The sequence below is a fragment of the Ostrinia nubilalis genome, chromosome 8 (assembly GCF_963855985.1).
Source record: "Ostrinia nubilalis chromosome 8, ilOstNubi1.1, whole genome shotgun sequence".
Classification (NCBI taxonomy): Eukaryota; Metazoa; Arthropoda; class Insecta; order Lepidoptera; family Crambidae; genus Ostrinia; species Ostrinia nubilalis.
The window spans coordinates 7950827-8239184 of NC_087095.1; the positions used below are offsets into that span (position 1 = coordinate 7950827).

At 36.7% G+C, this 288358-nt stretch overlaps 11 protein-coding genes and 1 non-coding gene across 12 annotated transcripts; 6 read left to right on the forward strand and 6 right to left on the reverse strand.

Annotated features, from left to right (window-relative positions):
- Positions 1-873: 873 nt before the first annotated feature.
- Positions 874-4670, forward strand: LOC135073859 (probable phosphoserine aminotransferase). The gene is made up of 8 exons (XM_063968081.1): positions 874-1049; positions 1235-1365; positions 1623-1738; positions 2121-2282; positions 2913-3007; positions 3084-3253; positions 3669-3935; positions 4543-4670. Exons 1-8 carry the CDS (start codon positions 999-1001, stop codon positions 4646-4648), a joined length of 1098 nt encoding a protein of 365 aa, XP_063824151.1. The 5' UTR covers positions 874-998; the 3' UTR covers positions 4649-4670.
- Positions 4671-7362: 2692 nt separating this feature from the next.
- On the reverse strand, positions 7363-114424 carry LOC135073860 (sushi, von Willebrand factor type A, EGF and pentraxin domain-containing protein 1). The gene is made up of 36 exons (XM_063968082.1): positions 114265-114424; positions 55326-55404; positions 47467-47491; positions 30925-31006; positions 30526-30839; positions 29300-30421; positions 29032-29211; positions 28766-28948; positions 28400-28684; positions 28008-28285; positions 27409-27839; positions 27013-27329; positions 26749-26930; positions 25788-26673; positions 25178-25671; positions 24871-25084; positions 24313-24783; positions 23373-24214; positions 22402-23285; positions 21847-22226; positions 21518-21683; positions 21002-21253; positions 20374-20915; positions 20076-20288; positions 19821-19976; positions 19599-19740; positions 19032-19103; positions 18485-18675; positions 17329-17502; positions 16562-16738; positions 15146-15307; positions 14758-14882; positions 13760-13910; positions 10827-11025; positions 10099-10424; positions 7363-8866 (listed from the first exon to the last, which is right to left on the reverse strand). Exons 2-36 carry the CDS (start codon positions 55395-55397, stop codon positions 8835-8837), a joined length of 10722 nt encoding a protein of 3573 aa, XP_063824152.1. The 5' UTR covers positions 55398-55404; positions 114265-114424; the 3' UTR covers positions 7363-8834.
- Trnar-acg (transfer RNA arginine (anticodon ACG)) lies at positions 99942-100014 on the reverse strand. Its single transcript has one exon. It is a non-coding gene; the product is annotated as a tRNA-Arg (tRNA).
- On the forward strand, positions 114385-117798 carry LOC135074189 (uncharacterized). The gene is made up of 3 exons (XM_063968488.1): positions 114385-114459; positions 116621-117019; positions 117097-117798. Exons 1-3 carry the CDS (start codon positions 114385-114387, stop codon positions 117796-117798), a joined length of 1176 nt encoding a protein of 391 aa, XP_063824558.1.
- A 21098-nt stretch (positions 117799-138896) lies between these two features.
- Positions 138897-143372, forward strand: LOC135074165 (macrophage mannose receptor 1-like). Its single transcript, XM_063968470.1, has 6 exons — positions 138897-138980; positions 139901-140017; positions 140921-141061; positions 141178-141375; positions 141628-141879; positions 143064-143372. The coding sequence occupies exons 1-6, from the start codon at positions 138926-138928 to the stop codon at positions 143261-143263; spliced, it is 963 nt and encodes a 320-aa protein (XP_063824540.1). The 5' UTR covers positions 138897-138925; the 3' UTR covers positions 143264-143372.
- Positions 143373-161452: 18080 nt separating this feature from the next.
- LOC135073889 (cytochrome b5-related protein-like) lies at positions 161453-182223 on the forward strand. Its single transcript, XM_063968131.1, has 6 exons — positions 161453-161601; positions 164242-164459; positions 174855-175264; positions 179620-179808; positions 180147-180371; positions 180822-182223. Exons 2-6 carry the CDS (start codon positions 164244-164246, stop codon positions 181144-181146), a joined length of 1365 nt encoding a protein of 454 aa, XP_063824201.1. The 5' UTR covers positions 161453-161601; positions 164242-164243; the 3' UTR covers positions 181147-182223.
- A 15190-nt stretch (positions 182224-197413) lies between these two features.
- On the forward strand, positions 197414-201749 carry LOC135073894 (aldo-keto reductase AKR2E4-like). Its single transcript, XM_063968142.1, has 7 exons — positions 197414-197522; positions 198281-198364; positions 198471-198653; positions 199126-199242; positions 200469-200636; positions 200752-200955; positions 201339-201749. The coding sequence occupies exons 1-7, from the start codon at positions 197514-197516 to the stop codon at positions 201591-201593; spliced, it is 1020 nt and encodes a 339-aa protein (XP_063824212.1). The 5' UTR covers positions 197414-197513; the 3' UTR covers positions 201594-201749.
- A 14124-nt stretch (positions 201750-215873) lies between these two features.
- On the reverse strand, positions 215874-221344 carry LOC135074166 (cytochrome b5-related protein-like). Its single transcript, XM_063968471.1, has 5 exons — positions 220624-221344; positions 218086-218489; positions 217491-217679; positions 216932-217162; positions 215874-216679 (listed from the first exon to the last, which is right to left on the reverse strand). Exons 1-5 carry the CDS (start codon positions 220876-220878, stop codon positions 216400-216402), a joined length of 1359 nt encoding a protein of 452 aa, XP_063824541.1. The 5' UTR covers positions 220879-221344; the 3' UTR covers positions 215874-216399.
- A 3109-nt stretch (positions 221345-224453) lies between these two features.
- Positions 224454-227033, reverse strand: LOC135074167 (cytochrome b5-related protein-like). The gene is made up of 5 exons (XM_063968472.1): positions 226690-227033; positions 226006-226409; positions 225578-225766; positions 225251-225481; positions 224454-224995 (listed from the first exon to the last, which is right to left on the reverse strand). Exons 1-5 carry the CDS (start codon positions 226942-226944, stop codon positions 224716-224718), a joined length of 1359 nt encoding a protein of 452 aa, XP_063824542.1. The 5' UTR covers positions 226945-227033; the 3' UTR covers positions 224454-224715.
- A 16562-nt stretch (positions 227034-243595) lies between these two features.
- LOC135074169 (putative nuclease HARBI1) lies at positions 243596-245372 on the reverse strand. The gene is made up of 5 exons (XM_063968473.1): positions 244842-245372; positions 244490-244771; positions 243948-244335; positions 243734-243867; positions 243596-243644 (listed from the first exon to the last, which is right to left on the reverse strand). Exons 1-4 carry the CDS (start codon positions 245094-245096, stop codon positions 243737-243739), a joined length of 1056 nt encoding a protein of 351 aa, XP_063824543.1. The 5' UTR covers positions 245097-245372; the 3' UTR covers positions 243596-243644; positions 243734-243736.
- Positions 245373-245695: 323 nt separating this feature from the next.
- Positions 245696-257084, forward strand: LOC135073861 (cytochrome b5-related protein-like). The gene is made up of 5 exons (XM_063968083.1): positions 245696-246018; positions 251398-251801; positions 254313-254501; positions 255597-255827; positions 256255-257084. Exons 1-5 carry the CDS (start codon positions 245764-245766, stop codon positions 256529-256531), a joined length of 1356 nt encoding a protein of 451 aa, XP_063824153.1. The 5' UTR covers positions 245696-245763; the 3' UTR covers positions 256532-257084.
- On the reverse strand, positions 249387-250918 carry LOC135073862 (putative nuclease HARBI1). Its single transcript, XM_063968084.1, has 5 exons — positions 250633-250918; positions 250281-250562; positions 249739-250126; positions 249525-249658; positions 249387-249435 (listed from the first exon to the last, which is right to left on the reverse strand). Exons 1-4 carry the CDS (start codon positions 250885-250887, stop codon positions 249528-249530), a joined length of 1056 nt encoding a protein of 351 aa, XP_063824154.1. The 5' UTR covers positions 250888-250918; the 3' UTR covers positions 249387-249435; positions 249525-249527.
- Positions 257085-288358: the final 31274 nt, after the last annotated feature.

The window sequence follows — 288358 nt, forward strand, 5'->3', positions numbered from 1 at the left end:
ATTTTTAATAGATATTATTAGTTAATAGTAACTTGTCTTGGAATGTGGTAGATGTTAATGTTACTGGTTTCGGAATATAATGTGGTGAGTCATACAATAATGGAGTCATTAGTCGTTGGTAATTAATGAAGGAATAATTAACAAATAAAGTAGGACACACATTCGCGGATGTTTATCTCCGGATCCGTTGCAGATACGAAGCTGGGGATGCGTGCAATCGCTCCAAGTGACCCCCTAAACCTTTTTTTTTTTTTTTTTTTTTTAGCCGCTGGCGTTTCGGATTTAGGTGAGCCAGAGTTGGGTGAGCCAGAACTCTCGAATCCCTACTACTCAAAGGAAGTGCAAATTAATATCTTCTTATTTCAGAATTAGAAGGACCGACTGACGACCCTGACCCTGCGTTTGATTCCTAGGTGAATGATGAACACGAGGTTTTTTCATGTTTCGTAAATCAGTTTTTCACCAAATGTTAGCGTAAAAATTATACCTACGTAGGAGAAGACTCATTAAATTTATGTATACTTAGTTTAAGTAGTCTTCTCCTGAAGTTCCTTTTATTGGGTCTTATTTAACTGAGTTTTACGGCATTGACTGAGGATGATCACTTAGCTACGTGTAATTAATCGTTGCGGTTTACCATCTAGTTCTATAAGTACTTAGTATGTAGAAAAGTTTGTATTGGGCCGGTGCGTGACCCTGTTCTTGACACGCTGCAGCTGATGGCATGGTGGTATCATATCATCGTATTTTTTTCTATGGTGTAATACTTATTTAGTGTGCCGTGTGCCGCACTTACACCCGGCCCACTGACGCCACGAGTTTAGCAGAGCCCATACTTAGTATAAAACCAGTTCATTCAGAGGACAGGGCGATAACCTGTAATCGAAAACACTCAGTCGCCAAGCGTTGAGGAGAGGCACGACAATCAGTAACGTTTTGTAACTCGCGGGGACAGCTTGTGTTCTGTTATCATTTCGAAAATTTTGAGGCGAATAATCATGCCGAAAGTTCACAACTTTGGTGCTGGCCCAGCCAAACTGCCTGAAGAAGTAAGTTTTATAACATTAAAGTTTAAAACTAGATTCAATTAATTTTAATTTATTAAATTATGTTCACCTTGCGCCGTCCAAAGGATGTTTAACGAACAAGTCTGTGAACATACCTTCGTTATGAAACGAGTTAGTATATTCGTAATAGATCCATGGATACTACATAAAAATACATTCTTTTACAGGTTTATGAAATTATGAGAAACGAACTGACGAACTTCGAAGGATCAGGCATAAGTTTATTAGAGACAAGTCACAGAACTCCGAAGTATATGAATCTGAATAACGAAATTCAAGATGTAGTAAGACGGTTGTTGTAAGTAGCAAACATAATTTGATAATAATATTCATAAATTAAGAACGGTAGGTATTCAATATTAATTTATCGACAGGATGTAGGTAGGTACACTGGATGAAATGAATGTGTCACAAATCTTTATTAACTAAACATTAAACAGTACCTAACGTACTTTGTCTCCTATGTGTTTTGAAAATATGCATTAAGTTTAAGGTCATGTTTTTCTTAGTTACTTGTGGTCACACCGAAGGCTGATTATAAAACTTCTATTTCAGAGATGTCCCAGCAAATTACAAAATCTTGTTCCTTGCTGGAGGTGGTCAAGGCCAGTTTGCAGCTGTGCCTCTCAACCTGATCTCCAGAACTGGGACCGCAGACTACGTTGTCACTGGTAAATTATGGGGGTGGTTTATTTAAAGCCGAAAATCTCCCTTTTCCTATTAGATTTCCTAATTCTCCCACAAAAAAAAGTCAAATGAAGTCGTTTATTTGGTCATCAAAATTTACTAGGGATCTGTCGAACTAAAATTCTATCGAAAAACGCCGTGTTGGTAGGTTTCTCACTCGGTGGACCGACGAACGATCTGGTGAAAGTCGCAGGAAATACGAAGTGGGCAGCGCAAGAACGCTGTGGAAATCCCTGGGGAGGCCTTTGTCCAGCAGTGGACGGCACTATTATTTCTACTTATCAAAATTAAAATGGCTCTAATATACTTAAAGTAGATAAGTAAGACACATCGTGGTAGTAAAATAACAAAGTATTTTATTCCCAGGTGCTTGGTCAGCGAAAGCGGCAAAAGAAGCCAAGAAATACGGCAAAGTGAACATGGTTATTCCCCCCACGGACAAATATGTGGATATTCCACACCAATCCACCTGGAACCTCGACCCCAACGCTTCTTATGTCCACATCTGCACCAACGAAACTATTCATGGTAAGTCCGATAGTTTAAGCTTATAGGCGCCATAGAATCTAGACATGCGGTATTGCGGTAGCGTGTCCAGCCAAGTTCAAGTAACCGAACTGGCGAGCAGCACCGTGTGTATTATTACACGATAAATGTTTCTGCATCCAAGTCCATTTATTAAGCCCTTGAAAAATAGTTATATTTTTTTTATTAATTTATTTACTATGGTTCCACCTACTTCAAGAAAAGTACTGCCTCTTGTTATAATTTTTACAAAAATGTATTTTATGTGCTGTGCTGGCGATTGTTCATAGTTAATTATTAAGATCTAATTTGCTGATGCAATATATTTTGCAATTAATGAGCCATTAGCAGCGTAAGAATAACTAATAATAACAAGCGAGTTGCAATCTCAATAATCTATTGAATGTGACGATTTCATTAGAAGAGTCTGATTCAAGTAAGTTATTACGATTACAATTTTAATTTAGTACGATTTATTTAAATCAGAGAAGAAAATTAAAGCACTACTTATTGACTGTTGGGGTTTTAAAGGTGTACCGTTTTTTCCTAAATTACTTATTAATAAAATTTTGATTACCTATACCATAATATCGACAAAACTAATTAAGGATGAACACTTTCTTTTGTTTACAGGAGTCGAATTTGACTTCATCCCAGACACAAAAGGAGTGCCATTGGTAGCCGATATGTCATCCAACTTCATGTCGAAGAAGGTTGACGTCTCCAAGGTATGCCTCGTTATAATTTTCACCCAAGGGTTTATCATTATGTTCCTTATTACCTACACTTTATTCTTCATTTTAGTTTGGCGTAATTTACGGTGGAGCGCAAAAGAACATTGGTACATCAGGAGTTGCTCTGGTCATAGTCAGGGAAGATCTTCTAAACCAGGCTCTCCCGATTTGTCCTTCAATTCTGGACTGGACAGTAAACCACAAAAACAACTCCATTTTGAACACACCACCTATGTTTGCGTAAGTTTATTTTATCACTTTTTGTTATTACGAAAATATCTTAAGAATGACCCCTATAATGCTCAAAAACGTCTGAACATTGTGTTATCACCATGTTTTATTTATGAAAAAGTGTCTGGTGATATTGTTTGTTAGTCTTTGTTTAATTTTTTAAAATTTAATTTGACCTTTGATTTATCTGCAGTTATAAATCAAAGGTCAAATTATAGTTATATAGTTAATACTACCTGCAAAACCAAATTAATGAATACCAGTAAAACATTATTCTTAGTTTCTTTAGCTAAGTACATTGTTGTGCGTCAATAGCTCGTGTTTGTATTCCATTACGATCAATGTTTACGATTATTGTCTACTCATTCACGTAGCAATTATCACTAGCATTATCTGCTTCACTGGTCCGATTGCATTCTTCCAGCATCTACATAATGGGGCGTGTCCTCCAATGGATTGAGAAGAACGGTGGTCTCGACGAGATGGCTACTCGAGCCACGAAGAAAGCCTCTCTAATCTATGGCATTATCGAGGAATCCAATGGTTTCTACTACGCGCCGGTAGCCAAGAATGTCAGGAGTAAAATGAACATTCCGTTCAGAATCGGATCTGCTGAAGGGAACGATGCGTTGGAGAAGGAATTCCTGAAAGGAGCTGAGGAGTTGGGACTGATCCAACTGAAGGGTCACAGGTTAGTTGATTCATCATCATAATAATTCAACCACAGGTGACAGGTTCTGGTTGGTAGCGACCTGCATCCAGAGCCTTTCTGCTGGCTTTATGAAGTGGTCAGTCCACCCTAGTTAGTTGCTTGGATTCGACAAATTATTATTGCAATTTGTTAAAGCATCCTATGGTGAAATTATGCCGTTCGAAGCACGGAAAGTGATTACGCGATAAGAATATGAGTAGATACCTAGGTATAAACTTATTTCTTATCGGACAGTTAGGTTAATATTGAACTCAAAATAAAAAAAGTTTTTGTTGAACTTGCTGAGCTAGTGTATGAAATCCCGACAGTCGGGATTCCGATAAACTCAATACTCAATAGTTTAGATAGATATTTACCTACATTTTTCGTTTTTAGAGCTAAGATAAAAATCGTGTCATCCATTTTGTGATATTCTTCGTTATACTAATAGTTACTAACTTGTCGGTCAATTGTATTATCATATCAATTGATAAAATTGTTTTATTTATCTTTATTACCTATTTTACTGAGTCAGTGGTTTATTAGTAATTTAAGAGATTAATGTAATGACATTTTAATAATTTCATTAATATTTTTCTTCTTTCAGAGATGTCGGCGGAATCCGTGCTTCCACCTACAACGCGGTCACATTAGAAGAAGTACAAACGTTGGCCAAATACATGAAAGACTTTTATACTAAGCATTCTAAGTAAACGTATTTATTTAGATTTGTTAGACGTATTATTATTTTGTAATACCTAAGGTAAACGGCTACTAGTTCGTGATAGTAGGTACGTAAGTTCGTAAGTTTTTTTTCTAGCTCAAATAATAAGCAAATGGAATATTATTTATAAAAATTCTTCATTACTACAAAAACTCTATTATTTAAGCTATCTAAAAAACCAAGTACCAACATTGTGGCGCCAAAAATGAGAGAAATACGAAGCTTCAAACTCTCAGAGAGCCAAAAACAGCCGTGTGGCGTGCAAAGGTTGCTCTCACCGTAAGGTTAGCGCTCCAACTTCTTAAGCTTATAAAAAGGCGAAGGAACGTCCATTTAAATAAAACTTGTAATAGTGGTTTCATGTGTTCCTTGACAATTGATTTGGCTTAGAAAAAAGTTATATGAAAACGTAGAATTCCTTTAAAATTGCTATTAATTGACTCACGAAATAGCGTACATATTATTTTTCGGGTGTCCCCTATTTCGTGACACTACCGATTCAAGGATATTATGGATAACATTTTGATGCTTGGTTTTTAAATAATTATTTATGATAATTTAAATGTAAGTTATGAAACAAATAATGCATTTATTTAAGTTTCTCATGACCTAAATTCGGTATATGTTTCGTTCACTAGAATTTATATGACACGAGTTTGAAGTTCACATATATGACCAATTTTAAGATAAATTAGCATAAGTAGTACCAGCATAATTTTGGTTTTATTTCGATTTGTTTTATTTATCTTTGTTTATTTGTATTGTATATGGGATAGATAATAGTTAATTGACACATTTTGATAATAATCCATTAATTTTACTTGGGGAATTTGGAATAATCAGTATCACGAAACAAGGAACCGTATTATTGTTACTTTTTTCCAAGTTCGTGATATATAAATGTATGGTGTTAGGTACTTTTATGACACATACCATCAAATAAATCGACATATTTTTTAGTTTTTAATACTTACCTACCTAAGAAATTAATTACTTACTTTATATTATGAGTCATTGGCGTATCTGGGATTATTTTCAGGGGGGGGGGGGCTACCCTCACTTGAAACAGCTCCAGGGGTGGGATTATGGGGAGAAGGGTGGGGGGGGGGGTTACAAATCAAATTTTTATGTGTACGAAGGCGGGGGGGGGGGGTTAAGTCCCCCCCACATTTCTAATGGTTATATAAATATTTTTACATATCGCTAGAAATATTTTATGCGTACGAAGGGGGGGGGGGGGGTAAGTTTCCCCCCCCTCTACATTTCTAATGGTTATATAAATATTTCCACATATTGTTAGAAATAACAAATAAAAATTGTATTATACTAGACTCACATTATTTCTTATGAATATTTCAGGTAAGTAAAATCGACAATTTCACATAATTATTTTATTCTAAATTTTTATTATCGTTTTTAAATTTATTAAACCCTTAATCATTATTAAAATATCCTAACTGGATGCATAAAACCTTATACCGAAATAGGGGACATGAGTTCACGAACTTAGAAACAGAGCAAAATTTTGTCACGAAACAGGATCCAAACTAGAGGTCCGCAGAACAATTAATATAAAAAAAAGTTCAAACTATATAACTATAAATTATGTATTAACTTACTATCAAAAGACCAAAGTTTAGCATACAAAAGCTTTCATACTGATATCATGATTGGTTATTTCTAAATAAAATGTTAAAGTCGTAAGAGCCTTAATATACCGAAGTAGGGGGCACTTACCTTAGCTGTAAGTGCAAAATTGGCTGTGCCTTATTCAATGTTATTTTTTAAATAAACGCTTTTGATATTATCTTTTGATATATTTTTATTTATGACTCTAAAGACTACCTATGACTCTGTAATCAAACTACGTACCTACAAAGTAAAAATATCCGAACGGTAAGTGTCGGACTTACCAACCAACTCGAGATCCGAGGAACGCTGGTTCGAACCCCACTGTAGGTACCTAACTACTTCAGATTTTTTTATTCTAAAACATTCATTGAATTACTTATCGTTATCGTCGAATCACCTTATTGAAGCTTGCTTTAAAATATTTCTATTGTTTTTTTATTATCTTTCGTTACTAAGCCCGTTCTGCCTTCTTATCAGAGCTCTCTGCAGAGATAAGTGTTCACTTATTTTTCACCTGTTCAGGTAGGTATTACTATTTACATAATTTTTTCACGATAACCATCATTCAGTAAATTATTGTAGTGATGTCAATATTAAAGATATTATAAAGATCTACAGTCAGCTTGACTGCCAATATAAACCCAACCAGTGAAGGTCAAGTTTTTCCCGGAAGATGGATGGATGGATGGATGAAAGAAATTAATTAGAAGATTAAAATGTGGTGTGGTGTAGGTAACAAACATTTTTGTTGGAGGATGCAGGCCATAATATTTTCGGTTTTAAGATAGGTACCTAAACTAGGTAGATTTGTCCAGACAAAACCAGTTTTTCTTTTTAGAAAAATCCGGTATCCGGTGATCAAACTGGTTTGTTCAAAAACCCGATAGGAGAACTTGATAATGTTGGCTAAAATAAATAATGATAATGAAGGGCCAAGATGGTTAACAAAATTAATTAAATAGATAATCAAAATTAGCTTCAACAATATTGAAGAAATAGAGAGCACGGGAACTAAATAGGCATACTTACCTAATTTTAGATTTGGATCGGATTATAAATAAATGTATTCAGTAATTTATTGTAATGTTTTATTAAAAATTTTGTATAAAATATTACTGTTAACGTAATCATAAAAATGTGGTAATAAATTGTGATGGAATGTCGATATTTCATTCAATTCACGAGATTCTACAATGAGTATTCCCAACAAGGTTTTATACTTACGAACTTTATACAGGTTTAGTTACAAAAAATAAACATTATTTTTCAATAAAATTGACACAAGTCAACGATTTACAAAAATTGCTTACAGAAATGTTTCATTAGCTATAAATTATTGTTATTACCAAGTCTTATAATAAAATATTTTAGTACAAAAATAATGATATTATGATACTTTACACAATTTTATTATTTTCTCTACAATCATAAAATCATTCTTACATTTATGCATACACATTACACACATTCACTCTCCTTGCTTATAATAAGGTTAAAAATACAGTCCAGTTTATAATACAAACAAACTTGACTTTCACTATAAATCCACTTGTGTTAATATCAACAGTTCTTTTATTATTTTGTTATATTGATAGGTAGGTCATAATAGCAAAGAGCATGGAAATAAAATGAACTCTATGTATTTACACAATATGTAAGATTTTCAAAGATTACCTTAATTAAACTTTGTTTTTCTATTATTATCTATTCTGTGGTGAGGTCCCATAGTTACAATATAAACGAATCATCAATATCAACACGTGGATTGCTCTACCATAAATATACAAATATTTCAATAAAATTAATATTTACATGATATTGAAATGTTGGAATGTTGTTACAATGTCCCTGCAAAGCCTGCTTTCCTGTATGGCAGTGTTCGCGTAAAATACTTGAGCATTTTGTTCGTTGATCATAATCTCAGAACATCAACACATTCACTGTTTCGCAATACATTTATTTTATTTGTGTCTTCCTTACGTTATTCTATTGTGTTTTTGTGACAATATAAAAGTATTTTTGGTGGGGGCTGTAAATAAACAGTGAGTGTGTTAATACACATTCTTTGTAAGCTACACCTAAAACTTAAACTAACTGAATACAAATTCTACAATAACATACTGAATCACTCTCTCGGTTGAAAACCGCATTAGTACAGGCGTAGTGAAAACTTATGGCGGTTCATACCACCTGCTACACCTACTTAATTAATACATTGCATTGATCTTTTCTCATTGTTTTGTTTTTTTATTAGGTACGTCCACAAACCTAGCAAAAGGCCAGGCGATTTAAAAAATAATATCTTCAGTTATTAATTAGTTACAACAAATTAATATCGAAATGTGATGTAAATTTTAAATGTCTAAAAACTTGTTGAACTTGGCCCTATTTTAACTACGCCCATACGCGAGTGACACCTGTCATCTCTAGATACATCCAATAATATTGACTATTATTGTTCGGGAACACCGAGAATTGAAACTAGTACGATATAGTATTATGAAAGATTGACCAGAATACGACAAAACAGTCCTTCGTTGCGTTTACTGACCTTCACTGTCGCTGTCACTCTTATCTGGAACAAACAAATTCTGTTAGCATTGCATCACGATCGTGAGCTGATATGGTTGTCCATACAGGGTGTAAGGGACTGGTTGGAAAAACTTTACTACTTTATTCATAAAAAAGCCTAAAACAAGTCTTTTATCTAGGCAAAACACTAAACTTTTTTTAAAGAATTTCCTAATAGACCCGTAAACTCCTCGTGGTAAGCTAAATGTTTGTGTTATGAGTGGGTTCACCACAATAATCGAGCGGTTGGAGGGTTCGATCCCGCGTTCCTCGGATCTCGAGTCGGAAAGTCCGACACCTTTCGTCGTTTGGCTATTGTCTTCTGAGTTCAGAACCTTCCTATATCATACTGAAGTTATCTTTACAAAATTAGTTTACATTACACAGTTCTTTTTTAACATAGAGCCACTTTTAAGGGTTTTGATAACACAGTTTGCATTTACAGTTTAAAATTCATCTGTCTTTAACTTACACCCTGTATGTATTTGTGTAGATAACGAGAAAAGGTCAGCTGGGAAGCGGTCATTGGGTCAGACGTACTACAAAAGGATTGCAGCATGCTATGTAATTGTGCTTATCTACTCTCAAATAACTATAGTTTGCGTCACCATCACCATATTTTATTATCTTGCTTTCCACCAATAGCTGTCGAAATATCGAAAGTATGAACGATCTACTAGATTATTTTTAGGTAATTTAACGTATCAATAAGTTAATATCATTCTCATGCTTCATGATGCTATATTATCTTGTTTATTACCTACCAATAAGTATAAGAATAGTTTGCGCACGATTGTACCACATATGTAGATACAGCGCGGTGCGCAAATTTTATCACTGTTTATTATTTTAGATACTTAAAAAACTGGATCTAGTCAGTTTTTGGATCATTTGATTTAGTATTTTTTCCGCTTGTTACAAATATTAAGATTGTGTCCATGGACTTCCCTTGGGCCGGTAGTCAATTAAGATAAGGGGTGATTTACTCGTACCCATTATGTTCTACTTGGGAATGGTAGGTAACTATTTACGGAATTTTCTCGTAGCTTAATGGTTTAAATTATAGAAGTAAGTAGTATTTTAGTAAGATTTTAATTTCATGCCAGCGAAGCAGTTAGGCATTTATTACAATAGAATTATTTGCAAATTACCCCACCAAGCAAAGCATCCCAGTGCGTCAAGCTGCATTCAAAAACAGAAAAGTGCGCACTAACTAATGTGCTACAAAATACTGACCTTTCTTACCCGGGTACGCGTGCCTCTTTAATCTGTCGTAGAGGTCTTCCTTGGTTCCGTAGATGCTGGCGTTTGACCTGGCCAGGCTGTTCATTTTGCCGTTCATTCCGTTGTGAAGACTCTCCTTCATGTAGGTTTCGTTGTAGAAGTTAGGCATCTCCCAGCCGTCCTCTTCGTCGTCGTAGTAATGCGCGTAGGTCGAGTGGTGAGACGGCGCGATGGATTCGGCGTACGGCGTGTGCGCACCGTAGTAGAAGTTCACTTGCGACCCGTTCTGGTCTATCGCTGGCGTCAGCGTCTTCTTTGGTTCTTTCCTCTTTGTTGACCTGGAAATTTAGTTTCCGTTAGCTGATTTATTCACAATCAATGACGCTCATTTTAAAGTTATTATTTATCATTGTAGAGGGGGCGGACGTACCTATTCAAGATTCGAGTCAAGATCGTAACGATTGAGAAGAAGACATTTTTTGTCTTTTGGATTCCGAAATAAATTATTTATAAAACTTCCTAACTAATATTTGTCGGTCATATTCTAAATGCTGACAACTTTGTATTGGTGTAGCGTCATATCAATCGTTCTGCTTTATCATGACTCTACCTATACAGTCCCCCCTACATATTCATACTAAGCGTCACTTTAAAACAGTGTTCAACTAGGGTGTAACTTTAAGAAGGGGTATTAGGTTGAATTGACATAGCGAGAAACCATCTCCTTTCAAAAGTTTTACCTGGCACAGATCATCCATACAAGCAGCACCAGGAAGATAATGAATATGACACCGCCGGCGACGCCGCTGGCGATGTACGCAAACTCGCTCTTGTCCCTGCAATGGCGGCCGGTGAATGACCCCGTGCACCTGCACGAGGGCTCGCCGCGCGTGTCCTTCACGCACTCGCCTCCGTTGTCGCAGAAGTCCACGCACACGTCTGGAAAGAGTTCGAATTATGAATTTTTAAATTTTAAATATACACTGGCTGCGTTCTTGCAAGTCACAGAAAAAAGAATAGAATTCGAAATTCGAATTTGAAAATTTTCAGGGCGTTGACGAACGACTTGTTCGTCAATGAGGATCATTTCGATTTTTAGCTGTGAATGCAGATTTATAGGGCTAAGAAATCCTTAATACACAGTCCAAAAATTTTTGTTCTACGACAAAAATTGACGAAGTTATGGCCAAATTACTAAAAAAGTTCACTGACCGCCCGGCGCGGGACCGTTGACGTCACTGTATCCGATCCGAACGCTGCCGGCGTACTGCGTGGATAGAAAATATTTTTTTCTAGCCAAACTATCAGTTTGAGAGAAAAACTTGTAATGACATATATTCATCAGAATAAAGTAAGCTATCGATAGGTAATTTTAAAAATAGAAATTGTGAAAAATAAAAATCCATACGCTCATACGATTCAATGGAACGCAGAGACGCGATTGGGGTCTCCGCGGTGGTATATTTGGCGATTTATTCAAATAAAGTGTTCATAAGTGTTGTTAGAGTCATATCTTCTTCCAAGTAAAATATAAAAATGTATAAGTATTAATTTATTTACTTCTAACAATAAGGTATAGCTGAGGCAGATACACTCTGCCTAGGCTACAAGACATTTCTATGCAGATCATTTCGATGTACACGCAATACCTACCTGTTATTTAGTTTTTCTGAGTTAAACCTACGTACCTACCTATCTATTCGCCGTTCCCATGGGCGGGCCAGCTGCTCCCTCCTGGAAATCTATTTAATCTTAGCCTAGAAGCTGGGTATGACTCCCCCGCCCCCCTCCTCTCCCCAGGTCATAAGCTGGGCATGACTTCCCCCTCGGCCAGAAGTTGGGTATGATTTACCCCCCCCCCCCCCCCAGGCCCGAAACTGGGTATGACTTGACCCCTCCCTCTCCCCCCATGCCAGAAGCTGGGTAAGGCTTGCCCCTCCCCCCAGGCCATAAGCATAAGCTGGATATGACTCCCCTTCGAAGCTGGGTATGACACCCCCCCCCCCCCCCCATGCCAGAAAAGCCAGAAACTGGGTATGACTTGACCCCCCCCCCTCCCCCCAGGCCAGAAGCTGGGTAAGGGTAGCCCCTCCCCCCAGCCCATAAGCATAAGCTGGGTATGACTCCCCCTCGGCCAGAAGCTGGGTAAGGCTAGCCCCTTCCCCCAGTCCATAAGCATAAGCTAGGTATGACTCCCCCTCGGCCAGAAGCTGGGTATGACTTAGCCCCCCCCCCCCCAGGCCAGAAACTGGGCATGACTTGCCTCTCCCCCCCTCCCACCAAGGCCAGAAGCGGGGTAAGGCTTGCCCCTCCCCCCAGGCTATAAGCTGGGTATGACTTATCCCCCCCCCCCCCCAGGCCAGAAACTGGGTATTAGCATCATATTATGTATTATTATGTTCAATACAAACAATCATTAAGTTACACTCACCCCAACCGCGTCTCCGCATTGCATCGAATCCTATGAAAATGTGGTTTTTGGACATAGCGATACTTAATTTTCACAATTTTTATTTTTTTAAATTACTGGTCGATAGGTTACTTTATTTTGATGAATAAATGTTATTAAAAGTTTTTTTCTAAAACTGATGGTTTAGCTGGAAAAAAATATTTTCCATCCCAATAGTACGCCGGCTGCGCTCGATTCGGATATAATGACGTCACGCGGCTCTGCGTACGTTGACTTTTAGCGGCAAAAACGGCCTATGTTTATTACTTAATAACGTCGTAAGTAATGGTCCGATTTGGATAATTCAAAAAGATATATCTATCTTGTGTCTTAAAGATTAACGTAGATACTAGTTTTATTGAATTTTCTACAACAGTACTGATCCTCATTCGCCCCTTTATGAAATCTGACGTGTTTATGTATAGTCAGCTACCCGTTTACCAGTAGTTACCAGCTTACCAGCTAAACGTTTTAATAAATTACTTATTGCACTACGACCTAGGTAGAGTGAGGTAGGTAGGACTTCTTTCTGTACCAAAACTCTAAACTCTGCTTTCAGTAATGTTTGACTGACAAACTACTTGACAAGCTTTATATTTAAAGTTAAAAAAAAATCTGGTCGTAATTAGTCTGCCTGGAGATTAGTAAAAAAAACTTAAGACGATGTTTCACAGTTTCCATATTTTTGCAGATGTGTTTTCTCTCAAGCGCCCTCTAGTATCAATCGCTATAACCATGGTAGAGTCGTGGTGCGAAATAATAGATAGAGCAGAAGGTTTGAGGTTCGAGGTACACGCTCAAAATATACAGTGTTTTAAACATTCGCCAGATGTAGCTGTCTACCTCTGTTCAACTTTGATAATATTCTACTAAACATTCGCGTATTAAATAAATCACTTTAATTAGATAACAAATGCACTTGTAGCGTGATCGATTAAAATGTTCGATGTTATTTTAGAATTGCTTTACTCATTAATTATTTATATTTTTTATTTATTTAATGCCTCATAAAACGTAAGCATAAGAACTTTACTTTTACCCGTAATTACAACCATTACTATTAGGTCTCACAGTGCGCGTGGACGCACATGGTGACACACGAACCAATCACAGAGCTCTATTCAACGCTGTGCGTTCGATTTGCTGCTTCACTTAAGCAAGCATCTTTTGTGAATACGGGCGTAAGTTACGTCGTTGATCTTCACACGTCGTCGTTGAACTCACCTGTGCACACTTTTCCAGTGCCATTGAAGCCGGGCTTGCACTGACACTTGAACTCGTTGGTGTCTGACATAAGTAGACAATACGCGTTCACGTCGCAATGCATCTCAGGGCCGCTCATCTCGCATGGGTTGGTGCAGTCCGATTCTGAAGTCTGTAAAAAAAAATACATTTATTATCATTACTGGTCTTTCGAGCCGGATAGTCGTGCACATTTTTCTGGTCCTTCGAGCCGGATCGTCGAGCACGGACTTACATAACTTACCTATAAATAAGTATAGATTTAACTTCTATAGTGCTATTGTAGTTTTGATGACGGAGACGGAACGAGCGCTAAAGTCTTTCAAAATCGCGGGAAGAAGTTATAAATGGTGCAAAACTTATACCGCTTATTCATGTTCAAGCCTTTTAAACGCAACATTACATGGGGCGTTTAGTTTATGGCCACCACTGGCGCTATCGACCATAAAGCATACGTTGTAAAACGTAGCATATTTTCAGCTTAAATTGTTTCACGAAACCAACATTGTTTAGTTACGATGAAGACGTGTGAAGTGTGTCGTTAGTAGGAAAACTAGGAAATGTGGATTTGATGGTGTTTTGTCCGTTTTGCTTGGGGGCACGCCATTGCCCTCTCGTCTACCAACATGAATGGCGTAAAAGGAATGCATGATGATATTAGCTGGACAGTTAACAAAAGCTAGCTAGGGGACAACAAATACGTCGTAATACTCGTAATAGAGACGTGCTCTTAATGTGAATATGTTGCTAATTATGGCAGTATAATTATATTGTAAAAGTGCTACTATTATTATGTTTTAGGATTGAATCGAATGCAAAAGTCTACCAGATGATAATTTATACAGGGTGGAATTTTGTAATGCCACCTGAAGGAAAAGTACTCTAATACTGTAGATAGAAAATTTTTCTCAAAGGAAACATTCCTTTATAGGTCTTCTGTCACTTTCCATTGTCATTAATGTAAAAAATGAATTACTAACCGCTCCAGCTTCTTTAGTACTCGTGTTGATGGGACAAGCCTTGCAGTCAGTTTGTTGAGCTTCCGACTGGTATGTACCCTTCTTGCACTGTATGCACGAGTTCAGTGTAACGTTGAGATAGGAACCTGGAAAAAGAACATTTGTTATTACCAGTGATGAAATCACAAATTCCATACATGTTTACATAGAAAATTCCAATGGTCTTACAATTTCCTTACTAGGCCTGCAGATCGATGATTTCAGTTTGTCGCTAGCAGCGCAAGGCTCCGATGGTACTTAGAAGTCGGAGTGGTGGTACCAGGCGGGCAGGGAGTGCAGGGTTCTTGCCTTAGTGCTTAGAAGACTTATATAGGGAACAAAAAATAGAATAGTCCAGTATTGAACTTACCAGGCCTGCAGACAGGTAGAGTGCATTGGTCTGGTGATGCAGCACCAGTTTGAGGAGTGGTGGTACCAGGCGGGCAGGGAGCGCAGGCGGCCCCCGAGCCAATAGAACGCCAAGTGCCACGGGGACACGCCTCGCAACCACCTTCGCTGCTTAGCTGTTCGCCTGGAAAGGAAAATGACACGTTTTTCTTAGGATTTTTTTATGGGACAGGAGGCAAACTAGCAGTCGGGTCGCCTGATGCTAAATGATTACCGTCGCCCATGGAATAATTTAAGCCTAAGGATTCAATTATGTCAATGGGACGCTATTGATTTACCCCCGACACCTTTCATCTGCGGAAGGTATCTCATGAACCGTAATAGGTATTTCTTGGGAAACAAAACATTTGTTCTCATAAATAAATCTGCTTTCGTCTTTCTATTACTGTGTTAAAGTGACGAAAACTAAAGAAAGGTCTCTCTCCAAGTTGTTTACAGTAAATCGCACAGATTTAGGAGACCGTGAGCCAACTTTTGATAGTTCTGTCGACACTACGAGACGCTTCTGTATACTCGGCGCGGAAAATCAGGTTATATCCTACCCAATAACTTTCAGAGATAGCACTTAACGTAAGCTACTAAAGTAGAATAAATTATGCTATTAACAACATTTTATGTTCGCAGGGTGAAATTATTGAAATGGTTTTCGAACAAGAATTAAGCGTTACTGTCTTTGTAGAAAGCTTTATTTATTAAAATTGCGAGCTAAATGGTTCGGTTATTATGTAGACACAATACGCAGAAAATAAAACAATCAGATTTTTTTTCGTTTCAGAACCTTTCAGAAACAGATTTTTTCCCAAAATATAGGTGCCATAATTTTCAACTTAGGCCGTATGTAAAAAACTCTAAAACTGAGTTGCACCACCTTACTTTTACTGTAAGTATAACATGTAACGCTGCCCTCGCTGACTTAGTGGTGTCTGCATCCCCTAATTTATTATTGACCAACGATGACCGTTTACCCTACAAACCGGTGGTATCTGGTCCTCTATTGAATGTGGCTGTCATGTCCTCTACTGGATACTGGTGTCCATACCTTCCGGTAGCGGTGTTTTTTTATAAATAATAAATAAATAAAATAAAAAGTATTTATTTCGGATAACAGGGATCCATAATGTTAGTAAAAACTTAGGCTATGTTAGTATCTTATTTGTAAAACAGACTTCGTCCTGCTGAGCATGTGGCCGATCAGTGGACAATCCCCACTATCGGCTATCTCCTTCAGTACGCTGTGGCAGCTGCCGCGCACTCTGACATATAGAGTTTGACAGATTTTTGACGTTTGTCAAAGAAAAGTAAGATGGTGCCCAGTCTTAGTTCTTTTGACTATTCAAATTCTTAATTGCTTATTTATCCATTTATTCATTTGTCTTACCTGAAGGACAGTCTTCCCTGCACTCAGCGGCGGACACGGCCTCAGTGGCTCTGGTGGTCTGGCCTCTCGGGCACGATATGCAAGCGAAGGCGCCCTCCTTCGGCTGGTATGAGCCATGCCCGCAAGGCCTACATAGCTCCGATTCGGCGTCGTAGTATTTACCGGCGGCACATCTCTCTGGAATTATCAAGTAAGTTAGATTAAAAATTAAGGAATCAGCGCATTGTCATTGGCTATGGGTTTGTGAATGCAAGACTGTAAGTAGTTTTGCAACCAAAACTTAATCAAGTAATCCGATTTTTAGTGGCTTTGAAATCGACAAACGTTAATCAATTGAGATTCGTGACGATACAATTCTCATCTCGGCGCGGCGGTTCAAAACAATTATATCATTGACGAGTATGCCAATAATACACTATTGTTTTATTCCACGTCTATATTTTTATAGCTCATACGGGCAGTCATCATCACAGTGGAAAATCATGTTGTTTTCTCAAAAAAAAAATACTTAAGACCTTTTTCCATTCAAATTGTGAATAGATAATTGACCAAATTAAAATGGGAAAGTGAATTTTCCTGTGAATTTTCAATGATGCAGCTCAGTGTTGGTGGTTTTACCGCCAGAACTGGCGCATTTTGAAGGCTCTTGGTGGTATTTTTAGGTTCAAATTTCTGGAATCTGGTGAAATTTTGCTTTTAATCTAGCGCTTTAATAAAATCCGAGGTGGCAACACTGATGCAGCTGAGAAAAATGTATACCACAATACCTTTGCAATCTGCAGCGCTTCTCGCGCCGGCCGCTTGGGTGACACCTGGCTGTCCAGCGATGGAGGGGCAGGTGCTGCACTGCAGTTGACCGGCCTCGGACTGGTAGGTGCCAGTCGGGCACGGCTTGCAGGAGTCGCTCGCCACGTCGAGGTAGGTACCAACGGCGCAGGCCACTGGAAGTAAATTGTTATTATTTAAATAAATCCGTCGTCCTGAAAAGATGATGATGACCATACTAGGCCTTACAAATCACTTACTATCCTTTCAACCAGAGATTTCAAGTGCAATACTAAATAAGTAAATAAGGTTAGATTTTATACACGCTGTCTAGTCTAGGTAAAGCTTGTCCGATGAGTGCTTACTAAACGACGGATATCACCATACTTGAATAGAATACTTTTTTGCAAAATAAAAGACTCCATTATTAAACAAAACTAACACGTTAATGCACACAAATAATGTTTGTATACGAGAAGGCTGCCGAAAAAAATATTTTATCCACAACGAAAGAGCTCGTAGACTGTTTTTTCTTCATCATCACCAATTTTCAGCTGCTCTCGTAAGTACGTATATTTCTAGTCATAGACGATAGTGGATAGGATCATGTTTTCGCAGTGATCTTGTTCACATAGGAAGCGAACCTCGAACCCCCGGTCGAGAGTTCAATTCCCTAACCATTATAGTCCAGGCGATAAGCAGCAATGGGAAAGGGTTTAGTAATTTCCGTTCGCAAAATGAATGTCCCAAAAAGGGATGATTGGATTGATTGATTTATTGCCATAAAGATTTCCAGTTAGGTTATTTTCTATGAATTACTATACACCGAGTTAGTTGCATTTTAAAAGGCAATGTCATCTAATGAATGTTGCGTTAGAGCCAAAACACACGATGCGAAGCGGCGCCGCATCAAGATATTTCTGTTTTTTTATGCATAACAAGACAGGTATTTGACCACAATCGCACCTGGTGTTAAGTGGGATGTAGTCTAAGATGGTAGGTACATATCTGCCCTGTAAGTGCCTATTCACTCTCGCCTTGAAAAGGCCTGGACTGGACAATGTAAGACGACACAGCGATACCGCTCCGGCGACGCAACACAACGTATGCTTTGGCTCTTACAAGAAGCTGCTTCGTTCTTTCAGTTCGTATACGTACCGCAATCAGGGGCCATAACGACCTGTCCCATCGGGCAGGCGTAGTCAGACACCAACTGCAAACTCGCTGGGTCAGGGACGGTGTTCGGAAGGATGTTTCGAACGTCGAATTGTTCGTCTTCGAGGATAAGCTTCTCCAGTAACCTTTGAACAGTGGACCGCTCGTTGTTTCCGCTGTGGATGACTGGGTCGCTGAAAAGTTTATGGAATCGTCTCAAAAATTTGTTCAGGCCTTCGTGTATCAGCTTAATAACAGATTACGTTTATTTTGATAATTCGAGTAGTTCCTCGCATCAATAAGAGATGGCGCTGCCTTTACTTTACATCGCGGTGGGCAATAAATAAAAAAAAAAATTGTCCCGCTGATTTCGGGAGTATGATATGAAATATCAAAACATTATTTTATCAACTACATTGTCATTTTGAAAATAAAACCTCACCCAAAAGGTACTAGAAAATGCTTTTCTATAGAAAACACAACAGTAACATAGACTTTACATAAAATGAATAGTGATAAAGTGCCACTACGGAACATGCAAATAACTTACTTGACAGACGGGAATGAGATCTCAACGCTGTAGGTATCGCCCGCTTGTCTGCCCTCCCTACTGCTCCGAGTCCTAAGTGCCAGATAAAATAACATGCAATTGTGTTGGAAGAGCAACATGCCGACGAGAAATACAGTAATAGGAACTTTTAGTGCGATACAACGGAACAGAAATACATGACTTGAATTTTACACGAGTGTGCTTGTAATTGCGTTTTGCAACACATGCGAAGTGCACTACATAGGTTTAGATATACGTAGACAACTGCTTTAGGAAATTTTAAGTGCGATTGGATACCATATCCCTCTACGAGAGTTTACTGTGTTTATCTAGTGATATAGTAAGAACTTTTCTAATGATTACTAAAGCTGCATTAGAGGTGCGGTAGCAGTCAGTTGTTGTCTAATTGACTATAATGACGTATTTATTAGCATCGCTATTGGAGCTTATAGTTCCCATTACAACGTAAACGCCTTCTTATTCGCATCATTTAACTGACGACTACCGCTCACCGCAGACTGAGTAGGTAATAGGTACTCGTAATGTATTAACCCATAGTATACTCACTCTTCCACTGGGATGATTGCGTCCAGAACATACGTATCTTCAGTAGGAGTGCTAGGAGGAGACGATACTTGACGTGTCTGTCTTACATTGGCCCTGTGGTCACATTTCACGTTTATGTCCAGTTCTTTGCATTCCCGAGTACCTTGAAAATTAAAAATATTACACGTGAGAAAGTCTATTCTCTGAGGAGTTGATTCTGCATCTTATTTTCGATCGTCTTACCATCAATAGCATAAGAGCAGAAGTTCCAATCTCTATTGAGCTGGTTGATGGCAGTGCGGACTTTCTGTCGGAGTACGCCTTGACCGGCGTCGTTGCAGAGAACCGAACTTGGGAACAGCATGGAGATCTTGAATACGCGCTGAGCTGGTGAAGCCGCTGTAAGATAAAGGTTTTGTGTTATGACTATTGCTAAACTGATTATTGTTGGAACTACGTATTGTGACTGATAAAATAAAGACAAAGTTTTATTCTTACGTGAGCAAGCTGGGTAGACCAATGGTAGACTGGGGTCGGTAGTCGGTCGCCAGAAGCCTTCAGCTCCGCAAGTGTAGAATGGCGGCACTTGTTGTGAGAATCGTAGGCCGTCGCGACAGGCGATTTCACACACCTTGAACTGACCACCCGCTCCCCAATCGCGGCAGGATTGGTAGCCTCCAAGTGGGTCCACCAGAGGAGGGCAGAATTCAGCTGATGGAAAAAATCAATCAATGAATACATAATCTACAAATAATAATAAATAAACAGATTACCTATTTGGAAAATCGTAACTTACATAATACTGTTACTTTGAAAGTGCAAGTAGCTGTATTGCCAGCAGCATCATACGCGACGTAAGCAATGTCGTATGTTCCCCAAGCAAGGTTCTGGCCAGGTTTGTGGCCTGAATTCTCCACAATCCTTGCTACTCCAACGTTGTCACTGAAGACTGGCGCATCCCAGCTGACGACAGATGAACCGTTCTTGGCAATGACCCAGAGATCTCCAGGGCAGCGGTCGACACGTGGTGGTTCCTTGTCTACTTGTAATTGCTCGCATTTAGATCCAGTGTATCCGTTAGGACAAACTCTTTGGCCGCAGTGTGAAGGAACTATCCTCTCTACTCCACCAACGATATCGTCGTATCCAGCCCAAGTGAGTGCCAGGCCGTTGTATAAGACGGGCTCAGTGCGACAATCGCGGACTTGCTTCTGAATTTCGTTAGTGAAATCGAGAGCGCGGTTCCATATTTGTACTTTCGTCAGGTGACCTTGGAAGCCTGATTCTGTGTATGCCTTAGGGTTGTCAGATTGAGGTTTACCCAACGTTACCCATAGACTGAAAAGTAAAACGTTTTGTTTTTAACATTAGCACATGGCAAATACAATAATTATGTTACATACACTGATATTATCAAAACTTACTATTGAGGTAGTGATCGTCCACTGCCGTATCCCTCAAGTTTGCTGGCGATTAGTCCTTCAGTGATTAAAGTTAACTCTCCACCGTTGCTGCCGTCCCAGACTAACGCAACGTGATGCCATTGTCCGTCGTTAACTGTTGCAAACTCTCCGAAACTCAAGTACACGTCTTGAAGTTCAGGGAACAGGGATACTTGTACGCCGTTCGAATGCGCCTGGATTACTGGCCGTCTGTTAAGAGCGATGTGGGAATTGCTGCAAATCAAGATTTATAAATAAGGATCAACGTAAAAAAGTAATTTTCGTGTGTCGTGCTCATGAATTAATGACTTGTATTGAGCAAAAACTGCTGTTAGTTAAAACCGTGATTGTAGATTTTTTTGTCAGAAATGCTGACCACGTACCTATTAATCTACTGTCTATAATATTCCATAGAATAAGATGTTATTCCAAAAAGTATATTCTGATCTTTCGTCAAAGTAAAAAATAAATAAAGGAATATTTATTCAGTTTAAGTACCTGACGCTGTAAGCCGTGAAGAAAACGCCACCCTCATCTTGTTGTGTGTACTGTACCCACATAGCGATCGTCAAACTGTCTGTGGAGCCTGTATCGAATGGTACCACTTGAGCGGCGCTCGAGCGCAGAGGGTCGCTGAAGTACAGGTCATAGTCGACACTTATAGCTGGAAAAATATATTCCTTTTATTATGAGCACACAAATAAGACAATTGTTCAGAAGATACGTTCGTAAAAATACAGACGAGACCAATAATATTGTTCCGTGCAACCAGTTACTTATTCCAGTATTATTTTAGGATGAGATAATTTCATTTAAAACTTTCTTACTTTTTCTACAATCGTCGCCAGTGAGATTGAATGGGCACTGGCAATAGAATCGTCCAGGTAGATCGATGCATGTAGCGGAAGGCGGGCATGAGTTCTCCTTGCAGTCAATAATGTCTTCATCACAGTTCTTTCCTTTGAAGCCTGGTGCGCAGATGCAAGTGTAATCTTCGCCCTCGTCGATACAAGTGGCTCCATTCTGGCAGAGACCAGCTTCACACGCGTCGAATTCGTATTGGCAACCAACGCCGACGAAGTCCTGAGAGCATGTGCAGTTCAGACCAGAGCCGAAGTCTTGGCATTTGCCGCCGTGCATACAAGGGCTGCCAATACACCTTTCGGGTGCAGTTTCACATTGTTTTCCGTCTGTTCCACTTGGGCACCTGTAAATTTTTTATTAAAATCAATGTACAGATCTATCAAGATTCCATAGTGTTAATCTTACGTAGTTGTAATATGTATGTGCTATTTAAAAAAAAAACGCAGTCTGATGGACTGTACATTGGATATATTTTCGAAGGAGTAAAGTAAAAGACATGAAATTAAAAAAGAACTTACACGCAGAAGAAATCTTGGAAGAGATCAATACATCTGGCGTTGTTTTGACAAGGTCTGTTCATGCAGTTTCCGATATCCTTTTCGCAGCGCTTTCCAGTCCAGCCCGGTTGGCAGCTACATTTGTAACCTCCTATTTCATCTTTGCAAGATCCGCCGTTGAAGCAAGGATCTGACGCACAGTCATCGATATTAGTTTCACACATCTCTCCAGTGAAGCCTTCTCTGCACATGCATTGGTATTTATTGTCAAGATCCACACATCGCTCTGTACCCACCGGGTTGCATGGTTCATTCAAGCATTCATCAATTGCCGTCTCACATTGCAGACCAATGAAACCTGGGCGACATTTACAGATGAAGCCATCGATTTGGTCAACACAAGTTGCTCCGTTCTGGCATGGATCCGATAAACAGTCATCAATCGTATGCTGACATCTCTTCCCGGTGTATCCAGCTTCACAAATGCAAGTAAAGTCGTCAATACTGTCAATACATTGGCCTCCGTTTTCACAAGGCGAAATAACGCACTCGTTGATGTTGATATCGCAAGAAGGTCCGGACCAACCTGGGTCACAAATGCATTGATGAACGAAAAGTTTGTCAACACAAATACCATGTTTGCATGGTTCATTAGAGCACAAGTCAATCTTTTCATGGCATCGTTTTCCTGTGAAACCTTGTGGACACGCGCAACTGAAGTCATTTACTAAATCTGTGCAAGCCGCGCCAAGAAGACACGGTTTCTCAATACAGTCGTCAGTGTTAATTTCACATAGTTGTCCTTCCCATCCTGGCAGACATTCGCACTTAAATCTTCCTTGTTGGAGAGCAGTACAAGTAGCGCCGTTTGAGCAGGGGTTGCCATTAGCTGTGCAGGGATCAACCTGAAACGAATTTAACTTATGTTAAATCACACATACCTTAGACAATACCTATAAGAGAAATATGAATAAAGAACTAATCTTCCTTACCGTGATATCACAATCAATACCGGTGTAACCAGACCTACATAGACAAGTATAATTGTTAAAGCCAGGTTCATCTTTGCACATAGCTCGTTCAGGGCAGGTGTCATTTCTGCACTCTGATCGTTCTTCTTGACAGTTAATGCCACCATATCCTGTTGGACATGAGCATCTATAGCCCTGGGGTAGGTCAGTACAAGTTCCTCCGTTGTAGCAAGGTTGGCTTGCACATTCATCAATATCAATTTCACATCTGCGTCCGGAGAAACCAGCTGGGCAATAACATTGGACGCCGTGACCTTTAGGTACACAAAGTCCACCGTGTTGACAAGCGCTGTTAGAGCACTCCACTGGAATACATTCCTCGAGTCCTGTAGCTCCTGTGCCAACTGTTTTCATGTTGGTAGGGCATTCGCTGCATAGTGTTTGACCAGCTAAGTTCTGGTAGAAGTTTCTAGGACATTGCGAGCAAGGAGCTAATCCAGTTGGCGAGTAAGTACCGGGAGCACATTTGGCTCTGCACCTGTCTCGACCAGGTGCTGCAGGTTGGTATGTAAAGGTATTTACAGGACAAGCTTGGCAGTCTTTGAATCCGCCGATTGGTGGCTCTCCAGAGTAGCTGTTTCGTGGACATTCTAGACATGGTACTAAACCAGTTGGCGAGAAAGTACCAAATCCGCAGACAGGTACACAGTCGGTGATATCCTTAGAGCCCTCTTCTCTCGTGAATGTTCCTTGTGGGCATTTAAGGCATGAACCTTGTCTCGCTTGGTTTTGAAAATATCCACGTGGGCACATAGTACACGACTTTTGTTTTTCACCAGCAAAAGTACCGGCCGGACAGTGCACTGAAATAACGTAAATAATTAATAGTTACTACTGTGGTTTGTTATTTATGTTAAATAAAATTACATTCTTATATTTAAAATGGGAGCAAATTACTTACAGCATCTTGGTACGTCATTTGTGTCCATATTTAATACTTCACCGACGCTGCAAGTGAAACCTCTGGAAATCGAACTCCTAATAGCTCTCAACGGAGGACATTGATTGCCAATTGACGACACATTAAGCACAGGTTCAATAAGTGCGCTGGCGTGAGGGACCGATAGATCGAATATCAGATTCAATGTTGAACCGCAAAGATCGTAAACTTGTGTCTGTCTGATGTCAGGTGTAATCGATAAAACGAAGTCCATTTTCACGACGTTTTCGTCCAAGAGAGTTGGCATGACTTTGACGAAGGTAACGTTTACGTTTACGTTGACGGCAGAACAACGTTGGGATAGCCTCTCGTTTAGGATATTGTCATATTGTGCTAACAAGTCTTTGTATTGAGGTAAGCAGGCGTTTGAGACGGCACCGAGTGCGCGGTACTGCACGCTTGATATTACATGATAGGCGGCTTGTTGCGTATCTGAAAAATAAAATATTTAGTTAATTCACGTTTTACGTACAGGTAGGAACTTGTGCCAAAAAAGTATACTCGTAATAGATTCCTCACTTTCAGAAACACAATCGGGCACAACGGCGGTTGGGACCCATTGTCGTTTGGTTTCGCAAATGAAAGTCTTTACAGGTTCACCGTCTGTGAATCGGAATCCTGGGCTGCAAGTAGCTATGCACTGTATTCCTCTATCTCCAGGGAGGCAGTTGAGGGCTCCGTGTGCTGGTGGCATCAATTCCCAATCAACGCATGGTGTAGCTTGAACCGAAACCTGTAAGTAAGTAGTAAAGTTTTTAGCATAAAGTACCTAACATTATTTGCATTTTTTATTTTAAGATAAAATTTCATTTAAAAAGAAACTTACTTGGAAGTTACATTGAGCCTTATTTCCATACTTGTCCGAGGCGATCACTGTGACATTTTCGTAGCCACGAATGGGTATAACTGCGCGCTCCGGAATGAATTTTAGGAAGACTTCGCCTGATGCATCTGTTGCGTTTATACGTCTGCGAGTTTCGTTGAAGTTTACAGCGTAACTGTCCTGTTTATCGACTAATTCAATGACGTAACTTTGCGGGCAGCTCAGTTTTGGAGGAGTATAGTCAGGCACGGTAATGTTCACTTCACAAATGGCGACGTTGCCATCAAAATCAAAGGCAACATAACGAACAACCATGTTGTGGAATACTTGTATTGGAGTTCTGAAATGCTGTGGAGTAACTTCTAAACGGGCAATTGCGCCCGAGTTATCCGTTGCGGTCGGCTCCGTAAAGTTTACAGGAAGAAGACCCCCGTTTACATCAGTTTGCACTATAATTGGTTGCTGAGGACAGTTTTGGAAAACTGGAGGCTCGTTATCTGTAAACATAAGACATTGTTATATTATGTGTGAAAATGAAGTTTGATTAAATTATTTGGAAATGAAAATACTTTTATAATTTATTATTTTTATGTAGTTTTTGGATTTAACTTACCAACACAAGGAGAGTATCCATAATCGTAACCCAACAGTGGATCAGGAGAAGGTTCATCGCATCCCATCAGTTCAAATTTCAAACAAGCATTATCCATGAAACTGACGATGCCCAAAATCACGAACCTAGCCTGTACATATTTAGGCAGCGTAATCATTGCCAGTTCTCCGTAGTTTCCTGGGTCTCGCATCGTTAGGTTGAAGTTAGGGTAGTAAATAACATAGTTGGCACTTTCGTTGGTCTTGTAAAACAGTCTGATTTCGGTAGGTCGGCCAACAATGTCAGATGTCACGACACCCTTTACTAAAATGGCTTTCACTCTGTGTACTTTTCCTAGGTCGACACTCACGTACGTGAAAGCTTCTTGTTTACCACACCAACCCGTTACTGAGTTAAGCCTAATGTTTCTGGCCTCGTAATTAGGTCTTTCTGAGGTAGCGTTAATGGCCGAGTCAGGTATTCTTCCAGATGCAAGTCCGAGAGGCTTAATGACTTTGCATTCTGGTTCCCGTATGCAAGTGATTGGTCTAGGGTTGATCAGTATGTATCCAGGTCTTGAACATCCGAATAAAACTTCAGATCCATGTTCATAGCTTCTTGCAATTTGGTAACCATCAGCTGGTCTGCCAGGGTCCTCACACACCGGTCCTTCGCACCTTAGGTCTCCGAAATCCCAAATACCGTTTGCTTGACATCTAACAATGTTGTCGTGCTTGCTGGACTGACCTGCCATTTTGAAAGTATTTTGGCAACCGAAGAAGAAAGAGCTTTGGTATTTTGTGTCAACAAGTGGACTGTAGACGAATCCTGGAGTTGGCATCGGCACGCCACAGTCTTTTCTGGGACATTGTGGTTGAGCACCAGACAACCAGTAATCGGGAAAACCCTGCAATAAAAATATAATTACAAACGTCATCTTAGTAAATAATCCACATAGATTGTTTTAACGCATCCTACTTACTGGTTTAGGATCGTAAACACACTGTCTGAAAGATGATGTCAATGTGTTTCTTAGGTGTCGCCCTGGAGACGTGCAAGTGACTGTTACGTTGTCTCTGTAAGGTACTAATACACTTTCTGGGTCGTCCCTTATGACCTTCAGTCCATCGTTTTTATCATCAGATAAAGTTACACAACGAGCATCTGGAAAATAAAAATTAATTAGCATCTTAGTAAATAAACAAATATCTTCTAAGAATAAAATTCTTGATGTTTATCATCTTACATTGACATTCAGGAGCTGTTCCATTCCATGTGCCACTTGATGTACAAAGAAGTGATGAGAATCCTGACATAACATATCCGAAATCACATTGGAATTGTACAATATCACCAAAGTGGAACGATTTCTTTGTAGACAGCAGTTTTCCATTTTCGGGCGACAAAAGAGGGGGGCACATGACGGGTACACAAGACTTATTTCTTTGGTAAGTATCGCCATCTCGTTCACCAGTTTCAGATGTTTCAATAGCGAAACCAGCTGTTCCATTGCTTGAGTACAGTTCATAACCAAGGTTGCAAGAACATGAGAAGTTTCCAGGCCTGTAATAGATTACATATTTTAGATAGAATATGAAAAATAGTAAATGAATTTTATATAATTGGTTAGTTGTATGCTTACGTGTTGATACACTTTTGTTCACATCCACCGTTATTTTCCGAACATTCATTGATGTCATTGCAATCCAATCGAGCACATCCCATAATTTCAATCTTCAAACAAGGAGCGCCTACGTAGTCTTGGATCTTGAATTTGACATATTGCGCCTCAATAGGCACTGGCAGGTTCAAAACTGATAGAGTAGGTTCTAGGATACGGAATTCAACAGCAGTACCGTCTGGGTTCGTATAATCTTTGAAGACGTCAGTCAAGTCATTAGTGTATTGAATTCTAATCGCGGAAGTAAAAGCAATGTTGCCGTCAGCTCGCATCACACTCATGGTTCTGAAACCTCTGATGATAGTTGGCGCTCTCAAGTCCACTTGAATCCAGTTAGCTCCAGCTTCCAAGTTGTTTCCACACCATCCACCTCCATTGTTCAATCGGACCATCTAACAAGAAAGTTAATATTAAGTTTACCATATAAAAAGTGAAATATAACATTCAAAGAAGCGATAAGAAACAGAAGGTACTCGTAGGTAATTTGGGAAAAAATATTAGTCATTTCTATCTACAGACATTTCCTATACAATAAAGAGTCTATCTCTCTCTTAACTTACTCCTTTGTGATATCCAGGCTCCGGAGCTGAAGTTGTGATAGATTCATCAGGCACAGCACCATTGATCAGACCCAGATCACCAACTGGTCTGCAATCCAAGCTCGGAGCGAACCCAGGTCGGCAAGGGCAGAAGAAACCACCTTGCGTGTTCTTGCAGTCTGTGGAGATACTGTCGCATTGGCTGCTCAGACATTCGTTGATGTCGTCACAAGTAGGCGCTGCGTCAAAGTCTTGATTTGGTCCGCATTTTAGCACACTGGGTCCGTTTAGTTTATATCCTGTAGATAAAATGTAAAATTAAGTTTAAAGGTGTAAAAAAAAAATGTACTATGAGGTAAAATTAACTAGGTATTCGAGGTTGAAAAAACACAATTTCACAATGAATAAATTACCTTTGTAACATTGTACTCGAGCTTCGTCTCCGTACATGTATATTCTGGTCTGGTCCACTATAAATCCGTTCTTGATTTCAGGGAACTTCGGGCACAAAGCCTTTGAGCAGGAAGGAACGTCTCCAGACCAAGTTCCGTTGCTCATACACAAGAGGACAGGCTGACCTGACCGCACGTAACCAGGCTCACATTCATATCGTACGATTGTACCATAGCTACGCCCTCCGCCGTTTAGAATTGTGACGTTTGCGTGTGGGACTTCTGGTAAGGCCACACATTGAGATGCTGTAAAAGAAAGGTCATATTATAATGATTAGCCAAATAAATTAAAGCTCGTTAAAACATTTTGCTGAGAATGTGCCTTACCAAGACAAGTAGGCGTTCTTTCCCATCTGCCATCAGCTAAACAAGAAATCCTCTCAATAGGCTGGCCAGTTGGGAAAGCAAATCCAGCGTAACATTGGTACGTCGCGACACCTCGATAAGTGACATTGGTTGATCCAATAGAGAATCCGTTGTCGATTTGTGGCACTGGTCCACAATATACCTCTGTCAAGAAAATAATGTTATCAGTAAGTAAATTGATAAGTCATAAGAGTAAGAAATAAAATGATAAATTAAGTATAAAATACCTTGGCAACTCGGTATGTATGTGGTTGACCATTTTCCACCGTCTAAACATTGAGTTGTGATTCTAGATTTACCCGTTGCAAATTCTTGGCCAATAGGGCATGTAAATGTAATAACTGTACCAAATGCGGTATCTCTGTTTGATGCTAATGCTCCGATTCCGGACTTGAGAGGTGGGCAGTCTGTAAATTGACAAATAGATTGTTATAAATAATTGTTTCCAGAATAATACATACACCAAAATTTTAATTTATTATGTAATAAAACTACCTGCTGAGAACGTTGCCTTCCATCCCTCGCCGTTATGTAATGCATCAGATACAAATCTTATCAACATTTCACCGCTAGATGCAGTAAGTGTTATTCTAGGTTTCACCGTAAATCCGTTTTCAGAGTGTAATCTCAGTCCATTTGTACTAGACCCGTCAAAAACTTGTACAACATCAGATGGGTGGATATTGAATTCGTCGAATTTCAGAGACAAAGGACCACCATTGGGGTTCTTTATTCTGTATAAACATTCCTGGTTATTAGGATAGTTAGTTAGTCCGTATGCGGGTGAAGTGAAAGTTCCATTGGACGCAATAATTGTTGCTTTACATCCTTGAGAATATCTCATGTTGAAACCCTTCTTGGAATCTCCCAAACTCGTTCTGAAGTACATGTATAAATGGTTCGTAGTAGATATAACTACTTTTTGGTTTTCTTCACCCGGGCCTGTTAAGCGAGCAAGCACTGGGCTAGATGGAGTATTTCCATCTTTAATGACTATGTAATCTCTGTTCATACCCAACTCTAGGTCTTCGATTTCCAATGAGATTATTCGACCAGGCTGAGCTTCAATTATGTACATACATTCCAAACCACCAGGACAGCCGACTGGGTAGCCAGGAGAAGTCAAAACTTGACCTTGGGGAGTAGCTCTAAGAATACCACCACAGTTAGATGATTCAGTTTTCCATGATGCACGGAAACCTTTCCTTTCGACTGATCCATCCGTGCTGAATTTAATAATCATGAAGTTCGAAGCGGATACAAAAAGTTTAGTCGATAAATCTTGTTTCCCTGATAGGGTTGCAAGATTGACTGATTTGTCTTCGGTTCTGCCGCCCACCAGAATTTGAACAGTGTCGAAAGACTTTTCAGTTTCAAAATCTTGGAACTGTAAAACAATGTTTTGGCCTTGAGGACCTTCTAAAGTCCATTTACAATCGCTGAAGGGTGGGTACTTGTGAGGATAGTTAGGGCTCTCTAAGACGTCCCCACTGCTGGCCATGTAAAAGTGACACTCGGAAGTGCAGTCCATTTCGTCGGACGCATCGCCACAATCGTCTTGCTTGTCACATTTGAAGGCTGAGTTTATGCATCTTCCGTTTGAACAATGGAAGGTTCCTAAAAGTAAAAGCGAGTTAAAGCTATTGTTTAAAGTACGTTAACATTGACTTTCAATTACCATTTGTTTATTAGCGCATTCGTTTCACTGAATGGTTACTTACCAGCAGGACAGGCGGTGGCTTTGCACATGAACGGCAGAAGAGTTTCGCAAGTGGTGAGTTCCCATGATTGGACGTCGGAGGTGATGTGTACGTCTACGCATTCTCCATTTTTGGGATTTGGTTGTCTGAGATCCCAAAATCCTGCGTACTGTGATACTAAAGCACCGGCTGCTGATTCGAGTGTGTTTGTTCTGAGGTCGTCGACAGTAGCAAGTCCGAGCCAATAGTGGTTATTGCTAAGACTAGTAGGGACCATGCTAGCTGTCATGTTGTTTTCTATGTAACTGTCTACTACCATCAGTTCGCTGCCATACCTGGATAACAAAAAAACTTTATTAGTAAAATCTTCTTTCGGTTGCTAATTTCAAGTAGGTATCAATCTTTTTAAAAATATATTACCTTCGACATAGCTCGGCAGCTTTTTCCCATGAATGTCTGATATTGAAGAATTTGTAACAGTGTAACCCCTTTAACTCCCATCCTGTAACAAAATGAAAATGAAATTAAAACAAATAAATCTGGTAATCCAAACACAAGAGTAAAAGTTGTTTACGTAATGCTCTGTGACTGTGGGCTATGTAAATTATTGAATTTCCTATGTGAGTGATTTTTGTGTACGTAACGTTTTAACATCCCATGAAGACTCATTAGTTGTTTAAACATAACTTTCGCCTAAAGGGCTAGAGAAAATATTAGAAATATTTGCTATCACTTTTTGATACAACGCCAGAAAGCGGAAATATTCATAGGTATGTATGTAGATACTTTTCATTTTAAGCACGAGTTTGGATGAGTTAATCATAGGTTCACATAAATGTGTAGTATTTTTGTGAAGATAATAATTTTCTACAGAACATGGATCACTATTCAAATACGTTACTCGTTACAGGTACTTTGTATTCAGAAAGTACAGAACCTGTCATTTGAATTTATAATCTTAAAAGCACTTCAACCAATTGCTTTTTGTTTGTTTCATTAAATAAAGTTTTACTTAACTATTCGCAAACTTTCTAACGTTGATTTTACTTTCTCTGTACACTGTTTTTCAAACACTTTATTTTAAGAGTCCGTGGTCAATGTCAAACTCGTTATTTTAAAGGGATTTCATTCCGAATTTGAAATTCATCAGTACATTTGTTATTCATGTCGCGGCAGAGGAAAATAATTTCGCGAAAAATTTGCATTATTAGTTTCGCCAGGTACTTAGCCAGGCATCGTCAGTCCAATTTGTAAGGGCTGCGGTAAACACCAGATTACAACGGATTACACTATTGATCTCACCGAACCCGGTTTGTACTGAAAAGGTATTAAATACGATCACAGCTACAGCTAAAACGGTTTGATAGTACTGATTTGGGATTAAACCGTTTTCAACAGGTGTCACCAACTATCCTACAGATTGGGGTTGCATCAGCCTTCCGTTTTCACTTGCTAATGAGTTTCGCATTGAATAGCGAGAATAAAGGGACGAGTGAGTTTGGAGGTTTATGAATAACATACGGAACGGAATATTATGAAATAAATTTACATTCTGCGATCATTTTGTTTGCATTGTACTACGTCTTTTCCGCTCCTGTGACATACATAAGCGTTAATGTAAAGGGAATTTTTTTTAAATATGAACCACATTTCATCAATAAATCAAACCATTCATAAATAGATGGACATACTATACGTACCGGAAATACCCCCTAGTATTTCCAGTTTCTCAGAGGAGTGCATGGTGGTGGAACATGGTGATGATTGTGAATGAGGAAATTCCAAGTAAACTTCTAAAATATGCTTCAAGAAGTGTACTACAATATACCATAGAATTTGTTTCCAGCAACATTGAAAGAAATTGTATGCTAGTACGTGTTCAATCAACATCCGTGCATGCCGCTAAAAAGTAAGTGATCACAAATAGAGCGTGAGTTTGACGGCTGATCGTGAATGCGCGATGTTTTCACGCTCCGGCGGCGACACCCGCAACACGATGCAATGTTTGGCCCACTTATGTTATATTACACTCGCGAAATGCAATGCATGCGAATTTGCAGACTGTTCCTTTATTTATACCGATTCACCAATTTTTTCGCGCATTCTTTTAATGTCGGCTACTAATTTATCAGTGAGCTTTGTAGGTCTAACTGTATTCTACATTATTGTTTACATTCAGGCAATGAAACTATTACTCAGCAACTAAAGTTGAGATTTCAGCAAAGTAGGAATTCAAACTTGGTTTACATAGTTAGATTGTCGGTCACGTGAGTCTAGCGATTTTTGCCTTTACCAGCGCAGTCGTGTGCACATGACCTAGCTATTTAACTATAAAACAATACCTACCTAAACCGCTGCGTGTGACACGACAAAGAACTTGTGAGAATATTTTTTAGGCTCAAACAAAACAGCTGAAGTTATAAATAAAGTGAGACTAATGTGCGAAAGAAATTCCTATACATCAAAAGAGGCAAGATGCCACATTTCCCGTTGAATTTTAAATGCTTGCAAACCTTAAACAGTCGTAAGATTAGACAGTTTGGGATGAATCTTTCAAGTTTGAATTTTAAAAGAAGTCGAACGCAATGTAACGGAAGTAATGGAGGAGAATTGAAGTGGATACGTTCAGTTCTCTGGCTGATGAATGTTCATTGATCTGAGAGTGCTATTCCCACGTCGATAGTCATGGATGGCTGACTTTATAACTGTCCTGTATCTCAGTTTCAGATGTCAGCGGGTTGCTTCGCTGGTTGCATTGAGAGCCCTCTTAGACCCGTAACTATAGACTCGTGCGGGGCAAATAGCAATACGGAAGCCGAGATTGGGTTACGGCACGGGTATGAGCAATTAAGGGACAATTTCTAAGCAAGACGTCTGGGGGCAGTAGCAGTAGCTATTGACTATGCTATTGATAACAGTCTGACTGTAACAGCTATGCATGACGCAATTTGGGACTGTAACAATATAACTGTGTACGGGTAAGGTAACGTCAACGCCCTGGGCTGTTTGTTATGTTTGGATGTTTTCATGATCAGTTTCAAGACGGTTAAAGCTTTCGGATTTTGTCAGTAGGCAACATTTGCTTGATTTTTTCCTCGTTACTCCAAATTCCCAAAACTAGCATCGATTCGTCAGAACGTAATAAAATTAATATGATTCGTTAACCAACATCCTTAGATCTTATACATGCATGAGATTAAAAGTCACCGGTGAGTCACGATCGTGCTATGTGACCGAGGTGGCGCCTTTCACTCATTATGATTGAGCCTTCAAGGCTGTTTGTGGCTCGATCGGCTGTATCAACGTAAGCTTGCATTGTTTAGTCAATACTAAACGCATGTAAGTAGATAAGTACGTACGTTACCTTTGGGTCTCAAAGAGAAAAAAGTTTTCAATGCTACGCGTTGATTTTATCTGCTTACATAGACGCTGCTTTGTGCTGATGCCGTAGGTAAGTATCACTATTTAAAAGAGTTCTAAGTTATTTATTCGAGTCATACTGTATTCATGACATGTACTCAATCATTAATATTTTCATAAGGCCTTCAAAGTAACTACGAAATTACGAATGAATGAAAAATAAAAGTATAAAATCCTATTAGAAACTCTATTCACCCAATTAAAAGCTTGATAGCCGAAGTAAAAAAAGAAGGAAACTAATGAAAATAATTAGTAGAGCTCAGACAGAAACGTGTCTTGGCTAATTAAAGTTGCTGTTTGAAATAGCATCTAAGTTAAAAAGGTGAAGTTTAAAAATAACACGATTTTGTGCAATGTCGTGATACTCGTACATTCGTATGAAATAATATACTCACTAGCTAGGTATTGTAAATGTTTTTGTATTGTAAGAATATAGAAGACCAGTAGTTTTAATTTGTTTCATAACAGTTCTTTTTTTTCTCTATTCCCCGTATTATCTGTAGTTATTTGATTGACAGCTCTGTACATCGTTACGTAACTAATAAAATTCTCATGATTGAGCCTGTTGGTGATATAGTAAGTTTTTTACTTATACGATACCGTAAAATGTGCTAATGTTATCATTAATGCTCATTACGTGAACACAACGAGGTTTACAATTGAATTATCTTTCTCATCTAAATTACTGCATCTTATGGCTGATCTAGCGTGCGTTAGCAGACCGGCTGTGTTCTCATTAGAAACAGTAATCAGTAGGCAATATGAGGATTACTCATCAAAAAACTATCTATATCTTTATTTAACATTACCGCACTTAAGGCTATGATTAAGTACCTACGCCAATTTTGAGATGGCTGTGGCCTGTGGGCTTGAAAATTAAATTTGTTATAGTTGTCAGCATCTGGGCCTACTCAGCTAGCCAGATGTGACCTAAAAACGTTCGAATTATAATCTTATGTCTACAATTTTCATCGGATAAAGTTACGAACTTGACTGCGCCATCTCTTGTTGCGCTACTTCAACCTACAGTTCAATTGCCTAAGCTCTTATTCTGGAAGCAACGTAGATCCGTAGTAGATTTGCACGCTCAATAAATGACAGTGTGACATCTGCCTTACTAAACAACTGTGGGTCTAGACAAAGTGCAAATTATAATCGCAAACCAGTCGAAAAGTGGTCGAAAAACCCCTTTTTTGTATGGAGTTTTGACGGATTCGATTTTCGATTCGATCAAAAAGTGCGTTTTGTCTAGGGGGGCTGACCTAGTTTGCAATGCTCCAAATGTCAAGTCAGATGCGTGCCAAGTGTAAAGATGACACTATATCGAGCTAAACACTGAAGTCTCTTATGTAGTTGTATTATGGGCGAATTTACAACAAAAATATACAATTTGATGTGCTGTCATCTACAAGCTTGATGCGTAACCAAACAATAACTTTGATGTTGCGCCGTTAAATCTGTCGCTCGCGTCGACACGTACCTATTAGATGAAGGCACATTAGTTATATCGCGATTTCATGCCAGCTGCAACATTATGTCAATTAGTACGCCTCAACAGCTTTATAGGTTTTGGCATGTTGCAAAGATCAATTTCCCCTTTACTGCAAACGGTTTTCAGAGGTTTTCAGGCTATATACCTAATTAATTAGGCATCGCGCTAAGACTATATCCGGAAGCAGGATCGTGAACTACGATAGAAGCGATTAAATTTATAGTATTAGGGGAAAGGCACTGGTAATCTCGCGATCATATTCTCAATACATAAATTTTGATGCTCTACTCTGAAAACGACATAATTCGATATTCAACTACTATATTAGTTTCCTATTGTGAAGTGGGATAAAGCGTATCGATGAAAATCATTGTTTAGTGTACACCATTCCGGTTATTGTTGTGCCAGTTAACTATTTTAACATGATGATTTTTCAATTATTGTAGATTTAAATTACAAGTAGTCTCTGATCTTTTACCACAGGAGTGATAAACTTTAAATTGACTAAAAAGATGTAACTAATTTGGTAATTAAAAGAAGGCCATGTTATGTAATTAGAAAACTCGGTGATCATTTCGGATCAATTAGTAATAAAAAAATAAACAATGATGGTGAATGCTTCAAATGAAGTAGGTCTTAATTTATCAGGATGATTAAGATCTTTTCCGAAATAGTAGCTGCAGTGCTAAATTAAATTTTACGAAAAAAACCTGATTAAAGTAGTCTTCATCGTGAAAAAGAGAGCGAATTAAAAAGGAGCAAACTAACAAACGTCACATCATATTTCATAGCCTGCAGAATGAAGCGCAATTTCTCTTTCGCCTTTTTTTTCCTTACTCGGATAATTAATCTCCTCATAACTGTAGGGCAGATTTTTCGCTATTCTATCAATTAGTGAAGGCATGAAGTATTAAAATGTTGTATATTTAGAAATTTAATGAGAATGTTATTTTGAACTATAAAATCTTTTTGAATCCTGACTGAATAAAAATCGAAATTTAACTAAACTAACATAAATATGCACTTTAATGGAATTTCTTGTATTATAGCAATGAATAGTTTCAGTATCATTTTTATGAAAAAAAAAATTAAACCTACTTCACAATACGGGACATTCGAGCCGAGTGAGTATCTTACCGCAAGACACTGTTTACTATCTATACTTCTATAGTCTACAGTTGCCCTAGAGCACTCAATTAAGTACAGTTCAACTACACTCGACATCAAATAAATCGCACCTCCCGAGACGAGCATTTTCAAACGTATGCATCCCCACTTCCCACCAATATTGGCACCATTTTAAACCTAGTTCTAAACTTCATTTCATTAAAGGAAAGGTTTTTACCCCAAAAATGTGTCTTCAGAAGGATTCAGAGCCACTTCTTCAAAAAATAGGTAGTTACGCTTGAGCCAACTTTTATGGCTATAAAACTGTTAAGTTGGCATTAATCGCTATCCATCTGTTAAAGAGGACACGTGAGATCATAATTTGGTTTTATAACCATAAAAATTGGTCTAATTGATCCCAGAGGTGAGCCCAAAGTGAGGTCTTTTTTCAAGTCACATTTATGGTATTTGTTAATCATTTATTAAGAAATTAAATGTGTTTTTCTTTAAGGATATTTATAGGGCTTTCAAATAACACCAATATTGTTAGGGTACCATGATTGTGACAAAAGAAAATGTTTAAAGTTCGCGTCGCGGAAGGTGCGGTTTATTTGATGTTGAGTATATGTATCTTAATAACGACTTTTCAATATCTTAATATGGAACAGGGTGGCCATAAATTGTTTAATAGCAGATGGTATTAAGCCTGCGATTAGCGTCTCTAGGCCAGTCGTCTAACGGTAAGACCAGAGAAATACATAGTACGGATAAATTGCTACTACAATCATATACCGATAAATGCACTAGAATAAGTGACTTTATATCACACGATTTTGGTTCTACGTGGGACACTATTTAAGTTGTGAGCCTAACTATGAAAACAAAGTAGTTTATTATTAAAATGTTATTGATTGCATTTATTGGTATTGTCTTTCATGATTTATGTACTTTTTAATGTGTCTGAAACACTTTTCATAGCATTTTTTCCACTCAGCTTGAGGCACCTCCAAAGCATGGTTTTTGACCGCACCGACAGTTGCTTCTGGCTACATAAATCGCTGTTCACGCGTTTAATTTTAATATTTGGGTACCAAAAGAAGTGTTTAGATTCCAAGCAAGAATTTCGTAGCGTTGGACCTGTTTATTTCATATTTTGAGTGTTCAAATAGTCAGTTGTTTGACGAGACGTGTAAAAGCTCACATTTTCGTCACGAATGGCGATTCGACTATGCTGGTCAGTTTCCTTTATTAAACTGAAGACTTTTGGAAAAAAAGTGGCTGTTTACTATTAAGAATTAACCATTCTAAATTTCTCTAGTAACGTTTCTGTCATATAATCGAATATTTCGGAAAAATAGGCGACCGTAAGTTTCAAAGTGTTCCGAGCGCATGGGACTTTTGTTGGAATTGGTTCATCTTAAAACACCTCCATAGTCGATAGCTGTTTACTTTCAGGATCATTATACATAGATCCTTAATTCGTCAACTGTCACAATTTTAAAAACGGCTTTTACAGCTTTTTAAACGTATTTATCAAACATTTCCAAGGATTAAACGACACAAGCGTCCTATTGAGCGTTTGAAAAATTTTGTGATATCCAGCGAGAAAAAAACGTATTAACCATAATATGGTCATACAATATTTTATTACTGCTAGTGGAATTAATGCCTAGGATTATCTCAATCCTACGATATATCACATGACGAGGTTTCTTTTCCATTTTTCTGACAACATCAATGTTTTCCGCCACTATTAGTCATTTTGGACGACTTTCGCAAAGTTCACTGGTGAGCCAATGACATACAATATTATACTTTTTAAACTAGCGTTTTACAATGGTGAAGGATAGATCTTTATCACCAAAAGTGAAATTTAGCTGACTGCTTCAGTTTTGTATTGATTAACCACGTCGAAAGTCATAATAAATAGTCGCGCGAAAATTTCTGCAAGTCAATTCCATGTTTTTGTAGTCAAGATAATTTTCAATTCAATGTTAATAATACAAAACGTGCTCAAATGATAAAAAGTTTTGAATAAGGTTGTAGTCAAAAATGTCAAACTTTTCATTAAAAGTATCAGATGTCGTCTAACAACACGTTATGTTGTCGAGGCTCACAACTTAAATAGTGCCCTAGTACAATAGAGAAAATGCTTATTATACTTGCTATTAAGTCCAGATCCAATTAGGTTGAGTCTATTTTAGAGGGATACCACAGGATAAATTGCGTACTAGATAAGAATTAACCGAATTCTAATTAGATTAGATCTAAAACACTAGATCTATGATCTAATTAATTGGATCATTATTAACACAACACAAAACAAAGTATCAGGTCACAGAATTGCCTGGGCAGGAGAGTTCTGAATGAAAAGACGATTCTCTGACCAATGAACGAAAGAACATGTCAAGTCCAAAGTGAATTGACACAAACTCGTCCCGAGTCGTTCTAATTATAATTGTATAGCTAAAATTCCCGGACATCAGTCTATAAGTAAATAATAATACAAATATTTGATCAGTTATGCATGCCCTTTTCAGGTCACTTATACACGCCCTAAATATGTATAGCTGGCCCTATTTATCTAATGAGAACACAGTCGACAATGATCAGTGGAATTAAGTCTTTGATTCCTTCCATTTCCACGATCCCTCTTTCCATTAATGACGTCATTTGCCTGTCCATTTCATTTTGTTCAAGGTAAACGTAACGTTATCTCTGAACGCATCTAAGATTGTCGCGGCATCGGATTATTCCACTTTGTTCACCTGGGTGAAGAAAGCGGAATTTTTAGTGTCCTCACATTCACCTCGGAACCATTTCACCCAGGTGATATCACCAGGATGATGATGGACCAGGTGAACAGATGCAAACCTGGGTGAATTAATTCCTAGCTGAACAAAGGCGACTAAACAAACAGGAAAATGACGCTGAGTGAAATGAGGACACTAAAATTTCCGCTTTATTTTCTTTCGCACCCAGGTGATATCACCCAAGTGAACAAAGTGGAATAATCCGCATCGTGGGGTCTAAACGAAGGCGGCATAGCTCCGCAGAATTTATCCAAGATCTTCATAACCGCGCTAGGGGAAAAGAATTCCACCTTTTCATAGTGACGATTGTTAGCTCAACAGCCAGTTTGCTTTTCTTTTATTCCGTCCAATCTTCGTCTGATTGTTTGAATTTAACTAGTTCTGCAATACGCGTTGGGAATTTCAAGCAGTTTAGCTAGACTCTAATTTTAGAACGAAATTTTGTGGCCGAGTTAGTTTACCTCAGTATTTTTAATATTATTTCTAAAATGGAAGAGGTCGGAGAAAAAACAAAAAGTGAGTTAAACTATGGTCCTGAGAAAAAACGCGTAGATTTTCATCATTCAATTAAGAGGTAGGTATTATAAACATTTTTATTAATAAAAGTATGACACAAAGAATGTATGAAAACATTCGGTGTAAAATAACAATGACGAGCTCGAAACAATGATCTAATTTCACTGTAAGTTTTTGCATACGCCCGTTTTGATTGATATTCCGCCAATCTGTGATAGTTAATTAATACTCGTATTATTCCAACAGATCAGCACCCCCACTATGATTAATTAATTTTGAATTGGTCAGTAGTTTGCACAGGTGACGCAGCGCCCGTCTTGTGGCTGAAATGTCTTGCATATCATTACACTGTAGGCTTCAGTGTGTTGTGTTCATAAGCTGTCAATGCCGGTGCTTGTCTCCAATGTAGCTTAGAAATCGTTCTAGGTATTATGTAAAGCACGAGTACATGGACAAAATTAAAAACGTGATAGTTTTAATTCAGTGTGCTTACCATGAGTTAACATTAGGTGTGCTTGCTAGCGACTACGTAAATAAATTAAATGAAGCCTGAGTTGCACCACCTAACTTTAATAGTAACTATATCGATAATCGTGGAGTTTCATAGACTTTTGACGTTTGTTAAAGTTAAAGTAACATGGTGCAACCCAGCCTAAATGTATGACATATTGTAGAGTGCCCCTAGCGGCTACTTTCAAGAAATAAAATCTTCATAGATGTTTTGACGCCATGAAAGCACACTGAAATTGGTACGCTCTGGCGTCTTTTTTTAGTAATTTCGCCATGTGAAGCGATTATTTATTTATTTTTTTACTTTTTAAAACACAAGTTACAGTCAGATTTCGAAGTATAAACTGTCGCAAATGTAACTTTGTCTAGGCCCAAAGATAGATGTGAATTTGTTTTCAAAATTAATCTATTTGTACCCACTTTGTTGCAATCAATGGTTAACGACGTAAAACCGTAAAAACTTTTTATAGCTCTAAAGTTTTTATTAACGCTGACGGCTTGTGGTTATTCTAGTTACGTAATAAAACATTTGAAATGTTAAGTTAAGGTGAAATCTATAATGAAGTAACTAAACCAGTCTTAATACTACAAATCATTACTTGACGGTTTGAAATAAGTTTTAGTGCCTTTTTCCTCTGATGTGGATTATTACGCGAGCTACACGCACGGATAGTAAAACCAGAGTAAATACAAATGAGTAGGTCATCTTCATAGAAACGCACCGAGCGCGGTTTGTATGTGAGCGCGCACATACTGACAAAATTCGGCGCAACCACGACTGGCTCCCCGCTAATCCACGCTAAATTTTGTCAGTGTGTGCATGCGCGCCGCATACGTATTGGCGCGCTCACATACAAACCGCGCTCGTGCGTTTCTATGAAGATGACCTACTCATTTGTATTTACTCTGGTAAAACCATGTATGAAAATACAAATGAAATGTAGGCAACCCGCATGCGGATTGCGGACCATCCGCGCGTGCCGAAATCCTCATCACAGGAAAAAGGCACTTACGGTGTTTTCTTTTAAAGTCGTTTACAAACGCCTGCATCAATGGAAACGCAGTCAATTTAAGACACAATCAGTATGCAGAACAGTGGCAGATGGAGCTAAATCGAAATCTACCGCAGACATACTGCACGATTGACTGACGGGCTAGACTTGAATGGATTACAGTTTGTGCCTAATTACTTATGTGATGATGTCGCAACGTTGTCGGAGAAATGTGGGCGTGACGTTTCACAAGGCCGTTGCCGCGTTGCCTTGTCAATGACAGTTTTGAACACAACGAAGATCCTATGTTAATTTACTTAATTAAATAATCACATTCGATTCTGCTACTCTTAGAAAATGTCGATGAATCATGTGGAACACAACAGAAATATAATATACTAAGTGACGTTTTGAGTAGCACCAATTTTACCAAGCTTGAATTTTCACATAGATAAACATAATAGAAATAATTTTATGGCGCGGACTCTTCCTTCATTCACCATCAATACTATATTACTTCCTTCCTTACCTTCCTTCGCACATAGGTACTATATACATTTAATAGTTGGGTTTGTTGCCAACTTGAACCTTTATTCATAAAGAAATAGTTTTATTATTAATGAATTTTTTGTCCCTTTGAATTTTGAAGCATAACTAAGAAGAAAATTACTAAGAAGATATTTTTATTTATTCACAGAAACATCTGAAATTCTTAGCTACTGTCGCCAACTTCAGCCATTCATGTTCATTCTGTATATTAGTTTTCGTATGTTTACCGCTATACCCGAGCTCGTGGAACTGCGGAATTATTAAATTTTCAACGACTTTCACAATAGATATTTAGTCTTAGTTAGCTATGTTGCTTAAGTTTCAAAAGTACCGTGGAAGCAATCTTATCTTAGACTTTAATTTGCCTATTAAAATGTAGAGACATAAAATAACTTTTTACAAAGATTCTTAAGAGGCCATAAATTATAATTTTATGGATAAAGTGACTGATGTTGACAGATAAGAAAAAAGAATGCCCTTCACTATTATCGCATTTCAAACAGGATTGTGCCTAAAGCAAAATGCTAAGAAGAGTTTCATATTAATAAAACTCAGAATGGGAATTTGGTATAAAAATACAATCATAGAAGACAATTCACTAAAATCTAATATCCTAGCACAGGACGGGAGCTTGCAACATAGATTAAGCTGTTCGTTAGCGGAGGTGGTAACGCAGCCTCACAAGTCACTCGTGTTAATTCCAACTTAGAATTGACTCAATCCGTCTTGGCGCGCGTCTAGGGGGTCAAATTCACAACACTACCTACCCTTCATTCGACTATATTCGTCTCTATCGCCAACGTTATAATCCTATAGCAAGTGAGAAAGACAGAGCCGAGAAAACAGATAGCGAGTTGAGGAATAGACGCCCAGAATTGATGCTGCGAGCAAGCGTGCCCAAATAATTTAGCAGGAATGCGAGAACTAGAGACATGCGCTTATTGAATGGATGAATTGTACAAATACTGTTGAATATGATAGTAAGGGGAAAATTAGGTAATGGTTTAAGAGATTGTACTGAAACTTGACTCATTTGGCCATCCTATTTAAAAATTACACATCTAAAGATTTTTCAGTCACCAACATGAAACAATGTCGTAATAATAAATTTAAAGATTCTCCACATGATAGTAGGTAATATAGATTGCATTACCTTGACATCATATAGCCTCCCGCCTACTAGTTGTTCGATTAATCAGGTAGACTTATGTGCGACTTCGACACATCGAGCGATCGAACTACTCGAGATTGTGATCACCCCGACGGGGCCTGTGTCAACTGCTCGTCTGAGGCCAATTTCCTAGCCTTAATTAGGTGGTAGACGAATATGAACCCTGAGCACTGGCCTTAATTCAAGTGTGGTACTGCGATGCAGAGAAATGGAATCGAAGAGGCGAAAGGAAAATGAAAACAATTGCCTGTTTATTATAGTTTGAATTTAGAATCATAGCAATTTTTTATTAATTTGCTTTTTTTTTGTGTAATGTTTCAGAAGTCTTATGTGCCAGCTATAAAATCAATTAATAATTTACTATCACACCTCTTTTTATCAATAAGTTTTTAAAACACAAGTGTCGGCTCAATATTTTCAAAAGTTAAACTTTTATGTTGAAATATGGCTGTGGGATGCCAAAAGATAATCCGCACGAGTAAAGCCGCGTGCGTTCGTTGGCTGTAATAATTAAAATGACAAATTGGAGGTGCCGTCTGTTCCTGATGGCAACTAGCGGGCTGCGATTATAATATCCCCATCACCCAAATTGCCGCTTCTTTCACAAAATTAAATCCTACATGATAATTTTATTGATAAAAACTGTAATTGAGACCGTAAATTTTAATACGTAACATTATTAAGAACGATAAATTCAACCTTATGCGCGCGCACTCGTAACGGTTTTACGATAAATTTTAAAGTTAATTACAAAATTATTTGTTCGGAAACACCTTTTCTACGTTTAAGTAAATATTTAAGTGAGCCCACCATATTGCTTGGATTTATGAATGATTCTATCAGAGGGGGCTGGAAGCAGTGAAATTAACGCCAGCAGTAATAATATTATCAGTCGAGATTAATTAACCTGATGTACACAGAGATATAAAAAAAAGGGTTGGTTAGACCTTTAATTTTATTGAGATAAATTAAGATCCTAAAAGTAGGTATCTTCTTTTTCTTAATTGACTGTAAAAAGACCAACAATTTTTTCATCTATTACAGTAGATATTATCATTTTCTCAATGCATAATTATATTGTCTATACAATATAATTATGCATTGAGAAAATGATTGTAGCCAAAGGATTATTTTAACAGAAGTTTACTAAAAAACCACGACCAAAACCGTAGTTCCAGGCGAATTACCCCCAACACTTCATACTTCATGTCTTTTAACTCCAAAGTGGTTGTATGTTGCTGTAAACTCTCACTGCATTTTAAAATTGAAACTTGTAACTCATTTAGAATTCATTTCATAAGCAGATTTATTCTGAGACGTCCCTTTACAGGTTTAAGCGTCCAGACCGATTTCAGAGAAGGTATACATTAATATTTATCAAACGAGACTGGCAGGTCCTTGAACTTGCTTTTAGCTGATTTATTGTAAGACATTTCAATATAGATACCGACAATTAATATCATCAAAGTCAACTTCTAATGAAGAACATTCAACAAAGTTGTTTGGGGCGTTTGAGGGCGGACAAACTATGCGCTGTATTTAATTATTTAACATAGGTAGAGAGGATTGTTATATAAGTAACAGTATGATCTTAAACCTTGTCATACATATTTTTGTGATAAAACTTACCGTTTAGCTGAAAATCTCAAAAACCCGTATTTTTTAAGTTTGACCTTGAATTTTTTTTTAGCACATGTCGGATCGATGGGGACTTTTCACAGTTAATTTATAATGGTGCTCCGAACATGCGCACCAATTTTCAGCTGTATGCGAATTAATGCAGGGTTCATGTCTAAATTGACTGGACTAATATATTAGTTTATACTTTCTTAATGCATTATAAGATCAAAGGGAAACGCCGGTAATAATTTTACATTATAAATATCAATTAATGCCTCGTAATGTGCGTTTAAGATTTTCATATTCTTAAATTCATCATCATTATCATCATTTCAGTCATAGGACGTCCACTGCTGAACATAGGCCTCCCCAAATGCTTTCCGCGTTGATCGTTTCGTTTATTACTTAAATTAATACATAGTAAATTAATAGGCTGTGATAAAACTGCCTAGTTGCTGTCAACAATTCTACGTATGTACTTCACAAAATATTTTTTAAAGGTAGAGCATTTATGATGAAGATTTAAACTCTTTAAAAATCAGTGAGGTATGTGTATTGGTAACTGAGAATTTTCTTTGAATTTGTATTCAGTCTCAAAAAATAATTCTTCTTGCATCAGTATCTTCATGATCCGATTTCCTAATGACCTTGAATGCATCCGTGAAGTAAGTATTACCACCTACTTAAGTAAGTATTACGTTCATATCTCTATTCTATGTCAATACTCGCAACCAGTGCATAAACACAGTGATTTGTTGCTAATGTTCCTCGAGTTTGAGTGCAGAAGAAATTATTGGTAATCTAGTTTAGTCTGAAAAATAAGATAAGGTAAGATAGCCAGTTCCTCCGTGGTTAAAGATTCCGGGTGAAGCTCGCATCCACCTTTGGCCTGATCGTCACTTACCATCAGGTGAGATACAGGCCAAGAGCTTCCTGCATTTCTTCAATAAGCGCAGAAAGACGCAAAAAATCTAACGAAAGGATCTAAACACACAATGTAACGGTAATCGTATAGTTTTAGGCTAAGTTGCATCACCTTAGTTTAACTACACTCGACATCAAATAAATCGCACCTCCCGCGACAAGCATTTTCAAACGTATGCATCCCAACTTCCCACCAATATTGGCACTATTTAAAAGCCTAGTTCTAACCTTAATTTCATTAAAGGAAAGGTTTTTACCCCAAAAATGTGTCTAGGGAAGGATCCAGAGTCACTTCTTCAAAAAATAGGTAGTTACGCTAAAGCCAACTTTTATGGCTATAAAACTGTTAAGTTGGGATTAATCGCTATCCATCTGTTAAAGAGGACACGTGAGATCATTATTTGGTTTAATAACCATAAAAAATGGTCTAATTAATCCCATAGGTGGGCCCAAAGTGTGGTATTTTTTCAAGTCACATTTATGGTATATGTTAATCATTTATTAAGAAATTAAATGTGTTTTTCTTAAAGGATATTTATTGGGCTTTCAAATAACACCAATATTGTTGGGGCACCATGATTGTGTCTGAAGAAAATCGTTAAAGTTCGCGTCGCGGAAGGTGCGGTTTATTTGATGTTGAGTATATAACGTTAACGGGTGTTTTTTGTATGGAGCTTGACAGATTTTTGACGTTTGTCAAAGTTAAAATAAGATGGTGCAACCTAGCCTTATTGTCATGTTCATTCTATGAGAATTGCAGCTGCAATTACGGCTATCGCGTGGCAAGTGACAAGTGCTTTTCTTAAAATTAATTATGCCCTTTTAAATGTTTTTGTCTCACAGTTTGGACTCAAAAGAATATTTCGTTAACGACGTGATGAATTAACATGTGGCATTGCTTAATCTGTGTAGGCGTTAACTTTGAGAAGCTGCATTGCGCCATAAGTCTTTCATCAGGCTTTGTTCCAGCTGGTTTGTTTGTACAGACAGACGACGTCACATCAAGCTAAACTGTAGAATCTTATGTAGTGGTAAGTAATAGATACTATATTGCAACAAACGTATAAGTGTGCTGTCGACTCTATGTAGAACGCGATGTCAAAGTGTTGCCCACACTGGGGTTAAGCTAATTATAGTATAGTTTGAAGTTTGATAAAGCGCGGTTATTGTATTGCGAATTGCGCGCTATATGACAGATATACATAAATGTATATCTATGTTCGCGATCGCTATAGGTTCTGTCTGCTCGTATCAGCGTCAAAAAATTCTATTAAGATTTTATTTCTTAAAAGTAGCCACTAGGGGCGCTGCACAATATGTCATAAATTTAAATGTCATTTTTTTACGCAGTCGCTAGCGAGCACACCTAACGTAAACTCATGGTAGGCACACAGAAAACAGTTTTTCGATAAGTATTTTGTACAGTTTAGAAATAATCGAGTGAGAATCACTAATGAAATAGGCAAGCTACTGTAAAATTACATTTAATCGTCTCTATGAAGTGGGCTGTGGGAACTTGAAACTATATCAAGGGATGCCCTTTTTGTACCCAATCCTGTTCAAGGAATACCTAGAGAGATTATGATCGCAGTTTTCGTCGTGGTCTTTGACGTTGATAAGAAAGAAGAAAAATGAGTTGGCAAGTTAATTATTAACGTTATCAGCGACAGCAACTGTATTCATTTCATTACAATACCTTACCTCTCGAAACATAATTTTCAGAAATAATGGAATAAAGCACAACTTTTCTGTTCTATTATTATTGTGATATACACTCATTTTTCACATCGTCTGAAAAAGCTCTGCGAACTATCACGTGATAATGTGAGAACTAAAAATTTTACTTACCATTTGGACATGTGAATAGATTTCCCTGAAACAAAAATAAATAACATTAGTGATTGTTTTTAAATTACACAGTTACTTAAAGCTTAATAATATGTGTAGTTCCTATCATCATATCAGCAAAGCATTCTGTTATGTACCTAAGTACAATTATAAAGCTCAGTGTTCATTTAAAATTGAAATATTTTTTGCAGGGTGTAGGACAAGTTTGCAAAATACTACACACATTTACAGATTTATGTGTCAATTGATACGGTGACGACAAAATGTGCTTTTATGTGCGTAAATTATGAAATACTTAACTAAAGACTGTCATAAGAAAAGTTATGTAAATACATACGGTAGTTTTACGGTCGTAAAACGTTACACTCTCAAGTTAAGTCGGCGTCATTAAGCTCTATAGTCTAGAGCAGTTCATTGCATAACGTTACTCACTAGACCAATGTCCCGCAACTGTAGTACCTAAACGATTCTGAAACGTCAAGTTGCAAAAATCTAAAACTGACACCCCAGTACGTATTGATAGTAGCGCCCTCCTGACAATGTCATAGCTGGGACAGTTCAGTGTTGGAGATCTTAGTAGGATGTCATATAGATGAACTACACTGAACTGTCCCACCAAACTCATTGACAGCGCGGCGCCACCATCGTTCAACTATACATTATTATAATTTCCAACATGGCAAAAATCGGAACCAGCGATCCGGTATTGACGGTGGCGCCCCCCTACTATCAGTGTCATTGATGAGACGGTTCGTTGTAGTTCGACAATACCTACGACATTGAGCAACCTTACATCTGACATCACGTCTGGCAATGTCAAATTAAGTAAAAGGCACAAGAAAAGATAAGAAGAAATTCTTTGGAAGGCAGTTGAATGGAAAGCACGGTTGATCTGTTGAATTATTTTATAAGCTTTTTTTATTGATGTTTTCTTACTTATTTTGTATTCTTATGTGAAGAGACGTGTTAAAAATCATTGAAACAATATAAATTTGATGTATTATGTATGGGTTCATAACAAAGTGCAGAAAACATTTCGTTTACGTTCACGGCATTAAGTTCGCCTTTTGTATCGCAATTTTTGTGTGCAATAAAGATTTTAATAAATAAATAAATGAATCTTTTATTTTAGGTTAATATACAAATAGCTACGTGACCATTGTGGTCGCTATTTGTATTGAATGGAGTGTTTGTTTGAACCGCTGAATCCGTGTCGCGTTGATTCGATTATGCGATTACCGAGTACGGCGGAACTAAATGAAAGCCAATTTTGTCCAACAGTTTTTATCTAAGCTAATATTTACGTTCTAAAAAGGTACCTACACAAAAATAGTTTATAAACTTTAGAGACAAGTTTTGGGCTTGATGATATTAAATTATTGTATCTGTCTGCTGAACGGAGAGTATGCAGTATACAGGGTGGAAACGATAAGTCATCTCTTGCTTTGATAGAGCTCGTGAAGCACATTCAGGATCAGAAAACAGATTTATAGTTTAGAAATAATCGAGTGAGAATCACTCATTGTTTTCACCCTGTATAATGTATTTCGTTTGGACGTATTCTAGTTTGGATCATAGTGACCATCTGTAACCTAAATGGCCTAATGGAATAGGCAAGCTACTGTAAAATTACATTTAATCGTCTCTATGAAGTGGGCGGTGGGAACTTGAAACTATATCAAGGGATGCCCTTTTTGTACCCAATCCTGTTCAAGGAATACCTAGAGAGATTATGATCGCAGTTTTCGTCGTGGTCTTTGACGTTGATAAGAAAGAAGAAAAACGAGTTGGCAAGTTAATTATTAACGTTATCAGCGACAGCTACTGTATTCAATTATTCATTTCATTACAATACTGAATACTAAATGACAAAACAAATAGAGGCATATTCCCTGAAACAATTTGAACTGCTCTATTGCATTCAGGCAATCGGTTTCATTCGTTTTGCTCACAATATTTGACGATTGTCTGGTCTATTTGCTGTCCTAATAGTGACTGTTAGCACAGTGTCGGTAACTGCGCTACCGATAGTACATGTCAATAAACTTTAGTGATTTTATAAATTATCTATAATCAAAAATATTTTGAAACAGAAACTGAACTGTCTGAGTGATTTTAATTAATATTTTTGTTTTGTAATAGATGCTTACATAACTCAGTAGTCAATTTAGTGCCAATGTCATTCTACGACTTTGTTTTAATTAGATTTGAAGCAGATTGATAAAATTAATGGAACTACACAAGCATAATTTATTGCTGAACAATCTTTTAACCTAGCTCTATATTTTTGCATCCACCTTGTGAACTAACACTGACTTACTATTACCGAGGCATATTTCGTGCATGCTAACTTTAAATACTCGTATCGATTATTCCACGGTGTAATTCGATTATATACCCGAATGCGATTGGATCGAGCAGCGCGGTCACGGCTCGCAACTGTCCTCGGTAACTCACTTTCCCCCTAGTTTGGCAAGCCATTTCGACTAGGCGGAGAGCAAGGCGATCTATTTTGGTTCATTTGTTTCTGTTTTTTGAATACGTTTTTTATTACATTAGTATTTAAGGTGTTGATTGTTGGACAACTTGTGCGCCAGTGTTTTTGTTATGAGCGGACGCAATTGAGAGGGATATGGCATTGCCCTTCAACTATTCTGAATTCTATAGTTGTAGTAATGTGACTAACTGATGACTGTTAGAGACTTCGTAGTCTACATATAAAGTATATTAGTTAAGTGTGCTTGAGCCACAATATTAAAAAAAGCTTGATGTGTTGTAGCTTTTTGTATTATTAACGTTAAAAAATCAACTACCTCAGATGGTATTTGACCCCAGACATTTTCCTTTGCCGGGAGAATACTCGAACTTTCAAACATTTAATAAATTACTTTCATTCATACAAATACACGCCTTTTTAATTATTCATACGAGTATTACTTTAACTCTAATTAACTCTGTCTGGAAACTCTTCAAGTGCCTAGAAAACATTTGCATAGTTGGGTTTAAATACTCATAAGTCTCAGTCTCTTGGTCTAAAACGTTTCAAACTGTCACAACCGTGCCGTTTTATATCAATTTTGAGTGGAAAACTGTAATCCGGGCCTGCTGTGGTCCACTGTCCAGTTATGTGGTGAAACTTCATCACGTGACATGTTTCGTTGCAATGTAACGATGAATATCGTTTTGAATGCTTTTAATTCTGTTGTCACTACCGTACGTACATTATTGTACATACATGCCTACCTGAGTTACTTTTTATCGGACTGCGCCAGAAGAAGGGAGCTAGCTACTTACGTATGGGTCCACTAACTTGTAAATTATCTTTCATAATCATGGGAGCTTGACTAACATAATATGGCATACTGTGTGAGGAGGAAACGGATAATTTAAGTGAAATTCGACTCAAATTAGGGTGATTGATGGAAACGCAAGAAAAATAAGACTAGTGCATTCAACTACCGGATCTACCAGTTAATCTAGTCCTACCAAATCATCGTAAAACGAAACTAGGATATGAAAATCAATGTCCGCCCACACTTAATTGTCTGTTAAAATGAAAACATCGTTCGCTGGGAAACTCAACGTGTTTGCACTGCGGAATCAATAGATTTAGTTATGTGATTGCCATTGTGTTGTTCATGGGAACGAGCGGTGTTTTTCTACAATATTTTGTGCTGGGTTATTATGTGACTGAGATATGTACTTCCTTATTTAAACAATAACAGTAGGTTTTGAATTTACATTGTGATTATAACAGTTTCATGTTTAAGTTACCAAACTTTGACCGTAACTATAACGAAAACCGACATTTTTGTATGGAGTTTGACAGAATATTCGACGTTTGTTACAGTCAAAGTAAGATGTTGCCACCAACCCAGCCTAATCAAAATCCATACAGAAACACCAGTTATCGTTATATTTACGGACAAGTTAGATGGTGCAACTCAGCTTAAGTGTTTTAAAAATTGCATAGATTTAACAACATCTAGTCCACAAGACGAAGGAACGAAAGAAAATTACTTTTCAAGCGTGTAGGTATTTGTGAACCTACGAATACTTTAAAATACTGTAATCCTAACTATTGTACCTAATTGAATTTTGTTAAGATTATGAACATGTAATACTTATAAATCATATGAAATGGAAAGTAGGCAAGCGAATTCTTCATTAATAAAGATACCCAAGTTAAGTATAAGGAATTAGTAGGTCCTCTAATTCCGGTATTAGTAAAGATTAAGTTTGAATTTCATAAGAATTCCAAATAAAAGTTTATGACACACAAATACAATTGCAATTAACTCTATTTTCACATTAATGTCTTCTTCGTCATAAATATGCATTGTTTACTTTCATAAAAACTTAATGTTGCTAATATGATGCCGTAATAAGCAATTAGCTACCGTAATGACGTGGCTTAAAATTCTTTGTGGCATTGACACATAGCCGTGAATAAAAATTTATTTTAATCACGGCCTGCGGTAATTACTTTAACATTTTATTAAGAACCATGTCATTCAGGGTAATGAGTTCATAAATCTCGTTAAATTAATTTTCGTGTTGTTCACTTTTACGGTTCCGCTTTTATAGTGTCATTTCGAGACATCTTTTTTAAAGGACATAAATACAGAACAAGCTTGATGTTGTCATGGTTGTTAATAAGTGGGGCACGTAGCATAAGTACATAGGTAATTAGGAAAAAACCTGATAAATACACAAATAAGAAGTCTAATAATGAAAAAAAAAACAGTGTATGTAACAAATTTATCTACCTACCTAATATCTATGTATGTCTAAATAATAATACTTAAAATACGTTACTACCTAAAAGATCCGTGGTCCTTAGGATTTGTGTTCTAATTATTAATAATGAGTAGCTTCCATAACTTGATCAACTAACTCGGCAATAGAAGCCAGTGATTATTCCAAATATTTAGATTCAACCAATCATAGGCTTGAATTTGAACCAAGTTTTAAAACCCGACCCGAAAAGTGTACCCCGAAAATACCTTTAATTGCCGCGTTCAAAATAAAAGCGACGCCTAACATAGCATAACAAGTTTATATGTTTCCACGTGTCAGCTCCTGACTGATTGCATTTGCAATTGGTAAAATGGAATAACTGCACAATGCGTTGCGAAACTACGCCCGTGCAATAATAGTTTAATAATCCGTTGTCTGTTTGTTTACCATACAATGCGATTCGCTAATATGATTGAGAGATGCGACCGAGGTGAGGAGTACTCGTACGTCCGCTTCCAAACAAAAGATTGATAAAATGGAACAGTGAGTTTAATTTCAAACAAGACTTAAGAAGGGAATCGGTCATGCACGAAGGTTGAGTGTAGAAAAGATTTCACAGGTTTACCCCATCAAACCCTAAGCGGTACATGAGGACGCGCTATTACTTGTAATTGATTCTATTGTGTCTCGAATAGTGTAGGTGTGCAATAGAGTAGGTACTTCAAGGCGTTTCAATAAAGTTAAAGCTTATATAGAATCTCATCGACGTCATCATAAAGGCAGGAAAGCGCTGGGCGCAGGCCGCTACCAATCGGGCAACATGGAAAGCTGTGTTTAGCAGTGGATGCCCTATGGCTGAGATGATGATGAAAATATTATCTTATCATCTTGGAGTTTGGTATGATATATGCAAACTGCTACTTCTTCTAAGTACTTATTGATTGAACAAAGCTGGCATTCTCAGCTCTAGCCAGGTCTTGCCTTGAGCAAGCTTTGGGGCATAAGACATAAGTGTTTAAAATAATAAAGGTAAACATAAAAAATAACTGGCTATGTAACTGAAAAGCTTCAATCGAAAATCACAGTGACATTTCTATGCTCTTGAAAGTATTTCGAATTCCCTCACACGTCTTACATGTGGAATTTTTCATCAAGAAATATACGCTGGAAGCTACATAGCGCAAAGAGTACTCGGAATCATGAAAGACGTTTAACTAAACTAAAGCCTGAATAGAATGAGCTGAAATTCTTCTCTCTCTAGAGTTTTACGCGGACATGATTACTTTTCCTTATTTATTTAGTTTTTAATTTAAGTTTGAACTCTACTGAGGTGCAGTTTGTTTTTATTTGAAAAAAAAAAAAAAAAAAACTTACTTTTACTGTATTTTTTAAAGCGCGCTAGGCTTAAGGTCTCTACGCACCAAGCCCGCCGATATATGTATAGCCCGGAAGCTTGGTGTCGTCGAAGAATCATGTCGACGACTTGCTCTTTCTATGACTTTTGACAACATATCAAAAGACGACGACTCATTCAGCGAGCCGGCGGACTTGGTGTATATACTGCATTACACTACGCTGCGGTCGCGATTAGGGTTTCTGCTCGAGCTTTCTCGAACTCGAGAAAACTCGAGAAATTTGGCTTCATTCGAGACGAGAAAAAAATTACCGGAGCTCGAGAATTCTCGAGTTTCGAATTTGAAGCTTTTAATATTCTTGAAAGCCTATTTTCTTAGACAAAAGTAAGTTTTTAATTATTTAATAGGTTAACGTTGCTTTTAGACTGGTCTACTCTTTCCTTTTTTACCCGACTGCGTGACGCAAAGGAGTGGTAATGTGTCTAACAGCCTATGTATGTATGTTTTTGAAGCACTATAGAGACCAAACTCTTGGGTCGATTTTTATGATTCGCACGTCAATCGATTTCTCTTAGTCCGGTGAGTGTCACTAAAGACATGACGTTAGTAAAAATTCAATATGGCGACTACCGGACGCCATATTGTGAAACTCAACAAACTATGGCATGTGAGGTATCGTTAGATTTGTTTTAACTGTGAGAGTGACACTGGGTATATCAAAATTGGAAAATATAAACATGGCCGATTTTTGGCGCCATAATATGTATTAAAAAAAAATCTCAAAACCTAACGAGTGGGGTATCAATAAAGGATTTTTAAATAGCTTGCAAAATGTATGCTCTTTAACTAAAAGATTGAAATAAAAATATTATTGAAAAAAAAAAACAAAAACAAAAAACCCAACTGGGTAAAAATTAACTGAAAAGATAGAAATAAGACAAAGTGTAAAAAAAGTAAAAACAAAAAACCCAACTGGGTAAAAATTAACTGAAAAGATAGAAATAAGACAAAGTGTTCACAAAATATGTAGTTGGAGGCATCAAACACTTATCATCATATCATCATCAACAGCCCTTTACAGTCCACTGCTGGACTATGAGCCTCCTCCGCGGGAAGAGTAGGGGTTGGTGACAAATGTATTCCATTCTGCCGTCACCACACGGCTTATCACCAACAAAAAAAAAATAGTGTGAAGCGGCATTTGTGAACACTTTGTCTTGTTCCTATCCTTTCAGTTCATTTTTACGTAGTTGGGTTTTAGTTTTTTTGTATATTAGATTTAAAAAAACCTATGTTTTTATCAAATTTCAACCGATTTCAACAATTTTAATTAAAAGACTCGAGACCCGAGAAAACTCGAGACTTTGGCCTCGAGAATTCCCGAAACTCGAGAAAAAAAATAGGTCGAGAAATCAGAAACCCTAGTCGCGATAGCTGAGTGCAAGAGCTAAAGCACCGCTCGTGTGCCTGCCACAGATATTTCTATGTAAGACGACGCAGCGACACTGTTTCGGCGTTGCACCGCTGCACGCTGCCGCAACATATCTTGTGCTCTAGGCTAGCTCTAGGGGATATTATACGAGTAATTTAGATTTAAAGGAGCAGTTATATTATGCGGGAAATTGATCGAGACATATAGTGTAAACACGCACTTCAGTCAGTTTCGCCGTGCGTCGTCCACACTTCGGTGTGCGCTCGCGCTTCTGTTCGATTAATTTTCCGCATGGTGTAACTGTGCCATTAGATTTAAGGGTTATGACTTACCTCTGAACTAGTGGGCGTGGCAGCCAGGAGGAGCACGACGGCACAGAGTGCCGCCGGACACCTTATCAACATCGTAAATCTGGGGACAAAACACACACATTAATATCCATTCGAGGGTTCTAGAGTGGAACGCTTGACACAACAGATAAAACAGCTTTGAAACAGTTTAATTAAACACTTTGCTAGAATTATAATGAAATTGTAATTTGAATTTACTCGACGTCGAAAGCCTCCCTATACTCGTACGTAAGGGGTGCCTTTATTTTACGTTAAAGGCCTACGTACGTAGCTATAGTTAGTGCTTAGAGATCGACTTTTATGACCTGAGTTCGATTCTGACCTAGAGCAATTTTTATTGTTGTAACAGCCGGCTTATGAGTCTGACACCAGATTTACGGCTCAGTTAATAAAACTTGAGAAAACGAATTTTGACATGGTGCCATGAGCTACCGTTTAGCTATTAGGTAACTTTAACTTATAATTCTTTCAGATATTTATACCTTTTTTATTCGCTCGAATGTGAAAGCGCTGAAGTAAAAGTAAAATTTGCTGCTTCATTGAATCCAATGCTCCCTTGAGCCAGAACCTACTTCGGCATAGTTTTAATATGTCAAAGTTGACGTCAGATACATAGTTGGCAAGTTTGTTGATAAGGACAGGCGGTTTGAGGAAAGAGACGGAGAGAGAGCGGTTTAAAGTTTTCGGACTTTGAAATGTTTTGAAAGGCCGCACACTGGATCGAGCCCATACAAAGCGTTGGACATCGCTTCCTTACTCAGTGTTTTTAAAATAAAATGAGATTGCGTCAACGTAGTAACTTCAAATTTTTACAGTGTAAGGTTGACAAGTTTATCTTTCTAATGTGATAGATTTTACTTATTAGATGGCAATTAATATAAGTGAAAAAAAAATCTTAAAATATAGTGATGAAAAACTTGTATTTATTGTTCAATTAAAAGCAAATACTCACTCATTTTGGTCTGTCTGTTGTCTGTTTCCATATTTAAAGAGTAACATAGTCTAACAATACTCTAAATTTATTCTCATTAAGTGTTAAAATTATTAAAGAAATATTTTTGTAAACGCCTGATTTTTCATTGCACACAATCACTTTGTTCGATTTTGTCGAGCTTGTTTTCATATTCTGTTAACTGTTAGATACATAATCTAACAATACTCTAAATTTATTCTCATTAAGTGTTAAACTTATGAAAGAAATGTTTTTGCAAACGCCTGATTTTTCATTGCACACAATACTTACTCACTTTGTTCGATTTTGTCGAGCTTGATTTTATATTCTGTTAGCTGTTAGATACATACTAATGCAATTTTATAGGGACTTAGCGGACTACAAAACTGACTCCAATCAACAGATTGCCTAAGCCAATCTACGTTTGTAGCTAAAAACTGGTGCTCATTATAATGACACTACTTCTTCTTGCGACAAACAATGTCAATGAAATTTTTGTTTTTTTTTTATAGTTATCTGATAAATAAAATGTGTAACTCAGTACCTACCTAACACAATCATAAATGAAGAAAAAAATACATACAAAATGTATGTATGGTATGTACTAAATTCAACGACAATCTTTTGAGATGATGACAATATGATTTTTTTACTATATCTGTTTTATAGTATTTCTTTATGTTCATAAAGTATTAACTACGTTAGTACTTACCTCTGTTTATCTGAAGAGAGTGTATGCGAAAACAGCTCTAGTATCCTAGCTAAAGAACTAGCGCGATCTTTCATCGTGGTTTTTAATAATGCATACAAATCTCTATTTGACTTGAGGTTTTTCATTTTAATGAGTATTTTTACTGAATTGCACACGATAAACAACTCATAAACCAAAATAAACATCTTTGGTTTACCTGACATTATTTTAGTGTAACGAATTTTACCTAAGTTAATTTTGCTATGCGGAAAAATGAGGCGCTTTTATTTAGTTTTTTGTGATTTTCTCGAAAATAGGGATGAATAAGGGTCTAAAAACTGAGTAATAATATCGCCCACGTTGTCATCTATCATCTCTCATTCATGGTTTGTTAAAGATCGCCCAAGATGTCAACTAAAACACGCAGTTTTCATTAAAAAAAATACCTTTTAAAAATACGTCAAAATAGCCAAGCTAGAAGTTTTTTAGGCACTCATTTTAACACACAGATTAAGATAAAGGTATAAGATAATACATTAATAAGTAATAACATAAAACCAGTGAACGAAATTGGATAAATTGACAATACAAACAGAAGTCAGAAAATCCATGATTTTGACTTTGTTCACTTTACGGTCGCACCACATAACTATGATAGTAGATCATGACTTGATATTAGTGATATTTGATAGAATGAAGTCTCATCTTTCAATTTATATGCAAATCAATCTTGTTTTAAGTAGTTGCATTTAAAGCACCATGTCCAACACCTTGTATGGGCTCGATCCACCGTGGGCCGTCACAATTTTTATGTACCTACCTGTGTTTACGTAGAATGTAGAGTGATTTGAATTATGTACTATGTTTTATTGTTCCTATGCTATGCACATATTTATTTTTGCGTCATCTTATGGTTGTATTATACGATCAGTACAGTTATGCATTTTATCACGTGTTTCATTGTCTCTTATCTTTAGCATATTTTAATTAATACACGTATACACATTTGTTTACATAATACCTATATGTTTATACAATTTTCATCCATTAATTTTTTTGGATGTAATAATCTTCGGATATTTTTAATGATTGGTTGATGCAGTAGCATATAATCATCAGACTTCTCTTTGGTAATATGAACTAGTAACAATTAAACATAATCTTAATGAAATTAGATTCTTCCTGAGATCTGACTTGAGTCAAAAGGTGCACCGTTTAATAACAGACTTTGAGACTTTCCTCTTCCACCGTCTTATGGCGATGTTTAAGTAATTTCTACTTAATTAAATTGAGTTCGGACGAGAAAAATACCTCGTTAACTAAATAAAGGGAGGGAAAAGTGTATTAGAAAATCCGCTGCTTGATAATTACAAGCCGATAGAAAATTGTTTTGAAAAGGGAAATGTTTCGTATAAACTACCTAGTAAATTGACACCAAATCATGGATCTTAAATTGCAGAACATGGTATGAACTCAACATAAAACAATATACATAAATAACACTTTTTTTTACACCACACCAAACAAGAAAAGAAAAAAATATCAAAGGAAACGGCACAATTTAGGCTTGTTTTATATTTACTCTTAAACAGACTAGTTCTTGCCAGAAAAGAAGGCTACTGGTGAAATCGATTGAGAAGAAAAACTAATAGTCTGTGAAACGTACAAGATTGACACTAAAACTGCTAAAGTAAGTAGACTGATGTAGCACAAGACACGAGACTTACAAATAGCATGAGACCATGATACTTATTATTGAAATAGTATTTATGATAAATTACGTAACTTAGTATCTCTTGCACACAACAGACTGGTCAATCGGTTTGGTAACCTCTTGAGTCTTTCAAATGGTACCCATAAGTCGAAATGTCGCGCCATGTCATAATCTCACGCTACCTCTCTGTCGTGATAGCTGTGTGCCAGAGGCTCAATACTTCATGTTTTGTATTTCTTAATCATTTCAGTCATAGTTATCATTAGTTACTATTGTCGAGAAATGAATGTCTACTAACACGCATAATGATTTATTAATTTGACCAACTACCACATTCGGGTACAACTTTTGTTGATAAAACCACAGATCGATTGCAAAGGAAACAATAGTATTGCGTAGTGCTACGAGTATTTCATAATCTCCCAGGGATAAGTAGCCGGGGGCGTTTTGTTGTCACGTGCGATCGGAACGGCCCACTATGTGACGAAAGGCCGATCTAGATGGACAATATTATTTGACAATATTAATTAGCTTTAAAGGCGGTATCTATTGATGATTTGACTATATATAGCAAAAACAGTCATAATTGCATTCAGTTTTGGTACATTTAACGCTATAATACATAAACCAGTATACGTTGATACACGGTTATAAAGAATTACTACCTGATAGGAGGTCAGCTTAAAATGGTAATTTTTCTAAGAAGAAAAACAAAGCTGAATTCTTTATGGCAATTGAAAATAAATAAAAAGGATGAGTGAATAAAAATATAGAATGCCATGCCAGCCACTTTCCAGCCAATTTTTACAACAAATTCGGGAAATGTTCATTTCAATATTTCATAACTCCTCCGTTACCTCGTAAGTTTCGTATTTTATCGAAATATTCATTCCGCTTATTTTTTTCATTTTTGGGATATTTTATCCATTGTTCGTAGAACTCCCTTCGGGATATAAATATTACGTATTCTGAAAAAAAAAAGAACGAAAAAAAAATTTTGGCATCAGCTTTACTAAAAAAATTGACAAGGTTCCGCACCAGTCCGCACTTTCTAATTTACTTTGATCAATAGAATATGAATGAGACTACAACATATATAAGTTGCAGCCATGGTACAACAAAGTACATGTAGTTTCTGGTCCAACAAACACAAAGTTCGCATTAAAAATGTAATATCCATCACATTCGACAGCTATGTTTTCGGCAACTGTAAAGTTATTTGCAATGTGAATGAATAAAAATGGTAGTTCTTACCATCAACCTCACGATCCATCACTAACTTTAGCACAATTAATTTTATAAACACTTTAAAATAGCGACAGACCAAATGCAGAAAAGTGAATGATTTCTTCATGAATTCCACCCGTAATGACACTTCAAAAATATTTATTAATTTATTGGAGGGTACTTGCACAAAATTATCACCAGAATTGTGACCTCCAGATTGTCGGCTATCGATCTTGCTAGTATTATTGGAGATTTGAGTTAACCCTTTTTGTCCATCTAGATCGGCCTTTCGTCACATAGTGCGGCCGTGGAAGCTGAATGGTTCGGACCGGATTGGGACGAGGGCAATACTAAACTTTCTGTGTAAGGCCTTTACAGGGGACGATTTGTAAACTTTGGTGATAAAATTGGAATTTATAGAGCAAAAATGATGTGTTCAGGAATAAGCTTTCCTTGGTCTTGGTGCTGGAGCGAAGCAGATTTTGTTTCCAATCGTGTGAATAAGGGTTGTGTGGACGTCCACCTACAAGGTGGACCGACGACATCGTAAAGGTAGCAGGGAAGCGCTGGACGAAGGCCGCTACCAATCGATCAACGTGGAAAGCATTAGGGGAGGCCTATGTTCAGCAGTGGACGTCCTATGGCTGAAATGATGATAATGATGATGGTGTATGTAATGATGGTATAAATAAGGCAAGATTGGATGTTGGACGGAAGCAAAAAAGAAAAGGTCCTTAAATTCCGGCATTTCATGACATTACAAGAGTTAGAGCCTTTTAGAGTTAGCTATTCATAACGGATAAGTCGTATTTTTATTATTCTTGGTTTTAAATAATCCTCGTATTTACAGACTCGTTGAATCTTCGATCCTATGCATTACAAAGTTAATTAGAACTAAAGAACTTCGGAAGTCTACATACAATTCAAAATAAGGTCGCGCGTGTCGTGCCAATAAAGTACATAGCACCGTGTAAAGGGCCTTAACGTTCTGTTTTAGTTTTACAACTATCGTGACTGCATCTGTTTTGTCGACGGCGATTACTGCGGTTGTAACAGGCGTGACTGCCGTAAAATACCGAAGTAGCTATTTTTGTAATTGTCAAAAATCGTTACACAACTATAAATTGGAGTAATTGTCAGTAGGTGCCGCGGTGGCCGGTGATGGCTATGGGCATGGCAGGTCACGTACTGGATAACAGCTCATGCGTTTGCGAATTCGACTCCCACAGGGGACAATGTAGAGCTAGTATTTTTCTGGGGGGTAAGGAATTTGTGGTGTAAGATGGTGCATTTGAGCACAGAGTCAAGAACGTGTGGGTGTAATAAGTAGGTACTGCATCTATCTATTCTACTAGTACGTAAGAGTCAAGCTAAACACAGTGGCATCCTGGCATCTTATGTAGCTGTAATAAATGCTATTTTGCTACAGAAGTTTTAAAGTCAGATGTGCTGTCAAGCTCTGGTTAGTTTAGGGCAAGGTGCGATAGTTAGTGCGGTTTCTCCTAATCATATCTCGCTTTGTCGACCTCTAAAACTTGTAGGTACTTACAGTCAACGTCAAATATTTAGTGACACCCAAAGTGGCCAAAAAGATCCACAACCTTATTCCAATTGTAACAAGGTACATGTTGCGAACGTTTTGAACGTTTTGGCTACTTCGGATGTCACGAACTATTAGACGCTGACTGTACGCCATTGTCTGAATATTGACGAATTAACTGCACTATTTCTACATTTAACTGCAAAATTGATGGACCTATTAACATTCTAAAGCAGAGACTGTTAAAACAATAAAGGCGGCGTTTTCCAAATGCGCAGACAATGGAGTAGCCATAAAACTACTTTTGCCATGGTCTAGTTATGTATTTAATTCGCTTCTCCACTTATGGCGGGCTAGTGTGCCAGTCTACATAACACAAATATATAATATCTATGATACGTATAATAAATAGAAAGTGTGATTGACACTAATTGGATAAAAAGATGAAATAAACAGCTAATCACATCTAAATATGACACTTTGTTCGATTTAAGATTTTAACAATTTTACCATAGTATCAGGTTTTTCGTTCAAACTGATTTTACTTGTTTTTTTTGGGTCTTTAACACTGCATATTCATTAGCATCTGTATATTCACGCTTTAATAAACAAAAGCACACTATTTAGCGGTTTTAAAAGAGCGTTAACAACGAATTACTGCCTGTGCGCATAATATGATGTCACGACTATAAAAAATGCTAACGATCAATGTTAGTTCCTGTGATGGTTCATAATAATAAGGCACGACGAGGTACGTCATTATGATATAAGAAATTACAATAGACTAAAGGTAAGCATTATACGAGATGTACAACAGTTCAACAGTAGGTACGCAACTTAGCAAAAGCTTTAAAAATACTCAATTGTTTTTTGGACAATGAAAATCGTTATTTTTGTCGTCGAAGTAGTGGTACTGAAATAAGACCTTACTTGTGTTCTAAATGAACGCAAGAAGTAGGTACCAAATTTCAATAAGCAGGAAAAAAAGCTAAAATATAAAGCTCTAAAATGAATAGGTAGAGTCCACTCATTGGCATGCGAAACAGTGCGAAGTGATTTCACAAATAAATTGTTGAGTCCCCGCACGGACGGGTTTGATTTTCATTCCAAGTCGGATGACTTTGGGAAATGAATTTAATTTAGACCTAATGAAATATGAGTAGGTATTGTCCAGAATTTGCTTGTAAATCTTATTGAATACTAGCTTCTGCCCGCGGCATCGCCCGCGTTAATTTCAGTCTGTTACCGAATGTCTCTCCATATTCTATAGCCTATGTTCATTATGGATAATGTAGAATCTTAATAGTGAAATGTTTTTTAAATTGGTCCAGTAATTTCGAAGCCTATTCAATACAAACAAACAAATAATCAAATCTATACTTCTTATAACATTAGTGTTGATTGTCCAATAACAAGTATAAGATGCTCTAGCTTTGCAAATAAAATTTGACAGCAAAAACTTGATAATGTTTTTATCAAACGGCTTGCTTATAAACAAAGCAAAGGTGTGGTGAAAAAACCATGAGTTTATGTTGTAAATATAACATCTTCAACTCCGATGACATCATACGGATCCGGTTGTATATTCATAACCGTTTTTGAATCCATTAAAATAACAATGTGATGACGTGTACAGAATCGTGATGATTATTGCCGAAAATTATAAGTTACCGACTAATTAATCATTGTTTTGAACTTTATAATTTTTACGTGTTACTCGCATTATGCAGCTGATTGTTGTTGTTCATATTAAATGCATGAAAAATACAAATTTTAATTCTTCAATCTGGAATAGACACCTACTACAGTATTTTAATTTAAGTCGGCCGTTTGGTGTAGTGGTTCGAAACGGACTACTATTCCGGAGGTAGCGGGTTCGATTTCCGCACAGTACAAACATTTGTGTGCATGAACATATTTGTTTGTATTAGATGGGTGTTTTCTATGTATAATAAGTATGTACTTACAAAAAAAAGTATTTAAGTATGTTTATATCCGTTTTCCAGTACCCATAGTACAAGCTTTGCTTAGCTTGGGACTAGAAACGCAGTGTAAAATGTCCAAGGATATTTATTATTATTTATTAATTTAACTTAATATACATACATAATTATTTTTTTTGTTTTTAATGTTACTTAATTTTACTTTCTCAAATTCCAAACAGACAATAAGGATTGATTTAATAAGCATAGTTCTCAGGACCTACGTAAGCACAGTGATCTTTAGTGATCTGCACGTAGTCTTTAGAAGTAAGGATCTAAGTGACGTTTGCTTCTTGCCAATCTATCCCTTACAACCTGTAAATAATGCATAATACGTGTTCTTTCACAATGCCCATTGCATGAACGGTTCGGACATTTCGCAAAAAGGATATCCATGCCTCAATTACGCTGAAAAGTACAACAAAACAGGACACGGCACAAACCGGTATTTTTTGAAGAATTCCAACAATAAAAACGATAAAAGGAAAGAATTACGAACCAATCGTAATTCAATCAATTATATCATTTTTGCAATGACCTTGCAATTAAATATTGATGATGATTTAAGTGCTAAGTTTTTACCGAATTCCTAATTGGAAAGTATTAAAAATAACATGTTTTTCGTCATGTGTATAGGTCTAGTAAGTACGTCACTATTATTTTTATCGAATAAGTTCTCTAAAAAGGAATATTTATCGTGTATTTATATCAAAAAATATAAAACAAGAAAATAACAAATGAAAGAGCACAAGCAAAACCTCTGCTTTTAGCACGTAAATGGAAAATAGCCAACCGTATCATGTAACTAATTTTGAAATTAACTTTTTATTTAAAATCTTTTGTCATTTTTACACTCATGCAATGAGATTAATAATTCAGCGCCAACTTTGATCAACCAACAGGTGATCCGTTTGCTCGTTTGCCTCCTATCACATAAAAAAAAAAAAAAAAAAACTTGCGTCACTAACAATTATGAAAATTAACAGTCCGTATTCAATATTTTAGAAAATCTATAACTCTTTTTTAGACGAGAAATCACATTTAAAGTTTTTGTATAAATTCGGTAATGCACCTAGTTATTAAGAGTATTTAGGACGAAGGATCTCTAGGATAACATAGTTCGTAGTGCAATGAAATGACATCGAAATGGTTTATAACAAAATTCATTTCTTAATTATTTCTATGTCGTCATGACGTCATCTAATTACTCAATACTATAATCAAGTAGCATAATCAGATAAACTTTCATTTTTCGAAAAATACAGAGATGTTCTACTCGTATAACATAATGCTGCAGCTGCATGCATACTTCCGCGATGTATATTGCTTAGTATGTATTATGATAGTTCAGACATATCACTTTCAGTTCAAGCAATCTTCATGATCCATCATACCCATGCCCTCATGGCCTGTTCCCACGCATTCGCGGCTATTGTTTTTGAATCGGACGATGCGTTTGCGCCACTCTGCTTGCGTGCGCGTGAGATTATTCTAATCTTACGTTAAATTTTGTGTAATGTTTTTAATTTGCCCGATTTCAAAGAATGCGCGAATGGTTGGAGGTTTTATGGATTTATTTCGCCATACGTGAATAGGCTTAATCTATTAGTTATTGATGTGAAAGTTGGAACAATTGATAAATGGATGCAGGCTGTCTTATGTTTAACAGTGAGCTAATTTTAGCAGAATAAATTAATGAAATTGTTTAACCATTAGATGCTTTAGGGAGCCCCCGAATTCTTCTCGAGGTAGCATAAAAAGAGGAAATCAAGGAACAGGAAGAAATTGAAAGGAGCATGAAATATTGAGTAAAGTTGTCTTGTCTTAAAAGGCAACGTTTCCGACACCAAAGTCACACGACATCTATTGAAAATGCTGACATAACAGACCAGCATTTGTATGTCATCGCCTATGAATAACTATCGATGACAATAGAATAACGACTTTTCTCTAAACGCAGTGACCTTGTGATGTGGAGCAATTTCTCACTTGAACGTAACAGTCAGATTAACTGACACCTACATTGTTTTTGCCATGTCACATAAGCAAGATTATTTTGTCGCGATAATATTGGGTTGCTTAATGCGGGCTGCATTGTTTTCGTATGCAGCTGATTTTAAATGAGATATTTAATGTTGTGGTAGATTAAAGTTATTTTGATTTGTTTCATAATTCATGCATAATTGTCTGCGTACTTATACCTACTATAACTAGCGGCATCCCGCGACTTTGTGCGCGTGGACTCCTTAGGGGTTGAATTTCGCAAAATCCCGTCTTAGTGCGATCCTACGTTGTAAAAGGAACCCCCATGCAAAATTTGAGACTCCTAGCACTTGTAGTTTTTGAGATTACGTGACGAGAGAGTGAGTCTGTAACCTTTTGCTTTTACAGATTTGACGTGTTTTTAACCGACTTCTTAGTTTTATTTATTCGTCGGTGATTAGCCAGAGACCTTAAGTACTCGTTGTAGTTAATGATAATGTTGACAGCTTGCCAACTGTGTATATTAATGTTGCCACTTTAATTTAAGTGCCAGATATTCCATCTTCATAATATTCAGCGCAGATTAAGGACGGAGGAGACATTCCGTTTTTGAAGGATCCCGTTTAGTTATATACGTGATTTAATATTATCGTTCACATGAACATCCCGTTTGCAGTGTCCCTCAAAAACCGACCCGTTCGAATTTGTAAGTCGAATTTCAAACACACATGACCGTGACACATGTCATTGTGTGTATTCACGCGACTGTCCAGTTTTGCAAGATTCGGATCCTGCATTGCTGGTTTGACGTGGGAACGAGCCTTTTAGACTAAGAGCTAGTGAACGCCAGACCTACGTCATTTTATAAAAGCTGAAAGTTAGGGGCACAGAATAATAATTCTAAATACCTAACTAGTTATAGCTTCATTTCGCAATAGTCTACTTATGTATCACGCTTAATTAATTCCTGGGTGTGACGTGTTTATTGGTGTTGATGCGGTCTATACTTGCAACCGCAAATTAATTTGACTATAACTATTTGGTCATATGCGATGACTCAAATATTGGCTTGTCTTTAAAGTTAATGGGAATTTAAACGGAATAATGTTTGGTCCGGTACTTTATCAAATTTAATGCATTACCAAAATTGGTCTAGTCATCCTTCCATGAATTAAAATGTTTAGCTATTTGCTGGATCAGATACTACACTTCTAAGTTTACGATCAAACTTTTAATACACCTACTTGATCATCAGCATGATTCTTGTATCGAAATCCTTTATTTTAAAAGAAAGAGTCAATTTGATATTCTTGGTTAATACCTATTATAGTGCTTATTATAGAAGTATATTCGTAGGCAGCATCCAAAATTCGATTAGCGAATTCCTCCTGGACAGCTTCATGTGTTTGTAATGTAGGTATGTAGTCCAAATCTAATACTTTTGACATACCAAGTACAATGTAGTTGACATTATGTAATTTTAGTATTTTTAATTTATTATTTTTGAATTGACATAAATGTAATTATTGACCCTGAGCAGGCCTGGCTCACTCCGCGCGGTACATCCGATAATTACCTACAGCGAAGCGCCCCGCCGGCGGGTATTATATCAGTCGAGTGTCACGCGCGCGCTCGTCAGGACGCTGGCGTGGGTTGTAGTATGATTATAATTCTATGATCGAAGTATTATTTAAAAATGGACATAAAGAGAAAGAAATATTGTGCGGCGTTCGGGTGTTTAAATTCGAAAAGTAATCTACCGGATTTATCTTTTTTTTTCGCTTCCCAAAGATGCTGAAAGGTATGTTGGCCATGTAGGTAATCAATAATTCTTAGGATAGTATAGGAACCTAACCTACTATGACTACTGCTCAGAATGCGTTCGTTCGTTTCAGCCAAATGACGTCCACTGCTGGACAAAGGCCTCTCCCAAGGTTTTCCATAATGAATGCATAGGTACTTACCTACATACGTACCTCATTACAAATAAGTAGATTAATTATTTTTTCACTAGACAGCAACCCTAACAGCGTAAGAAGAGTTCAGAGGCACGCGATAGAAAGAGACAAAACTTGTAGGTGAATAAAATTGTAGGTACGTAGTGCTGTGCGAGCTGAATTCCACTGTATCGCGTCGTAGCAAGACTCGCATTTATTTAAATCGTCTTGCGGAGTAATCCTTCTGTACCTGTACTATTACTTATTCTGTGCCCTGAGTAGTCTGACATTAGTTTTTATAAAATGTGAATTATAATTTGTTAATGAATGTAAATGACAATTACAGTAAGAATTTTGCATGCCTAAAGGTGGAAGATGGAGATACCTACTTGAAAAATTGTAACACCTACTGATGTAAACCCATTTTCGCAAATTAAATGATTTGATTTGATTTGATTTGATTTGAAAATGATAGTTTCATAACAAAAAAAAACTGATAACTCGTGTGGGGCAGATTTGTTAGTCTTGCGACAGAGAACGCGCTCAATTTTTGTTTTCAAATAAAATTGGACTTTTCGAGCGATTCCCACAATCCGTTACGAAGTCATAGCAGCGCGAGACGCTCTACTAATTGACCATTATGACAATGGGAAGCTGACAGCAGTGACCCGGTTTATAATATAGCCTATTATAATATACTGGCAATTTTCGAAACCACGTCTCACGCTTTTTTGTTTTACACATAAAAGCATCGCTCGCTCGGCTTATTAATAAACAACGTTGCCCCAGAAACGAACCAATATACAATTTTACTGACCCGTATCTTTTGTTACAGTATCCGTACTGTTTACGTAATACAAAAGAAGTAAGAATCGGGTTAGGGGTAAGTGTAAGGGGTTAGGGGAAAAAGGGGTGAATCTTTGACTGAGCTACACCCGCGTTAAAATCGGCGTAAGACAATAAAAGAGGCTTACGTCACTCTATCATACAAGCCTTTTGCTTTTTGAAAATAAATACCGGTACAGGCAAGATAAGATGCCTATGCATTTGTTCTTGACAATTCCCTATTCAATACTTATTTGTAAAATAAACGACAACCTTCTACAATTTTCATGGCGTAGTTTCAAGCTTTCAAATTAGAGCCTGAATTATGGCAAAAGTCTAAATTTTTTTTTGTTTTAATAAAACTGGGGTGGTTTTTTCTCAAAAGTGGCAGTTGCATTTTACTATGTAGGTAGAATGGTGATGCTGTATAAATCAGAATCTCCGGCTATTTATTAATAAAATTCTGTTAATTTCTCGGTGAGTAAACTGTCATCATAGAAATATTTATAACAAATACAGGTTCGACTCGTAACTCGTCGGCAAGGTGGAATTTTTATTGATTCGCCTTAATTGTAGGTATGGCTTAGAACCAGTTTTTGTGAAACCAATCGAATCAGCGGAAAGTTCGGATTGTTAGTGGTTTGATACTAAAATCATTAGCTAAATTAAATTATGGTTCTTTGTGTTATTGCACGATGAAAACAATAATTGAAATTATAATGTTGTATGATACAATAATGCATAATTTAGAAACAATAATTGTTGGGGTAAAATATAACTAAATTACTAGGGTGGTTCCTATGATTGTTTTAAATCAAAGTGACATTTTAGTAAAACGCGATGATTGGAGAAATATTTTTGCCTTCTAGCGTTACGTTTAACATCTTTGTAGATTATAAATTATCAAGTAGGTACAGCATAGTTACTTAATCTACGAGTAAAACTTAGGTAGAGTTCCATTTGACCTTTGGCAAAAACACCGACGTCCAAGTCTGGCGTTCAAACGTTCAAAACACAGCGTTGTCTGTGCTTCCAAGCAAAGAATCGGGGCCATTTGATCGTCCGTTATGTGCACAAGGATGGCCGCAACGGGACACCGGCCAAAGTTGTCCTGCATATTGATTTCGTTGTCAAATAAACTTGCAGTACATCATGGAATGCGGTACCGTTAGCAATAATACGTATATCTTCTATGTTCACTAATTAAGCAAATTAATAATTTAGCGTTCACGTAACGAGAATATAAAAAAAAGTTTTATGTAAGTTACAGGTACCTATTCTATTTCATGCTTATAATGATACAAATATGATACAACTACGAAGTTGCTCTTATTCCTAGTCAGATAAGGTTCTGAATTGAAATTTTTGGCTTGAGCGCACTCATCTTCTGGTCAAGTATGATTTTTTATACTAAATTCATCCTTTAGTAAACATGCTCAAGCTGGAAGTCTCAATCTAGAAACTGGGCCTTTATCTACATTTTTAAGGATATACGTGGAAGTGAATACTAATGCTTACTACTTATGAGTAATCACCCTTATCATGGAAGATGGTTGACATCTTATAAATATGAGCTGATACATTAAAGGGCCTTTCCTCGGGCACCTACACATACCCACTAATGTGAACATACCTTAATTAAACGAATATAAATTAAACCTTTCCGCTGTCGCTTCAGTTTGCTTTTCAATTTAGTTGGCGGTTATAATTAGTGATGTGCCAATTATTACGGAAGTATAAATCGAATAAGTATAGAACTGCGGATTCTATTAATTGGTCAGGATTATTCAATCAGCAATTTATATTATCTATGAGAGATTATCGGTTAAAATTCATATTGGGTGCGTGTAGTTATTAACAGGAATTGAGTGCGGATTGATTTAATTCGTGCGAAATTGCTATCAAATTCCATTCCTTGACATGAGAGACATGAATATTTAATTAATGTATCCTGTTAAATATGCATGGCATTATCGCTTTATTAATATTGGAAACGATGGGATTGAATTATTTAGTGAAACATTGTATGCTTTTTAGGGGAGGCTAGGTAAAAGTTTGATTTCAAAGCGCACAAACTGGTACTTGGAGAGAATTAGATGTTAGTAATTTGAGGTGCTTCCAGTTACTATAATTCTCAGTTAAAGTAAATCAGCACTAACCAGCAGTCTAATACTTCTTACCTAACCATTTCAACATAGATAAGTACGTACCTACCTAACATACTACTATTTCGGATACCCTTACGAGGAAAATGTTTTCAAATAAAAAATAAAGTTGGCATTATTGTTCTACTTTAGCGGGTTCTCGCGGAAACAATCAATTTTACATACATTATACCTTGTTAACGATAATGTGAAGTAATAAATTTGACTAATTTAATGGATCTAAACGCAAAGCAATTATTATTACAGCCTTTTGATATAATGCGCGCTGAAAAATGTATTGAAATGTTTACAAATGTCATAAAATAGATCATGATAAGTATTATTGTATTACTGCCGTGATAATTGGAATTAATTTTGTTCAATTTGATTTCATAATTAAACGCATTTCGGTTAGCACACTGTTCGCTTTTACTATTCACAGAAGGCACATCTGGTTGATAAATTGTTTCAAAACGTGATAGTGATGCGAAAGCCAATCATCCAATCATCGATAGTACGAACAAATGACCGCTGCCGAATGCTCACTTTCACATTTTACACTCGTGCACTCAAATTTGAATGAATCGAAGAAAGTAAGAGGCTTTTTCTTTGCTCAATCTGTTTGAAGATACGTGTACACTTACGCACTCAATAGGCAATATTAAATAACAGGCGAAATTGATTTTCTCTTCCGTGGGCTGTTTCGCACGCGTTGTGTACCTGCAAACAAAACCAAGCGTCAGTTACAACATCCAATGCAATTATAAACAGTCGATTCTTAACTTACATTTATTAATTACGTAGGTACGTTTCCTTTGATTTTTACGACTAAATGTAATAACAACGGAAACGGGGCATTTATAGTTATCTCATGAAGCATGATTGCTTAAAACATGCTTTTAATGTAACGAGTACCATTCCTTTGATAAAATATACTCAACATCAAATAAACCGCACCTTCCGCGACGCGAACTTTAACGATTTTCTTCTGACACAATCATGGTGCCCCAACAATATTGGTGTCATTTGAAAGCCCAATAAATATCCTTAAAGAAAAACACATTTAATTTCTTAATAAATGATTAACATATACCATAAATGTGACTTGAAAAAATACCTCACTTTGGGCCCACCTATGGGATCAATTAGACCAATTTTTATGGTTATAAAACCAAATAATGATCTCACGTGTCCTCTTTAACAGATGGATAGCGATTAATCCCAACTTAACAGTTTTATAGCCATAAAAGTTGGCTCTAGCGTAACTACCTATTTTTTGAAGAAGTGACTCTGGATCCTTCTAAAGACACATTTTTGGGGTAAAAACCTTTCCTTTAATGAAATGAAGGTTAGAACTAGGCTTTCAAATGGTGCCAATATTGGTGGGAAGTGGGGAAGCATACGTTTGAAAATGCTTGTCGCGGGAGGTGCGATTTATTTGATGTCGAGTGTAGTAATATTTGGAAACTCTCATAGCTGAAGCAGCAAATTTGAAAGTACTTGGTCTTATGAAATTACGAAACTCCTACAAGAAGCTTCGTTGAAAATTGGACGATGTTTTACTTAATTAGCTTCAGTTAAGTTTGTTTGTCGTGATAGTTTAACTTGTACTTCATTTTCAGTAAAATAATAAGCAAGAGCGAGGGAGGTAACGAGTTTGGTATACAAATCTTGAGTATTCTTGCGCCTTTTATTCTCTTGTGGATTGACGTAAAATTGTTTCGCGAACTTTACCATATGAAGTTTACTTGGTAACGGCGCAAAGGGAATTAAAATAAACAAGTTCATATACCAAATTTTAGCTCAAGGCGCAGCGGAATTCATTCACAAGGCTGAAACTTCAGTTCTGAAACTAACAAGCGAATCCTAGTTTGATTTAGTTAGGAATTCGGGAACGATAGCGCATAAACTTTGAGGGCGTTGTAAAAATGTGTGCGTAGCGATGTAAAGTGCATAGCTGCATTTTATTGTAGATCGCTGCTATCGGTTTACGGTAGCCGAGGCGCTCTGTGACCCAGTTAGCGTAACTGCACATAGCTGCAACACGTTTTGCAAATTAACTATAAAATACACTGTATAGACGAGATTGTTTAATGTCTTTGAAGTATACCGCGATTCTGATATTTTATATGTCATCACTTTTCATAGTAAAGTAAATAGTATGTAATATCACCATTTACTAAGTATATGGTCATAAGTAAGATGTCAAAAACCTGCGAATGGTAGGCACTGTCCCTCATATATTAATCTGAAAATTACATAATTTGGATGATGGGCATATTGGGCGTTGAACCAACAGAAACAAAAAGTATACTAAATTAAAGCTTAATACTAGTACTTCATTTCATAGTATGACAACAATCCTGAAATGCGCGGGGATACGGCGATAGAGGTCGTTGAATATGCAGTTTCCATAGTATTTCACATCATATTAGGGTGATAAAAATAGTATTAGGTCAATTAGATTGCTTTTATCGATCATATTGAGAGTATTGTATCATATCTTACTATCGATTCTATCGATTTAGTAAGTATGTATACCGAATAAATCATAATCGATTATTCGATTGCAATAATCGATCATATTGCTGAAAATAAGGAATTGAATTAACAATCAAATCATAGTAATGATGGTAATCAATAAAATCGATTAATCGAATTGTTAATCGATAAATCGTTATTTGGCAATATCGATTAGTAATCGATCCGTGATCGATTATGCGACAACTCTACAACTTAACTGGTAGAAATCCCATTGAAACATGACTGTGTTCATGTCATTTCTCTAAATGGTACCTAGGTATGGTCCTACGCTTATAATGTAGAACATGGTTTAAAATACTGGGTTGGCCCCACTCCTGAACTATTGGACATAATAATGGATAAATAACTTAATGTATTTAAAATGTAAGTAGATAAGTACATTAAAATTAATAATATTTTTTGTTTGAGCAATAAAAGCACCTATTACTATTACACATTATGTCAATTTCCAAGCAAACCCGGGAGTTTTTGGTAGTTATTTATATGAAAATATATTTCTAATATTAAGTCCTAACAAATAATAGTAGTTACATTTCTGTTGGTTTTACGCCCAGATTCCATAGAAAAGTGCCCATCATCCTTTCTTCAGATGACGTTACGTTTCACTTTAAAATCATGTGTATGCAAATACAGTGAAAGTTTGGCAAAGTTAAGTGAATGTAATAATATTAATAGTTATTCCAAATATTTGAGCTCTGTATTGTTCGTAACGTTACACCAACTTTCAATTGTTAGCTTATGTAACTTTCGGTCCAAGAAAGCTAACACAGTCCGCTGGAGAACCATACAAGGCTTGATATTAAGCTATATTGAACCAACAATATGAAGCCTTTTATCTTTCTACATCAGTGTCTTCAAATAAACAGTGATTGTTAAATTATTTCTACAATCAGTCATTGCCAAATATATTTACGGAAGGATACCATTTGTATTATTGTAGATGTTGTACAGTAATAAATGTTAAATTACAATTTCCCTAATTAATTGGCCGAATAACATTTGATTGCAAAGCAATTAACAAAGAAAAAAAAATTTTTTAAACCAATTACATTGATGTTCATATTTTGTTAGTTTATAGACTACTAGCTTTCCGCTCGCGGCTTCGCGCGCGTGGACTACATTATCTACATATTTTACGGAACCCTATTTTTTTCCAAAATAAAATTTAGCCTATGTTACTCGTGGATAATGTAGCTTTAGAATGGTGAAAGAATTTTTAAAAACGGTCCAGTAGTTTTTGAGCCTATTCATTACAACCAAACGAACAAACAAAGTTTTCCTCTTTATAATATTATTATAAATAATAATAAAATAATAATAATAATGTAGATTAGTGTAGATGATGCGATAGAGCAGTGTTCACGTGAATACCGCATTATGTTTGAATTTATTTATGGTACACTGTTTAAGACAATCTATAATTAATTATTGTCTGTTTAATTTAACTTCAGTTTTAGTGGACATAATATTATTATATGCTCTCTAGTTGAACTGTGTCGATATCGTAACACCATTCATAGAAATTACATTTATCCACCTCTATGTCATTTGTTACGTGTTTTTTCCTTTAGTTTCTTGTCAATTTCATTAGACCCCGCATATCCTAGTTATCCCATATTAACCCGGGCCCGGGCGGGAAATGTGAACGATCTGCACATTATCGCGCCTATTAGGTGTCGCTTCGTTAATCAAGCCCCCTCGGAATGGAGGGGCGAGCTTGGTCTAGCCTGGGAAGTAACAGCCAGTTCGTTCGTTCGTTTCACTTAGTTCGTTCCAGCAGTGGACGTCCAAATGACGTCCACTGCTGGACAAAGGCCTCCTCCAAGGATTTCCATAAAGATCGGTCTGCCAGTCTGTTCACCAGCCACAGCCACAGCCAGTACAATAAAAAACATAACCCTCCTTCTGGCGCAGTCGGGTAATAAATATTCAAGTTCTTATCTTATAGGGCTGTAGGGCGAGCTGCCGCTGAACTGGGCTGTAAGACAATAGTGAACTTATTTTTGGTTTAATTTCTACTTGCTACTACCAGGCCTGGCTCACTCCGCGCGGTACATCCGATAATTACCTACAGCGAAGCGCCCCGCCGGCGGGTTTTATATCAGTCGAGTGTCACGCGCGCGCCCGTCAGGACGCTGGCGTGCGTTGTAGTACGTACCTAATTATATGATCGAAGTATTATTTAAAAATGGACATAAAGAGAAAGAAATATTGTGCGGCGTTCGAGTGTCTAAATTCGAAAAGAAATCTACCGGATTTATCTTTTTTTTCGCTTCCCAGAGATGCTGAAAGGTATATTATCCATGTAGGTAATCAATGATTCTTAGGATAGTATAGGAACCTTAGATTAATAAAGCCAATAATTAATCTAAGATAGGAACCTAACCTACCATGACTACTGCTCAGAATGCGTTCGTTCGTTTCAGCCAAATGACGTCCACTGCTGGACAAAGGCCTCTCCCAAGGTTTTCCATAATGAATGCGTATGAGTCATGAATGCTACATAATAATATGTACCTCATTACTTAAAAGAAGATTAATTATTTTTTCACTAGAAAGCAACCCTAACAGCGTAAGAAGAGTTCAGAGGCACGCGATAGAAAGAGACAAAACTTGTAGGTGAATAAAATTGTAGGTACGTAGTGCTGTGCGAGCTGAATTCCACTTTATCGCGTCGTAGCAAGACTCGCATTTATTTAAATCGTCTTGCGGAGTAATCCTTCTGTACCTGTACTATTACTTATTCTGTGCTACTACTTGATCTACTAAACTGTAACTGTTGTCGAGTCCAATCTGAGTAGGTAAAAGATTTGTCAATGATAAGGTTTTCTGGGAACAAGCTTATGTGCTATCTATGGTGTTTTCCCTTGTTTTTCACTTTATGAACTGACTGCTCTCATTATGCTACGGTCGTGTAACGGAATGCATTCGCGGTGTTGCGGACCGCAAGATGGCGGAAGTGATCTCTGATTCGATTACCTGCGCCTAACCAGAATTCTATGTATGTGCTAACTTAATCCTAACACAAAATCAATTTTATAACCCTGTCAGGTCTTTGGTAGATCTATAATTTGGCATGCAACCATGAGATCATCCATTACAATGCTTGAGCAAAAACTTGGTTTTTATTCTGCAGCAGATGAAGTTACTATATGTATATTTGTTTGTCGCGGATTTGCACATCATAAAACTTAAATGTGGGTCAAAACAAATATAACGCGGCGGCTTGTTTACAAATATGGCATCGTAACTGTTAAAACAAATGAAGCTTTAAAAACGGACCATCCCGAAAGTGAATAAAACCAAAATACAGCCAATAGCCACATTGATATTGGTTTCCAATCATTTGTTTGTGATGCGCTGGAAAGTCGGCCCGCTGCGACCTATGCCGCACGTACGTAACATACGTGACGCGGCCAAAAACGGAAAGCGACTCATTGTCAGTGTCACTCGTCCATTGACTGCTTTACTGTTAGCTACAGCCTTTTTCTATCCCCCTCCCGATATGGCTTCGGACGCGACTTCCATATTCATACTTCATTTAGAAGTGAAAGAGCAGGATCGGTCACGGATGGACGAAACTTTAATGCTTCTTTCTTTACATTTTAAACCCGTGGCATCATAGTTAAATAGCTCCATGCGGTAATTAAGTTCGAGAAAGCCATCGACAGGTATTAAGTAGGCGTTTCCGCGACGAGTCGCGGAGGCGCTAAGTCTCTACTCAGGACTTAGGTTCGTAGGCCTAAGTCGGTCAGTGTGCCAAACGAAGCAACCCAACTGGTATTACAGACAATTATCTGGTCTATGGCAATATATTCGTGAGATGAAGACGTAAGTGACGGTGGCAAAAGGTAATTAGACGGGGAAAGTTATCGGCTAAGAGTTTCAATTGTTTCGTTGAATTTCGTCTCGCACACTCTTGAGCGTTTGGGCCGATTCATTAGAAACTTTGTCTTTATGTTTACTTCAATGGAAGTAAGAGGACTTTACAAACTCCGATACTTATTTGTTTTTGGATCATTAGGTCTTGAAAGTGTAATAACATTGTTCTCCACTTTATTCGGACCCTCGTAGCACATAAAGCAATAGTACTTATGGTAAATCGAGTAGCCCAAAATACATTGACAGTTTTTGGGAGGAAAATATTGCGCAATATCGTTATCACGAAATATGTCTCCAACAAACCCCCACTATTCACGTGTTGGTGGTATTTTCCATTCCATCTAATGTGAAATGACGCAAAAGAGGGCTCAGAACAACTTGAGATTTTATCGGCAGAAAGAAATCTTGTTAGAAAATAGGAAGTCAACAGTTGGAAACTAGTTGTAGGTTTATACGAGTAAAAGTATTTTACCTGACCTAAAAGGAGCATTTTCTTCGACCGCACTTGTTGTGAAGAGTAATTGCAATGATGGGCACACAAAGTAGCAATTTACTTTGAAAAAGTGGGCACTTTGAATTGTTTTATGTTACAAGTACTCAAGTTTTGCTGTCGCTTGGCTATGTAATATTTACGTTTTCGCCGAGTCACGCCCGACACGATCCAAAAAAGTAAAAGTAGAAATATTTAAATAGTTGTGAGATGAATTAATGACTCGACAACTGCAAGTGGACAGGAGGTCGCTTCGTGACGCAGTAGTGCAGACTGACAGTAAAGTAGAAAAGCACAAAAACCCAGATAAAAATCTCACGTGTGAAACGAATTTTGCGGTCAGTTTGGGGTGAGTCATGTTTTAGGGTTTTACTTTTATACGTTTCGGTTTCAACCGGACTTTGTTGGAGTCATTGTTTATGTTTTAGAGCCTCGGGGTTACGAGCTGCATATATGAGTCTGTTAGGAATGGCTTTTTATATCTTTCTATCCAAGGAAAGTACAACAATCGCCAGTCAGCACCAGTACCTATGCTCTTACTGAAACAAATGATGCCAAAATGATATTTTTATCTTGATTTGCCGCAGTCCTCGTTGTGACACGGCTTCAGTATTACAGTATGGAAATTAGGTTTCCTTAATATTTCAACCGATAGGTATTTCAGTACCTTATTATCCAGTCATACTTTACTAAAGAATTCATCAGCTAAACAATTTAATGATTGAACCAAATAAAGTATTTGTCTTTCTAATAAGGAGAGACGATAACAAATAAAACCATAAACATAAATTTATACATCAACAACACCTGAAGCTGAATATACCTGGCAAACGAGCCCCAAATTCGCTACTTGATATTCGTGCTCTATTCTCTGCACTTCCTCGTCGAGGAGGATGTTTCATATATAGAGCGGCAGCGCCCCCTTTTGAGGCGATAGCGAATTATTATTAGCAGTAGCGCGTTCGTTGAACCACGACCGTTAGTTTACGCATTAACACTCGCTGTATTAGACATGACATCAATAACAATCGGCCAATCGGTCGCTCTTTTTGAAATAGGTTTCGTTAACGGTTGGCTGACCTATGGCTAGAAAGCAACTCATCTGTTTCACGGGCGGAATGGGAATGGTGCTTAATCAATGGTATAATATTTGCAATTGTTGTCGGTATGTAGAACCGGCTCTCTAAAGCTTCATAGCTGAGATTAGTTCTCTCTTTACATTAGCGGTTGCGTTAATATTACTTGTTACCAACATTACCAAATACAAGATATTCAACCTAAAATGGGTGTAATCTTAAGGTCCATGACTGTACTTTTAAGGAGCTTCAAGTATTAAATCATGCCTTACGATTTTGTCTATTCTTCAAAGTGATTTCTCGATGAATAGTAGAACCAGCGTTGATGCTATTTGCAAATTATTTCGGCTACCTATCTTATTGTTTGTTTTCTAATGAAACAATTGAGTAGGTATAACGTTTAAAATAGTAGAAATCGCTAAGCAGTTATCGCTGTCAGCTGTGTTGACTGAAGATTAACCTCAAGATGCTGACGTGCGGTAGTTAGCGGTAGTTAGTGTAGATAGCTACGACCTATTTGAAGTTAATAACCTGGTAGGTTGAGGTTTATACATGGTAGGTATATCTACTAAAGACTTGCGAGTAATTAATGTCACTGCTTATTAAATTGCTAGGCATACTTTAATATTATGTCAACTATCCCTTAGATGAAATTTTGGTGCTTTTATTCATTTTGAAACAACGATGCTATCCAATCTGTTATTGAACCTTCTCTGATTTTATTGTATCAGTATTAGTTGCATTAGGCTTGGACACAGGTAGAGAAAGAGTGATTCACTCTCTTTCCCTCTATGTTTCCATGCCTAATAAATTAATCGATTGGGGCTTACCAATTGAAGTGGTCTTCCAGAGTAGAGATTATAAGCTAAGACATGTAGGTAACTGACGCACCTATTGGGTTAATGACATGCTAAATACATAATAATTATAAACCATTCAAGCCAATAACCTAATTAGCTTATAACAAGCCAATGAACGGAGTAAAAGTGAGATAATGGAGCGTTTGTCCGCGCATTGTTCAAGACGCTTGCGCATCCGCGCTCTTCTTTCGCGCGCTTTTTTACTCCGCCATCTTGTCTTCCGCGAGCGCGGAACCGATATTACTATGGCAAAAGTGAAAATGGCTAATGCTTGAGCAGAAAACAATATTGCGGTTTCTTGTCCTGCCTTGCCCCTAATGAATGCGGTTACATGTCAACGCGCTTTATCTTAACTGAACTTTCACTCAGTCATTTGTTTGTTACATTACAACAACAGATAATTCGCGATTTTCAATCTTGTTTAATATAGCAATTGAATAGGCAATAATAGCTTTCTGACTGGGTTCGTGTGATATGATTGGATTACTAGGATTTGAGTATTTACAAGATAGATATAGCCAATCTACAAGACTGCTCTAATAAGTAAGCTCTTGAGATGCTAAAATTACATACTCGGGATTAGAACACAAAAAGTTAATGAGATAAAATTGTAACAGTCACCTGTATTAGAAAAGTAATTACCAGTACAGGTTAGTTAAACGCCATGGGGCGACCTGCGTAATCGATTTCTGCCTAATGATATTTCTGTTGCAACTACCAACGAGAAAAATGTGCTAATAACCACTGCTATTGACAGGGCAATAAGTATCAAGCCGATTTACAATGGTTAACATGCTAAAACTCATTTGGCAATTAAGAAGTTGGTGGAGTTATACACATTAATTAAAAACAACAAATACAGAGGATGTTTCGTCAACTTAATCATTTATGTCTAAATTGTATAAAAATATTTAGTGTGTTGTATAAATAGTCTGCTCTAAAATATATCGAATGGATTTATATAACATTCATTAGCATAGTCAAGGATGTCCAATCATTCAAGTCAGATTTGATTAAATTTTTCATTCGTCCAAATGAATGACACACAATTTGCATGTTTATTAGCAAACGGATACACTTATACACCTGGTTAGGCAAGAAGATCTACGAAGCCATCTAAATATCGCAAAAACTAGCCCCTCAAGTTCAAAGTCAAGTTTTTAATACCGTAGAAAGAACAGTTTCATTTTACAGGTCCGCGGTACGTCATTTTATATCATCCATCTGTCAGGGAAGTAAATATAGCGTTACAAACTATACCTGACATGTGTCGGTAGATTAAAAAATAATTAAAAGGTCAAAAGTTCAGGGGAAGCTGTAAAAGGTGCGTGCGCGCAAGCTAAACCAGAGCTATCCGTTACTTAATAATGACGTAAGTAAGACTTTTTATCTTCAACTGTTTACTCAAGCTGATGTAACGGTCATAACACCTTTGGTTAAGCCTATTAACCTTTTGTCTGTATAGTCATTACACCCATTTATGTCAAGGACACGCTGCTAAAATGACTGTAAACTTTCAGAAAAATACATAGTTTTACGGGTAGTAAGTAGTACAGCTCGCCACATAACTTTCCAATTAACTCTTTTTCAGTTTCGATGATTAGACGGCTAAATAATTTGTCTAGAATCTATATGGGTTTGTCATTCTTAGAGACCGTGTTACACACTACTGTTCTTTGTGATTCTACTGAAAGAATGTCATGGTGATTGGTAGCAACAGTTTAGCAGAATGAAATTAGACAATTGCAATTGTAGACTGACAAAATTGACACGTCTCTGTAATCATTTAATTAAGTAACGCAAGTGACAGCCCAAAACAAGTTCGAAGATAAACGTTTGGCGTAGGGTTTCTGATTTCTCGACCTATTTTTTTTCTCGAGTTTCGAGAATTCTCGAGGCCAAAGTCTCGAGTTTTCTCGGGTCTCGAGTTTTTTAATGAAAACTGCTGAAATCGGTTGAAATTTAATAAAAACACAGGTTTTTTTAATCTAATATACCTACTTTTACGCACAACAATCAATATTAGAATTTAGTACCACTTATTTTGGTAAGGAAATAAACAAAAAATAAAATCTTCTTTCATAATTCATATTTACTAATAATCATAACAAAAGTCATAAAGTCGCGTGCACTTTAAGGATAAATAACAATAAAAATCTGGAGCTACAATTGAATCACTTGTTTTCTAAAGAACACAAGTCCAAATAGCAAAATTACGATACATAAATAAATTTTCAATTTTTTTAGACTAGTCGATACCACGCTTCCACGCAATCTATGCACATGTCGTGGCAGCTTTTAATTAAGGCTACACTATAAACACGTATTGTTTTCAATGTTTTTTCCAGATAATTGTGTATGTCTTGTTAGCTGTCCTTAAATAAATAAATAAATAGTTTTTGTAATGAACAAAAAAAACTTTTTAATAAATTTTTAAATTTCTTACAGATAACGACTTGAATAAACTTTACGAGGAGGCACGAGTACCTAACCTAACGTCTGTTAGGTAAGGTAACTGTCTAGTTAACAAATTTTTCAGTCAGATTAAACATACATAATAAATATAGCATACTCGTTGGTGAACATTATTACTTAGTTTTGATTGAGATCATTACTACTTGCAAATCAAATCAGTTAAAAAAGGAAAGACTAGGCCAGTCTAAAAGCAACGTTGACCTATTAAATAATAAAAAACTTACTTTTGTCTAAGAAAATCGGCTTTCAAGAATATTAAAGCTTCAAAACCGAAACTCGAGAATTCTCGAGCTCCGGTAATTTTTTTCTCGTCTCGAATGAAGCCAAATTTCTCGAGTTTTCTCGAGTTCGAGAAAGCTCGAGCAGAAACCCTAGTTTGGCGGCATGTTGGCCAATCTACCTGACCGTGTGTGACCGGTGGCCTACAACCAGACATGCAAAGCAGTTTTACATATAGTTAATAGGCAGGTTTAATAATGATCTTATCCACCAGAACCTGTACTGATGTAAATGTCCTCTGTAATTGGTGATTAGATTTAGCAAACAGGATTTTTTAATGAAGCAAGTAATATGTTTGAAGAGTACCAATAATTACCAATTTTAACATTAAAATATTTCTTATCTTTATCTATACGTCGATAAGTAGTAATTATGTATTTGAATTACCTTAATCAAGGTTAACCAGTAGAGAAAGACTTGAAACTAAATTCACGAATTTTACAGTCATAACAATAAAGTTTTCTTGCAAAAGCGCACCTATAAGACACATAAGATACAAAATGTATACAGTTTCATGTATAATTAAAATCGAATGTCATTTCAAAGATGAATATATACCTCTTTGTTTATGTGTCACAATTAACTTACAGAGGTTATGAGATTCTAATTATAAAAGAAACATTGAAGTCATCATATTCATGTGGTTTCGGGTTGGTTGTATGTATACTACACAATTAACGTAAACTTTCTTACTGTTACAAAGTTTTAGTCATCAAGTGATTTTAATTAAAGCAAGTTGAATAAATTTAACATTCTCAATTTACCAATTTTCAGCTTTAACACCAAGAGAGAAGTCTCAAAATACACATAAGATATTGTGTAAGCGCTTTTCATAACTTTCTATTTAATAATTTCTATTCAAATTAATTTCTAATGTGATAACGTTACGATGACTTTAAATTTTATTGTTTGAATGATACGGAACACACCTTTATTAACGAACGAAATACGATTTCGAAGAAGTGTGTCTCGTTAAGCAATTGTTTTAACAATTCAGCGAAATATTAATTAGCCCTTGACACACAAGGGTTTATCGTATGTCACGCGATAAAACAGTATGTTTTAATCTTATGAAAAGCTTCATAAATATTTTATGTTAAAATTGTTTCAGTTTCCCAATACTCATTTTCTTTAAGTCATTATTGCGATAAACAATAAATTAAACAAACTGACTATTGACTATTAGTTCCGCATATAAATGTATTTTACAATAAACTTCGAATGGGAAATAAACATTGTAACCTTCTAAAGGTTTCAACTGACAGTCACCTTTTTATAGAAGCTTAGTATATTGTACCAAAAGTGATTTACAGATCAAATACTAGTAAATGTATTCCAAAATATTTCAAGGGGATAGATTCTCACAGCAATTATAACGGGGGTGTATTATGTAACCCTCCCTCGTTTCGCTTTGACAAAAAAGGTCTACCTGCTTGGTTTCTGAGTCACCAAAAGATCTTTTGTAGTAAATAATCCGTGACTCCGGTGTACTACCTGTTAGTTTAATGCCGAATTGTTTATGTGAACGAACCTATCCAATCTTTTGTCGTTCATAGGAACACCTATTGGTGAGGCGCAGATTTACAATAGGTAATCCAGTCTCATAAATGGAAATCCAAAAACAATGCGACTGTTTTATTACAGTAAACAGTAATGACTATTTTTACGTTTAAATAAAATTGCACGTGTAAGGACAAAAGAGACTGAAATTTTGAATGAAACATTGATGTTTTGTTTATGTTTAAGTTTAGATTTTTTTACAATAGACAATTATGTAGATAAATAGCTGATGAGAAACTTTGTAACAAAAGAACCGCATGAATAGGTATAGGACGAGTAAAAAAATATTTAAAGGAATTTAGGTATTCCCAGGAACATTAATCACAATGTTTGTCAGATCATGAATGATATCCAGGAAACACACAATTTAATGGTTCCTAAGGGACTTATCTGTCTCAGTTCTCCTTTGAGAAATCGTGTCTAGTTAATGACCACAGGCCGAGTCTGGATGACGTTTTCGAAATTTTCAGTATTATGCATCTCTCTCACACATCTTGGATGATATCAGGCGTGATAGAGATTTGGTAGAGCGTGTTGAAATAGGTTTGTAGAATACACCCCCCAGTGAGTATTAATTATATTGACCATACATGATCGCACACGGCTGCTGTAACTATAGCCCAATAGCTACTATACTGTAATGCTACAATACATATTTTGTAAAAGGAGAAGGAAATTATTTAATAGACAAATATGACTGTTAAGACACCAATTTGTAAAACAAGATCAAAATAAACTAACTTGGAATTAAATAAGCAGCTAAAGTTTGGAAAATAAAAATAAAACTGATGTTATATTTATAAAAAGTAAATAAAGCTTAGGTAAAGCAGTAAGTGTTTATTGTAAGTTTTGTCCAATTTGAATATAAAAAAGTACCTAGGTACGTTATTCAGTAATTTTGTTGATATAGAAGAAACACTAACAGGATCTGTGTTTATTTATTTGGGTATCAGTTAGTGCCGAAGAATTTGGCAATGACGTCAGACTGATCTTCACAAGGCTAACCGGTTTTGATTCGCGTGCTAAAGGATTCCATCCAAAAAACAGCTGCAGACTGCCTTGCACAGTCTTTTATTTTGCCTTAGAAGCGGACATCCCTGTTTTATTAATTCAATCGTTAGATATTACTATTATGTATAAAATTGATGAAGGAACTAGTAGTTGTATTTGCTTAGTTTGGATAGGCAAGTAATATTTTCAGGTATTATAGATAATTATATCATGCATCAATATAAAGTAAATATAGCTGCCAATTTTCTAGGACAACGGAGAAAAAAATGTTTTCTGAAAATCATAAATTATTAAATAATTCCTAAATTACTGCAGCAATAACCATTTATTTTTGCATAAAGGTAGACGTTATAGTGATAGGTAAATTTATTTACAAAATTCTGACTTAATGTAATTTTTTTAGAAAATATGCTTCTAAAACTGTTTTTTTTATAAAATCACAAAATCGAATATTTCTTCGAAACTAAACAAATACAACTACTAGTTCCTTCATCAATTTTATACATAACAGTAATATCTAACGATTGAATTAATAAAACAGGGATGTCCGCTTCTAAGCCAAAATAAAACACTGTGCCTTGGTATTCAATTGAGTTCTTATGTTAAATAAGTCAGTATTCAAAATGGTTCGGTTTAGAGTTTAACATATCCTGTATAATTCGTTGAGCAAAACTTTAAGTCCTACTTGTCTAGATATAAAGTTATTTGAACACGTAAAGTCGTTGTTCAGACACAAAATCGCTTTTGTAAGTATTGAATATAAAAAAGTTATTCGAATTAGGTCTATTTGAAATCGAGAAAGGTATCGAGAAAATGTGGTTAGTGCCGATATAGTACCTACACTATACTACAATTGTTACGTTTCTACGAAGTGCTTCGAAATAGTTACGTGTATTATTATTCCAATTGATTTTATTTACTCCTAGGCTTCAGTGTCAGAAGAAATAAAAAGCAATAGTTACACGAAAAATAAAAACGTTGGTTAGTTCGAGCTGTTCTCTTGGGGTTTGGTTCCAAACACATTTTATTGGCCACGTTTATTGGGGTTACCTACGTCATATCGAATGACAAATGATCGAAAATCAAAATATCGAATACGTTTCATCGAACGATCAAAATATCGAACGATCAAAATATCGAATGCTCAAAATATCGAACGTTTAGAATATCGAACCATCAAAATATCGAACGATCAAAATATCGAACGATCAAAATATCGAAAGTCGATATAGACGTTTTTATTAAATTTCATCATGCATCATTTCTTCAAGTTTATAAATTTTGAGAATAATGTCCGTGGGGACTAAGCCTAGCCTGTCCCAAAAAGGAAAGTTCAGAAATGATGCGTGATGAAATTTAATAAAAACGTCTATATCGACTTTCGATATTTTGATCGTTCGATATTTTGATCGTTCGATATTTTGATGGTTCGATATTCTGAACGTTCGATATTTTGAGCATTCGATATTTTGATCCTTCGATATTTTGATCGTTCGATGAAACGTATTCGATATTTTGATTTTCGATCATTTGTCATTCGATATGGCGTAGGTAACCCCGTTTATTGGAAGTGATCCTGTTTTTTAGGCCCCAATTTGAAATCAACCCAAAGAGAAGTCTGTCAAGGTGTAAGTTTGCTTTAGACCTAAGTTCTAGGCTTGAGGGAAGTAAGGCGCCTTTGGTAAAACGAATTCATGAGATTGTTGAATTTTCGTAGTAATATTAAAGTAATATTTTGCAGCAAAATGTTCCCTTTACAACTACACAGGATGCTGCAGTATTCACACGATGTGCCATCATTAGTTAAACTTGCATGTTGCATGTAAGGTATGTATTTCAAAGTTGGCTCTCTCCTTAGATTTTCATCCTCGTTTCATGTACAGAACCCTGAAAATGGTTGTTCGTTGTCCACGGCAACGATGGCTTGAATAGAACTAACGAGACAGACGCCCGCGCTGTCCCCTGTTTTGCGAGGCTCGGTAGACTACGCCAAAACACAGAAAGAAAAGCCAGCCCAATCTAAGTGCCTCTTGAATTCAAAATCTGAATTCAAATTGGTACTTTGGCGTTGTATTTTTTTTAAAGTGAAACATGTGACAGCGAAGCACTGCACAGTTTTCATCAGTATAATTTCGTTTGACTTTAGAGGAATTAGACAAAATAACAATAGATTGTATAATAGTCCAGTCAAATTAGACATGAACCCTGCAATAATTCGCATACAGCTGAAAATTGGTACGAATGTTCAGAGCACCATTATGAATTAACTGTGAAAAGTCCCCATCGATCCGACGTGTGCTAAAAAAAAAATTCAAGGTCAAACTTAAAAAATACGGGTTTTTGAGATTTTTAGCCAAACGGTAAGTTTTATCACAAAAATATGTATGACAAGGTTTAAGGCCATACAATTATCTATCAAAATTGTCTATACACTTTCTTCTAAGAGTCAGCGTTTCTGAGATTCGATGATCCGAAGAGTCAAAAAAGTGTTTTCTTCATAACGGTCTTACACATAAATCCAATGTGATATCGCCTCGTGCCACGACTCAGCATTGTATCATGATGTGTTGTCGACGTCGAATATAAAATGATCAACCTCAATGTCGTCTGTCATCTTTAATTATCGAAAAATGGGTGCAACTTTGATGAAGGACTGCACCGTGAGTTTCTAAGATACGAAGTTTTCGTGTCTATTATGTTTAAGAGCTCTTATATGCACACGTCACTACTCTACTTGTAACTCTATGGTCACTTTTTTAGCCCGGTCAAGTCAGAAAATCCAGGTTATAATAATTCGCATAGAGCTGAAAATTCGTGTGATTGTTGAGAACACCATCCTTAATGAAATGTCAAAAGTCCCCAGCGATCCGTCATTTGAAAAAAAAAATTACGAAGTCCAAGTTTTTGCATTTTTCCGCCAAACAGTAAACTTATCATAAGAAATGATAAGAAATCGTAGTAGATCATAAAATTATCTATTAAAATTGTCTTTGCCCCTTTTCCCTAAGAGTCACCGTTTATGTGGTAACGATGTAAAAAGTTGGAGAATTCGCATTCTGTTAACTACTCCAAAAGTCCACAACTTCAACTCTATTAAAATAGTTTTGAATTGAGAAGGATAACAAATACATCTTAAAAAAGGCCTACTAGGGAAACCTGGTAAAAAAAATACGCCAAATAACCCTCATAGGTGTTGTGGAAACATGTGCATATAACGAGAACATCAAAACTAACTTTTTGAATCGTTCTACCTCATAATCGGTGACTCTTAGGAAAAAGGGGTAAAGACAATTTTAATAGATAATTTTATGATCTACTATTATTTCTTGTCTATTTTTATGATAAATTTACTACTTGGCCAAAAAATTCATAAAACTTGGGACTTCGATAACTTTTTTTTTAAATGACGGATCGTCGGGGACTTTTGACATTTCATTTAGGATGGTGTTCTTAACATTCACACAAATTTTCAGCTCTATACGAATTATTATAACCTGGACTGTCTAACTTGGTCGGGCTAAAAGAGTGACCATAGAGTTACAAGTAGAGTAGTGACGTGTGCATATAAGAGCTCTTAAACATAATAGACACGAAAACTTCGTATCTTAGAAACTCACGGTGCAGTCCTTCGTCAAAGTTGCACCCATTTTTCGATAATTAAAGATGACGGACGACATTGAGGTTGATCATTTTATATTCGACGTCGACAACACATCATGATACAATGCTGAGTCGTGGCACGAGGCGATATCACATTGGATTTATGTGTAAGACCGTTATGAAGAAAACACTTTTTTGACTCTTCGGATCATCGAATCTCAGAAACGCTGACTCTTAGGAGAAAGTGTATAGACAATTTTGATAGATAATTGGATGGTCTTAAACCTTGTCATACATATTTTTGTGATAAAACTTACCGTTAGGCTAAAAATCTCAAAAACCCGTATTTTTTAAGTTTGACCTTGAATTTTTTTTTTAGCACACGTCGGATCGATGGGGACTTTTCACAGTTAATTCATAATGGTGCTTCGAACATTCGTACCAATTTTCAGCTGTATGCGAATTATTGCAGGGTTCATGTCTAATTTGACTGGACTATAAGGGCCTCAGGTAAGGCATTTTTTAGTTATTTTTAATTTAGATAATAATTATACATGCAGTACTTTATTTACTTTGCTTGGTTGGATGCTGGCAAGGTTTCTTATACCTACATAATCAGTATTCTGGCACGTTTTGACGCGTAGACAAAACGTGCATATTTGCCGTACGCGGCATTTACTGAATTCCAAAATTAATTTTATCTATTCACAAAGGAATTACTGCTGCCAATTGTTGAAAATTCCATTTGGGATGGCTGTTCTGCTCGGTACCAACCCCACTCCCACATTTAGAGCACTTTTGTGCTTAATTTTTCGCGTCTCTCACAGTATAGATAATGTTGCACTTTCCGCTTCGTTTCCTTCATAATTGCACTTCCATTCACTCTTATAAAAGTGTTTGAATGAAGTAATTGTTTCGATTTTTATACTATATTGAGTACAAGTATTTGTCATTTGTCTACGTTTGTATTGTCGACTTAAATAATGCGACGAAAAGTTTCAAGTACAATTTGGAAGCTCACGAGAATGCTGATTAAGAACAAGTTATTTTATTTAATGTTTATTTTTATCATCAATACGAACTTGATTACGTATTCAGTATGAGTCATGACATTAGACAATCACAGACTTAAAGGTCACTACTAACAAGTATTTGCCTAAGGTTCTGTTCGAATACATTAGTTTGATACAGACGATAGACGATTATATCGTTTTTTTTTTTAAATATACATTTTATACCTACATACTTTGATATTGGACTACGACTCCAAAGATTTCCACACTATCGACAAAGTGTTGAATTAAAAGAAGAATAAATACTCTACCGAGTTTAAAAATATACAGCTTTGACCTTTAAAAATAGGTTCATAAGATTTGCAATTAGGGCTTGAATACCGGAATTCCGGAATTTCGTAACTCCGGAATTTCGGATACATTTTTTCCGATATTTCAATTCCGGAACTGAAGCCAATATCGTATTCCGATATTGAAATTTTTCATAAATTATTTTAAGTTTTCAAAACGTTTAAGTATCAAAATAGGTTCTTAGATAAGGAAGTCCTTGAGATATGTATTCGCAACTTTATTAGTAATAATATTAAAGAGGCAATAGGGTGAAACCAAAGCTTCAAAATGTTCGATAGAGACAACTCTAATGGGCGAAGCCAGCTGAAGAGAGCGGATGATAGAGTAAAACCTGTTAATAGCTCAGCCACAGGACAGTTCCAACAGCTAAGCTAACTCGACACTATACCGAAGATTAGCCGGACATCAGCCCTTACGTGATTAGGATGGCTCTCAAACAGCTAAAGAACAACAAGGCACCGGGTGATGACGGAATAACCTCGGAGCTTCTGAACGCGCCAGGTGATAAGCCGATACTGAAAGTCCTTCATAGACTGTAACTCCGTCTTACTCTAGGGAATAATGCCAGAGGCACGGAACAAATGCTTGGTGGTGTTTTTCTTTAAGAAAGGGGTAAAAGCCTTATTAAGGAGAAAGGATAATTACAGACCCATCTGGGTTCTGACTCTGAGTCATGTCTACAAGCTGTTTTTGAGAGCCATCACGAATAGTCTCGCGCGTAGGTTCGATGACTTATAGTCTCTCGAGGAAGCCAGTTATCGAAACGTTTACACTACCATATACCGCATCTATACGCTACGGCAGGTTATACAGAAGACCGAAGAGTCTAACTTGCCTATATGCTTGGCGTTCTTAGACTATGAGAAGGTCTTTGAACCTGGCTGAACACGAGGGAGATTCCTCTGCGATTCCTCTGTAGCGAGCTGTGAGGCAGGGAGATGTAATAATACGTCGAATTCAAAACACTTCAGTGCCTAAAGACGAAAGTCTACAATCAGTGTGTGTTACCAGTAGTGATGACACACTGTTCGGAAACGTGGCCTCTTACTATAAGGCCTTATAATAAGCTCAAAGTTGCACACCATGGTATGGAGAGTGCTATGCTCGGTGTTTCTTTTCGAGATCGAACCAGAAATGAGGAGATTCGTAAACGAACTAAAGTTGCCTGACATATTATTATAGCGATCGGATTACCAAGCTAAAGTGGCAATGGGCAGGGCACATAGTACGTAGAACAGACGGCCGATGGGGCAAGGTTCTAAAGTGGAGGCCACATACGTGTACGTGTTTGTCGGGAAGCGCTTTCTTTTTTTAACCAACTCCGGAACTAGAACCGGAATTCCGGAGTTGGGTGCTCAATATCGGAAATCAGTTCCGGAGTTGAAAACTATCCGATATTGCAAGCCCTATTTGCAATGTAATCGCCGGTACTGTGAATATTTCGAAATGACCCGAGTGGCTTGAGGCATGCAGTTGAGTTGAAGAAAAGTTCAAGGCACATCGATGATGCACCAACTTATACATCACAGAATAACGATCTTAAAGATGTTGTTATAAAGACTATAGTTGCATGGTCAGTAAGTTTTGTTTCCAGTTCTGAACCAGGATGGATGAGGCTCATTATATGTTTTGTGTTACCGGTTTCGGTGTGTCTTATTGCTATGTAATACAATATTTGAGACGCAAATTCCAGTATTAAAAGCTCGAAGCATATCTGTATAATCTATGCGAATGTAGTCGGTTAAAAGGGCAGAAAGTTCAGTGTCGCGGAAAATCAAGAGCGGTCAAATCCTCTGTACTTTAAATGACTTCAAAAAGAAATAGTCTTATGTATGTTCATCCGTGAGTTTTTAATGGGCTTGGAAACCTCATATTTATTTCAGAAAGACCGTAATCAAATTAGGTTCTTTACGTTAATTGTGTTTCCTTGAAATTGTCTAATCGATTATCCGAATTTGTTCAGACGTGACCTACCAATATGAGTATTAAAACTGATGATCCGTAGCCTCGACCATAAACAATAAACGCAAGCGTGCATTTACTTATGCAATTGCATTCAAATTATATTAATAAAATGACCTTGCAATGAAACTTTTGCTGACTAACGATAAATACGTTCATATAATGCATCGGACTTTAAACTGGCCGTAAAATATTATTAGATTTATTCTGGTAATCCATCAATTTAACTATTTGTGGCCCCAAATAAAGACAAAAAACGCCTTTCAAATTACTTTAAAAGGCATCCCAGACATTATAAAGAATAAAATGAGTTTGGGAACACAGCAGGTAGCGAATTCCCTAGATCGGCTTATGAACTAGCTATTTTGTAATATTAAAGCGGTTCTTTGTCTTAAAAAATGTTTATTAAGCAAGAAAAGCAAGTCTTTTGTTGTAAGAAACCTCTCACCACTTCGAAACACTCAGATGTTCCAAGTGGGTAGCTAATTGATGCTCTTCTCAGATGGGCCAAGTTGTGGCGAGAAACAATTTCCACCTTAAACTCAGAGACAAGGTGTTAAATATTTCATATAAAGTCATACGCGACGAAGTTTCAGCCGTTACAAAGCGGTAAGTAAGTGCAGAGGACAAATGATAAGATTTAAGCATCTAAAGACAGTCTGATTTGACTGTTAAAATAATGTTACATGAAAATTATTAATCCAAAAAGGTTGAAGAAAAAACAAAAAACAATCTCTGCATTGCTCCCTGAAGATCTTTTGTCTATGAGAAGTTGTTAATTCATAAGAACAAAGTGAAAAGAACAAATGGTGTCCAATTTCTAATTAATACTTTTTCTATTCTCGTAGAAAATCTGACTGGGTATCGAATCAGTCTTGCGCTGCCCACATCCAGGTGCTTCCCGCGATCTTCGTAAGATCATCGGTTCACCGAGTTTGAGAAAAATACGAACGGGCAGGCCTCCTACTAGGTGGACCAACGATCTGGTAAAGGTCGCGGGAAGAGCCTGGATTCGGGCAGCGCAGGACCGTTAATTGTGGAAAACCTTGGGGATGCCTTTGTTCAGCAGTGGACGTCATTTGGCTGAAACGAACGAACGAACGATTTATACAATCGTCAAGTGTAACTGTCAAGTCGAGTAGGATTTGTTCTGCATAGTATACAGAGCATTTGAGATCTCACTCAGTGGCTCAGCCACGCCAGCGATGTAGATGCGGTTGCGTATTCAGCCCGCAGTTGGCGCTGCAGGGTTGCCTTAGCAAAGTTATTATTTTTTTCTATTCAAAGTTAATTTTAGGTGGTGAAAATCGATTTATTGGATGAAGTGTGGACAGTTATGGTACTGTAAATTAGAAACATATTAACCTAAAAAAGTCAAGGAAAGAAAAAGAACTGAACTTAAACAACGTCTCTCTGAACCAGCTGAGAGTGTCTTCTGAACCATTTCATATTCAGTAGAAGTACGAGTGTTCCTTACACATTGTCATATAGTTAGATAAAGGTAATTTTATTCACACGACATAATATTACGATGTTTTGAATGGTAAACTGAAAATTTTGAAAATTTCATTGCATTTTGCTTGAATTTGATTGTGTAACTTATGAACTCCATTGGCTGTAAAATTCTGCCTCTAAGGCCAACCAAAATTTCTATTCATAGATTTTTTGTACCAAGCATACCTATTGCGTGTTAGCGGGCAATTTGTGCCTACTTTGTCCATTTTTTATTAAGTCTATAATCATAGGAACCTTGTGACAACCTTGAATTGGCTGCAGCGTGATATGCTTGCGAGGCACACGCCCGCCGACGTGCCTCCAGCTTCGTGAAAATGCTCCTTTCAACATTAAACTATGTTAATACTGTCAGTTTAAATTAACCTCGAAACTAAGAACTGTTGTCATTTTAAGTGACTATTAATTCTGACAACCCTGATCAGCATATCTTAAGAAGAAAACAATTTAAATATAAATACGTTCGTATTGTCGTGTCTGTGTTTACAAGGGGACTTTTCAAATCGCATAAAACGGATCTTTTGTTAGCCCTGAAACCGATTTTCGATCTTTGTTTGAGTGTAACAAATCCCATTCGATACTTGCATGAATTTGCGCTCTATTTTGATCTTCGACGGCAACTTACGAATATTAAACTGCTGAATATATTTCTATGTACGAACTCTTAGTTTATATTCTAGCAGTGTTAGAAAGTGGTGATATCGTCAGTTTCTTTAGCGAATGGCTATGTAGTGTTGCGATTTATTATTCTGGCAGTGGCCGACCGACGGCCGTGGAATAATAAGCCGAGGCTTCAAATCTGTGTGGATGTAGAAAGATTTAGCTTAACAATGACTAATAGATTTTGCGTGGAGTGACAACGTTCAGCAACAATTATTCTACCTTTCACTGAGTCTGTGTCATCTGCACTTCACTAACGTATCTAAAAAGTAAGTCTTAAAACTCACTAATACGTTCTTCACTGACGTTATTTGTGCAGCAATTAAAACATTTGTTGACTAATTTTATTATTCGTGTGATGAAGACGAAAAGTGACGTAATGTATCAAATGTTTGTCGAATCGGATTAAGATAATTGATTGAATACTCGTACCTTCAGAAGAAAATCAATTGATATCAAACTGCCGACCGTGTTTGTAGAAAATAATTCAATAGAATAATTATAGGGGCATATCCAAGTTGTCTGTGATTCCCAAACTCTTTGAGAAAATAATATTTGATTCTCTGTTTCCAGCTGTCAGACCCTTCTTAATTACCCAACAGCACGGCTTTATCGACAAGCGGTCCACTGAGACTAATCTGTGTGAATTCCTGGACCAAGTACTCCACAGTATGGATAGAGGTTTTCAGGTGGACGCCGTGTATACCGATTATTCAAAATGTTTTGATAAAATCTCGCATACAATTTTGATAAGTAAACTAGAATATTTTGGTATACATGGCGATCTCCTGAGATGGCTGAAATCCTATCTCATGAACAGAACCCAAGCTGTCACACTGAAGGGTTACATGTCTAGTTTTATACCAGCTCCTTCTGGGGTGCCTCAGGGCTCTCACCTCGGACCGTTATTGTTTAACATTTTTATAAATGACGTGGTAGATTGCTTTCGACACTCCAATTGTCTCCTATTCGCAGATGATACAAAAATTTATACAGTAGTAAAATCTTTGGAGGACTGTTTCGCCTTGCAAGAAGATATAAAGCGATTGTGTGACTATTGTGTTAAAAATAGGTTGTTTCTCAATATTGATAAATGCTGTGTAATCACTTACAGTAGAAAAAAACGTCCATTACAATTTAATTATACAATTTTTGGCCAAAATCTTAAGCGATCGACCGAGGTGAGAGACCTAGGCATAATACTGGACAGTGAATTGTTGTTTTCTTCGCACATAAACAAAATCACTTCTAAGGCATATCAGTTGTTGGGGTTTATTTTTAGACAAGGTCGGGAATTTACTAATGTCTATACTCTAATACTGCTGTATAATGTCCTGGTCAGATCACAGCTCGAATATGCGTCGACTGTCTGGAATCCCCAGTATCTTATATATATAAACTCAATTGAAAAGATTCAAAACAAATTTATACGGAGAATGAGATATAAATTTCGAGGAGACTTTGACGCTGACAGCGTTGTGTCTCTTGCTTTGCGAAGAGAACACTGCGATCAACTTTTATTGTACAAAGTTGTTAATGGCTATGTTGACTCGCCCTACCTTTTGAGTAAGGTTTTGTTGCGATGTCCGAGAGCGAACATGAGGTCATGTGATTCATTTGCCATTTCTTCTTGCCGTACTAATTATGCGATGAACCGATTTATTCTAAGATCAATGAAATTGTATAACTCCAAATACTGTCACTTAGATATTTTCAGCCTAAAACCAAACAAATTTAGGTCGTTGTTAAAACAGTAATTACCTAACTATTTATTGTTTTAACAACGATGCGATATTTCGAGTTTAAATTAATTGCCAAGTCATAGTACTGTATTTAACATAGAATCTAAAAAATTTATTTTCTTTTTCTGTTTCTGTTTACTCAATTTTTAAAAACGATACCTATGTATAAACTATTTGTGAAAACTATTTTGGCAAATGTGAAGTTTAATTGGTAACTCTATATGTGTTATAGAATGCTGTTTGTTTTCCTAACAATAAAATAAATAAATAAAATAGAAAACAACACGTATGTCGGCGTATAGTCACGTATCTGAGGTGTGGTTGCCTTCTATCAGGTACGTGAGAATATTCGTCTTAACCTTATTTATGTGTTTGAGATATTTGCTGGTTTTGAAATAACCGCGGTGCGTGCGCGCTGATTGCCACTTCCTTGGTGTGAAATCGGTAAGCGAGTTATAAGAGATCACGTAACAACCAATTACATTTACTAATGGCATAGAAATAGGGCTGCTCAACTATTATTTTTGATTTCGAAAACTTTGTATGTTAATTAATTACTCTGGCTGTCTGTTAAGAAATCATTCAATAATTTGAGGCCATTGAAACGTTTATTTTTTAATTTTCATAGTAGGTACTCTCAAGTTATTTATCTTTTACTGATCCTATCCATCAATGGATAAAAAAGTAGCAACAAGCTTTTGGTTGCGAAAATCACAAGATATCAATTTATGAAAGACACAATATAGTTTTTGATGGAATTAACGTGGACAAGATATTGGAAAAGCTAAAAGGCCGGGTTTTATGTTTCGTTCAACGAAAGATTACGTAAAATAAGAGTGGAAAATAATAGACGGAAAATTTTACAATAAAAAGGAGGCGAGATATTTTTCTGACAATAGAATCTTACGCTTCGCCGCGAAAAGGTCAAGGGATTATGTGCTATTATTTTTCCCGTGAGTCTAGCTTGTGGCAATTTTGGAAATTGTAAATTTGCGAGAGTGGTTTAATATTGACGCTGCACAGAGGCTAGACTCGATTGAAGTATGGGCATGCCTTCGAATAACTTTGTGCATATTGCCTTGAGGTTGCTATTCCAGCGGCGCTGCAGTGATTAATGCTCATCTATGTATAATTTTAGAAATATGCTGTTGATGCTGTCCCAAAATATGCTTTGGCACGGCTCTACCGTCTAATCGTGTAACTTGCTAATTTTGAAAGTCAGTCGTAGCTTTGCTAATCAATTGAGTGGTTAGACACACGCTATGTTAATTTTACATTCGGAAACATGTAAGGTCAGAAAGACAATTTTAATAACTAAATCTCAGAGACAAAAAGGCAGGCATTCAAAACTTTTAATTCTATTCACCGTTCCTACTTTTACAACGTTAGCTAGTTAGAGAAACATATTCTTGTAGTTATTTATTTACATAATATTGTTCTAACACTATATTTTATGAACTAGAAGACAACACTATGTAATTTCTAGCTGACTTGTATTAGCAAATTATGGGTTAACAATAAATTTAGTTCCGTGGTTTCTATTTGAACTCCTACAGTGGACCGGTTTCAACGACATTCCGCTCTGAGGCCGACTAGTGACAAATAATCACATACTTTGTTGAATATGTATAAGGATTAAGGCATGTATGATCGTTTAGAAAGCTGTTGGCTGACAACACAATAATAGAGCATGGTGAAGCAATTAGTAACACTATGTAAGGTCAGATTAGCATCTTTGTAATGAATGATTTAACAAAGAATTAGTAGTACTTTTCTTCGGTTGATTAATTACAGCTTACAAACTGCAATCCTTGTTGAGAGTTTGACAGCGTTATAATTATCTGCATTGAACTTTAAAACAGTCAGAAGTCGGAAATTTAGTTATAAAATCAATCAGTCAATTAATAAAAAAATAGATTTTGTATTGTTGTTAACTTTTGTATTTTATTTTTAATCAAATTCAGGAAGGCGTGCGAGTTAACTGTTACGTTAATTACACTTTTGAATAGTTACATTAATTATAAGCGTTACCTAATTCCAGACTGGGTAAAACTTGTGATTATATTCTAGCAAAACTATCGCTCGGAAAATGTAGAGAAGAGTTTTAAGCCTAACTTCGGCATAGTTGTAAGCTCTACATGGTACGAAGAATGTAGGAGTTGTAAAGTTGGGCGCATTGTCGCTACATTCCTGCGGCAGCAAGGCCGTCTTGTGAAGGGAGCTGAGACCCAGCTGCCGAGTAATTCTAGATCAAAACCGACGCTTTGTTTGCACTTCCTTGAAGCTAAACCAGTTTTGAAAACTTTTTGTGCTTTTTTGAGAACTTTTTTCAAGAGGTTATTAACTTGTCTGTAGGTCGGTTTAAGTTTGCTCAATGGTAGCTGGGATCTTTGTATTTATTTAAATTGTAACAGACAAAATTAACCATCGACTAAATCGAAAAACTACTATCGATTATAAACACACATTAAGCGTATGTTGGCTTTTTCAACTGAAAACTTTGGTTCTGAATCAGTTCAATCAATCCAATTTGTTTGAGAAACATATTGCGCACAGAAGCCGCTCGTGAAATTTTGTGTTATGATAACGTAGCTTTCGACCTTATTCGTCAAGATTATATCAAACTTTTACTTAAGCATGTTATACCTATACTACAACTTTTCACACTCACTTTCACATTTAAATGGGATTTTCATGTAGGTACGAGTCCAAGTAAGGTTATTCTGGGACTGATCATCATAAGTGAACTTTATTTATTCTTCACTGTTCGTGAAAGAGTTAATCATCATAACGATAGCATTTTCATTCTACGATTGGATTTTATAAGAAAAATTCTGCAATTGACAAAAACAAATATATCCATTACACTAATAAAATACGATGTTACCTGTCATCTCTTTAAACATAATCGAGATAAAAAATATTACATCCAATCGTTGGTTGATAAAATTAAATCGGAAATGTCAATTTCGTCTTCTACAATTTCATTTATTGGTGCGTGTTGGTATTTTTTTAATTGTATTGTTGCTGGTTGTCATTTTACAAGAACATCGGCACTAATTGGTTTCATTATGATGTTTTCTTCGGCCGCATTTATTGCGAATGCCGGTTTTTGTCTCTGGTATAAAATAATGCAATCGCAACTAACGCTCGGTTGTTTTCCCGCGCTGCGGCGCCGAACTTGTGGATTTAGGATTTTTATCTGAATCTACTAATCTGAAAGCTACTAGCTTCTTCCTGCGTCTTTGCCTGCGTGGCTTATGATAAATTATATCCTACTATGCTATTGTGATAAACATTCAGCGTTAGTAGTGGTATCTAAAAAACATCTTCACAAAATAATGCGTTTTATAGATTTTTATCGTTATTTAGTAATTTCAGCATTTCAAGTAGGTAAAATTTTACTTATTTAATTATGAATAAAACCAATGCATCCCACTTACACCTAAACTAAATAGAATAAGGGCTTAATACATTTTATGATGATTCAAGAGAAATCAGTGCAGCAGCGTCCAGCAATGATCTGAAAGCTTCATAGTTATTATGTATTTGAATCCAACAGTATAACTGGCCATAAATTCTCGTTAAATACCTTCATAAATTAAATAAATCTCCGTCGCCCGTAGCGAGCGCCGTGGTAGGCACCGTTACACCTCAATTCAAGATTCCTAAATTATGCGGGTTCGTATGCAAATTACTTGGACACTTGGACACCGACTGGTTCTAACCACTTCGTTTGGAAGTGACAAAACCTTCACTGTTTCTAGTTTTCAGGTCATGTGACGCAAACAATTTCACGCGGGCGCGCTAATGCTCGAAAAACGAGTTATTTTGACTTTTTTTTTGTGACTCACTAAGTGGGCTAAAAGTAAGAATTGTGGTGTTCGATCCTGTCTCGAGTGACATGACGTAATTATGGCCACATAATGCTTCTTTAACTTTTTTAAACGACATTGATGTCAAATAATAGTTGATTGTACACCCTAGTAGGTACCTACTTTAAATTTTTATTGCAAATTCGGACTTATTGCAACTAGATAGAGTGCCACAGTGTAGCTTGACGAACTGCCATCTTCATAAATTCACTGTGTAAATAGCTCGTTCAATTTACTTGCAAGAACAGCTTTCAGCGAGTTACTGAAAGCACTGATATTAAAAGGGTATCACCATTGTATTTTGAGTCTTGTCACTGTGGAAATAGGGTAGATAGGATAGTCGAGTGGATTGTTCTCTTTAAGAGCGGAAGAGCGGATTGTAGCGGGATAATCGAATTCATTAGCACTCATTGTGCTCTAAATAGTGCGGAAGGATGAACTTACTCTACCGGTATATTGTCGATGACAAGGAAAACTTTCCATTTGCATATTTCTATCTCGGAACGTAAACTAGTACAATAATAATCTAAAGATTACAAAACGATGGTTCAATGCCCGCAGAAAATGCGTTTCATCGTCGTAGCACCGTGGAAATTGTTAAGTCAACCTACTTTGAAAACTAATTTTAGAGCATCGAATATTGTAGTAAACTTAAATTAAAATGTAAAAAAAGTTTAAAAAAATGATGGCGAAAAATAAAAAAACGAATTGCGATCCTGCCAGGATTCGAACCTGGAATCTTCTGATCCGTAGTCAGACGCGTTATCCATTGCGCCACAGGACCCTTGTTGCAAGCGACGAAATAAGCAATCATTTACTGGCCGCCTTCTAAATACGACAAAAGACGATCGTAGTTATTTTTTCGCCAGCGTTTGTTTTGTTTTCTTTCTTTGGCCAGCTCAGTTAAAATATTGAACGAAGACCGACGGTATTTCTCACGCCTACGTTTTCAAACGAAAAAGTTTGGCCCACTATTTTATTACATTACACGAATAAAAAAGCTACTTAGATTGCATAATTATGTCACATTTATATGAATAAAGACAATTTTTAAGTGTATTTCTGCAAACTAGTATATTATTAGTTACATTTATGATATATGTATTAAGTAATTAGCAAAGATAAGAGCGCTAGAGAAAACTTTATCTTACCAATTATCATAAAGAGTTACGTAGGCAAAGACCAAGGATAAAGTACAGTACAGACATGCAAATGTTTTTTTATTCAATTTGCAATCGTAAAAATAAGTGTCACTGCATTAATAGTGGCCTATTTCGCAACTCTTCTATTAACGTTTCAGCGAATGCCGAACGTGTTGAAAGTTAGCGCACGCGATGTCCGGCGCATGACCTGCTTAGTATAACGGGTCGGTTGCCGTACAACCGTTGCTCGCGCGCAGATGTATCGCCACGGGTTATATAAGGTAAAAATAAACAGATGACGATAGGGACAGAGGCTTCTTCTTCGGCCCATTCCCAATTTATTTGTGGTCGGCCCTTCTAATCATGCGTCTCCAGGCGGCTCGGTCCTAGGTCGTCTCACTGTTGACTTGGGCCTCTTTAAGGTCCTTATTTACTATGGATATCCATGTGATTCGGGGTATTCTTCATCTCTGGGTTCAGTTTGGATGTCTAACACTTTTCTGGTCATAATATGGTCGGGTGGTCGCCTCATAACGTGTCCGTACCACCACGTAGGGACAGAGGCAGAGGCGATTAAAATTAACAAACGACGATCGGGATAGATCAAAAAGTCAGTAAGAAAGATAGTTGGGAAAGAGTTTAGTAAAATAAACAAGTGGTGATCGGGATGGAGTTGTTGCTATTAACAGGTGACGATCGAGATAGTTTCAAAGGTGAAAAAAATAAACAAATGACGATTGGGAGTTGTGGTTGTGGCTAATTACGTGTAAAGGGTTAAGACGATTCGGAAGGTTATTCTCTCGTAGCAGATTGATAATAATTGAAGTTACAGCATGGCTAAGTAATCAAGAATGCTTTGAACTCTGTAAGCGATCTCTTCTAGATAACCTGGTATAAAAGGTTACATACATGATATGGGGTTTATAAAAGATTTTTCTCATAGATTGCACCCGTTAGCAACTTGTAAGGTAACGAAAAACGTAAAAAGATGATGAGTTGAAGATGAACAAGAGCTGAAATGCCTCCTTCTTCATATTTTAGTACTTTACAGAAGAAGAAAAGTCAATACGTATCTTTTTATTTAACCTACTTTAAACTACTTTTGGCTTGTTTTAGCGTGTCTGACTTAAAACAGGTGACTCCGTTTGCTCGGTAATTTGTCATGCCTTTTACACGTTTCATACCATTTAATGTGAGCCAATTCTTAGTATGAAGAGTGAAAATTCAGATATACCGGCAGCACTTTCACCCCAGCTGCAATTGGACCACACAATGTCGAGATTTTTAAAACTGAATGCCCGTTTCATTTTCACTATTCATTTTAATGAGATCTACGAGTATACGTGCAATTGTCTCGGTAATTATTGATATATTTTATCTTTTTTGTTTTATTTTATTTGTTTAATCTGTATTTCAGATGTGAAGATACAAATGACGGATTTAATGCCAATGAAAATTCGTCAAATCTATTCAAATAGTCATAACAGACGAACAATGTGAATAAACTTACATAGAGTCGCATATAGGTGTTAATCGTAATTATGTAAGTGTAATGGATGAATTTCGTCATTTCAAAAATGGAATGCCCGTTTTAATTTCACTATTATTTTATTATTATAATAAGATCATAACGTGCCATTGCAATTGTCTCAACTATAATTCATAATCACTTCAAATCGAACATCAAAATATAGTATGGGCCTAAGTCAACAATACTATCTTTTACGGTTCACTAACTCGCAACTAATCATTTACTAGATAGTGTGTTTTTCGTAACTTAATTGGAGAGCGGTTACGTCAAACATAGACTTTATTGCCTATTTATTTAATATAGTTTATGAAATATTGATATTGATTTTACCTTGTGGTTCGTTAGGACATTCGTTCGCTGTGCGTTCAGCCGTTACTTTGGGCCATTTATTTCGAGGATTTATGACCCAGCCCACTGTTAACCATTTAAGTTCTTCAAAGCTTACAACCAGTACATGGTTTTAGTGAAGTTTTTGATTGATAGACGGATTTTTTATTTTGTATTATTGTAATACAAAAAGTACTCGACCGTGACTACTGTAATGAACCTACTCCTAACACACTTTTAGAAAAGTTGGAGAAGTTAAAGGGAATCTATGTTATGCTTAGTATAGTGCAAAAAATTACTTGAAAAAGGCAATTTTGGCGTGACTTTTATTATTAAAATGAAAATGGTTCACGTGGAATTAAAAATTGGGCCGTTTGGAGTTAACAGTTTATTAAGAGCACACATAAATATTTTGACTGTGGAAAATTGTGTTGCGATGGTAAATTTTACAGTAAATAATATTTTGTGATGTCTGCTATTAATAATGTTAACAGACGATTTGTTAATGGTACATTGAACTTTTATGATGTCCTTATTTGTGACGTAGGTACTTATTTGCCGGAATCATGTATTGCTGTGCTTATGTGTTTCGTGGTTACACACGCAATTAATGAATACAGTGTGCCTACCATGAGTTTACGTTAGGTGAGCTCGCTAGCGAATACGTCAAAAAATTCTATGAAGATTTTATTTCTTGAAAGTAGCCGCTAGGGGCGCTGCACAATATGTCATACATTTAAATGTCATTTTTTTACGCAGTCGCTAGCGAGCACACCTAACGTAAACTCATGGTAGGCACTCAGATAGTATTATGTATTGCCATGTACTTATATTCGATTCACTAGTCATTCAATAACCCTTATTTTGGGTTAGTCCCAACGGCCCCGGTGGATCTGCCCCGTCAACGGGGCGGATGGGAAAAAGTGTTTCAACGACCCCGGTAGTCATAGTCTTAGCGTTCAACGGGGTGGATGGAACACATCAAGTGTCAACCACCCCGGTATATCGTTTAACGGGGCGGATGGATCGAATCAAGTTTCAACCACCCCGCGCCCCGGTATATCACTAAACGTGAAAGATGACACAGATCTAAAAGGTTCCACCTCGGTATTGCATACCGAAAATAAAACCTGTTAATAAAATAAAAAAATATGTAAATAATAATCAATTTTATTTAAGAGTCACTGTTTAAAAAATCTACAGCGTAAAAGTAAAATTAATTGTCACACAATATTATAATGGTCATAAACCTATAGATTACGTTTAAAATCACAGATGCGCAATTGCATTAATCAGTCAATATTAATAACACTCTAATAGTCTAATGTGATAAAAAGTAACTCTAAAATTGTTACAAAATATTATTATTTAAAAATCACAGATACGTAGGTAGTTACATTAATCAGTTGTTGATTAACAATAAAAGTAAGTTTAACTGTCACAAAATATTTAGGTCATAAAATTAAAGATTACTTTTAGAATCACAGATGCGCAATTGCATTAATCAGTCAATATTAATAGCATTTTAATAGTCTAAAGTGATAAAAAGTAAATCTAAAACTCCTCACTAACAAATAATAACAAGGAAATCTAAAATTGTTACAAAACATGATTATTATTTAAGAATCACAGATACGTAGTTACATTAATCAGGTGTTGATTAACAATAGTACTTAAACTACTACTTAAATAAATCATTAATAAGACTCCTGTAAACGATTACACTGCTGAGATGCTGACAGATTTTCTACTTGTTTTGAAATCACTTCATAATAGGAGGCGTCGCTGAGCAGTGTGTTTAACAACTCTATGGTGTTCGGTTGCTTTTTTTAATTGTTTTATTAAGCTTTTTGTGCCACGCCTCAAGCATATATAATAAGTATTCCGGTGTCTCTCTCCGAATACGCACCAGATTGGCATAAACTCGTCTCGTAACCACTGACTGAGCATATATATTTGCGGAAAAGATACAGCAACCGAATATCATAGAGTTGTTAAACACACTGCTCAGCTACGCCTCCTATTATGAAGTGATTTCAAAACATGTAGAAAATCTGTCAGCATCTCAGCAGTGTAATTAATGGCCGTTGTTTCACAGGAGTCTTTATAATAGAAAAAACAAAGGAAATTTTGAATGGCAAAATGACAGTAGGACATTTTCTAAAAAGTAGTTGTTAATTGATTAACTAACGAAGACCTTAATCGGTCTACGGTACGAATATTAGATTATAGAAGTAGGTAATAATCGTATTTTTTACAATTATATTTTGTGTCAATTTTACAAATTATTCTTTTGTTGTTAATGATTTATTTAATAAGATAATAGTTTAAGCACTAGTGTTAATCAACAACTGATTAATGTAAGTAACTACGTCTCTGTGATTCTAAAGTAATTTCTTTCTTATATTCTGTAATAATTTTAGATTTTTTTGTTGTTATTATTTGTTAGTAAATAGTAGTTTAAGAGTTACTTTTAATTACATTAAAGTGTTTATTGACTGATTAATGTTATTGCGCGTCTGTGATTCTAAAACTAATAATCATAGTTTGTTACCGTAATATTTTATGTCAATTTTAGAACACTTTTTTTTCGTTGTTAATAATTTATTTAAGTAGTAGTTTAAGTACTATATTATTGTTAATCAACACCTGATATATGTAACTTCGTATCTGTGATTCTTAAATAATAATTCTATTTTGTAACAATTTTAGATTTTTTGTTATTATTTGTTAGTGAGAAGTTTTAGAGTTACTTTTTATTACATTGGACTATTAGAGTGCTATTAATATTAATATTGACTGATTAATGCAATTACGCATCTGTGATTCTAAAAGTAATCTTTAAGTTTATGACCATAATATTTTGTGAAAGTTAAACTTACTTTTATTGTTATTCAACAACTGATTAATGTAACTATGTATCTATAATTCTTAAATAATGATATTTTGTAACAATTTTAGAGTTTGGTACTTTTTATTACATTAGACTAATAGATTATTATTAATATTGACTGATTAATGCAATTGCGCATCTGTGATTCTAAACGTAATCTATAGGTTTATGACCATTATAATATTGTGTGACAATTAAATTTACTTTTATGCTGTAGATTTTTTAAACAGTGACTGTTAAATAAAACTGATTATTATTTACATATTTTTTATTTTATTAACAGGTTTTATTTTCGGTATGCAATACCGAGGTGGAACCTTTTAGATCTGTGTCATCTTTCACGTATAGTGATATACCGGGGTGGTTGAAACTTGATTTGATTCATCCGCCCCGTTAAACGATATACCGGGGTGGTTGACACTTGATGTGTTCCATCCACCCCGTTGAACGGTAAGACTATGACTACCGGGGTCGTTGAAACACTTTTTCCCATCCGCCCCGTTGACGGGGCAGATCCACCGGGGCCGTTGGGACTAACCCAATTATTTTAGTGTTTATACCTTCACGATAATATTTTACTGTTATTTTATCGTAGAACATAGCACGACTACGAGAATTATGTATGTTGTTACTTACTTATATCAAAAACATTGCAAGGTTAAGGTTAAAAAGTTACGACTATTAAGTAAGTACCTACTTAAGTAGGTAGATACTCTAGATTTATTGTTATTAAAAATTGGGACACTAAAAGTTTCAACAAAAAATACGAAATGGGACAAAATGCGAAAGTTACTAATAGGTAATGAATAGTAACAGAATATGGAAATTCATGTGGGAGACCTTTGTGACCGAGAGGTCCCGGGTTCGATTCCCGGCCGGGCAGAAATTGAAATGATGAATTTTAATTTCTGTGACGGGTCTGGGTGTTACTATGTATAATATGTCGTATGCATTTAAAAAAAGTATATAATTAGTATATCCGTTAAGCTAGCACCCATAACACAAGCATTAAGTTGCTTACTTTGGGGCTAGCTGGCGCTGAGTGAAATTGTCCAAAGATTTATTTATTATTTATTTATTTGTCCAGCAGAGGACGGCTTCATAGGAATATATACTTTAATTTAACAAGTAGAACAACTGTTATGAACGGCGACATCCTGGCTTTTAGTTTTATAATTAGTCTCAGAGTAATGCGGCCGCGGTGCAGCAATACTGCAATTAAGGCTTGGTATTTCTGCTAAAGTAGGTATTTCGCGCTGTCAAAATCTGCGCGCGCAATACTTCGCCGAAGACAGCGCGCCAAAGAGCTCTCGCGGCTACACAGTATAGAAATACGCAGTTTAGAAATACGCAGTTGGTTTTTTTTTTTATGTGATAGGAGGCAAACGAGCAGACGGATCACCTGATGGTAAGTGATTACCGTCGCCCATAGACACCCGCAGACCCAGGGGCGTTACAGGTGCGTTGCCGGCCTTTAAGGTAAAGATACGCTCTCCTCTTGAAAGCTTGCAGGTCGTATCCGTCCGGAAACACCGCAGACGACAGTCCATTCCACAGTTTGGTTGTACGGGGCAGGAAGTTTCTAGAGAAACGTACTGTTGTGGACTGCCAACCATCTAAGTGATGGGGGTGGAAGTGCTGTCGGGTAGATCGGTGGCGAAAAGTGGCGGCAGGAATAAGTCCGGATAATTCTTCGGAGCACTCCCCGTGATACATGCGATAGAAGATGCACAGATGGTTAGGTTAGGTTGACTTCCTTCCGTTCAAGCGTCACACTCACAGCACTTTCTAATACAAATCATATCCAAGTGATACAAATTAAAACAACTTTCAACATTTTTGGGAATATATTTTAGAATCGAATAAATATAGAATATAACTGCCAAAGTAAACACGGTTCAAAGAGGCGTGGCGTCACCCGACCTTCCGGAAGTTCCGCGCCGGCTAAAAGAATTTCAAGATTACGTCACCCGACCTATCGGTAGATCCTCGGGAGCTTGAGCGATTGGAAAAACATTTTATGATCAGTTACTCGTAGTAGCGATTATTTAGAGCTTGGATAATAAATTATAGTTGTTGCAATTCACAAAGCTTTGCATGTAGTTAATTACATTAATCAGTACACGCATCAATTTTGTTCAGTCTTTTTGTTTATTAATAAATAAAAATATCATACTAAAATTGCATACATATTTGTTTGTATTGGTCTGGGTGTTTTCTTTCCATAATTTATGTAGAACGTATGTACGGGGCTCTGTATCGAAAATCACTATGAGCAATGAGCATCACACACGGTTACCTGGAGTGCATTACCGCAGCAATTTTTTTATAAATGTTGTGCTTTAGAGAGTCGAGAGTATAGCAGATAATTAGTCCATCGTGAGCAGAAATTTGTCCACTAATAGCAAAATTCGTTCAAATTATAGTTTTAAAGTTATTAGGAAAACACAGATTTTGCAAAAAAATATCAGGAATTCTTCTATAAGCCGACCAAATTATAAAGGTTACAAAAAAGCGACCGTTCTATACATAAGGCTTGCCATTTTAAATGAACGGTATAATATCGAGGTTTCTTCAGTACAGTTGCGAATAAAGGTGTTTGTGTAGTGTAGTTGAGTTGAGAGGTCACGTTATTGAAATAATAAAACGAACATTTTATTTTTTAAATACATTTTAAAAATAATTTACATTACAGATAACAATGAGAGGATGACATTGCAAGGTGGTGCCAGTCCAGTCTTAAATCCGTTGATATATAATATGCTGCATCTGCCACGTTTTTGGCTAAAAGATTCTTCTATCTTGCAGTTTAGACTTTTATTACAGACCTCAGACAGTATTTTTGGAAAACTTTTACGCATGGTGGAGGAAGGGACGCTCTAGAGACTCAAGTCTAGAAGGAGTCACATGAACTCCAAGTTTTAAATCCGTTGACATCTGCTGCATCTGCCATCTTTTTGGCTAGAAGATTCTTCTATCTTGCAGCTTAGACCTTTAGCTACAGACCTTAGACAGTATTTTTGAAACATTCTTACGCATGTTGGAGGAAGGGACGCTCTAGAGACTCAAGTCTACAAGGAGTCATATGAACTCCAGTTTTAAATCCGTTGACATCTGCTGCATCTGCCATCTTTTTGGCTAGAAGATTCTTCTATCTTACAGCTTAGACCTTTAGCTACAGACCTTAGACAGTATTTTTAATTATTTATTTGTGTCAGTGTGCTCTTCTAAAGAGTGTAAGACGATTGTATGTAGTTACTATTAAAATGTAATTTTAACTCATTGGTTTTGTCTCATATTTGAGGAATGTACTATGTATCATGAGTAGAGTCTTCGTTTAAAAGGATGCGAACGATTTAAATTTCAATAGGTAGACAAAATTGATAAAATTCTTAATTATCAAAAATTTAAGCTTTCTCCAGTAACACTGATATTATTATACTGTGACTCATCAAAGTCATCATTGTCAAAAATATTGACAAATCGCGAACTGTCACGGCCAAAAAACTGACACGCGTCCGTCCTCCGTAAGCGCCACCGCGCGACTGATTGAGATTGTCCAAGCCGTCATGGACGATTTTTTCCACATTTTTTAACATAGTAACTAAATAAGACGCAATATAAAAATTTCATCCGTTAAAAGCCCTCAAGTTATTTCTGAACTTTAGTTTAGTAAAAGATTTAGAATCTCAAATCGCTTATTTTAAAAATAAAACCATAAATAGAAAACGAATAGAGGTAACTTTGGGAATTTATTCTATCGAGTCAACTTCATCAAATCGTGTTTCCATCCATTAATAGCCCTAGAAAATATCCTCAACTATGCCCAATAAAAATCTTAGCCTTTAATTTTACTGTTTAGTACCTCAAAAATGAAAAATGAAAACCTCATTTTCGCCATTTTCTCTGCTACCCGGCCTTAAGCTGGACCGATGCACGCCACTGGCCGAGCAATAAACTGCAGTGCTTAGGCACCGTGCACACTCGGTATTTACTGTAAAATCTTTTCGCGCGTCTGAACGTAAAGGTGAGGACACATTGCCATGTTAGAACTAGTGTAATGGTAATGTTCTGTCAAGTTTATACGTCTTCATAAACCTATGACGTCACTAAAATAGTAGTTTTGAACATTCAATTAAGTGAATAATTGGATTATAATTGCATCAGATTTTTAATATTGCGCAAATATATTTATTAGTTAATGCAAAACTACAAAGTTACCTTACTAATATCCAACATAATTAAAACGAATTGATAATGCATTCTCGTATAGAGGACTGCGTTCAGAAATGGTCTTATGAAAACTGACGGTAAGCTCCACTTAGTTGCGATTTAATAGTTAATTGTAAATCGCTGCACAGTCATGATTTTAAATAATCTAATTATTTACAAAGTGTGCTCAGACCCTTACTTCAGCTTAGACTTATCTAGACAAGGACTTCGATCTATATCAGCCCAAGTTCGGTATTCCATAAAAAGCTAGCGTTAAATACTAAAAGTCCATTCTCCCGAAAAAAGCATTATGCTTCAGATATTTTCTTTAGGCCCAGTCACGAATGGCTAGTTCCATATTTCATCAATTTTAGTAGGAATTTTCCAACATTGCTTTTTTACAAATATTTATAGTTCAGCTTACTTATCCGGAAAAGAGCCATACAGGAGATACATGGCCAATAAAGATGAAATAATTACTGTATTGCGTATGTTTGTGCATTGTACAGTCGACAGCACGTCAACGTAAACATTGTATCTTACGCAGTTGCGATAGGGGCGACTTTGCAACGAAAATGTAAAGTCTGATGTGCTGTACTTTTAATACAATATTTAACAGGGACGTCTGCAGGAGTTAACTAGTTGAAAATTATTTGCATGTATAAGTAGGTAGACAAGGGATCCTTACTTATCCATTTAGTATATCAGTTGATTTCACCTGAATATGATAATAGAGCTTATCTTATTTTTTTGCAAAATAACGACATACTAGCTTATTTGTAATATCGGTATCCGCTTTAAACGATTCACCATTTAAATAAAAAGCAAACGAAATACGCACCACTTAATCGCTCCGACAGAAAATTTCACATGAAAAATATGCCTGTTGTTAAATACATTTCACTCATGTCAAACGTGCCAGTAAATCCAACTATTGGCATAAAGTCTGATTGTGACAAATGAACAGAAAAGCTCCGCCAATTAGCAGTTTTTATATTTTGACGAGATGTGCGGACATTTTTATTTTGCACTTCCGCGCCGCGTCAATGTACGGGGAAAAGTGTTAATAGATCTAATTATCAGTACCATTAAGTCAAAGAATTCTTTTTTTTCCGACAATACAAATTTTCCTAAATTGAGCAGGGTTGTACGAAAGACGGCACATCAAGCTAAACTCAGTGGCGACTTATCTCTTTGCAATACAGGCTAATTTGCAACCTCATAAGACCCAGACCAATACAATCAGGGAATCCGTGCGTAGATCAAACTATAATTTTTGATACGTTCTGAATCTAGTGATTTAGTAGCAAAGCTGCCATTATCATAATAAGTAAGTAGGGTTCCCTTTCACGCATATGGGACACATTTGTCCCCGCATAGTTTTTACGATTTACAGTAATACTAGTTAAGTTAAACCCTTTGTAGTTTAATATTCTTAAATTTTATTATTATCTTTTATGTTTATGCGCTATAAATAATAAAAAACGCGATTCTTTGTGTAAAAAATACTGGCACAAAATGTGAAAAAAAGTTTCGTTCGACGTCAAAATTAAAAAATATTTTAATATTACTTAGCAGCTTTTTGCCCATTATTTTTCTTCCGATTTACATTCACTAATAAGTATCATTATCGTTTTATTACATATTTTCGATTTTCTTCGTATGCATAATGAATATTATGTAAAAATCTGTATTGGGACACGGGTGTCCCTATGTGCGTCAAAGGCAACTTGGTTCTTACTAAGGATACTGTTTGCCACGTTATAATTTGTATGTTTATATTGATGTTTTATTTATAATTCATACATTTTTTGTAAATCATTTGTCTTCAAATCGACTTGAAGAAATAATAAGAAAGGAAAGACGAAATTTAGAAGTCATGATGACTGACAATAGTGACAACGAGGATGGTTTCCTCCTTGATGAAAGGGTGTCTACTGCTGGACAGAGGCTTCCCTGAGGATTTCCACAACAATCATTCCTGTGCTGTTCGTATACATGAATGTATATGAGGAGCACAGGAACATGAGGCCTGCAACATTGCGTCTTCCTATCCGTGGGCGCCACTCGAGAAATTTTCTGCTCAAACGGCCATCACTTCTGCGAGCTATGTGCCCTGCCCATTGCCGCGAAAGTTTGGTAATTATGCGGGCTATGTCTGTTACTTTGAGTCTCCTGCGGACTTCCTCATCACCCTTTGGGTGACTGAGCCTTCTCATAAAGCCCATAGTGAAGGAACACATCTCCGTTCCGTGCGTCATCGCCGCCAAGCCAACACACATTGGTCAAAGACTTTCAGTCAAAGGTTTTGAGACACTGCGGTATTTTGGATAATAAGATGTCGCGAAGCCTCTTGGATGCTGTCCCCCCAAGTAAGATTCAACGATTGTAGTCATGGCATGGCTGAGACCTTGGAAGACCTAAAATCAATGCTCTATGGCCTCAGTAGAGGCTCTCAATAAATGCGATTCAAAATAAACATGGACAAGACGAAAAAATTATGTCAAATATCCATGTTACACGCACTCCTCTGAACGCTGGAGACTATACACTCAAAGTTGTTCTTGAAACAAACAGTCTAGTTAGGTAGGTCTAACTTCAAGAAAGAGGTCTATGATGAGATGAGGATCAAATATAAAATACGTAAGATATTATGCTATCTATTTTAAATTTCTTATTATAAATATTAAAAATAAGCTTATTGATTAAATTTGATGTGTATTTGTAGTGTGATTTGTATTTATTTTGCAATAAAAGCGTCGAAGTATTTTATTTTCAATACATATATGAGGCAATGTATACCTTAACGCATATAGGGACATATGTGTCCCCGACTGAAAAACACTGAAATACATAGCACTTATATTTTCTGTATTACTTTTATGTTAAATTAGACTAAAATAAATAGATATGACTAAAGAAAAAATAATTTTATGGTTTGGAATAGTTATAAGCGTGTAAGGGTTAAGTCTGTAGTTAGCTACTTCCCACTTACAGACTCCAAAAAAGGTATCAAGAAATATAGGAAATGCACGCGCAATCTTGCCCAAGGTGGAAAGAATGTAGAGTTTTATTTATTCCTGTCCAGCCTCGTAAGCTTGAGGAAAAACATGTTCTTAACTTTCTTACATTTGCCGGAGGCGTCAACAATAATTTTAGGTCTTGTTCCGTTAAGATATACAGAAACACATACAACATAAATTGCTCTTTATATCGTTGTTCATAATCGATTGAGCTTTTTTTGTTTATTTGCTGCCACTTGTATAATTGTGCATCGGCAAATAACGTAGGCTCTATTATCTAACAGATATTAGGCATTATCATGTTTCCAGGTTTTGCAAACGACTCCAAAAAGTAAAATACTCTGGTTTCACCACACGAAAAGTTTTTGTTTTCTGTTTACGGAATGTGCAAAGTCAGATGATGTTCCTGCGTGTTGTATTTTGTTTAGTTTTGTCTATTTTTGTGTAATGGCAAGGTAAAACTATGTTCAGCAGAATTTGTGCAGTTTTAATAAAATATTTATGTGCATGCATGACTCACAGATGCTTTTATGTATTTAAGTACGTCTATCCATTGTCTCGGCGTAATTAAGCAAGCTTTATCTACTTTGAGGACATGACTGTTTAAAAAGGAAGTTTATTTTAGTTCTAAATTTCAGTCTAAAAGTTAATTTGTTGTGAACAACTTTTCAGACATAGCATTTCATTGGTCTTGACGTTTTATGTATCATTTGTGCTTGTATGTAATTACGAAAGAAATATCTGGTTACCACAGCAGTTTAGTTCTGTATAGCATAAAATATCTTCTAATAGGGTGGATTCGACCAAACAAGAGTAAATATTAATCTCAGAATAAATCGTCAGTTATTCGACATTTTGACATAGGTATGGGAAATACGGGTTTCAGTATTGAAAGCTTTGTCAATGTGCCAGTTATGCTAGGAGTTACTCTCGGATAAAAGTTTGGTGGAATTAGGTCTTAGAAGCGTAATATATGTTTTATACACGATATACGAGTATACGGTTTACTATAGCAAGATTTCCGTGCAAGCTCCGCGGTTCCACCCAGTGACTGCATCTTTCTTTTTAAAAAGTATTATGCTCATGAAGTGTTCCTAAGTGCGATGCACTGCTCGAGACAGGGATGCACTCAGGCGCATCGTGGCCGTGGCGGGAGGGGAGGGCAACCGGTCCGGGCTCGTCACAAGCCGTCGTACACGACTGTCCCCGTTTGCCTTGCCATAAGTGTGTTGTTTATCTCCATCTCTAGTTTTCATTTAGGAAATGTTAAGAGAAACAGAGGTACTTATGTTGCCTCAGATACTTGAAGTTTCTTTTATGGAAATTATTGACTGTCCAATGCGAAGGAACTTATCATGAGTTAAGTATTTGATAATGAATCCAGAATCAATCAAAGTTAGGCTGGCATTTATTGTTTTCAGTCTCTTTTTGATGACAATTAGATATGATGACAAGATTTGATACTTGTCATAGTAGTACAGCAACAAAGTTGCAACTCAAAATAATAAAAGCCATTCAGCTTCACGGAAGTTGGCATGAAAAATATAGAATATTTCAACAATATCGCGAGCGTCGATTAACATAATAACTGCATTCGCGCAGCGCGTTGATGTCTTAAGTTTGAATCGCCTTCCGTTTTCTTAGTTTGTCAGCGATCGCTGATCAAACGCAGGTCGCGCTGATAACGCGATGAAATCCACGCAGACGGAAGAAAGTTGCCCAGCCGAAAGCGGTCTTGGAATTTTGGTTACACGTATCACCGACACACAGCGGACGCGCCCACCTGCCAGCCACCACACCTGAACCAAAAGTGTGTCAACGGCTGACTCCTCGAACTCGACGATCGATCGTCACAACTTTCACATTACCTTAAATTAACACTGAAGTTAACATAAACATAATTTACCTTTTTCGAGTCGCGGGCGGTTAGTGAACAAAAATCCGGTTATGCACTATCAGGGGATGGGGTTAACGCACGGGCACAGTGCTAGCACAAATTCACCACACTCAAGTCACAGTCTGTCACATGGTCGGGCGGTGCGCTTGCCTCGGCCGCCAGGTCAGCACTGAGGCTTTCTTAAAGGCGGCAGCGCGCGCGCAGGTAAGAATGAGACTACGGTGCCTTCTAGTGTTGTGACAGCGTAAGACAAACCGGTTTCTGAAGGCAACCGGAACTTGAAACCGGTAGGTATTGCAGAACGCAATGCTTAAAGTAGAACTACATGAAGAAGGAGAGTTCTGAAAGACAGATGAATCAATTTGACATTGAGCCATTAGTCTGAAAGAAGGGAAATATTTTAAAAAAATCTATATTTTTTTTAAATAAAACGTATCAACTGATACCTTTTAATATTCTGTCTAAAACCACCAATTTATAATACTCAAACAGGTGACAGAAATTTTGCTTAATAAACTTTTGTTTAGGAACAATAAATACCACAAAGGCATAGTTTAAGACGCTTGCATAAGATTTAGTTCCTAAATATTCAGAAACATTTATATCTGATCCACAAAACTCCATAAATTACTTATTAATCCACTTAACATTTAAAACACCTTTAAAATGTGTACTTAATTAATTCTTTCACATAAAGGTACACACAAACACAGTAATAAATAGCAATTAAGATTATTTAGGGATACACATTGTCTCGAGACCTTTTCTGCTCAGGGACTCACGATTTTGCCATAAATCGTCCTATGTCAAGGTTGCTAGAGATGGAAAAGTAAAACAATTTTTGTAAGAAGTTTTTTTTTTACTTATTTTTTTAAAAATCTCTTGAACTGTGAGTAAAACTTTCAGCAATGTAAGATAATAGAATTATTACATCTATACTATCTATTTTACCCAATTTTTGTCAAAACTTAATTGATAGTTTCATTGAAATAATATTATTAAGCAATTTTACAATTATTTTCTAAATATTAGAACCGGTTAATACCGGTTTACCGGTAAGTGACAACACTACCGTTTACACACCGAGGTATACTTCGCTTGTGTGAGTGGTGATCACAAACTGAGACAGTCAGGTAATTCTATTGTGGCACATTCATCATAATTATTGTCCTAATCTTCATTTTTCGTGGATTCGATTTCGGATTAGATAAATTACTAATTTCCTCATTGTTTCGATTGGGAACTACGTTTAAGGAATGTTTTTATGGAAATACAATCACTTAGTGCTCAAAATATTCCTATAGAAATTGTATTGTAATACCTCTAAATCTACTAATTACATGTTTATTCTAGTTGAAATTGTAAAGCTTTCCTGTTTATTTATTTGTATGGAATTTAATTTGTCTTTAATCAAAATTTAAAGAACCTCGGTTAAATACCTAATAGGCACCTAGGTAGGAAACTAGGAGTTACAGCTAAAGTATTTCATATAATTTGCATACAAACATTATTCACAACTACATCTACTTACTTGAAAGACCTAACTTGATAATATTAGAAGTAAGAACATTTCAAGCTTAGATTAATAAAACCTAGATGGATAGTCTTCATACAAACGCTTCGTCAAGAGCGAGGCAAAAATCTTATGTCATTAGTGTCAATTTTGTTGGCGAGTGTAAACAGTGAAGGCTATTTTCCCGAAAGTAGGGAAATTTTTAATACGTTTTTAATTATTTTATAATTAACAAAAACAAAACGCATCATGTACTTACTTATTTATTGAATTCAAAGTACCTACCTTTTTACCAATTGGGAAATAAATTTTCTTGTTACTGGTATCATTCCCGTATTTAATTTTTGAAAGCCAAATTCAAGCTAAATACGCGTCGAATCGTAGTACTTACTTATGAAATGTAACACTGGTCACTTTCTTTCGTTTTTCTGATGTATTTAGACACCCTTTCACAGCACAAACCGTCTTAATTAATCAGTGCCGTATTATCCATAAGGCACTTTAGGCCAGTGCCTAGGGGCCCACTATGACCAGGGGCCCAGAACTCCCGATAAAAAAATGAAAAAAATAATTTTAAAGATTATTTTTATGCAACAAGACTCAAACCACCTCAAAACTTCGCCTTATTTTGATTTACACATTCAATCGATATTGTGGAACCTAATTCATTTTCGTAACGATGGCATTACTGCTTTGGTTTACATGACAGGACGACCGTCGACGCCCTTCAGAGGCTAAAAAGCCTCACTGCGGAAGCTAGGGAGAGGGGTGAGGGTGTGTTGGCTGTATCATTCGATATAGCCAACGCTTTCAATACCATCCCTCATTCCACCATACTCTAGACACTTAAAGATCACAGAGTGCCTCAGTACCTTCCGAGTGCTGCTGGCCGATTACTTACGGGACCGCGAAGTCCTGTATGTTAACAGAGACGGCCAGCTCAAACGGCGCGGCGTAGCTAGCGGGGTTCCACAGGGTTCGGTGCTCGGTCCACTCTTGTGGAACCTAGGCTTCAACTGGCTCCTCCGGGGCGTCCTTCTCGCGGGCATGAGTGTCATATGCTATGCGGATGACACTCTGGTCACTGCACGGGGGAAGACATTTGGGGCCGCGGCACGGCTGGCGTCGGCGGGCGGCAAATTAGTCGGTCGCAGAATACGACGCCTCGGCCTGAAAGTCGCGCTGGAGAAGACTGAGGCCCTCTTCTTACCGGGGCCTCGCCAGCGCACCCCTCCCGACGCCCACATTGTGGTTAAGGACTTTAGGATTGACGTCAAAGGCCAGATGAAATGTCTAGGCCTCACGCTTGACGGGAGGTGGCATTTTAGCCCACACTTCAACTGGCTAGCGCCACGCCTCCTCAAGGCAGCTGGCGCACTGAGTTGGCCCCTCCTGAATTTGAGAGGGCCACAAACGAGGTGTCGTCGACTTTATGCCGGCGTTCTGAAGAGCATGGTGCTGTATGGCGCCCCAATCTGGGCGGACGCACTCAACAAGAGGAAGAATACTGCCGTTCTGCGCAGGCCCCAGCGGGCCATAGTGCAGAAAGTCGCAAGGACCTACCGCACGGTAGGGCACGCTGCGTCCTCGCTGGTACTCCTCCTTGGGAGCTAGAAGCTGGGGTCTTGTCTGTCATCTATCACTGGATGGCAGACCAGAAGGCGCGTGGAAAGCGCCCGGCCCCGGAGCGGCGCGGTGCCGTCAGGCAGGAAGAGCGCGAGATCATGATCGACCGCTGGAAGGAAGACATGACTCGCGCGCAGTTGGGCTGCCGCACTCTGGACGCCATTGGTCCTGTTCTGGACCAATGGTTGGAACGAATGCACGGGTTCCTCACGTTCCGTCTGGCGCAGGTGCTGACCGGGCATGGCTGCTTCTGTTCGTATCTGCATAGGATCGGGCGAGATGAATCCCCGCTGTACCACAAATGCGGCGCGGCGGATGACACGGTGCAGCACACCCTCGCGGTCTGCACAGGCTGGGAGGAGCAGCGCCATGTCCTCACTGCGGTCGTGGGCCGGGATCTTTAGCTTCCGAGCCTGGTCAACGCTATGCTGGGAAGTGAAGGATGCTGGATGGCGGTCGCCTTCTTTTGCGAAGAGGTCATCCTTCAGAAGGAGGCAGCAGAGCGCGAGCGGGAGAACGATCCTCTCGCCTCATCGCTCCGCAGGCGGAGAAGGGGTGGAGAAGGCGGTTGCACGCCCGTTCTACTCAGCCCCCAGGTGGCGGCCAACAGGGCGGGGGGTGCGGGGGCACCCTTGTTACCTCCGTCTGACGGGAACAGCTTGGCGTTTCGGGCCATTCCCGTCGGACCCCCACAAGGGGGGCGTGTAGGGTCCGCCGTAGGCGAGCTGTCGCCGGTGGTGTCGCGGAAGTCTAAGGCTACGGCCTGATACTCGCGATACCCCCACTTGAGCGATGACGGAACGCCGCGGAGGTTTTGTGGGTATACCCCGTCCTCTTCAGGACGGAGCAGCGCCCTTATTAGGGCGCCGGGAGTCCTAAGGCAATCCTAAGTCCTTAAGCATTTCCTCCGCGACAAAAAAAGGGGGGCCCGAAACGAGCTGTGCCTAGGGGCCCCGAGATGGTTAATCCGGCCCTGTAATTAATTAAAAGTCGTCGGACGTGTTTACCAATTTTTCACTTTGACAGTTCATGTGACGTTTACGAGTGAGCCATTCAGGCTTACTAAAATCTGCCTCACCTTTCGTGCACTGACTATCTAGGTTTTATTAATCTAAGATTTCAAGTTCATCCTAACGCAAAGTTTTTAAGATTATGCAATCAGATAAGCGTCACGGTTTATTTACGTCACGGTTTATTTACGAAAGTACAACGTTAACCTTATAAATTAAAATACTGGCATAACACTTAAAGGCATCACCATATGGCACCAACTAATTCATATTAAGACAAAAGTAACAGTTGTCTAACAGTATTTTAGCCATGTTCCCGCCACATCTCCGAGCGTGGTTTACACACTAATAATGCCCATGAAATGCTAAACGCAACGGCACATTCACCTCATACATAATGCGACAGTATTTTGAATGATCGAGGTGCTTAACTTGTAAATTTTACAGTATTTCAATCAGATACTACGGCGTGATAAACGCTAAGGCTGAATTGCACCACCTAACTTTGAGCGTAACTTTAACGATAACCGGTGCTTTTTGTATGGAGTTCGACAGATATTTGAAGTTTGTCAAAGTTAAAGTAAGATGGTGCAACTCAGCCTAAGAGTTTCTCAGTGAATTTGCTTGCCTTTATTATACAAAATTTTCTCATGTTTTACGAGTACGAGTGAGTATAATAAGGTTTTCGATCCCAATTCCCAATGCTTTTTATATGATAAACTCTGAAAGATTAGTACCTCTTGTGTGTTTTTCCCTTTATCAATAAATCTTACAAAATATGTAGGTGAAAGTCTTTTTATTATTTTCAGCGCCTAAAAACGACTTTCTGGTTTTCTTATGATACAGGAAATATCAATTTGTTTTGAATTTCAAGATTTCTCTTATTTTGATGAATGTTACAAGTTTAAAAGCTCGTTCCTTAATCACATCGTGAGCTTTTGGGAGGCACTAAATGTTACGTAATATGACCTGAAACTGAAGAAACTGAAATCAAAAATTTTACATTCTCGTCTTCGTTATCGAAAAGTGAATGAGCTTTAAGAAATTATCAACTTCGACTGTCAAAAAAATAAGTTGTATGGGCTTGTAAGATCGAGCTCAGGAATGTGAAACTTTCCCCTGCCAGTGCGCAGGTCGAGCCGTGACGTCATGCGCGACTCACCCGATGAGGACACTGTCAATGTTAGTGGGACTGTGTCCGTTAAGATTTTATCAGAATGAGGACAGCCCTTTGTTTGAAAAGTAAATGACTATACTTACTATTATACTCGTAGTTGCTTAATCTTTGTGTGTACGTACCTTGTACCTATTCAGTATTCACTAATAGGAAAAAAGTACAATAGCATTCATCATCATCATCAGCCACAGGACGTCCACTGCCGAACATAGGTGTGTAGCGAGCGGCCTGCGTCCAGGCCTTCCTGCTACCTTTATGGCGTTGTCGACCCACCTCGACGTCCTACGAAATAATATTACAAAATTCTTAATCTATAATAGTCTTATGCGCCTATAAAATAAATTAACAAATTAGCCAACGTTTTAGTTCAATTTGTCATGAAATTCACACAGGAACTTTTCAATTACAAACACAGTAAAATATTGAGATTTCAGCGTCCAAACTAAAGGGTGTTAAGTGATCACATTTCAAAAACTTGGCCAAGTTGAAAACTAGCGGGAATCCCGGATTGTCGAGACCCTTCGCGGGACAGGGATATCTAATTATCACGTGCCTAATATAAGTTGGGAGTTGTCAAAACATCATCTACGCGAAAGTTTTAATTAAAGGCATTTTTGGGTATTCCCAAAAGTTCCGCCAGTCAGTTGTTTACGATGACAAAGCTTCCGTAGTGGACTGCCGTGCTACTTTTAGTGTGATTAAAGTTTTGAAATGAAGTAAAACTAAATAACCCGTGGCTCAATTTGAATTCCGGATGTATGCCATACTTTTCGGATTACAGCGTTTTCAAAATCACTTTGTGCTGTACGAATTTTTGTCCATAAGATTTGACAGACTGAAAAAGCACGTAATAAATTCGATAAGGAATTTTATTGTTAAGATGCAGAAACAGCATACAAAACTCCATTCTGTTATTTTGTAGGTCTGTTAGTACAGGAAAATATATTAATTTGCCAAGGTTTTTAGACACGAAATATTATGTCAGTCCGTACGATCTTCGGTGTTGCAACCGTACCTATACATATTATATCAATCATAGCATTGTAAAGTACAGGTGTCGCTTCATTGTTTCGAGGGCCCGCAACTTAAGGGTATACGTACAGGTTACATGGGACATGATGCCCGAGCCTTCCCATGTCTTTTAAAAATGTCACTCGTCCTGTATGTCACGCAGGTTATTGTTAGGTAGGAGAATATACCTTTATTGATTGTACTCATGCTGGGTCCGCCAAGTATTATTTTACTTTGATTTATAATTTAATTTTTGTTTAAATGAATTCTTAGATTATTTCCATAGAAATGTTCAGAATAAGCATTTTGTCATTTAGGAATAATAAGTTACGATTAGAACTAGCTGTTATTGCCAAACTCACGTAATCCAGAACATATTGTGGTCGTTCCGAAATAACTTATGATGATATTCGAAAACTTCCCGCAGGAACTCCATTTCGGAACTGGAATTAGGTGATTTGGAATTTAGATTATGCAACCGCATGCAACAAAAGTTTTGATTGCCAACAAAATTCGGCAATTAAAGGTTTATTTGTTTTGCAACTGTTTAATTAATGGCATAATTGTTTTGAGCCCGCGCAAAAACACGAATCTAAATGGACAAAACTTAATTGCTTCGCGTTAACAACGTTACATAAAATTTGTCAATTATTTAATAGGCGGCATTAGTGATAGCTTGTTTGTTTACTTTATAATGTTTATTTATAACGTAAGAGCGCAAGGTTAACAAGAAATAGATTTTTATTTTATTTTAAAGTTTTAAACAACACAAATGTTTGTTGTGAAATCGCACCATTTGCACTCCACATGCATAATTTAGCACATAGTGTTTACCTTGATATAGCGACCACGTATTTTAAAAATAACTATTTTTAGTTATTTTAGTAGAGATGTAGGAGGTACATTGAAGAAGGGACACGATATTACTTTTTATGCCGCATTTTTAATATGGACTACATTTTCATGTTAGAGTTAGTAATTTAAAATGCTAGGTATTAAAAATTATGTTACGGAAAAGTTCAGATCGATTTTATTATATCCGTTAATTTTACTGCAAAATACGCGATAAAGGCTGAGTTGCACCACCTAACTTTAACCGTAGCTATAACGTTAACCGGTGTTTTTTGTATGGACTTTTGACAGATATTTGACGATTGTTAAAGTTAAAGTAAGATGGCGCAACCCAACCCAAAAATTCTGAAATCCTCGAGTGCTGATACATCCTGTCGCTATTTATGAGACTGGTGACAGAGGTCTGGCCGCTAACTAAGCTAGCGCATTCAGCTAGCTAAACTATTTAGGTTAATGCTATTTGTTAAGCGTCTTAATGAGGATGAGTGATGTTTGTAGACTTTTTATCTAAGGGCTTATGGCGGTCTTCTTCTCTTATTTTGTGGACTGAAACAAACTCTCATATTTGCTTAATGCACTTCGGTTTAGTTGCACCACCTAACTTTAATATTAACTATAACGATAACCGGTGATTTTTGTATGGATTTTGACAGTTTTTTGACGAGTGTTAAAGCCAAAGTAAGATCATGCAACCCACCCTTAGAGCATTGTAGATACTTAACCTACTCATAATGTTACAAATGATTTCACAAAATAAGAAAATATTGTTATATTTGTTTTGTTTACATTACCGAATAATTGCTGAAGAATTAGAAAGCTAATTATTTTGTATTGACTTTAATTGTGGCAATAAAATTATTGCTTATTTATTTCTTGTTAATGATATAATTTATTGCATTACTTTTATGAAACACGAATAATGATGACAAGATTTTGTTAATGTTTAAAGTAAATCGGTGAATGTAGATTTATGAAATGAAATAAAATAGAATACTACGATGAAGGAGCTTAATAAATTTCCTTTTTACTTAAATTAAGTAAGTTCTAGTTAATTAAGATGAACTCAAAAGAGGCAGTAAACAATGATTTGTAAGCTAAATTTTTATCGCGGTTACAGCAATTATTTAGCCTGCAGCTTGCAAAACCCATGACAATCGGCCGTTGATTCGTGGGAGTTTCGTATAGGAAACGTTGCGTTCGCTCTTACATTGTGTTTTGGTAACTCAGGCGAATGCAGTAGGTTTGTTGTACCCAAAATATTGTTCCAAATAAAAACTCGAATGAGTAACAAACATCCATCCATCTATCCTCACAAACTTTCACATTTATTTATACAGGGTTTTTTGTATTTTTTCATACTTTTTGCAGATAAACTTTATATTAGTAAGATGAAATAAGACAAGGTAGATTAGAAACTAGGACTTCATTTTGTAATCTAAATCAAATAACAAGTAAATTGGTATAATATCGTAGTAGTAGTAGGTAGGTAGGTAGGAATCAGGCATCATCATCATCAGATTGACCCCCATGATGGCCAGTCATTATACTTATCGAAAATTAAAATCGACTGTGGCTGCAAGATAGCTGCTATGTTACGACTAGGCTAGACACACGAACGGTTATTCTGAACCTTTTTACTCTATGAACTCAGGTTATGGCTGATTCCATTTACTTCCTCATTGTCTTTGAGATATCACACATTTTTGTATGAACGCAATTAGTCGAGTGACCCGCATATGAAAAAACGGTCATCCGGTCAATTTTTTACGTGTGAAATATTCTGTTGTAAAACATCGTAATTACAGAATTAATTAGGTAAAAATAATACTGGTCATTCGAACTAACTTCTCCCAATGTTTTTACACGAAATGAAATGAAAACTGTTACTATCGGAAAAACAACACAGTTTTCCTGTTAACAAAATTGGGATTTTATTTGGAAAGCCTTTTTTGTTTCAGGGATATTACCTAAATAACAACAAAATTGAAGTCGGTTTACTGTTTGAAATTAGGAAAACAGTTGATTAACTCTGACTATGTAGTTTAAAAGAGTTTTTTTACATACATTTTTTAATAATTATATGAATTTTGAAGTACCTACTGAAGAAATGAAGTTATTGCCATTCAAATTTTCATCGCTGTGGAAATATGGCTTTAAGACTGACTTTTGTATGCAGCGAAATGTAGGTCATTTCAAGGTGTGGTATGGCGTATACCTAAACGTATCAAATCCCTGTTACATTTAATAAAACATAAATGAAAATTTTAGGTGTTCCAAGGTATTAAAAAATGTTTATCTAAGACAATTTACTATTAAATAAAGTTATTTAAATGATGGCAATCTTTATTTTTATTGCCTTTGCTATTAAAAGCATGTTCCTCTAAAAGCCTCGATTGTAAAAAGGAGCATGTTCGGCTCAGGCGTTGGCAGACCGTCTCCAGGGAAGGTCTTAATTACCCGTTTTTATGGGTATGGGGTAAATGAGTCAGCGAATTAGGGAGTTTTTCTCGGCGGACCGACGAAACACGTTTTTGTTTACAACAAAGCCATTTATATATCCGGGCTTAGTATTTATTTAGAGTACTGCGATAATCTGTTCTCTCTTTTGAACCCTCATTAGGACTCTGATGTCGCATTTGTAGAAGCTTATGTATAGGTACTGTTGTTTTGTTGAGTTATATTAGCAGAGTTTGAGATTTAAAATATGACACACTAGCTGACCCGGCGAACTTCGTAATGCCCAAGTTCATCAGAAATAATGTACTGAAAGAATTTTTCAAATCGGCTCAGTGAGTAGTTTCGGAGCGTATTCAATACTTACAAACAAAACAATCAAATCTTACCTTTATGATATTAGTGTAGATTATATCTACGGTGCCTTGGAGGTGAATATAAGCCGTGACATAGTGTGACAAAGTAACTTTAGAAGCTTTTCGGAACAAATAACGCTTTTTAGAGCATTCCTGTTAACAACTAGGCAGATAGACACATAGCGATCTGTGCCAAAGTTCCACACAGTCAAAACACAGCTGTCTCAACCCGACAATTAATCTGACTTTCCTTTAAACCAGACCAGAATTAATTATCAATTTAATATGAAAATTATTCATAATGAAGGGAATTGCAAATTAGTTCCAACAATAAAATTGCTGGCAAGGTGAATTTAATATTACGATCAAAAATCAATCTCACCGGCGTTTGGCAAATATTCACTTTCGCTGAAGGCTCCACTCGGATGTTTTGACTGGAACCCCTTTATAATATTAAAATCCTTTCAGAGGGGCGCGTGCCTACATAACTCCCTAAGGAACCGCAAACAGTTTTCCTCTAAGCCGATCTATAGACAAACTTTAGACCTTGTGCCTATTGGAATAGGAGTCACAGTGTTACGCTGATTAGGTGCATGGTTTTATTTTATCCAAAGAGTTTACGACTCTCAGATATACGTGGGCTCCATAACATCGCCAAATATCTAGTACGGACTCGCAGAGATGACTGAATTTAGGTGAGTATGTGTTTACTTCGCGTTGAGCTCGATAATATCCTAGGGACATTGCCCTTTTCTTTCGATATTTTGAATAACCTTTCAGGAAACTGTCCGTCTTCTTTTTGTTATTTTATGACATTAGATGGAATAAAAAGGTAGTTTCAAAGACTGTTTATTTAATGTTCTTGGAAGAAAAATTAAAAGAGGTGAAATCTATTTGACGTTTCAGTTTTTCAAAGTATCATTTAACAGTATTGCATTATTAATAAATAATCTCATTATTTAGGAACACTTTCGCTTGCTTTGTGTGCGTTTTCTACTGTGGATATTAAATGTTAGTGTGCCGGGCGTATCTCCACTGAAACGCTAAGCATGCTTGAAAATATGAAAAATTTGATGCAGGAGTGTTTTATTGCACTACTTACTTACTGAAATCTTCACTTGAAGAAAAACGTTCTCGGCATAATCTAGAGTCCAATTATTATCTAGAAGTTGGGCTTTAGGTGAAATTCCTGCAAGCTCATATGGACTAAAATTTGTATAAAATTTTAATGTTTGTATGGTACATTAATTGGTGCTTAAATCTTTTAGTTACGGCTTACACAAATAGGTTACAAATTACAAAGTCTTATTATTGAATAGTTTCCTATTGAAATTGCTTTAAAAGCGCCTATATTTTTGTCTATCTCGTAGGATATGGCTGTTGGAGAACATTGTCTCCAATTACGCTTGCATGCAATCCAAGCAAGTAATTGAAGCTGAAATATAATTGGCACAAGCAATCGTAGATGCTCCATGGATTGGCTTGCATATACAGGGTGAGATTAAAATCGTTGGCATACTATAAGATACTTATATTCATGACACCTAAATAGTACGAGTACATTAAATAAATAAATAAATAAATTGTTTATTTCTCTCTTCACAAAGTAGGAAACATGCGTACTTAAATACAAGGTCTTATAATAGGAGTCTTAGCTTAATTCCTATCACTTGTGAGAGACTGGTGCCTGAAGTAGGTTTCAAAGAAACCTGTGACACAGGTCGCCAGGCCCCCCCACATTATTGACAGTTGGAACAAACAAGATACGTATCGATGAATACATACATAGTACAGCGCAGTTGCAATAGTACCTAGTATAAGGAGAAAAAAGCAAAAAAAGTAAGAATAAATACAATAAAATTATCGCGTAGCCTAAAGAAAATTTAGAAATAATTCCATCCATGCACATGGACTGGCGTAAGGCTTATAATGTAGGATGATTGCAGATTGAGTTTGTGAGTGAAGTTTAGTGTGTGTGTGTGTGTGTGTGTGTGTGTGTGTGTGTGTGTGTGTGTGTGTGTGTGCGCGTGAGGCATATGAGGTGCGTATCCGAGAAAAGGAAGGGTGAAAGAAAAGCTCGCTGATGGAAGTGAGTAGGAAGCGATAGTCCTACTAATATTATAAATGCGAAAGCCTGGATGTCTGGATGTTTGTTACTCTTTCACGCAAAGAACTACTGAACGGATTTCGATGAAATCCCACAGCATCACTGTTTATAACCGAGTATAACATAATAATAGGCTATAATGACGATCTGTGCAAACGAAATTTCACAAAAAAGCTTTTGGGCAAAAGCTAGTATGTACATAATGAAAACTTGATAGTTATAATTTTATTGTATTAGCTTAGACCGGGATATTGAGCAAGTTCTCAGTTGCATAGTAATCTAGCGTGTAAAGATAGTTGGTTACTGCGATTTTACAACTGTGTTTTGTGTACGAGTAGAAATTTAGCGAACTGTTAAGTTTGTTGTATAAGTAGTCACCAAGAAAACAGAAAAAGTTATGTGATTTAGCGGTTCTGTATAGTTTTTTCGGACAGACTTTGCCTTTTTTGCGTTTGTCTTTAACTAGATCCGGGTCATACAACAGCTGAGAGTGCTTTTTAAGGATTGTTTGGAGGATGAAGGACTGCCTGACTGAGAGGACGGCCCAGCTCCTATACAACTCTTTAGTGGAGTAGCGAGGTGGAAGGCAAGCAGCTACTTTCAAGATGAGACGCTGCGCTTTTTCCGCTTCTAAAAGGTGTGTCTTGTCAGTCCCACCCCAGGAAGATATGCAGTAGTTAACAACCGACTGGCATAGGGCAGTATAGACCATTTTTATCACCCGACGATCGGCTACGTGTCTGAGAGATTTAAATATGTAAATAAGTTTGCGCAACCGAACGACGAGTGTATCAATGTGAGGTTTAAAGGAGAGCGACTGGTCAATAACCACCCCAAGGTATTTAATTTCATTTGTTCTAGTGAGACTGGGACAGGAACAAGGATCAGCAGCAGCACAACTGTGTACGAACAACTTTAGGTCATGACTCGGCAGTAGGTTAGTGCGGAAGGCAAAGGTAATATTGATGACATTCCCCATATAATATGAGATAAACACAATGACTTAAAAAGGCAATAATTAAAACCTTGTCAAACCGTTTTAAACACTTAATAAAAGCACACTAATAAATAAATAGTAAAAATAAAGACGTAAATTAATAATTATCATTTGGCCGCGCTTTCCATGTGCACACATTTAAGATAGAACGATTTTAACTCATTGGATTAATTTGATTAATTTATCTTAATTGGGGAATCTGGGTTCTCGTATCGTATATTTTAAAAGGATGCCAATGATTTCAATATCACTCTGTATATCTGATTGGAAATTTCATTAGCCGCTTTGTTACCGTTTCTAACGTGCAATACGGTCTATAGGGTAGAACTTTGACCAACAAGTTCTGAAATACGAAACATTGTTTCAATTTAACAAAAGGGATAAACTTTGCTTCGGTTTTTCAATCTGAGTAAGTACTGTGAAATAATATTTTTCGCCCTTTGTCTTGGTTAAGTTTGAACTCAGTTTAAAGGTAAAGTTCTTGTGTAACTTCTCTTTTTATTTAAAAACCAGCGATAGTTAAAAAGAACTTCAGTTTGGTATTATAACGTTTGCTAGGCAGGCATAGCCGCCTATAATTTCTGTCTATGTTTACATTTTTTTAAACAAAATTTCCGATAACTTGTTTTTTCGATAATAAATTGCCCAATTAAATTAAAATGTCGTTATCGCAAATTCTTCGAATATAAATTAACTTGTTCGCAAACAATAAATTAATACCAGAAATTAAATTAGAACCCAATTAAGTCTAAACGAAACAAAACAATATGCCTAATAAATTGCGTAATTCATTGGCTGCCTATGTTATAATCTACTTTGTTTCGTAGACTAATTAATTTATTTTATACATTTATCCATTGCATGTTTTTGTACTGTCAATGGAATTTCTTGTGATTTCAATTACCGTATTAATTGCCCTTAACACAGCTGAAAATCGACTCAATTCAAATTCAAAATACGAACACGTACGTTTCTAAAACAAATGAATGAGATCAATAACAATAAATCCTTAACAACGATCGCAGTTATCAAAGAGGCTTTAATTAAAAACGTGTTAATGATATAGTAGGGGTGCGAGAACGCATGATAATGATGCCCCTCGACCATGGTAATGAGATCCGACTGTGGATTTATTTACTTACCGGGGCTTTCCCGGTGCGATTCTGGAGTCGGTAGCTGAAGTGGGCGACTTTGTTGTGTAAATATCTCCTATAGAGATAGAGACTTGATCTTTGATTACCGCTTTTAGGGTTTGCGTTAAGAATTCGACTACAGCATCACATTATTATTACATACAAATATTTATGTGTATAATATTATGTACTTGTCTTAAAAATAATTGTGATATTCGAGGTTTTCTCGTCACAACTATCAAGTAGTTATTGCATCGAAGAATAAATTATTCGTGTCGCGACTGATGATTTTAACAATTACTTGTATTTTATAAGAGATTAACTTTCGTGTGAATTTGTAATCTTTTTGTCCAATGCAATTCATAAAACCAGTGGCAATTGCTCTAAATTCTAATCGTACGCGTAGTGACAATAGCAGTGTAAAGTTACTAGAGTTATTTTTAAAATGTCCATTCCAAAGCAATTGCGGTGAACTTAATAGGCCCGGGTCACAACCGTCTCAAAGGCTTTTAAGGAATTAAATGCTGTTTGTATAAATTAAGCGGCCATTCAGCGGTTTCGGGACTGAAACGTCTTGATCTTGGTTGGGTTCGTTCAATGGTTTTCCGGGAACCGTAGAAGTCTTACAAATATCCCCTAAAACTTTACCGCGAATTTACATTAATAGAAGTATTGAAAATAAGCTTGTTTGTTTTTGGTAATTTAAGAATCAGAGGTACCTACTGCAGGTATATTATTGTGGTTTATACTAAGAAATGCCATTCAGAACGATCCTGTTTACTTTGTTACGTAACTAATATTCTGAAGACAAAAACCCGTGCTCCATTTAATGCTTCGTGAATACAGTCCTATTCAACAATTAGTGTAGAACAAACGAAAAGTTTGTCATGTTGACCAGATCGTTGCAGCAACATGAAAATTTCCCATCCAAGCTTTGGCTCCCACAAATTGCCTGAAAAACTGTCATAGCAATTTCCTGCGTAATTTTTCTAGCGGTTTAAGAATAATCCCCTACGATATAACGTCTAAGCACGTCGCGGGCAATGAAAAGGGATAATTGCATATTCCCTCCCATTATTTTTTCTTGTTTTATCTCCTGCGAGTTGTTCCCTAGCTAAATTATGCTCTGAAAACTCTTTATTTTATTACATACTGCGAAGGGTTCCGATCCTTTTGTATGAAGATGAATTCTACCATCATTTTCTTTAACAAGCAGATTTCTTACTTATTTACTATTTTTAACCGATTCTTTTAAAATAATTCGCTGTGTTGTCTGATTTTTAACCGGCTTCAACAAAAAGGAGGTTCTCAATTCGGTTGGTATATTTTTTTTTCTTTATATGTACACCGATCAAGCCGATATTTCTGATCCGATTCACGTGATTCTTTTTTTGATCCATGCGGAATAGTTTCCATTTTGTCCCATAAAAATTATTTTGTCCGTCCAATCAACCTTTGAAACTTTATAGCGGCCTATACAGTACTGTTACAGTTCACACGGTACAAAAATAGCAATTTTAAAAGATTTCACGGAGAGGAAACAATGAGTGTACATCCATGTTCCTAATCACTGGAAAAACATTGAATTAATAAAATAAATTTAATATTTCTATAGCTTCGATTTTTCCAGTCTTTTAGTCGAAAGTAAGTAATTTGTTTACGATTTCAAATAATGAAAACACATTTTTTAAGCGTTTCTTAAAACGTACGAGTAATATTAATTGGATTTTACAAAAAATACAACAGTCATAATAATAATATAGCATAATACTGTTTGTGATTTTCAGCATACAATTTAGTTTTAGGCAGACATCTGCTTTATCGAAATTCTATTCAGCATGAGAGAGATTTATAGCCTTTCCAGGAATTGTTAAACACTAAAAGCATCTATTTTATGTATGTATTTATTTATTATATATTTTATATGTTATTTATGTATGTAGCATATTTGTTTTTGTTTTTCTTTCCTGCACTAGAAGTACCGCCAAACAAATTTCTTTTCTGCTCAACCCAAAGGTAAACTGGTCGAGAATGCTTTAGTGCATTAAGTTCGCCTTATGTACAAATTTATTTTGGCATAAAAGTTTAAATAAATAAATAAATAAATAAATAAAAGCTGCACCAGCGTAATATCTATCAATAATCGAGATATTTTCGATCTGAGAACTGGATATAATTTCGATTAATCTACACTAATATTATAATGAGGAAACATTAGATTTCTTGTTTGTCTATATTGAAAAGGCTCCGAAATTACTAGAATGTGTTTGAAAAATTCTTTAACCATTAGAATCCTACATTATTTCTGATATAGGTGGTACGAAGTTCGCCGGGTCAGCTAGTTGATTATAAATGGAAAGCGCTGTTCTATATTCTTGGGTCGCAACTTTCAAATCTCCCAGGAGGTGTATTTTTAATCCATTCGATTTCGAATACGCTTCAAAATTTTAAGATCATCGTATAGCACCTTACTAAGGTAGAGTGGTTTCGTAAGCAAATTAACGCCAGTATTCACAAACATTACTATGAGGTCTCACATTGCGCGTGGACGCACAGGGTGACACATGAACCAATCACAGGGCTCTATTCAACACTGTGCGTTCGATTTGCTGCTTCACATAAGAAAGTATCGTTTGTGAATACGGGCGTAAGACTGTAAGACTAGTTTGATCTTGAGAACACATTTCACCACACTTCGTTTTGGATCAACCGTTGACCCAACTGGACAACAACCTCGTGGCTGTGATCAGAATATCAAACGTAAGTACGTGTTGGAATTTCTTGCGGAATTCCAAAGAGTTTACCTTTAAAGTATGTGAATAACTGTTAAATACTTGGTCATCATGCTATAGTTAAAACATAGCAGAGAACCGTTAAACAAACAATCAACTTCATTAGTCCTTAATTCATTAAAAATTATGTTCCTTGAAAATTACCCAAAGTATTACAATTTAGAAAAATGTAAGGCACAGGTTACATTTTACATTTTGAGTTTTTGCAAGAACTTAGTCGAATTTTACCAAAACCTTTGGTAGTGTTTCGCTAAGATATATTTTTAATCTATTGGTACACTTTTTGCTATTGAATATAGTTTTCGTTTGGACCAACGACATATATTTAATAAACCCTGTAACTTGTAATATAGCTTCCGAAATATTTTATACATCAGCAAAGCATTTTAGACGGGAACGCGAATTTTGGTCTCGAGTATATTTATTCAGCTCTCCACATATACTGTCATGATTTTACCGCATAGCAGCGGAATTACGCCGGACTATAATGAGCACATCCATTCATATTCGTTTTAATGCAGCGCACTATTACTCCTTTACCCGTATCTAGTTGTATGCTAATGGGATTTAGTCCTTTTAGTAGTAAAGCACTAAATAGAGAATAGATTAGTCTAGAACCTTAAATTATAAACGAGTTCTGGTTAAAGTTTAAAATGGGTGCTTTTAAGTGCCTACCCAAAAGCCCTATCCCAAGAACTTAACTCTGAAAGGCAGTGGGCCTAGTAAAACAATCTTTAATTATTAGAACCTATTAAATTAAGTAGTACATGCAAATCGTCAACTTTAACTTAAGTTGCTCTTAAGGAGCCTTAAATTGGCTGAAATTAATCATTATTTTTTACCTTACTAGTGCTTCGGAATGAAAGTGAGAAAACTTCGACCTTTGATAAATCTAATTACGTCGTTTATGTAATCGTTTATGTTAGGTATTTCGTCTGGGGCTGAGTATGTAACAAAGGGTTTGATTTTGACATGAAAATCTTGTTATTGCATTACTCAAATATAAATTTTACTGGATATAAATTGAAGAGATATAAATTCTAAATTCATCACAATCGTTCTATGCCCGTTTCTAAACTCAATCCCCAACTCTATCGACATCAACGCGAAACACCGTCTACGCAAACTGAAAACCCCAGAACAAAACAAATTTACTTTCCAGTCGAAGTTGTTCAATGGGACGCCGCAAGAACTCCTAAAAGGAAAGCATTGTATGCTATTTATTTCCTTTAAAGCAACAAATTAGACGGATGTTTCTTCGAAGTTTGTGGAGGGTCGCGCCGGATTGTTCACGCATCGGACAATGGGAGACGAGACGTCGCCGTAAGTTGGGGATGTTGACTGAATACCGATGCTTATGGTGACTGTAGAACACATTTTACTGGGAAATCCATGGATAATAAGATTAGCTGTTCCAAAAATCATTGATATTACTTGCTTCAAATAAAATAAGATTTGTAGAAACGCGACTAAACACTACATACTGATAAATGAACTTGTGTACCTACCTATTTAGGAGCAAGGATAAATGCACGTGGAATATCCTTGTGTGAAATGGAACATTAGGAGAATAAAAGAAGAATGAGTGAATAGATGTTATGGACATTTATTTAAAGGGCAAAACACTTGTGTACCAATTATCTAGGTAAGTATTTTAGGAAGAAACAAGCTGTTCCTATTTTCTCCAGTTTCCATATTTATTAACACACTGCTCAATGAATATGTATAGGTAAAGTCAAATGCATATCAAAAATGTATAGATCGAACAACGAGACCATTCAGTTTGTTTGAATTTAAGTGGGTAGTGCCTTAAAATATATTGACTGCAATATCTAGTTGCAACGATTTTGCAGTTAACGAATATCAATGTACCAAACATTTAACTTACTGTAAGTTATTTAAGCACCTTTTCATAATAACTTTTGTTTTTGGAGCTACGTTTAAGATTTAAATCTCATTATACCACATTGTTATATGAACAAAGTGGACTTTTATTTCTTCTTCGCACAACTACAGGGCAATTCCAAACAAAAAGTTTAGGGGTATCTTGACTTCAGCTTTAGTCCCCATCTTGGAACTTTATCCTATCGATAAGTTTTAGCTTGGCATATGTTGCCAAACATGTTTGGGAATTTATGAAATTCATCGATCTTCTTGTTCGGACATGTTCACTTGTAAATTATGATGACACTTATGACCTCTCCTTGCTGGATGTTTTACCAGTCATGTTTTTTTCCACCAGTCATGTAAACATAATCTGTTCTTTTCTGTTAGTAGGTAATTTTTTACAGTTTCTTCTCTATTTTGAATTAGTAGTTACAGACAGTCTGTATAAGTTGTTAAACAGTTACTAATAATATTATGTATGTCACCTACCTAAGTTTTACAATGTAAATGCAGTTTTAAACTTGTTAAAAAAATTGAAAAATGTCGTATTACAGACTATAATTTTATCCTATCGATCATCAGGTGAAATCAAAACTAAATAAAAGTAAAGTGGAGATTAAATCAGTAGGTAATTTAATAAAGATATTAGTGATCTCACAAAAATAAGAAAGGTCCTGATTTAGTTTCTATTTCTGTCATTATTCGGGTTAATTTTTGCGTCTACAAAAAACAGCGCCTATAGCTATATACTATGTTATGTTACTCATTACAGTCATTTTGCATAAAGAACAAAACACGATCAGATGAAAGCAATGAATGTGTTCAAATTAAACAAATGAATTGACTCACGTGACGTAGTAGCATTCAATAGAAAACAAATCCAATAAAGCAAGGTGTAAATCTCAATTGTTGTCCGCATTCATCAAGATACCTTAGAAATGGGGATTTAGAAAATTGCTCTAAATAAGGTGCGAGTTGAAAGCTACGCTTTTTATTATCAGGGTTCCGTACCTCATAAAAATAAACGGAACCCCTATAAGATTACTTTGTTGTCCGTCTACCAACACTCTTTTTCTCTATCAAGTTGAAATAAACATGATATAATTATATCCTTATTTTCAAACATTTCGTAGGGAGATACACTCCTTATAGTACTTCCCATAGACCTAGAAGTATGAATAGCAAGAAGGAAGGTCTCACAGCAATAGAAAGGGTAAAATATCCGAAAATGAATCCGTGTATTGTTGGTGATACTGAATAAAAATTTTTTCTTTCTTTTAAAATCGTTACTTTGTTGTTCCATCACAAAAAATACAAACTTATATGCAGTTGGTCTTCTATGTAGGTATTAAATATTGACTTACTTACATAAGTACTATGGAACACACGGTACACGAGTTCGACTCGCCCTTGACCGCTTTTATCGAATGCAATCCCTAGGGCCAGGATCAAAGGGGCTAACACTAGAATGTATTTTCAGAGCGAAACTCATCTATGTTACAATCCATTTGATATACTATAGACGAATAAAAGAAAGTGGATTTAATAGCTTTTTGGTTTTTCGCTGTGCACTGATTATTTTCTGTTCTGAAGCGTTTTTGGTTGTAATGAATTGGGTTTGACAGAAGTCTTATTATAAAAACAAGTTACTGATCTGTTACTGAACGTTATGCATTAGAGATACATAGATTGATAGGTTAGGTACTCTTTACTACATATTATTGCCTCATAGAGTAATTCATAAGTCTTATGAATTATTCTATGAGGCAATCTCTTCTCAAATACCTACCGTGTACCTAATTTTTTGTGACGTTTGGTTTTTACGGCTAAAACGATTAACTACATTAACTAATGTGTTGCCGGTAAAACCACGTTATGATTAGATAAATGTACATTAAATTGCTTTAAACTAACAGCATTAATTATATTATGAACATTCATAAATCCCAGTTCCTTTAACTTTCTTTGACGAATCTATTAAATCTTATCTACCGTTTATATTCAAAGCAATTTATATTTTAACCTTATTTAAATAAACAAGTTTTAAACCAGACGTTTGATAAAAATAAATCCAAATGATATCCAGTTCCAACGAAGGCAAGAAACTTTAAAGTATTGTTGTGGCTGTTCATTAAATATTCAAGGTCTTCAAAATGACTGTACCTTAAAAAGAGTGTATGTACTTATAGCAACAACACATCGAGCATCTTATGTATTGGTAACTAGATTTCCGCCCGCGGCTTCGCCCGCGTGGAATTTTGTCTGTCACAGAAAAACTTTATCACGCGCGTCCCTGTTTCAAAAACCGGGATAAAAACTATCAAGTCCTTTCCCGGGACTCAAACTATCTCTATGACAAATTTAATCAAAATCGGTTCAGTGGTTTAGGCGTGAAAGCAAGACAGACAGAGTTACTTTCGCATTTATAATATTAGTACAGATAGATGCTACTTTGCAACAAAAACGTTACGGATGTGCCGGAAACTGTACTAAAAATAATCCTTAATATCCCATTCCAATATTCGGGAAAACTCTATAAGATACAATACTAAGAATACTTCCAAAAATATTTTATTTGGAAAGGCAGGATTTCTGATAGGCAAACTCACTTAACTTTTTTCACTTTGTTAACATCTCAACCTTTCGGAATAAAATAAAAAATAAATAAGAACAAGAAAAGGGTTGCTACAAAATGAAACAACTTTTCAATCCCAATATTGTTATTGTGTCTTCGATAAATAAATAATATATCCGACATCAACGACTTTTTCCGTGGGTTTTGGAATGTTTGGGATAAGATGATTGTAAATAAGAAAGCATATTGATGGTATTGAGAAATAAAGGGATGACTGTAAATGATCGATGTAGCGTAAAAGAGTAAGTGCCCTGGAAAGGGCCTACATACTAAAAAAGATTTACGCCCATATTCACAAATGATACTTGCTTAAGTGAAGCCGCAGATCGAACGCACAGCGCTGAATAGAGTTCTGTAATTGGTTCGTGTGTCACCCTGTGCGTCCACGCGCACTGTGAGACCTCATAGTACTAATGTTAGATTGTGACTGCTCAATATCTACTTAGCAGTTGATAAGTTGTTCTAGAGTAGTAGAGGAAACTATACTGACTGGTACGCGCATGGCACCTTACACAGCAAAAAGTAAGTTATTTTTAAACAAATAAAATTGCAAGCTGCCATTTCAGCCACAGCACTGCTGTCCACTGTTGAACCAATGATTTTGCAGATTGACCGATTGTAAGTCTACACCCATTGACTTCCATAACTATCTTCCTTAATTATTTCTCTTATAATAGCACTAATATATCTGGAGTAAATTTAACCTGAATGAATAAACGCGCGACTACCAAATCTCCCATCTCCCTCCAAGATTTTCACTTTGTATTCAAGTTTTCGCGAGGGAGATTTCCTTAACCACCAAACATTCTTATTTAGACTCGAGATTTGCTCCAAGTTCGACGATCTCGCTGAATAGCCTGCTTATTGACAGCTAATTTATCCTACAATCCGTTTCACCATCGCGGGCGCCGAAACTTATTCTACTTTTTGCTGCAGTGCGAGAAAAATGTTGGAGGTGAGAAGTTCGATTAGATGGTGAGATTCATGCTTTTAACCGACTTCAAAAAGGAGGAGGTTATAATATGTTTGGCTGTATGTATTTTTTCTATGTACCTATGTTCACCGATTGCTCCGTCAATTGTGGACAGTATTACGTTTTACATATTTCGTCGTCGTCGTTTCAGCCAAATGACGTCCACTGCTGGACAAAGGCCTCCTCCAAGATTTTCCACAATGCATGGTCCTGCGCTGCTTGAAGACATCTTCCAGGGCGGTGGTAAATGGATCTGAAACGTTGTCGCTTATGTGGGCCGCTTAAGAAGGCTCAACGTCACCCAAAGGGCGATGGAGCGGGCTATGCTTGGAGTTTCCCTGCTTGATGGAATCAGAAATGAGGAGATCCGCAGGAGAACCAAAGTGACTGACATAGCTCGCAGAATTGCTAAAATCAAGTGGCAGTGGGTGGGGCACATAGCTCGTAGAGACGATGGCCGTTGGGACAGAAAAGTTCTCGAGTGGCGACCACTGGCTGGAAGACGTAGCGTGGGCAGGCCTCCTACTAGGTGGACTGACGATCTGGTAAAGGTTGCGGGAAGAGCCTGGATGCGTGCAGCGCAGGAACGTGCATTGTGGAAAATCTTGGAGGAGGCCTTTGTCCAGCAGTGGTCGTCATTTGGCTGAAACGACGACGACGACGAAATATGAAAAACGTAATACATACGGAGGGAAGGGGGGGCCATTTTCCCTCCATAGCAAGTGGACAGATTCGCAACTGGACAGATTCGTTTGCCCTCGATTTCCCTAGGATCTCCTCATCATCAAATTCTGACTTGGTCGCAATGGGACCACCTCAGAAGTGTACCCTATCGAACAAAAAAAGATCGGTGACATACATACACAAAAAACATACATACATCCGAACATATAACCTCCTCCTTATTTGAAGTCGGTTAAAAATTTGTCTAATTGCCGGAAAATACTGACACATATTATCTGATTCCTACGACTACAAACTGTTATTATCTCTAGTTTCATTATAATTTAATTAAGAAATCAAGTTTATGGCGTCATATTCAAGGGCTGTTAATAGGTACCGTTAATAACCGTTAGTAACTACTCGCAACTGCTGATTATAATAAATTAGCTTTCCGCCCGCAGCTTCGCCCGCGTGGAATTTTTTCTCTCACAGAAAAACTTTATCGCGCGCGTCCCTGTTTCAAAAACCGGGATAAAAACTATCCTATGTCCTTTCCCGGGACTCAAACTATCTCTATGCCAGATTTCATCAAAATCGTTTTAGTGGTTTAGGCCTGAAAGCAAGACAGACAGACAGAGTTTACTTTCGCATTTATAATATACTAGCTGTGCCCGCAACATCGTCCGCGTGGAATAACGACTTTGCTCGCGACTTCGTCCGCGTAGAAGTCCAAAACGTTTTTGGTTTGCATAAAAAAGATTACAGTGAGCCAACCTTAAAAGATAGACATAACATGCTATCGCGGACTTTTTTTTACTATTAACTTTTAAAGAGGAACAATCCTGTCATACATGAATTTTGCGAATTTTTAACCATTTACGCAGCGTCAGCTCTCGAAAGCAAAAAATCACTGATTTGAAACATTCTTCATTGGTGCTCCGCTCCTATTGGTCTTAGCGTTTTGATATACATAATATAGCCTATAGCCTTCTGGGACAAACGGGCTATCTAACACAAAAATATTTTTTCAAATCGGTCCAGTAGTTCCTGAGATTAGCGCATTCAACCAAACTCTTCAGCTTTGTAATATTAGTATAGACTAGCTTTCCGCCTGCGGCTTCGCCCGCGTGGAATTTTGTCTGTCACAGAAAAACAATATCGCGCGCGTATTTGCTCACCGTTTAGACCTACCCTGGACTACGACAAACATTTTAAAACCAAAATCAGCTCAATCGGCCCAGCCGTTCTCGAGTTTTAATCAGACTAACGAACATCAATTCATTTTTATTATTTTTATTATATAGATTAGTATATGTATAATTTAGTATTGATTAATATAGATATTAGTATAGATAGTTTATAGATTAGTATAGATTGATTAAACAATTACCGGTACTGGTACCGGATAGGAACCCAAATTGATACACCTTTAGCATTTATATTCAATCAGTATCTGTAAGTCGTAGTTGAACCAAGGAGTAATCATGTGTGGGAATTATTATTATTTAGCTTTCTATTTAGTCTACATTTCTATTGCAAGTAAGTTGTTTCATAGTATTATACAGTATGTCCGGGCATGTAGTGATCAAACTTTAAGGGCGTAACCTCTGGACAATTTTATTGATGAAAATTTGGGGCTTGACCTATTTTTCGCAAAATTACAAGGATTTAAGTTTTAAATTTTTAGTTTTCCCATCTTCCTTCAAAAACAAGTGAAAGCGTGGGTAATTTAACACTAATAGGCAAATATTTTAAATCATGCGATGGCCAATAAAATTAAAAGTACAAAACATACACAAGTTTCATACATTTTAAGGAAGTAAGAATGGATTTAATTAGAAAAACAATGACTTTTTTCACTTCTTTTTCAGTTATTTCCCATCACAATAAAAACCGGGTCGTTAATATTTTTCATAGAAATAGTTAATAGTCTTTATCTCAAGAACAAGACAAATCTAATAATTATCTAGTATTCATCATACTAGTTTCATACAGACTTGACTATAAACTACCATACCGCAAAATGACTGTTCCCCAGTGTAATTAAAGAAAGCATAGTAATATCTTTATCTCAATAATATAGAATGGAAACGATAATTAGTGATCTCACTCGTTTATTTCTAAACTATACAAGTTATCCAAAAACTGGTTACTGATCCTGAAAGTGCTTCATGAGCTCTATCGAATTACAAAATAAATCGGATCTATCCGAAAATTCGATGTTTCCAGCTTCCAAGAATATCAATCGTGGTCATGTATTTTGTCCTAATAAATAAATAACGTTATTATTTCAGTATCAGTAACCAGTTTTTCGATATTTTGTATAGTTTTAATCGAGTGAGATCACTTGCCGATTCCACCCTGTATTCTTACGAATATTTCATATTTAAATAATAATCACGCTTTAATCGATCGATCTCGGTGGTCAACTGATTTTCAAATCTAACTTTTTTTTCAAGGTACAAATGGCATATTCCGTTATGACTACACATACAGTAAAGAGGCAGGAGGATGGCTGAAGCTGCACCAAGCACCAGTGACGTTTACAGAAGCATTTCTACGCTGCGACCTAGAAGGTTAAATTAAATACGACACATTATTATTAGAATTATGATATATTTTAAGTTAGGTATATTATTTAGTACATACCTACTTAATATTATTATAGTAGTTTTTTGCGTTTAGATAAAAACAAGTGCGTGTCGTGCCACGCGCAGAGTAGAGTTCTATTGATAACACAATATATTTCAGAAGCAAGCAATTTCTTCATCTATTACTTTTCTATTATTATTCACTTTTAATATTTTCTCATAAGCAATTTTGATTTATTAGGTAAGAAATTTTATAATTCATGAGTTAAATTACTATTACTCTTAACCTTATTAATCTTAACCGTTATAGTTTTCCTTAAAAAAATATAAAAAGGGCTATTACTATTATTTTGAATTTTCCCAGATTTTTCACGCCAACAGTTTAGTTATTAGAGAGGGACGCCCTATTCGAACAAAAATTGGCACTTTAACCTTTAATATTTTGCAAACGGATCCCTAGATCGCAAAACAAACTTAAAAAACCCCTAAACCATTTTTAAAGACCTATCCAACGAGACCCCACACAATGGAGAAGATGAAAAAAAAACTCATCCCCACTTTTAATGTTAGGAAGTTTCTTTTTCTAAATTTTATTCTACCACTTTATCGGCGTGATTATATTATACATCCTACCTCCACAAAGTTACAGCTTTCTAGTGCAAATAGTTTTCAAGTAAAACCTCAGACGGACAGACAGACATAACGAAACTACAAGGGTTCCTTATCAGGACTACGGAACCCTAAAAAGCTTAACTACATTGAAAATTTATTTAATTTGATGCATTCAATTCTTCTCGCCACGACCTCTTTGATTTTTCTCTAAAGATATTATAATACCGTTAGGAGTCATGATATTATCTATGATTAATGTTGAAGACTAATCTACAGGTGCAGTTCTGGCATCGCCGCTGAATGCAAATCTCCAAGCAGCTATGATAGCAAGGATGACGGCGGGAGCTAGCTGTGCTAGTCGCGTCTTTACGGGATTCCACGCCACAATTTCCAAAGGGGACTTCACATCTATCGAAGGTATTTTGAACTGGACGTAAAAAGCCATTTCTGTATCATTTACAGAGGTGGAAGTTCTATTTCTTTGTAATGTTTTATACTTTTTATAACGTGATAATGATTATACGTTTAATCAGGTATCCCGTTAGCAAAGATCCCCGTGCAATGGGCCATGGACGAACCTGACAACTTCCAGAACCAGGAATATTGCATCATCATGCTGCATAACGGGACGCTGGCTGTTACGCGGTGTAATGAGACGTACCCATACGTGTGCTACAAGAAGAAAACCAATAACCCTGTGATGAATAAAAATTGCGGCACTGTCGACACTGGTAATTAACTGCATTTACAGACAAAAACACAATAACCTTACATAACTGAAACATCTCTACACAAACAGCATGTTATCTATATCAACTGTTATATCAACTGAAAGAAAATTTAGACTGTTTGTATTGGTTATTATAATTTCGAAACTACTAGACCGAATTTGAAAATAGTTTTCACCATTAGAGTCCTGCATTATTTCTGGTGAACATAGGCATTTCAATATCTCAATAACCTTTTATCTGTTCCGATTGTAGCTTATACATTTGAACAAAGCACTGGTAGCTGCTACAAGTTTCACCACTTGGGGAAGACCTGGTGGCGCGCGCAGATGACCTGCCTCGCGGAGGGCGGCTATCTGGCCATCCTCAACAGCAATCAGGAAGCCACAGTCCTCATAAACCTCTTTGCCAAATATCCAGCCAACACTATAAATTTGAACAATAAGGACGTTGTTTCAGTTGGATTTCTTGATTGGGATCAAAATGGCACTTGGTACACAGTACATGGTAAGTTGTGATTAGTGATGTACAAGGCTCGAGGCTTCCGAGTCCTTTTGCCGAGAGCTCAGAGTCGTTTACAGGGCTTGCCTCGTTTGTATGAAGCTCGACGACTCGGAAGTCTTTTTTTAGAGTTCGAGCCTTTTTCGGGGCTCGCCTTGTTTGTATGAAGCTTGGAGTCTTTCGCAGAGCTCGAGCCTTTTTGAGAGCTCGAGCCTTTTTGAAAGCCCAGTTAACTTTTGTGTTAAGATCGTTCTTTTGAATAAAACTGCAGGAATTCTGATACCTACAATAAAATACATAGTTATTTGAAAAACGTTTTTCACAAAAGGACACAAATCAAATAATTACTACAAACAATTAGAATTTGTCCTAACAAAATAAAATATAGGTACATTTTAAAAATCTTATAATAAAAATCAATGTACCTAGGTGATGTTTTTTTTTTATTTTTTGCCGAAGGTTTGAGCTATTTTGAAGGTTCGAGCTCTTTTGAAGGTTCGAGCTCTTTTCAGGGCTCGAGCACTTTTAAAGCCTCGAGGCATGGGTCAGAGAGCTCGCAGCTCGGCTAAGCTCGGGGCACCGAGCCTACCGAGCTCACTGAGCCTTGCCATTCCGCCTCGAGGCTTCAAAAATAGGACTCGACGCCTCGAGTCTTGTACATCACTAGTTGTGATATGGTGATTTCTTATCTCAAAGAACGAAAGACAGTTTCGTTTTAATGACAACTTTATGACAGATGATGAAAGTCATAGTCAAACTTATTAATTCTTACTATAGTTACTAAAGAGTTTCTTCAGTGTATGGTTCGCGTGGGTGTAGTTTTTTGAATACCCTCTATTAAACAGTGTGAGTCACGATAAGTGCACAAATGAAAATAGGTGAAACTAGACCTATTTTCAGAGTATTTTATGTACTTTCTAGTATCGCCTGTTATTTAGCATTATTACTGTTTTTTTTTATCAGGATATACCTCTTAGTTTAAAAGTTATTACGTTTTCTTTACAATAAGTAATTGGAAAAAAAAAATCTTTGAAAAATAAAATAAAAACTTAAAAAGTTTTGACCTCTTTTTTGTCGATAAAAATAGGTCTAGTTTCACCTATTTTCATATGTGCACTTTATCGTGACTCACACTGTATATTTGGATCTACTTGCACTTCATTGGGTATAGCTGATTATGATACTTTCAGGTCAGAGTATTGAAGCGGCAGGGTATGCGAGGTGGGCGGACAACCAGCCGTCAGGCTCCAATTTATTCGGCGGCGCCTACTGCGGGGCCATGGCCCGCACCGGCCTGTTCGACGACATCTGGTGCGAGTCTATTCCTTTTGCTTTTATATGCGAGAAGGCCCCAGAGAGTCTAGTTCCCAATTACGAAGAACATGAATAGAATAGAATAATTGTTTATTTGGATAATACATTATAAACTTACAGTTGTTACAGCTAAACCATGTTGTGCTACATCTTGATGTATTAATATTGAAACAAAAAAAGAAACAATGCCATTAAATATTAATTTTTAACAGTACATTAATAAAATTTCCAATAAAATATATCAAAAATAACATTTGTAAATATTATTTGAAAGTCAAGAAATCCTTTATTTAATCAAAACTATGGTTCATAAGCCACCTGTGTAGTCTATTTTTAAAAATATTTATATTAAGATCTTTTATTTCTTTAGGGATTTTATTATAAATACGGATCCCCATGCAAAGACATATTTTTCCGTATTTAGTGGATCTCGATATGTCTTTTGGATCAGAGTCTTACGCCACGGCAGTTATTTCAATGTTTATACCTGATAACGCAGTAGTTAGGACAGGGAAAAATAGTCAACCCAATGTTTTTATATTTTATAGGCTTCAAACTTTCGGTTGGTAGGTATTTAATTTGTTCAAAAAACTTATGAGTGCTCTGTGTAATAAAGGTTTTTTTTTTAATTAATAAGGATATTTTTAGTCAACCTACTCTTCAACATGCTTCAAATAATTTAATATAAGTTTCATTGAATAAACAGATGATGCAAAATCGCCACTAGTACCAGAGTAAATACAAATGAGTAGGTCATCTTCATAGAAACGCACCGAGCGCGGTTTGTATGTGAGCGCGCCAATATAGGTATGTATGCGGCGTGCACGCACACACTTTTCACAAAATTCGACGCAAGTCACTACAAAGTATACGCGAGCAGTACGCAGCACATGGTCGTGTATAGTTTGGAGGAGCTTAGTAAAAAAAGTCATCTCCAAACTATACTCGATTATAGTATAAGATCCCGCTATACAACGACCTTCACCGAGATGCTTATTTGATGAAACATATTTTATATATTCAATTTAACATGTCTGTACGCGCCAGCATTAAAACCTCATGCAATTCAAACTCATGTCACACTATTCTATCACTCATTCTGACAGTCTTTTTCCTATCCTCTCCCTCCCACCTTCAGTCTCGCTCTCGCATCGCAACGCGCCGCTTCGCCTACCTATCTGGGCGTTAATACTAAATAAGTATCCAAAATAAACCAATTCAAATAAACCCAAATCGCGCGCTAAACTCATCTCAATAAAAATTCAAGTGTTTGTGAAAGTGAAAGAAGAACCAAGCTTGGACCGTCCTGTGGAGTCTGCTCAATCGAAGGTATCCCATCCCGCTCCTATCCCAATCTCCTACAACTCCTTTCTGGTCCTACCGAGCCGCATGGTTCATTTCCTATCCTTTACACTTACAGAAAATCACAACTACACATTTTCACGCATCCGTCATTTTGACAACTCTCTAGAAAATTCTAGAAAATTCGCTCGTTTGACACATTCTTTCTGGAAAGTTCGATTCGTTTGACATTTGACACATTCTAGAAATTACTATTCGCTCAAACGTCAACTCGTTGTTTGTAAAACACGTAGGTATATTTTTTAAATTCAATCTTTAAAATTTTATTTCAATTCAATTTCAAATTCGCTTACATACGCTACGCATTTTATTTTCCTACTGGATTATAAATAAATACGCACAACTCAACTCATTTTTAACGCTAACTCTCGTGCGTGTGTTTGCTCACCTACCAATACAATGGAGGGAGTAAAACGCAAAATTAATTTGCTTGAAGCTAAAAAAGAAGCGCTTTTTCAGAGGGTTCAGGAACTATACGACCTCAGCCTAAAGGTCTCCGACCCTCAGATTGAACAAATTTTCATGTCTCGCATGCATTCGATTGAAAAAACGAGATCGGATTTTCTTGATACCATTGACGAACTTAATTTGTGTTATATGAAAAATGATGAGGAACTCAAACCTACATTTGCCGCACTCAACTCGTTTGACGATTTGTACTGTAACATCCTTTCGGTGCAAAGCTCCATCGCACAACTAAAGGCCAACACAGAGCGTCGCAAACAGGATTTCGTAAAAAAATTACCGCCTTTAGAACTAGTCTCTTTCGACGGAGCCCCTTCCAAGTGGCCCGTTTTCTACCAAAATTTTAAAACGCTTATTCATGAGAACACTGGTTTGTCTCCAGGTGAAAAGGCTCAATACCTTATAGGAAAACTTTCCGGAAAAGCACTTACAATTTGCTCGGGTATTCCACCTACTGGTGAGAACTATTACATAATTTGGAACAATCTATTAGAAAAATACCAAGACATAAGAGTACAAGCCTCTATGTATTTGGAACAGTTAATAAACTTCAAATCGCAATCTTTAGATGAATTTTTGGAACAGTATTGCTCAGCTGAAGCTGCCTTACGACGTTTACAGATTGATGACCTTTCCGATTTCATTTTGACTCATATTGCTCTCAGTAAATTAGACAAAGACACTCTAAATTTATTTGAACAATCCATTAAGCACGTAAAAATGCCTACGTTTAATGATCTCAAGACTTTTATAAAAGTACAAAATAAAATCCATGCTTTACGCTTATGTTTTACGCAGAATAAGCCGTACGTTAATAATAAAACGAATTTCGCATCGCAGTCTAAAAACTCGAAACCGACACAGTCGTTTGTTTCTAATACAGCTTCTGGAGTAAAACCCAATCAACATTACTTCCAATCTCAACCGAATTCGCAAGGCTCATACACTCCATCCGCTGTACGCAAGAATTGTCAACTTTGTAAGACGGAACCTGAACATGCCCTGTTCAAATGCAGTTATTTTCTCTCGAAAAATGCGCCAACTCGCCACTCTTTAGTTACTAAATGTAACTTTTGTCTCAATTGTTTAGGCTTTCATAACATCAAAGATTGCAGATCTCAAAATCGTTGCTCAGTTTGCCAACGTAAACATCACACTCTTATTCATATAGATAACTTTAACGTGAATAGACCTATGACGTCACAGCAGCTGACCTGCAGCGCTACGCTTTCGCCGACCGACGCGTCCATGTCCGCGCCCGGTCCGGTCACGCCGCCGTTGCAATCGATGCCAACCAACAATGTATCTCTCTCTGCAGTCACGCCGTCGATCGCTGATGAATCTAGTACCACGGTCTTATTACCCACCGCGTCAGTGTATACTTATGACAATAATAAGACGTGTCAAAAATTACGCGTGTTTCTAGACACAGGTTCGATGAGCAACTTTATCACAAATAAATGTTGTGCGCGACTGAACTTAAAAGTCAATCCGCTACCTACCACTATTAAGGGCATAGGTCAGTCTGAAAGTGTGTCGCTAGGATATGTATCTTTCACAATTGCCTCACGCTTTGATCCCAGGTGTAAATACACTATTAACGCACGCGTCATTGATACAATAACCGATTATTTACCTAATGTAAAGGTTGACATAACCCAGTTATCACATTTACAAGGTCTTCCTATGGCTGATGACAGCTTCGATATCCCTGCTGAAATCGATTGTTTGTTAGGCAATGAGATATTCCCGCTTCTTTTAGGTAGTAATAAAATAACTTCACCGCAATCCTCTGTCATCGCTATCGAAACCACGCTCGGATATCTCGCTATGGGACGCGCTCAGTGCTACTCAGCTCATTCACGCAATGATAATAAAGCATTCTTTTGCAATGTAGACTCGCACTCATTAGAATCACTCACGCAACGCTTTTGGGAGCTTGAAAGTGTACCTACTAAGAGACACATCAGCCCTGACGACGAAATATGTGAAAACATTTTCCAATCAACTCATTCTCGCGACGACTCTGGGACGTATACCGTTTCTTTGCCATTTAAACTCGACCCATCAGAACTCGGCGATTCTTACTTTACTGCTAGGCGTCGCTTCTATAACTTAGAGAAAAAGTTAGACTCAACTCCGGGCTTACGCACTAACTATAATGAAAATATTCAAGACTGTATCGATCGCGGTTTTCTGTCAAAAGTTGAAAACGCATCGAATTCAGAGGAAAATACTCCAAATTATTATATACCTCATCATGCAGTATACCGACCAGATAAACTCACTTCAAAAACTCGAGTCGTTTTAGATGCAAGTTGTAAAACAACCTCTGGAAAGTCGTTAAATGATGTTCTTTACACTGGCCCAAACTTACAAAGTAATATTTTTGATCTTTTAATTAACTTACGCATTTTCTCAGTCGCTTTATCTGCTGATATTGAAAAGATGTATTTCTGTGTGAAGCTTGATCAAAATCACCACCCGTTTCAACGCATATTATTTCGATTTGATCCTGAATCACCGATTGATACTTATCAATACAATAGGGTTTCTTTTGGCGTTTCTAGCTCGCCTTACCTCGCTATGCGTGTCGTTCGCCAACTCGCTGAGGACGAGCGCGCGAATTATCCTATCGCCGCGTCTGAAGCTCAATCCTGTATGTATATGGACGATTATGTCTCATCGATGGACGGGTTAGAAAAAGCTGAACAATCTTACCATCAAATGGTTAAGATGTTCATGGCCGGGGGGTTTAAAATGGTTAAGTGGATCTCGAACAACCCTGAGCTTATAAATAAGATTCCCGATTCGCATAAAAATCCACAGCTCGTCGATTTTGACACTGACTCAGAAATTACGACAAAAATCATAGGCATGCAGTGGCTTCCTAATGATGACGTTTTTCTTTACAAAATTAACTCTACTAACTCTGACCAATGCACAAAACGCACGATTCTTTCCGCAACCGCTAGATTATTCGACCCTTTGGGTTTGCTAAGCCCTGTGACAGCGTTTCTCAAACTTTTAATTCAAGAATGCTGGCAGCGCGAACTTGAATGGGATCAGCCAGTTCCAGACTCAATAAAAAATAAATGGAATCGGTTTGATAGTGAGATTAACTATTTATCGCAATTAAAAATATCTCGTCATATAGGGATCACCGCGGGTTGTCACGTCACTATCATGGGCTTCGCGGACGCCAGCGAAGTATGCTACGGAGCTGTGGTTTATGTGCGCGTGAGCTCTGATGCAGATTCACCCGGTGAAGTCTTTCTTATCGCATCCAAATCGCGCGTCGCGCCTTTAAAGAAAATATCTCTTGCGCGGCTTGAACTGTGCGCAGCGCTGCTCTTGACAAATCTTTTATTATCGGTTCGCGATAGTATAGAGAATCGTTATCCTGTTAACTCAATTTACGCATTTTCAGACTCGACTGTCACTCTCACGTGGATACATTCTCCCGCGTACAAATTTCACACATTTGTTGCGAATAGAATTACTGAAATTAATTCGAAACTCAACGCAAAAATTTGGCATCATGTTAATGGAAATGAAAATCCTGCAGATGTAATATCGCGACCTGTAACTCCTAAAGCATTATTAAATCAATTAAATTGGTTTCACTCTCCTCAATGGACAGCTCAGCCAATCTCGCAATGGCCTATCGAGCCATTTCAAGTTTCATCTAACAGTGTTCGACTGGAAGAGAAAACTATCGCTCTTGTTTCAGAGACAAGCTCTCAATCGGACTCTCACCCTTTCGATCGATTAATTGATCGCATTTCCACGTACCCAAAATTATTACGCGCTACTGTGTACGTGTTACGCTTCGCTAAAATACTACGTTCAAACGGAGTGGTTACATCCTCTGATTTAGAACTCGCTGAACTCTATTTAGTACGCCATATACAGGCACTATTTTTTACTCAAGATATGCACGCAATTAAAAATAATAAACCCTTTAACAAATCGCTTCTTAAACTTAACCCTTTCATTGACTCTGATAATATACTTCGTGTCGGAGGTCGACTCACTCACTCTCAACTCAACTATGGACAAAAGCATCCAATCATTCTATCGCCTAAACATCGCTTCACTCAACTTTTAGTTGATTACTTTCATGTATGTAATTTACATACTGGTCCTTCACTTCTACTCAGTCTGCTTAGACAGAAATTTTGGATACTTTCCGCACGTAACTTAGTACGTCAAAGAGTGCATCAATGCAATATCTGTTTTCGTTTAAACCCTAAATCTACAAACCCTCTTATGGGCGACTTGCCATCATTTCGCGTTTCAGAAGCTAAAGCCTTTGTTTATACATCGGTCGATTATGCAGGTCCCTTCTTTATTACTCACATTCGCCGCAGAGGTGTTAAAAGCCAGAAGGCTTATATTTGTTTATTTTGCTGTCTTACAACTAAGGCTCTACACATAGAGTTAGTTTCAGACTTAAGCTCTGATCTATTTCTCGCCGCTTTTCGTCGATTCATTTGTAGAAGAGGCCCCGTTTCCATGATATATAGCGACGGAGGTACTAACTTCATTGGCGCTAAACGCAAGCTTGACGAAATTTACGCTCTTTTAGAATCTGACTCTCACAAAAATTATTTAAGTTCACATTTGGCTGAACAACGCATTAAGTTTCTTCATAGTCCACCATATGGTCCGCACTTTAACGGCATCACAGAGATAAATGTTCGTTATGTAAAAACGTATCTTTATAAAGTTATTGGTCTTCAAGTGTTAACATACGAAGAGTTCAACACTGTACTTGTACAAATAGAAGGCTTATTGAATAGTAGACCATTGTGTGTTCTTAGCTCTGACCCATCTGATATATCCGCTCTCACTCCCAATCACTTTCTCAATATAACTCCACTGAAATTCTTACCAGTAGAGAATGTCTCTGATATTTCTGACAATCGGTTAACGCGTTATCAGTTAGTCAATAAATTAGTGCAAAGCTTTTGGCGTCGCTGGAGTCAGGAGTATTTAACTTCTCTACAACGCCGTGAAAAGTGGAATACGGTGACCAAACCGATAGATGTGGGCTCTGTTGTTGTTATAAAAGATGACAATGCGCATCCTCTTTGTTGGCCATTGGGTGTGGTTGTGGAAGTATATCCCGGAAAGGACAAAATCATTCGCACCTTAAAGATTCGCACTGCAACCGGTACTTATGTTCGGCCTGTAGTTAGAGTTTGTCCTCTTCCTTTACAGTAACTCAAATAATGCTCTTAACTTAATTTTTTTCTTTATTTTTAATTTAACTCAACTTTAACGCTTATTTAACTCAAATTTAACTCGTTTAGTTCTCTCTAACGCATGCTTTTTTGCGTTTTTAACTTTATTTTTTTTTACAAACGCTACTCAATCTAGAGGAAGACCTCTAGGCCGGGGGAGTTGTACGCGCCAGCATTAAAACCTCATGCAATTCAAACTCATGTCACACTATTCTATCACTCATTCTGACAGTCTTTTTCCTATCCTCTCCCTCCCACCTTCAGTCTCGCTCTCGCATCGCAACGCGCCGCTTCGCCTACCTATCTGGGCGTTAATACTAAATAAGTATCCAAAATAAACCAATTCAAATAAACCCAAATCGCGCGCTAAACTCATCTCAATAAAAATTCAAGTGTTTGTGAAAGTGAAAGAAGAACCAAGCTTGGACCGTCCTGTGGAGTCTGCTCAATCGAAGGTATCCCATCCCGCTCCTATCCCAATCTCCTACAATGTCAATAATTATATTGCTTAAGGGTTGCCTAATAAATTTCAGTCCAGGATATGATTAATTAATCATTAAAAAAAGTTTTATTTTTAAATATTTCATCGGTTTGATTATTAAACAAACTCCATACCAATCGAAAGTATGAAGCCCATAGAATATGCAAACGTTAGGTTGCCTATTCTTTTCCAGTCATAACTCTCGGGTTGCCAGGTATAAACAGGTAAATTGATAGAGCATTTTGCATCGGTCTGATAATTTAATCAAATATAAATGAAAATAAAGATTATTTCATTATGAACACGGTGGTATAGGGTTGCCTGCGAAAAATCAGTCCTGAATGACGGTTGTCGAATTTTGTAAAGTGAAATTATAACTGAAAGGTGACATTTTTCGAGTAGTTGGCAACATTTGGGAAAGACGAGTTGTATGAGGCGTTTGTGTGTCTTGTCAAGAGGTGTCGCTTGGGTGAAGAAATTTCTCCAGTGTTGCCATGCTTTCGGAGATTTGGTCCAAAAATGTCGAAAGTGGAAATAACGACTTCCGGTCAAAAATTTGGATGACGCCTCCTGCAAAAGGGTCGTACAAATGACATTTGACCATTTTCATCTCGATCACCTGGCAACACTTGCAGCTATGGGGAAAAGTATTTTTTTTCGACATGGGTGTCTTTAAAGTTAAGGACGGACAGAAGGAGATATGGCAGAAAAAATCCAAAAATGGGGTTTGGTCGGTTATACGACCCAAATTATGGGAAAAATCCGAAAATTCAGAAAATCAAGATGGCGACCGAGTGAGCGGCCATTTTGTAAAAAGTTTCAGATTTCTGATTTTTCAAATGCATTTTTTGGGCAGTTGGCAACATTTGGGAAACTCGAGTTGTATAGAGCGATTACGTAGTTTGCTAAGGAGTATCGTTTGGAAAAACAACATTTTCCAGTGTTGCCATACTTATTGCATTTTTCGCTTAATCTAGACCATTTTCCGCGCCGAAACCCATTTTTACTTTTTTTCTAACTTAAACCAATCCCGTGAAACAATTCCTTAAAACCACCCAAGTCCCAAAATTTTGTGGCCCCGTAACTGCCAGTGTTGCCAGGTAATCGAGATAAAAATAGTCAAATGTCATTAGTTTGATCTATTTGCAGGAGGCGTCATCCAAATTTTGGACCAAAAGTCGTTATTTCCATTTTTTACATGTTTTGACCAAATCTTTCAAAGTATGGCAACACTGGAAAATGTTGTTTTTCCAAACGATACTCCTTAGCAAACTACGTAATCGCTCTATACAACTCGAGTTTCCCAAATGTTGCCAACTGACCAAAAAATGCATTTGAAAAATCAGAAATTTGAAACTTTTTACAAAATGACCGCTCACTCAGTCGCCATCTTGATTTTCTGAATTTTCGGATTTTTCCCATAATCTGGGTCGTATAACCGACCAAACCCCATTTTTGGATTTTTTCTGCCATATCTCCTTCTGTCCGTCCTTAACTTTAAAGACACCCATGTCGAAAAAAAAATACTTTTCCCCGTAGCTGCCAGTGTTGCCAGGTGATCGAGATGAAAATGATCAAATGTCATTTGTACGACTCTTTTGCAGGAGGCGTCATCCAAATTTTTGACCGGAAGTCGTTATTTCCACTTTCGACATTTTTGGACCAAATCTCCGAAAGCATGGCAACACTGGAGAAATTTCTTCACCCAAGCGACACCTCTTGACAAGACACACAAACGCCTCATACAACTCGTCTTTCCCAAATGTTGCCAACTACTCGAAAAATGTCACCTTTCAGTTTTAATTTCACTTTACAAAATTCGACAACCGTCATTCAGGACTGATTTTTCGCAGGCAACCCTATACCACCGTGTTCATAATGAAATAATCTTTATTTTCATTTATATTTGATTAAATTATCAGACCGATGCAGAATGCTCTATCAATTTACCTGTTTATACCTGGCAACCCGAGAGTTATGACTGGAAAAGAATAGGCAACCTAACGTTTGCATATTCTATGGGCTTCATACTTTCGATTGGTATGGAGTTTGTTTAATAATCAAACCGATGAAATATTTAAAAATAAAACTTTTTTTAATGATTAATTAATCATATCCTGGACTGAAATTTATTAGGCAACCCTTAAGCAATATAATTATTGACATGTTAAATTGAATATAAAATATGTTTCATCAAATAAGCATCTCGGTGAAGGTCCTTGTATAGCGGGATCTTAGACTATTAGTTTCACACCCTTGCGTTCTGGCTATGTATAGAACGGAAAGACGCCTTCCCGCTAATCCCCGCTAAATTTTGTCAGTGTGTGCGCGCCGCAGCGTCTTTCCGTTCTATACATGGCCAGAACGCACCCATAGGAAACTGCTCGTGTATATTTTGTAGTGCCCGTTTGTAAATCTGTGACTCCAAACTATACACGAATTTTGCGTACTGATCGTGTATAGTTTGGAAGAGCTTAGTAAAAAAGTCATATCCAAACTATACTCGATTAGTTTCTACTGCACCACTTACACTTGACTAGAGTGTGTTTAGTTGATATTGATTTAGTAAAATATGGAATTATATTTAAAATTACATTTATTCGATATTATTACATAAAATATTATTATTTTACTGAATCTATAATAAATCTAGATTTTTAACACTATTGTAGGTAAGTGGTTTTTGAAATTAAATTGATTAGGTAGATTTCAAATTAAATAACAATTATTAGTGTAATCATAAATTCATTTAAAACTAGCGGCCGCCCGCGACTTCGTACGCGTGGATCCCGTTTTACCCCCTTCATCTATCTTACGCGGTTTAGATTTTTTCATACAAATGTTTTTTTTTATTTGCGGGAATTTTGCAATATCCTGTTGTAACTAAGCTTTAAGTTTACTAAGATACCTGCATGCCAAATTTCAAGCGTCTAACTTAAGCGGTTTAGATTTTTCATACAAATGTTTTTTCCCGCTAACTCCCGTCCCCGTGGGAATTTTGCAATATCCTGTTGTAACTAAGCTTTATGTTTACTAAGGTACCTGCATGACAAATTTCAAGCGTCTAACTCAAGCGGTTTAGATTTTTCATACAAAAGGATTTACCCGCTAATTCCCGTTCCCGTGGGAATTCCTAAGTATCCTATAACCTGCCCAGGAGTATGAAGAATAATTGTACCAAGTTTCGTTAAAATCCGTAGAGTAGTTTTTGTTTCTATAAGGAACATACAGACAGACAGACAGACAGACAGACAAAAATTTTACTGATTGCATTTTTGGCATCAGTATCGATCACTAATCACCCCCTGATAGTTATTTTGAAAATATATTTCATGTACAGAATTGACCTCTCTACAGATTTATTATAAGTATAGATGAGAGAGAGTGAGATAAGAAAGTTCAACGTGCATTATTAATACATTATGCGAGACTTTAAATGCTAGGTTTGTATTATCGGCCGTTTGGTGTAGTGGTTCGAAACGGACTACTATTCCGGAGGGAGCGGGTTCGATTCCCGCACAGTACAAACATTTGTGTGCATGAACATATTTGTTTGTATTGGACTGGGTGTTTTCTATGTATAGTAAGTATGTATTTACAAAAAAAAAGTATTTAAGTATGTATGTTTAATACTTAGTATTATGTACAAGCTTTGCTAAGTTTGGGACTAGAAGCGCAGTGTAAAATGTCTAAGGATATTTATTTATTATTTATTTTATTTATTAACTTTTATCTCAAGAACAAAATCATTTTGACATAATAATATTTCCATACCTACATAATTCTTAATTTAGGAGTTATTCGAGAATTGGTGAAAATTAAATATCAGCCCCAAAACAAATATCTTTTCTATGGCAGAATACGTGTCGAAAGATGATTCAATGTTTAAAGTAGACACGCAGATATGAATTAATATGTAATAGAAAGAGAGGTCAATAAGACAAAATGACTAGCATGCAACTACTCGCGTATAAATTGTAATCACGCACTTATTACAATACATACATGATTAGTCCGTATGCGTACTGGCGATGTATATTTTGGAGTAAGATAATTGACCTAAGTCACTACAAAGTATACGCGAGCAGTACGCAGCATATGCGTACTGGTCGTGTATAGTTTGGAGGAGCTTAGTAAAAAAAGTCATCTCCAAACTATACTCGATTAGTTTCACACCCTTGCGTTCTGGCTATGTATAGAACGGAAAGACGCCACGCCGCATACGTGTTGGCGCGCTCACATACAAACCGCGCCCGTGCGTTTCTATGAAGATGACCGAGTAGGTATTTACTCTGCTAGTACGGATCTTAGACTATAGTGTGTTGAGTTAAAAGTTAAAATTAAACAAACAAAATAATAGCACATAATAGGTAGATAAGATAAATTCTACTACTAGAGTCACCAACCCCTACTCTTCTCCGGGTGTCGTAAGAGGCGACTTAGGGACTACACATCACACAGAGAACGGGCAGCAGCGCTCTATGAAAAACATAAATCTTATAGGTAAACTGCGATCTCCAGCCCGCCTGCCAAGCGTGGGGATTATAGCAAAACCCTCCTATATAAAAAAATATTTTAATTACGCCGTGTTGCTTAACTCTATTATCAAAGGTGAATAAACTATCTACGTTAACTACTAACCTATTCATAGGCGTGCATGCCTTGCAATCAGCGTGTGAAAGGTCAATACGTTTCCAGAAATGCGTAAAAAAGAGATAACAAGTGCGCGGGGTGAAAACAAAAACATTGAATATCTTTGTAAATAATCCGCGAAAATTAATTTTAATAATTTACATAATTATTTTATGATATTATAAAAAAAAAACCGACTCCAAAAAACATACACTAAAAAGTAGAAAAATAATTAGGTACTAATCTTATTTATTAGGACGAATTAATATTTATGTATACCATGATTGATACTCCTGGAGTCGGTGCCAAGATTATGAAACGTGTGAATTTGCCTGCACCGACTCCAAAAGTATCAATCATGGTATACATAAACATTAATTCGTCCTAATAAATAACATTAGTACCTAATTATTTTTCTACTTTTTAGTGTATGTTTTTTAGAGTCGGTTTTTTTTTATAAAAATTAACTTATTTCTTGCTTTTTAGTTACTTATTATTACCTTGATGTTACCACTGAATGTAGGCAGTACATTGAGACTATATTCTTCATGTCAAGTGAAAATAATAATCCCTACAAAATACAGGTTACCATATCCGCAAACTAAAAAGACCACCGTCAGCCCACCTTAAAAATATGAAAGAATACAACTGTTGGTCTGTTTGTACCTATAAATTTAAAGAATTATCCTCCAACTCCTAAGCGTTAAGGAGTTGTACGTACCATGACCAGTTCATCATGATGAGATGATGACTACCTGATGCAAACACTTGAATAACTTTAGAAACTATACTTATCTATAAAATTAAAAGAATCATCCTCCAACTCCTAAGCATTAAGGAGTTTTACCTTCTATCATCAGCTCATCAATATGAGATGATGATTTCCAGAAGCAAATACTTGAATAACTTAAGAAAACATTTGAAAAACGATATACGTGCCTATAAAATTTGAGGGTTGCCCTCGATTTCCCTAGGATCCCATCATCAGATCCTGACTTGGTGACAATGGGACCACCTCAAAAGTGTACCCTATCGAACAAAAAAAGAATTTTGAAAATCGGTCCACAATTGACGGAGTAATCGGTGAACATACATAGAAAAAAAAAACATACATACAGTCGAACATATAACCTCCTCCTTTTTTGAGTCGGTTAAAAAATAAGACGGGGTGTCTGAGGTTTTGCGCTTTTTCATTAACATGTTGTATACAGGGTGTTAGGTAAATGGGTATATGAGCCGACACTAGCCCATTAAAATGGGCATATAAATGGTATGGTGAAGTCAGTGATTATCATCATTTAATTTTTTTTAATTTTCATACAAATCGGATTTTATAAAATTTATTTTGTATGAAAATTTAAAATATTCAAATGATGATATCAAATTTCTGACTTCACCATACTATTTACCTATATGCCTGAAGAAACATTAAGCTAATCGAAATTATGCGATATAAAATTCGGGTATATAAACATTGTACCAAACGATGATTATATTTAACAATGTTTATGCCTTATAAATATTCGGTTTAAGGAGATTATGCCAAGTGAGTTATGCCAAATGAATTTCTGCGTAACAAGATTCTGCCAGATAGAGGGGAGCCGGTCAGACTCTAGTGACGAATTGATTGACGCTTTATTAATCACTAGCGGCCGCCCGCGACCATGTACGCGTGGATCCCGTTTTACCTCATTAGGGGTGGAGTTTCGTAAAATCCTTTCTTAGCGGTTACCTACGTCATAACATCTACCTGCATGAAAAATTTCAGCCCGATACGTCCAGTGGTTTGAGCTGTGCGTTGATAGATCACTATGTCAGTCAGTCAGTCACCTTTGAGTTATACTCGTATTATTAATGAAAATCGGTTGAATAGTTTTTAAGTGCTACACTTACACCGCTAAATTCATAAACTTTCCGTTTCTTTTGGGCCAGGAAAAAACTCTACAATAATAAAGAGATTACATAACAATCATTTTACTACAATATTATTAGAGAAGGAAGATGTTACTACTCAATCTTAGATTAAAATCCTTTAGTGTACTCGTAGATCAAACGATTTGGGATTATATCCAAAATCCTGTGGACTATTCAGTGTTTATGCCCCCGACATAATGATGGCTCGCCTTTGAAGGGCTGTCCTATTTATACAACTTATATTCATTTCTGGTAATTTGAAGTTAAGGATGGTTCAACTTTTTGGAGAACCCGAGTAATTTCCGACCAGACAGCATTATGTCTTTGTTAGTAAATATTAAGTTTATTTATATGCTTCATTAACTCTAAAAGCGATGAAATATTTGATCAAAATGCGAGCGTGTGTTGTTCCCTCATGAAATTAATCAAAAATGAATAAGTCCTAGTCCTTTTTATATATATTTGTAGTGACTGAAACAAACATTATTGGATGACTCACATTCATTTGAACTCGACTCGATTCGAACTATTTGTTTCCATTTACTTACATTTTCTCATAATAACAATATCGTCTGTAGTTTTAAACAACATTCATACAAATAACTTTAACACTGGTATTCACAAACGATGCTTGCTTAAGTGAAGGCAGCAAATCGAACGCACAGCGTTGAATAGAGTTCTGTGGTTGGTTCGTGTGTCACCCTGTGAGTCCACGTGCGATGTGAGACATCATAGTAATGTTTGTGAATACGGGCGCAAGACAAGTAGGTATTGACGGTAACTTACATAGCAGTATAATAGGTGTTGGTTTCTGAGCAATACAACCATTGTGTGTGGATTAATTCTATAGGTACCAGTTAATGTAGTTACTAGTTGTCAATATCAGTTCTGTTAACTCAAAGCTGCTATTATGAGGATTAACAGCGTAAGCCCTTGCTCATTTACCTTTACTGGATCGTATACTACGGAATCATTGATTGACGTAATGGTTCAATATTGTGATTTATTGTAAAAGCTTTACTGCCTTTAGACACAGAATAAGTAATAGTACAGGTACAGAAGGATTACTCCGCAAGACGATTTAAATAAATGCGAGTCTTGCTACGACGCGATACAGTGGAATTCAGCTCGCACAGCACTACGTACCTACAATTTTATTCACCTACAAGTTTTGTCTCTTTCTATCGCGTGCCTCTGAACTCTTCTTACGCTGTTAGGGTTGCTGTCTAGTAGTGTCTAGTAAAAAAATAATTAATCTATTTATTTGTTATGAGGTACGTATGCAGGTAAGTACGCATTCATTATGGAAAACCTTGGGAGAGGCCTTTGCCCAGCAGTGGACGTCATTTATTTTGGCTGAAACGAACGAACGCATTCTGAGCAGTAGTCATGGTAGGTTAGGTTCCTATACTATCCTAAGAATTATTGATTACCTACATGGTCAACATACCTTTCAGCATCTTTGGGAAGCGGAAAAAAAGATAAATCCGGTAGATTTCTTTTCGAATTTAAACACCCGAACGCCGCACAATAATATTACTTTCTCTTTATGTCCATTTTTAAATAATACTTCGATCATAGAATTAGTTACTTACAACGCACGCCAGCGTCCTGACGGGCGCGCGCGTGACACTCGACTGATATAATACCCGCCGGCGGGGCGCTTCGCTGTAGGTAATTATCGGATGTACCGCGCGGAGTGAGCCAGGCCTGCTTTAGATAAGGAACAAACAGGAGAAACAACTATGATAAAATTAAAGTTAAACAAAAATTATGGTCATTAGTATACTCACTTTTTGCTTAGTTTAAAATCATTGCCAAAGTCATTAGCAGTATGAGTATTCTTATTTATTAAGATAAACTTATTCATATTTTTTATGTGTGTGTAAAGTGTCAGAGTTGTTTTTGTAACAATGTTATACACTTATATCCTTTTTCACTTCTTGTCGAGGAATTCAGACGTGTAACTTCTCGACTAACAGATTTGGTAACTACTATGTTATGTATTAAACTTAGACCCCCTTATAAAGTTAGACAAGTCTGGTTGAACTATGGTTTACATTGACATTTTGTATGGAAATTATATTTGAAACCAGTGCAAGTGTAGGGTTTCACTTTTTTGTAATAAGGGGGAGAATGTTCACAAAAATAAATAAATATAAAAATAAATAAATAAATAAAAAATTGTTTATTTGGCATAACACATTAAAATTACAAATTAAAACTTAAAACTAAAAATAAAATTGTACCAAACAGGTCCTCGCTCAGCATATGCCAAGGCACGAAGTACCTCGACGCTGATATTCTGCGAGCACCGTTTAAAGAGAGGGCGTCCAGCCGCGTCTTTCCATTCTATACATAGCCAGAACGCAAGGGTGTGAAACTAATCGAGTATAGTTTGGATATGACTTTTTTTACTAAGCTCCTCCAAACTATACACGACCAGTACGCATACGCTGCGTACTGCTCGCGTATACTTTGTAGTGACTTAGGTCAATTATCTTCCTCCAAAATATACATCGCCAGTACGCATACGGACTAATCATGTATGTATTGTAATAAGTGCGTGATTACAATTTATACGCGAGTAGTTGCATGCTAGTCATTTTGACTTATTGACCTCTCTTTCTATTACATACTAGCTTTCCGCCCGCGGCTTCGCTCGCGTGGAATTTTGTCTGTTACAGAAAAACAATATCGCGCGCGTATTTGCTCACCGTTTAGACCTACCCTGGACTACGACAAACATTTTAAAACCAAAATCAGCTCAATCGGCCCAGCCGTTCTCGAGTTTTAATCAGACTAACGAACATCAATTCATTTTTATTTATATAGATAGATTAATTCATATCTGCGTGTCTACTTTAAACATTGAATCATCTTACGACACGTGTCATTGTTTTGATAAAGGATTTTTTGGTGTTTCTTATTCTGCCATAGAAAAGATATTTGTTTTGGGGCTGATATTTCACCAATTGTAGGTATGTAAATATGTCAAAATGATTTTGTTCTTGAGATAAAAGTTAATAAATAAAATAAATAATAAATAAATATCCTTAGACATTTTACACTGCGCTTCTAGTCCCAAACTAAGCAAAGCTTGTACTATGGGTACTAGACAACGGATATAAACATAATTAAATACTTTTTTTTTTGTAAATACATACTTATTATACATAGAAAACACCCAGTCCAATACAAACAAATATGTTCATGCACACAAATGTTTGTACTGTGCGGGAATCGAACCCGCTACCACTTCGAACCACTACACCAAAGTACCAAACGGCCGACAATACAAACCTAGCATTTAAAGTCTCGCATAATATTGTATTTAATGCGCGTTGAACTTTCTTCTCTCACTCTCTCTCATATTAATTAAATTGTTATTTAATTTGAAATCTACCTAATCAATTTAATTTCAAAAACCACTTACAATAGTTTTAAAAATCTAGATTTATTATAGATTCAGTAAAATAATAATATTTTATGTAATAATATCAAATAAATGTAATTTTAAATATAGTTCCATATTTTACTGAATTTTACTAAATCAATATCAACTAAACACACTCTAGTCAAGTGTAAGTGGTGTAGTAGAAACTAATCGAGTATAGTTTGGAGATGACTTTTTTTACTAAGCTCCTCCAAACTATACACGATCAGTACGCAAAATTCGTGTATAGTTCGGAGTCACAGATTTACAAACAGGCACTCCGAAATATACACGAGCAGTTTCCTATGGGTGCGTTCTGGCCATGTATAGAACGGAAAGACGCCGTCCAGCCAGCCTTGCAAAATACAATGAAAAGACAAACTTTATAAAATTAAAAAAATAAACACAGAACAGAATACGTAAAAAACACACTCATATCGGTTTGCTCCAACATGCCATTGTTTCTTTTTATTTAAATAATATAATATTATTTATAATGTACCTATGTTAGAAAATAGGTACAATCTACTGCATGTCAATAAAACGTTACTTTGACGTGAAAGATTCTCAATAAAATAAATATTGCACAAAAAGTCTTCAGGAGCCCTAATCTACATAAGTATTTTCATTGCAAAATTATCAGATAGTAAACAAAGAGTTATTTAAAATTTTTCTTTGTGTGTAAATAATTGGATAATAACATTTGTATCATTCAATCATTATCAGGAGCCGGCGATCGGCGCGAGCGCAGTCACTTTTACAAGCGGCGCGAACCAGTCGTGCGTCGAATACAGTTCAAATTCCAAATAAAATGTGCGTGTGAAAAAACCGGAATACTTTCTACGCTGCTTTTTACCGGAATAACTACATAATAAGTGAGTAGTACCTACCTAATCAGTAAATAAAGATAAATGTGCAATATTCTAAGAAATGGATAATGTAACTTGATGAAGTTAATTTATTTTGTATTGGTGTGCGTTCCATTCAAGTTCAATGATTCGGGCTGCATTGAATTAGAGCGCGACGATGCGATAGTAACTAATAAAGTAACTTGTGAAGTCCGTTTATTATTAAGCGCTTAATTCGAACTAAAATACAACTTGTTTAATTCACTTAAATACTTTATTGTATGGTAGGCCCATCTTATTGTCATTTGTTTTGGTAGAGACAAAAAGCATTCAGTAATTTTATTTTCGTATTAAACGTAAAAAAATATCTGAACATTCATATTATTCATTTATTTATTTATTGCATCACATAATATGTACTTATATTAAGTACAGTAAGGTCTTCTAAAATTCAAAACTTTGTTTCCACACTAAAATAGTAGTACCCATTATACAATAATTTCAGAAAAGCATTATACGAGTAAGTAAAAGCTTCATAATTTTACGATGAAAATATGGAACAAGAGAAAACTTTCAATACCTTTATAGTTCATGAAGTTTTCAGTGTATGAACGCCGCTTGGATTACGTGCTCCAACTTTTGGCATATACCAAAACTATTCAATTTACTATAGGTGGATTTTAGAATGGAAATATTTTATGTTGATAGTATTTACAAAACTTTGTTTTGTTTATATTCGGCTCCCGCCGCAGATCGCTTATCAAAATTAAGGAGTTGAGACAGAAGGATTTTTGGCCAAAAAGTGCGTTACTTTTTAAGCCAGGATACATGATGGTAAAATTAACCTTCTGAAAGATCAAGGTTACGGGTGATATACCATTGTTATGCTTCTATAAAAAGAAACTAAGTAAAAACTTGATTCAATCTAAAATAATGTAGAAGGTGTTCTGCACCTTTTAGGTTGTTAGGCCTTTCGAGGCAAACTAGTTTTTTTAATCGACTTCCAAAAAGGAGGATCTCATTTCATATCTCAGATCTTTTTTATATTGTGCTTATATGTTGGAAAATTTTATACGTTTTGTAACCTTGGCATTGACCCCGAAAAAATAATCATGGAATAATAAAATAATTCGTACCTACCTATTTCCTTTTTTCGAGTCGGTTTTATTTATTTTTTACTTTTGTTCATGATCAACATCAATTTGCAAAAAAATTATTCATCAATATCACGGTCAATATACAAAAAGAAAGAGGATTTACCTCGATTTTAATAACAATGCCCTATTGAAGGCTGTGTTCATGTCATGGCCGCATAAAGGTCAACGTTCGAGAATGGTTTTGACAAGTTTGTGACATTTTGTATTTATTTTATGAAATGGCTATCACTCCAAATTCTATCTTTTCCCTTCTTTCTTTTTTCCGTTTTGCACAAAATAAGGATACCTACTTTAAAGCAGACGATCATTTAAATGAAAAAAATGCATGGATTTTAATTTATCTAGGTTAAACTTACAACATTTTGTACTTATTTCCTGTAATAAACTGAAGGTTGGCAAAGGTCAGCGGAGCGAGTTGTTTTTGCCAATTCTGAAAAACAATAAAATTTTGTAATATTTGAGGTTCACAATTATGTATCTACTAATAGTCCTGTTAATCCTTAACTGAACTGGAGGGCCATCTAAGCTAAAATGTAAGCCTGTGTAAGGAATGGGTTCACTATAATATAGCCCAGAGGTCGAACCAGCGTTTCCCGAATCTTGAACTAGCAGTCCAACTCCGACACCTGCTATAAAATATGATAAGCCATAGGTAAGAATAAGCTATAGGTATATAGACCACGATTTGAAAATTTCAAAAGGGTAGAAGGGATGGGGGATTTAGTTTCTTTAATATACCCAACGCTTATAGAAATAAGTTTGCTTGCACTTCAATGATTTTATTGATCTTTACCTTGACTTTGTTACTGCATAACATAATAATTTAAGTCTAGTCTAGTAATCAAGTTGTGATTACCTTGTGCAAACCAGATCCATTGTGTTTAATTGTACTTATTACATACACATACGAGTACATTATACAATGTATTTCTTTAATAAAGAGAGATTAAGACTATTGCATAATAATTTACACGTGCATCTAAATGTGTGCAAGGTATCTTGGGGTTATTATTTTGACACAGTCATAGTATTGACTCAATTGTTGCTAGACCTCTTAGTAAAGAGGATTAAGTACATGTGAAAATTTTAAAAAAACAGACAGTTTTATTACGTTTTCGTCTATGGCATACGTGATCACCATGATTAATTTAGGGTATGACAGTCCACCGATGAACTTTAGGCGGGGAGTGCGTTTTTTTCTATCAAGCCACAAACTCGATGCTTATACTTTCTTTTCAAATTTTAGGGCCTGTGCTCACCAAGATTTTTAAGCGTTTCATCGACGCGCGTTGTAGCGATACACGGGCAAATCGGACTGCTCTGTAGGAAACAAACTTACCACGTTGTTTGTTGTTGTTGTTGTTGTTGAAGCGCGTTTGACATCGGCGCGTTTAAAAAACGTGTTGTGCACATCCTTACGTATTTATAACAAGCTACCTATTTAAAAGAAAGGAGCATGACACTACATAAATATCTGCATAAATGAATATTTTCAATATCTTTGTTTCAGCAATGACGTCAGAGGTTGACAAAAGACAGACAAGTTTCCCAAACCTAAAATACCCGATCCACCGCGACGAGGACCCAAAGACTCCTCAGCAATGGATGAAAGGAAAGAGGATGCAAGATGGAGCCGAAGGTCTGTGGAGGATCCACGATTCGTTATACGACTTCAGCGAGTTCGTGACGAAACACCCTGGCGGACCACTATGGATTTCTTCAACGAAGGTAAAGAAATTAAATTTGTGTAAGTTATGAGTCGTATCTCATGGACTTGAGCTTGCCCAAACAAATGTTTGGACAACCCAGGACAAACTGTCCTGGCGTCAAAATGAGGAGTGCCGATCCCAAACAATGGCTAGGACAAAGAAGAAATTAAGAGTCGCATCTCAAACAAAATTTTAAAAAACTTTAAAAATCAAATTGCTGGCGGGAATTGAACCCAGGACCCTTTTCGGTTGCCAAGTGACTGCTCTTCCAATGTCCTGTTTTGGAAGCAAAGATCTGTCTTATTACTTAAATAGTGCCAAAAACCTGCTAAATTATATTCAACCCCAGGTAATGTGATATTTAACTATTTCGTCAGTGGAAAGGAAAAAATGCTAAAGCGCCATTTTGGCCAAAATGAGTTATATACATTGGTGGATAGAATTTTTTTTTCTGCGTCGATCTATCTAGGTTTCAACTCAATCCGATGACTTTTTTGGCGCTTTAGCACTTTGAAAATTTTAAGTATTTCTAAAATCACCGCCCTCGTCGCTGCTAAAACGACGTGTTTTCAGTGTTTTTGCAACAAGTGTCGCGTAAGGGTTTTTTTGCTGGCAAAATATTTTTGCTTTCACAACATTAAGTATTTTTTTGTAATTTAAGAACTCGAATGACCTGTTACTTTAGCAATTCGAGCTTTTTGAGTTTTATAGTTCATTGGTATATTAGTAGTTATTCATGGTTGTAGTTCAAAATGATTTGGCGTGTAAGCAAAAGTAAGTGAACAAGATTCGATTAATTTTGGCGCTTTAGCAAAAAGTAGCCTTTTTTTAATAAGCTTTAAAGTATTTTAGCGAAAATGAGAGCATTAATCAAAGCAAAAACTATAGTAGTTAAGTATTATTAACAAAGACATCTCAAACACACTTGTGACTATAAGCACACACTACGCACTAGGGTCACTCACAAGTGCCTGCAAAGATGCAAGAATGTTGCAACTATCCAAATAAATAATTTGCTCCCTGGGCACACATTTATGCCGGTGGATTCAATGCACTCAGTCATTGAAAAAAAGTGTTCGTTCGTTTCAGCCCGAACGATATCCACTGGTGGATCCCCCAAGGCCAGGCCTCCCCCAAGGATTTTCACAAAGACCGGGCCCGCGCTCGCATCCAGGCACTTCCTGCAACCACCACCTCCAGATCGTCGGTCCACCTAGTGGGAGGCCTGCCCACACCACGTCTTCCGGCTCGTGGTTGCTACTCTTTTTCCAGAAATTTTCTACCCCTGCAGCCATCAGCTCTGCAAGCTATGTGCCCCGCCCACTGCCACTAGATTTTAGCGATTCTGCAGGCTATGTCAGTCACTTTGGTTCCCCTGCGGATCTCCTCATTTCTGATTCGATCACGCAGGGAAACTCCGAGCATAGCACGCTCCATCGCTCTTTGGGCGACCTTGAGCCTTCTTATGAGGCCTATATTTCTTTTCTGCTCAACCCAAAGGTAAACTGGTCGAGAATGCTTTAGTGCATTAAGTTCGCCTTATGTACAAATTTATTTTGGCATAAAAGTTTAAATAAATAAATAAATAAATATATAAGCGACCACGTCTCAGATCCACAAGCCAAGAAAAAAGGGTAACAAACACTATTGTATGGGCGCCGCGCCGTCTAATTGGCCTGCCTGCAGTATATGCTGCTCTATCAAGAAAAGTTCCCAAACTAATGGCAAGATAAGTCTTTCCCTGGCTTCTTGAGGATGAAGTGAGCCGTCTTCCATTGTTTGGGGAAATACGCTATAGATAGGCATTTGTTTGCAATTTCCATGAATATCTCCCTTTCGCTACGAATAGCTCTGGTACATAAATATCGGCGGGAAATCATCCGGTCCCGGGGCTTTCTTTAGATTTTGCACGTTAAGCACGGCCTCCACTCCTGCCTCGGTAAAAAGGGGATCGTTTGCTGTTTTCTCTTCTAAAGTTTCGCTCTCTATCAGTTGTCGGAGACGCGTGTGGTGTGGTTTATCTATTGTCACGGAATCATCTGGATCAGCCGATTATTCTGGGCACTCTGCCCAGTCTTGCCGTTAAAACCATTCAGAAGCATGTCCTCTTGTCTCTGGAGCTTTCCCGATGACTCCATAGATTCCATCCCACATGTTTTCTCTCTCGTGTGTCGAGCAGAACTCATTCCAACTCTTTGTTTGCGCCTCGCTGGTCTTCTGTGCGTATTCTTGTTGCCGCACTTTCACCCAGACAGAGAGAATAGGTTATGGCGTTGTGGTCTGAAGTGACTAGCGTTCTGTCCACTTTCTCTTTAATCCTACCCAGTAGTGGCTTACTGCACGCTGACACATCCACTTTGCTTGTGCGCAATCTGCCCTGTCGATATTTTTTGAAAGAAGAAACTGTAAGCTTCACCTAAGCTTTCGGAAACGCTGCCCCACCATTGGTTCTAGGCGTTCACGTCTCCCCCTATAATGATGTTTTGGGTGTTTAGCTTTTTCATACCGCTTTGTGCGTTATATCTAAAGCTCAATTGGATTGTCCCCCTCATAATACACGGACACAATTCCTAGTTTTAGCCTGCCTGCCTCCAGTGTTACCGCGGCCTCCGTCTCCGTGACCAGTTAGGGGTCGTGAATGACTCAATCGGTCACCGAAGACTGAGTGACTGGTTTCTGCCGATTGAGTGCTAAGGTTATGTCCTTGTCCTCGGCTGCTTGCAGCAGTTCGGCAGTGGCTTGCTTGGAGCGTCTCAGGTTAGCTCAGATGATGTTGAGCTTTCACAAATCAAATCAAATCTCCCAAAAGACCACGGACACGGTCTTTTAGGAGATTTGAACTCTGCATGTTTAGGGTGTTCTTAGCAGTATGCTGTTCTTGAAAGCGCTAAGTAAGTAGTCCTACTTTTGTTTTTCTGGGCATACATCACTTTATCACTGAATGTCATGTAGTGGTGGATGTTGAATGTGTCAGTTCTCGCCCTCGCATTTTTTCCACGATTGTGGTGTGCCTTATTTTCAGGCTGGACAGTTTAGCCATGAGTAAGTTCCTCTGCAGTTCCTCTTCCTCTTTGCATAGGGCTTTTGTATGTCCAAAACAGAGGCATTTGGCGCATTTCACTAGTGGGGTCTTCTACCGGTCTTATCTCCAGACCTATGTGGACTGCCCCCGCCTCGAACAAGCGTTTGTAGAGAATGGGCGACACTTCCATCCATAGCATTGTAGAGTTTCTTATTTTGGGCCTTTAGATTGTCATCCTTTTCCACCTTTAGACCTTTGATTTTGAAGTCAAAAGTGGTTCTGACGGTCTTATCACATTGTCGCCGGTTATGCTCGAGTCCGTCGATGAGACTATCAGTGTGTGGTTTGGCTTTTTTGGTGGGATGGACATGGTGGTGGCCGCGTAAGTCACCACCCACCATGTCCATCCCACCAAAGGTTCCCACCAGTGGTTAGTGGTGGTCATTAAAATTGTTAAGTGTCCCTACGTTTGTTCACTATAATTCAAAATATAGTAATTACCTACCACTCCCGTACCCGGTTAGAAGTAATGACAATCAAATTATGCATGATGTTAGGATAAATTAAGCATTTTTTGTCATAAAACATAATACCTATTCAATCTATAAGCATTACTTTTGCTTAAAACGTTTAATGTAGTAAGAGTTTAGTAACATTTGCTTATATTCGTTCTATAGGGTCTGCGTAAGTAAGCAAATATTCATGTAAGCCCCATGGATAATATCGCTTTTACGCATTTTTTCGCTGGCGCATGCGACTATCTTATTTTGTAGTTTAGTAATTTATCTTCGACTTACTTATTAAGCTGTATCTCACTAAGTATTTTTTCTCTTTTATCAAAAAGGTTGTTCAAACTATTTAGCACTTATTGGTTGCTGGATATTTGATTATAAATGGAGGTTAGCAGTTTTACCCTGACTAACATTTAATGAATTTTCATAACTCTTTTTCTAAAGCGACACCTATTTTACGATCTAAAAGAGCTACAAACCTGGTGTTTTCATTAAAATATAGGCAAAAAATCAAGAACACGATTGCATTTTAAAAGAACTATTTAACATTAATATCAAAAGAGATACGAATTTTTTTCGTAAAAAAAAAACTTTGATCCTCATTTCCCACAAGTACGGTTTTGGCGCTTTAGTCTTTTTTCCTTTCCACTGATGATTTCATCTGACATCTTCTTAACCCATTTAGGAATTCTACTGTTTTCTCAGATACAGGCATTTCTTAAAACTAGGTAGGTACTGTATAGTAGCAATGTAGTATACCTTTTGTAACCATGTGATAATTAACCAAGTGATGTGCAATAAAATAACACTATCTTTGGGGCAGAACACAAAAGGCCGGAAAACTACCAGGGTGACCCTTGAAAGAATACGCAGGTACACTATAGTTAGATTTTCTCGCAAGTTCTAATGATTTATTAGGATGCCATTCAAAAGTCTCAAAGTCAAATCTTAACAAAGAGTACCTAACGTACCTACCTATATCATTTTTATAAAATTTTCCGCTCATTAGATGCGCATTCGATTAAGTATGCAGTTTTTTTTTTAATTTAACGTGTTAATTCTTAAAACCTTACTCAGTCTGGTTGTAGGTATTAGGTAGGTATTTTTAAGTTGACGACTTGCAAAAATTGAAAAGGTTTACACTAATCATTTATAAAAAAAAAACAATCATTCAAAGATTAAACTTTAAAAAAATATTGTTGTTTCTTATCGATTAGTAATAGCTATGACAAGTCTAAGATTAAATTCAAATTATTTAATTTCAAGACTAGCTTTTGCCCGCTTCCTCGCATGGATTTTAGTTTGTCATACAAAAAGGTCTTCGTGCCCGTGTTTTTTTTAAAAATCGTGATAAAACCTTTTTCTACAATTTTCTAGGCAGACTTTTTTGTAGGCATTTGGCAAATTTTGACAAAATTCTTTAGTAAAAGATAAAATTGTAATAAAACTACATCCAAGGAAAAATATGTTCATATTCCTATGTAGGTAATCCACAGGGAAAACACGAGTACAGTAAATTTATAATTTGAATGCTAATCTTGTGCTACACATCATAGCGCCATTATACCTATGCTATTTCTTGAGACAAAGTAAATTTTACGACGTAAACCCATTAGCTATTCATGAAGACCGCAAAGTTCAAAACGATTATGTGCCTTTTTTTGTAAGCAAATAATATGAGAATACTAACTTTTGCCCGCGGCTTCACCCGCGTGAAATTTAGTTTGACACAGGTCGTCATAAATTATAGATGATATGTTATTCTGGGTTATAATCTGTAATACCAGGCCTGTTCATCTCCGCGAGTTTACATCGAAAACAAAACACGCACGATGGCCCACCTACAGGATACTGTTCGACAAGGCCTCACATACGAGCGAACATTGACCCACGCACGCGTATTCTTGTGTATGATGGAAGAAAATAAAGAAAATAGTCTACTAAATACTGTGCAGTATTTAACTACCTAAATAATAATAAAAACACAGAATGTACTTTTTTAAGTTGCCTCAAGACACTGAGAGGTAAATAAGTAGTTAATATTATTCATGATAATTCATGATAAATCATGTGTTTCCTCCGCCATTTTCCGCAGTTTGGCACCTCACGTCACATCATTTTACCGAAGTCAGCCCTACAGCTTCGGCGCAGTGCCGATCACTGACGTTTGTCAACAATGATGCTTGACTTTTGGGACAGGCTAAATTACACCATATTGTTAATGACATTGAGCATACATTTTTTTAAATACATTCGCGAAGTAAAACTTCTGTACGTAGTACTTATTATTATTCTGTGGTAATACTGCAAAGTTTCATCAAAATCCGTCCGGTAGTTTTTGCGTGAAAGAGTAACAAACATGTCAACATCCAGACATCTATACCTACAAACTTTCGCATTTATAATTTAGTAGGAAAATTAGGTAATTATTATTTTGATAAATGAGTATTGTAGAAATTTATTTCTGCCTTTATGAATAAATAAATATTACATAAATCATAGAAAAATCTTAACATGGCAAATAAATATTAGGTATTTCTTTGACTTTGAAACGTTATAAACTAACAAACATATTTTCGCACTATATCTATTGGATAAGGGGTTTCATAATACTGTCCAAAGTGTAATTTGATTAGATAAGTCTTATCAAATTATACTTAAAATGCTTTTATGAGTACAATGTTCAGGTTGACATAATACGCATTATATGTATGCCTAAAACCTTTGTTTATTTAATTACCATTCTTCAGCTCTTTAATCTTTGTTTATTTCATTACCAGGTAATTTAAGTTTCTGAAAAATTTCTGGGCTGAAAATGAAATATTGAAAAACATCTTACCACACATGCAGTGATGTTATGATGTTACTCGTATGTATTAGGTGTAATGTAGGTACACCTTTAATGTTTAAACAAATAATTTTTGTTCGAGGTACGCAGTACAGTTAGTCAATTGTCTTACTATCTACATGAACCACACGTGTCTTATGCGAGAGCCTTTGATTTATTAGTATAATATGTATAATGTCATTTTTTTTTATCTGAAAACAAACTGTATTATTATTGAAGAGTTATGGAATAAATCATAATAATACACTGGTATCAGTTTAGTATCTCTGTAATCGGAGATAGATAACTAAATTCCATGCGGGCAAAGGTTGCTATTAAATTTTAATAGCAACCTTTGCCCGCATGGAATTTAGTTCGAAATAGAAATACAATATCGTGCATCGATGATATTAATTTGATATATTTGCGTATAAATGATTTTTTCAACCGCTAACAATGAACGGGTAATTGTAGATTTGCCACAAAGTTAGTAAAGAGCTTGAATGTTAAATTACTAATTATGTAAGCTTGAATGTATTATCATAGTTGTGCTATGGCAAGTAGTTAAAAAAGATATAATGCGAATATACAATAGCCACACATTACTCTATGATATTAATGTAGAGAAGAACGTTAGAGAGTTTTTTAAAATAAGTTAATTACTTGATGTTAGAAAATACGGGTTTCCCACCGCGAGCGGAGCGTGCCCATGACTCCGTCTACCTCGCAATATAAAAATGCTGTACAGTAGGCGCGCGAGTTCATGTCCATCCTGAGTAGGGTATGCAAAACCGAAAGTTTATCAAAAACCGATTTTTTTTTCGGTTTCCAAGAAAAAAAACCGGTTTTCGGTTTTTAATCGGTTATTATCGTTCTATTTTTTTTTCAATCAACTAGTAGTTACATACAGCGATTTGTTACGTCCTGTCCGTTTTGTGTTAGATTACATTATTTAAGAGAGGGTTATAACAGTTTTGATAAAAGCTTATTCATTTAGTCCAGTAGAATTAAACACAAAATGAATTAAATCGGAAATAATTCCTACTAAAGATTTTAGTGCTTTAATGGCTTCATTAGTTGCCCATAAAGATTCTCCTAGGTTTTCGACTTCGACGGAGTTGTGCTTAAGTGGTGGGGGCCTCCGAAAGGGGCGCTTTTTCGGTTTTCCGGTTATACCGCGTAAAGGACTTACCCTATCGAAAAGTGGTCTTCCTGACGGTTGAAGGGCATTTAATCCTGCATTAAATAAGACCAAATTCATATGTTTTGAACAAACCGTTCTCGTGCAAATGTTCGGCAAAGTAGAAAATATATGTATAATTAATTACCCTCTCCACGTCCAATGGCTCGTTATCCGCAGGCTTCCAAGTCTTGAAAAGGAGAGCCTCAACTAGTGTAACCCTATCAAGGCTTACGAGGTAGATTCGCCTATCCTTGTTCGTCCCAGCCGTTCCTTAACTGCGGTTGCTGCACCTCTTCCTGGCACTCACCTGAACGACTCTGTGTTACCTACTGTGGCTGCCCTTCTTCCTTGTATCCTCCTGCACAACTACGTTGCCTAGCCGTATGCCTGGTCTAAGGTTCGACGCCAAAAATCAACAACAACAAGTTCATATTGAAACGCTGAAGAGTTTTTTGTTTGTTTGTTTGAACGCGCTAATCTCAAGAATAACTAGTTTGATTGAAATAATTATTTTTGTGTTGAATAGCTCATAAATCGAGGAAGGCTATAGGATATAAACAATCACTCTACGACTAATAGAGGCGAAGCAGTAAAGAAAAATGTTGCAAGCACGGAAAATAGTATTTAAACTATTTTCACGGGTACGAAGTTGATTTTGTGGCGTCGAACCTTGGACTAGGCATATGGCTAAGCAATGCAATCGTACAGGAGGGTACAAGGAAGAGGGGCAGCCACATTAGGTAATACAGAGTCGTTCAGGAGAGTGCCAGGAAGAGGTGCAGCAACCGCAGTTAAGGAACGGCTGGGACGAAGAAGGATAAGCGAATCCAACTCGTGAGCCTTGACAGGGATACGCTGGTTAAGGCGACCCTTTACAAGACTTGGGAGCCTACGGGTGACGAGCTATTGGACGTGGAGAGGGTCATTAATTATACATAATAATATATTTTCTACTTTGCCGAACATTTGCACGAGAACGGTTTGTTCCAAACATATGAATTTGGTCTTATTTAATGCAGGATTAAATGCCCTTCAACCGTTAGGAAGACCACTTTTCTATAGGGTAAGTCCTTTACGCTATGTAGCCGGAAAACCGAAAAAGCGCCCCTTTCGGGGGCCCCCACCACTTAAGCACAACTCCGTCGAAGTCGAAAACCTAGGAGAGTCTTAATGGGCAACCAATGAAGCCATTATAGCAATAAAATCTTTTGTAGGAATTATTTTCGATTTAAAATCTAATTCTACTGGCCTAATTAGGCATTATAGGCACATAATGCATAATGAATAAGCTAAATTTAACTCAAGGGATGGTAGTTTATCTCCATTGTACGTATTTACGTAATAATTGTCAACGAATACGTTTTTAAAATTCATTACTCTGTCGGTTTAGTATTTTGTTAATTACCACCATGTACGTAATGTACATCAAAAACGTACCTATTTGTTTACAATTACGATTGATATAAGCAATATCTTAAATTAAAAAGTAGAATAAAATGTAAAAAGCTTTATTTGTGAACGTTAGGTGGTATTTCTGTCAAATTTCAATACACTAAGTATTACAGTAATAAACTTCTGCAGATATCGCAAATAAATGAGATTTAATGTTCAAAACAATTCAGAAATAAAAACTGTTCAATTCACTCACACATAAGATAATTATTCACTGCAATAATCACCAACTATCTGAATCGCGGGGTGGGTCATGTCAGGTGGCGGGCGCGGGCGGTACGAGTCCTAAATAATTATCGGGGATTCCCCGTTCAAAGGTAAACGACGGAGTAACCAAGTGACAATGTTGCCAAGTTATAAATTGTAAAATAACCAAATATTCGTCAAATATCAAAATACCGAGGTTATATTATAATAAAATGATATTGCTTATTTATGGAATTTGTTAAGTGTATGTATACAGACAGAAAAACCGATTTAAATCCGGGTTTCGATTGTTAAAACCGGTTTTAGAATTCGTCGAAAAAGGGCGGTTTTTCCGATTTTTCGGTTTCCGATTAACCGGTTTTGCATTCCCTAATCCTGAGGAATGCGGTAGTGCTGTTACCTAACTAATTATGCTAATGTCGATATCGATAATTATTACCAATTAAGTAGGTCAACCTTATCTATTCCATATTTTTTGCAACTTATAAGTAGGTAAGTAAGTATAAGTATAAGTAAATAAGTAAGTAAGTAAGTATAAATAAATAAGTAAGTAAGTAAGGCCCCGATGGACATGAACTCGCGCGCCTACTGTACATCTATTTTTTCACCAACAAAGAGTCGAATGAAAATGTCAAAGAGGGAAAAAAGAGTAAAAATGAGCTCACCCATCAAATCAATACTTTTTCTCGTTGGAAAAGCAATCCTATTTTATGTACACGACCTCTCCGTTAGACATCCCTAGTTCATTCCTCTTTGGTGGTGTAAAACAGGCTTTATTGTATAAAAAATTAGAATGTTAAATTATTTAACCAATTTTAATCTAGACTACGAATAACAATATTTTTTTTTGTGTTGAAGGCCATATCAATTATTATTATGAAGAGATTTTTCAACTAAGTGGAGTTGGGAAGTGATTTAATTATGCCTTTCCGACCAGTGCTATCGTATTACCCTGTACGAAAATGCAGACATCATTTCCGTATCACAATGACGACTCAAATAATTTGTTGTTGCATGTATATTAATTGTATCCATTTTTAAACTGTACATTGTTACTGGATCATAATTCAAGAAGAGACAACCGCGGTTTGAATTAAAATAATGGCAGTTTTTGCACCAAGCGTGATATTGATTCAATTGAATTCAATTAAATAGATATCAAAATAATTGATCTAAACGGCTTTAAAATTTAATTAATACTTACGTTCCAGGGTACTGACATAACTGAGCAATTCGAGACGCACCATCTCAAAGGCACCGCCGAGTTACTCTTACCGAAATATTTCACAAGAAAAGCTACAATGCCAAGAAATTCTCCATTCACGTTCGACGAGCATGGTTTTTACAAAACATTGAAGAGCAAAGTCATGGAGAAATTAAAAGATATACCAAAAGACGAGCGAGTAAAGAGCGACCAAGTGACTGATATGCTGCTCGCTTCATTCGTATTGCTCAGTCCCCTGTGCTGTTGGGCTTGGACTTACAATTGGATCCTGGGGGCATCATTGACATTGCTAAACGGATTCGTGCTGAGTGCTGTGATATCTTGCAGCCACAACTACTTGCACAGAGCTGACAGCTGGCGAATGTATTTGGTGAACTTGGCAGGGATATCGAATGAGTAAGTACCAGAGCACAGTTTGAAAAAGAATGTTTCATACATTGCACAGGCACAAATACGTAAAATAAAAACCTACTCCGCTCCATTTCTTTTAACGTAATGACTTTATTTAACGTAATTGGTTTTAAAATAGATTACAGACACAAGGTCAAATCAAAAGTAATATGATTCCTCTTGGGTTTACGTATCAATTTATTTTATTTCTAACGAAAAACAAAATATGTACCTACACTCGCGAGCAAAAGTATGGAATCACTTACATGAAGTTGTTTCCACGCGATCTTGTGTACTAACGAATTTGTTAGTAACTAAAAAAGTAGCACCATTTTAAAGATTAAACTTTTAACTTTAAATTGATACCAAATTCATTTAAATCACACCGGTATTTAAAAAGATATCCCGGCTAATGTGAAGAAGTAAGAAAAAAGACATGTACCAACTGTTTGATACGTCGCGAGTTGCGGCCTATTTACCCCCTATAAAAGCACGTGTTTTCGGATTTTTGCGTTTACACGTTGATCCATACACATCTTGGCTTCTTTTGACTTTACCTGGGATTCTACACCTTCAAAAGCAGCACAAATCGTTGCACTATTGCAAGAAGGGCTAAGCCAGCGGGCTGTCGCACGTCAGCTCCACATAAGCCAGTCCTGGGTTTCAAAAGTTTTAAGACGCTTTCGGGAGACTGGTGGCTTTATCCCGAGACCAAGTTCTGAACATTGCCGGTGCACATCGCAGAGGGAAAATCGTTTTTTCATGTCAACTTCTCTACGAAATCGTCATTTGACTGGTATCGACGTCCAGCAAGAGCTCAGAAATGTTCGTAGGATAGCTGTTAGCGAGTGGACAGTAAGTCTAAGATATGAGCAATAAAATTTGACTCCAAAAAGGCCTGCCACAGGCTGGAAACTGACGGCAGGTCGCCGACAAGCACGCTTTCAATTAGCTCGCACTCGGAAGGCGAGTAATGGAGGCGAGTTTTGTTCTCCGATGAATGCAGACTGTTTTTGCAGTGCAGCAGTCGAAGAGGTCGGGTCTATAGACGGCCTGGGCAGCGATTTGTGCAGTCCTGGTTCGCTAAAACATTGGCTTATGGGGGTGGCTTGCTCGACTTCCCATCGAGATGTGTAGGAGCAAATTGAAAGCGTGCTTATCGGTGACCTGCCGTCAGTTTCAAGCCTGTGGTAGGCCTTTTTGGAGTCAAATTCTATTGTTTATATCTTAGACGAACTGTCCACTTGCTAACAGCTATCCTACGAACATTTCTGAGCTCTTGCTGGACGTCGATACCAGTCAAATGACGATTTCGTAGAGAAGTTGACATGAAAAAACGATTTTCCCTCTGCGATGTGCACCGGCAATGTTCAGAACTTGGTCTCGGGATAAAGCCACCAGTCTCCCGAAAGCGTCTTAAAACTTTCGAAACCCAGGACTGGCTTATGTGGAGCTGACGTGCGACAGCCCTCTGGCTGAGCCCTTCTTGCAATAGTGCAACGATTTGTGCTGCTTCTGAAGGTGTAGAATCCCAGGTAAAGTGTCAAAATAAGCGGAGATGTGTATGGATCAACGTGTGAAAGCAAAAATCCGAAAACACTTGCTTTTATGGGGGGTAAATAGGCCGCAACTCGCGACGTATCAAACAGTTGATACATGTCTTTTTCCTTACTTCTTTACATCAGCCGGGATATCTTTTTAAATACTGGTGTGATTTATATGAATTTGGTATCAATTTAAAGTTAAAAGTTTAATCTTTAAAATGGTGCTACTTTTTTTGTTATTAACAAATTGGTTTGTACACAAGATCGCGTGGAAACAACTTCATGTAAGTGATTCCATACTTTTGCTCGCAAGTGTAGTTCCAAACTGAGTGTTCAAAATCGCCATTATCATCGGACTTCAAAATCACTGGAATGACCGTGCAGAATCGTCTTATTATTTTTATTTGTGTCATTGACGCAATCATAACAGAAAACTTTGCCAAGTCGTTTGTAACTTCTTATAAGTATGCCGCCTTAATTGTATTGTGAACTACTTAATAAGACTTGAAGACTGATTGTTTCAAAGGATTAACTTAAAAAATAAACATTATCCATATGCAGTTCATGTAATTAACAAAACATGTATTAAAAATAGGTAATTTCATATTAAATGCGTCAACATGTTGATTCTTTGTTGGTTGGTTGACATAGCTGGGCACCGTTAATCAAATAGTTAACTTCGTTAATCGTTAAATCGTTAATAAAAAAATTAACTTCGTTAAACGTTAAAACGTTACATCTCACAAGATTTAACGCAAGTTAACGTTAATCGTTAATCCGTTAACACATGATAATAAAACGAAAAAAATAATTGTATGCAAGGTTCAAATAATTTCGAAAGCTTGTATCGCGCATACGGAATTTATTCCTCTTTGGGTTCCATAAGGAACCCTTATAGTTTCGATATGTCTGTCTGTCCGAAGTTTTGCTTGGAAACTATTGGCACTAGGGAGCTGTAATTTTGTAGAGATATGTATATTAATCACGCCGACAAAACGGTATAATAAAATTTTGAAAAAAAAAAAAATTTTTTTAGGGTAGCTCCCCTTTATCTAAAGGGATGATTTTTTTTTTATCTTCGACCCCATCATGTGGGGTATCGTTGGATAGGTCTTTTAATATGGCTTAGTGGTTCTTAAGACTTTTTTTCCATTTAGGGATCTGTTTTCAAATCATTAAAGTTTAAAGTGCCAATTTTTGTTGTCCCCCCCCCCCCCCTCTAAAAACGAAACTGTTGGTTTCAAAAACTGGAAAAATTCGTGATAATACTGCTAATCATGAACTTTCAAGGAAAACTATAGCTAGCGGTTAAGATACATCAATTAGTTTGAGATTAATAGTCATTTAACTCATGTATTACAAAATTTATTAACTAGTGAAAATTCCTTAGAAGAAAATATGAAAAGTGAAGTAATTGCTTGCTTCTGAAATATACTGTGGTAACGACGGACCACTACGGAACCCTACACTGCGCGTAGCACCGACACGCACTTGGCCAATTTTTGCGCTACAAGCTTTCGAAATTATTTGAACCTTGCATTTGTAAGTACTACCTACTATTATTTTTTTCGTTTTAGTACAATTGCATTTCAGAATAAGGCGGTTATCACACTACGCCGCGCTCAGCCGCGGAACGCGTGATTTCATATAAAAAATCCCGCGCGCAGACGCGTTGTCAGTGTATTCAGTTATCAGAGGTATTTGCATACAATGATTAAATCTGTCTGGCGGAACGCGGCGCAGTGTGATAACCGCCTAAAAGCTTGTTTTTAAAAAAGTTATAATTTTATTTTACACTTTTAGTAGTATCTCAATCTCAGAGCCTTGGTTCAATTACAATACAATTTAGCACCAAAGTGCTCAAAAAGACAAATCCAGCAAACCCAAACTCGATAAGTTTCCACCGTTTCGTTTAGGAATTCCTATGGCCACCTCCTGACTCCATCATCAGGACCCTGGACATCATCTAGTACTAAAGTGCTCGAAAAGACAAATCCAACGAACCCAAATTCGATGCGATGCCGCCGTTTCATTTAGGAATTCCTATGGCCACCTCATGACTCCGTCATCAGATCATTGCTGACCAGCTCAATGGTACCATAACATTGCATTGTCATCGTACTTACATCAGTATACCAAATTTCAGCTCAATCGGTTGAGTAAAACTGGTCTTAAATTCAGTTGCAAGAGTTGTCCCACACATACCTACTAACAAATGTCGTTAGTGATCGTTACAACAACTGTTGTTTTGGGTTCTGGAAGTTCTGAAAGCTCGAACGTACATACTTGTCAGAACGCGTTTTTCTAGCGTTTTTCAGTGTGCTTTGATTTGGTACCTAAATAGTAGGTACTGGATTAACGATTAACGGACTTAAGATAATTTAACGGAAGTTAACGAGTCCGTTAACATTTTTTAAAGTTAACTTAAAAGTTAATCCGTTAATAGAAATGTTAACTTCGTTAATTAACGATTAACGGATTAACGAGTTAATGCCCAGCTATGTTGGTTGACTAGGTAAACATGGATTTCGCGAATAAATAACATTAAGATTATTATTTTGATAATAAAGGTATTTTATATTAGGTAGGTCGGTACTTACTTAGCATAGCTCTTGCCAGCGGCTTCGATCACATGAATTTCAGTTTATCACAGAAATAATACTATGTACTATTAGTTATTATTTCTATATCTCCTATGGATATACACAGCGCGGCGGCCGGTGCTTTTGGAAGGTGGGGATACAAATTCAACACGAAGTGGCTCCTACGAGTTACGATAATGTGTTGAGATGAGTTATTATTGTGTTCCGTTTCCAGGGATTGGCGCATATTCCACTCGATGTCCCACCACATGCACACAAACACTATCCAAGATATGGAGCTGAGTATGTTCGAGCCGATCCTGCAGTTTCTGCCGTACAGGCACAAGCCCATCTGGGCTCAAATGGCTGCCTTTTACTGGCCTATAATCTTCATGTTCGTCTTCGTGGGCCTTTTCGTCAAAGAGTAAGACTTATCAATCGTTTTATTTACCTGACAATGAGCAACGGTCATTAACTCTACCCTTGTATTGGGTTCGATTCTCAGAAGCAGCACAGAAACAATATTAATCAGTTTGGATAGATATAATTATTGTTTATTTCGGGTGTTAACTATAATTTAATTGTAATAATATTATAATACTTACTTATTGCATTCTATGTTTTGGTCAATACTGTTGAGGTTTGAACACAAGAGTCACAGACGCCAGCACATCAATCTAATAGCACCATAAGTATTAACATAAAAAGTGTCTTACTCTCTCTTGATTTGCTCTTGACTTTCATTAAAAATATTTATTACAGGGTTGGCACATCGATAACTAACTTCGAAGGGAAAAGGTTGACCTGGACAAACGTAATACCATTCACGGTGCCAGCCTGGATGTGGATAGCTGGCGGGCTGCCTTTGCCCTGGGCTGTGCTAGTGTGGGTCGCCTCGTTCATGACTGGGAGTTTCTTCTTCACGCTGTTTGGTCTGACAGCTGGTCATCATGCCCATATCAATTTCTTTGATGGAGATGTACCAAGGTAAATACCTGAAACATAAATAAGAAAAGGAGATCAGTCTGGTATTTATTTTAATGGATACTCCACTACCGCCGACATGAGTTGTCGACTTTTGACATATTATCAAAAGTCGCCGGGTGACTCGCGCGGTTACAAGTTGTCGACATGATTCTTTTGAAATAAAGTCGCCGATACCAAGTCACGCTTGAGTAAAGTAGGTACTAGAGTCCTAATAATGTACCATGAATATTAGCACCGTAATTGATCGAGGACTAACTAGTGAACAATAAGAAATTAACTAACATTATTCCAAGACTCAGACACGAGTGCTTCGAGCATTTCTCATCACACAAACATTAGCCCTTTGTAGTCTGGAGAGGACCTCTGGACCAGACAGCCGTCAAAATGGAAATTTATTCCAGCTAGTCTACTAGCGAAACTTTTTAATTTACTCGTCAATTTCGATTTCAGGCAAGAATACTTGGATTGGGGTTTGCACCAACTCGACACTGTTGTGGAGAGAATCGATTACGCAGGCAATCATTTTAAATCGATCACTCGGTTTGGCGACCACGCGCTACACCACTTGTTCCCGACTCTGGACCACGCAGAACTGAAATACTTCTATCCGATTCTTCTGGAACATTGCGAGAAGTTCGACATGCCTCTCCGAACAACAACATTCTACGGAGCCCTGCTAAGCCACGCTAAGCAACTTATAAGAAAACGCCCGAACAATTTTGCTGTTAAGAACGGCAAAGAATTTGACACTCCAAACGGTAATCTTTTTTCTTAGTGGCCAATCAATAATCATACTTCTGTAAAAGACTATCGTGGCACTAAAAACCTAACATAATTCTCAATTTACTGTAAAATATCAATGTAGAGTCAAGAGTTTGCGAAAAAACAAAGTCATAGGTTCCCAGTGCTCTGCAAAATTCTTGGGAGAATTGAAAGACATATTTTTATAAATAATTGTTTGGTAGTGTCTAACCAACTGTTTCGCAAATCTTGCCAAAATTTATTTAAAAAAAAAATAAAGATTTAATTTAAAAACAAGATTAGTTTTTTGTATATGGCGCGTGCCTGAATTACAAATGCAGTGCCTCAGTTGATTTAAAATTACAATTTTATGATTAAGAGCTGACAACAAAAGTAATGTAAACATTATATGACACAAATTTAATCAGAATCAGAATGAATATTAAATGTAACCCAAATAACCTTTCTTTGTGTTTCATAAAATTACCGAACAAAAGAAGATCTTAATTTATGAAATAAGAGTTGATGTTTTTACAACTACAGGGGTAGTTAAAAATATACAAATAAGATAATGGTTTTTTTAATGGTATTATAATTTTAATTATTGATAATTCAAGAGACTTTTGAAGCTTCCTGTGATTGCCAAGTACGAATGCAATACCTAAATGACTGACTGAAATGACAATCCTTCATGGATTTAAGTTTTATGTCTTTAGTAATAAAGATTAAAATCGTTAGAGGATTTCGTCAGTTGCTGCCTATATTGATGTGTTGACGACTGTATAATAAATGTGATATTTTTAGATTAAATATTAAAGGGTAATATTAAGATTGTAATTTATGTAAGTATGTACCTATTTCATAGTTAGTAATGGATTTGAATTAAGTTTTAATAAATATATTGATATTATTAACATTTTCATACCATGTTTGAGCATACGAGAATAGGTAAAAATGTAATATGGTTTAGGTACAATACCGAAAGTAGTAATGTATAGACTGATGGGTTTTTGTATTGTGAAATCTTGCCAAAACAAAATAAAGCATTTATGAATTAAAAAAAAAACTCATAAGTCTTTTATTTATTTTGTCATAAATATGACTAATTTTATTCCGAGATTTTCTATTTTTCCTAGAAATTTATTTTTCTAATTAAAAAGGACAGTAAGGACACACCTTAGTGAGTAGGTACTTACTATGTATAAAGACATTTAAAGATAACTAAAATAGAAAGACACGGGCTTTTTTAACGCGAAATTTAATTTTATGACTGAGAGACCGTCACGTTTCGCGTTAAGTACCGTGTCTTTCTATATTTTAGTTGAAATGGAACGCGACAGTTTAAAATCTTACATTTCAATTTTGTCTAAAAATATTGTTTTCGTTCGTTTTAGCCAATTGACATCCTGGTTGCTGGACCAATGATTTCCAAAAAGTTCATAGAAGAAAATAAACATTTTCGGTGTATTTTATTTACGTACGTAAGTTAGAGATCTCTGTGGTAACGATACCAGTTTATTTCGCCATCACTTGTATCTAACATTTTATGGAAACCTGTAAATTGTACTACACCTTAATGCGGGTGGGTAGTGAAACATCATAAAAGAAGGCAATTTTTCACTTAAGAAGCATCGTCGTAAATCCGCCTGAAGTTGGTGGGAATTAAGTGCACTTTTGTTGTTCGCATCTTGGCCCCAGAAAATGAAACATGATGGAATTTTTGGCCTCGTAAGAATTGCCTTGTTCCAGTCAAGAGGAAGATGGGTAGTGCGGCCAAAAGTTATGAGTTCTGTTGGTAATCTATCGACAGTTGAGAAATTAATAGGTCTTTAATTTAATTATACTTTTAGCTAGTTTTAATTATTCAAAACAAGTCATCTTTGGAATATATTATGTGCATTACGAGATTTTATGAGACGAATTACCATTTTGATAAATTATGCACAATTTGTTTTTATTATAGGTACCTAAGTAAGTACATGGTCTACATGGATCATCATGACTCTAAAGTTACATAACTAATTTGGAAAAATAATATTGTGTAGATTATGAAACATTATCTAGTATCTGATCTGTCATCAGACTTCTTTACTCATTTCATTGATAATGCTTGACCTTTTTCATAAATTTTGTCGTCATACTAGGTCAGATTATTATCGTGACACTCATAATAATATTTTGGCAGCCAGTTTTTCAAACTACAGCGAAAATTATTTTGTTTGTAAAATAGTAGATAGGAAAAAATACTTAAGTATCTTTAATCAGCACCATATATCGATAGTTGTACACCGAGTCACATCACTAAGATAACGCCTAACGTTTTATTTTATATCCTTTGTACAAGAACATGGAGTTGCGTTATTATTTTATTTAGGCGCCGCAAAAACTCGGACGTGTTGGCTTGGCCTGCATTTATTGCTTTACATGATTCATGGTGCCCATAAATCTATACACGTATAGTGAAGTTGTTTGTTAAAGCTTGGAAGGTTTTTTTATCATGTTTCATTTTTTGACAAAGGATGAAATGTATTTCGAGGAATATTAAAGCTTAACTATGCAAATTATGCCATTCTAAAATACGTCCTTAAGCGAGTCCGAATTTTATTTTATTTTCTTTATTGGGAGAACACACAGCTTAGTATATAACACCCTTCAAATTCCTGCGTGGAGATACTTAATAAAATTACCTACCTACTGCATGAAAAGTCATGTCAAATACTCTTACATAAAATTTTGGCTCGCGACATTCTAAAGGTCATTCATTCCTACTGTGAGTGTGTCATGTTTAACTGTGGATTAATTTATGGAAGATTTCTTCCCAACAATAAAATAACATCCATAAAACCTTAAAGACGAATCGAATTTAAGTCACTAATTTTCGGAACCGATCCTCATTAATCATTGATCAATTAATTTATGCAAGTCTTTGTAAAGTTTAACTCTTCTTTCATTCTTTGATTGGCGTGAGATCGTAAAATAAAAGCAAACTTTCCTAAAAGGATGATAATATTTCACTTTATTTCATCGTAGATTGGGACAAATATATTATTGATTATAAGAGTTAATAGCAATAAAATTGTTAATCTAAATCATGAGCATTTTTTTAAATATACTCGAAGACGAAAATTCTCGTCCCAGTATTGATGGAATATTTTATGTGTAATTTCAACAAGGACCTCAATTCAAAATTTTTGGAAAAGTAGAGTACGGAGAGTGTCTTTGTATCCCAAAATTGCTTTATAATTCGACAACTCCAGTAAGTTACTTTAATTTAATTATTCAATTTCCAGGGATGTAAAGGTTTTTTTGTTTTTTCTTAAGCACCTGTCGATGGTTAATTAAACACAGTGATATTTTATAGGTAATCATTTTTAGTAAATTTTAGTTATTATAGTAAATAAAAATTAGTACAGTCGCCACCAAAAGTCACACAACGCGGAACAGCTTTGAAACGCCGTACCGAGACTGCCCCCATTTCCTTTCAAAGGGTTTACACACAAAACAAGAGTGCAGAATCAAGTTAAAGCGAAGGGCCAAGATTAATTACTTCCAGTAAGTATGCAATCACCTTTACGACCTTACGAAATTAAACATAAACTCAAAGATTCCAATAGAGTAACCTTTGCGGAGTCCATTAACAAGACCGACCGAGGTGGCCATTTTATAAACTTATTTGTAATAATCTACAATTCAAATTTAACGAAAACTTCCTTCTGGAAACTCGGGCGCGGAATTTACATTATGTATTGCTCAAGGTTTTTGGGGAGTGTTTCGGAATTTTCATATGTAAACATTTGTAATGCAAAGTGCTACTAATTAAGTGCTGGCAGAGGGCAAGACAATTAAATCTATACTGTCTATTAATTAATTATAAATGCGAAGTAACTTGTTATCTTTGACAGAAAATAAAAGACTGCGTTTACGAACAGAGGTTTCCTTTCCATTTTTTTTTTATCTTCGGCACTTTTTCGATTTTGGTTAAAGTACCTAATAATGTGCTCACAGTTTTTATTGAACTTCGAAAGTTCTGAGCTTCCTTTCCATTAATTACAGTACTATTTAGTTGAAAAATCACAAATCGTACTAGTGAAATCAATGAGCACAGCAATGGCGGATTGTACCATAGACAAAAGACATACAGATTTGTAATCTATGATGGGACGCTGTTGTACTCTATGACTCACTTGGTAATGCTTGTCGATTTGTTTGCCTTTTACGTTTGTTTTGACGCCTAATTTAAGCCGCCGTAGTAAAATTATGGTATAGATAGAGACACCTAAATTGTACATCTAGAGTAATATAGGGGAGACCGAGGAGAGTTGTGCCATTGTCGACTTTTGGAAACTTATTAAATGTCAGCGAGCACGCAACAACACGTATTTGTTAGCTCGAGACTTGAACTAAAACGCGCACTGTTACGAGCTCGCTAGTAGGTACATGTTAATACGTTCCGGAAAATCGATGATCTCACAACTCTCCTCCGTCTCCCCTATTGCCGAGAATTGATACGAGCTTGCTATGTTATTTAATAAATTCCTTTGGTTCCCTTATACCACACTAGAGCATGATATTAAATCCGAAAAGGTTATTGGGCAAGGTGACACCGTCTGACCTTCGTGATCTGCGGTCAGAGAAAACAAACCATCTGGATAATAACATTAGCGTTTATATTTACGATGAAATAGAACTTATTGTATTGAAAATACGCCCTTACGCTAAAGTAAATCAAACATGTCTAGTTACTTTTCCAGATGAATTCGGCGGCATTGTGTCTAGTTATTTTATGATATGGTAGTTACCTCCCCATGATGGATTTTATAAATAAAATATAATAAAATACATTTAGGACTTAACGTTTGATGAAAAACAGATCTCAGAGTGACTAATGCCCGTTTTCACAATCAATCCCTAATTTTTAAGTGACCCCTATGGTAACACATATCAGGAATTTTGTTTTCATAGGAGTGACTTAAGAATTAGGGATTGATGGAGAAAACGGGCATAAAAGTGCCCTTGGACGAAAACCTAGTTAAATATTACACTAAATCGATTCATCGTCCCCAACATGTTGCAAACTGAAAAAACTTTCAAGCGCCGCTAAACTTTGACAAAGTTAAAGTTGAGTTTAAAAGCTCAGTAAAATACCATTATTGAATCTCTGGGGAAAACTTGAGCATACAATTTCTTATTCTATTATAAATAACGTCGTAACACACATTGAATCTTCGCCTTTAAAGAAAAGGAGATTACTCGTACTACGTAATATGTATTTGCAAAAAAGAAGTCAAAGGCTTTTTCACTTACACAGTTTTTTCAGCGCTTATAATCTTTTATTAGCGCGTAACGCCTTCTGCCAGATGCATTATCTCATTAAGTGCCCAGAAGCACTAAGTATCTGCCTACTTAATATAATATTGTGTACCTAATTTTACTTATAGTTACCGCCTACGACTTTCAAGGAATTAAGTTTCGCAAAAGTAGCTCGCGTGTAAACTCTTGCTAATGCTCGAACGTTAATCTGAACCGGCCCTTATAAGTCACACTTTCTGCCCAGCGGGAAGATTTATCTCAAGTGACCTAACCTTTTCAATGAAAACTCTATTATAGGATATCGATAAAACAGTATTTCATTTCAATAAAAGTTACGACTTCCGATTAACGATGGGTGCTAACCGAACGCCATTTCATAGTGAACTTAAAACAGATTAGTTTTCCCGGCACCTACATAACCCGTCTAATGGACAGGGCACCATAAAATACTTATTGTTGTGGATTTTACGGTTGCTGTGATGGTTCCATTTTTATATTTCATTCCACGGTCTATGGGATACGTTAATTGAACTTTAACGGTCCAAGAAATGGGACATTATTGACTTTTGCAGGGCTCACATAGTAAGTAAGGGTGCAGACACACGACGTACCGACTCGATACCATGAATTTAATAAGTGAAAAAAGGATTTCACTCGGAATCCTTTGGCCACTGCTTTTGCCGGTTATTGACTCTGCTTTGAGGTCGTCCTAGCCTTTGTCTGCTTTGAGCTGTGTGCTGTGTTGTTGATGCCCGAAGGCAATATTAAACAAAAGTATCTTATCAGCAATAAAATGTACATTCAGAGGTAAGAGGAATGCGTCTCTGGGCTATTTGTATTTTTAATGTCGAAACATAGTCCCGATCAATTAAATTTCAGGAATAGAGAGGTTGTACCGTGTCAATGCTCTGAATATTATGTTACATACGTCGAAATCAAAAAAGTTTTTCACATTATTAAGGACGTCGCCATTAGACAAAATGGTGTCAATTTTCTAGGCCTTGTTAGTGAGATATTCAGGTTTATGTGCCACGGAATAAAGCATAACTTTACGTAGCTTGTTGTGTATGAAATATAAACACAACAAACTACAGTATCATGTGTCCTGCTCCTTATTTTAAGGGTAAAGCCGCGCGTTGTAACGGGTAATTCGAACACTATTTGTCTTGGGCCCGGGACGCCCACTGATTGATTCACTGGTTCACTCACTGTATCTTTTCAGACCACACTATTTTTCGGTTTGTTTATGTATTAGTTTATTTGATAGAAATGGATGATTTTGATTTGGAAGAAAACAATAGACTGGTAAAAACCTAACTAAACGGTCTACAGATTTCAAGACCTTTCAAGGTTAAAAAGATCTTTTTAGAAAATAGAAGAAATAATTAGTCAAATAATGAAAGAAATGGCTTCAGCTTCAACATTTTTATTTGTATTATTATTATCTTACTAATATTATAAATGCGAAAGTTTGGATGTCGGGATGTTTGTTGCTCTTTCACGCAAAAACTACTGAACGGATTTTGATGTAACTTTACAGTATTATTGTTTATAACCCTGAATAACATATAGGCTATAATTTTTGACGATCTGTGACAAACTAAATTTCACGCGGGTGAAGCCGCGGGCAAAAGCTAGTGAATAATAAATTCAAGTTTCCAGTGGCTCCATGTCCATGATAAATGATAAGTAACAAAATTGATATCTAACAGCTTTATGTAACCTACACGTTTTTCGAATCGAGAGCCTCCTCCTTTTCAAAATAAAAACTATAATAAACACTCGCAATCGGGTAAAAATAAATAAACCCTAGTAAGTAAATGATAGAGGGGAGAGGGTAAATATTTACGTGTGTTGTTTCAAAGTACATAGGTAAATGTACCTATGTTTTAATTGAACATTCCTTTCGAATCTCATGAGAGCTCAGTGGATACGAATATTTTGTAATTCATTGCATCAAAATTTTACAAAGCCATAGAAATAATCTGTTTTAGTATCATTTATAGGTTTTATAAAATTGACAAACTTTTCAACGCTGGTATCAACACCAATTTTTTTTCAAGAGCAGCTGAAAATGAAAATAATTTACTTATTTACTGCATCTTTTATGTCATTCTGGCTTCTAAACTAGTGTAAATTATATTTCAGCAACCAAATAGGTAGCTACTTATGCATTGATTTTTCTTTTAAGATTTTATTAAGACAAATAGGTATATACATAATCTCTTTTACAGAATACTCAAACAAAATCGTGTATTTCCCCATCACGTGCCCGTCAACTCAGTGCCTGAATATCTGTTATACGTGCGATAAACTTTAAAGGCGAACTTTTACACAGCGAAGAGCTCACGTACCACCATCCCAACTACGTGGATTATGTTGTCACTGGAAAATTACACTTATAATACAAAGTTATTTGGAGAATCATATTTAAATGGACTGGTTCCCACTACTTCAAAGAACCGTTTGATCTTTGAGCTTTTGCTATGTAAATAAATAAGTAACAGATTTAGAGAATGACAATTTTTTTTGCCTGTGTGTGACAACATAGGACATTATAAAGCTTTGAGCCTAATCATTGTAACCAAGTATTTAATGTTAATACATTTTCTTTAGTTATAAAATGTGGGAAAACTCAAAATCACAAGTCAGTTAGGTTGTACTTTAAACTAGCTTTTTCTCGCGGTATCGCCCGCGTGAAATTCAGTTTTTCGCAGGTTGTGATAAATTGTAGGCTATTATGATAGCAATAATACTGTGAAGTTTCTTCAATTACTAGTTCGAACTCTACGATTGTGCAGTTAATTAACATTGTATTACACTGAAAATTCAACTTGAAACATAATTCCAACAATATGAATAGGTAATAATTAAAGTCTACATTCGAATTAAAACTTTAAATGTAATGAAACCGGTTAATTTTGCAGCTATTTTCGCTTCCAGAACTTCACAAACACGATGTTTGCAGATAATCTCCTTGATCATATGTTAATTCGAAACTAATCCCTCGGGCGTGGATTCGACTTTACTGGGACTTTACTAGAAGGATAATAACAGAAATGTATTTAACGCCATAATTCTACGACAAAAATAAATTTGTTTCTGAAATGTTAAAATTGTCACGTTTAACAGTCAATGACTTATGCTAAGGTCATTGACTTTGTTATCGTAATCATATGCAGCGGTAATTTTGGTAATTGATTTTGCTACCTAATTATGTAATTGTGTCTTAATCGAGGACAGGACCTATTGATATCGAGTTTTCTACACTGTTTAAGTTGCTCTGTATTACAAAATATAACATCATCTAAACATTATTAACACGTGGCTTTCCAACCCATTTGGTCAGCTGTGTTTATGCCTCCATTAAAATTGGCTTGGTAAATTTGAGAATGATGATGCTGAATGTTTGCCCACAGGGCCGGATTAACCATCTCGGGGCCCCTAGGCACAGCTCGTTTCGGGCCCCCCTTTTTTTTTGTCGCGGAAGAAATGCTTTGCGCACCGTCACCACTGCCGAGGGACAGGGTGGTGTGTGGGACTCAAAAGGACGGGGTATACACACTAAAACCTCCACGGCGTTCCGTCATCGCCCAAGTCCAAGTGTCGCGAGTGTCCGGCCGTAGCCTTAGACTTCTGCGACACCACCGGCGACAGCTCGCCTACACGGCGGACCCTACACGACGCCGACGGGAATGGCCCGAAACGCCAAGCCGTTCCCATTAGACGGAGGTGACAAGGGTGCCCCCGCACCCTCGGCCTGCTGGCCGCCACCTGGAGGGAGAGTAGAACGATCGTACAACCGCATTCTCCACCCCCTTCTCCGCCTGTGGAGCGATGAGGCGAGAGGATCGTACTTCCGGTCGCGCTCCGCTGCCTCTTTCTGAAGGATGACCTCTTCGCAAAAGGAGGCGACCGCCATCCAGCATCCTTCACTTCCTAGCATGGCGTTGACCAGGCTCGGAAGCAAAAGATCCCGGCCCACGACCGCAGTGAGGACACGGCGCTACTCCTCCCAGCTTGTGCAGACCGCGAGGGTGTGCTGCACCGTGTCATTCGCCGCGTCGCATTTGTGGCACAGCGGGGATTCCTCTCGCCCGATCCTATTCAGGGACGAACTGAAGCAGCCATGCCCGGTCGAGGAACCCGTGCGGTCGTTCCAACCATTGGTCCAGAACAGGACCAATGGCGTCCAGATTGCGGCGGCCAAACTGCACGCGAGTCATGTCTTCCTTCCAGCGGTCGATCATGATCTCGCGCTCTTCCTACTTGACGGCACCGCGCCGTTCCGGGGCCGGGCGCTTTTCACGCGCCTTCTGGCCTGCCATCCAGTGATAGATAACAAACAAGACTCCAGCTTCTAGCTCCCAATGAGGAGTACCAGCGAGGACGCACGCCGCAGCGTGCCCTACCGTTCGGTAGGTCCTTGAGACTTTCTGCGCTATGGGCCTATGGCCCGCTGGGGCCTGCGAGAAGGGCGGCATTCTCCCTCTTGTTGAGTGCGTCCGCCCAGATTGAGGCGCCATACAGCGCCATGCTCCTCAGAACGCCGGCATAAAGTCGACGACACCTCGTTTGTGGCCCTCCCAAATTCGGGATAAGCCAACTCAGTGCGCCGGCTGCCTTGAGGAGGCGTGGCGCTAGTCCGTTGAAGTGCGGGCTAAAATGCCACCTCCCGTCAAGCGTGAGGCCCAGATATTTCATCTTTGACGTCAATCCTAACGTCCTCAACCACAATGTGGGCGTCGGGAGGGCCCAGAAAGAAGAGGGCCTCAGTCTTCTCCAGCGCGACTTTCAGCCGAAGAATGTGCCGCCCGCTGACACCAGCCGTGCCGCGGCCCCAAATGTCTTCCCCCGGGCAGTGACCAGAGTGTCATCCGCATAGCATATGAAACTCATGCCCGCGAGAAGGACGCCCCGGAGGAGCCAGTTGAAGCCTAGGTTCCACAAGAGTGGACCGAACACCGAACCCTGCGGAACCCCGCTGGCTACGCCGCACCGTTAGATCTGCTGGCTGTCTCTGTTAACATACAGGACTTCGCGATTCCGTAAGTAATCGGCCAGCAGCGCTCGAAGTTACTGACACTGATGCACTCTGTGATGTTGAAGTGCCTAGAATATGGTGAAATGAGGGATGGTATTAAAAGCGTTGGCTATATCGAATGATACAGCCAACACACCCTCAGTCACCCCTCTCCCTAGCCTCCGCAGTGAGGCTTTTTAGCCTCTGAAGGGTGTCGACGGTCGACCTGTCATGTAAACCAAAGCAGTAATGCCAACGTTACGAAAATGAATTAGGTTCCACAATATCGAAATAATTATGACGATTGAATGTGTTTAAGGTGGTTTGAGTTTTGTTACATAAAAATAATCTTTAACATTATTTTTTTTTTTCATTTTTTATTCGGGAGTGCTGGGCCCCTGGTTATAGTGGGCCCCTAGGCACTGGCCTAAAGTGCCTTATGGATAATACGGCACTGTTTGCCCAGCCATAAAAGTAGCAGATTATAATTGAAATTCATTTTTGCAAGCAAATGTGCAAGGTGTACCGTGTACATCTTCAATATTACATGAAATATTCATAAGTGCCGCAGACCACGCTGTAGGTTTGCTATTAATTTGGTGGTTTCTCGAATCCTTGCCTAAGTAATTAACATTTCCATATAATTATAATCAGAAGACATTGATTATACAATACAGTGGCACAATGTAGGAGGAGTAAACCGTCTTGAGACTGACCAGGCTTAGTAGAGTAAAGACTTTTATTTCGTTTCAACCGAATCCCGTCCACTGCTGGACAAAGTCTTCCCCCACAGATTTTCACAACAACCGGTCAGGTCATTCAAGTGCTTCTTGCGTGCGACCTTCACCAGATCATCGGTCCACCGAGTAGCAGGTCTGTCTACAATACATTTTCGGTGCCGCTGTCGCCATTCGAGAACTTTTCCCTAACTGGCATCAGATCCACATGCTTTGGACCTTTATGTATTTAAACTATTTGCATTGTGCACTAAAGGCGAGCATAAGTTCAATGTACCCATTGAAAATATCATAAAACCAGTTTTATGATACAGTTTCAAACGTAAAAAATTTCAATATCTACGAATTCACGTACGGCGAATCTCATAAAACGGCAATGATCCGTGTAAGCAAACTTGTACACGCTGAAATCGAAAATTGATCACTAACAAGACTACGGGCTTCAATATTGCGAACGATTTATCAACGGGGTGCGCGTCTGGATCACTAGAGACAGGCTTTTATCGCCAGTGTCACGCACACGAATAACTCCGAAATACTCCATACACAAAATTTGGCAATGCTGTGACCAAAGTTTTTGCGAGTTCGTTATAAATTGGTTCTTATTAAAAACGGGCAAGTTAAGAAGTTCTTAACTTGCCCTTCCCTACTTAAGAGCTTCGAGCTCCAACGTTTTTAGGGTTCCGTAGTCCTGACAAACCCTTATAGTTTCATTATGTCCATCTGTCTGTCCGAGGTTTTGCTTGGAAACTATTGTCACTAGAGAGCTGCAATTTTGTGGAGGTATGTATATGTATTAGTTACGTCGACAAAGTGGTGGAACAAAATTTTGATTTTTTTTTATGTTAGCTCCCCTACATGTAAAGTGGGTATGATTTTTTTTCATCTTCTACCCCATCGTTTGGAGTATCGTATCGTTGGATAGGTTTTTTAAAATGGTTTAGGGGTTTCTAAGACTTTTTTCGATTTAGGGATCCATTTGTTAAATATGAAAGTTTAAAGTGCCAGTTTTTGTTCGAATAGGGCGTCCCTCCGCTCTCTAAAAACTAAACTGTTGGCTTGAAAAATTTATCATAACAGTGATAAAGATAAAGATAAAGATAAAGATAAAGATACATTTATTTGTTCAAACATGTGTACATAAGGTGTTAAGTCAGCATTTAAAATGGTATCAACATGTCGTACCTTTGCGGTGTACAAATTAAATTAAAAATAAAATATAAATTACAATAATACTGCATAATCAAATCAAATTAAAGTTAAAGTCAATGTTGCATAATCAGATTAAATGGAAAAAAATATATATTAAGAAGTAAATCAAATTTTGTCACTTAGGAAGTCCGTCAGATTATAATAACATTTTTCAATTAATAAATTTTTAACCTTCATTTTAAATTCATACAATTCTAATTTTTTTATTGTTAAGGGGATGTTATTGTAAATTCTAGGTGCCATACATAATATACTTTTACTCATAAGAGCCGAATTTGAGGGGGGCATCCGTAGTCTTGAGTAGTCGCGTCGGTTGCGACTGACAACATCCTCTAAACGAATAAAAAGTGACGGATTGGCCTTAACAAATAGTACTATTTCTAAAATATATATTGACGGAAATGTTAAAATTTTATGTTTTTTGAAAACTGGCTTACAACTATCAGCCGCTTTCATTCCAAACATTGCTCGTATACAACGTTTCTGCATTTTAAAAATAATTTCCTTGTCAGTAGAATTCCCCCAGAAAATAACGCCGTATCTCAAATTCGACGCCACTAAGCCATGGTACGCCAAGAGCAGAGAATCAACGTTTAGTAGTGGAGCTAACTTGTATAGTGCTTTTTATGAACTTTCAAGGAAAACTATAACGATTAAGATTGATCAGTTACTTTAAGAGTAATAGCAGGCCTGTTCATCTCCGCGAGTTTACATCGAAAACAAAACACGCACGATTGCCCCCTACAAGAGTACTATTCGACAAGGCCTCACATACGAGCGAACATTGACTCACGCACGCGTATTCTTGTGTATGATGGAAAAAAATAAAGAAAATGGTGTACTAAATACTGTGCAGTATTTAACTGCCTAAGTAATAATAAAAACACAGAATGTACTTTTTTAAGTTGCCTGAAGACACTGAGAGGTAAATAAGTAGTTAATATTATTCATGATAATTCATGCTAAATCATGTATTTCCTCCGCCTTTTTCTGCAGATTGGCACCTCATGTCACATCATTTTACCGAAGTCAGCCCTATAGCTTCGGCGCAGTACCGATCACTGACGTTTGTCAACAAAACTTCTGACAAACTTGCTTGACTCTTGAGACAAGCTAAATTACACCATATTGTTAATGACATTGAGCATACATTTTTTTAAATACCTTCGCGAAGTAAAACTTCTGTACGTAGTACTTATTATTATTCTGTGGTAATAGTCGTTTATCGGATGTATTACAAAATTTAATATCTAATAAAAATTCCTTGGAAGAAAATATTAAAAGTGACTTTAGATGAAGTAATTGCTTGCTTCTGAAATATATTGTAGTAACGATGGACTACTACGGGACCCTATACTGCGCATGGCACGACACGCACTTGGCTAATTTTTATTTTACGTGAATCATTTACTCGTACATGCATTACTTAATATAGCAAACCATAATTCGTTTCATCACGACACGATTTCGTGGAAACAACGTTTATTATGTCGTGATGATACACTGGTGAAAACTATAAATCGGAAAATGAAAAAAATTTACGTATTTTCAATGTAATGTAATGCACAGGCAGAAACGAATGTATATTTTTGAAATGTTGCCAAGTTTTAAACAATTTTACAAAACATTTCTCATTATTGCAGTTTCGTGTAAAATTATTGTCAGATTTCATTATTTCTAGTGTAGTAATTATCTCAGTTTAACCAATGGATTAAATAACAATAAATAAATAAAATAAATAAATAAATAAATAAATAAATACATTCTTTATTGAATAACTTATTGACAGTTTTTAACAATAGGCTAATATTAAACTATAATAGGTAAAAGTACATACGTGCCTGAACTAAGAATTATAATACAATATCATGATAGTTATTATAACTTGCTCATTATTTTATGTGTAAGTAATTAATCTATATTATCATCAGCAGTTGATTGTCAGTAGGACAGTATAAAAACCATAGTGAATTAAAGTGAATAATATTTGAACCCAAAATTCGAAACACAAAAGACAGATATGAAAACTGTTTGATTGATATCTACTGTTGCACTGATGTGTATAATATTTCAGCAAAGAACAACGTACGAATTCGATTCGATCCGACGATTCTGTCTATCTTCAACTATTTCGATGGCCTTTTGATTGTTTATAGCAACAAAGACGTGTCAGTGCACCGCAAAATTGTCCTTCCCATGCAGAAACGGCGCAAACCGACATGTGCGAAATTTATGTACGGACGCCGCAGTACTGGCCAAATTTTCGCTGTCGCTAGCCAAACTGTCCTGGCAGTAAGTGGATTAGCAGGCAGACGTTGACTGACGACCGACGACCGACGAATGTGCACGACAACTGTGGAACCATAGTCTTTGATAGGTTGTACATAATTATTGTGACCATATAGTGATATTTATTTATTTAAACTTTAATGCCAAAATAAATTTGTACAGTCGCGGAATGAAAAGGTTCGTCACCTTAGTGTCGGTTTTCGCTTGCACTAGGTACTGTAAGAGTCAAACCTGCCAACATAACAGTGCAAGAAACAGTGCTGCTAACATTTAAATAAATATGACGTTTGCTGACGAATAAGGTTTTGCTTGTTTATTTTTCTATCCCATCAGTGCAATGCAATGATGACATTGACCAATTGACAATAGTTTTTTTTTATTTAAAAGAAATTATAATGGCAGGTTGAACCAACAAGAAGGTTTTAGTTTATCATTCATACGCCCGTATTCACAAACATTGCAATGAGGTCTCACAGTGAGCATGGACGCACAGGGTGACACACGAACCAATCACAGAGGTCTATTCTACGCTGTGCGTTTGATTTGCTGCTTCACTTAAGCAAGCATCGTTTGTGAATACGGGCGATAATCTTCTTGACAAGATAAATCGTCAAACAACTTTGATCTGAATAATTTTGAACTTTACTGACGAACAGTTAAAGATTATTTTCTCTAACTCAAGATTATTCTGTAACATAGTTTCAAAAGGTAATGTGCTCGCGATTCGTTGAAGGAATCAATTTGAAAACTGACGAACCTTTTCATTCCGTGACTGTACATAAGGCGAACTTATATGTACAATATATTCTCTTTGAACTGCGAGTATGGATTTATGGATTCAAGAATGTCCACCTTTTAAGGGGTTTGCCGTCATGTTTCTTAACGCTCGATATCTTTTTAATAGGCATGGTATTGGTATTAGAATAAAACATGCTCATGTATTTTGAAGGGTTGTTCATAGCTGTCTCCACTTTACATTATTTTGAATTTTACTTATTGATTCAAGGATTGGAGAGGTAATGATAAATTGATAATTTTAATGTCTGTTCATGGCTGTTAAACAATGAGTACATACTGTCACACAATAGTGACTACTTCGATAATAGTCTTGGGAATGTTTGTAATCGAAACAGCATTGTTAATTCCGCACGACACAGAATATTAATAGATAGAAGTTTTGTTATTAACTTAAACTTTACATAGGTATGCAGTCAAATTTACTTAACAAAACTTAATAAGGTATTTTTTGATAAATTTTACTTAAAGGTTTGTTAAAAATATCGTAACATGGAAAGCATTGGGGGAGGCCTATGTTTAGCAGTGGACGTCCTATTGCTGAAATGATGATGATGAAATATCATAGTGTTTAGATTAATGTGTCGTTATTTTATTCAAACCTGGAATCGCAACCTTGACATTAAATATTTAACCAGGTGTTTTATTAAGATAAGACGACAACAAATATTAATTGGATTTCTTATCATACTCATACTTAATTGCACTAAGCTTATTAGTAGGTTTATTACTATCGAGAAAACAGTTGCTATATCTTACCAATTAATCTAGGAAAATAATAAAAACATTAATTTAGTATGTATTTCAGGTGTAGGTACCTACTAGGTAAGATAAATACAATAAATTCAGAATCTTTCCTTTGATATCACCCGGAAGATGACTCTGCATTTCTCTATCGATAGGTAAATAATAGATAACAAACCAGATACTCTCGGAGCGTCGTGTCTGTACTATTTATAGCTTACTGTATGACCGGTCATAATATCTTACGTAAGAAGCAGTTCGCAAATTGCCGCTTACCAGAACGCACGCACTATGGCCAAGGTATGTCTTTGATATCATTTTAAATCGGCTTTTTAACAGTTAAAATAAAAATATAATAGTAATAGTTAAGTTATTAAAGTCCTTACCTACTAAAAATAAATTACACAAGTGTTCAACGGGTGTTTAACTTTTTGCAATAGGGCCCTGATTGTATTGATGGCCAAAAATTTAAATGAACAAACCAACTACTATACTTTAGTAGGTATGAATATGGACAACATGGATGGTTATCAGTTTACGAATAAAATATGTGTGTTTCTTTGTTTTTTTATTTTTTTTATTTTTACGGCGACCCCAGTGCCCCAAAGGTCCTTGCTGAAAATCAGTGTCGTGGCATCTTTGTCACGACTAATGCTGAGTCAGGGACCTTTTTGGCACAGGGCACTTAAAATCTATTTTATTTTTCTTTTTTGTTTTTTCTATGTTTTAATCTTGTATTGTGCCTATATCATGTATTGTGTATTGTGCCAAATAAACAAATACCTATAATTTCATTTGTTTTGGAGCAAAATTATTTGTTAACAAGCTAACTATACTGTTATTTAAGCTTATCAGTGTGAGAGGAGATAAATATTTTGCATTAACTGTTTTTCCTGGTACTCCTTACATGTTTCTATTTATGAAAAATTAAAAAATGTAACTTGATAAAAGAGCTACTTATATTAATGTAATCATTAGATTATGACATAAAGAGGTTAATAAAAAGAAACCATTGTTTTAATTCTTTGGTGTTTTGATATAAAGTAATTATTTTCCAGGTTAACATTCCCAATTTTAAACTCAACAATGGCAAGAATATTCCTGCTCTGGGATATGGCACCTGGCTTGGACTTAATGATAAGGTATGTTTACATAAACATGGTAATCCAAATTTTTTTTAAAATTAATAATATTAAGTGTTTTTTTTTCTGTGGCCTCAAATTCCTAATGTTTCTGTTTTCTTTCTAGATGGAATTCGATATGACGGACCTACCAAAACTAGTCGACACATTGTCTTACGCTATCGATATTGGCTATCGACACATCGATACAGCACATCTCTACCGAGTAGAACCTGAAGTTGGGGAAGTAATAAACAAGAAGATAAAAGAAGGTGTCGTCAAAAGAGAGGATTTGTTTGTAACTACCAAAGTAAGTGATATATTTTATCAATGAGATTAAAACTACAATCAATGGCACTCCTAACTTGATAGTAAGTAGTAGGTACTTGAACCCACAATCAAAGCTGGCGTTGTATCGTAGATCGGTATCTATCTAAGCCTTAGAGCTATCGATACAACTGTACATGTTTGTTATAATTTCGTAACTGTCTGAAAAAAATTTTTTTTAAATAACCGAGTTCAACCTCAAGTTCAACCAAAACGAGTCACTTAATTTGAATATGATTTAAATTTAATTTTACTTCCGAAGTAAAATAATATGACATACTCAAGTCTAACGCGGTCTGATTTGCCTTATAATGAAATGAAGATAAACGAATGTTACCTATTTCAGAGATGGCGAAGTTTTTTAAAATGAGCATATTAATTTTTATAAAGAGTAAATAATATGAAGTGGTTTTAAGTACTGTATGTATTACAAAGTATTTTATCAATAACTTCAGGTATGGCATCATTTCCACCGGGAGTCCGATGTGGAGGTGTCAGTGCGCGCGTCACTACGCCGAATGAATTTGGACTACTTGGACCTCGTCTTGATGCACTGGCCGATGTCTATCACCGTAAGTACTAAAATATTACAATACTTTTTTCTAATTATAATGACGAAAACGAGCGCCTACATTCTACAAGGTTATATTTTTAATATGACGGACTGAGTCTTCACCTCACTTCCTCGATGGACCGACGACCACAAGAAGGATAGCTGTGGTAGGGGCTGGATGAGACAATGGAAGATTTTGCTTTGGTGGCGTTTCGTTACGTCCATCAACTGACTGATGCTACTCGTATTGGCTAAAATGATGAGCTTGGATTTGTCCGGCGAATTGAGGCAACTTCGTTACCTACGTGTTTTACATACCCGTATTTTCATCTGTCTACCGCTACTGCTCATGCTAATCCCTATGAGTCAGAAGTAAAGATAGATCCGAAAATATGCAATCGAGCGTTAAAGAGTAACTACTCTGAAACTGCGGTACCTGGAGCTAACAAAAAATGGGTCCTCTTCTCATACCGGCATTTCAGTTTTTAATCAAGTTCTTATGAACTTACGATGTTTATCGTTCCGTTAATGTTGTAACATAACAATATTGGTTTTGTTACAAGGTGAGTAATTTGGGTATGAATTATAAATTAAGCAACAAGAATTTTCCTTTAATAAATAATGATGAGGGAAAAATGCGAATGATGTTAATGAGGTTTCATTAAAATTACGTTTGACAAGACAAGCTTTTTTGACGAACAAGGAAAAAACCAAATTAACTTCTATTCACACATCAACTTGACTGCATTCAGTGGAGTACCTAGCTATGTAATGAAGACAGTATTATAGTTATAAATTCAAACAAAAACAAAATGCACATCTCTTAAATAATCCTTTTTACGCGTTTGTAAATTCCCATTTCTTCAAATGACAATTGTGTGGAATAAAATCAAAGAATTTAGAGCTGCAAATGCAATGGCTTTTTCGTTCCAAATTTATTCATTGTTGGACGCGGAATCCTGTAATTTAGGAACGCTACGTTACGATGAACTGAATTGAAGTTTATAATAGTGGTTAAAAGCTGTGCAATGTGCATCTGTGTAAATAATAAAGTACTGGAGTGTGGCCGCATAATCATTATTAGCATTGTAGTTTCCTGAAATATGAAAACCTGAAGTACTTTTGTCTGTCTAGCATTAAACAGCGGTACTATGAAATTGGGATTTTAAATATAAGATTATAGATTTTTTAAAATTTGACGTAGATTTATTTTGTACTCCTAATATTTGCTTTTTTTTTCAACAGGAGGATGGTGTAGATGAAAAGATTGACTATCTTGAAACCTGGCGAGGATTTGAGGCTGTACTAGAAAAAGGTTTGGCGAAGGCTATTGGGGTGTCAAACTTCAATGTGGACCAGCTGAAGAGAGTTCTTGCAAACTGTAAAGTACCGCCAGCGTGTAACCAAATCGAAGTAAGAAACTTTCCTTTGACACTGCGAATTGATACTGTTATTATCTTATTAATTTACATAAGGTTCTCTTTTCCTTGTAACATATCCTCTTGTAGCAACAATTATTTGTTTCTAGGTCAACCTCAATCTTGGCCTAAAAGATCTAGTAGGGTTCTGTCAAGCCCACAACATAATAGTCGTAGCTTATTCACCTTTTGGCACCATGGTACCTAGCCGATCCACACCAAATAGTCCTGAGCCGAAACTGAACAACCCTACAATGGTGGCCATAGCCAACAAACATGGGAAGACAGTGACGCAAATAACCCTAAGATATTTGGTAAGTCTTCAATTAAACTGGAATTTCATCAAAACGTAATTACTTGTCAAAAGTCTGATTTCAATTGCAGAGCAGCAAATTTTTCGCTCAAATTATGTGAAGGGGAATGCTAATGCAAGTCATTTAAGCCACTTGAGAACGTTAATTTGGATGACTTGTATTTTAAAACAGGTTTATCGTACTATTTTACACATTTGCTAGTTCACAATACACATTACATCTTACATAATATTGTTGTACCTGTTCCTACCATGTTTTGGCAAATAAACGTTTTAATTGGTACTTACAATGAAATTCACAAGTATAAATAAAATCACACATGTTGCCTGCAGATATTTATCAGACTACTACCTTTTTTGTGAAATTTTGATGTCATTTTTCAGTACCAACGAGGAATCATTAGCATCCCAAAAACGGTGACAAAGAGCCGAGTGGTGGAAAACGCTTCTATTTTCGACTTCGTTCTTGACGAGAATGACATCAAAACGATTGCCGAATTCGACAATGGCTTCCGAACAGTGCGAGCAGTCTTCTGGCAAGACTACACCAATTACCCGTTTGAAAAAATTGACGCGAAAGTGGAAATACCCAAGGCACTGCTCAAATGGAAAAATGGGTACAAGTTAAACATCGACTGAAGTTCCTGCCAATTAGTATGAAACTGGAAGGGAAAATCAAATGTGTCCCAGTTACTCTCTATTAAATAGAATATTATTTATTTTCCTTGAGGATAATATTTGCTGAAATAATCAATTTAGTAAATAATTATATACAATATAACAATAGCCCACAGACTGCTGTTTCGCTATTTTCCTAGAATGATCCCACGCTTGTGCTTTTACTAAGAAAATATCTAATATCCGTAATAGCCTTTTTCAAACTTATAATACCTACCGACCTTATTAATGTTTTCTGGAAAAGAAAAGCGATTATCTAAACAACAACAAGTTTGAAGGTAACGTTAATTGGATTTCACGAATAAATTAGCAGGCTAGATATTATGTCAGTTAATTTAGGTACTTACAGAGACAGCATAAGCTAAAGCTTGTGGAATTTTATGTCCTTGTAATAATTGAGTCTAAATTGCAACAGCAATAGGGATGATGACTGGGTAATGAAATCGAAATTCTATTTAGTCCTTCAGACAGATAATTGGAAAATATTAGACTCATATTTTTAATTTTTTCCATAATCAAATAATTAAAGTATTATATTGAGTTGAAATGTCGCGTGACGTCACTTTTGAGTAAAAATTCTGCTCAAGCGTGACGTATCGCGCCATTTCAACTCGATGTAGCACTGTTATTATTTATTTATGAAAGAAAATAAAAAATATGAGTCTAATATTTTCTAATTAGGTATCTGTCTGACGGACAAATAATTGAAATGTTGTCATCTAGCCTAATAGTCTGATGTCCTTTTGATTGTACTACTCGTACTAAGAGAAATGTGTACGTAGGTAATTCTAGTCATTATTGTGCTCTCTAGTTTCTAGCTTCAAACGTCGAGCTAATCCCGAATGCCTGACTAACCCGTTCTATTTTAACTGAACTGACAGTTATACGCAAAGCTGGAGAAACGAGGAACGCAGTCACAAGTGGCACCGTTTGGAACGAATTCCAGTAATGTATGTGCAACAGGATATTCGTTTTATTGTAACAGTCATCTGCGGAATAAACGTGTCGTTTCTCTTTGAATCTATGGACAATGTTTCTTAACAAAGAACTTAGCAGTGAACGATAGTCATGTTTTGACTAACATTCTGTGAAAATTATTAGATCAAAAACAGTCTGCTGAACAATTAGGTTTCGAGATAAATGCTTATCTAGGGCCCAAAATTATCCAATTTAACTTGGCATTTAGTCCACCAATACTTTAACAAAAATATGACTAGTGTACGCTTCGACTTTGCCCGGCTTGTTTTATTAACACTGAATGGACTGACTCTTTGTTGAATGACATTTTGTAGGGTACAGATATTATGAATGTACACAGCTCGAGATTGCTCAGAAGACTATTGACTCGTGCTTGAAGACCTTGAGGTTATAATGACGAGAAGGTTTCAGGAACACGGCCGTAGCACAAGATAGATAAAGGCAGGTGATTTCACTTCACTCCTTAGCCGTAGATAGTGGATGGATATCAGAAATAATATAACTTTTAAATGTTGTAAGAATTATTTATGGATACATCTTAGTGTAGATAGTTATGTAATACATACGATTTTATAGCGTTTTATTCGCAATAAAAGCGTATCTGAAAATTCTTACAGAAAGAAAATATTTTATGATTAAGTACTTTTTTCGTTCAATGTTTGTTCGTAATCTAATAAGAGGTACTCAGATGATATGAATAGAATTGTTACAATTTTATTTCCAGTACGATGAAGGACATCTTTCCTAAGATGTTAACGGTTCGGTGGATTTCTGATAACGGGGTTACCAAATCATAAGCAATAAAGAGTCACGTGTAGAGGAAGATATAAGAAATTGTTTCAGAGGCTTGATGAAATTTTGGAAAGAACCTACATATTTGCTGTGAAAACTATTTATTGATACCTAGTTTGTCTTCCACAAATAGGATAAAGCTTTCAGTTCGTGAAAAAGTCAGGAACAAATATTGTATTTTAGTAATGTTACCTATGAGTATTTGTGCCATTTTTCATTCTACATAATCCATTTCTACGCTCTTTCTTACTAACATAAAGTTAAGCGCATGTTAAACACTACTTTAAAATGTCATTTTTATGGTAAAGAAAAGGGGTTAGTGTCGTTTCAAAATAAACAAAAATAGCGGCTTCCTCTGGTGTTTCCCAGGAAGCTTTTTTAATTTGCCTCGTGAAGACGTTGTGAGTTTGAGACTGTAGACTTAAGGTGGTAAACCACTTTGCATGTTCACGGAAAGGGATCTGCCGAGTAGACTCTGCATAGTGTTTCTCGTAAACGGATCTGTCTCTAAAGTAAGGTAAGCATTATGTTCACAGTTCCAGCTACCATTTCCATTTTTACTCCAGAGTATGGGTACTTACGACACATTCAATTGAAGCCTGGAATGACTTAAGCATGTAAATAAATTGTGGATTGATCAAGTGTTTTCATAATTTGTATGTCCGACTTGACTATCAAACCCTGTAAGTACACCAGCATTAAGAGAAATACCAAACTACTAATTTGAAAGTGAATCTCAAAAACTTAATCAGTTCTTAATAAGCATAAATCACGGAGCACTTTAATTGCAGGCTGTCTATTTCACCGTTTCGACCAAAACCCTGCAGCCATCTTCAGAATTAAAAGTGTCGTCTCGTTTGCCAAATGAATTCATTTCAGTTACATCAAGCAAATCTGGGAAACCGGTATAATTAAACCGGTTCAGTAATATTTTGGTCTGAGCCTTTGGATTTTTTCTTGAGAAATGAGTCTCCATATTAACTGGACGTGGTAACTAGCAAGCCCCTAGTATATTTATTAATGTGACACTGCAGCACTGGTGCGAAAAGTAGGAAAACATGTTGTATTGGACAGACCTTAGTTTTTGCGTGTGATATAAACCAGTTATGTATTTTAGTTACTGAACGAAGTTTTTCATGTTCGCTCCGAACAAAAATATTATGGGATATCGGTTACGAATTTTCCAACCGGTTTCGTGACCGGTTCCGTGCCTTGACATCAAGCTTAGCGTTGTAGACGTGGCGGTCCATTAACTGCGCACTAGTCAGATAGTAATAATTAACTCGGGGCAATCTCCTTCGGAATGAAATAAGCACTGCCCGGGCAAACATTTCAGATGTATTTGGCTTAATATTTAGGACTTCTTCGTGCCACTGGGGAGGTTGAAGGGATAGTCTGGAAGGATTACTGTGAGTGATAAATATATCACTCACCACTTGCTGAGCTTGACTATGGTGAAAGATTTATTTTTATTTACTTAGAGTGAGATGTACCTGAAACAGGTTTTAAAATAATGTAATTTAATTTACACTTTTCTTCAGGAAAGTAACTTAGTCATTGGTGTTTTTTCTGATCACTGGAAAAGAGTCAATGACAGTAATTTAAATGGTTTGCACATTTTTTTTATTTTCAGTCTTATTTTATTTTGTGATAAAAGGAAGACATTAATATTTAATCAAATTATTTCAAGACCACGTTATTATCATGCAAATGAGATTGTAGCGTTCCTAAATGCCTATCTTAATAAATTGAATAAATCGTAACTGACACTTACTACCTAAAGTTTGGAAAATCTGTCACTTAGCCCGAAGTCCTCAATTGAATTAATGGTCCAATTTCGCTGTATAATTCGAAAATTACGTGTCTTGGCGTTAAACAAGTTAGGCAGGCATTCGGACATAACAAATTGTTTCGCACTTATTTCTTGTTAATACGTATCTAATCAAATTCAAATTTTTCATTCCAATTATATATTTGGATAGACTTTTCAGGTCACCAAATAGCTAGATATACTACTTTGGAAAAAAGTATCGATTAGTTCGTAAATCGAAGCGTCCATCCACTTTATTTGATAATTTTGGTTAAATAAGTGATTAGTAACTTCGGTTTAGGTATGCAATATTCATTATTATACATACTATGGTTTAGGTAAGGCAAGTACATTCATTCTAGGAATTTAAATAATTGTAGTCATCAACTTTTTTTTCTAAAATTGTGTTTTTTATTTATAAAAAGATTGTTCTACATAAAAGTGATATAAAGTTTTTGTAGTAATTTCAGTGTTGTTAGTGAGTTTAGGTTTGGAAAGGACTTAGGGGTCAAAAAGATACCAAGTTAGAGCCTCGGTCGACCCAAACTTTTCTTTCTTATTAGTTTGTATCTAAGATACGAAGACTGAAAAAAAAACCAATACCATACCTATCAATATAAGAATTTTTCAAGTTTCAGATAAATATTTTTGCACAGCGTTATTTTAATCAAAGGTGAAAATCGCGTAAACTTCTCTGATGAAAAAAAGTGTTTATAAGTATTCATATTTTTGATTAAGGAAATTTGAATTTTGCCGAACAACAATATTTATCGTGGCTTTTTCAAATAGGTAAATTCTAAGTATTTAGTTAGTCTCTTAACATTTAAGTAATAGCCCTGTGGTTTTTACAGGTGAAATGGTTAATCAATTTATAAACAAAGCACATAAATGAATGATTACAAAACTTTCTACGGAACCCGACTCTTTGATATCAAGAAGCACTTTGACAGCGAACAACTTTTTTGTAAAACTTTTCCGAAATCCTTTCCAGTCGGTTGGTTATTAATTTTCTCCGAATTCTTGTGAAAGATAAAAGCTAATTTGGGCATAATACAGTCTGAAGTATTTGCCAAGATTAATGGTAATAGACATTTCGACTTATTGAAAAACAGTTCGGTACGGCTATCAGAAAATAGCGTCCAATTTTCAACGTTATTTCAGCTTTTAAACATAACTTTAATCAACTTTGAAACCGTGCCGTTATATGATTTTTTGTTTAACGAATTAGTCGGCGAGTTTATTTTAGAATCTACTTCTTTACTGATTGCTAAATCCTGACTGTTTTAATCAGTGAGTGACCACCGTTGACTCAGTCAAGCCGATATTGATAAGGTTATAACTTAAGCACAAATTATAATAAGAAGATTGCATATTTAATTGGGTTAATCCCCGTGTTAATTTATAAAAACAACGTTAATAAATTCTAATTATATTTGTACATTGCTAATATAAATAGGGGAGGATGGGGGAATTGCGGACGCGGGGTAAATACGGACTAGCAAGTACCTACTCAATCCCTCCCCCCCGCGGCAGCCCGGTGCTGTCATCTGTTTCTTTCTGCCATTTTAGTTTTTTTTTTTTTTTTTTTTTTTCTCATATCCGTGGTCCCAGCGGCAATCTGTAGGGAACTACAATAATCCACTCCTGTATCCGTTTGCACTGTTCTTTGTCATGGGTAGGGTGGAGTCCAGTGACTCAGTTGCCCTCAGTGATCATGGTTTCTCAACTGTCATGGAATCTACTAAGGAGACCCCTGACACTAGCTCTTTGCAGTCTGCTGAATAGGAAGCCTTCAATGGTCATGAGTTGTTGTACTGAAGAGTTTGGATGATTTGAAAGTCTATCCTTGTAGCGGAGTGTGTGGCTCTTTATTTCCTCTCTGACTGTGGGCAATGGCAAGTCCTGATAGATGAGCTTGTTGCTGATATACCATGGGATTTGGTAAATCAAACGTATGGCTTTTGTCTGAAAGCGCTCGATTATGTCGAGATTGGAGTTGGCAGCTGTTCCCCACAGCTGTATCCCGTAGGTCCAGATAGGTTTAAGGATGGTTTTGTAGACCATCATTTTGCTACTGGTGTTCAGCTGTGACTGGCCTCCGACAAGCCACATCATGTTTCTTAGTTTGGCATCTAGGTGCTTCCTCTTTGTCCATATATGCTTTCTCCAGGTTAGCCTGCGGTCCAGGTGCAAGCCCAGATACCTAACGTCCTCAGCCTGAGGTATTTGGATACCATTAAGTTTGACCGGTGGGCAGGAGTTTCTTCTGAGAGTGAAGGTTACATGCACAGATTTTTCTCCGTTCGCTTTAATACGCCATGAATGGTACCATTTCTCCATTTCCGTCAGGCTTTCCTGGAGATAGAGTGAGGCCGTGACTGGATCGTCGTGTGTTGCCATTGTTACCGTGTCGTCAGCAAAGGTGCCTGTGAATGTATTTGTAGTTGTTGGCAGGTCTGCGGTAAACAATAGGTACAGCACGGGCCCCAAAACACTACCCTGGGGTATACCGGACGCTATGTTGCATAGGGCAGAACAAGAGTCTCCTGATCTGACCTCGAAGCATCTGTCTCCCAAATACGACCCAAGTATTTCGTAGAACGGGCATGGGAGGTTCTGTTTCAGTTTGTACAAGAGCCCTCTATGCCAGACCTTGTCGAAGGCTTGACTTATGTCCAAGAACGCAGCTGAGCAGTATCGTTTCTTTTCCAGTGCTTCTGAGATGATGTTTATGGTTCTGTGGACCTGTTCAGTAGTGGAGTGTCTTTCCCGGAAACCAAATTGGTGTTCAGGTATCAGATCACCGATGTGGGGCTTCATTCGTTTCAACAGAATTTTTTCGAATACCTTCGACATCAGCGGTAGAAGACTAATAGGTCTGTAGGAAGATGTAGCGTTTGGGGGCTTACCGGGTTTGAGAATCATGATAATTTGAGCAATCTTCCATTGGCCCGGGTAGAGTCCAGTTCTTAAGATGGCGTTGAATATATATGTTATTAGCATGATTGCCCTTCTAGGTAGCTCCTTCAATATCCTGCCAGTGATGAGGTCATAACCTGGCGCTTTGTTTGGCTTTAGGTCTTTAATTATGTGCTGTATTTCTCTCGGCGACACATGTCGAATTGGCAGGGAGAGCTGGTTGCAAGACTCGAGGTACGTGTCTATCTCAGTTTCGCTCCTGGAGTAGTTAGTCGGTGGATTCGGTTTGAAGACGTTAGTCAGATGTTCCGCAAACGCATTGGCCTTTTCTTGGTCACTACGGGCCCATTCCCCATTTGGTAGTTTTATGGGAGGAGACGATTTTATCGGGCGATTCAGTGTCTTGGTTGCCTTCCAGAGCGAGTAGTCCGTGCTGCTATCCGGGGTAAGATTTTTTAGATAAGTTTGCAAGGACTCATTCTCAGCCAACGAGATCAGCTCAGCAACCTTCCTGGAGCAATGATTGAAGTTCCTCTTATCGTCCGGACATCGTGTTGTCTGCCAGATTTTTCTTAGGCGTCTTCTTTCCTTAATTTTGTCTCTAATTAGGTTGTTGTAATGCTTTTTGTGGTGCATTTCTTTGGTGTTATATCGTGTTGAGCTCCAGGCTGCTTGTTGAATTTTGACATTCAATTGCTCTACGCCTTCTTCAATGTCCTTGAGTGACTTTAACGGGACATTGAGGTTTAAGTTTGTGTCTAGGTTTTCTCTGAACTGATCCCAGTCTGTCGATCCATTGTACAATCCCGGAGGACTCACGTTGAGTGCGAAGTTACCACTGATACTTATGATAACAGGTGAGTGGTCAGAAGATAGATCAGACACGCTTTCAACGGTAGCGTAGTTTCTGGATATGCCTCTCATTACAAAAAAGTCCAGGAGATCAGGGACTTTGTTTGTATCTGCTGGCCAATAAGTTGGTTGCCCGCCTGAGAGCCACTGGATCTGTTCCTTCATCAAAGCCATGTAAAGCTGTCGCCCACGAGGGAGTATCATGCGGGAGCCCCATGCCGTGTGTTTGGCGTTCCAGTCTCCACCTGCAATAAAGCGTAGGCCGAGTGTATCGAAGAATTTGCTGAAGTCTTCATGCTTGATGCTATGCCTAGGTGGACAGTATATTGCTGATACTGCAAGGGGTCCCGTCTTCATCTCAACCGTCACCGACGTCGCCTGGAGGAAATCCTCACTGAAGTGTTCTCTTTCGTGGTGTTTAATGTTGCTTTTTATGATTACTGCGGTACCTCCATGGGAATTTCCAGAAGGATGGTTGGTTAGGTAAGAGCTATAGCCCTTGAAGTTAATGTAGTTCCTTTCTGTGAAGCGGGTCTCGGCTATTAGCATTATGTCTATATTGTTAGTTTGGAGGTAGGATTCTAGTTCTTGTCTTCTTTCAGACAAGCCGTTGGCGTTCCAAATGGATATTTTTATGGCAGTCATGGTTTAATTAGCTTGGACACTAAGTCGAACATACGGTCCATCATTTTGTCGATCATTTTCTCGATCGTATTTTCAAATTTTATGAACATATTTTGCATCAGTACTTCCATGTCTTTTTCTTTGTGGGCATTACCCTTCACTTTATCAGCGTAGCTGCTTTTGGCGTGTTCTGTGTAAGTTTTGTTTACATTTGGTTTTTGATTGATGTTAGTATTGCTATCAGTTTCTCTAGGTGTTATTTCTATTTTATTCGGTTGAATATTCGCAGATTTATTTTTTGGTCTATTTTTATCAAATATTTCCGATTTGTACTGCTTGTATTTAGTGCAGCCTTTATAGCTGGCAGGGTGGCTTCCCTGGCAGTTTACACATGTTGCTGGTGTATTTGGTTCTTTCTTGCAGTAGGATGTTGGGTGATCATCGCCACATTTAACACAGCGGTGAGGCCTGTGGCATAGATTTTTGGTGTGCCCAAATCTCTGGCATCGTTTACACTGTACCACTTCATTTCTTTTGTAGGGAACTTCGAATCTTACGATGGTGTTACTGATAGATTTTATTGAGTAGATGTCTTTGTTATTTGAGTTTGGTTCCAGTTCTACAAAGTATAGGGGTAGTGGGTCTTTTGTTTTATTGTGTATTACATTGGTGATGTTTCTGACAGAATGTCCTAGATTCCTTAATTCGGTTTTTATAATGTCTTTGTCTTCTGTAGCATGGAGTCCTCGAAGGACTACTCTGAATGCTTTTTCATGTTTGAGCTGGTATGTATAGTGACTGACATTAAGTTTGATAAATGTTTCTCTAATGATTTTGTACATTTCAACATCGCCTGGTAGAATTTTTACAGTGTGCCCATTTCTTAGAGTCGTAAGGGTGTAATTTTTGTCTGTGTTTGTGATTTCTTTTAACATTTTATGGAGTTCTTTAATGTCATTTACTCCTGTTACAAATATTGGTTCGGGTTTTGGGATCGTCATCCTTTTTTTATTTGAATTATCCGTATTTGTATCTTCATTGGATTCATTCTGTAGTCCTTCAAAGCTATTTGATGTTGGTATCGCAAACGTAGTTAGAGTTTTTGGCCGTTTTTGAGTTGAGTCCTGTGGTGGGCTTGTGTCTTGCCTTTTTCGTTTCCAATCTGGTACTTTATCGCTTTGCCATGTTGTCAAATCGATTATGTCATTTTCCGTGGTATTTTTTGGGGTATTTGGTGTCTCTCTAGTATTGTCTCTGTCCGATTCTTTATTTAGTTTTGCGTCCACATTGATATCTGTCTTATGGTTCCCAACTGAATGACTTCTCGGTCTGTTGGTAAGCAAGCTTGGGTGGAATGCTTGCTGCACAAATTTTTTAGTTGTAGTTTTAGTTGATTGCTGTTGAGTAGTGCAGGACTCTGCATATTTATTTTGATTTACATCTTTCGGCAAAATTTGGCCCCCCCCAGAATACGAAGGGCTGCCTGAGCTGGTCTCACAAGATGATTGTGCGGCCAGCCCAGAGAGGGATTCTCCCGCACCTGTGGTGTTGGTACCCTCCTGGGGTAGTTTCTCTTTAAACCTTGCTTCCATGACGAAATTTGTTGTTTGGGTTTTTGATCAGAGTCTCCTTCTCCTAGATAAGTTGCCTGCCATGGCTAACGAGGCTCATCTCCCCGAGCATTGAGAGCTTAGGTTTAAAGTAGCGGCCCACGTTCGCTACTATCGTCCAGCTATCATCGAGTTTTGTGCGCTATTTCCTGGAGGTAAACTCTGCTACAAGCTCCCCAGCACCTCTCCAGTGGACTGCCTAATTGTCCGCGACTGCTTATTCAGAATATTCGCAGCTAACCCCCATATCTGGGGGCCGTATCGCTATCCGCAACCTGCGACGCGTGTGGTGGCATCAGGCTCTGCCGCTGGGAATTGTCACCCAGAACCACATTTTTCATTTTTTTTTGAAATCCTTTCCAGTCGGTTGGTTATTAATTTTCTCCGAATTCTTGTGAAAGATAAAAGCTAATTTGGGCATAATACAGTCTGAAGTATTTGCCAAGATTAATGGTAATAGACATTTCGACTTATTGAAAAACAGTTCGGTACGGCTATCAGAAAATAGCGTCCAATTTTCAACGTTATTTCAGCTTTTAAACATAACTTTAATCAACTTTGAAACCGTGCCGTTATATGATTTTTTGTTTAACGAATTAGTCGGCGAGTTTATTTTAGAATCTACTTCTTTACTGATTGCTAAATCCTGACTGTTTTAATCAGTGAGTGACCACCGTTGACTCAGTCAAGCCGATATTGATAAGGTTATAACTTAAGCACAAATTATAATAAGAAGATTGCATATTTAATTGGGTTAATCCCCGTGTTAATTTATAAAAACAACGTTAATAAATTCTAATTATATTTGTACATTGCTAATATAAATAGGGGAGGATGGGGGAATTGCGGACGCGGGGTAAATACGGACTAGCAAGTACCTACTCAATCCCTCCCCCCCGCGGCAGCCCGGTGCTGTCATCTGTTTCTTTCTGCCATTTTAGTGCCACGCAAAAACTTACGACAGCCGGCTGCGCACAGTTTGAAAGGTAGGTAAAATTTTAAAAAATTGTGTATTTTGATCTAATTTTTAGTGTTTTTTAATTTAAGGGACTGGTCTGAATACTAAGTGATGGTAAAAAGTTATATTATCTATTGATAGCTTTGTCAATGAAGTTTGAATCGCCAATGTTTCTTTTTATGGAATGTTTTCATAACCTACAAATTTATCTCTTTGATTTAAAAATACCCAATTGGGTTAATTGCGGACAAGCCTTGCGGGGTAAATACGGACGTCTGCAATTACCCCTAATTCGATAAACTATTTAAAAATTTACCAATAACTGGTACAAACGGGCAGTAAACAAAAAGCATTCCATCATTTTTACCAGCACACCAGAAAAAAAGAATCTAGAAGAAAAGGAACAAAAGAAATTAGACAAGAAAAGAAAAGCCCAAGAAAAACAAAATAAAACTACATCTAATAAGCTAAAAGGATCAAAGGGTGTAAGAAATCTAAATTATTTTGAAAATGAAAGAAATGTTGATTACTTTTGCATTTATTGTCAGGAAAAGTACTACGTTCATCCACCCGCCGAAGACTGGATTAGGTGTTTAAAGTGTAACAAGTGGGCACATGAGAACTGCACTGCAGGAAGTTCTTCTAAAGGCTTTACTTGTGGTTTTTGTCTGTGATGTGGACCTGTCCGTAATTAACCCAGCGTTAGTCCGAATTTACCCCGAGCGCTGCGGGTAATTACGGACAGACAAGGTTTTGTTTTTGCTAAAAATATTCCATTTGTTGATTGATCTCGTTTAATAAGTATAACTGTTTTTGTAGATGTTTAACCTTTAACCGACGACGTGATATTTTTGTCACGCCGTCTGCGACGTGCGGTCTGTGGGACCGCTATAGGGGAGACCGGGGATAGTTGACTAATTTTTTACTAAACCATACATATTTTTTGTGTTTTCATCCATACAGACAAATAAATCGCATTAATGGATAGAAGAACTATTAAACTAATAAAAAACAACAAAACATAGTTCATTATTAAATATCATCATCATATTTAAATGCATTTTATAGAACATCAACTCTTAGTCAATCTACCCCTGTTCCGGGGTAGATTGACTATATGCCCGGGGTAAGTAGACCTACGTATCAATAAGCAAGAAATTATGAGAAGAGTCAAGTAATAAAACACTATTTTCAATTGAATTGAATTCTTTATTCAAAAACAATTATAATTAGGTACAGACATCTTTAATAAGTCTTTAAAAAAACTATCAACTCTTAGTATTTAAACTTTTTAACTAAAATCTTCTTCAGTCTCATTTTAAATCACATATCAATCTTTGTATACAGGGTGTCCCAGATGGGTGAATCAAACTGATAGGGGAGGTAGCTCTACTAATGTACTATCGCTAAATAATATGAAAAAAAAATAAAGCGCATAAGGACACAAAAATTGTTTTTTTTTTAAATGAAAATAAATCAGCTTTGCCTAAGTATTTGGCTATAATTGCTGCGTTTGGAGTTTATTTGTACTTTTTTCTTACTAATATTAATTGTACATGATCGCTTCGTTTATCTGTAAACAAACTTTCGAAAATAATGACTAGATTTCGAGTTGAGAGCACTTTACTTTAAAAAAAATCCGAACTCAAAATTTTTTTTTTCTTTTTTTTTTGACATAGTACATTAGTAGAGCTACTTCCCCTAGAAGTTTGATTCACCCATTCTGTGACACCCTGTATAGTATAGTACTTTTACGTTTCCAAGTATTTCTTCTATTATCTAAACGTGGCGCCGCTTTAGGAAAGGGTCTTATTTCTTCATCGTTCAGTCGTTCGTTTTTATGTAGATCCTCATCGTACTGTAGCAATAAAAAGAATGTATGTATTAAGGATCGAATAAATAGATAATTTGAAAGATATTTTAAACTCAAAATGTTATTGGGGTTGGTTGGTTCAACCAGCCCCGAAAGAAATTAGTCTACCAACCCCAAACGACATTTTAAGTTTCGATGGCATGGATAACCTACACACTGCCACCTAATAAAGAAATAACACAAGAAATAATATCAATATGGACTCATAAAACACTCTGACTAATAGGCAAACGGTTAACATAAAATGTGTAGGTACCAAATCAAAAAATATGCAACAAGAAAATATTACTTACATGATATGAAAACAAATCACGGGTCACTACTCGAAAACGGCGTGTGCCGGCGACGCGGCGCTACCGACGAATGAGCGGGGGGCGGAAAGTGATGCGCGGCTGCGCTGGGATGACGCAATACTCAAACCGTTGGCGAGTTTTTGGCGGTTAGTCTACCTACCCCTATATGCAACCATCCCCGGTCTCCCCTACTGTTTACTCAAAAAGTATCATTTTTTGCATAAAAGTGTATTGGTTTCATATTTTTTGAGAACATTATAGTATTACAAATAAACATACGTATAATTTGCGAGGAATCAATGTATATTTTTTATTTAAATATGGCTAAAACTTTTTTGACCCTTAATTTCATTGAAATTACACTAGAGCTCAATAATACCTATATAACTTGTAAATTTTAATTAAATCGACAAAAACTATACTCCTTCCTAAATATACTGAACATAATGAATAAAATAAAAATAAATGACACGTACATTACACGCATAAAAAAAATTTGACGTAGGGTAAACTTTAGGCACAATCAGGACATTTTTTTTTACCGCATACCAAGCATTTTCGGTATGCATAGGTAACACCTGTAAGAAAATTTCGTTTTCAATTTAGGTGGACTAAAATGTACGTCTTTTTTGCAGCTGGTGCAATGACATCAGGCTGATTTGGTATGTCAGAGCCTAGAATATATGTCACTGTTTGCTTTAACACCCGTTTCGCGGTATTTTTTTACAGACTACCATCTTTTACATAATATTATGTTCAAATATCAATATATCATTAGGAATTGTCTTTTCTTAGGTTGTGGTGGCCCAGGATCCATCATTTTTACGAAAAATGAATCGTCTAAAACAAAAACGCAATTTTCAGTATGGTACAAAAATGTCACGTAGTCTGCGACGTGCGGTCCCACAGACCGCTGTTGAATTTTAAATCGAATTATCTTATTAAAACTGCCCTCGTCGATGTATCCACTACCTGTAATGGCGTTTGGGCAACTAAACTCGAAGGTACTGAGACGCTCGGGACACGGGAGTAAGTAGAACATTGCAATCCAGAAATTTCAAAAACAGGAGCGGTCTGTGAGACCGCACGTCGTCGGTTAAAGGTTAACTAAAGATTAATAATTAATAAAGAAAATCTGATTATTACTAATAGTACGAATGTTGTGCGTTATTTCCCTTCAGCGTCCGCAATTCCCCCACTCTCCCCTACAGTCTATCTACTGATTGATGCTAGGTTCAAGCCGCTTGACCGACCCCGAGCCTGTGAGATAACGATATCTTATAGAAATGTAAATATTATATTATTGTTGTCAGTACTTACGCTTATCTTAGCTAAAACAAAATTAAAAGATAATGTTATAATTACTACAACTATTTTCCCACGGCTTCGCCCATGTTAATTTCATTCCGTCACAGAAAATCTAAGCGGGATAAAAAAATTAGATTCTTTCCTGGACTATCCTACTGTATAACATATCAAACACCCATCCAGTCTCACACATTTTACTTATTATGAATATTAATAGGATAAAATAAAGAAACAAATACATTATGAGCCGTTTATTTAGGATATTATCATGTGTGTAAAATCATATCTTACCAAAGGACAGTGACCTATTTTTCATACTAGCATTACCCCATATTACAACACTAGCTGTGCCCGTGACTTCCTACGCGTGAAAACCCGTTTTCGCAACATTTTTCATTTTTGCTCTGCACCTATTACTCGTAGCGTGATGGTATATAGCTTATAGCCTTCCTCAATAAATGGGCTATCTAACACTGAAATAATTTTTCAAATCGGACCGGCAATTCCTGAGATTAGCGCGTTCAAGTAAACAAACAAACAAACAAACTCTTCAGCTTTATAATATTAGTATAGATTTTAGTACTCATTTACAGAATAATGTTAACTAGTTACGAATGTAATAGTTTAAGGCAGTGTACTGTACTGTAAGTATACTTTTACTGAAATTATCTTATTCATTTTCTTATTCTATAAATCTATTATTATTTATAGTTTAAGAACCTCATTAAGTAGTGATAAAGAAATCAAATCTTATTCATTCAAAAGCGTGAAATCCTTCTTAACAGTCATTTTAAGCTGACCGATGAAAAGATCATAAGATGACGTCAGTCTAAAATTAGCTTTGAACTTCTCACAGTGTTCCAAGAACACAGGGTACAAGTATGGAAGAACGTCGTGGTCCAAAGTAGGGAACAGATGGTGAAGGGCATGGTCTCCAAAGAAGGTCATGACCTTGAAGATATTTCCATTGATGTCAGTGCGATCCATGACTGCTTCTAGCTCGTGCATTCCCCAATCTGGTGTCTCAGTCCTGGAAATAATAAAAGACATCTATAAGCATTGCCTCCCTAGGTAAAGTAAAAGTTGTGACAGTTGTAATAATCACTTCACAAAACGGAGAAGCGATGTTCAAATAAACGCTGTAGTAAAGTCCAATTGTCACGTTTGTTTAGCTACTCCGAAAACAATTATGTGAAACCGTTCCACATGAAAAGACTGAAAACTAACGCTTCTGCTTCTAAAATTAATATCTACTAACAAATAAGAAGTTAACAAAAACTACCTGACTTCATCACCGTCCTTGAATATCTTTGGATGATGGTGAGCAGCGTTAGATCCAATGTGACTGAAAATGAAGCTTCCAGTACAGTTGATCCATATCCAACCAACAAAAGCTTCATAGAAAGTGCAGCCACTAACTACCCACATCCAGACTGGTAAGAGTAAGCCGATGCTGTCGTGCCAGCGGTAGTGCTTCTTGAAGTAATCTTTCCGAATGAAGTTCAAAAGACACCTGCAATAAGAATTAAGAATCAGGTATTAAGCATATGTATATAACTTTCAATAGTTGACTGAGTTACCTAAAGAGTTTATTTTTTAGATACAATATTCCTTTGAAGGATGTAAAGGATATCAAAACGTGAAAAACTATTACATATTGAATATTGATATAATTATTGTCCAACAACTTTTACATTTGAAGCCTGAAAGTTTTTATAAGCTCATACAAATATTCAGATGACAAGGAAAACTCGAATTAATTATCTGTTTCTACAATTAAACATAAAAGACCGTGAATAGCTACAAACAATGAGATATTTTATAATTAAAATGCTACATACCTTTTTACAAAATTCAAGATAAAGGTGAACGGGAACAAGAGGCATTCAATGAAGAATGATAAATAAACGTAGAAAGGCTTGTCCCTCCTGGGGTTCCAGAATACAAATGGTTCAAATGAACTTATCTCCAAATCCATCAAGGTGTTAGTATAAAGATGGTGAGAAAGGGCGTGCGATACTCGAAAATCCCTAAAAAAGATATTAAAATAAATTCACTGTAGAATCTCTCTTTTAAACTGTACGTGCACATAACTCGTCGAGAAATAGATATTTTTCAACATGACTGACTGCCAATAGTGCAGTCTAAATATTTACAAATTTATTGAACTACAATATGTAATTCCACATCTTTGTGATATAAATGATAATGTCAATCAATCTGGAAAACTTTAGACAGCACGATCGGCAGTCAGTCTTATTGCCTTAGGCTGTTTTCACCGGACGACGGAGCGTCAAAAACGGATAATTATCCTTTGTTTGCTGTCAATTATCAAAAAAACTCCTCTCGGAAAGAAGTCTTTCTTTGTTTGAGATAGTCGAATCTTAAATCAGATATACGGTGGTACTACAAGGATTAAGTCAGATAACCTCTTACCTGTAGCACCATAATCCAAGGTTAAAAATGTACATCCTCCAGTTCGTCTTCTTGTGAATATAGCTGTGTGAAGCCACTACAGACCAAGCCAGAGTCAAAGATGACACAAGGTACGATGCCATAACAACCCAATATGTTTTTGACCATACTGACAACGCTGCAGTAACCAAACAGGCAAAGAAGAGTCCATCTATAATCATGTCACTGTTCTTTGGTAGATTCTTGGGAACTTTCTTTAATTCTTCTCTCGCTGCCCTTTTTAAGCTCTTGTAGAAACCATCTTCATGGAAAGTGAAAGGAGAATTTCTGGGAGTTGTGGCTGCCTTCACGTAATATTTTTCCAACATTTTTTCTACTACTGGGTTCAAGTGATGACACTCAAATGCTTCTGTGATATCCGTTCCCTATAATAAAAAATCATATCTTTATTACTTACAAGAATTTTAAAACCAGAAGAAGCGTTTTAAAGGATAATCTCACACTAAATACAGGGTGTCCCGTAATGTAACGTCAAGCCGGAACTGGGTGTTGAGGCAAGTTGTGCTGGTTATCAGAAAAATATAAAAAAAAATCTATGTGGCATATTTTAAAAATAATAGGCATTTTAAAAAAATCAAAAAATTCTACTCCAGGTGACGGTCCTTTTACTCGTGTTGCCACAAATCTTCACTTTTTCCAAATTTTTTTTTTGTTATGTAACCCTGAATAATGCTTCTCTAAATTGTTATCAAAATTACAAAACCAGCTGCTCCAACTTGGATGAAAAAAATACATTATTCCCAAAAAAAATATCAAAATAAAAATTTTGCCTAGTTTAAACTGACTGTACCGAAAAAAAAATGTACTACGCGAGTGTGGCAAGTGACGTCATAATTTGGCGCATTTAGTAAGGATTCCAAAATGGTATAACACTTTGTAAAATCTTGCTGTAACTGTCGACAATTTTTGTTTATTGGAAATAATCCCGTTTTTAATTTTATCTACCTTGGTTAAAAATATTATTCTAATGTGCCCAAAATTCAAGTTTCTGGCTTAAGTGAGGTGGAGAAGCCATTTTAAAAGGTATGAGCGGGACGGAGAGGGCCATCTTACCAAGCAGGGATGTTATGGATATCCGTAACCGTAACCGAAACTATCGGATATCCGAAATAAAAAAATATCCATAACCGTAACCGAAACTGATTCAAAAGTTACGGATAGTTTCGGATAAAGGCCAAACTGCAAAACTCTATGAAATCTGCAGTATACACGCCACAGCTGCAATGCCGCGCTGCCGATTTCATAGTTTTGCAGTTTGCGGTTGCAGTTTGCGGTCTGCGGCCCGTCTTGGAATTGTACCTTAAATCTTAATATTTGTTACCAACTTGTCTGGCATTCGCTGGCACCATCTAATATGCCAGCCTGTTTTACCTTTATCATACATAGGTGTCGTCTTAGTTGGTACATAAAGTAGCTATGTGGGTCACGCTCACGCAGCATCTTGCTATTTGTATTATACCTACATTTTTGAAATTATAATAATTCCGTAACCGAAATTATCCGAGACTTTCGGATAATCTGAAATGATTTCATATCCGTGACCGTAACCGAAACCGGTATAATATTATTCTAATATCCGTAACCGTATCCATAACCGAAACTTCATATCCTTATTATCCCTGTTACCAAGTACAAGTGCAGGCAGAGCAGGTAGTAAAGGCGCGCGCGCACGGGTGACTTTTGTCACAGTATGTCAACTACTAAATTACTGTCATGGTGACAAAAGTTTCTGTGACTGACTGTACGGTAGTCAGTCACAGAAACTTGAATTTTGGGCACATTAGAATAATAATTTTTAACCAAGGTAGATAAAGTTAAAAACGGGACTATTTCCAAAAAAACCAAAAATTGTCGACAATTACAGCAAAAATTTACCAAGTGTTATACCATTTTGGAATTCTTACTAAATGCGCCAAATTATGACGTCACTTGCCACACTCGCGTAGTACATTTTTTTTCAGTACAGTCAGTTTAAACTAGGCAAAATTTTTATTTTGAAAATTTTTTTTGGGAATAATGTATTTTTTTCATCCAAGCTGGAGCAGCTGGTTTTGTAATTTTGATAACAATTTAGAGAAGCATTATTCAGGGTTACATAACAAAAAAAAAATTTGGAAAAAGTGAAGATTTGTGGCAACACGAGCAAAAGGACCGTCACCTGGAGTAGAATTTTTTGATTTTTTTTAAATGCCTATTATTTTTAAAATATGCCACATAGATTTTTTTTTATATTTTTCTGATAACCAGCACAACTTGCCTCAACACCCAGTTCCGGCTTGACGTTACATTACGGGACACCCTGTATAAACGTTTTATATCTCAAAATGGTCACAGTGGTTGAACGACGAATGAATCTAGAATTAAATAATCTTATTGAAATACTCAAATCAATTAAACAATAAATTATTCAGACAAAAACAATCGTGCCCAGCAGACATTGTATTAATACTTTCCCTTTGAGATAGGTACGTGTAAAAAGGGGTTAAGTTAAAACTCTACCTTCGTAAGTTCCAACCATTCTGCACCACCAGGATGACTGTCAACGAAGGTTTCAAAGTCGTATATCGCGTTGTGTATCCTCCACATGCCATCAGCTCCATCATCCATGGCTTTTCCTGACAGCCACTGTACAGGATCCCGTAACCCGTCATCACGGAGAGAAGGATATTTCAGCTGCGGAAAACTGACGTGCGTTTTTTTCTCTGTTGCTCTTTGATGAGCTATTTCTAAGTACTCTGTTGTTTTTGGAGCCATTTTTATTTATTATTTATTCATTGACATTAATATAATAAGCAAAACGTCTTTCCCACTAAATATCCTTACAACAACTATGTGTTTGTGTCTATTTCAAGAGCTGATAAATGTTATTTAACCAAAACTGATAATGTAATAAGACACAGCTTGATTAATTACTAATTTATTATAAAGCTGAAGAGTTTGTTTACTTAAACGCGTTAATTTCGGGAACTACCTACTGGTCCGGTTTAAAAAATATATTTTTGTGTTGGATAGCCCATTTATCGAGGATGGGTTTAAGCTATAAGATCACCCTACAGCCAATAACGGAGCAGTAACGAAAAAGTCGCGGGTACAGCTAGTACGAGATATTTCATTCAACCTTTGACGTTAGATAAATGTTTTTCTTAGTTACGGCATCACGCGTGAACGGCTGGACCGATTTCTCTAATTCTTTTCTTGTTGTGTTTGTAATTGTCAGAAGAAGGTTCTTATTTTAAAAAAAAATTAGGAAATTTTGTAAACTGGCGGGAGGTGCCTGGCTGGATACGGGAGGCGCAGAACCGGTCGTTGTGAAAATTCTGGAGGCCTTTGTCCTGCAGTAGACGTCATTTGGCTGAAACAATTAAACTTAAGGGCTATATTAACTTTCATAAGACAGAACAACGTCGGGACAGCTAATAAACAATAAAAGTGTTGTTTAATTTTATTATTATTATTGGTGATTACAGATTATTTATTAATTATGAATAGAGTTCTATTCCATTCAGGTACCTAACTGTTGTGTGTATGTTAATAACCAGAGAAGATGAAACCAAATAAGTATCATTGAAGACTTGATTGCTAATTTAACATCACCCGAGAATCTGTTTCAATAGAAAATCTTAATCTAATACTGCTATTACAATCTACAAGACAGGCAGATTGAAGTTTAGACTGATAACTTAATTGATTACGAAACCTGTCATGGTTCATGGTGCAGACTGGCTTTTGTAGCTAAATGGGAATATTGAAATTCTCTGGTAGTGACCAGTGCTCCTAAACTTAATCTAAAGACTGACATAATGTTACCTGAGTGATTTTGCTTTGTCTATAGATAATATTACTTTGCTTTTACTATTAATATAATATAATGCTTTGTCTATAGACTCACTTATAGAATCAAAGCAAGTAGTGGCTTGCCACTGCCTGTATGGCGGCTATGTTATGTATGAGGTAAGCAACTTGATTTGAGGAAAAATAATAAAAATAGCATTGATTTTATGCCGGTAGTTTGCGTACTATATTATTACTTTAGGTCGTAGAAGATGTGCATCTATTTTTAGTATTCTTCTTCTTTTCGTGTCGACAACAAACCTAAACAGTGTCAGCCCAAAACTCCGCCACAAGAGTGGTGTTGTCAGTAGCACTCATCAAATCCTCCTGAGTGCAGTTGCTTGAGCACTCAGGGCACGACATCAGGTGCTTCATCGAGTGGGAGCTCATGTCCAGGTGGAGGACTCTCAGACATAAAGGGAACGCAGTAAGCCTTTCCGTAGAGCGACTCCTTTGCTCGGGCCCTTCCCGTGAGTAGCGGCAGAAGCCGTGAAACGAATTACTGCACCACGATGACAAACCGAATTTTTAGTATTAATAGTAATAATAGTGGTAGTATCATACATTCGTTGTTCGATACAATGGTACAATCATGCTAAACTCTGTGAACTTACTATACTTAAGCATATAGCTCGCATGCACGCTTGATTAGCATCAAAAGGATTCGCTACTCTGTCTATATTGCGCCACTGTATCTATGTCTTCTCCAAATAATGACATGGAGATGTTAATTACTTCGCTAAGGATTCGAGGAACCAGCAGATTAATTGCATACCTACTGCGTTGGCGGTGGGGGTCTTATGAATATTCCATGTAATATTGTTAGCAAACGGCAATAATGCACGCTTTTATGCAATAAATATACTGCATTTTAATACCCTTTTAGAGTGATATTGGTTTTTATTTATTTATTTATAGGTATACACAACAAGCCACAATCACAAAGAAAATTATTAAAAACTTTGTCAGTCTAAATTATATAACTTCTATATAGGCCAGTAGAATTAAACACAAAAATTGATTAAATCGGAAATAATTCCTACAAAAGATTTTTTTGCTTTAATGGCTTCATTGGTTGCCCATTAAGACTCTCCTAAGTTTTCGACTTCGACGGAGTTGTGCTTAAGTGGTGGGGGCCCCCGAAAGCGGCGTTTTTTCGGTTTTCCGGTTATACCGCCTAAAGGACTTACCCTATCGAAAAGTGGTCTTCATGACGGTTAAAGGGCACTTAATCCTGCATTGAATAAGACCAAATTCATATGTTTTGGACAAACCGTTCTCGCACTAAAGTTCGGCAAAGTAGAAAATATACGTATAATTAATGACCCTCTCCACGTCCAATGGCTTGTTACCCACATGCTTCCAAGCCTTGTAAAGGGTCGCCTTAACCAGTGTAACCCTAACAAGGCTCACGAGTTTGATTCGCTTATCCTTGTTCGTCCCAGCCGTTCCTTAACTGCGGTTGCTGCACCTCTTCCTGACACTCTCCTGAACGACTCTGTGTTACCTAATGTGGCTGCCTCTCTTCCTTGTACCCTCCTGTACGATTGCATTGCTTAGCTATATGCCTGGTCTAAGGTTCGACTCCACAAAATCAACTTTGTACGCGTGAAAATAGTTTAAATACTATTTTCCGTGCTTGCAACATTTTTCTTTACTGCTTCGCCTCTATTAGTCGTAGAGTGATTGTATATATCCTATAGCCATCCTCAATGTATGAGCTATTCAACACAAAAATAATGATTTCAATCAAACTAGTAATTCTTAAGATTAGCGCGTTCAAACAAACAAACAAAAAACTCTTCAGCGTTTTAATATGAACTTGTTGTTGTTGATTTTTGGCGTCGAACCTTAGACCAGGCATACGGCTAGGCAACGTAGTCATGCAGGAGGATACAAGGAAGAGGGGCAGCCACAGTAGGTAACACAGAGTCGTTCAGGTGAGTGCCAGGAAGAGATGCAGCAACCGCAGTTAAGGAACGGCTGGGACAAACAAGGATAGGCGCATCAAGCTCGTAAGCCTTGATAGGGTTACACTAGTTGAGGTGGCCCTTTTCAAGACTTGGAAGCCTGTGGGTAACAAACCATTGGACGTGGAGAGGGTCATTAATTATACGTATATTTTCTACTTTGCCGAACTTTAGCGCGAGAACGGTTTGTCCAAAACATATGAATTTGGTCTTATTCAATGCAGGATTAAGTGCCCTTCAACCGTCATGAAGACCACTTTTTGATAGGGTAAGTCCTTTACGCGGTATAACCGGAAAACCGAAAAAATGCCTCTTTCGGGGGCCCCCACCACTTAAGCACAACTCCGTCGAAGTCGAAAACTTAGGAGAGTCTTAATGGGCAACCAATGAAGCCATTAAAACAATAAAATCTTTTGTAGGAATTATTTCCGATTTAAAAGCTAATTCTACTGGACTAATACCCCATAAAAATATTAGACTATGAGCATTCGGTGGGATGAAATGTGCATTATAATAAAACAACTGATACTCATTTAAAAATCGATTCAGGATTTTTGTTCATACGGTTCTCCTTTTATTTACTAATTGGTTTTGTGGATTAGGCGATTAAACATAACCATCCATGCTTACAAAATATTTAACCTTATAATATTAGTAGGATATAATAAAATAAAATTTATAGAGTTATAGATACCCTATGACGTGTGCAAAAGCATTTATTTCTTAATTATAACAGTAACCTTAGATTCTTAATTTAAATAATGTTTAGTGATAAAGCATCAATCAAATTTTATTCGTTTAAAAGTGACACATCCTTCTTAACAGCCATTTTAAGCTGACCGATAAAAAGGTCATAAGATGACGTCAGTCTAAAATTAGCTTTGAACTTTTCGCAGTGTTCCAAGAACACAGGGTACAAGTATGGCAGGACGTCGTGGTCCAAAGTAGGGAACAGATGGTGAAGAGCATGGTCTCCGAAAAAGGTCATGACTTTGAAGATGTTTCCATTGATGTCAGTGCGATCCATTACTGCTTCCAACTCGTGCATTCCCCAGTCTGGTGTCTCCGTCCTGGAAATTAAAATACATCTATAAGCATTACCTCCCTAATTAAATTATTTGTGACAGTTGTAATAATCACTTCACAAAACGGAGAAGCGATGTTCAAATAAACGCTGTAGCAAAGACCAAGTCTCGTTTGTTTAGCTACTCCGGAGACAAAATGTGAAGTCGCGCAACATGAAAATACTGAAAATTAAAAAGCTTCTGCTTCTAAAATACCTACTATGTTCACTGATACAAATAAGAATTTAACAAAAACTCTACCTGACTTCATCACCGTCCTTGAATATCTTTGGATGGTGGTGAGCAGCGTTGGATCCAATGAGGAAGAAGATGAAGCTGCCAGTGCAGTTGATCCACAACCAACCCACAATGGCTTCATAGAAAGTGCAGCCACTGATGACCCACATCCAGATTGGTAAGAGCAAGCCGATACCATCGTGCCAGCGGTAGTGCTTCTTGAAGAAGTCTTTCTGAATGAAGTTTAAAAGGAACCTGCAATAAGAAGTTAAGGTCATCACAGTTAAAAACAAAAAGACCGTGAATAACTCTACAGACAATGAGATGTTTAATAATTATAATGCTACATACCTTTTTACAAAGTTCATCATAAACATGAACGGAAACAAGAGGCATTCAATGAAGAATGATAAATAAGCATAGAAAGGCTTGTCCCTCCTGGGGTTCCAGAATACAAATGGCTCAAATGCACTTATCTCCAAATCCATCAGCGTGTTGGGATAAAGGTGATGGGAAAGAGCGTGCGATACTCGGAAGTCCCTGAAAAGTGTGTTAAAATAAAAACTCTGTAGGTATTTTTGATCTCTTCTCTTATTGTATGTCTTCGACAAATAGATATTTTTGAGATGAATAAATATGATTGCAAATTGTGTGAACTAAACTATTTATTATTAGAAAAGGTTGATTAAGCCTGTGGATGTGGAATCAATCTCAGGTTCTTTCAGTTGAGATAGTCGAACTCTACATAGCAGTACTAGAATTATGTCAGATAATCTTACCTGTAGGACCATAATCCAAGGTTAAAAATGTACATCCTCCAGTTCGTCTTCTTATGAATGTAGCTATGTGAAGCCACTACAGACCAAGCCAAAGTTAAAGATGCCACAAAGTACGATGCCATAACAACCCAGTATGTTTTTGACCAAACTGACAACGCTGCAGTAACCAAACAAGTAAAGAAGAGTCCATCTATAATCATGTCACTGTATTTTGGTAGATTCTTGGGAACTTTCTTTAATTCTTCTCTCGCTGCCCTTTTTAAGCTCTTGTAGAAACCATCTTCATGGAAAGTGAAAGGAGAATTTCTGGGAGTTGTGGCTTCCTTCACGTAATATTTTTCCAGCATTTTTTCTACTACTGGGTTCAAGTGATGACACTCAAATGCTTCTGTAATATCCGTTCCCTATTTTAAAAAGAATTTCGATAAATAAGAAAACATAAAACCATTTATTACACTGCTATATTATAGACGCATTTCAAAGGATAATCTCACTTTAGTATGAGCGTTTTATGCTTCGAAGCGGTCACCAGTGGCTGAACGACGAATGAATTTAGATTTAATAAACTTAATAAAATGTTCAAAATCATTTTTTTATGATGACAAAAACAGTCGTGAAAAGCAGAAATAGCATAAAAATTTTCCCTCGTGAAACGCGTTTAAATAAAAAGGGTTAAAACTCTACCTTCGTAAGTTCCAACCATTCTGCACCACCAGGATGACTGTCAATAAAGGTTTCAAAGTCGTATATCGCGTTGTGTATCCTCCACATGCCATCAGCTCCATCATCCATGGCTTTTCCTGACAGCCACTGTATGGGGTCCCGTAACCCGTCATCACGGAGAGAAGGATATTTCAGTTGCGGAAAACTGACGTGTGTTTTTTTTTCTGCTGCTCTCTGATGAGCTATTTCTAAGTACTCTGTAGTTTTTGGAGCCATTTTTATTTACTCCTGGACATCAATAATAAGCAAAACGTCTTCCCCACTAAATGTCCTTACAACAACTATTTGCGTCTATTGGAAGTGCCAATGTATTTTATTTGACAGAAACTGATAATGTAATAAATACAACTTGATTAAAATGTGATATTCCATTCAACCTTTGACGTTTGATAAACTGGCTCCTAAAAATATAAACAATAAAAGTGTTCCTTAGTTTTATAGTTATCTTTGCAGATTGGAGATTAAGTTGTTTGTTTAAAGTCAAAGTTAGTGAATTATGTAATGGCTGTCTTTCACTTTTCACAAAGTATGTACTATGTCTTCTAAATCAGTCGTTTTCAAGTGATGTTTCGTCATGTAGGTTTTTTCTGTTCCTGTGGGGTAATTCAAATGCATTTGTCGAGAGTAGAAATCGTCTGTCAAATAATTTTCTAGTAATCAATTTTGAACTGATTGTCAAGGTAATACAGTTGAAAATTGAATATCAAAGCCAAGACGACGCCTAATGTCATTCAGCCGATGGTAGATGCCAAATTTCCAATATCGCGTACGAAGACGGAGAACTTTGTCAATATAGTGGTACATAAGGGTCATAATTAGTGGATGCCGACGATTTTCGCGCTGTCATCTCAACGACTGCCCACCCTTGTCGTTAGAGCAGTCGACTGGATAGAAAGCATGGAAATAACATGGTGATTGATAAACTAGGTGCAAATAAACATATTTTATAAACACAGAATGCTTTTTGCTTAAATTTGAACATAAATTTACCGTAATATAACTTATTACACTTATGTCTGGATTTGTAAGCAGAAATATGGATAGGTACCTACTGGATGGAGTGGATGACATAGTGGATGGAGTGTTTTGTAAAACTGCAAAAAAACTTTTAATTCTAGAAATATTTAACGACTAGCTGCTACTAACTGTAACTTACACAAACTTCTGCCGTTCACCGCTAGGGGCGCTGTGCAATCTGCCACACATTTTGTACGCACTTGGTAAGGTTAAACTTATGGTAGAGCTACAGAACTTTCATATAATAAATTATCATGCGCAAAAATTAGTCTGTTTGGGCCCGCCATACACGGACAGTTCGAGCAATTAGCCAGTGGTCAACATAAAGGCACGGACCGCTTTTGCAGCCAGTCAACAGCTTGAATCTACCATTGATAACTGCTGGAGTACCTAGTTGGTAGTGAAACTGCTCAACAGGTCACAATTTCATTTTCATTCAAATCAGTAGCAACATTGATTTTGAGGAAGAGGAACCACTGCTATTTTGTAATATTTGCTCGAGCAGTCAGTATAAAATATACCTGGCAACTGAAATTTCACCGTGCCGAAGTAGTCACAACTGCTCGAGCAGTACCGTGTATGTGTGTATGTAGAAAACAGTTGTCAGTATGCAGTTGCAGCTAGAAGCTGTCGTAATTGTGTAAGAGTGCCTAAAATGATTTGTGTCTTAGTTTTACTGCTATAAATTTATACTACGCATACCAATATTATAAATGCAAAAGGAACTCTGTCTGTCTTGCTTTCAACCGATTTTGATGAAAGGATAGTGCCAGGGTCTGGACCAAGTGTTGCCCCGAATCAACCCATAGTGCATTTTGTTCCTCAGGCTTATACTAATGTGTAAACCGAAGCGCACTGAAATCTATCCCTGGAGTTAAGAGAAAAAAAGAGTTTTGTTTGGAATTATTTACATACAAAATATCATCTACTACGTATAAGATTTCGCGATTATGGCATTAAATAACACTCGCTATGTTGAACTTAACCATACTGCATCCGTACACGTTACTTTAGTGCGATTTAGACATTCTTTATAAACGATCTAGCGCTGTTTTAATTGTTTAGTAAGTTGACATAAATTAATTATTTCCAAAATGAAGCAAGAAGTTTTAGTTCTCTATCCTTGCAAAAAATCTATTTATTGGTGTATTACAATCGATTATTGAAGTTATTGTAAGCTAAAACTTCTTGCCCCATATTGGAAATAATTAATTTCTGTCAAGTAACCAAACTACTGCAACAGCGCTTGATCGGTTATAAAGAATGTCCAAGTCGTACTAAAGTAAGGTGTACGGATGCAGTATGGTTAAGTTCAGCATAGAGAGTGTTATTTAATGCCACAATCGCGAAATCTTATGCGTAGTACGTTTACATCGATCTTCTTTCTCGATCGATGATATTTTGTATGTAAATAATTCAAAACAAAACTCTTTTTTTCTCTTAACTCCAGGGATAGATTTCAGTGCGCTTCGGTTTACAAATTAGTATTGGCCTGAGGAAAAAAATGCACTATGGTTTCATTCTGGGCAGCACTTGGTCCAACTTCCATACATGGATTGGCACTGTCCTTTGGCATAGAGATAGTTTAACTCCCGGGAAACGACATAGATAGTTTTTATCCCGGTTTTTGAAACAGGGACGCGCGCGGTAATGTATTTCGGTGACAGACAAAATTCCACGCGGGCGAAGCCGCGGGCGGAAAGCTACTATAAGTATTATAACCCTTTGTTTGATGTGCTTGTAGCTTAATGATTTTTAATGCTTAGAAAGGCACGATAAATGTTGGTCTGGGCTAATATCTCTTTTCGTCATTTTCAAAGGCTTTACAACAGTTTTTAACTGTATTATCACATTGTAACACCTATATTACTATTATGGAAGCAATAAACGTATTGAGTATTGAGTATTTGATAAAATCTAACATTGATTGACCCCTTCCCTCGCACACCCACATCTCCTAGATTAAATTATTGTCATTATTTACTGTGTTCATTTGATTTGGTGCATAATCTGAAAACCATTTAAAGATTTAACCATTTACAATGAAAATAATTAGCTCGAATTCGTACAGTTTTTTTTATTTGTCATTTTTGACAATTAGTGTAATGTTTTAAATAAGACCGAAAATGATACGATTTTCTTTATGGTTTTTGTATTAGTTTGTTTTTAAAATTCACTTTATAGTAAATTAAAGATAAATCCAGATTTAATCACAGTGTTATTTATTAAATATACCTATATATAAAAATGTCTTCATTAAATTAAATATATTAAGTAATTTTAACAGAGGGACTTTTTAACTAAATTATTTTTTTATAGCTCTAATGTAAACTTTCATCAATCATTCCTCCCTCCAATCCAATGACATATAAAAACATCTTAAAGATGACCTAAACTCTATGCCTAAACTGAACTGTCCCACCAAACTCATTGATAAGGGGGCGCTACCGTCGTTCAACTATATAGTTTCCAACATGGCAAAAATCGGAACCAGCGATCCGGTATTGACGGTGGCGCCCCGCTGCCAATGTCAAGGTTATATTTCTATCATATTTTTTTTTACCACCAAAACTGTCAGATGCTATTTTTCAAATAGCCCTATCCTACTATTTGATACAAAATCTAACGAAATGAATACTTTACATTTCTTGTGGGCTGCCCACAGGGAAGAATTGCGGAGAAGGCGGAAAATGCGAGAATTAGCCAGAATATATGAAGAAAATTTTGAAGACATGCCAGAGCTTCTGTTCAGGCAACGTTACAGGCTTAACAAAGGCCAATTTTTTCTAATTTCAAGTGTCGCGTCTTGGAAGCATATTTAAAGGTTCTTTGAACCTACTTTGTATTCTCCCCAAAACTTTAACAACATCAAATCCAACCCAACGGAAAAGAGAAAATGAGGGTTAAGTTGACTGCCCAGATATTTAGTCACTCCGTGGCAATGGCAATGGGCTTTTATTCAAAAACATCTACTAGTAAGTAAACCAAAAACACTTTTGACTATCTATTAATACTGTTAGAGTTAGTGTAAAGTTCGTTCATTGTCCTATCACTAGATGGCACCACATGCTATGTTTGTGTTTAAGTTTACATAGTTTTACCAATAGATGACACTTGTATTTTATGTGCAAAATATTAGCCCGCGGTGTCCAGATTTTTTGCCCGGCCTTTAAATATAACCGGGACGCAATAAAGCATTGAATTCAGTTGACCTCAAGACAGTGTTTCATTCACTAGTAGTTAGTAGTACCCAGTCAGTGGTAGGTAGGAGTGAGTGATAGCGCCTAGGCAGTGCGCAGGGTGAGGGAATTCCACCCTCCTCTATGGGAGGGTTAAACATGGTCCTTCGAGCCGGATGCTGTGAGGAGGTACTAGCATCCTAAGGAGTGGATTCCTCCTCCACGCGAGCAGAGTGGACTGCTGCTGTGGGGCACCTCAGAGGTCCAGAGGAGGGCCTCAGACGGCGCTGGGCTTAGCCGGCGTGTACGTCAGGAACCGGTGCCATTTGAGGACAGAGGAGGGTCCAAGGGCAGCTCTCAGAGGCTGCAGGAGGTGAAGGTCTACTTCACCTAAGAGGTCCTGAGGAGGATCTCGACGGCGCTTGGCTTGATCGGCGCACGTCAGGTTGAGGACGGAGTGACGTCCGCGGAGCAGCCCTCCTACCAGAGGTGGCAGGAGGATCGGCAGACGCGAAGCTTCAAACTTTGGCAAGTTTCGTAAGAGTTCGGAAATGTCACTGTGAGTAACTTCTTTTTTGGATTGACTGTCAGTGTGTCACAAGTGTCAGTGCGGGTTTGAAATTAGTGACAGTCGATTTACTTTTAGAAGACTTTTAAATTTTTTGATTTTTCGGTGACAGGTTTTGTATTTTGTTTATTCTGTTTGTCAAATTCATAAAATGGCGAAACGTAAAGAAAGTAAAATTGAAATGGAAAATATTATGAGATTTCAGTATGATATTTTTAAACGTTTGAACAAACTTAAAGTTAATTTCAACAAACTTTTGGAAAGTCAAATAACTAAACAGTATGTAGAAGGTAAATTGGAACTGTTGGAACAGCTGTGGGTAGAGTTTTCTTCAGGACACAAAGAGTTGATGCGTAGTGCATGTCCTGAGGAACTAGCTGATTCCTTGTATGTTAAAGAGGACTTATGTGATCAAGTAGAGGAATTGTATTCTTGGTTCAAATGTGATCTCAAAACCTGTTTGTTGAAGTTGACTTCCAACATCGATACAGATAGTACTCTGCAAGTTGTTCAGGGGAAAAGTAGTCAACTTGAATTGCCCAAAATTATTATTCCATCATTTTCGGGGAAATATTCGGAATGGCCCACATTTTGCGATTTATATAGTTCTTTGGTGCATTTCAATGAGCATTTGACAAAGGTACAGAAGTTCCATTATCTAAAGAGCTACCTTACAGGAGAAGCAGAACAACTTGTGAAGCACATATCTATAGCGGAATGTAATTATGATAGGTGTTGGCAATTATTAGAGGAGCGTTTTAATAATAAGAAATTCATTTGCCAGCAAACATTAAATCGGTTCTTTAGCCAGAAAAATATTGTAAAGGAGTCAGCACATGCGCTGAAGGAATTAATTGACACAACTAATGATTGTTTGGCTAATTTGATGAATATTGGTGTAAATGTAGATAGTTGGGATGTAGTTCTTGTTCATGTTTTGACATCGAAGTTGGATACTGAATCTAGACGTCAGTGGGAGTTCATGATTTCGGAAACTCATACATCGGATGAACTGCCTACTTATGATCATTTTAAAGACTTTCTAACTAATCGTTACAGGGCATTGGAGTTTTTAGATTCAAAATCCACTTCGGAAAATGTAAATAATGTACATAATAGAACTACTAAGTCTATGCACATTGTAAAAAATGTGCAATGTCCGTTTTGTACGGAAGGAGGGCATAAACTTAGGTATTGCAAAGAATTTGCAAGGGAGGCGGTGGAGTCTCGTCGGGAATTTGTTTTAAATAACAATGTATGTTTTAATTGTTTAGGACTCAATCATTCTGCCAAATTCTGTAAATATGTAACTAAATGCCGAATCTGCAAACGCAGACATCATTATCTTTTGCACCCTCGAGGTAATGTCCATAGAGGTGTAGGAAATAAAAGTTCTGGGTCTTGTTTGTCGACAGGAAATAATAATCAAGTTTTACTGCCGACTGCGGTAGTCAAAGCTATGTCGACCAAGAAGGAGAGTATAGAGATTAGAGCATTACTTGATCAGGCCTCGGAGTCGTCTTTCGTAACTGAAGAAACAGTACGAAGACTTGGGTTGAAAAAGACTCAAATTAAAGAGCGCTTGTCAGGAGTAGGTGGGGATAGTTTAGTATCCGAGGCTGTTGTTGACTTGAATATTAGTTCAAAGATTCATCCAGGGGAGAATTTAGGGGTGAGAGCTTATGTTTTAAAGTCAATAACTTCTCTATTACCATCCCATAAAATAAAATCTGTGCAAGGGGCTGAAAGTATGAATTTGCCGTTGGCAGATCCTGGCTATCACACGCCAAATCGTATCGATTTGTTATTGGGAGTAGATGTGTTTAGTCAAGTCTTGCTAGAGGGAGTTAGGAAAGGTCCAAGCGGTACCCCTGTTGCACAAGAGACATTGTTTGGGTGGATTTTATCGGGAAATTGTACAAAGTCAACAAACAGAAATTTTAGGGCTAAGGTTAGATATAAGGATAGTAGTAAGGTAAGAAGGCAGACTGATTGAAGTAATATAAAATGTTTAAAATGTCAGGGTTATCTTTCAAAATTATTATGCCTTCTTTCTTGAGTTTTAAGTGTTCATAATTTGCGATTGTCATGGTGGGCGATGTAGTGAAGGACGAAGCTTAGCTCGTCCTTGGTGGGCGATTATGTTAGAGTTAGTGTAAAGTTCGTTCATTGTCCTATCACTAGATGGCACCACATGCTATGTTTGTGTTTAAGTTTACATAGTTTTACCAATAGATGACACTTGTATTTTATGTGCAAAATATTAGCCCGCGGTGTCCAGATTTTTTGCCCGGCCTTTAAATATAACCGGGACGCAATAAAGCATTGAATTCAGTTGACCTCAAGACAGTGTTTCATTCACTAGTAGTTAGTAGTACCCAGTCAGTGGTAGGTAGGAGTGAGTGATAGCGCCTAGGCAGTGCGCAGGGTGAGGGAATTCCACCCTCCTCTATGGGAGGGTTAAACAAATACTATGACAAAATTTAACCATAATACTAACAAATGTTTTGATATCATAAACTAATATAATTTGGCATGATGAGTTTGGAATGTTTTTGCATTATTACTTTGTCATAATCCTACTAATATTATAAATGCGAAAGTCTGGATGTCAACATGTTTGTTACTCTTTCACTCAAAAACTACTGAACGGATTTTAATGAAACCTTACAGTATTATTTTTTATAACACAGAATAACCTTATAGGCTATAGGGGTAAAACAGGGTCCACGCATACAAAGTCGCGGGCGGCCGCTAGTGCCCAATATCGATGGCTCCTACGTATACTGGCGTAAGTGAAAAAAGTAAATTTTACAGGAGAGCCATTTTAGTGGCCAGGACCATATTTTTGGGTCATATCTTCTGACCTACTAAAACGAATTTAATGAAATTTCACATTAATAGCCTTAACATGTAATGCTTTTGCTACTGCTGTTATCAATTTTTATATTTTTCTTATATATTTTGAGATTTTACGCATTGCCCTTTTACGTCGTCACATTTCTATAATTTCATGTATATTGTTCAACGTAAAGAGACTTAAATGACAACGTAAATATAATATTTTAAGCGATTACTCTCTTTATTTATGCATGTAATTATTTTAATTGTTATCATGTGCTATATCAATAATAAATCAGTTAGAAAAAGTTGTTTAATGTATCGTTATTACGTTTTAACGCAAAAACGCCCATATACTGTGCTCGAGATTTAGTTAGGTCTTTTAACATAATGTGTCATATTTTTAAAAATTATAAATAACTTGAAAAATCGAACTGCCTAAGGCGGGAATTGAACCCACGATGCCTTAGGCAGTTCGATTTTTTCAAGTTATTTATAATTTTCAAATTAGTTTGAGAAGCGACTCTTAACGCTAAAAATTAAATAACTATATAATGTGTCATAATTTATAAATAAAACAATTTGCTAAATATCGATACCTCTGGGCTCAAAGGTCGTAAAGGACAAAGTACGACTTTTCAGGAGAAGCAAAAAACGATTTTTTATTTTTTTATTCGACAATAACTTTTTTGTTTTTTGAGCTATTAAAATATGACCTAAGAAGAAAGTGCTTAGAATTCACAGCATTTTCCGAGGAAGTATTGAAAAACTGGACTAGGGCAGTATTTACCGAGATAGATTTCCTTTACGCCCTCAAAATTACAATAAAAAGACCTTTACGCCCCGCAAATATTCGTCCTAGGGAAGTTACTCAGGGCGTAAGTCTATTTTTATTTTACAAAACTATAAAACCAAGGTAATAAAGGACAATTTACATAATTTTATAGGTTTTCATAGGTCGTAAAGGAACACCCAGGTAAGGTATTATGCAAGGGCAAATTGATAATTTAGCTTAAATATTTAATGTTTTATGGTATTTGATATGTAATATACCATTTCTTCACATATTTTTAATGAATTACTTCAAAATTTCTTGCACACAATTTATGAAACTATTATTTAAGCAAGCAAAAGTTTTGATATCTTCGAACTAGAAGATACCATTTCCGATATAAGAGCGATAGAGAAAATAAATATTATGACGTTTTTAAATAAAACTTCATAATAATGTCTACTTTACACGAAAAGCCGAAACCAATTTAATTTTATTTAATCATTATTATTGTTTCGAAAATCTACAAATGGCGGACTTAATTCCTTAGGGCAGTCTGTCAATTAGTTGACCTTATGATACTGCAGATAGGATAGAATTATTAAGGACAAACGAAAACCAAACTATAATTATTCTAAATAGATTAAACATTGTTATTCATAATAGCTTGAAATTATGTCATTGTACTTGGTACAAAAGTAGAAAGGTTAGGTTAGTAAGATTACAAGTAGCAAGTTTTTCATTCCAGTAAAGTACATCCACTTAATTTGCTCTTACATAATACAGTTTTTAAAAGCCAATTATTTTTAATATAAAAATATAACTTCGAAAAAAAGTGCATTCACGCTTTTTAGTAAGTCTCAACTGACACTATACATATTTTCCCATGTTAAGCGTAAATATTTTTCCTACTAGTTATACTTTATTAGCTGATCCAAATAACTTTAGAAACTATACTTATTTATTATAATTGTTACAGTCAAAACTCAAAAGAACGTTATACAAAATTACTAGGAAATCATTAAAAATAAATGTAGCATTTGTGTGATTTATGCATACAAAACATACATGCACTCGAAAATACATAACCCTTGTTCTGCAGTCGGGTATTAATGACACCTTATGGTACTACAGTAAGGTGACTTCTTTTTCTCATCTAGCTTTTTCATTTTTCAAATTTGTATGATGACTATCCTAACTTAATTATTTTATTTTATTTATACCTAGTTTCGTCAAATATGAGAAATAATAAAAACCATCATTACTTTACCCGATGTGGATAGATGTCATCATTTTTTAATGTACAAATCACATAAACGTTACACTCTAAAATAGTTTTATTACATATTTTTGACGATTTTTAAGTCTTTCGTTTGTTCTAAACGCACATACTTAAATACAATAAGAAACGTCTATAAAATTTACCTACTCAGTTGTTTTAATATCCTCTCTTTGTAGATTTTTAAAATATTTGTTTAGATAATCTAAGGGCGTAAAGGACAAATTATTTAGACTTTGGTATGAAAATTTGGGTTGTATAGGACAATAGATTATACTACATGTACCTTATACGCCCAAAAAATTGTGTTTACTTGTTCTTTACTACCATGCTAACTGTACTAAAAAATCAAATGGTATTTACACCCTAATTTTCACGATGAATTCTGTTTAGCTTATCAAATATGATGGGTCTTAAAGGCACTTTTTTTGAGAATTTCGACAAACTAAATATACAGATCGATAGAGAATTTAATTCTGAGTACAATTGTATAAAAAACTCATTTTCGGTATTTTGTCCTTTACGACCTTTGAGCCCAGAGGTATCGATATTTTCATGGCTTTATTTAAGATTTGGATTATAAAAAATATATATTTATGTAAGCAACCTTGGGGGAGGCCTTTGTCCAGCAGTGGACGTCATTTGGCTGAAAACAACAACAACAAGCAACTACTCGTATAGATTGACGAATCGTATGATTGGGCTTTATACGTGGCGTAGTTTTGCACATACGCCTATTTGCCTAAAATTTTATTTTGTATCTAATGGAAAAAAAATTTTTTTTCTTACTGACGTTATAGATTAGAGCAAAATGAAATCATTTCTTAAATAATTGGAAAAAGGCGTAAGCGGCAGTTTCGCCTTTATACGTAGGAGCCATCGATATATTGTTTGGATAACTTATCTATCAAATTATTATCTTTTTAGTTTCTTCTCCCTTTTCTTTATTTTAAGAAATGCTGTCAAAATATCTGATTACTTAACTAAAACTTGTAATATTGTTTTAGATGAGCTGCCTGCAGGATCTGTTGCAACAGCCACTTTTCTGGAGCATTTTAACAATTTATTTGATTTACTTAATGCGCATGCATTCACCAGACTGGCAAGAAGGGAAGCAATCAGTGTGTATAATATTAATTAAAAGATTTTGTTTAATAGAGAAAAAATTCATACCTCCTTGTTTTATTGAAGCAGCTCTATAATGTACATTTGTTTAGTTTTGAGCAAGTTAGAGCAGTTAAGCCATAAAATTTGTTTCTTCATAACTTCTTGCTTTATATTAAATGAATGAATGAATAAATAAAACTTGAATAATTGTGCAAGAACTGCGCTGCCCAGACAGTAGATTTATTAAATTAGTTATAGTTTCACAAATTGAATACCTTACTATGAAGTTTTCACAGTTATATCCTAAATCCTCTCAAAATTTGGTTGTGTTGGATGAGTTTTTTGAAAAGATCACTCTGTCCAGGGATATCCGTAATCGAAACTTTCGGTTATCCGAAACCGTAACCGATTTAAAAGTTTCGGATGTAGGCAGTTTTAATTGTTTTTGTATAGCATTATATGTAAAGGCAAAACAGTCTGATTTACCTTTATAATGCCATCTAGTATAAATTTATATTATTTATTACTTTTTATGCGATGTAAAGTGTGCGGCCATGAATGAACCGAAAAAAATATCCGTAACCGAAACCGGTATACTATTATTCCTATATCCGTAACCGTATCCATAACCGAAACTACATATCCATAACAGCCCTAAGTAACTCAGTCCACACGCACATGGCTCAAGGGTATAGGTATTTACAGCTTAATTACTACTTATCCGTTCGCTTTAAAAGTTTGCCGCTGGCGATATGACGTCACTCGAATGGAAACGTCTATTATAACTATAACAAACTACCTATATTTAGAATGTTTTTTATTTATTAATATTGATAAGAATTGTGTATTTGCATAAAATAAGACACATTAATTGCGTTTAATCACTAACCGATTGCCTTTAATCGCGGTTGGGGGAGGGGACGCGCGTTTAGTTATGGAGTAGTGTCGATGGGAATGAAGATGTATGGTCCTTATAAATAACCCACGACACTACTGGCTTGGTAGTGTAGAAGGGAAAAAATATTCCCCACGACACTACTGGTAGTGTGGTTTGTTGGTGCGGTCGGTCAGAAGGGCGGCAAACTTAGCGCGAACGGGTAGTATGTGAGCCATTCCACACGTACATAGGTACGAGTAGTACCTATGGCATGCTATGCTAATAATAATTATTATTGTCTTTGCAACACGTCTAGCATAAATATGAAGGGTATACCTACTAGGTAAAAATAGGTGATTTATTGTAGGGCTTTTGTTCACACGGAAAAAATGACAAAGTTTTTAGTTTACTTATCAAATAGGTAGTAGTAACATATATGTAGAAAACAGGAACTTAGATGCCAACGAAAGAAAATAGGCTATCAAATGTTGTTTTGGGGACTTACCTTTATAAAAATATCACATTTAAAAATTCATACCATTTGTTGTTATTTAAAAAACAATGTCAATTTTGACGATTAACTGAAAGTCTATTATCTATGAATATAGTAGCGATATATGGTATCCAGCGGCAATGGCAGTGAAAAATTTTGACAATGACTGTAGTTATCATACTTCGAGTTTGTCCATGGAGACGGCAAAAGTCCTTTAGTTGGCCATAAAGTAAACTTAACGAAAAATGTTACTTAATTGATACCGAGGCGCAACCTGGAAGCATTGCTAAGTGTGCTCCTCGTTACTGGTTCATCGTTCGTCATCGTCATTGTTCGTAAAAACCGGGTCGCGGCAGGCAAATAATAAAATTAGTCTTATGTCTTCTCCCTTATTAACTTCGATGGATAAATAGCTAAACCTCCTTGCGCGTAACTGACGTTTATTGGAAAACCGATTTTTTCAGGCCATCGGATTTTAATTTCAAAAGTCATTGACCAATCCCAGTTCTTATAATAACTATTATGACGTTTTCTATTGGCCAAAAGATTTAACTCTCTAAAAATCCGCGTGCAACCATATCCTGCTTAAATATTGTGCACTTTATTGAGCACAGATTAAACAAGCTAAATGACAAATAGAATAGATTGAAATGACAGATTGCACTTGAATTACCCTACTGGCTCCTTCATCATACTTAACTGGGACCTAACACCTAACTTTTAGAAATAATAGCTAATACAACTAAATGAATAACAGTATGTAAATTTAAACTATTGACACAAAAGGTTATCATGTCAAAGTGCATATCTGTTCATGACGTTTGTTGCGTGATAGCTTAGGCCTAGTTCACATTTGTCGAGCATGCCACCGTCCCGGAGAGTCACTCAGGCATATAATTTCTGGTTGTTCGCATCTTGCTAACGGTGAGTATTTGCACAGGCATAACCTAGTAGCCAGAATCATCCATCAGCAACTTGCTCTTCAATACGGCCTTCTTGAATCTGAGTCGCCATATTACCAGTACCAGCCGGTGCCAGTTCTTGAAAATGGTCATGCATTGCTCTATTGGGATCGGTCTATCATCACAGACAGGACTATTGTCTGTAATAAACCTGATATTGTGGTGGTTAACCGATCCCAACGTCGGGCAGTGCTCGTTGACATCACCATCCCGCATGACGAAAACCTCGTGAAGGCCGAGAAGGAAAAACAAAGCAAATACCTTGACTTGGCCCACGAGGTGACCGCCATGTGGGATGTTGACTCGACGATCATTGTCCCGATAGTTGTCTCGGCAAACGGGCTAATAGCGAAGAGCTTCGACCAACATCTAAAGAAGCTCTCGCTAGATGGTTGGCTCAAGGGTCAGATTCAAAAGGCGGTGATCCTCAGCACGGCACGCATTGTCCGGAGGTTCCTCAGCCTGTGACCCTGACCATCGGTAGCTTGGGCCCTGCTCCGCTGCCAGCGGGTTAACTATTTTTAAGATTTTTGTTTTTATAATGTATTTTTATTTTTTGATAATTACATTGTAAAAAGAAAAAAATAAAAATAAGAAAGTAAATTGAATAAAGATAATAATAATAAGCCCCGCAGGGCAGCTTTATGGCGAGCTGTTGGTGAGTAGCGACACCACGGGGCCAGTTGTTAATCCGAGTGCTCCCGAGAGTCGGTCAAGACCCTCGTCTTCGGCTTGCCGAAGTGGAATCCGAGAGGGTCTGCAGGACTTTCACCTCTGGCTTGCCTTAACCGGCCGGCCAGAGTGGAGTCGCTAGAGCTATATGCTCCAGGGGTGGAAGTGTTAAAGGGCATAACGCCGCGAGTAACTTCGGAGAAAGCGCAGCACACCTCTCTACACCCCTGAGCTGGCAGACGCCAATGTTGCCCCTCAGTCCGGTCTATATACGACCCATGACGCCAGGGGGGGGGGGGGGGGCATTTAGTCGCTGGCTAGTCACCGCCTGCCATTTTTTCAGTCCGAGACTATGAACCAGGCAGGTGTCCCGTAGTCTCCATCCATAGCCCAGTAACCAGTCCATCCATCCTTCATCCATAACCCTAGTCCATTCTCCAATAGCTGCAATAGCTCCTGTGCACAGGCTGGGGATGGTCTCTGACTACATCCCATGATATAGTCAGAGACTAGATCCAGCATGTGCACCACTTTCACTTTTGTCGATTATTTTGCGTTAAAACGGCCTCTACGTGTTGGATCTGTATCCCCACGCAAGCCTTATAAAGGACCGGGCCACTTTTGACCCGTGAGCTCCAAAGCGTACAAACATAATAATAATAATGTATTTTTAGTTTTTTTATAATTTACATTGTAAAAAAAAAAAAAATAAGAAGGAAAATGAATAGAGATAATAATAATAAAATAAAATGAGAAGAAAATAAAAGGAATTTGAAGATAAAATCTACTCGGTGCAAAGAAGAATACCGATGAAAAATTAAGATAAAATAATACATTCAAGAAAAAAATTGGTACTATCCGTTCGCGAAAGTTTGCCGCTGGCGATATGACGTCACTCGAAGGAATGCGTCTATCGGTCTTATTCATAATAAAATGCTAATATAGGTTTAAAACCTACATTAGCTAAAACGTTTGATAGGCTTAAAACACTCTTATAAACCTCTGATAAAAAACGTTATTCATAATCGTTTATAAACCTTTGATAGCTAAAACAGAGTTTAATATTTTCTTTCCACAGACTATACAAAAAGAATGAACGAAAACAGCTTTTTTGGTGATTTAACTTGGTGGACCATGTAAAATCATAGACAAATCGCAGAAAAAAAAAACAAAAAATTGGCAGCTGTGACGTTTTACTTACTGACATTGACATTTGGCACGAAAATTTAATAAAGTTTTCGGTTTTTTCGATCAACTCCCAAGTTTTATCAAACTTTTATAAAACTTGGGATTGTATGTTCTGGATTCTGTACCTCTTACCCTGTACTCTGCAATAAGCTCTTACGACGACCCGGCTAGTTACATCGGATACTAATTATGTCCATGACGAAGGAGAACAGACCGCCTAAAAGGCAACGATCAGAAAACTGGTTGGAGGAAGATAAGGTAGTACTTATTTTTAGCCTGATAAAGTGCCTACTAATTTTTGTAGCATGGTTTTATTTATGTTTGACGCCTAGTGTTTGCTTTTCAGTATTTGCTGAAAGAGTTGGTGAAAGAAAGAGTAAATGCAATCGAAAATAAAAATACAGACACTAACACGAATAAACGGAAGGTTGCGGCTTGGGCTGATTTACAAACAACGTTGGTACATCTTTTGATTTCTGCCTTCAATATAAAATTTTGCCTTTACCTGTAATTCAAAATCCTGTCATTTCTTTTTCAGGTTTAATTCAATGTGCGCTGGTATGAACCGCTCCATTACCCAGTTAAAATCGCAATGGAGCCTCATAAAAATCAGTGCGAAGAAAGACAAGACCATTGCTAGGCAGGCTCAAATTAAAACTGGCGGTGGTCCACCATTATCAGTGCCTGACGATAGGGCTGATGATATAGCATCTTGGTTGCCCAATGAATTTGTAGTCGATGTTAACAGATTTGACTCGGACTCAAATAAAAGTGAATTAATTAACATTCAAGAGGAGGAATCAACTCAAAATACGCAAGATCAGGAATTGATAAATAATGAAGAAATCCAATATGAATTGGTGGTACTTGATGAAGAAATAGAAGATACACATGCTTGTACTACTAGAGGCATATTGGAAGATAAAGAAAATAAAAAAGTAGAGGCAAAAGAAAATAAAGCAAAACCTAATTTTAAAGCACCAGCAATCAAAAAAAAAAGGAAACTGTTAAACAAAGAAGGCTTAATTGATTTAAGCAAAGTTAGGATTTCCGAAATTGCAGAAACAGAATCAAAATGCCGGATTGAACTGCATGAAGTTCAAATGGAAAACGAACGGAAGAAAGGGAGAAACTTGGATCTTGAGCATCAATTATTACAGGAAAAACTTAAATATTACACTCACATTAATAAAGAATAATAAGTCTTTTGATGTTAAAGTTTTTCAAGTACTAACAGATTCTAAATAATAAGTTAGTTCCTCCCTTACTTCTGTTTGTTTTTAATTTGTATTTTATGCAGTTCCAATCCGCATTTTGATTGTGTTTCTGCAATATATTTAGACGGCTATGAATATGTTTACTAGTCATAACTTAATAAGAGTTTGAGATTACTATTAACTAGCTGTTGCCCACGACTCCGCCTGCGTAGACTACTATTTCTGTAACCTACAGGATCTGTGCATTTTTCCAGGATAAAAAGAAGCCTATATGTTATTCGAGACTATATAATCTATCTGTTTTAGCAATTTATTTGTTTATAAGAATTGAACTGTGATTTTTAGTAAGTAAGTTTAATAATTGTACTTAAATTAGTGATATAAAGTAAATACACATATGCCTAGTCACAAACATTCGCCTTTATAATAATAGTGTAAATTATGGTTATTTTGTTTTAAATGTAGAAGGTTGATAACCTCCGAATAGAAACGTTTATACTTAAGCAATTTCTTTGTTTTAAAGAATTGAACTGTGATTTTTAATAAGTAAGTTTGTTGAAACTAATTGTACTTAAATTAGTGATATAAAGTAATTTGTTTTGAATTTTTGCAGAATAATTGCTTTTTTAAAGAGAACTACAGGTTTTGTTTTTGTGATAGTAACAAATTGGACTGAAAATTGAAATACAGGTATTTTTCAATCAAATATTCTTTTTATTTTCATTAAGATGCCAGGAACAGTATCTGAAAAATTAAAATACAACATTTTCATGAACTCAAATGACATTACATAAAAGTAAATCGTTGGAATTTATCAAAATGTATTTTAGTACCATTCAAAAATGTTGATTTATAAAATTTTGTAGTATCAACTGCGACCTACGCCTCAACAATGAAGGTCGGTTGTCGTGAACACTGTTCTCCGTCGAAAGTTGCGGAGTTACAGGGACCTGCTCCATATGTTGTTCTGAAAAATATTATGAATTTGTCAACATTTTGTCATAAAGATTTGTATTCCTTATGTACAGTCAAATTGATAACATTTACCTAACAATGTGTCATTCATATCAATGGCTATATTATGTAATACAGCCAATGCTATGATCACAGCTTTTCCATTTTGGAGGCTTACTGGTAAGCCATGGAGTAGGCATTGGAACCGCTGCTTCCACACCCCAAAACACCTTTCAACAGTGTTCCTAGTTGAGATGTGAGCATTATTGTATGCTTCTTCTTCTGGACGACTAGGCCTTAAAATAGGTGTAAATAGATATGGCAGAAGAGGGTAGCCCGAATCGCCAATAAGGCGTCCTCTAAACTGCCTATCCTCAAATCGTTGTTTTATATTGCTCTCCATAAAAATTCGACTGTCATGTGTACTGCCTCGCCATCTAGCCACTATATCCATTATTTTGAGGTCAGCATCACAGACAACCTAAAATAAAAAAAACAGTATCCTGTAGGTAATCCATCCAATAATATAGTGTTGAATGTTGCTAAAATTTAGATCATACAAAGTAAAAATTATAGACATTATTAAAACAAATCTTTCTCTGTTGTAAACTGTATAAAATCAAAATATATTTTACCTGAACATTCAGGGAATAATAGCCTTTTCTATTAATATAGTACTGGGCCATGTCACCTCCGGTTTTTTTAATTTTAATGTGGGTGCAATCTATGGCTCCTATCACCCCAGGAAAATTTTTAATTGCTCTAAATTTGGCACTAATTCTTTCCTGCTCTCCTATAGTGATAGGCATTTTGATGAAGGAATTTGCCTTATTCGCGATTGCATGCGCGACTCTGGCGCATATCCGGCTCACTGTCGGCTGACTTAGGCCATGGAGGTCACCAGCATCATCTTGTACCTGAAAATGTATGAAAATAATTATAGCAGCCACGACAAAGGGATAAAATAAAACACTTTTTTGTGCTTACCTCACGACGTCCCCAACATCTTATGGCCACTAAAACTTGCAGTTCAGGACACGTGCCACCACCTCTAGCGCTCTGAACCAGATCATCTTCCACCAAATCTATGATGGTGCGCACTGTGTCCTTATTGAACCTATATTTTATTTTAAAATTTAGGTCCCGCAAATCGAATGGGTTGCTTCGTTGGCGGTAGAGCTTTCTACGTCGCGCTGGGTCGGCATTATTGGCTAAATGCACAATTGCATTTATAGCATTCATTTTCACAAGCAAGGATCACAGCAAGGATATTTTGAATAAATAAACCAACGAAGTGACATTCATATGAAATGACATTTATAAAAGTTAGGTTAAAATAGGTTTATTAGAGCTTTAAACAAGGCCCGAGCTCTCGATAACTTATCACACAGTTATAAGAGGATTTTAGCGCTAAATGACGATTATGAATAACAATTTTTATCAAACGTTTTATAAACCTCTAATAAGCATTTGATAAAATGTGAAAAATGATTATGAATAAGACCGTATAACTTTAGCAAACTTTATTGAAAATATTTTTTATTTATTAATATTGATAAAAATTGTGTATTTGCGTAAAATAAAACACTTAATTGCGTTTAATCACTAACAAACTTAGCGCGAACGGGTAGTATACGAGTATTTACCTGAAGGCGGTACCTACTGTGTCATTTGTACATTGACGTTACAATACCGACACTAATTAACGTAAAACAGAAAATAGTTTAACTGCCCTGATAATTAAAAGAGTGAGAACCACCCCTAACTTTAAATCTCATCAACTTGTTTACAATGCACAAAGATAAGCATGATTAACTATTGGTCAATTATATACAATCGCTTAGTATGTTTCTTTGATAGCGTAGAAGTACTCGTAAGATAGTCTAAGCGTTGCTCTTAAATTTTAAGGATGGCTCCGAAAGAGTCGGAATGGGTGGAATTGGCTCAAAAAAGGGCAGAAGAGAAGAAAACACACGTGACCTTTCCTCAGCTGAAGTATCCTTCTCTAAGAGATGATATTTCAAAGGACCCTGTTACGTGGTTAGCTGGAAAAGCCATGGACGATGGCGCTGAAGGGCTATGGCGAGTTTACGATAAATTATACGATTTTACTAGCTTTATGAAACGACACCCGGGGGGCGAGGAGTGGTTGGAGCTTACCCAGGTAAGTGGCACTTTCATGCTATTATTTATATGTTCTGAAACTGGTCCTAAACGACCAAACCTACAAACGTGGAAGCACCTATTAACACAATGTCCCCGATTTGTAATACAACGACAAAATCACGAAATTACTTCCTCCATGCTCAATGTCGAACCATACAATCTTACAGATTTAATTAAAAAAGAAGAGACCATCAAAAGCTTTCAAAAATTCATCACCTATATTGTAAATCACCTAAAAGAATTCAACAAATAGAAATGTAATCCAACCTATATCCAAAAAATAGCACACCGTCTTGCAACTGGAGTAATCCAATAGCACCTTTTGCAAGGCATAACAAAAGATCATTTATAAAAAAAAAATAAAAAAATCCTTTAATATATTATTATTGATAAGTTATGTGGATGCAGGCCGCTAACAACTGGTCAATATGGCAATCATTGGGAGAGACATTCAGCAGTGGCCTGTGACTGAAATGATGATGATAATGATTGATATTATGTAACTTATGAAAGTTTTGACTAAGATAGCTTATTATTATCTACCAAATATTTGAATTTTTGTGTGCGATGTATATCGTAGGAGAGGTACCTAAGTAAGCAATTCATCATCATGGTCATCATTTCAGCTATAGGACGTCCACTGCTGAACATAGCCCCCCCCCCCTAGGCCAGTAAGTAATTAATAAAATAAAAATAAATAAAATTAAGTAAAAGGAATATTTCGAGGTAAAATTAAACACACATAATTACAGTCCAAAATGCAGTGGTTTAAATTACTCTTGCTTTAGTAATATTAAATCTCAAAGATATCAATTTTGACATAAATATTACTCCAGAAAGTGTTAGAAGCCGACCATCAAAGGCATTGCAAATGAGCAGTGGATTTTCCCCAAGGGTTATCGACTTTACTAGTCATTGCGCCTTTTCTGAAATGTTGTAATACATAGTTCTATGTTATATTTAAACAAAACATAAATACTTTTTTTTTGTAAATACATACATATTAATTATGTATAATATTATGTATGTATTTACAAAAAAAAGTATTTAAGTATGTTTATATCCGTTGTCCAGTACCCATAGTACAAGCTTTGCTTAGTTTGGGACTAGAAGCGCAGTGTAAAATGTCCAAGGATATTTATTTATGTTTTGTTTATCGTGTTTCTTTTTTAGTCATTTACGGTCTTATTCATAATAAAATGCTAATATAGGTTTAAAACCTACATTAGCTAAAACGTTTGATAGGCTTAAAACACTCTTATAAACCTCTGATAAAAAACGTTATTCATAATCGTTTATAAACCTTTGATAGCTAAAACAGAGTTTAATATTTTCTTTCCACAGACTATACAAAAAGAATGAACGAAAACAGCTTTTTTGGTGATTTAACTTGATGGACCATGTAAAATCATAGACAAATCGCAGAAAAAAAAAACAAAAAATTGGCAGCTGTGACGTTTTACTTACTGACATTGACATTTGGCACGAAAATTTAATAAAGTTTTCGGTTTTTTCGATCAACTCCCAAGTTTTATCAAACTTTTATAAAACTTGGGATTGTATGTTCTGGATTCTGTACCTCTTACCCTGTACTCTGCAATAAGCTCTTACGACGACCCGGCTAGTTACATCGGATACTAATTATGTCCATGACGAAGGAGAACAGACCGCCTAAAAGGCAACGATCAGAAAACTGGTTGGAGGAAGATAAGGTAGTACTTATTTTTAGCCTGATAAAGTGCCTACTAATTTTTGTAGCATGGTTTTATTTATGTTTGACGCCTAGTGTTTGCTTTTCAGTATTTGCTGAAAGAGTTGGTGAAAGAAAGAGTAAATGCAATCGAAAATAAAAATACAGACACTAACACGAATAAACGGAAGGTTGCGGCTTGGGCTGATTTACAAACAACGTTGGTACATCTTTTGATTTCTGCCTTCAATATAAAATTTTGCCTTTACCTGTAATTCAAAATCCTGTCATTTCTTTTTCAGGTTTAATTCAATGTGCGCTGGTATGAACCGCTCCATTACCCAGTTAAAATCGCAATGGAGCCTCATAAAAATCAGTGCGAAGAAAGACAAGACCATTGCTAGGCAGGCTCAAATTAAAACTGGCGGTGGTCCACCATTATCAGTGCCTGACGATAGGGCTGATGATATAGCATCTTGGTTGCCCAATGAATTTGTAGTCGATGTTAACAGATTTGACTCGGACTCAAATAAAAGTGAATTAATTAACATTCAAGAGGAGGAATCAACTCAAAATACGCAAGATCAGGAATTGATAAATAATGAAGAAATCCAATATGAATTGGTGGTACTTGATGAAGAAATAGAAGATACACATGCTTGTACTACTAGAGGCATATTGGAAGATAAAGAAAATAAAAAAGTAGAGGCAAAAGAAAATAAAGCAAAACCTAATTTTAAAGCACCAGCAATCAAAAAAAAAAGGAAACTGTTAAACAAAGAAGGCTTAATTGATTTAAGCAAAGTTAGGATTTCCGAAATTGCAGAAACAGAATCAAAATGCCGGATTGAACTGCATGAAGTTCAAATGGAAAACGAACGGAAGAAAGGGAGAAACTTGGATCTTGAGCATCAATTATTACAGGAAAAACTTAAATATTACACTCACATTAATAAAGAATAATAAGTCTTTTGATGTTAAAGTTTTTCAAGTACTAACAGATTCTAAATAATAAGTTAGTTCCTCCCTTACTTCTGTTTGTTTTTAATTTGTATTTTATGCAGTTCCAATCCGCATTTTGATTGTGTTTCTGCAATATATTTAGACGGCTATGAATATGTTTACTAGTCATAACTTAATAAGAGTTTGAGATTACTATTAACTAGCTGTTGCCCACGACTCCGCCTGCGTAGACTACTATTTCTGTAACCTACAGGATCTGTGCATTTTTCCAGGATAAAAAGAAGCCTATATGTTATTCGAGACTATATAATCTATCTGTTTTAGCAATTTATTTGTTTATAAGAATTGAACTGTGATTTTTAGTAAGTAAGTTTAATAATTGTACTTAAATTAGTGATATAAAGTAAATACACATATGCCTAGTCACAAACATTCGCCTTTATAATAATAGTGTAAATTATGGTTATTTTGTTTTAAATGTAGAAGGTTGATAACCTCCGAATAGAAACGTTTATACTTAAGCAATTTCTTTGTTTTAAAGAATTGAACTGTGATTTTTAATAAGTAAGTTTTTTGAAACTAATTGTACTTAAATTAGTGATATAAAGTAATTTGTTTTGAATTTTTGCAGAATAATTGCTTTTTTAAAGAGAACTACAGGTTTTGTTTTTGTGATAGTAACAAATTGGACTGAAAATTGAAATACAGGTATTTTTCAATCAAATATTCTTTTTATTTTCATTAAGATGCCAGGAACAGTATCTGAAAAATTAAAATACAACATTTTCATGAACTCAAATGACATTACATAAAAATAAATCGTTGGAATTTATCAAAATGTATTTTAGTACCATTCAAAAATGTTGATTTATAAAATTTTGTAGTATCAACTGCGACCTACGCCTCAACAATGAAGGTCGGTTGTCGTGAACACTGTTCTCCGTCGAAAGTTGCGGAGTTACAGGGACCTGCTCCATATGTTGTTCTGAAAAATATTATGAATTTGTCAACATTTTGTCATAAAGATTTGTATTCCTTATGTACAGTCAAATTGATAACATTTACCTAACAATGTGTCATTCATATCAATGGCTATATTATGTAATACAGCCAATGCTATGATCACAGCTTTTCCATTTTGGAGGCTTACTGGTAAGCCATGGAGTAGGCATTGGAACCGCTGCTTCCACACCCCAAAACACCTTTCAACAGTGTTCCTAGTTGAGATGTGAGCATTATTGTATGCTTCTTCTTCTGGACGACTAGGCCTTAAAATAGGTGTAAATAGATATGGCAGAAGAGGGTAGCCCGAATCGCCAATAAGGCGTCCTCTAAACTGCCTATCCTCAAATCGTTGTTTTATATTGCTCTCCATAAAAATTCGACTGTCATGTGTACTGCCTCGCCATCTAGCCACTATATCCATTATTTTGAGGTCAGCATCACAGACAACCTAAAATAAAAAAAACAGTATCCTGTAGGTAATCCATCCAATAATATAGTGTTGAATGTTGCTAAAATTTAGATCATACAAAGTAAAAATTATAGACATTATTAAAACAAATCTTTCTCTGTTGTAAACTGTATAAAATCAAAATATATTTTACCTGAACATTCAGGGAATAATAGCCTTTTCTATTAATATAGTACTGGGCCATGTCACCTCCGGTTTTTTTAATTTTAATGTGGGTGCAATCTATGGCTCCTATCACCCCAGGAAAATTTTTAATTGCTCTAAATTTGGCACTAATTCTTTCCTGCTCTCCTATAGTGATAGGCATTTTGATGAAGGAATTTGCCTTATTCGCGATTGCATGCGCGACTCTGGCGCATATCCGGCTCACTGTCGGCTGACTTAGGCCATGGAGGTCACCAGCATCATCTTGTACCTGAAAATGTATGAAAATAATTATAGCAGCCACGACAAAGGGATAAAATAAAACACTTTTTTGTGCTTACCTCACGACGTCCCCAACATCTTATGGCCACTAAAACTTGCAGTTCAGGACACGTGCCACCACCTCTAGCGCTCTGAACCAGATCATCTTCCACCAAATCTATGATGGTGCGCACTGTGTCCTTATTGAACCTATATTTTATTTTAAAATTTAGGTCCCGCAAATCGAATGGGTTGCTTCGTTGGCGGTAGAGCTTTCTACGTCGCGCTGGGTCGGCATTATTGGCTAAATGCACAATTGCATTTATAGCATTCATTTTCACAAGCAAGGATCACAGCAAGGATATTTTGAATAAATAAACCAACGAAGTGACATTCATATGAAATGACATTTATAAAAGTTAGGTTAAAATAGGTTTATTAGAGCTTTAAACATATTAACATATATTATTAACATATATTAACATATAAGAGGATTTTAGCGCTAAATGACGATTATGAATAACAATTTTTATCAAACGTTTTATAAACCTCTAATAAGCATTTGATAAAATGTGAAAAATGATTATGAATAAGACCGTTTAATCTTTAAGTTCATGTTAATTAGCATAAGGTGAACTTTATTGAACAAGGCACTAATTAAACTGTCTTTTTGATACTGCAACGTAATGTAAAAATACACGATAAATAAAATCAAGGTCGTCAAAGAAGTATGGATACTACATGCTAAAAAAATAAATAAATTATTCAAATAATCTTCATGATTAGTGGCGTTCTTCATTATAAGACCTACTCGTATTATTAACTTAACGATATATGTTTTATAGGGTACAGACATAACAGAAGCTTTCGAAGCGCATCACTTAAACCCGACTACAGCTCAACTCCTGGACAAATTTTACATCCGAGACGCAACTACACCAAGAAACTCTCCCTTTACGTTCAAGGAAGATGGCTTCTACAAGACGTTGAAGCGAGCTGTGTTCGAAGAACTGAAGAATATTCCCAAAGATGTATCCAAAGCTGCGGACAGAATAACAGATGCATTATTTGTATCGCTATTATGCAGCTCTGCAATGGCAGCGTGGGTGAAAAATTACTATGTAGCCCATGTTTGGTACATTTTCGCATCTGTAAATCTTGCGCTCCTGACAGTAGCGTGTCATAACTATATTCATAGGAGAACGAATTGGAGGATGTATTTGTTCAACATGAGCATGTGGTCGTACAGGTATTTATGAAGTTTTCTGTTGATTACTTATTTTAAAATCGAATCTGGAGCAAGGTTAAAAAATAATATTTGTGTACGTAAGTTTATACTATTACGTAATTAATTATAGCATTAATGGAAATAGTGTTTAAATCAGACAGTCGAAACTGAGAACTAGGTCCAACAATGCATGCAACCACTCTCTGGGTACGGCAGTAAGGTTTAATTATTACTACCTTACCATATAGTTATCATATTACAATCTAGTTCAGTTTTGTTAGTTGAAATACAAGCTTTAGTACGTGTAATTCCTTGTACCAATATTTCTGGGAAATGTTCTGAAGCTGTTTTACCCACTAAATATTAAGGTATATGAAACAGTAGATAGACCGTAACTGCTACTCGTATATTCCTGCGAGTTTTTTCAGTAACAAATACTAATTACATTCCTACTATTTAAATAGTCAGTATTGACTGAGGACAATAAATGTCATGTACGAGTTAAGTATGTAAAGATATTTGCTGATGATGTTTCCGTACTAATTTCTACCGACAGAAAATCCTCGTTAGACCGACATAAAAATGATATAATAGCAACACTGACATTAATAATTGAATGGCTTAATAAAAATAATCTGAAAATTAATTTATCGAAAACTTATCTCATTAATTTTAATAATTTCAAAAATGAATCTATAGAATTGAATATCAATGGTCAAGTTTTGCGAAATGCTGAAAGTACAACATTCTTGGGCTTAATAGTAGATGAAAAGCTCTCCTGGAAAGGACAAATAGATAAACTCTGCAATAAAGTAAATAGCTTTTCCTATGCACTGTATAAACTGACAAAAATTGCAAGTGTGAATACAGCTATTACTGCTTACTTTGCATATGTAGAGTCGATACTGAGATATGGCCTACTAATTTGGGGTAATGGTACGGACATCAAAAGATTATTTATTGCTCAGAAAAGGTGTATTAGGGCTATTTGCAACCTTAAACCTGATGTGTCATGCAAGCCTCACTTTAAGTCTCTGGGAATTTTAACACTGCCTTGCCTGTATATTTTAGATGTACGAGGGTGGTCTGAAAAGTTTCCGACCTCAACGTGAAGATGGCAGCATACATCAATTAAAGTCAGGGAATGTAATTGTGCATCTTTTGACAGCAACACTTCAAAATTTCAGCCATTTTTGACGCGCGGTTTTTATTTGAAAGTCGTTTGAGTGAGTCGATGTGAGTATTTTTGTGAAAATGGAAAAAATCGAGTGCTCGATACTCGTCTAAAATATTTGTTTTTGAAAGGGAATACCCCTACGCAAATCAAAGATGAGTTAGATTCTGTGTACGGGGACTCTTCACCGTCATTTACCACAGTAAAATTTTGGGCAGCCGAATTTAAACGTGGCCGTAAGAGCTTGGGAGATGATGAACGTTCGGGACGTCCAAAAACTGTAACTACTGACGATAACATCGCTAAAGTTCACCAAATGGTGTTAGACGACCGCCGAATTAAAGTGAGAGAGATAGCAGAGGCAATGAAAATGTCCAAAGAACGTGTTTCTCACATATTAAATCAAGATTTAGGCATGAGAAAGCTGTCCGCGCGTTGGGTGCCGCGTTTGCTAACGCCAGACCAACGACGTGTTCGAACGAACATTTCCAATGCTCTGTTGGCGCAGTTTAGGCGCAATAAATCCGAGTTTTGGCGCCGACTAATTACTGTGGATGAGACTATGTAGAAAAATAAAAATAAATTTTAAGAAAAAAAATCTTGTATCTATGTTAGGTCGGAAACTTTTCAGACCACCCTCGTAAGTATGTTTGTAAAATCGAATGGTCACTATTTCACACAATCCCAAGACCAAACCCATAGAAGCCTAAGAAACCCTCATAAACTAGTACTCGAGTTGGTACCAAAAACTAAACGTTTCCAAAAAAATTGCTTTTCCATGTGTAAAACCATATTTAACAAAGTACCAAATCACTTGAAGAGCCTTCCTTTCAATCGTTTCAGGTCGATGTTACGAAGATGGCTATTGGAAAGAGCTTACTATTCGGTTGATGAATTTTTAAAAGATAAAATGAATTAATCAATATTATTTATGACATAATTATTTTAATAGATTATATGCTTGGTGACATTGAATTTAAATTGACTGTTGACATTTTATTTTGTTTAATTGACTGATTGTTGTATTTTGATGTATTTGATATCCATGTGGCTTGTTAAATTAGATTATTATTGTCTACAAATTGGTCTACTATTATTACTATTACTGATTTGCATGCTATATTTAAATGGCTAAGTAGGAAAAGGTCTTATTATTCTCAATAACATCACCACTGTGTACATACCCTATTTAAAGCAAATAAAGATATTTGTATTTGTATTTGTATTTGTATTTGTATTTGTATTTGTAAAGAATCAATTTTAGGAGAAAAGATTATTAGATTTCTGTTTATGGAAACTTCCAAAGAAAACGGTAAAATAATATTATTATGTTTGTCAAATAATTGCCTTATTTTCAGAGATTTCCGAGTGTCCCACGTAATATCGCACCATCTCTATACAAACACTCTAATGGATTTGGAGATCAGCTCCCTGGAACCGGTTTTATTCTACAACCCAAGGAAGGATAAGCCTTTGTACGGCAAATTGGGCTTTATAACCGAATTACTATTTTTCCCCTTTGTGTTCTTTTTGAGCTTCTTTAAAAGGTAACGTGATATTTTAATTGTGCAAAAGCATAATACATTAGTTTGATGTAAGATTAACTATTAAGGCTGGGTTTCACCATCTTACTTAACTTTAACAACGTTAAAAATCTGTCAAACTACAAACAAAAATCAGCCTAAGAAAATTAATTTTGCAATTACTTAAAAATAGAAAATTGGGTCTTGGGTCTATTTCACCACTCGCTGATAGTTTACTGATAGCCTATTTATTATCCGTTACCTAATAAGTGGTTAACCTGTTGCTTAGCTTGTGATTATTAAAACCTTGGTTTTCCAAAACAAATAAATACAATAATAAAAATAAAATAGTTAAAATACAAGCACTTGGATGAGAACTATCTGAAGAAAAGGTGAAACCGATTTTTAGTTGGCCGATAGTTGGGCCCGATTTTAATTTGTATGAAGAATCGGCCAAATAGAGTCGGCATAATGTGCGCACTTCCATACAACCAACTGCCACACTAAACTATCGGCCGACGAAAAGTCGATGGTCTGCGTCTAGGCTTAAGCTGCAGCCAAATCAACGCGTGCAGATCGCGTTGGCGATGGCTGAAGCTTTGGTCTATTGTTTATTTTTACTTAAAAACCAGTTGGCTAACAAGCGAGTAACCAGAAAATATAGTAACAAATATGACTAACTGAATGAGTTGCCTTCGACGAAATCGATTGTTTTAGTTAGCCTGTTTATAAAGGCCCAGGCTTTCGTTCTAGGAATATGATTTAAATATGTTTGTATACTGTTAACGCTACAACAACAACAACAATAACAACATCAAGTAGTGGGCTGTTTTGTGAATCTAATCATAATAATTTTAGTAAAACAAAACTGAATTTGATGTGACTTGAAATAAGTATTTTACATTTTAATTCGTCCAAAGATTATCAGGTCTGGAAACTTCTTAAACATGATGAAGGTCTAATTCTTAGTGAAATTTAAATTTTAATGTATTTTCTCTTGATTGCTTTGGTAGGTATATGAGACACAAAAATTAGTTGCCAAGTTAGAATTAGGATGTACTTAGTTTATTAGTATCAAAATCATTAGTTCTGCTGCTGAATATTGTTTACACATTTCAGGTTTTTCTCAGTGTTTCTTCGAAAAGGCTTCTTCAAAAAGCACTACCGCTGGCACGACGGCCTTGGCTTGCTCCTGCCTGTCTGTATGTGGATAGTCAGCGGTACTTCTGTTCCCCATGTCCTGTACACTTGGTCCTGGATAGTCTGCACTGGAAGCCTGATATTCTACAGCATCGGAGTCAATGCTGCTCATCACCACCCTGACGCTATTAAAGATGGGGACCAACCAAGGTAATGGAATTTATTATCTAGAACAAATGAAATGAAGAAATTGGACTTAAGATAAATTAATAATATTATCATACGAGTAACTCCCACTGCAGGACAAAAGCTGCAACTACATTGTATATGGTTCTGTAGAGCCAAATTAGGTTGTTAGAGAATTATTGAAGATGTTGAACTTATTCTGAGATAAAATGCTGCCCTTAAGTTTCTGTCATTTATTAATAACATATACATATTTTTCTAATCCTGTGTGTGTTTAATTTGAGGTGCTCACTTCCGTACTCTTGATATTTATAGACTCAACGCAGCCAGTCGTCATTGAGTTACAAACACCGCTAGTATGTCACACGTCATTTACATTATAAAATTATGTATTCTTTGGAAATAAGATGTGACTGCACAGTGGACCTCTACATAATACTTTTTTTCACAGGAGTGAAACACCGGATTGGGGAGAACATCAAGTCGAAGCTCTCCTAGACAGAAAGGACGTAAACGGCAGTGTATTCGCTGTGGTCACTTTGTTCGGTGACCACGCACTCCACCACATGTTCCCTACACTCGACCACGCAATCCTGAGATACTTACACCCGGTCTTCGTGGAACTATGCGAGAAGTTCCAAGCCAACTACAGGGTGTCCACGCAGTTCCAAATGGTTCTGGGACAAATTCAAGAGGTCATGCGCACGGATTTCAAAACTAGAAAATGAAGATTTGTCAGTGTTGTCACCTTTTAGTTAGAATTTGTATGTTGTTGTGTCTTTTTATTGGATGTTGAAAATCATTCAATCAAGTATGTAGTTATGCACGTACTAACATTTTTCATACTAGAACATGAGCTATAGCAAAATGAATATTAAGGCTGGATTGCACCATCTTACTTTAACAGTAACTAGGTATAACAATAAACGGTGTATTTTTATGGGATTCGACAAACTCCATACAAAAATCACCGGTCATCGTTATCCTTAGTTACGATCAAAGTTTGGTGGTGCAACTCAGCCTAAGAGGTAAACTTTAAGCCTTCTTCATGAATATACAAAGTTGTAGTAGATAATGCATTACGTACTTATTTGTAGACATCATACAAAACTATTTTAGCGAAATGAAAGTTCTTTATTTACGAGTGTTGTATCTCCCGATGTAATTCAATAGATAGAGTTAAGTTGTGACGTCATTTAGATAAATAATACACATGAAATAAGGTTTTGTTACGTAACTACATTTGGCAAAGCGCAATAAAGGAGGAGACTATCATTTTTATTGTCTCATTATTGTGACCTCCAATGGGCCATCTTACTTTAAGTGAAGCGGCCTGCGGAAGCTATGGGAAAATTGGCAGTACCTACCAAAATACTCTTGTTATAATATCGAGATGAGGTGAGTATCAAAACTTATCAATATGGTTACCTACTCATCATATTTTGGTGACTATAAGAATAATTATGAATAAGTAGCTTAGCTGGCTTAGCTGGAATTTTGTAGCTTTTTTGAAAGGCAATAATAAATTGTCATCATAAGTACCTAGTAAATTCTGTAAAAGACTGTCACCATCGTTTGGCCAAATAACGCTACTTAATCATAAATTAAATTGTTCATGAAATTGTTAAAAATAAGTCGTTCAAAAGTCTTAAAGAGCCTACCTTCTACCTCGGTATAAAACTAGCGCACGCCCGTCTGAGTGTGCAGTGTCAAGTCAGTATCTTCGGATCGAGCCATTCATTCTCCACAAATTGGCCATTCGTTCCCATATAAGTGTGAGTTATTGAGTCACCTTGGAATTTAGATAAACATCTCTAACAATATCGCGATATTAAACACGTAACCAAAATTAAATTTTCCTCCCCTCCTGGAATTTTAATAAAATTACTGACGTTATTATTACCTACTTTTTATCATCATTCTCAATTTTGAATGTCAAAAGATTTTCCGGAACGAGTGGTTTAATATTTTTTCATGTTTTTTAGATTTCCCATCTCAAAATATACTTTCCTTTAAATCAGTATAGCAATGAGTTGTTGGCCAAAATTATGATTTAAATGCTTATAAATAGAACTGTGAAGATATTCTAACAGTTTTTTTTATGCAGAACAAGACAAGTATTTGTCTGCAATCGCACCTGATGTTGAGAGATACAGTTGCTCAGCAAGCGACAGGTCGTGGATTCAATGATGTATAACTCAAGTCAGGGTTTTGTTAGATGAAAATTAATTTGTATTGCAATAGGTAGTCATTCCGTTAACCTCTTGTGAAACCTATGCTAAATATATGCTGTTCACCAGTTCACCACAATAGTCCAGCGGTGGCGGGGTTCGAACCCACGTTCCTCAGATTTCGATTGAGCAAGTGAGACACCAACCATATCGTCATATTATTTTAATAAAGATCGTGCTTATAATTAGAACATTGTTATTTTGGGATTGTCTGTATAATAGTATGAAAGCTTAGAAAGAAGGATTACAGCGAGGTGTAATTTTAAAATGAAAATGATTCGCTATGGTCCGCCATTTATTTTTAAACGCAGGCTGTTTGACATGAAAAGCGGCATTATATTGTGAGCGGTAAACAACAAAGAGCTCCTTTGTTCCCTTTATAACCACCGGCACTTCACTTGCACTTTGTTCATGGCTTTTTGAGGGCTAAGCAAATAGACTTTGCTAAATTAACAAATCAGCCGAGAAAACTATTTGGAGAGAATGCTCATGAAGTAGTTATGGATTCTTATTACAGCTTTTGTGAAGTTATTTACTCGTAGAACATTCTGGAATGAAATTCATAGAACAAATTCTGGTGCTTTAGCGAGATAAAATTATGATCAGGATTCATAATAATTCCGTTGCATTTAAATTAATAAGATAATGCTTAGAGCCTCTGTACAATTAACTGAAATTATACATGTCTATAGTATAACTCATACAAAACCACAGTGGTGAATGGTTAACGAAGTTACCTGTATGCGCAGGCAACGAATATTGGTTTCGTTCAACTGATGGATTTTACTAATGGAATGCAGTATTGAGCACTCGACGTCAGTAAAGATCAAAGGCCGGACCAGGAATGTATCTTTACAAACGAACGAGGGTCTTTTGAAAAGGTACTGGACGGTGACAGGGAAGGAAACTCCAATGTTACTGACATTTTTTAATCGTCAATGATATAAAAAATAAAGCTTTATTTTAAAAATAAAACTACATGTTGGATTCTACATAGCACCATTGAATCCTAAACCAAGAAAATCTCTGCGTAGATTCAGACAACGAATACGAGTAGGTAAATGAAAGTATACATCTTTATATCTAGAAAATATCTAGACCCATGCAAATAGATATTACTTATGTTTATATTATTTGTATTATGCAGAGAAAGTCATGATCTCCGGCTTAGAAGAGTCAGGTATGGGCCTGGCATTTGACAAATAGCCTGTCAATCAGAAACATGCCCTTTAATCCTTAGAGACTAGGGATCTTGTTTTTAGTCCCAGAAAAACGTTATGTACTCCACATAAAAACCGATAATCATAAGAACGTAGGAAATAATACGTGGACATCTTTAGTTTACAAAATAAGGTGATTTATAATTATGACACAATGAAAAGAAAAGACTGACGAGATCCATCATCAAATAGAAAATATTAAGGTACTCGTATTATAAGGAAAAATATATATTATACTTATTCAGAGTGGTCTTCTCAATACCGACTCCAGAAGTGAGATTCTGTTTAAGGAAAATATTGGAAATAACGTTTGTAGAAGTTGTTTTTTGAAGTCTTCATTTCCGCACTTAGCCAAGTGCTTTTTATAATTCTCCCCTTTATGATAGGATCGTTTTGAACGAAGCCACTTTTTTGTGATTGTGCTGAATATTTTTTTATCATTTTACTGGAAAAATCCATTTAAAAATCGTTCATTCTAATCTAACCGGGTACAATTTAATCAAACGGTGAATGTTTTTTTTTTAAAGGGAAAATAATGAATGTTTGATTGAAATGTAATTAATTTGAAATTGGTAATGACGTAACGAGTGAACAACAAGGTAATTGGAAAATAAATGTTTATTCAAAAACAAAATCAACAGAAGTATACATTTATAAACGTACCAATGATTATATATTAATGAGTTCCTGTAAATACAATATATCTAGACACGCGGTAGCGTGTTAAACCAAGTTCAAGTAACAGAACTGGCGACTTGACCGTACCTTACACGAACCATTTGGAATTTTGGAGCCACTTTTGACCTCCTCATAATTATTTATATTTATGCCAACTTTTGTAACAACCATTTGTTTGTTCGTTCGTTCGTTTCAGCCGAAAGACGTCCACTGCTGGGCAAAGGCCTCCCCCAAAGATTTCCACAAAGACTGGTCCTGCGCCGCTCGCATCCAGGCGCCTCCCGTGACCTTCACCAGATCGTCGGTCCACCTAGTGGGAGGCCTGCCCACGCTACGTCTTCCGGCTCGCGGCCACTCAAGAACTTTCCTGCCCCAGCGGCCATCAGCCCTCCGAGCTATGTGCCCCGCCCACTGCCACTTGATTTTAGCGATTCTGCGGGCTATGTCAGTCACTCTGGTTCTCCTACGGATCTGAACAACCATTAAAAATCCAATAACCAGTCCTCTATTAGGCATCTTTAATTTATTTTATTCTTCAGATGAGAAACCAAAAATAATGATTCTGTCAATAGCCTATAGATGAGGCAGTCGTAATAAGATTTATTAAAATAATCCGTAAATTCACTGAATAGGTAGGTACTGTAACATAATATCCACTAGGAGTCTGGTTTGAATTAATTACCACTAATATCATTTAATAGGTCGGGTGAAATGATATCATCGGGGCTGATAAATTAATTGCTGTGATTGTCAATATGTCACACCCGGTCCGCAATTTCAGCACGCTTATCAGCTATGTAAAAATCCACGGAGCATAAATTTTAGCGGTGGCAACACATGCGTGCTAGTGTTGCCAGTCGGCAAATTCGCCAATAAGCGTATTGCATCGTTTTGTTTCAGCTAATTTAAATAGTCGTATTTTGCTGACCCTTCGTGTTCAAATGGAACGGAATTAGTGTATTGGAAATGTTTGTCGTTAACAGTACAATTTATGTTGTGCAAAATAATACTAAGCATTTCGAATTCATGTGAAAAAAGACATTCAACATTATAATTTTCAGTGTAAAATATGAATAAATGCAATAAAAGCAGCTTACGTGAATTAATTGGTGAAAAAATAGCTCAGCAAAAATATCTCGGGGTCCACGCGATTCACCAAAGTGTAACACCGTTTATTCGCAGATCAAAGAAAAACTTTGCCCGGTAAATATTTTAAATCTGCAGACTTGTTAGCATTTTAATTAAAATTACAAAATGGAAATCATTTACAATTAATGAGGCTTAACACAATGTAAGCGGCGATTACGATAAATCTGCAGGCGGCTTAATTACGTTTATCTCCGTTATTCCTAAACTCCGCTTGGTGTTATAATTCTAAACAATTTGCCAACGTTGCGGGGTTCGCAGATTGCCCGACGGTAAGTGCCCAAAGGAGCTATTACGTGACTAACATCGCGAACAGCCAAGCGATAATCGTCGTCAAGTTTGCCAGTTTCTTCGCAATACGGACGAACTTGGTCAAACATGGCCGAGATTCGGAAACGTTCGCGTCACGTAATACAGGTGCGGACTTATCTCAACATCGCAGGGAATCGGCTCTCACGAAAATTGTCTATTCCCTTCACACGAGCTGAGTGGCTTATATCCGATTCGAATTTCCCGAAAACAATCTAATTACTTGTAAAACAACGACATCTCCTCTCTATATTTCTTGTTAATGTGCAACCTTTGCAATTTCGTTAAGCGTGCTCGCACCTCGAGAGAGTATTACGTCCTCATCATGAGAATTCATGAACGACTTAGGATCTTTTCTTTTTAATTAGAAGAGAGGAACTTTGTATGTATGTGTATTGGATTAAGAAGGATTGTGAACAGGTGAAGTATTTGCTTTCTGAGTAGATTTTTTTACTGATTTTGTCGCGAAAAATAAACTTCGGTGCTTTGCTGTGATTTTGCTATAGCAGATGTTGCTAGCCAATAGTTAACAGACCATAAATGTCAGGTCTTCTTCAAAACTAAACTAAAACTTAGAATTCTATTATTTTTATGAGATTTCTTATATAAATCAAGACAACTACGAGTAGTTATCCCACGAGACTATTCAAACTTCACTGGTTGGGTTTCATTGATGGCGAAGCTTAGGATCAAAGCCTATACGTAGCAGAAAGGTTTACATAATTTACTTACTTAGGTAATTAACACATTGCTGTTTTGTAAACATAATACATGATCAAACGAACTTCCAAGTGAAGTTCGATCAGTATTATATGAGTCACTTTATTCGAAGATATAGTTCTAAATATTATATGTATTTTAGAATACATATGTCAGTATAACACGTAGAAGTCCTTTTATTGCTTGAGCAACCATTCGCACACTTTTCAGATTTAACGGTATTCGATATATCGATTAGAAAATAAAATCAATTTCTACACTGGTATCCCTAGCGCCCCGCTCCCTGCATCGCGCCATCTTTACTTCATTCTTCAGAGTTTCTCCGGATTCGGCAAAACTTAGATGGGCAGGGAATCGGGTGGGACCCTTTTCTATATCTTCGAATAAAGTGACTCATATAATACTGATCGAACTTCACTTGGAAGTTCGTTTGATCATGTATTATTATTTCGTCACTTTATTCGAAGATATAGTTCTAAATATTATATGTATTTTAGAATACATATGTCAGTATAACACGTAGATGTTTAGAGATAAGTTTTGCCGAGTAGCAAAATATTATTAAAGATAATAATTTTGTGTATACCTTATACCGAACCCCAAAGAGTTTAAATAAAATAATGTAATATGACAATAATAATTTTATTATGATTATTGTAAATAATTTTATATGTATTAACAATTCATATTAATGCTAAATTAATATTCGTATCTTGACTAATTCGAAACAACCAAAAAGGCAATAGTACACACCTAGTTCATTTTTAGTATGAGAACGGAACAACTAAGGGGACTGATCTTGTAAACAAACCGATCTAGCAAAAATTTCATTGTTTACTAGTGGTCTATCATAGAACCTAGCAAATGTCTCCGATGTTGATGTCCAACCCGCCGTTTTCCGTATCACGTCGAGTGAGACGCCCGCGCTTTTGGCCGCAGATGTGGCGGCATGCCGCGTGCTATGCGCGTTAAATATCGCCACATCTACTCCACTCGCCGCTAGGACTTGTTTCACCCATCGCGCGATCGTCTGACTCGTCGCTGGTCGGTACGGTGGTTTGAATGTCAGCAACAAATTATCGTTAGCGTTAGTTCTTACTTGTTCCGTTCTAGATAAATAATCTTTGATAGCAGTTGCTGGACATATATCCTCGTTTTCACGAAAAAAAGGAAGAATCAACAATGGCTGTGCTCGTCCTGCGCGAGAAGTTTTAATTATGTCAGAAATAAATATTTTAATATCATTGTTACCGATTTTTATATTTTTTATTTTGATCAAAGAAAATGTTTGTGCTCTATGCGCTGTACACAGTGCTAAAAGAATAGTGACTTTTTTTGTCAATTTTTCAATGGAAATCTCACTATGGGGCTTCCAATGCGCTATATGACTAAGCACAATTTGGGGGTCCCATGTGCCTACATATTTGGGATGAGTTGGCCGAAGCTTGTAAACTCCTTTAAAAAATCTCGTAATTAATTTATAATTTCCAATATCACAATTTAGTAATAAACCTAATGCAGCTCTGTGGCTGTTAAGGGAACCGTATGCCGCACCCTGATTATAAAGGTTTGTAAGGAATGACAAAATCACTGATTCGGAACAAGTGTTGTATGGATCTAAATCTAAACCTATGCAAAATGGCCACCATAATTTATATGTGCAGCTATACTGTACAACAGTATTTTGAGCTAGCGAAGATAACATTATTTCTAATGCTTCCTCCGGGGTTCCTTTTCTTAGAAAAGACTCCCGGAGAGCCTCGCGACACCCAGGGTAAGTTTGAGCTGTTGCCTTCTCCTGCAAAAGAAATTTACTATGTGGTCATTTGCATCGAAATAAATAATTTCTGATTTACACATGTCCCTTAAGAATGGGAACCATGGTTGAGAGGGCCAAAAGGGGAAAACAAGTATGCCTTCTGCTCTGTCCGTCCTAATCTTTTGAAGGCACTTTGGTATTAGGGTAAATGGGGGGAAGGCGTAAAAAAAGTAAGGATGCCAATCTAGGGTAAATGCATCCACCTTAAATGAATCTGGGTCCCGCATCCAAGATATATACTTTTCACACTTGGCATTGGCGCGAGAAGCGAAAAGATCTATGTCAGGTTTTCCTAGATTATTAATAATTTTCTGAAACATTGCACTGGAAATTTCTAATTCTGTATCCACATTTTTGTTACGCGATTCTTGATCTGCTTCTATATTGTCTTTTGTATTAATATATGATGCATACAGCCATATTTTTCGCTTCTCGCACCACTGCCAGATATCTCTGGTAATTTCATTTAAATGGGGGAATTGAATTCCTCCCATTCGATTTATGTAACTGATAGCTGTGACATTGTCACAACGTAACAAAATAGCGCATTCGCACATTTCTCGGGCAAATGTTTTCAATGCAAGGAATGCTGCCTTGAGTTCCAAATAATTTATGTGAAATTTCAGCTCGTCTACCTTCCATTTACCCCCTGTCCGAGTGTCATTACAAAAGGCTCCCCAACCCTGCCTAGATGCATCAGAAAATATTTCTAATACAAATGTAGGTTTTTCCAATTGATTTTTATAAGTAAAAATATTGTTGGCCCACCAAGTAAGATCTGGCAATATTTCAGCCGTGGGTGTAAATTTTGCACCGTAGTTATTATGGTTTTTGAGTAACGCTAAATGTTTCTCCCTTTCCAGTAATTTAGTATACATCCAGCTATAGTTAACAGCTGGACATGCTGCTATCAGCACTCCAATCAACTGTGCAAATTCTTGGATGGAGCATCGAGGTAGGGTCAGGAATTTTTGGACGAGAGTAAAAATATGTTTTTGCTTTTCGCTGGGTAAACTGAGGGACATTTCAATAGAGTCAAAAACAAAGCCTAAATATTTACATTTGTTAACGGGATTAAGATGACTTTTGTCATAATTAATGACAAACCCTAAGCATTCTAGAAGTTTTCGGGTCTCTGTTACGTTGTTTAGGCACTCCTGATAACTGGAACCAATGCACAAGATGTCATCTAGGTATATAACCGATTTAAAACCTCGATTTCTAAGATAACCTACAACCACTTTCATAATTTTTGTGAAAGTTCTAGGTGCGGCAGAGAGACCATAAGGCATTGCATTAAACTCGTATGTAATAGTCTGCATGTTATTATCCTCGAATTGGAATCTTAAGTACTTTTTATGCTTGGGATTAATCGGAACTAATAAATATGATTCCTTCAGGTCTATTGTGGCCATGAAACAACCATGTGAAATTAAAAGAGAAACCGTCCTATAATCTTCCATTTTAAAATGTGTTTTTTGTATGGATTTGTTCAACGATTTTAAATTCAAAATAAATCGACTATCTCCATTAGGTTTCGGAGCTAGGAAAATGTCCGATAAATATTGATTTCGAGATGGTTTACATTCAGTAATGGCCCCAAGATGGAGTAATTTTTGAATAGCTTTGGACATCTCAGTCTTTTCTTTCGGTAGCCAGTTACGATGCCTGTCCGCCACCATATTTACCTTTTTACAAAATGGTATTGGGTAACCATCTCGAATCCAATTTAAGACAAGTCTATTGTCAGTTATATTACACCAACAACTATAGAAATATTGCAATCTACCGGCGTGTACCTCTATGTCCGAGGGCCTGCACGGGGAGGTTTGTTCCAAACTCTCGATGGGTTGAAGCTGGTCTGTTGCGTCGCAGGTTTCTGATTCGTGTAAGGTTTCCTGGAACCTCCGCGCCCCCCCCTGTTCGGCGTCGAGCGAGAGGGGCCTCTCCAGTTTCCCTGAGGCCTTGTCGTACGTGAAGCCGATGTACCTGGATTCGTCTTGTTGTCTGGTTTCTTAATTTGGGATCCTTGCTTTTCGATGGCTTTTGAAGCTTTGATTTTTTCTGGCAAGCCAGCACCAAAAAGCAACTCGTCACGTTCAGTATCCTGAATCAAGTTTAGGAAGGACTTTTCTAAGCCTTGTGTTAAAGACTTTGTTCGCGTTTGCGTTTCTGAAGCATGTAGATCTGATAAGACCCGACAAGCGTCTGATAAACATTTAATAGCTTGTATCTTATTGTCACTCGTGAGCAAAAGTGTCATAGCTCTATTGATCGCCGTTAGGCCTACACCCAATTGTTGTTGAGAACATTCGATCTTTTTGTCTCGTGTACGAGCGAATTCAGAAACTGCAGCAGCGATTTCTGGATTAAGAAGAGGAGCTCGAAACAGCTTGCAATTTTTTGGTATAGCATATTCCTTAACTAGCTTCTCTTTTTGTTCCTTATCAGGCAATCCTTTGCGCAGGATTGGAGCCCATCTCTGCGCTAAATCTGGGTGTATGTCCTCTCCGTAGGTAACTTCTTCCGGGAGAAGTTCCCCTAAAGCTATGAGCACGTCAGGGTCTAACGAGGGCGAAGTCGTGTCTAATATCGAGGTCTCTGGATCATTATTCGACTGATCATTATCCATCAAGTTCAACCCCTGATCTGACGTAGACGCCTCAAGATCATTATTCGACCGAGCAGTTGTTTCACTGTCTGCAATATTCTCGTTTATAGCGACACCTAAAATAGACGTTTTTGGTAAGTATTTGCAAAATAAAAAATAAAAATAAAATGGCTGAGACAGTGAGTTGTTTTGTCATGGCAGGTTGACTCACGGTCAACTCTAGTTAACTGATACCCTTTGGTTAACTCACAGTTAACTCTTGGGCCAAATTCGCTTTTGGTTGACTCACGGTCAACTCTAAGCTTCACTATTTGAATAAAATAACTTGTGATATGATTTGTAAAACATTATAAAATAATATCGACAAAAGTGGGTAGTGATGAAAACTTTTATGCTTACCCAAGTTTTCTTCGCTGTCCGATGAATCCGAATAAACAATAACACGTTTACGACGTTTGCTTTCTTTACTTTTAAGTTTTTTAATCTTTTTGGTATAATACGCAATTTGTTCTTCTGCACTACGTTTAGGCATGATTGCTAATAGGAATAGGTACGTACGTACGTAGTGAGCGAAGCGGCGTTCCGTTGCGCGCACAATAAAAGAATGAAGTAAAGATGGCGCGATGCAGGGAGCGGGGCGCTAGGGATACCAGTGTAGAAATTGATTTTATTTTCTAATCGATATATCGAATACCGTTAAATCTGAAAAGTGTGCGAATGGTTGCTCAAGCAATAAAAGGACTTCTACGTGTTATACTGACATATGTATTCTAAAATACATATAATATTTAGAACTATATCTTCGAATAAAGTGACGAAATAATAATAGATTACACAATTAATGTCTGTAATTAATTAAGTTTTTATGACATTAATGTTCAACAGGCCGTGTTAATTTACATACTCTCGGAGAAAATAAGCTCCATTCATGTATTTAATATGAATGAATTTGCGATTGATGCTCGCAAACTCATTGAGTTTGTTTGACGTTCGAAAACAGTAAACAGTCGACCTACGCCAGTTAAATTTATACAGAAAACGGCATGTCAAGCTGAACTCTGTATCTCTTATTTTAGTGGCAATAGGGGTGATTTTGTACTTTGAAAATGTGTAGTCTGACGTGTTGTCGGTTGTACGTACTCGTACTGGGGGATATATTATTCACCTAGAACTAATATTTTTAGCCGCAATTTCGTTCGCCTTACCGGGAATTGACGAAGCACTTTGTGAATTTTAAAACATGTGTCTGTTAGGCTGGATTGCACCATTTAACTTTAACTTTAGCAAACGTCAAAAATCTGCCAAACTCCATACAAAATACACCGGTATCGTTATAGTTATGGTTAAACTTAGATGGTGCAACTCAGCCTTAATGTTAGACGGGAGACCAAAAACGAACCGAACATGCCGTTCGGGTCTACTGATGTGTGGTTAAAATATGATATTTATCTTACCTATATGGTAATCTTCCCTGATTGTGTTTTATTTAGAAAAGATTTTTCATCCTTTTTTCCAAAAACTGAAAAAGTGACAAAATTATCGAAATTTTTTGATATGCACAGGGTTTTTAGTGAGTTCAAACTAAAAGTAAATAATTGTTGTTACTCGTACATAATAGTTTGCGATATAATTGATGAAAATTATTATTTCGAAAAAAAAGCGGACTTGTACGATCTTATAATACGAGTAAGGTTTGATTCCTTCTAAATAAAGGAGTTGAATAAAATAAATAATAATAATCTTATTATCATAACATCGGTGGTTGTTGTTAAACCGTGCTTTCATCTGGCATTTCCATTCACTGAATAGAGCTAATAATACTGGGATTGCTTGTCTTTTGTGCGCTTTCAACCTTTTAAACCCACTCATTAAAATTATTCATTAATGTAAGTACGTTTGTTCTATTTTAAAAACAACTTCAATACACAGGCATTTCGCGCCAATAGACTTTACCACACAATTACTTATTTATTTACTTGTGTTAACATGTAGGCCTAAAATGCGCGCCGCGATAAGCGATTATCACGCCATTTTATCGATTTTGCCCATACATTTTGACGTCGATAAGTATATCACGACGCGCATCTTAGCGCGGCTGATGTAATTAGATTCCGTCGACTGATCACATGTTAGATTATAATAATAGTCATTCATACTTACTATACAGGGTGTCATTTTATCCTTCTTCTTCGTCGCTAGGCTCTGGGCAGAGTGGTCGTGGTACCCGCCTATACTAAAGTCGACGGCTCATGTCGCTGGGCCGGCACTTCTTTAGAATATTTGCAGACTTCTTGATGAATTCTTGAAGATGACCTTATGTTTATTGTTTATTTGAGCACTCTTTGTCGTCGTTGAGAAGCACAGCTGACACGATCAAAAATCTATGTTACAAGTAATATACTTCCTATAACAAGGTCGGAAAATTGTCTTTCCAGTGTAACTTCAGTAACAACGAGTATTTTCATTGTGTTATTTTCTGAGCTTTACATTTGATCTTCAAAACGTGGACGTGTAAAGAGAGATTTTGTGAAACTGCAGTACAGTTTCCTCAGGTCTGAGTGTAAGCGGCTTACAGTGTCTCCAGGGCACAATCCGCGAGCAACTACAGTATCAAGTAGGTTACAAGCGTTACTCTTTTCAGTTCCTTGGAAATAAATTCTGAGCAGTTTTATAACATTTTAAGCTTTTGTGTTTCTAAACAATTGAAATAAAAAATACAGCCAAAATTAGCGGTCTCAATGCGATATTTTTGGTCTATTATCTTCGCCATCACAGACGACGCTGACATAGCCCAACGGATTAGCAAGCTGAAGTGGCAATGGGCAGCGCACATAGTACGCAGAACTGACAGCCGATGGGGCAGCAAGGTTCTGGAGTGGAGGCCACGTACCGGAAAGCGCAGCGTAGCGCAACGTCCACCCACAAGGTGGACCGACGACCTCATAAAGGTAGCAGGAAGGCGCTGGATGCAGGCCGCCACCAACCAGCCATTGTGGAAATCATTGGGGGAGGCCTATGTTCAGCAGTGGACGTCCTTTGGCTGAAATGATGATGATGATGATGATGAACAGACGACGCCGCGAGACACCGGTCCGGTCTTTGCTTGTAGACAACACACAGCCGAAACGTCAAGATCCTAACTACTCATGTACAGTCAGCGCCAAATAGTTCGTGATACCCGAAAAGTTGACAATACAACCTTATTCCAAGTAACAAAAACGTGTTGCGAACTTATTGGCTACTTTGAGTGTCACACAATCAAATCAAATCAAATCCAATCAACAATATTTTATTCCATTTTGACCACCGGTGGCACTTATGAACGTCAAAATACAGTAAAAAAAAGGTAGCCCTTATGGGGCACTTTATAACTATTTGATGCTGGCGTACTACATAAAAAATGTCGCGCTAATTTTAATAAGAATAATTTTCTTTCTTTGTGGTAATCTTAGAAGATGAAAGTAATCCGTACCTGTTGTGGGCGGAATGTAGAGGACTTTTCGCCTACTGCCTTGGGTGTAGAGGATTCACTGACTTAATTTTATTTTATTTGTTTAATTTTCCTAAAGGTTAATGTCAGTTACATGGTTGACCTTTATCATCAACTTTGGTAACTTACAAAGTAAGCAATCTGCCTAAAGGCAAATATGAAGTTATTGTTTTAGGGTGAGTTGCACCACCTAACTTTGATCGTAACTTTAACGATAACCGGTGGTTTTTGTATGGAGTTTGACAGATTTTTGACGTTTGTCAAAGTTAAAGTAAGATGGTGCAACCCAGCCATAAACTTTCATGGTCACTAACAGAATAATTATTATTGACGGGATTGCTACCATGTACCTTTATTACGAGCCTCTGATATTTCGGCACTATTGCAAGCGTCATGACCACGGAGTAACTCAGTTACTCGAGTTATTGATCATAAATGCTAAAATGATATATCCCACCTCTCGTTCCCACCACTGCAACTCCTGTGTAGCCAGGATCTACAGCTTGACCGCCATAAAAACCCGACCAATGAAGGTCAAGTTTGTCCCGGGGGAAAGTTAAACTGTCATTGGACCCGTAACATAATTAATCAGAAGAACATAGGAGTTCGAAATTAAGGTTCGACTTCCCTTCATTGCAAAGCGGATGACAGGTGACAAACAAAGGTTTAAAACCTTTAAAGTTTGATCATAAATGCTAGCTGGGTTATAATTTATCAGAAGTCTAGGTACATGAATAAAGTTGCCCAAGACCTGCTTCAATAAATATTATTTTGATAATTGATGTATCATAGGTAATCCAGTAGGTACCTTTTGGTGTAAAGTCGAGTTAAGAACAAAACACTTGTCATTTTGTAATGATTTATTTTACTAACTTCCAAGTAAACTGCAAACCATTTCCCGTAATTCAATAATCTCGAATGGCAAATTCGGATTTGAAAACCTGAGGGTGGATTCACCGCCACGTTGGACAATAACGTTTTGTCCGAACCCGCATCCATTTGCCTTATCCTCTAGGGGCCTATTTGGGAACTGTCGAATCGAGAATCGGTTTCTATTAATCTCTTTTTCCTGGAACACTCATGGACTTTCGAATGCGACTGGGCTTAGCTATTACTATTGCGATCGCATTTTGTTTATTTTTTTTTTTCTTTAATTGTTTGTGTGGTTTTGAAGGATACTGGTTGGTTAGAAGAAAAAAGTAAGTGATCGAGCTGTGCCAACTCCTTTGCCAATGACTATGAAGTGTCCGTAAAAAAATATTATCACCCTAGCACATAATAAATTATGTACAAAAATATATACAGTAGTTGCTAAGTAAGCAACTATGCAGGAATGTAGCCATATACAAACGAGGTTAGGTAGGAAGTGATTTTATTGAAGTATACAGAAAGTTATACAATAGAAAGTCTTTAATTAAGTTTTTTAATTTTCTGTGTGTTTATAACCTAATTATTAGCTATAATAGGAACTGAAACTAAGAAATAAATAATGCCTATCTTGGCACTACAATCTCGAGTAACTCGTATTTTAAGTTCCTTCACTATCGCAATTTTGGAATCGAAATAATTTTTCCAGGCAAATAAATTCGTTTGAATTACCCAAAGGAGTTTGCACAAAGCCCATTTACTTTTGCGGTTACATCTCCATTTACAGGACGGCAAAAACAAAGGGTAAATACAGTAGGACCAAGAACACAAAGTACCTACATTTCCAAGCATAAAGAGTAGAGTTTAAAAGCTATACAGAGTATAAGGGTTGGATTGCCAAAAAGAAACGTTGAAAAATACATATAATAATAGTCCAGATTATTTTTCAACGTTTCTGGTAATAAGCACGGGCTGCATAGGCTTAGCTGAAAATGTAGGTATTAAATCTCTCAGAAAAAAAAATTTTTTTTTTCATAAGTTTAGATTATATCTTAATTTGTTATTTACGCAAATGTACCAAAGTTTGCATATCAAACTATTCTTAAAATAAGTATGATGAGCTGTTGCACATTTACGCCCGTATTCACAAACATTACTATGAGGTCTCACAGTGCGCGTGGACGCACAGGGTGACACACGAACCAATCACAGAGCTCTATTCAATGCTGTGCGTTCGATTTGCTGCTTCACTTAAGCAAGCATCGTTTTTGAATACGGGCGTTAGTCAAAAATACCATGCAACAATTTGCTGACAATAATGTGTACTATAAAAGTTGCAGGAAAGCGCTGGAGGGTGCTGCCTAACTGCCAATATGGAAATCATTGAGGGAGGCCTATGTTCAGCAATGAAACATCCTGTAGCTGCAATGATGATGATGAAAGTGTAGCGAAGGGAACTTGATGAGTACCCTACCGTCTTTCATATCTACACTGTGACAGTGTAATAATAATTAACATTGAAATATCGCTGCTGCAGTAACTGAGGACCTAGTATTAGAGGGATTACTTATTTACCGGAGTTATGGACGCTGTTGTTAGTTACGATCAGTTGTTTGCCTCCGAGTTGTTTGTTGTCGCCTTGCAATGAATAAATAAAGTTAGGTCCATTCGATCGGACTGCGAGGAAAACACGATGCGCTTTTTAGAATATTTTATTGACAATGCATTCAGCTCACGAAAAACAATGTTCAGATTTCTGTTCAAAATTAAGGCTGTAAATAAGACCCTATAACAAGGTAATAATGTTTTTGATTGATTTGAGAAACTACTGGTGAAACTAGCAGTTCCATCGATTAATTTGTCTACCTTATTTACATACCTACAAATAAAAACGCAAAAGTAATGAGACCTAAAACATAACTGGTTATCTTTGACGGTAAAGTAAAATGCTTGAAATTCTGTGGATGAAAATTGTATTTCAATTAAAAATTAAAGAGTTTAATCACACAGAACCTTTAGAAACTAAACTTGTTCTACTCTAAAGTTGTTTGGGCAACATTTTAGGTAAATGTTTTTTAAACCGACCACGAACACGATACTTTTAAATGTAAATAAAAGGCAGAATCTTTTTTTAGATCAAGGAGATAAAATATCAATGCAGATAGACACTCCTGAGAATCGAAAAAGAGTATTTTCGAGACCAAATCGATGGCAACAAAATTGGGTAACGTAATTTCCGTAGGGTCCTTCTAAAATATAGGGCGCAAGGACAGGGATAGACAGTAGGCTTGCAAGGATAGACCGTTTTGTGGGTTTACTGCATTTACGTCTTTTGTATATTGTAGTCACGAGAAGTGCCGAGCCAGTATCTCCAACTCGTCTGGTCAGCGTGGGGAGTGTAGGCTAAAGCCTCCATTTGCCTCTGGTGCAATATGCAAAGTCATGCTCTTGCAGTGGAGACTAAATGACCTGATGATTGTATGGAACAGTGGTGATAAATCCAGGTTTCTGTGTTGGACTGCCGATTCTGGGTCGTTACGTTATCTGGAAGATTTAAAAGGAATATTCCTTTATTTGCCGCAAATTAATTATATCTGCTTAGTGCGTGAGCAAATAAATCAGTTTCCAGCAGTACCACCATCGTTCGTTTCAGCCTAAGGACATCCACTGCTACACCTCTCCTAAGGATTTTTACAACAACTGGTGATTTCAGGTGACCTGACCTCTACCACCATAATTAACTTAAACCGAGCGTTATAAACTATATCCAATTATTAAACTGCCCTTTTCAACAATAAATTAGAATTAAGATATCTCAATTTAGGCACGCTTGTTTAAAATTATCCTCACGATTGAAGAGGTCATTCCCCAGAACTGTACACTAGGGATTTAAAGGTCCCTGATTTTATAGGCTTTGAAAACGATATTCAGTTCGCTGGCAATTTAGAGACCATTGACTTTTTAATCCTCATTACTTTCAAAAAATCATTGCCTTTTCTGGTCTACGATTTTTATTTCACCAAAAAGATGTAATTTAATTTGTTTGTAAAATACTAGAATATTTTTAATTAAATGAGTGCTAAATGGCGCGTGTTAATATGAAAAGCACACAATAAATACAAAATTAATAACGGTTTGATGTAAATTTCTCACTTCAGATTAAAGTGTGTTCAATTACCCAATATAAATATTCTAGGAAATGGACCACGCGACCAGGTAAATACTCGGAACCAATAAGTATTCTCTTTATAGGGTTATTCATTCATAATATGTAAACATTTTCATCATTGCAGCTTACGGTTTGACGAAACTTTCCTACAGTTTTAGTCTTATTTCTCGTTTTTGTAAGAAATAAATCACAACATTTAGCAAACTTAGCGACAAATAAAGGCTTTACATAGAGTGCAGTTCAACAACCCGAGACAACAATTTTCCCACTAGTCCCACTGATATTTTTATTTATTTTTAAAACATCAGACAGTGGTGACCGGGTTTGTGACTGCGCTTCTTTTCAACGCTTGCCAAAAAATTGTCTCCAAGCGATAGTAGGAGAAAAATAAAGAGACATTTAAGGCACCTAAAAAGCAAAATTTTATTTATTTAAGACCGGTAAGTAATGTTGTTTTTAATTATTTAAAGATAGCTTTCCGCCCGCGGCTTCGCCCGCGTGGAATTTTGTCTGTCACAGAAAAACTTTATCGCGCGCGTCCCTGTTTCAAAAACCGGGATAAAAACTATCCTATGTTCTTTCCCGGGACTCAAACTATCTCTATGCCAAATTTCATCAAAATCGGTTGCGAGGTTTAAGCGGGAAAGCGTAACAGACAGACAGACAGACAGAGTTACTTTCGCATTTATAATATTAGTTGGGATTGGGATTTGTAACTATGCTATTTATAAATGTAATCATTAAAAAAATGTTTATTTGTATAAGATTGCATAACGTTTTAACTCTGTAATTAAACGCTTCAATATTCCGGTTTCTAACTAGGCATTATTCAGCTAATCGCACTACATTTAAGGGGTCTGGGTAGTCTGACCTTCAAAGTTACCCGGTTAATATGCGCCAGACATGGCCGCTTGACCCGGTGTCACTCAATATCATTATTTCACATTGGCAACTTTAATTATTCCACTTTTGGTCCCGGGTCTGACACGTTAGTGGCACTTTGGCGAGAGTGGAAACGGCCATCGTCCCGGCCCCATACATAATAGGCACGGCTAAGAGCATTCAAAAGTTTGTCGTATTATTGCAATAATTAATGGGTTCTCTTGCGATTTTCTCTTTGCGGTCACTCAAAATACTACCTAACTGCTTGATAAACAAAGGTTAGTTTTGGAATTAAGCTATATGTATGCATTCGCAAGCTCTAAATAGGTGTCACAGAGTCGAACTCTATAGATCTGCAAGTTTTCGGTACCTATATCCAAATAAGATAAGATAAATGACATAAATTTAAAGAATCTAATGTGTGTTATTGCTCTCAGAATTTCGTGACGAAATCAACTTGACTGTCAGAAACGAGACACGTCAAATTTGGTTCGAAAGACTTGTATCAGACGCATCTGAAGGTTCAAAAGTTTGACAGCAGGGTTATAACCCCAGTTTACGACTAGAAAGATAAAAGACATGGTTTGTTCCACACAGGTAGGTACTCGTATATCGGTTTGGTTTGGAATCTTTTGGGCGAATTTCGACAATCTCCATTGAAGTGGGAGGGTGTGACGTCGTAAATCGATGGCAATTACTGCGAACTATTCCCGCTGTCACTGAAGATGGTCTTTTTTATATCCTTACAGCGTTACCGGTTGGAGTTTCTGCACTTTTATCATGAGATAAGGTAAACCTACGTGTCCGATGCCCTTTAAAAGGTAACGTAAAGTTTATTGTCAGCCTACTAGGGTAGACGCGTTATAATTATACTCGTAATAGATTCCGACGAAAACCTTGGGGGCGGCCTTAGTCCAGCAGTGGACGTCATTTGACTGAAACGAACGAAGATTCCAACGCCTTATTTTTTGTGCCATAATGCATTAACCTACGAGTATATTTTATTACATCATCAATGTTAGATAATGCTACAAGAGATTAACTCGACAGAGCTTAAGGTATTTATTTTAGTCGAGTACAAGTAAAGGTCAGGCCCCAATTAAGGCTTGAGCTCGGTTTGCACAGTTACAAGTACATACAAATTGTACACAGACATACGTGGAGTTGCGTTAATCTGGTATTAATCCTCACACACGTCTACAAATTCACATATTTACGTTCCTAGTCGGATTTGTAGCAGGTGGTGTATTTCGGATTTAGGTTTGGGACACGTGGAACGTAACGTTCTTGTTAGGAATGCTATTCTAAACTTTAACAAAATTGTTGTGAGACAAACTCATACTGAGTTTATTTTTATAAAACTTAGGCCCAATTCGACCAAACTTTCATCCGAGAATAACTCCTGGTATAACTGGCACATTGACAGTTTCAGTATGGGAAATATGTCAAAATGTCGCATAGCTGACGATTTATTCTGAGATTAATATTTACTCATGTTTGGTCGAATTCACCCTTAGGTCCACTTTTGAACGTACCTACCTATCTGTAGCCTTGTCGCGTGATGTTTTGTGAAACTATACGGTTTACTGGAACGATTACAGCAGGACACAAATTACGAGCTCGAAGCACAAACGGATCCTGTACCTTTAATATTGTACAGACGACGGCGTAATCAAACTAAACGTTATGGTAATTGTAATTAGTGCTATTTTGCAACAAAAATGTAGGTATAGTCTGATTCGCGGTCCTTTTTATTGATTACATAATGATGTCTAGTAGGTATCTACTGGTTTGAGTTACTTTACACAGTTCAGCGCGTTTGCCATTTATGCAGTAAATAAATAACGAAATATCAAACCAACCACCGCTGATGTTAATGTGACCAAGAGGCTTTTAATGCGAGTGCTGAAATTAAATTAATTTGTATTAACAAACATACAGAGACAAAGCAAAAAGCCACTTAATTTCTGACTGTTCCTTGCGATATTAAAATTATTATGAATGCTCATACAATAATCCTAATAGATTTAAGTAAGTACAATGTACTGTGGTTAGTAACACAAGTGTTTTCACCGGTAGTTGCCCCAAGCACTCTCCTTTATCAATTTGCATTAGGCACTTAGTTGAGTTATTGCAAGCCTTTGGTAATATGTGCCGAATTCACTGTTACTACGAAACAAGGGGCATTTAATTTCATTTGAGTCTGAATCCAGCAACTGATCATTAGTTAGGTCTTGCTCGATAAAGCATCGTTTAGGGTTGCTACACATTTAAGCAGGCCGGCATTATAGGTTCGGCTGTATTTGCTGGCAGCGTTTATTTTTGCTATTACTCAGTACCTATTACTCGGATGTGCGGGAAAACACAGTGTTGTTTTATCCCGAATATTTTTTAATGCAGAACAAGGCACGTATTTGACCGCAATCACACTATTTCTTGGTGTTAACTTTAGGATGGTACATACCTGCCCTGTAAGTGCCTATTTAATATTAAACTTGAAGTTGCCTGGATTATAGTGCTACGGAAAGACAGCAACTGGCAGCGGATTCTAGTCTCCAGTACATCTACATTATATTGGATGTTGACGTCCTGCTGTGCTGATTAATGCCGGTCCGTTTAAGTGTGTAGCAAGCCTTTAAGTAGACGTGTGTTCCATGTGGTCGAACGGCTCTCAACGGCTTTCCATTCCCACCACAGCCCCATTGTGTTCTCGCTGGAAGAAATTAAGCGGTGCCATAGAACGCGCCTATCTTTTATTGCGGAATTAGCGCTTACAAAGAGAGGCGGATGGGACAGTAATAGCCAATTTTTTTTCCAAAATACTTTTATTTCGGTATAGTTGAAATAATAATAATAAATAATAGAGCCTTGTGAAGTACAAATCAGAGCTAATAATAAATGCACAAATTGTAGTTTTGAAAATTGTTAGTTACTCTTTGAGTTGTTCAGGTAAACGTAACATATTATACATAAATAAACTACGGAAATGTTTACCACTACTTTATTGAATACTAGCTTTCCGCCCGCGGCTTCGCCCGCGTGGAATTTTGTATGTCACAGAAAAACTTTATCGCGCGCGTCCCTGTTTCAAAAACCGGGATAAAAACTATCCTATGTTCTTTCCCGGGACTCAAACTATCTCTATGCCAAATTTCATCAAAATCGGTTGCGAGGTTTAAGCGGGAAAGCGTAACAGACAGACAGACAGACAGAGTTACTTTCGCATTTATAATATTAGTTGGGATTTAACAGTGTCAATAAGTATCAATATTGTACGTACTTACAATTTGACAAACTCGCCCTTCTAAGAAGGATCACAAAGAAGCCGCCTATATGAATACACTAGAAAAGATTTAGAAATTTGTATAGGTACGTCACATAAGAATTGGAACAAATTTCCCTTCGTATTTTTCCTTCACACCCAGTAGAGTAAATAGTAGCGATTGAATTTCACGCATCTTTTGAACGGGCGATGCGATCGGCCGATGTCAAAGGTCGTTCACAATCGAGTTACAATCGATGCGCTGTGGTGAATCGAAATCGCAAATGTAGGCATGTGTGGAACTTGACTCCATTCGAGTTTTGTCGGGATTTTTTCAATCCTTTTTTGTCACGTATCGCTGTATCGATACGACCGATAAGTATAATTGGTTATATTTTTATAATAATCATCAAGTTAATATTCCCCATTCTCGGTGACGACCTGGTGAATCAAATTCAAAGTCAAAATTCCCTTATTTGCATGGACTATTAAAAATGGAAAAGACTAATTAAAAAAAATACTTTAAAAGTTTTGAAGGAAGCTCTTGGATGCGAGCAGCGCAGAGCCAGCTACTGAAGGATCTTTTGGAGACATCTTTGTCCTGCAGTGGACGCTATCTTTTTACTAAAAATATCGAGAGTTCTGTGGATGTACGTAATTTTTCAAGTCACTGTGAGTGATCACTTTTAAAAACCTCTAACCAATTGTAATCACAATGTTTACCAAGTACCAACGAGTACTAAGATACTACTAAATGCACTTTACAGAAGCAGAAACAGCTACTAAACTATTCAAAAATGAAATACGGGCAGCGCAATAGTAGGTGTCAAACAGAACGATCGTTTAACATAAATCCGTTGAGTTATTTGCATAATAAAGTAGTAGATTGGACGTGAAGCGCACACGTGGGATACATCTTTCTTTCCGACAGAGGACGATTTGATTGCGTCCGCACTTGATTTATCTAACTCCCTGTTTTTGGGGGTCCGTAAAGAAGCTATGAAAACGTTTTTTATGACTTCACATTCATGTTTAAACGTTTTTAATTACACATTTAAGTAAAGCACGTGTTAAGAATCAAGTTTCTTCAGATAATTGTGAAAAGAATTATATTATTTTATGTATTATGGGCCTTCATTTGCGCCAGCTCGACCAGGTTTGATCTATTGTGGCAGCCCTTGTCTTTAGAGTTCACTGCTTAGTCCCGTTGAGTCTATAAATTTCCAGATTCTTTGGAGCGTGATATCTGCTATCTCATCCGGGTGCATGATGTGTCGCCCGAGATGGATACTTCTTTTGCTCATAAGCGGGCCGCATGAGCAAAGAACATGCATGGCCGTTTCTTCTTCTGTATGGCAGAATCTGCACAGAGATTTTATGTATGGTAGATAGACAAATTCTTCCGCTCTGCTCAAGTTTCAGTAAAGATCATTTTAATAAGACCTCAAGCGGACTTACAAGAGAAGTCGAAGTGATTTTGCACTGTTTTGTTTCATTTTTTTTACACATTTATAGTAGTAATTGGCTATACACAATAAATACATAGTGCTAAACATTAAGTAGGTACCCTATACTTTACCGCCAAGAAGTCTGAAAAGATTTTGCGATATAAAATGTAAACTGAAACAATAGACGTCTCTCTTTCTATCGCTGAAATATTATGTAGTATGGGTATAACATAAAAGACAATTTCCACGAACTCAACTCTAAATTCGTAGGTTTCATACTTCAGTTAGTTCTTCGGTTCTTTCGTACCTATATACAGATCACTGATTGTGCAAGTAGCAACTTGCTCGTACCTTTTTCTTCGAGCTACTTTTACAAGCTCAGCTTCAGAACTGCGCACAACTAGTTTTGACGAGTATAAAGTTTTGAATTGTTCACTTTACACGAAGTGAGAGAACATTCTAGGTTTGTTATGTTATAGTTAAAGCGGTCTTGAAACTTTGAAGCGTGAAGGAACAGTGTTTAGATTTAACTGGTATAATTAGAACTACAAGAATAGAAATGGAAATCTCAGCCAGTACTTATAAGAAAGCGTATTATCAAATTAAATTGACTCTACCTTTCTTATGTGATAGTTTACGAATGTGTGAAGATGCAATACCTTCTTTTTCTTCTCTTCTGCTCTTAGCATTATTGAAATTCACTTTCTTTTGTTTCAGCCGCTGAAAGAAGTTTGCAGCTTGGATGCCGAAGTTAAACAACCAACCCCGAAGTATTATGTGACTGAACTAGTTTAACACGTGCCAGTATCTCCGAGCTTTGGAAAGCACATTAAAAGTAAGTACCACCAGTTAATCTTCTGCTTTAAAACAAATGAACGTCGGAAAAACAAGCGACTGGCGGTACAATAAACAAATAAATAACGATTGGACAAAAACAATTGAAGTACCACATCAAACAGGGCTTTTGCTTGGTCAGCAGGACAAAGCTAGTCGTATTGGATGTATATTCACAATTGTATTTATTTTACTGAAAAATATACAGCAAACTAGATTCATATAAATTGATACTGGTGGAATTTAGACAAACTGCAGGACAGAATTCATGACTCATCGTTTTCTTTATTTAAGTGCGATGCAGTCTAGGATGGTACATACCTGCCCTGTAAGTGCCAATTCACTCTTATTACTTAACTTGGCTGTTTTACTGACTTTAAAAATGCAAATAGGTACCTAACTTTTCAAAGCAATATAGTTTGCGCCCGCTTAAATGGAATTAAAAAATGAAGTGTCGACCGAAGGGACTTACGTTTTCACACTTCATAACGTCTGAGTAGCAATTGAGCGGGGTTCTTTGAACTCGGCATAAAGAACTACTGCTCAAAGGTTTCTTTTTATCACAGAGGAACGCGCCGGCGAGGATTGTGGGAAATGAAGACAATTTCCGCTCCTGAATGGTTGCAACTGTTTTTATTTTTCAAGCTATCTCTCTTACAAGACAGCCCTGAAGACATTATGTCGTTGTTTGAACTAATGTGACTGCAGTGGACACTGCACAAAGTACATTTTATTCTAATCTTGAGTCGTTCCATAAATCATATTTTCCTTGACAAAAGTCGACTTCAAAGAATATATTTGTCATCTCAAGAGTTCGAAGCGATGATCGGAATATCGGATTGTGTAAACTTATGTTAGGAAAGTCAAATCTCATAAATATCTAAGTCTAGTAAGTTGAAATCGCTAAACATACTTACGTAGTGAGTTTCTTCAGAACAGAATTACACTTTGCTGCCTTACCTAAACGTTCATTCAATATTTTCTCAGAAAGTACTATAACATATTTTTTATATGTATTTCGTAGTAAAAATGTATACGAGTATTGCAGTAAAACAAGTAAATATAAATACTGTGTTATCGCATAGTCACAAAATGTCTACCAAAATAATAATATTAATACCAACGTAAGTAAGGCAATTATTTGTTTTACGTAATTATTGTCTTTGTCCAGCCGTGGACGTCATTTGGCTGAAACGAACGAACGAACATAATTTTTACATATTGCGAAAATCGTTTGTATGGAGAAGTTATCATTTAAGGTATTAGGAATATGTAATGTCATAATAATACGCTGAGGTATAAATTACATAATTTTAAAATGGCTACTACTAAATAAATACTCTATTTAATACTATTAGTATAATTTGAAACACTGTATAACGAGATAAACTTTCTTGAACTTGACACACACCAACTATTCAATCATTCCAAACTGGAACATTGTGTATATCCATTCGAAACACATTTGGCGACCGAGCACATGCGATAACTCCAGAACCAATCAGAGTACAATGTACGCCTGCGGGTTGCTTCGCAAATACTCTATCAGGAATGAGGAGCAGCAAGCTAATACAATGCTATTGAGCCATTGCAGCAATAAATTCAAATAAAGGCGCACGATTCCAATAACATGGCCCGTGTTACGCGGAGTTTGCTTCACATTCATATGGAAGGGTGTTTTGTTATGCTACTTGAATGGCGCTATTGATTTTTTTTTTGACATAGAGCGTTATTAGAATAGTGATTAGATGCTTGTTTTTCTATTAACATGGTGTGATTGCAGTCAAATACCTACCGGCTTTGTTCATCATAAAAAATAAGTCTCACAGTCTCACTGTGCATTTTGGATGTAGGTACATAAAAAGTCGTTACCTATTCTTGATAGAATATCAGTTTCGAAATGGGTAAAATGAAACTCGTGAAAAACATTTATTGTAGCTTGTAATTTTTGTATAAAATAAAATTAATAAAAGCCCAGATAAAATATAACTTGAAAGATTTCACGTAAATCTTTTCAATAATACTTATACGGGTAGCCGAGATACATAATCGCTCAATGTAAAAACAACTTAAGATTTGTAAATTTATGCTTACAAAATCGCAGGCATCCTCTAGTTTAAATTAAAGTGTTCTTGTAGAGTCGATCTTCAGTATTTATTTTTCTTTTTTAATTATTATTGCGACACAAATACATTATTACAATTTTCATCATATTAGATACGATTATTTAGACATATTCAGGAAAAAGAAAACAGCCACGTGTCTCAAAAATGTACAGATACCACAGACGAGAGCTTTCCGATACCGCCTTAAATATACTTAGGAAAAAGTAAAGAGCCTCTGTGGAACGTATAAGATACAAACATTTTGAATTGCGACACAAACATTTGAATACGAAGGCAGACAAATAAATATTTCAATGCGGAGTAGGGGCAAAGTGTAAGGCATTCATCGCTAGAGAGTGTCATTTAAATGTGATTCATGAAAATGTACTCACCCGTCTTCAGTGAACCGGGGTAAGGAGTGTTACACACGTTTCGGGCAGATAATTTGGGGCAAGAAGGAGGGGTCCTCCTTATTCATCTTTCTTTCATCGTCAAGTATCACTATCCATATCTTCGGATGTTTATTTGATGTCTTTGTAACAACTCTGGGGATGTGATAAGTTTGGTTCTCCGTTTTGTGCATCAGTTTGTTTTTGTACCGTCGATGGCACAACAACTTTATATAGGGGTAAAAGGTATGATTTTGCATCAAAAATTGATCTGTTATAGACTGCATGTTACCTATGAGCTATCGAAAAGTGAGAAAATATTTTTACCGTAAACTACGTATAAATAAATTCCAATGTTGCGAAGTAAAATAATATTTTCACGTGTACAAAAATGTACACAAAAGTTATATTCATTCAATTCTGTAAATTGATACACAAAGTTGTAGGTAACAAGAGAGTTACCTATTTGCTCTGAGTCCAAAATAAACTCATAATAGTTTGCATAAAGTTAGCGGTTTAATTAAGTAAGTTCTATAATGTACGTTGTGAAAATATTAATTAACATCTACTAGAGGTGGAAACAACTTTGCAAAGGAGCTGTCGGGTAAAGCGTAAGTTACGTCTTTCTTTATTTATACCCATATTTTCCTGCATTGTCACTACTAATACATGTGTTTACCTCCTAACTTGGCAGATATGCACCGCCCAAGCTCTCTAAAAGCTTTTGTCCTAACACACTGGTTATTTTCTTGAGACGTTCGTGTTCTTTCGGAATGCATATTTTATTTGGACATACCTGCCTGGAACTTACTGCTCTGTCGACTTCGAAGTTGGTAGTTCACAAAATAGCTCGGTTTGAGCTGTTTTTTTACCTTTTTACTGGCCAGCAAAGCTTTGATGGCGCAGAAACTTTTGTAATTTAAATAAAAACAAGCTTACTGCAAATAGAACTGGACAATAGTATATTTTACAACCAACCTTTAATTTAAAAACAAAAATGAATGGGTATTATAATTATTTAGGGAGAACAAAATTAACTACTAACCTGGGGCATATACAATAAAAAGACTGGATTCAACACTGTATAGAAAGGCCTCATTTCACGAAAAGCTCTTTTAATCTTCATTTGTTTTGTTAAAAAGGATAGTAAAAGGGTAAAATCCACGGTTTTCAACGGTTTCCATTAAGCAACCGACACGTCCAGTGAGAAATGTTTAGTTCTTCTTATAGATTGCTCTTGTCCCAACAGTGAGGAGGGTCGGGTCCATTATAAATCAAGTACTTCATTTGGAGTTGCAAAAGTACCCGAAGTCATTCAACTCTTCCGTTCCGGGGATCAATCAAACTGCGTGTACTTTTAAATTGGAAAAGGGAGTAATTAGGACGTGTTGGGTTGGTTTTTAGAGCGTGCTAGGGTGAAGGTGTATGCTATACTTACATTTGTAGGATAATACCTACGTAGGTATTTTGATACTAATGTAGTAGGTACAATGCGCTGTGTTTATACGAATCTCTAATCGATCTCTCTAAGCGATCAGTAGGCCTAAGATGCGCGCCGTGATAACTTTTATCGACGTCAATTTGTATGGGCAAAATCGATAAAATGACGTGATAACCGCCTATCACGGCGCGCATCTTAGGCCTACAGGAGTCGGATTGCACGCGTTGGTTTGGCTGAACCTTAATAATTGATGCGGTTAAGTTTTGTTCTCAGGTTCGAAAAATAAAAATACTAATTTGTAGGAAAAGTGTAGGAGTCAGGCAAGGGCCCATGTACGCGTTTATGTTATGTATGAATTTACTGTATAATAATGCTTCAGAGAAATCAGATCATCCTATTAGTTAGGTATATTGTAAACAAACTTATGCTTGGTTTGTCTTTTGACAACTATTAATATTCAAAACATGGCTTGGTATTCTAAGAACGACATGGCGCGTGTAAATTATTAATATTTTATTTCCTAATAAACTTCTAATTAATACACAATAACGTTTATTGTGTCAAACTAATTACGAGTACCGCACATATTTAGCCGCTCAAAGGCAAGGAAATAATAAGGCAACTTAAGTTATTTGAAGTTACATAAATACTTCAAGAGACCAATTTGGAAATTGAGATAAGCTTTATGGAGTCTACGAAAGCATCTGCCGATTGCCTATTCAGTATTCACAAATGACATTAATTTGAATGTAAGTCGTATAATTGAGGCTGCCTGGGGAATAGTAAAAGAGGAAACGCTGCGGTTTTGGGGTGGGGCTTGTTGATAGCAGTGAGCGAGTTTTCAATTAACTAGGTCCTAGTATAAACAATATTATAATTTAAGTATATGACAATAATATCGCATGCAAAAAAAGCTGTTATTCTTCTATGACTTAGGTCGTATAGTATTTACTTCTTTCGGAAGCGCATCCATTTTGAAGTGCCGATAATGAAGTGCAGCTATGTTTACTGTTTACCTAGATTTTAAACTTTATGTTTACTGAATAAAAAGTATAATATAATATAGGCGCTCTTCGAGGAATAGCTCACTTCAGTTTGCTCCACTCATACTTATCGATGGTGGAAATATCAATTACTGTAAGGGACAAAACACGACTTTTCAGGAGAGCCAAAAAACGATTTTTTTTTTCTTTATACCTCAATATCTTTTTATGTGATGTTACGATTTAAATAGTTTCTATGGCAAAGTTTCTTAGAATTTTCTGTTCTTTCATAATATAAACGCCAAATTTTCGAAAAATGGGTAGTTTAAAAGATAGCATGTCCCTTACATTAAAAAAAGAGCTTGACTGTACCTTACAATGTTGAAATTTCACAGTATGGAATGTCATGTATGTTGTAAGGTACATTTAAGAATAAATACGACAGTAATATTATTGTAACTTGACAATTTTAACATTGAAACCTGATGTAAGTAGAGGTTGCATTCGAGTTTTCATTAACAAAACGAAGAGAAGAGATAGAAACAAGACAAGTTAGTGTTCACAAATGCAGTTGAAGGCATCAAATACACATCACCAACAAAACATTTAGTCACTGATGATGCCTACGTCTGCATTTGTGAACAAGTTGTCTTGTTTCTATCTTTTTCTGTTCATTTTTACGCAGTTAGGTTTTTTTTTTCAATCATCGTTCGTTCGTTTTAGCCGAATGACGTCCACTGCTGGACAAAGGTCTTCCCCCAAGGATTTCCACAACAACCGGTCCTGCGCCGCCCGCATCCAGGCACCTCCTACAACCTTCACCAGATCGTCGGTCGACCTAGTGGGGGTCTGCAGCACATTACGTCTTCCAGCTCGTGGTCGCCACTCAAGAATTTTTCTGCCCCAGCGGCTATCAGCTTTGCAAGCTACGAGCTCCACTCACTGCCACTTGATTTTAGCGATTCTGCGGACTATGTCAGTCACTTTGGTTCTCCTGCGGATCACGTCATTTCTGGTTCAATCACTACGAGCATAGCACGCTCCATCGCCTTTGACCTTGAGTCTTCTTATGAGGCCCACAGTAAGCGACCACGTCTCAGATCCATAAGTTATCAAAGACTTTTGTCTTGAGACAGTGCGATATTTCAGACGTGAGAATAGGGAGAATACTATAAACAGCCTAACTGGACTGTTTGTACTAGGTATATATAATTGTCAACAACTGCCGAGTATAGAGTATCCAACCTTTAGAGGAGTGGGTGCAACACGGACATTTGACATGATTTTGTCTTGTCCATGTTTCATTTTAAGACCCCCTTGTTGAGAGGCTCGACTGAGGCCATTGTGCATTGTGCCTAGATCTTCCACGGTCTCAGCCATGGCTATGATATTGTTTGCGAATCGAAGGTGGGTTATTTACTCACCGTTGATATTTATGCCGAATCCGTTCCAGTCCAGAAGCAGTTCTCCAGGTGGTGAACAGTTTCGGAGTTTTCAGTTCCCCCTGTCTGCTGCTGCAACTGGTTTCGAGTCTTGATCCTGGAGACGGAACGACATTGTGGCGTTTTCGTACAAGCCTTTCAACACTTCAATGTATTGATATAGTCAATTTGACACCGTTGGAGAAACTTTAGTAGGTACTGCCCACTGCCCTGGTCTCGATCGAAGCTTTCTTATAGTCCACAAACGCCAGGCAAAGTGACTGACTATACTCCTCGGTCTTCTGTATAATCTGCCTTGGCGTATGTATGTGGTGTACTAAAGCCTTTTCGGAAACCGGCTTGTTTGAGAGGCTGGAAGTCATCGAGCTCACGAGCGAGACGATTCGTAATGACTCTCGAAAACAGCTTGTAGACATGGCTCAGAAGGGAGATGGGTCTATAATTCTTCAACAAGGTTTTGTCGCCTTTTTTGAAGAAGAGTATCACCACACTTCTGTGCCATACCGTAGGCGTTTTTCCTTCGAGGATGACGGAATTTAACACCTTCTGAAGAGCCTTCAGCCCCTCTGTCAAAAACCCAACTGCGTAAAAATGAACAGAAAAAAGATAGAAACAAGACAACTTAGTGTTTATAAGTGTAGTAGGAGTGGGAGGCATTAAATGCATATCACCACCAAAAAAAGTAATTAATATCCTATATGCATATTAACGTAAGGGCCTAATTATGATAAATCAAAAAGTTTAAAATGAAGTAAGGTTCAATGAGTTCAAAAGTTAAAACCAACAGTTTAGGGTAAGGGCTGAATTGTATTATTAAAAGGAATTTCCGTCCTTTAAATCATTTGTTTTTCCAAAAGTCATATTCAGACGACTAAGGCCTCAGCCTCGAACTTAGCGGGCAGCGGGGCGGCGGCGGCGGCGGCGCGGGAGCGGCAGGATCTTATGCGTAAAATCAAATGGACCGGTTCTCGAAAACAGCGGCGCGGCAGCGGGGCGGCAGCGGGCAACGAGCGGGCAGCGGCGAGGGAGCGGGCATCGAGCGGGGAGCGCACTCCTTCTTTTGCCCACAATAAATCGAGCGTTAGGAATAAATTTGAATCGAAATAAAATTGTCGCCGTTGTTCAGACATTTCGTTTGCGAATAAAAACAAATATCTCGACAACACAACCCCGAACACAACACTTCGCCGCTAAAGCGCCGCGCGAGCTGCCCGCTGGTTTCGAGAACGGGTCTGCGTTACCCGCCCCGCTCCCGCGCCGCCGCCGCCGCCGCCCCGCTGCCCGCTAAGTTCGAGGCTGAGGCCTAAAAATGTTTAAGGTAAGGGACATTTTTTTAAAGATATCAACATTTCAAGTATACCAATCGATAGAGCCGAAAATTCTGAATGCGTTGGTATATATAACTCATTTTGGCCAAAATGTCCCTTACATTAATTGATACTTCCACCATCGTTATACTCCAGATTGATCAGTGCATTGTGGAGAAATAGGCATTTTGCACAAAATAAT

Bases quoted from the DNA above. Each gene is read 5' to 3' on its own strand.
- LOC135073859 (XM_063968081.1), top strand. From the start codon at position 999: ATGCCGAAAGTTCACAACTTTGGTGCTGGCCCAGCCAAACTGCCTGAA. The intron at 1,050-1,234 runs GTAAGTTTTATA...ATTCTTTTACAG, and splicing joins CAGCCAAACTGCCTGAAGAA to GTTTATGAAATTATGAGAAA. The intron at 2,283-2,912 runs GTAAGTCCGATA...TTTTGTTTACAG, and splicing joins CACCAACGAAACTATTCATG to GAGTCGAATTTGACTTCATC.
- LOC135073860 (XM_063968082.1), bottom strand. From the start codon at position 55,397: ATGTTGATAAGGTGTCCGGCGGCACTCTGTGCCGTCGTGCTCCTCCTG. The intron at 29,212-29,299 runs GTAGTTTTATTA...GTCAATTTACAG, and splicing joins GAAGGCAACGTTCTCAGCAG to ACTGCCCACCTCTCAAGTCC. The intron at 13,911-14,757 runs GTTAGTAATTCA...TTTTTTTTACAG, and splicing joins GTACTAAAGAAGCTGGAGCG to ACTTCAGAATCGGACTGCAC.
- LOC135074189 (XM_063968488.1), top strand. From the start codon at position 114,385: ATGGTCGGGCGGTGCGCTTGCCTCGGCCGCCAGGTCAGCACTGAGGCT. The intron at 114,460-116,620 runs GTAAGAATGAGA...AGACACTTAAAG, and splicing joins AGGCGGCAGCGCGCGCGCAG to ATCACAGAGTGCCTCAGTAC. The intron at 117,020-117,096 runs GTTAAGGACTTT...GTGGCATTTTAG, and splicing joins CTCCCGACGCCCACATTGTG to CCCACACTTCAACTGGCTAG.
- LOC135074165 (XM_063968470.1), top strand. From the start codon at position 138,926: ATGTGTGGGAATTATTATTATTTAGCTTTCTATTTAGTCTACATTTCT. The intron at 138,981-139,900 runs GTAAGTTGTTTC...TTTTTTTTCAAG, and splicing joins AGTCTACATTTCTATTGCAA to GTACAAATGGCATATTCCGT. The intron at 140,018-140,920 runs GTTAAATTAAAT...ACTAATCTACAG, and splicing joins TCTACGCTGCGACCTAGAAG to GTGCAGTTCTGGCATCGCCG.
- LOC135073889 (XM_063968131.1), top strand. From the start codon at position 164,244: ATGACGTCAGAGGTTGACAAAAGACAGACAAGTTTCCCAAACCTAAAA. The intron at 179,809-180,146 runs GTAAGACTTATC...TATTTATTACAG, and splicing joins GTGGGCCTTTTCGTCAAAGA to GGTTGGCACATCGATAACTA. The intron at 180,372-180,821 runs GTAAATACCTGA...TTTCGATTTCAG, and splicing joins TTTGATGGAGATGTACCAAG to GCAAGAATACTTGGATTGGG.
- LOC135073894 (XM_063968142.1), top strand. The intron at 199,243-200,468 runs GTAAGTACTAAA...TTTTTTCAACAG, and splicing joins ACTGGCCGATGTCTATCACC to GAGGATGGTGTAGATGAAAA. The intron at 200,956-201,338 runs GTAAGTCTTCAA...GTCATTTTTCAG, and splicing joins AAATAACCCTAAGATATTTG to TACCAACGAGGAATCATTAG.
- LOC135074166 (XM_063968471.1), bottom strand. From the start codon at position 220,878: ATGGCTCCAAAAACAACAGAGTACTTAGAAATAGCTCATCAAAGAGCA. The intron at 218,490-220,623 runs GTAGAGTTTTAA...TTTTTATTATAG, and splicing joins AATGGTTGGAACTTACGAAG to GGAACGGATATCACAGAAGC. The intron at 217,680-218,085 runs GTAAGAGGTTAT...TATCTTTTTTAG, and splicing joins CTTGGATTATGGTGCTACAG to GGATTTTCGAGTATCGCACG.
- LOC135074167 (XM_063968472.1), bottom strand. From the start codon at position 226,944: ATGGCTCCAAAAACTACAGAGTACTTAGAAATAGCTCATCAGAGAGCA. The intron at 225,767-226,005 runs GTAAGATTATCT...CACACTTTTCAG, and splicing joins CTTGGATTATGGTCCTACAG to GGACTTCCGAGTATCGCACG. The intron at 225,482-225,577 runs GTATGTAGCATT...TTCTTATTGCAG, and splicing joins ATGATGAACTTTGTAAAAAG to GTTCCTTTTAAACTTCATTC.
- LOC135074169 (XM_063968473.1), bottom strand. From the start codon at position 245,096: ATGAATGCTATAAATGCAATTGTGCATTTAGCCAATAATGCCGACCCA. The intron at 244,772-244,841 runs GTAAGCACAAAA...ATACATTTTCAG, and splicing joins GATGTTGGGGACGTCGTGAG to GTACAAGATGATGCTGGTGA. The intron at 243,868-243,947 runs GTAAATGTTATC...AATATTTTTCAG, and splicing joins TATGAATGACACATTGTTAG to AACAACATATGGAGCAGGTC.
- LOC135073861 (XM_063968083.1), top strand. From the start codon at position 245,764: ATGGCTCCGAAAGAGTCGGAATGGGTGGAATTGGCTCAAAAAAGGGCA. The intron at 246,019-251,397 runs GTAAGTGGCACT...TATGTTTTATAG, and splicing joins AGTGGTTGGAGCTTACCCAG to GGTACAGACATAACAGAAGC. The intron at 251,802-254,312 runs GTATTTATGAAG...CCTTATTTTCAG, and splicing joins ATGAGCATGTGGTCGTACAG to AGATTTCCGAGTGTCCCACG.
- LOC135073862 (XM_063968084.1), bottom strand. From the start codon at position 250,887: ATGAATGCTATAAATGCAATTGTGCATTTAGCCAATAATGCCGACCCA. The intron at 250,127-250,280 runs GTAAAATATATT...TTTTTATTTTAG, and splicing joins ATTATTCCCTGAATGTTCAG to GTTGTCTGTGATGCTGACCT. The intron at 249,659-249,738 runs GTAAATGTTATC...AATATTTTTCAG, and splicing joins TATGAATGACACATTGTTAG to AACAACATATGGAGCAGGTC.